We start from the raw sequence: 224,676 nt of genomic DNA on the forward strand, positions 1-224,676 counted from the left end.
GTGTTCTGTGGGTTCCACAACAAAATGTATAAGCTTCTTATAGCCACCGTTTCCGAAGACGTTTCTCATATAAGACTGAAATCAAAACTAATTATTTTCTTCTCGTCTCCGGAAGAAGTTAGAAAGCAAAAAACTTACTTCAATTAGTTTTTGTTCTTGTCTACCGTAGAATAACATCCTTATACTATGCAATCCATTGGAGACTGCTTGAAGTACCACTCCACTCTGAAGTGGGAGATGAATTTCTCGTTCGTTTGTAGAATAATCGCTTCGGAGAGGAGAAAATTTTGCGCATTTCAATAAAAAAAAGCCAATGTAGGGGAAGCGTAGTGGTAAAGATTTCAATTCGCTTGTGCGGTCGATGATCACATCCTCAAGTAGAAACAAGAAGGGAACCCTGTAAGAAGGGACTCGGATCCAGGAACGAAACATGTCAGATCCACCATATCCAGGCGGATCATTCATTAGATCCAAACCATCAAGTCCATTTCAGTCCTCGCTTTTGGTCTCCAAGCAGCGTACGTGCGATGATGACTTCCACTTTCTTCCTTTATCTCAAATGTTCCAGATCCAAGGCACGTGGAGACAATCACGTAACAGAACATCGGTACAATACTTGTACACTGTTAGTTGAACACCAAACGCCTCCACCAACCTATACCTATGCCTAGCTGTAGCAATACCTGCCGAGGACTTGAATGTAGTCCTCATCTCGATGTCTGGAGGTAACACACAAAAACATGAAGGAAGCAGATGTCCAAAAGAACGACATCACGGAACAACTGAACTACACAACATCTGGAACTAGGTCCAGTATACTATTAAGAAGACTACCAGCGCGACAGAACAGTTCTAGCCCAAGTAGTACATTAAATATACCATGCGGTCAGGCTCACTGCTAGTTCCTTTTTCCCCTTCCAAACCTCACTTCGCAAGCCTCTTCAGGTATGATTGCTAGTTACAAAGATATGTCCGCGAGTAGAAAAACACTGATGTGCTCCATCGGTTGTCAACAACTTACTTTACATTTGTAGAATGATCAACTCTAAGCAGTTCAAGCACTCCTAAAGAGTATTATATACCAGTCAACAATCTTAAGGAAAGAATGATCAACTTATACAGCATTGAAGGAGGATCCTTCTGCAATCTGTTTGCTTGATGTTAATCAAGAATTGAAGAATTCCATGCGATATCACAAACACTAGCAATACAAAATAGGATGCAATACTAGCAATACAAAATATGCGGATTTCAGGTGGGGTATCCGTATACGGGGTCGTAGATTATGAAGACGGGGGTAGTTCGCTCATCTCTCCCTGCATCAATACAAACAGCCGCCTCAAGAATGCTGTTTTGTACGACGCCATCTATTACAACGCTCCACCCCTTGCGCCGCCTCCGCCCTGTGATTCGTCGAAAATCAATTCGGAGTGTCCCGATAGGCAGTAAGGGACGCTACGCGTGCAAGGTAAGCGAGCTGCAACAGAAGGCATTGTACAAAACAACATTCAGGGGACGGCTGCTTGCAGTGATTCAGGGAGAGATGAGCGGAAAAACCCCAGTCTCCGTAACCTATGACGGCGTGTACGAATACTCCACTTGAAGTCCGTATCACCCCAGACTCGTGGTATGCTGCTTTTAAATGTGAGAAAAGACTGCTCTATCAACCATCGCTCTGGAAGCTGGCAGATACCACCAATGCTCGCCACCGTTGTGACGGGCCAACCCAACAGAATAAATCAATATAATTGAGGGTGAGCCAGCCAGTACAGTGGAGAACGACTTCGAATATATGATAATGAAAGAAATGTAGAAATGCTAAATCGTAACAGATCAGTTATATGAAAAATTATAGTCGAGAAGGTGCTAATATTTCCTTCTCGTCGCCTTTTCTTCCTGAGCCCACACATATGGTAACTGGCAACTTAGAACAAAGTAGATTAGAGCAATTCTCTCGACTTCTCAGAAATTTTTCTCAGAAACTAATACCTGCTCTCCTAGGAACATATATGCTTATAGTAACTGAACATACCTTCTCTTCCTCCCTGAAATAAACCAGATCTAAAAGGATCTCGTAATCTAAACGATCGATGAGAGCCGCAGCGAATGCATCATTGATGAGAGCAACTCTCTCCAGCTCGGAAAACTCCTAAAATGATCCAATTTTCAAACGCACATACACTTTCAACCTTTCCTAGATTTTTTCCGATGAGATCACGGTATTTTTATTCATATTTTTCAGCATGTCTGTTACTAAGCAACAGTCTTTATTTTAATAGAGGACATAGAGAATTGATTGAGATACTCTTATTGCCTTCACAAAACTGGGACGCTATAACATTATGTCAGTATTAAGTTAGAGTGACATGTTTTATCAAATCAACTCAGCAGCCAACCTTCGGATTTTCTGTGAAATGTTGCTTAATTTTCAGCCAACCATCAGTTTCGTAATTCTGTCTATAGTAGCCGTTCGCGAAAACGTTCAATACAACAGGTTTCTCCGTAGGATCCACTTTTATATAAAGCGGTTCATCTGCAAAAGTCAGGTAAGAGACGTGTTATAGGAAAGAATTAGAATGAGGTAAAGCTGCGGTGATATTACGAAGTAGTCAGCAATTTATGAGACAATGACACGAAAACGAAAGAAGCAGGGGCGTCTTATCCTTGTGGCATAGCCCGGCATCTGGGAAAAAGGAAAAGCTCAGATCGGTTCAGAACCAAGATCTGGGACTTCAAACGTTACGAGGTTCGCAGCTTCCAAGTCCGAACCAGATTAGTAACAAAATGACTTAAGTTGTTCTTGTACGATTATCGCATTGCGTTTTATAATAAAAGATAATTAAGTGAAAACGCAACGCGATACGTGCGATCACAGAAAGGGAGACGCTGCAATTAAGCCAAAGAAGTTTCTCTCGTCAAATTCGCCATAGAGTGCTCCGTAATGCTTCTTTCCTATCTTTCACCATAATGCAGCTGAAATATAACAGCGGCCCTATGCTGCAATGAGGAAATGTTCCAGCATGACAATTTCCCTCATTTGGCATAATAATAGTCATTTTTCCAGGTGGTTCTAAGTGCTATTGGTGTCCTAGATTTCGAGGTTTGTGTAGTTGAGTGTTTTCACTGACGGCTAAGATTTACTTGCGAACTATTTTCAATTCCTGCATCCTGATGAAGGAATCTGATGCACAAACAAAATAACACTGTTCATACACTGCACAAATTTTGGGTGACAAGACCAGGAAGGATAGAACGCATCAGCTGAACAAAGGCCCAAGCCTACGGCGGAATAGAGTACACCACATGCAGGTAGATGAACGTATCTGCTTTTGCGAAGATGGCTGGAGTGAAGCAGAAAATAGAAGAAACAAAACGACTTGTTACTCGGACGACAAACAGACAGCGCTACTGGATTGAGAGGGTCGACGATGGAGTGACCGAGGATCGACAAAGGGTCCTCTGTGCTTAGTACTTTCTTTACGGTAGGAATATCATCGATGCAGGTCTCGCTATGCTGGATTCATCTCTAGTGACCTTGCGCCGGCTAAGTTTTGATGATCAACTAAAATTTTGATGTGGAAAATAGTAAAAGCCAAGTTGTTTACACGTATTGCTTGTCCTCAACTTGAACAACGCCTTACTCCACTCTTCCTTTCTTCAATTCATGGATTGCTGCGCTAAGAAGCGCTGAAGGGAGCGTATTCCCAACTGATGATGATAGGTCTTTGTTAGCAAATGTAGGGCTTAGAGATCACGAATATGAGCGTAGATCTAGTAGGATTGTTTTAATGCTATCGTTTAGAAACGATTGTGGACAATGTCAAAGACGGAATATCACGGAATTGTCAGTGTTGTAGTCGTTATGGGCCAATATAAAATAGGTACATGTATGTAGATTACAAGAGTGAGCGCAGCCACCCTCAATTCTGCTTATCGTCTTGAAATCTGTTCGGGAGCGGCATTTGTTCCAAGGAGGTACGTGAAAACGCGCAGCACTTGTATCCGCGAGCAAGCGATCGAAAATCAGCGAGGTTCTCTCACCAGCTTATTTACGTAAAATTAATGAATAGACTACTGAGGAAGCTGGGACGTACATATAGATCCAGCTTGCATGGACAAACACCGCTACCACTTGTACTCCAAAACCGACAAAGACCAAGTAACGTCGGTTTCGTGACACGTTGCCTGTAATGCTTCTCAGCGCTGCTACATGAGATTTTCTTCTCTCCACATTAAAACCACGGAAAACATCAGCATAGAACAAATGGGAAAACCTCTTAGAAGAAAAAGAAGAGAGAGGAATATATTAAGGAAGTGAAATAACGAAAAAAATGAAAGGAACGAGGTAGGCAGAGAAAATGAAGAGAATGAGGAGCTAAGCAAGAATTAAGAGTGTCTTCCTTCTAAACACTTTCCTAACGACTCCCTGTCAAAATTAATTGGTGGGCACTCATTGCGTGCGAGTTGTTTTAAGAAGAAAGTTGCAGTTCTCTAACTCTCAGCGCCGTTTCTAATATCATTGACGTTACTGGGAATCACAACTTAACTGGCTAGCTATGAACAAACTAATCATGTACGTTTGTTTATATCTTGTCATTGACACCTTCGACGTAAGTAGATGTGAAATAAATGGAAAACAACTTAGAAGTACGCTCGCTCGCAATGGTAGATGTGAACTGTGAATTTTAGAGAGCTTTTGATAAACGCGAAATGTTTCAACAGATCAGGAATATCAAAAATCGAAAAAAAAATTGATTTGAGAATCTAAAAGCAGGGCATACTTCTTTTCAGCCATGCAAATTGTGGTTCTCCTTTTAATTTCCTATACCAAATTGGCACATCCCATTTGTACCTGGAGGATCGAATTTTAGATCCGTGAACGTGATCGCTACTAATAGCCATTACCCGTAGTGTGGTGAACGATATTTGGCCAATCCTAGGTTTGAAGTATTCAGCATGTACTTCTCCTGTGTTATTATCACTGCAGTGGAATTGAAAGTCCTTACGGTTACAAGAGGAAATCCCATCTAGAAGAAGACGGTAAAATAAAGAGTGTTTCAACTAGGGAAATAAAAGAAAAACACCTGCGTTGTCCATTGATTGCCAAAATCCAGCATGTCCAAACGTTTATTATTGGGGCCCGGAACCGTCTCGATAACTTCGTCGAAAGCTTGCCAAAGATCGTCTCGGCGAACATTTTTGAACGAAAACTTTTTAAGAAAATGCTGCAACAACCAGCTAATATTATATAGACACACGTTGCTCAGAAGCAAAAAATATTTATATCTCATTAAAATGATTCACTTTGCAAGTAGTGAGTAGTCATAGATCTGGAAACAAAAACTGAGGTCTCGAATTTGTCCATCCAATCACTGCGTTCATATCGGAGCAGGCCCAGAGTTACATTACAAAGAAACGGAAGTGTGGACGATTACCTATATTATCTTTGCTCACGTCGTCGATTTGTTTAAACGTGGGCGCTAGTAATATATTCATTCCGATAGCACTCAAGGATTGTCCACCGACTTTTCTTCTTGGGATGGACTCGGAAAGCATCGTATTTTTATTTAGAGAACTTTGTAAAAAGTCTGACTATCAAGACGGCGCTCCTCTTGCAGTGCTTTTCATATCGCGTGGTGACCAGCAGTTCACACATCTGGTCCAGCACTTGCCGTTGGAACCATCACGTGCCCCGCACACTTCTATTTTTCTTTCCTTTGCATCACATTCATCGTCATGGTGTCCATTGCTCCAAAAGCCGACTGAAAAGTATTTCCGAATCGATAATGGTTCTGGGACTTTGTTTGGATAACTCTGCTGCTTCCACTGCACTGTTGCTTTTTCTCAAAACTTTTTGGAAAGTAAGATACCCTCAGTAAGAGTTATCCATATCGATGTAGAAGGCTTGGACCTCGACTTTATCGTAACTTGATGTTGGAGGGTAACTGACAAATATAGTCGAAATGATTTTGATTCGCACCTTCTCATTCGTAAATACCCTATTCGTATAGTCCGTGGTCATTGCCATATTTGCGTTGGCGAGGACACCCGCTCCACTATGTCCTTTATTGTCGCATGTTCCCGTGAGTGACATCACCTCGTGTCGCTAAGTTTAACCAAGTCGTAATATGCCATCCTGACTTGCATCATCAAGCCTTCAGTGTCCAATTCTGATGCAATAGTACTTGCATTGCATACAGAGATCGACATTCTGGTCTTTTCCGTTTCGGCAGCCTGGACGTTTCCGGCAACGTCTTCCACCGTAGTAGGCTCTCAGTTCCACGGTTTTGTGTAACGACCCTGAGTTCTCCCAAGAAACCAAGAGACTAGAGTAATTTGTTAGAGGCGACTCCAACCACCTCCGACGTATATCCTTGTGACTTGGTTGCAGTAAAGCAAGCAGACCTAAGTCAGCTCCTCCTAAATATAAGAACAAGAAAAGACCCATTTCTGCGTGCAGTGAACGAAGTGCACGTCAGCAGTCCCGTAAGAGAATGATTTACTTATGTTTTTTTTATTTCTCACATACCCCGCCCCACACTTTCCAGCATAGCACCCAACAACTATTCAGGTGCTCAACATGAAAATGTACACATGCAAACAAATGCGTCTGTTGTTAGTTTTGTCTTAAGGGACGCAGAGCGTTTGTGCGTTTATAGCTCGAAAGCAACAACAGTAATTTAAAATATTCCTATTCTGTTACAAATTTTGAATGTGAGGAAGAAAGCATCAGTATCTATGAAATTTTTTCTTTTCCGGCCATATCTTATCTCTATATTAACGATTATTTCGTTGTGAACACACATGCCAATTCCAATACATCCTTCCTCATACTAAACCGCAACCTCCAAGATCATTTTTGACTACTTTGATTGCGAATGTTTCCTTATGGACCTACATTAATTGCTTTCCTGAAAATTTTCCCTCCGACGACAGATCTTATCATAGCTATGACTGCAGCTCCTTTTTTGTACGTTATTGTATCAAAACTTTCTCGAACTTCCATAGGCGTATGAATAATAGACGAGAGCGGACGGCTTGTGGCTAGAGAATCTTCTGTTAGTCCTTTGTAAAGATCCGACACAAGCTCTATAGTGCTCTAAAAACACTGTGTATATATGAGGGCACAATAAAAGAAAACGCATAAGGATACCATTCTCAGGCCTTCTTCGTGCAATTTTTCTTGATACAAGGTTTTCTCAAAAAAACTAGCAAAGCCTTCCTTAAGCCATAGATCATCCCAATATTTCATTGTAACCAAATTCCCAAACCACTGAAATATGTCCGATGTGGTCATGTAGTATGTTTGCTATAGTGCTTACTTAGTAAGTTTTTGTAAGCAATTTTTCCATTGGGATTTTTCCCTGTTTCTACGACCAGGCTATTCAATTCGAATTACGATTGTGTGCTTTCTTTTCAAAGGAAAAACAGGTTTTACAGATCAAAATAATCACTGGACACTAATGAGAACACTGCAAAACTCGCAACACACATCGCGAAAGCCAGCTACTTAGTAGTTAGAATCATGATTAATTTGGTAAGAACACTATTTCTGCGAGAAATTACTTCCTATATCTCATGAAAAACGCTACCTAATTTTGTATAGGTGTAGAGGGCAAGTTCAGGAACTAACATTATAAGGTGTGTTCCGATTAGAGCAAATTTTGACAAGTGTACTGATTAAAAGTTATTTACTCCTTGAAATGGGCCGACAAATATTCCTACTATTCCACAGACAATCTTCTCTTCTTTTGGTAACAACCAATTTTTTTCAGTAACAGATTTAGCCTTCACAGTTAGCTCAAGGATATATTGCTTCTGATGGCTGAGAAATTATGAATGTGGAAAGTCAAGTGATGACACTGGCACGTGATTTATTTTCATTGATTCTATTTCTAATTCCGCACTTTCATAAGATAAGTACCTGATGAGCTAACTCATGGGCTACGAATACCATAACTCTTTCAAGACGCCACTGCAGTAAGTGCTTATCCCTGAACAACATTTAGTTTTATACACTATTGAAAAATAAATGCGCACTTGGTGAAACAGCTATCAAAGAATCTTATTGAGTGTCACAAGAGGTGCTGCAACAACAATCAATAAGCATATGGATGAGGAATGGGAATGGAATAGGGCAGCCAATTTTCTTTTTTTTTCACGCAACAATCAGACGACCATCAAACTTCTAGGAAGTGTACCTGAATGTCATCAAACCCCAGTTTTCCATTGCTCCACCATAGAAATTTTTAACGGCAACTAGATCTGAAATTTCCTTTCAATTCAGTTCCTACAACCTTTCCTTCCTACAACCTGACTCAATGTGAATCTAGTATCAGCATCAAACTTCAGATGCTATTTTACACACTGCGACTGGAAAAAAAGTTTAATGTGAAGAGCATACTTCGCGTTTTTACTGGGAAAAAGAGAGAGGATTAGTTAGTATTTCCTTCAAATATTCACTGGCATATGTTAAGGAAGATAATATTATTAGATAAATAAATGAAGAAATTGCAAACAAATATCCAAAGTACACCATTTAGTAGTTTTCATTCGAATATATTTTGAAGTGTTCCTGAAGCTATGTAACCAACCTTGTTTCACAACAACATCATTTATACCAAAATACTCTTCAAACAAATTGTAGCAAGCTACTGCCATTTTTAGGGCGTTCCCCATCCGTTCTTTGTTAGCCAGCGGACTTGACCATACTCGGATCTTAACAGGAGGTTTTTTTTCGGTTATAACGATCTCTCATAGGAATGGACATACCCTCGTTCCCCTTTTTGTGTACGCTTCACTAAAATGGAACTCAGAAACAAATATAGCAAGGAGATATGAGGACATCATAGGTGTGGAATGAAATTTTGTCACTTTCCATCGTCCATTTGGTTCCCTGTTCGATTAAGAGTGGAGGAAATGACAACGGAGCAAACGTACATTTTTAACTGCTTGTGCAACATCTGTCAAAAACAAATATTTGAAATTTTGAAGCCTAGAATATCCTACGTTCCTCTACATAATTTCTGGATTTCTGAAAAGTCAATGCATTCATAAAGAAGATGGATTTCAAGTGAGAAAAGTTGCACAACCGTTTAACCGCCGGAGGATAGGATGATAATGATAAAAAGCAGTTGTGGAGAATAACAACAACCTGAGTTATATGACGTTGTACTCTGCTTAAACTTGATTAATCACCAAAAATACCAAAACAAAAATAAGAGCAACCCATCCTTATTTCAAAAAACGCGAATGCATCAATAAGCCCAATCCACGGGTTTCATATCTAGCACTGCTCTTTGAAATGATGCTCGTTTGTGATACACCACGAATGTATTCCAATTTGGTTGGACTTCCTTTTTGACTTTTTTTAAAGCTTTTTTGAGAAATGTTAGTAGCGCGGCGCCACATTTCGTTGCTCAAGCTCAAAAATTCAACAACATAGGTTTATCCTAACGTGAGACACTGGAAAGGGGCTGACCCCCCTGTATCTGAACTCGACTGTCAGCACAAGACACATGATTTTGTTCCTGCTTGCGAAAGGCTTTAGTAGAAGGGATGTTTTTTTTTTGGTTGGCTCTGTAGAAAGTGATCTAATTTCCCATCTGTGCAATAAAAGATGGGAAGCTTTTGGAATGGTCATCAAAAAAATGTCGGCACGTCGAGCTAGTAATAATAAACGAACATTCTATGTAGAAAATAAGATTTTTTTGAAAACTTACTTCGATACGTTGTGAAATTTCAAAATCAAGTAGTTAAAAACAAGACATCCCTCATTTCACATCTTAAATTCTTTTTTGTTCTTAAAACTTACATCGTTTCACTCATTTCGAGTCCATTTGAAATAGCTGCAGTTCCATTTGGATGGATGACCGTAACATTCCATACCGCCTTGTATTCTGGTTCATCAAAACAAGGGACCATTTTCCGAGCATGTGCCGGCTCAAATTGTGTAACAGCTGCTATCCTAAGTTATTTCGAAATGTAGTGATTGAAGAAAGAGCTGCAGAGCATTGCGGTGTGGAGAAGCCATTACAGCATTGTTAAGCGGTCAGCGCACGCTGATTATACCGACTTTGATGTGGCCTGAAGGCATCACCCCACGAATATGGGCTGTTACGGATTTCAGGTGGAGTATTTGTATACGGGATCGTAGATCATGGAGAGAAGGGTGATGCCGTCCATTTAAGTGCCGTAAAAAAACGGCCCGGAAGATACGGCTTCGCGCGTGCTATTTTCTACAACGAGTTCGATTGAAGCGTGCACACACTGCATCTTCTTGGCCGTTTTTACCTCATCCCGTATGCGAACACTCCACCTGAAATCCGTACCATATCAGATTCGTGGGGTGATGCATTTAAACTGCTCGTAGTTCGCTGGACTGCTTCGATTATGGTTACAGCTATATTACTCCGTCGGTGATTATGGGGTAACACTGGGGATGAAAATTTCATGTTTACTCTTAATGAACAAAACACACGAAAATATAGCGGTCAAATCTCATATATTTCGGAAGAGATTAGCCCAGTGTGAAGCTTCATATAACTTGACTATCAGTGCGAGTAAAAGGATTTGACGGTCCGTCTGGTTAGTGACATGGTTCAGCAAAACAAAGAGTATTCTGTGGAAGGTGACCGTTCTGTGTACGTACCTCATCAGCAGCCCTTTCAATCAAATGCATCTTACTTTATCTTAAGTTAAGGGAAGCCTAAGATGGGTGCCGTATTTTTATTTTCCAACTCTACTACTGAAAAAATAAAAAGCGGACGAAGAAAAGGTCTTGCTCTGAAAGAAGTCAGTTCTCTACCGGCAGCGCAACCCGACTAAGGCTTTGCGCTCTCACTTCTCTTCGTCCGCGCGCTAATAATTGTGCAAAGGATAGTCAGATAGACATCTGACACCTACATCAAAACGAATATAACGGCAAAGGCTCCTACTCAGTTAGGTCAGCGATTTTCTCCTGGCATACTAAGATATTATATATTCTGCAAATAGCCACGAGGAGTGCTGCGGGCGAAGCATCCATCAATATGAGTGAACTTTTGCTTTTCAAGCAAACTTTTGCTTCCCGATGCGCAGTTAACAATTGATTCTACTGCTTTGGTGTGAAAGATCCAAGTCTCGATAAGGAGCACTTCTCATGAGTTCCTGGAAGTGTTCCTTTAAACGAGATGCGCTTTTTTCTAACTGGCAGCAGAACTGTTCCACAGATCGTGTTAAAAAAAATAAAATTTGTTAAAAACTAGCGAAACTTAGCAGTCACCTATCCTACATCTGATCTCGCGCCACTTTCTATGAGAATGAGTTTATTATTCTTTCAAACATTGAGAGAATCGATGACCAAATATTCCATTAATGCTCTATCACCCAGCACACTGCAAAAGCTTCTGACCTCAAAGTACAGTTGCTCGAGGAGGACGATACAGTTGCTTGGATTCATCAGCAATAAACATCAGTCTGGTAACACTTAAGGTCGACGCCGAGTGAAATCCAACAAGCATCAGAGATACCCCATTTGTCATAATCAAAAAACCGTGCCATTTTCTGTGGCTGTGCTGATGAAAAAAAAGTGGAACGCCTAGAAGCAGCTGCGAGAAATGGCACTACTAGAAGTTGCTAGCGGTGTTTGGACCAGTGCACGATTGCGGGATTGGAGAAGATTAAAACTTTGGGTCGTAATGGGACAACCCGCTACAGAAACCGCTAAAAGCTATAACAATACGCTGTTCATAATGAACTCATTGCGTTGGTGTCCAAGAAACCAGGTGCCTTCGTCGTTTGGTAGACTTTGGTGAGCACACATGAGTCACCATTGCTTCTGCTAAGAAGACGTTCAAGAAGAATCAGCGACGTCATAACCCTGGCCTATAAACTAGAACTTGATAACATTTTGACAGGGGCATTCTCCTTTCGTTGGACATTTAAAACCAAGAGCTGTCTTGAACGTTTGATTCCAACCACCAAGCAGTTCTTTTTAGCAAACAGTCTAAGTCAAAGAGCTCCAAATCCACAGTAACTCGTCTTGGTAGACCTGAGGAACGCGAAAAGCAGAAAGAATCTGCCAACTAGCGTCGATTAGAATTAGATTAGATTGGAATGCGGACCAAAAAGAGACCTGGATAGCATTACCCTGGTTATGGATGAGCTTTGCTGCGTGGAGAGAAAGCTGCTCAAACGACTGTGAAACCACCTTGGGACAGTGGTATCCTACAACAAAGAAATTTACGCAAAAATGGATATGATGTGGCAGTAGACAATACGCAAAAAAACATCAGCATTTTGCCTTCTAGGGTAGCCACAGAAAACCATCTACGCCTCTTTCGGATAAAACGACAGCATGATCACATTGAGAATGAAACCAGAAAAAGCGATATGATCGCAAAAAAAGTCACAGACAGAGCTGGTGAAAGAAGATTTGAGAATACTTGGCATTGAAACCCTCTTCTATCAAGATGTAACGTTCCCAAGATTGAGGGACAAGTACAGATGTATAGAGCTTGTACGAGTTTGAATGAAGATCGATCAGCTTGGACGCGCTCAAGGATGACACAACGGCGAAGCTGCAAATAGCATTGGGTGGTGCACCAGGGTAAAACAGAAAAAACAATCAGGTTTCAGGCTTTTTAGAAAGGCAATCCATCCAGTTTCTCCGCCGATGTTTGAAGTACAATGTCGTTCCGAACTTCATTGCCAACAAACAACTTCACGAAACATGCGGACTGATGAAGGGAAGCCACCAAGCGAAAGGAATCGAGAAACTATTACTCCGAACAGCACTGAAGACAAAACAAGACCGATTGTATTCGATGTCGTTAAAATGTGCTTGCAAAGAGGAGTGTTGTGAACGATTCGTGCCTTTTGAACTTTGGAGGAGAATCGAGGGTGAGTCAAAAGTCATTTGTGATAATATTCGATCTAATGCCAAGTCTAGGCTACAAGGGAAGTTCAGTAGGTTACTGCATTGGGAAGTGAATCAAAAACAGCCTATAAGAGTAGTAGTAGGCCCCGGTAGTGTTAGCCGTAGTGATATTTCCGAAAATGCAAAATGACCGCCTCGTGTTTCGGTCATAGGCAGTGTATCTTTTTCTAATAATGCGCTCTCAGTTTTGGATATGGGTACAAGTTTCTCACCTGTTCAATCGATAGGGTCCAGGGTGGTACGAAAGATAGTGGGCAGCCTACAATACGTACATGACCGTCTGCAATATAGAGCAAAGATCGGAGAGGAAGAAATGGGTAGAGAAAGTAATATTAATGCGAATTTCCCTGTGGTACTGTTCCCCGCAATGATGTTCAAACCACAGGATCCCCATCCTTGAGTGGATGCCAAGTTTCGGTTCTTCACCATATCAGTGCTCTCGATTCTCAAACGTTTTTCGAGAAAACATCCTAATTCTAATCTCACGCCAATGCAACGCTCTGACCTACGTGAGATACGCAAACTCTCAACACGTGGTGAGATAAAGGTCACCGTCAGCGATAAGGGAGGAGAGTTTGTGGTCATATCACGTGAACTAGATATGACCATCTTCCGAAAACATCTGGATGACGCTACACTCTACCACTCTTCGTCACATGAAGAGTTCATAAAACAGAGTCGCCATTTCAATAGAGTTTGGGTAGAGATCGGAAAGACTGCGGGGTTACATAAAACAAGGATCACAAGGCTGAAATACGAACTTCCTACTTGCCCAGTTCTATACCTGCTAATAAAAACACACAAACTCTCTTCCTCTGCTTTCCGTTCAGAAGACCCAGAGGTATTCAAAGTACGTACTATCGTAAGCAATGTAGGTGGCCCCACGGATAGAATATCTTGGCTTTTGAGCCCTATACTTGCACCATCGCTCAAGTATATTCCCGCGCATTTATCCAACACCAACATGTTCCTTGAGAACCTTCAAAGGGGAGCTCAGGAAAAGAATGTGTCATCGAACCTTTCGATGTCACATCGCTTTATACAATTGTTTCAAACAGCGCTCCAATGCAAGCTGTGTTCGAGCTACTCGTAGAACATCGGGACACCTTAGACTTGCGCGGATTTTCTATAAGGCAAATTATGACGCTTCTGGATGAATGCCTAAAATGCTCCATTTTTCGTTGGGCCGGAAACTATTATAGACAGGTCAGGGGATTGGCCATGCGATAAAGACTAGTTCCCACACTAGCCACTGCATTCATGTCCAAAATAGAACAACCCATTCTGGAACGAAATCCTTTCCTGTATTGCCGTTACATTGGTGACTGTTGCATTATATGCTCCACTCAAGACGAGATAGGCACTTGTTTCAAGCTTCTAAACCAGCAGTCCCCTTACATACGGTCCACAAGGGAGAAACCCAAAGAAAATTGGCTGTCCTTCCTTAATGTAGAAATACAGTGGTCCAATGGTGAATGGAAGACACGATGATTCCGAAAACCTAGCAACAAAAACATTTTAGTTCATTGTCTTGATGTCCAGGAGCGGATCGATGCGATCAACCTTGCGCAATACCTCGCGAATTCTAACGGTTACACTGGTAATGTAGCACGTAGGCCAGATCTTGCTGCGCAGCAAGAATATACCACAGTGGTTGAGTCGAATAAGATCAATTTGTGCCTGTCTCCATAACCGACGACTTGAGTAAAGCCATACGGGCTAGTCTGGTGAAATGCGGTCTCGAGGACCAAGTGAGAATTGTGGAAATCCCTCAAACAAATCTCAAGAAGCAACTAGTTCGAAATAGAATGTACGATCGCTTCTGTCTTACTCCAGACTGTGTAATATGCCCATTCGAGAAGAAAGGGGACTGCATGGTCTCTGGTGTTGTCTATCTAATTTCGTGCAAAACATGTGGGGACCAATGCATTGGCGAAACAGAGCGACCCCTTTGTGTTTGCATCAAAGAACATCTAAAGGTGATGAAACAATCGAAAACAGCAACTCCCCTCGAAGCTCACTGCAAACAATGTCATGAAAACGTTCCTTTCTGTATAGCTGTAACAGTCCTATCGTACGAACCCGAAATTATAGCTCGCAGAAGTTTAGAAGCGTTCGGATAAATGCAAACAGTCCAAAAATGAATAGAAAGAAAGAGTGCTTAGCCGTGACCAACGAGCTGGCTCTGTATCAAGACCTTTGCAGGTTTCATCTACGGGATCTTATGCGGGTTGCATCCTAATTAGTATCAGCGGAACTATTGCACCACGCGGATATCCGCTAACATTGCGGCAACGCGGCTACTGAGGTAGGCACAGCGATTTGGGCTTTCTTGGTTTTTTTTTCGGATGTAATATCCTAGGGGATGATGACCTGTTCTGAATGAGGCATTTGAGAGGATATATTGCAAATAATCTTACTTTCCAGGCTCTGACGAAGGCGACAACGCTGAAACGTTAGCCGTAATAAAGTTTGTTAACAATCTTGGCTATTGCTTAAATTCACTATCAGTAAGTATTCACTGTATTCTCTATGCCAAGATTCAAGGAAAGAAAGTCGAACTCTCGCACTTCAGTAAAGGTTCCGTAACTTTACAGCATATGATCACGGTTTATAATAACGGGCTTATTCTGTCACCTATTTGTGTGTAATTAGCGAATTTCCAGAAAGCAGTAAGATGGGTTCAACGGCGTCAATAGCTCCGCCGGGCCTAGGAAGATGTGAAATGTGCTGGAACGGGTCACAGGTGTTCGGATTAGTGAATCGGTGCCAGAAATCTACAAAAAGGGAAGTATCCCACGGCGTCGGGTTTTGAAGTAAATAAGACAATGTGAATCATTTTATAGCCGTAATCTTGTGTGCACTCAAATTTACGTCTCCGTATGCCCTCTCTAATGTAGTTACCCTTACCATGTTTGGAGGAACCCTCATTCAAAGACTGGATACATGGATACAGAAAGCTACTTAAATAGCAGTTAGCTGTTTACCTGGTTTGAAGCAGCCCCCTTATCTTTACGAGAATTATGATGATGTTCATGTCAGCTCACGTTTGCACTGTATATTATTTGAACAGGGAGGAAAATTCTGTTTAATACTTTGAAATATGCTCTCAAAAACAAGGAACATAGATGTAAAATCAAGCTTGAATATCCTCTAAATCTAAATGTAGAATATGTAGGCACTTATGCTGAAATGTTGGCAAGAGAACCATCTACCAGTGTTAACGTTTCCTTGAAAAAAGAGCGAAATAAGAGTTGTTTGAAAAAGAAAAGCATTTCTAATTCTCCGACAAAAATTCCTCGTGCTTTAAGTTTATACTTATAATTGAAAGGAAGCAAAGCGAGACGAGCAGCAGGAGAAGTCTGAAGTTCGGCTTTAGTCGGTTTAGCTTTATCGGTAACATTCATAAGGCTCTATTATATACCTACTTGTAACCGCTATTGACAGCGACAGAATACATATTCTGATAGAGTCCATCCAATGTGTTGCCCACAACTCCTGTGTAAAATACCTAAATGCGTTCTGCATGGCATTCTCGATACAGAATGTTTTAACTCTGAAAATTTTAAGAAGTTAAGAAGTTAAGGTGTGAAGAAACGATGTTAAGAAGTGTATGCGTACAAATTCACGTGCATTGTGTTAAGCACTCTGCAACTGCATTTTATGTGCACCCAACTATGACATATAAAATCTGTTCCAATGTTTCGTATTAGGAACGGCATGATAATTTCTGAACGCTACCGAACATTAGAAACTGGTTATTACATATAATTTGACTGTTTTAAACTCGTGCTACTTTGCTTGTATTCCTTTTGTATCTTTGAATATGTGAATCTTCGGGGATCAAGATGAATGATGGGGAAGCATGCTATAAGAGTCGTTTGTACGAAATTAACTAACTGAGTTACTGAGCAACAACTTCCAAAGGTTTACATAGTAGATCTAGGTGAAAATGAATAAAGAATGCTCACTCCAGAAAAAGGTTGTTCGCTCAGAAGGACTTGACTGATTAGATAAACAACTACTGCTCGCATGCCAGTCTGGTTTCTTTTAAAGTTTAGCAAGATTTGAAGCAATCTCGAAATGTTCACTTTCAAAATTGGAAGGAAAACCTTCTACACTTATGAGCATGGTCGTGAGTGTGATGGGATTTTCTCATAGGAGTCTTAAGGGATGGTTGTAATGGTACAGGGGTTCTTGGGAGTGCGAGAAATGGAGAATGGAACTGTAGGCAAGTTGGGTGGGTAGAACAACAGGTGAGTTAATGGGTAGAAACAAAATGGATAAATTCCATTGGTAGTAATTACATTTCAGCTCAGATTTTGAGTATTTGCACGTGGCGCTGCTGTTTAAAGACTAAAGGTCCAATACACATAGATTAATTCAGAAGTGGAGGAAAATCAGAATGAACCTTTCTGGAGTATTAACTTCTATATTTCTGTTTCCTTCCCAAGTAGTTGAAGAAATGACGGATTGGAACATGGATGGAACATGTGAATTTATATTAATCGCATTTCTTTGAGGTAAACTCATATGTTCTTTCCATAAAACATTGTAGAGAAATTTTGTGTGGTAATAGTCGGAGACGATGAGGAAACAACGGCGACAAGATAATGCGTTAGAAACGATTTGTTGTTTCCAAAATTGGCATTTTCGTAAATAATTACTACTCTAGGCGGTGTTTGATGTGGTCCGTGTTCTGTCGATGGCTCACCCTATACATAACCATATGTTGTCCTGTGAAGGAGTCAAACAGTCCATATCGCACGGACAAAAAAACATTCTTGAAGAGGAGAGTATTTAGTCTTGAACGAAGTGCACTAGTAGCCTGACCATTCTTGTTCACCTTCATTTAACTACCCTCGATTTCTGTCAGTTCTTCAGCTTTGTCGAAAAGTTCAGATTAATCCGTGGCAGAGGGTGAGTCAATTCTTTACGTAGCTGTTCTGGTCTCACAGGCAATACGCTTTGGCTTTAGCGTTGGACACTGAAGATAGAGGTGTGGCACTAATGCCTAGCTACTTTCTTGAACTCTGATCACCTAAAATGTTTGAAATCGATCGTTTTTCTGGCCATCTTCGATTATTGAAGTGCTCAGAGGTAGAGGTAAAACCTTTTCATTTTGTCCTTCCAAAGTATCAAGTTTTAGGGAGCAATATAATCAAGTGCACACTCACTGCCATGAAGAATGTTTTAAAAATAGTTCTATTTTACAACCTATATGTACACATCATGTAAAGCTAGTGAAATAAAATGGCAAATTTCAGAGAGTTGGTATTAAACATTAGCAGACCATTTTATTCAATGTTTTCGTGAAATTTTAGAGAATTTGTTGAAATGTTGATTTTGAAATATTCCCTTCTTCCAAACAAAAATAGTAACATTTTGTTTCGACCATGTGATAATAGGATCGTGCGGGTACGGCACTCCACTGAGTCAAATTTTTGCAAAAGAGGTGGATACTTGAAAGTATGCTTGAAAGATAAAGTTTCTGATAACTATTTGTCGTCCCTGGAATAACATTCCCAGTCAGTGGGCACCACTCTCTCGCTTCCTCATTTCTCTCATATCTTCGTATTCGATCGTCCACCACTTACCGTCTACAACCACAGTTCCACAGCTGGGTGCCACGGGGTCCGAGCCGAATACCACCATCTATATTGAAGCCGAGAACCACTTGCCCCATAGCCATCTGACAGGCCTCTATCATCCATCTGTTATGTCGTGTATGTATTGTTTTTGCCGCATATTGGTGTCATAATGATAAACCGGGTTGTAATCCGCATATACCACATACATATACATGCCACCTAGTGTCACTTAATACCGCAGACCAACAGGATTGGGCCATCATGGAGGCCCGTACACTTCCTTTTTGTGGGTCCTGCCCATCGATGCCGATCCTGATACTCCTTGGTCCGTACTCGGACGCGACAATCGTTTTCATTTTTTCTATCAGTCTAAAGGTGAATTTAATGAAGTGTAATGGGCTAAGAAGCTCCGATGCTGGAAAATCACAAATAATTTCAGGAGATGGACGCCTTGAAAAGCACTTTCAGTAGCATTTCATAGGGAAAGGTTTGCTTCACGATACGGTTATGTTGCTATTTCTTGTAATCTTTTAATGTTACTGGGACTTGCACGAAAAGGAGATGTGGGATTTTTTCCATCTCCTTTAAAATGCCTTTAAAATTTGGAAAAATGGTGGATTCCCAGGAAACAACTAGATGTAGGATCTGAGAGCGAAAGTCCTAGCTACTACATACTGAAAGGAGAACCACTCAAGATCGCGCTCCTTCCGAGTTGAAAGACTTGATTCAAGACCACACACCTCTCCGCGCTTGAGCGAAAATCGGAAACTTTGAAGGCACCGCATTCTAGGAAACATGCATGACGTTTTTAAAAGTCATTTCACTACTCGGATAAAGTGTCTGACGAAAACCCATTATGAAGAATTTTTCTATTCCACTTCGGGATGTTCTTTTAAATTCTGAGTGGAAAAATCAGAAAAAGTATTATTTTCTATTTTTCTCATTCAAATTCAAAAAATAAGGATGTGACAAAAGATTCTAGCAGAATCTGAGTTTTCTTGCCACCACATTTTGTTAAATCAGCGTTCAAACCGCCGAAAATGACATAACCTCGAAATCTTCAATTCTCAAGTACAGTTTCAATTCTCCACCTCATTTCCAAAAATAAGCCTCAGTGGCGTATGAAAATTGCCTGCGCAATCCCTCTAACACATAGTCAAAGCAAAATGTCGATTTTTCTCCATTTCAACACTTCAACGATATTCTAAAGAGCGCATAAATATAAGAATGTTAATATTTTAACAAAATTCCGGCACAACTGCTTTATCTGTTACCTTGAGTTTCTTCGCTTCTGTGAGCTAACAAATTTCCCATCTCGACTTTTCGATGTTCCATTTCCAAAACAGGACAGGTTTTCAGGAAATTTGCAGTGCATTGAATTGGCAGTAAAAGAATGGTCGCAGCAAAGTTGGGAGAGAGGAAAAGGAGGTATTCAGAAGAGTCGAACCCCATCACGATGCTTGATCCTCCTTATGAGAGTAAATTGGAGTAGATCTCACATAAAGGAGTAACTCATGAAGCATGATGTCAGCACACTCGAAAATCATGACCTAACAATACTATAATTTTGCGAGGCTGAGTCTTACCTTCAACTTCACCTTTTGGTGGACTTGTAGTGGTTCTGTTAGCACGAACGTAACCTTCTCAAGATCATTGTCCACTGTCATATTCTTGATAGAAAGACGTGCATCATTCTGCAGAATTGGATAAATATAATGGACAACGATGTCACCAAACGAACTATATTTGACAAAATGTCTGTGCATCGTTTACGCGCTGTAATTCAGCGATTTTCGAGAAAAGTTAGCTTCGACGAAACTATTGTTATCGTAGAGCTCTTTTAACAAGGTTCAGGAAACGCTAATTGGTGACTCTTGACCTGACCGAATTTGCACTATGCCGGAGCACGAATGTTGGTGCCAAAAGCAAAGATAGTGCATATATATGTTTCACTGATTTCTCGGAAGGAATTCGGCAGCAAAGATGTCGAGGAAACCGTAAGCCACTACGCGTTTGAGTTGAGTAGCATCAGGCAAGTGAAAAACTAATCACTCTCAAGTAACTAGGTAGGAGCTAGACGCAGCATCAGAAAGAAACCGTTTTCAGGGTTATGATCACTATTTTGGAGCAGGATATTCGCATAAGGGTAGACCTAGTTTGTAGTATAATGGCCTCAAATGTGTGTTAAAAGCCATAAATGAACTACAAAAAGGAGTGACCTTTAATCATGCAAAACCTACTCCAAACCTGACTTTGTTGTGTAACTGCTTCGGTCGCTAGACTAAGGTTACACAGAGACCCTCTGTGATCCTCTATTACAGTTCTACCCCTTCATTTTCTACCGGCAGGCTCCTTTGTGGACTCACGAGTTTCTTTGTTAGTTTGAAACAGATACCTTAATAATATCATGAATGACCCTACTTAGAAACAATTCAAGGAGGAATTCACAGGACGACTCCAAGTAACTTGCAAGTTTACTAAATATATATCGCAACTGACAGAACGTAATTCATCGTTCGATCTAGAGAATGCTCAAGAGAATTCCGTGTTAATCTCATTAACAGAGTCATTTACACAATAGAAAGTAGATTGGTGGATAGGATCTAAACAAAGCCATCACGTATAGAATCGGTTTTCAGGAGAACTACATGATTGAACAGCATTTTCTGGAATTTTGTCTTTTCGAATCTCAGGATCAGGAAGATCTGGCTCAGACTGGTGTTGTAGAAGATGACAATTCATCACGGAGCTGTAAGGAAACATTCTCTTTTGTTGATCGTGTTGTTTGAGAAATACTCCATGCTCCACAACTTTTGCAATTCGCAAACCGGAAATCGCGAATACCTTAGCTTGGATGCGTTCAAGCCTCAAAAAAAAAGGAAAAAAACCTACCGAATGCGCCTCGCATCTATCTGGAATCAGAGCAAGACCATTCTGGTTCAGCACAATCAGATTTGTTGATTCGAGCACGTATATATCTACAGTCACCTCTCCATCTGTTGTTAGCTTCTTGTCCGGAGGATAGTCAACATAGAAGGGCAGATAGATTTTGATGATAAGGTTGTAGGACACTGCAATTTTCAAAACCGTGTTTAATTTTTTCATTCTCCCAAAATAAGACACTTGCCATGGTTTTAGTGTTTAGTATTTGGGTGTTTCAATATATTTATCAGTGGGTTCAAAAAATGTACAGTATAAACATGTACAAAAGGCACTGTGCAAAGAGGCAGTTGAGACCCTGGCCTGGAGTGCCGGCACCAAAAAGTAGGAGACAAGGGTAGCGTAGCGATTTTGATATGGTGAGTCGGCTCCAGGAAGAGTGCGCAGTGAGCGACCAAAATAAAAAGACAAAAGCACAGCACATCCAAAATATTGATAAACATTTTAAAATACATTAACATTTCACAATCGTTGTGCCATCCGCCACATGTGAACTAGTTTCTTTCGTATTTTTACACCCTCAGAACCTCTCTAGTTTGCGAAGTTGAAAACGTAGCTTGCAAAAGTGAAGGGAGACTTCAGGCAGCTTTTAACAAATCCCTTGATTCAGAAGCAGCGATGGAACCGATTCACTTGAACGTGTCGAGTATTTGCAATAACAGAATTAAGGAAAATCAATTAAGTTAGGTGGATTTCACTGCTTGTAGGGAAAGAAAAACTTGCTTCGGTCAGAAATTCTAGTATTAGTAAATTTCACCTAATCTTCGTTTCTAATAGTGTACCTGTAAGGTTTTGAGAGCCTTTGTAACTGTGACGTTTCGTCTTTTCCAACGTCTTTAGTGGCGTGAACAAAAATTGATTGGAACAATCTCGCGTTTATTTCCTCACGTTTTATGCTGCCCTGGATCACCCTTTCGATGATAGTTCAAAGAAGAAAGGAAAGAACTCACTCATAACTGACAAGCATTAATCTCAATTATTCATTAAAGTATTTCAATTAAGAATCCAGAACGCCAGTCTTCATTTGAAGTTTCTCGTGCGAGTGCGACGTTTTGCGGCTTTCCGTTGAGTATTTGGACACTCGTCCATTTAGGACAGTGTTGATGTTATGATGCAACAATCATTGATGTAGCTGCAATACATTATTGGTGTATGCGACAACACAATTTTCAATTTTCCTCGTTGAGCCGACTCCCAGTACTGGTGCCAGTCGCTGGGTCTGGTTTTCTCTGCGAGCTTTAGCTCTCGAGATTACATATGTAGATCAAATCTTATATCGTTAGCGGTGATCCTACCAGACAATATCCATCCGCTGGCACAGCACGCACGGACAAGTGGGTGCTGCCTGCGACTACAAATCCAATGGAACGCTACGATAACCGGTTTCAGTGTATTTGGCTTCCGTTTTCATCACTTTGGACAGATTTCGAAATCCCAAGGTGATATGGGACTTGACTGAACTGCAAGATTGTAATTACTCCACTCAATCTCTATTTACGCGACTGAAGATGTCTTAAAAGCCGAAACGTCCTATCTAAACAACTCGTAGGCACACATAAAGACAACAGACAGAAGTAAAGTAAAGTGCTGAGGCTCCAAGACAAAGGATTATTCGAAGTGCTTTTTTTGCTCCTTTTTTTTTGTTATCAGTACCGAAATACAGTAACTAACCGTGAGTAATGTAAATAGTGGCAAAATTGAGTGGCTTTATCTTCATCAGAGTGGTGATGATGTTGCAATCATACCAACTATTTAAAATTAAGGTACGAAACAAAAGAAAGCTTCCCAAATGATTCCCTCAGCTTCAAACGAACAATGTTTGCAAATTATTGTGGTCTGAAGGAAGTTTACATGTGATCCAGGTTCGAGAATTCTTTCCTTTTTAATTGCTTAACTTTCACTTTAGCGATAACTTTAGCGATAAAATTAGGAAGACTACAATAGATTAATTCCGGATTTTAAAGGTGAAGGCAGCGTCATAACGTTTTTAGTTGCGCATGCCGAGCAGTGCTGAATAAGGGAAGATTGAGGCACTTTCGAAAGAGTTCATTTTTCATGTTCGACCGTTTTAACACAAATGAGCTTCTCAAAGTTTCAAAGGTGCCCGCAAAAACATTCTTCGATAACATGGAAGGAAATCTATGCATTTGTGTTCTGCCTTTTTTTAGCAAGCGACTTTCCAACAACAATTATTTAACATTACTTAAGCATTGAGATAGATTCGGACGACTTACCCGGTTTCAGATTTGTAGGGAGACGGTACTTTTCCAAATAAGATACAGTCACACTTTGATGCGAAGTTACTTCTGCGGTTGACCTTTTGTTGGTTGTGCCGCTGTTTGTAACTGTTTTTGAGGAATCATCTTGCGCTCTAGAGGTAGCGCTAAAACTTTCGTGCACCATATGAAGTTCATTTTCTAACAACCATCATCATATTTAGAAAACATGCACGAAACAACTTACGTGTTCCCGCTTGTTAGTCCTCTGTGATCGTTCCGAATATCGGTGGATTTTTGTGAGAAGATATCGACATTAGTCCTTCTCATCAAATATGCAACGAAGGACAAGACCATTAGAAAGGCAACGAAAGCAGTAATAGTAAGACAAAGAGGTGAGCACGGTTTTCTTCGCTGTTCCACTTCTGCTTCTCCCTGCAATAAAACGTTCTCTCAGCAAAAAAAAAGAAGAAGAAAAAAGAAAGTGAAGCACACTTAGAAGCGCTCTAATATGCACGTCACAATCGTTGTTTGGATCGTTGTTTGGACAAAACAGGGAATGGAAAGTTTTTACAACCTAACCTGGCAATGCTGTCACCTAACAAGGAGAACTTAAATAATTTTAAAGGTACCTAGTACATCTCTTTACACAAAACGATCTTTCAGTCAAGTTTGAAGGAGGAAGATTCCCTGACTTATAGTGTGCGACTCTCAAAGAATGATGGAATGCGCACTTCGCGAAAGCCCCACAACTTCAGATAATGCTCTAACCATGGGGTGCCATGAAGGGAACGAAGTTTGCTGCATACGTGAAACGCTCATGCCTGTTTTCCAACAAGCAAGATCATGTTAGAACACGTATAGTGGGGTCAAAACGACATGAAGCACGTGCGCAGCTGCGTAGACGCGGCTTCTCTCGCGGCGCATCGGTGGAGCGTAGCGGCTGGGAGCGTGGTGAAACCTTTGCTAGCATCGCTGCCATTTGCGACGGTCCCACCTCGGTTCCAACTGCCGCCTCAACCGCAGCCGTTTCGAGCGCGTACGCAAATGCACCACAACTTCACTCTTAATTCTTGTCGTTTTGACCCGAGCAAGTCATTATCTGGGACTGCGAAACTTTTGCAATGTGTGAACACTATGTGCACACTTGTGAGACGCCTTTTGCAAATGGATCGTTGATAACTGCATTAAGATTTCGGATTTTTATTTTAAGGAGAACGTAGATTAGAGTGGAGATTCACTCGTTCGCTGAAGACGCTGCTAGTTCCCGACTGCCTAGGGGATTTGTTCTCTTTCAACACTAGGCTCGGCGGTTAAAAATGTGGTGCGATAAGGAGATTTGCTGCGTGTTTCAAATTTCTAGCGGAAATTATATCAATAAAACTGATGGGTCAGGATGTTTATTGCGCTCCCTACTCAGTTCTTACTGCTGAGATTTGTTTAGTTATTTATATTAGTTATTTATTATGCTCAATGACAGACTAAAAAAGGCTGCGGCAAGGAAAAATATAAACAAATACAATGAATTCACCTTTACAACTGCTTACCGCCTCATAGTGGGTTGGATGTAACTCTGGTCGTTGAACTGCGATGCACTGCGGAGGTTCGTCCTCCGGTAGGGTCTTCCAAACTGAGAAGGAGTTCGATACTTCGATATTCCGACTTCTCGGAATAGGAAGCCTAGTTTAGAGTACACCACTGCTAAGATTCACCACCGTCTTAGCAAAATGGCGCAAAGTGGCTCCCTGATTCATATAGGCTGTGCGACAACCTGTGGTGGAAGTTAAGCTCGCCGTGGTAGGGCTGCTTTCTTTGGAGGAAGGTCTATTCTCTACACCAGCCTGTTCACTGTTTCAGTACCCTGCCAACTAGACCCTGCCTCAGACGTCGGACGGTGTGGCGACCGGTGAAAGGCGATCAAATTTCAGGTTGCTCAGGACGTCTTTGATTCTGGACCAATGCGACACGCGCACAACTCGCCACTCAGGCTGTGTACTTACAACGCGAGAACTGTGTCCACAAACGCTGATATGCATGCCCTTCTCGGAGCTGCAGAGCGTATCAGATTTCACGTGATTGGTCTGCAGGAGACCAAGTGCAGTGCGACGTAAGGCAGATAACGATGATGAATGACGGTACACTCGTCATCCTTGAAGAGAAGGTTCCGTCACGAAATGTGGGCGGTGTTGGTTTTGTTGTGGACCTATCCGTCATCCATCTTGTCGATTCTCACGAGATACTGTCACCTTGTCTGGCCTCTTCTTCGTCTCCGCCCTCTGGGCCAAAGACCTATCAACATCATCAACTGCTACTCACCAACATCAGCAGCTGACGAATCCGAATTGGACGCATTTTACGAGGTGCTGGAGGAAGTAGTCTGCAACGAGGAGTCCTTCTACAAAGAAGACTTGAACGCAAAACTAGGAAGGGCTACAGAAGAGGAATACAAGATTAGAAGATCTGGACTAAGAGACCGGAATGAAAACGTCAATCGCCTCGCCGCGCTGTTGTCCGCCGCTCCCCTCTTTCATGGGAATTTTCTTTTCGTGAAAAAAAATCATCGTCGGTAGACATGGGAACATCCCGATGGCGCACCTTGTGCGGAGATCGATCACATACTCACCAACCGGTGGTGATGTACATGTGACGTCTCAGTAGTACCATCCTTTTGTAGTGGTTCTGATAACCGTCTCCTTCATGCGAAAATACGACTTATCCACACGATGGAAAAAAACATCTGCTGTCGGCAAAGGAGAAATGAAGTCGTCTACGACGATTGCGTACTCGATTACTCTTTGTTCTAAGGTGACTAGCACATCAGACGGGAGGCCAAAGTTGATGCCGAGAAAATACTCAGAGCGATTAAAAACTCGACACGAAACAATGCATAGCGTGCCGGCGTCACGACAAACCAATTAATGATCAGAATTTCCAAGCACCACCACAATTGATACAAAAAAGGGCTTTGAGGCTTGATCCTAATGCCCAGCACATTGAGCGGTTTTCTTAGAAAATTTTTCCTTTTTATTGTTAATCAAATCAAATTAATCATTATGAGAAGAGTCGACCATAGATGGACTAAAGAACGCTAGAGTGGGTCCAAAGAGATGCTAAACGCCCTTGAGGAAGACCGCCAACGAGATGAGGTGACGTGTTCCCTACACGAATGGACCAGCTGAGAGCTCAGCTGAATACGGCTTAAGGATGTTCTCACAGCTGGATAACGAAACTCAAATAAAAAAACTAAAATGAGATACTAAACGCCCTGAGAAACCGCCAACGAATGGGTGACGTTTCCCAACATGGATGGAGCAATGACATCATCAATGTTACTAACGAAACTTGAGAACATCTTGGATGACAATAGCGAGTGTATGAAACGAGTGAATTAGGTGCTGGGGCCCGCACGTCCAGTGAAGACGGGTCATCTGAGTATCTAAGTAAGCACAGTGAATTCATGGTGAAAGGAGATCAAAAAGAATATCACATGCAAAGGACAGATGCGTACGATTCAAGGTGATTCACTACCCAAACCCAGACATATGAAGAAAATCTTGGTATCTAAAAGCTATGAAGTCAACAAATTATGAGCATTAAATATGAAATCAAACATTAGTGACATTCATTCACATCATGAGCAGAATGACCTGATAGTAGGTGAAGCAACGTCAGTTTACCGGATTGCTGTGCTGGCTCACCCCGAGAGAGTCTGTGCAGATGAAAACACTACTATTTTGAACTTGCTAAAAGAAGAATTAGCAAGGAAATACCACTAATGTTAAAAAGCACAACTTAGAGTTCCTAGAAAACTGAACTGCACAGAAGAACAAACAGCAAACCACATTTCTTCTTATTTGTAAAGTAAAAAAATTCAGAATAGATGGGTGGTCAGTCCTACCACTTCTAAATTATCTTCTGTCTTGTCGCTTCTGCCGCTGCCTCTCTCCGACATCGTGTGTGATGAAATGAAGTTTCCGATAAGAAAATTCATTTGTTTTTCAACATCATGTTTTAGCCTTATCCAACGCGATGGCTATCAATATATGCATCACACATTCTCGTAATATCGATTTTTTTTCAGGAATAAATGAAGAGGTGTCCGGTGCAATTCAATAAGCTTATGATGCCCCAATCTTTTCACTTTCAGTCCAAAACCGTTTGAGGTTAACAAACGCGTGTCTAGTCTAAATAATGACTTGCGAGGGCTAGCCGATAAATCAAGTCAATGTTTTAATCCACCCTGAAGTCTAGTACCAATTCATCGATTACTGAGCAAACAAATGCTTGGTTGGGATTTCATTTTTTTTTCAGGGTGCGAGAACACCCTGCTGGGAAATCTGAACCAACATGAAGAATTTCGGATCATATTGATAAAGATTTCATTAAAGTCGAAATGCCGTGGTGAACTCTTCTTTTATGTAGATGAAGGAGTGTAGAGTTGAAATAGTTGCATAAAATCTATAAATCGAACTTCTATATTTTTCCTTACTACAAAAAGTTATAAAAATATGTTGCTGTAAAAAAGCAAAAAAATCTATACATAAGAAAGCTAGCTTTGTAAGCTAAATTGCATTATTTTCAAAGAGATCCGCTTCGGCTACTTCAATTTTAACCCCGTTGTAAGGATTACCACGGTAGAAAGCAGAGAAGAAATAAATGGAAAAGGATGAAAAAAGGGGTTTTTAAAGCATGAGCTGGTCTAACGTACCAGTCAACTTCGTCCGTCCACAAACAAAGGAAGTCCGTATAATTTTGCCACAATTGTTCTCAAGAGATTTTAAATGGCAGTTTTGATGAATTCTGTTCTTGTCCATGTTCAAGGCAAATACAAAACACAACCTAGCAGTGTAGTCAAATCGCCCAAATGGGTAAAAAATAGATCAACAATTTTATATGGTTGTATTCAACAATGCTCTTGATGTCCTGACAAAATTCTATAGGATGAGCACAGCACTCCTCTTCAGCTATACTTTCAATTATGTGTGTTTCCAATCATTCTTTTCAGGCGAACATTTAATCATTTTGTACCTTTCTCAACGATATCCTAGTTTTTGTATAGATTCCAAAGAGATTGATCTAATGGTGCATTTGTTGTTCTCAAATTTCCATTCTCAGTAAGAGAGAGAAAGCGATGGTGCGGTACACATAGTCGACACGAAGTCGCTCACTGTCGATTTTTCAATAGTCATTCAAAGAATATAATTTAGCTAACAATACCATTTAATTTCTTTCCTTTATAATTTGTTGTTCGTGGCAATATTTCTCCTGTATGAGTGTTTTCCCGCATTCAACATGCAGTTGTTAAAGAAGTTCATTGTTCATGGAATCTACAAATATGAAATCCAAAAATGATAAATATCGCTTGATATCACTTGGCTTTAGTGTGCCGTTGATAAGTTTGTAACGTGTTTCTGTAGATATTTTTATTATCACTTGAATGTTGTATATTGGGGACCAGGAAGCTATCAATACCATGGGGGAAAGGTTACTTCATTGTCAGAATGCCGACCAGTATGTACCACCGATTAACATTTAAATAACAAAAATTTAGATTTTGTTCCCTCCAATGTTAACTCTCAAGTCGAGAATCTGCACCGTATCCCTTAATAATTGGATGCCATTACTTCTGATTGGGGCCGCCTATACGAGTCTCCTTGCTACCTGCACGTGGTGGCCCTGCTTCAACTGAACACAATCAGGGGTTCGAGTGTACGCATTGAGAACGTACGAGCTACATAACCCGCACTTATATGGCCAAAGATTCCCATGCATTGCAAAAGATGCTGTCGTCCAGCACATCCTCAAAGCCGAACACTATCCGTTCCGCATGAACATCGCCTTTGTAGATTCAGCTGAAGACCGATACATCCACATGTTTCGTCGAATTCGGTCAGCATTCGTTCCGCTTGGCTGATGCTAGGTGTTACCAGTACGATGTCATCAGCAAAGCGCAAATGGTGTAGCTGCCGACCATCAACCTTCACTCCCATGTCGTCCCATTCCAACTTTCGCATTGGAAAAGACACTGCCGAAATACTCACCGAAGGCTTTAACTCTGTCAGAATCACGAAGAAATATGTATGTTGCCTTGAGGTTGTTGTTAACGTAGGAAAAGAAAAGTCTTGAACATGCTCTTTTGAGCAGTTGACATTCGTAGTTTGCAATGAACTTATTTGAGTGGTAATCGAGATCAGAGCAGACATTTTTGCAATAGATATTGGACAAGAGATGCCTAAATTTCATGAATAAAAATTTTCTGTTCTGGAAGGGATGGTATGTGTTTTGGATATCGAGAGTTGGACAGTTCAGGCAATCGTAGTGGGATAAATTTCGAAAATCCCTGATACATAACACGATAAAATCTGATACTCTGTTTTCAACACCAAGTTGATGTTTTGAGGGATATGACACTTTATCGGCTTCATTAATATCACTAATAATTAAAGTGTGCGTGTGAATGTCCGCCCCAGTACGTTCAGCAAACTCAATCGGTATTTTTTTTGTCAGGGATTAGAGCATAGTATCAATTACAGGATCCTGGTTAAGTTCCTCAATGAGGGCGATCAAGTGCTGCACTGAAAGTTGATTAAAGTCGTTCACAATTTGGCTTTCGACGGAATCAGAAAGCATATTGTCCACAGTCTGTGAACCAATAGAGGCAGCTTTTAGATTGTAAGAGCGAAATGTTTACGTCAATCGTCATTGCGTCAAGATATCGAAGATCACAAAGGATTGCCAACAGAGGGCAGGAGGCAATATGGCAGCGCGATTAATCGATCGAGATTTGGGAATTAAACTTGAGAAGTTGAAACAACCTGGATAGGAAGAACAAAAGAGAATTCAGACCCGAGCGAAAGAGGAGGCAGCGAACGTTAAGAAAAGTAGTCCACGAAATAGGAATAAAAACTAGAGGAAATAACTTAAGGCGAAGGCATGTGAAAAAACTAACCAGAGCAAAGGCAAAGGCAGCCGCACGGCAGCAAGACAGCGAGGAGACACCAACTATGTTATTACCGGCCTGAACTGAAGCTAAAGACGGACTTCAGGCTTTTTTGGTGTTCGCTCCGGTCACCTTCACCGATCAATAAGAAATAATAGGAGAGAACTTTTTTTTTGTAAAATTTGAGTTGTTTTCTTACTATCAACTCTTTCTCCAATTTTTTTGCCCGAAAATTTATGGTGAAAGATTTTATGGTTTTTCCTTGGACGCATCAGTTCTATGTTTGGAAAACAATCAAACTTGATTTTACATCTATTTTTTTTTCTCAAACTTACACAATTTCAAAACATTATTCGAAGTATGAGTTTGCTTTGAAGTTCTCAAATTTGTTTCCTTTTTGGACTTTTCAACTATAAGCAAAGATCGATGTGCTATTAACACACGTGCTAAAATGAAATGAAGTGAATATCACTATCGTAATGATAAAAATAACGTTCTACTTCAGATCGCGTAAGCTGTTGGCTACATTGTAGTGTATTCGCACGTGATCAGCCGTTCGCACTTTGCTTCCTCTTTTTGAATAAAGGATGTTGGCAGCGCCAGGAGAAATGCTGGGAAATAGATATGCGAAGGGGCCATAGAAACCCATTCCACCGCCTTGTGGCTCCCGCGCACCAATCCGACTCAGTGGAACCCGTCTTTCCCCACTCTATAGCTTCTGGCACAGGCGCACCATTCCGACCCTTGGGACCGGTCTCACTACATTTTACAGATATCTGGCTCTGGCGCACGATTTTGTCGCCGTAGGACCAGTCTCAGCCAATTTTACCGCGTTGAGGCTTCAGTGCACCAAACCGACGCTTTGGTATCCGTCTCCCTCTCTTTTTGGAATTTTTTGACTGAGACACACACATACACAGACGCACACACGTGAGAGAATGAGCTCGTTATTATATAGCTTGATAATTTGCAAATTTGGAAATATACATTCACATAAAAGTTTATTCACCCTCACTAACATATGAGGGGAACTAATGTTCCTTATTAAAGCCAACATACTATGATTAATAGATTTGGACAACTGTGAGAAGGTAGAGTGCTCGCCTATCAGGTGCATAGCCATGGTTCGGGATCTCACCGGTGCAGAGTTGTGCATCATTGTGGAGTATTTTCGTGACACACAGGCAAACACACACACACACGGACTAATCGCGTTATTATATAGCATGATTTACTATTTTAATGAACTTCTAGGAACATGTCATGTCTATATCCAGAAATTCAGCTACCAAAAGCAATTCCTCTCGTATGAAATCAGATATCCCACATCAACATGTATCTATCACTGCTCATCTAAAGCAGTAACCCAACGGATTATAGTTAAAAGCATCACCCAACGAATCTGGAGTGGTACGGACTTTCGGTGGAGTATTCGTATACGGGGTCGTAGATTATGGGGAGGAGGGTGATTCCGTCCATTTCTTCCTAATTGCCGTAAAAAACGGCCCGGAAGATACGGTTTCATTCGTTTTGGCGCACCATTTTGTACAAGAGGTTAGGTTGGAGCGCGCCAGTCTTGTGCGGCGCCGCATCTTCCGGGCCGTTTTTTACGGCAATTATCAAGAAATGGACGGAATCACCTACCTCTCCGTAGTCTCCCATCCCGTATACGAATACTCCACCTGAAATCTGCACCACCTCAGATTCGTGGGGTGATGCCTTTATTGCAACTTCGGAAAGTGTATGACCGATGAATAAAAGGCGTAAATGCGTATTGCTGCTCCCTTTCCTATCCCATTTCTTTTGGTTTTTTTGCAACATATACATTGAATTAGTCGCTTGCGTCATAAGCACTCTGCACTTAAAGTTGTAAGCAATATAGCAATATTCCATGGAAGCTATTTCTCTTTAATTTTCCTGCGACTTCGCAGTATTAACGCCTATTACTTCCTTTCTCTTCACTGAAACTAGCAATTTTTCTAGAGCTTGCTAGAAAACAAACAAGAAAAACACCTTCTGCAAAGTGTTGTCCCGTATTTGTCTCTTTGATACTGTCTCAATAAAATTACGAAATGCTACATTTTTCAGTAGTCTTGTGATTTGGAGAAATTAAAATTCCCTCTTCCTTTTTGTGGAAGTATTCTTCACTCGTAGTATTACATTTTTTCAGGTTTTCTGTATTTTGTTACCCTACCTCTTTTTTCTTAAATAAATGATTTCTGGCGGCTGTAGTTGTAACATTTCAATGCTTACCGAATACTGAAGTGCACTTTCAGTTTTCTTTCCGGAGGGATTATTTTTAAAGTTTTCTTTTCTGGAAAGAAATGCTAAGCAACATCCCATCGAATTGAGTCCAGCTGAATCGCCCCATTTATCGCAAAGCTATGAATTTCTAATGATTATGTAGCAAAACATTTGAAAATTTGGGCTCAAGTCGTTTTACAAGTACATTCGACTTTTACCGCAGCGAGAGGTTGGACTACTGAAGCAATGATAATTTGTATCAGATAAAACTTAAAGATTATAAATACAGTATCAGGGTTCTACCACACGTGAAAAGTTTTAAAAATCTAGGTCTACACATAGTTTTCAACTCCCAAACTAAATAAAAAAATTTCATATGGTTTAAGGGTGCACTTGTTTTCAAGAAAGGACCCAGTAGAGTTTTCTTTACTGAGCAGCTTCGTTATTCCAACGATTGCCAAAAAATGTAACTGGAATTGAGTGTGTAGGAGTGCACGCCTGCACTGGATTGCCCGAAAAATAGCAGAATACCTAGAAAAGCACTTTCTCTACAAAATCATGCAAGCCGTCCTTTTCTTTGGTGCCTTATAGGTTTGTTCCACCCGTGATTATTTTGCTCGTACTAACCGGATCAGATGTGCAGCCTTTGAGAGGATGAGTTTCCTTGCGAGACGAGCACTCTAGGAAACTGCTGTAAGCACTACTACTCAAATATTTCATAAAGCCCAATTCTATAAACTCGCATTTTCCTATTCTAACTATATTAGTGCATTTCTCAGTGAGATTTAACCCACTGAAGATGGCTTGTTTAATTTTATATTTATGCATGCAAATCCATAACAATCCACTTAGATAAGTTTTATCATGAAAGGTCTTTTTATTCGAAGCTGTTCACTTGACATGATAACGATTGATTTCGAGTAACGATTTTACATGTTATGGGAATTTTTGGATTACATATGAACAACCTTGGAATATTTAGCATTTACATATTTAGCTCCATATAACAGTTAACTTGGGGGGGGGGGGGGGGGGTTGGGTGTTACTTTTTCACTGATTATTCTTTGTGAAAATATTGCTATTCGCTTCATACCTGCATAATATCCACTTTATAATCCCACTACTACAAACTACGCCTTGTTTGTATCCAAAATACTATGTCGAAGACATGTCCACAATATTTTTTGGAGTTGCAATATTTTGAGATTATGCTGGAATCATTACTGACTTTACCTGACATTATTTTTTCCCCAAATTTCAATGATTCTCCACTGAAGGAAAAATTTGAGAAAGATTGTTTTAGATGGAGCACTGGGAGCTCCATTCCTTCCGAATCTGTTCGTTATACGTACTTGTTATGATACAAAACCGTAGCACCCGCCAAATACTTCTGCCTTTCCAAACGTGACTGGCAGATAAACCATAAAATTTGCGATTTAACAATCTCCAGTTTCCATGGAGAAGAATCCGAAAAACTCGTCTAGTGGTCTTAGTAATATGTTGATTTTGTATTTCTTGACCTGCACATTTACGAGAAAATTATCGTTCCGTTAACTATAGTATAGAAAGCGCAAATTTTTAGTATTCCGTTTTTTTCGAATCTTCGAGTAGAATTACATTACATTTTTTCATTTTACATTTCATTTTTTTCATTTTTACATAAACTTGGCTGGTTTGACTTTATTTTCAAAAAAAAAAAACTGAGAAATGGGTAGATCTTTCTTCATAGCCTTTCATTATTGATTATCAACATTACAGTTTTCGAAGGCTAGAAATATATATATATATCTAAGAATATAATTGCATTAACTATTGATTGTCTCACAGATTCTTAGGGTCATGCTTTCATTTTTCATGATAATATCCAACGTCTTTTTCTTTTTTTACTGCACTTTAAGTTCTCTAATCAAACATTCATTGAAATTTTTTGCATGAATTCCACACTTTTTCATATTAACGGAAGTAAGATGAATGAATAAGCAATCACAAGTGCGACGAAATGCAAGGAAAGTCAGTAGAGCTTTGTAACTTCTTATGACTCGTGCACTGGTGTGATCGCACTAACTGCGGCATTGTTTCCACTTCTCTACAAATCAAAACTACAACATAATAACTAATTTTTCTATGATTCAAGCTGGAATTTCTCAGTAGAACTGAGAAAAAACTGGGCAAGGCTTGAAATAGTAGTAATAGTGACTACATCTTACTTAATACATAGTTTATTGGAAAAATATGAAAACTACTCTTTCTCTTTGTTCTTCCCTTCATTCATGTCCAAACTTGACTCAAATTCTTAACTTTTCCTCATTTGTTCTTCTCAGAGTAAACAGAAAACGAACCTTTCAAAAACGTTCTGAAACTCATTTTATTATTGCTTTGCTTTTTTGCACTTTTCTCTAAATAGTTGTTCTCAGAGTTCGATGACGGAAACATATAACAAATACCAAGGCGTTGAAGGAAAGTGATACAAATTTAGCTGGAAAGGTAAAACAAGGAAATATGAAGAGAACTACGAATTTTATTTTTGTAATTGTAATTGTATTTTCATAATGTCGCATTTATCAGTGCCTAGATGGAAAGGCTGGAATGCTTCGAGCAGTTTTCTCCTTGCTCAGGTTTATAATTAAGTGAAGCAGCAAAACATTTCCCACATTTCCAGTCATACTGCATGACATTATTTGGTTTTCTGTATTATTATTACATATATATTCATTGCATTTAGTAATATTGTGCCTATTTAACTCACACTATTTATATAGTATTACTTGTTATACGTACCATTTAGCTATGTCATCTGTCACCCACTGTCTGCAACTAATGACTGCGAAATCAAAATGAACGTCCCGTTGTTTTATTGAGGATGCAAAATATTTCTTACGGCTTAGGAGTTATTTTATTACTAAAGTGTAACATCTCTTTGTTTCTTGACCTTACAAAGATATTTGCTTGTAAACTTCTGTGCTCGCTGTTTTTTAGACTTTGATTGTTTTCAGATATGAGCACAATTGGTATCGCAGTCATACTATCAATTTTGTGGAGCGGATGTAAGTGTAGTGAATGGTTCTAGCCAGCATGAAAACCATCGGAGAAATGGGCTGACATTTTGGCCCCATCATTGATTGCGTAGTTCCCAAAGGAACCGCCTTCTTTTCTGTCTTGCTGCCTTCTGACATGTGTTTGCAGGCGGCTCATCAGTTCTAAAACGAGAAGTGGATCTTTTGGATATGCTTCGCACTCCGTTAATGCTCAGTTTCAATCGAAATAACGCTTTCGTCTCAGTACGTGAACTGGATTCAATATTTTTCTTTTTTACGGTCTTTCATGAATATTCCTAATGAATGGATTCAAATTCCCATTTCAAAAAGTGTGAAACCATAACAATACGTACATAAGCAGGAATCATTTCCTTTCACGCTTCTTCACTAATTCTCCTATTTCTAAGAACTTTTCTATTTTTTTTTCTTGTATATTCTAAATTCAGAGTTCCCATAGGTGCTGAGAGTGCTCTTTTTTAAAGAAATAAGAATTCCAAAATCAGACTTATTGTCGTGTGAGGAACGGAGACCAGTTTTCATTGTCATGTTAGGCTGGCAGTACAACCACATCGCAAGGTGTTTCATTAGGAACTAATAGAACAGTTCAAATAACACAACCATATTTTCGAGTATTGCAGATAATAATTGAACAAAACCGAAACAGGAAGGAATTCACAATTAAAAGAGATTATCTGGATCTATGACATTTTTATTTTCAGCAAGAAAGAGGTAGCCGAGAACGAGAACTCATCCCTCGTTTACTAGGAATACCAAGAGCACAAAGACTGAGGGAGACGACTATGGAATAAGCATCATCATTGCATACCAGCCCTCTTAATGCTCTAGTTGATTACAAGCTATGTTCTGCTGATAAAAAAAAACAATTTTATATGAAGAGAAATTGAATTGTAATAACAAAGCTGAAGCATTCCTGTTATTGATCATGTTGCAATAAACAAGTTACCGTCAAAACTTATGTTACAACATTTACAAGAGGAAATGAATGGTAGAATAATAAGAGAAAAAAAGAAGTGCTTTCAGATTATCCCAATCACACTACAGACACACATTTAAAGGCATATGTGAAAGACAAGCAGTGCCTCTAAAATGTAGACGTGTGCACTGTTTCAAGCTAAATATCTGATGATGCGCTACTAATTCTTATAGACACAAAAAATGTTTACAAATTCCAACATAAAGGTTGACGCCGTTAGCTTAGGGTGCGAGAGGTCCCGGGATCGATCCCCGGCTCAGCCCGACGTTTTATGTGTGGGGATGGGTGGATTTTTCCAATGAAGATAAATGAACAGACGACTTCGAGAAAAATGGTGCGACTATAGGTGTCCATGGCTGAGTGGTCTAGTGGTATGATTCTCGCTTAGGGTGCGAGAGGTCCCGGGATCGATCCCCGGCTCAGCCCGACGTTTTAAATGTAAGAGTAGATGGGTGTTTTAAGATGAAAACAAATAAACAGACGACTTCGAGAAAAATGGTGCGACTATAGGTGTCCATGGCTGAGTGGTCTAGTGGTATGATTCTCGCTTAGGGTGCGAGAGGTCCCGGGATCGATCCCCGGCTCAGCCCGACGTTTTATGGGTGGGGATGGGTAGATGGGTGTTTTCCAATGAAGACAAATGAACAGACGACTTCGAGAAAAATGGTGCGACTATAGGTGTCCATGGCTGAGTGGTCTAGTGGTATGATTCTCGCTTAGGGTGCGAGAGGTCCCGGGATCGATCCCCGGCTCAGCCCGACTCTTTTAAATGTAAGAGTAGATGGGTGTTTTAAGATGAAAACAAATGAACAGACGACTTCGAGAAAAATGGTGCGACTATAGGTGTCCATGGCTGAGTGGTCTAGTGGTATGATTCTCGCTTAGGGTGCGAGAGGTCCCGGGATCGATCCCCGGCTCAGCCCGACGTTTTATGTGTAGAGGGATGGGTGGTTTTTCCAATGAAGATAAATGAACAGACGACTTCGAGAAAAATGGTGCGACTATACGTGTCCATGGCTGAGTGGTCTAGTGGTATGATTCTCGCTTAGGGTGCGAGAGGTCCCGGGATCGATCCCGCCGGCTCAGCCCGACGTTTTATGTGTGGGGATGGGTGGATTTTTCCAATTAAGATAAAAATGAACAGACGACTTCGAGAAAAATGGTGCGACTATAGGTGTCCATGGCTGAGTGGTCTAGTGGTATGATTCTCGCTTAGGGTGCGAGAGGTCCCGGGATCGATCCCCGGCTCAGCCCGACGTTTTAAATGTAAGAGTAGATGGGTGTTTTAAGATGAAGACAAACAAACAGGCGACTTCGAGAAAAATGGTGCGACTATACGTCTCCATGGCTGAGTGGTCTAGTGGTATGATTCTCGCTTAGGGTGCGAGAGGTCCCGGGATCGATCCCCGGCTCAGCCCCACGTTTTATGTGTGGGGATGGGTGGATTTTTCCAATGAAGATAAATGAACAGATGACTTCGAGAAAAACGGTGCGACTATACGTCTCCATGGCTGAGTGGTCTAGTGGTATGATTCCCGCTTAGGGTGCGAGAGGTCCCGGGATCGATCCCCGGCTCAGCCCGACGTTTTATGTGTGGGGATGGGTGGATTTTTCCAATGAAGATAAATGAACAGACGACTTCGAAAAAAATGGTGCGACTATACGTCTCCATGGCTGAGTGGTCTAGTGGTATGATTCTCGCTTAGGGTGCGAGAGGTCCCGGGATCGATCCCCGGCTCAGCCCGACGTTTTATGTGTGGGGATGGGTGGATTTTTCCAATGAAGATAAATGAACAGACGACTTCGAGAAAAATGGTGCGACTATACGTCTCCATGGCTGAGTGGTCTAGTGGTATGATTCTCGCTTAGGGTGCGAGAGGTCCCGGGATCGATCCCCGGCTCAGCCCGACGTTTTATGTGTGGGGATGGGTGGATTTTTCCAATGAAGATAAATGAACAGACGGCTTCGAGAAAAATGGTGCGACTATAGGTGTCCATGGCTGAGTGGTCTAGTGGTATGATTCTCGCTTAGGGTGCGAGAGGTCGCGGGATCAATCCCCGGCTCAGCCCCACGTTTTATGTGTGGGGATGGGTGGGTTTTTCCAATGAAGATAAATGAACAGACGACTTCGAGAAAAATGGTGCGACTATACGTCTCCATGGCTGAGTGGTCTAGTGGTATGATTCTCGCTTAGGGTGCGAGAGGTCCCGGGATCAATCCCCGGCTCAGCCCGACGTTTTATGTGTGGGGATGGGTGGATTTTTCCAATGAAGATAAATGAACAGACGACTTCGAGAAAAATGGTGCGACTATACGTCTCCACGGCTGAGTTATCCAGTGGTATGATTCTCGCTTAGGGTGAGAGAGGTCCCGGGATCAATCCCCGGCTCAGCCCGACGTTTTATGTGTGGGGATGGGTGGATTTTTCCAATGAAGATAAATGAACAGAAGTGAGGGCCGCTGAAGGTCCGTCCCGCCCACGTTGGGGTGGATTTTTCCAATGAAGATAAATGAACAGACGACTTCGAGAAAAATGGTGCGACTATACGTCTCCATGGCTGAGTGGTCTAGTGGTATGATTCTCGCTTAGGGTGCGAGAGGTCCCGGGATCGATCCCCGGCTCAGCCCGACGTTTTATGTGTGGGGATGGGTGGATTTTTCCAATGAAGATAAATGAACAGATGACTCTTTAGGTGGGTTTTAAAGACTTCGAGAAAAATGGTGCGACTATACGTCTCCATGGCTGAGTGGTCTAGTGGTATGATTCTCGCTTAGGGTGCGAGAGGTCCCGGACGATCCCCGGCTCAGCCCCACGTTTTATGTGTGGGGATGGGTGGATTTTTCCAATGAAGATAAATGAACAGACGACTTCGAGAAAAATGGTGCGACTATAGGTGTCCATGGCTGAGTGGTCTAGTGGTATGATTCTCGCTTAGGGTGCGAGAGGTCCCGGGATCAATCCCCGGCTCAGCCCGACGTTTTATGGGTGGGGATGGGTGGATTTTTCCAATGAAGATAAATGAACAGACGACTTCGAGAAAAATGGTGCGACTATACGTCTCCATGGCTGAGTGGTCTAGTGGTATGATTCTCGCTTAGGGTGCGAGAGGTCGGGTCCACCAGTTTAGTGGAGTGGATTTTTCCAATGAAGAAAATGAAAGAGACTTCGAAAAAAATGGTGCGACTATAGTGTCCATGGCTGAGTGGTCTAGTGGTATGATTCTCGCTTAGGGTGCGAAGGTCGGATCGATCCCCGGCTCAGCCCGACGTTTTATGTGTGGGGATGGGTGGATTTTTCCAATGAAGATAAATGAACAGACGACTTCGAGAAAAATGGTGCGACTATACGTCTCCACGGCTGAGTTATCCAGTGGTATGATTCTCGCTTAGGGTGAGAGAGGTCCCGGGATCAATCCCCGGCTCAGCCCGACGTTTTATGTGTGGGGATGGGTGGATTTTTCCAATGAAGATAAATGAACAGACGACTTCGAGAAAAATGGTGCGACTATAGGTGTCCATGGCTGAGTGGTCTAGTGGTATGATTCTCGCTTAGGGTGCGAGAGGTCCCGGGATCAATCCCCGGCTCAGCCCGACGTTTTATGTGTGGGGATGGGTGGGTTTTTCCAATGAAGATAAATGAACAGACGACTTCGAGAAAAATGGTGCGACTATAGGTGTCCATGGCTGAGTGGTCTAGTGGTATGATTCTCGCTTAGGGTGCGAGAGGTCCCGGGATCAATCCCCGGCTCAGCCCGACGTTTTATGGGTGGATTTTTCCAATGAAGATAAATGAACAGACGACTTCGAGAAAAATGGTGCGACTATACGTCTCCATGGCTGAGTGGTCTAGTGGTATGATTCTCGCTTAGGGTGCGAGAGGTCCCGGGATCGATCCCCGGCTCAGCCCCACGTTTTATGTGTGGGGATGGGTGGGTTTTTCCAATGAAGATAAATGAACAGACGACTTCGAGAAAAACGGTGCGACTATAGGTGTCCATGGCTGAGTGGTCTAGTGGTATGATTCTCGCTTAGGGTGCGAGAGGTCCCGGGATCAATCCCCGGCTCAGCCCGACGTTTTATGTGAGGGGATGGGTGGATTTTTCCAAAGTTTTTTGATTTTTCCAATGAAGATAAATGAACAGACGACTTCGAGAAAAAATGGTGCGACTATAGGTGTCCATGGCTGAGTGGTCTAGTGGTATGATTCTCGCTTAGGGTGCGAGAGGTCCCGGGATCGATCCCCGGCTCAGCCCGACTCTTTTATGTGTGGGGGTGGGTGGGTGTTTCAAGATGAAAACAAATAAACAGACGACTTCGAGAAAAATGGTGCGACTGTAGGCGTCCATGGCTGAGTGGTCTAGTGGTATGATTCTCGCTTAGGGTGCGAGAGGTCCCGGGATCGATCCCCGGCTCAGCCCCACGTTTTATGGGTGGGGATGGGTGGATTTTTCCAATGAAGATAAATGAACAGACGACTTCGAGAAAAACGGTGCGACTATAGGTGTCCATGGCTGAGTGGTCTAGTGGTATGATTCTCGCTTAGGGTGCGAGAGGTCCCGGGATCGATCCCCGGCTCAGCCCGACGTTTTAAATGTGAGAGGATGGGTGGATTTTTCCAATGAAGATAAATGAACAGACGACTTCGAGAAAAATGGTGCGACTATAGGTGTCCATGGCTGAGTGGTCTAGTGGTATGATTCTCGCTTAGGGTGCGAGAGGTCCCGGGATCGATCCCCGGCTCAGCCCCACGTTTTATGGGTGGGGATGGGTGGATTTTTCCAATGAAGATAAATGAACAGACGACTTCGAGAAAAATGGCGCGACTATACGTCTCCATGGCTGAGTGGTCTAGTGGTATGATTCTCGCTTAGGGTGCGAGAGGTCCCGGGATCAATCCCCGGCTCAGCCCGACGTTTTATGTGAGGGGATGGGTGGATTTTTCCAATGAAGATAAATGAACAGACGACTTCGAGAAAAATGGTGCGACTATAGGTGTCCATGGCTGAGTGGTCTAGTGGTATGATTCTCGCTTAGGGTGCGAGAGGTCCCGGGATCGATCCCCGGCTCAGCCCGACGTTTTATGTGAGGGGATGGGTGGATTTTTCCAATGAAGATAAATGAACAGACGGCTTCGAGAAAAATGGTGCGACTATTGGTGTCCATGGCTGAGTGGTCTAGTGGTATGATTCTCGCTTAGGGTGCGAGAGGTCCCGGGATCGATCCCCGGCTCAGCCCGACGTTTCATGCGTCAAAGAAATCTTTGTTGTCACCCATCGCGTCGTGTTTTTCTCTTTGTTATTTTAGTTTGTAAATATTAATATGTGAATATATTTAATATGTGAATTTGTGAATGAGATTATTTTCCTGTCAAGGATCACTGAGCTGGTTTATGATGTCTCGTACCAATTCAGTGCATCGTCCCACACCAATATACTTCTCTCTATTTATTTACTGCGGTGGCGATTCAGTTACTTTTCAGCAACGCAGTTCCCTTGTGGCAGTCTTTTTAAAGGGAAAAAAGTATCTTGCGTTATCCAGTCCGGTTGGGATCCACGTTCACTTCAATTCAGAAACGTTTGAGGTTTTCAAATGTGTCAAGTCAGTGTTTTTATCCTCTCAGACAAGTCTGGTGCCAATTTGCCCACCCCGGTGTGATGAAGAGCTTGTGAGCACCAAACTCGAACCTCCGATAGATCGTGGAAACAGCGGCACCACTTACCGACTGTGTTACACCCACTGTGCCCTCTTTTTGTGACGAACAAAATGTACTTCTAGCGATGGAATTAAACCTACGGTTGCTTTTGAATCAGCAACAACCCGCGAATGCGTACATGATTTGGATGTCACGTCGTGGCTCTGTATTTCAATTAATTCTAACTAAAGATACCTAAGTGTCCACTAATTAAACTAAGGTTTCTCAGCGTGGTTTAACAGCAATCCCTCCTTCTCACGCATCGTCTGCTTTGCATTCCACCTAAAGTTACGGTCTAGAGTTCCATAAAATATACTAACTACTGGATATTCTTCTGATACTCATACTTATGCAATCTTTACTAGAGGCTGACATGAGCCTAACTAAAGAATTGTAAGAAAAAAATGTGAAAGTGCACCATATGTACGACCGTATGGCAACAAGAGGAATTCAAAAGGATATAAAAATGGAGTATCCGAAAGTAAAGAGTCAAAGATATATGAAAATGGAGTATCGAATACGATTAAGAAAAAACATTTCAATCGATAGTGCTTAACGTGACCAAAGTAACTGTATTTTTGGGACATTCACTTGAACATAGATGACAACAATGTGTACGTATGTGCACCACAGAAGATTTCACTGATTTCACTGATTATTACACACTAAGATGTTTCAGGATCCATAAGGAAATGATATACAATGGCGCAAATGAAAATTATACGACACTTTGAGAACAAAAAATTATTTTTACGCTGTACAATGAATACTTCCGTAGAGTAGCACTATTTTCAATTGACAACCATAACGTCCAACTTTCTGATCAGTGATGAGTTGAAAATTTTTTGAGGTTCAGGCTAATTATGTCGGTGGAGACCGTTTGAATTGGCGTTGCTGCCAATTATTCGCCTCCTTGCGAAATCTCGTAACGGTCGGAATAATCCAGACGATTCCGGTTTTGATTTCACGAGAACTAAGTTATTGAGTTATTGAGGGGAAATGTAAGTTATTGAGGAGAAATGTACAAGAATTCAAACGTATTAATGAACACTCTAATACCTTTGTCTTTTCCATTTATCATCGGCAATGTCAAGGAGTGAGGTACATCTGAAAGAGGGAGAAATAACAAATAATAGTACCAGCAGAAATAGATGCTACTAAAGTTCTGTTCTACCAGAATCTGATCGATTTCTACGCAAAACTACAGAAATCTCGAAAAGAAAAAAACATTGAGGCACGATGAAAACTCACGAGACAGGCTAAAGACTACACTCAAACGCTTCGATGAGCTCTAGAATGAATAAGTCTTTTGAAACTAGGATTTTTCAGAAATACCTTTTCATGTTTACCATACTTCGTCGAATTATGCAAAAATTTCCAGTGGTTTGAAAGAAGTTGTATAAAAGTAACTCATGCTCGTATTTAAGAATACCACGAGACCAAGGAAAAAGTCAACAAAACCGGGAAAATAAAAATCCTAGTTCCAGTAATATCAAACACTGGGGAGTGTTCATCGGAAGAAGAATTGGTTGGTTTTTAGGGAAAAGCTAGTCCCACGGTTGATTGACTGACTTGAAGAAGTACCTTCAGGCATCATAGAAAAGGTTTAACAAATAGCCGTCCATCTATTTTCCTCATCAACTTGAATTCCTTCTTACTAAAACTTACTACAGAAGAAATTCACTTACTCAAATCTGCAATAGGGCTTTGACTGGATGCTGAAGTGAGTTCTTCACCATCCCTATTAGCCTGTCGATTCTTCAAATCCTTGTCCAAGCCAACCTAAAACAGAAACAATTTGATTTTCGGAGAAAGAAGGGAGGAGAAATTTACAAAAGTTTCTTCTTACTTTCATTCTTTTGATAAGTATCCGCAGTACTGTTCGCCATACAATAATCGCCCTATCCAAAGTGACTATATTATGAAAATAATTGTCCTAAAATCGGTTGTTGATCAGTATTTAAACGTAAAAATGTAAATAAATGAATGACTGAGAAATAAACTGTGGCATGAATCTGACCCCTGATAGTACTCTTCGGAAATGAAACAATGTACATTCGATGAACACTCCCCAGTGATGTGGTTTGAAACCTCTTGAGTCTGTTAGTCGTCCGTGCACCCGTCCTGAAACCGTCCAAAACTCGTTACAGCAATTGGAACACCTTAATAAATCACATTTTTCGATTAGAAGTAGTTCTACAGTCCTTAACTAATGTTTTATTTCTGTGGGTTATTTTGGGAATTTCATTGAGAATATGCAAATTTCTTTAAGTCCTGGATAAACACAAATTCGGAAAACCAACCGAGGTTATCGCAAAGTGGATCTAGCGACTGTGGATTGTCAATCGCCATCACGACAGACTCCAGCACCTGAATATAACGCTAAAGTGATGTCTAACAATAGCAAATAATAATAATAATAATAATAATAATAATAATAAGAATAATGATAATAATAATAATAATAATAATAATCTACTATTATATTTGCTATACTAATTACTATATTATTAATCAATCATTTGTTTATTATATTATATTATTATACTATTTATTAAATATTATGTTATTAAACTTGTAACTGCACTTCACAATTTTTCTAACCTAATTCAAAGTAAAATTTACACCTGCATAAATCTTAACGCATGAAATTCCATTTCACGTGAACGTTTTGTGTCGCCAGCTGCTCTGATTTTCATGAACGGGAAAAGCTGAAAATCCAAGAAAAAAAAGTAGAAATCAAGTGAATGGACTCGTATCGATCCGTGTACCTGTTTAGTATCCGGACTTTGAGAGAATATCATATCAAATATACAGTATGCAGTGTCGTTGATATTTTTTGCCAGTATGGACCAACTTCGCTTTAACAACTCTTTGTCCTCATAACTGATTTTATCCAAGAGATCCATCTGGAACAAATGAATTAAGATAATCGATAATGCGAAATGATGATCAAAGGGTCATTTAAGCCAAGACATGTGTGTGCGCTTGTTTTAGAAAATGCAGAAATCTTGTTCGTACAGTTGTTATCCAAAGAATGAGGCTTACGAAAGATGGGGAAAATGCCAACCGCATTAACAAACAATGGACATTATGACGAGGAACACAGGAGATGTTGCAGGGGAGAGTTGTTTTGCTCTCTGTTCCCACAGTTTCCCTACGCCATAAGATTCTCAAGCATACCGCATTTTTACTAATACTACATCAATCATAGTATGCGTGGATATTGGGTAAAAATGTGTTCATTTGTTTTTTTTATAACTCACGTCTTACTTCATTTGGTCTATTTGAATACAGTACAATAATACACGAAAAACTTTAAAACCCAGTCCTTCAGGCAAAATTTTCTTTTTTGTTGAAGTTCTCTAGGTGCAAAATTCGAAGGTCACCCACTGCAAATTTTCTTCAGTGTTACATTTACTTTATTCTAGGTTAAGCTAGTATACAATAATATTCGAACCAGTAGCTTCATTGGATACTAAAATTCCAGAACTCTTTTCCTAGAAATTCCCACAATTTCCCAAAATTTGCGTAGAAGAGACATGTTAGTATTACTGATATGTACATATCACTTAAAATCCTTTTAATACTAGAAGGATAAAGAGTTGACGGTTGATTCGCGTTGATGCTCGAACTCCTCGACAAAGGCGAAGGAGTGAAGACTTGAAATCACTGATGCTCACATCAAAATTATCAGAGTTCATTGACGAGAATTAAATTAAAATAAAAATGTGTGGAGCTGAAAAAAATGGGATACGATGATAAGACAAGACCTTAAAAAAAGACAGATAGGACAAAACATAAACTTTCTGGTGTGTCAGCCCAATTGGGATGCGCCACCACGTTCACTGCAATTCAGATTCGCTTGAGGGTTACAAACGTGTAACTAGCCCATACAGTGACTAGTGGAGGGTAGGGTATTAAGACAGTGTTTTTACCTTAAAGGCATCACCCCACGAATCTGAGGTGGTACGGATTTCAGGTGGAGTATTCGTATACGGGATGGAAGACTACGGAGAGGGGAGTGATTCCGTCCATTTCTTCCTAATTGCCGTAAAAAACGGCCCGGAAGATGCGGCGCCGCACATGGCTGGCGCGCTCCAGGCGAACTCCCTGTACAAAATAGTGCGCCAAAACGCCTGAAGCCGTATCTTCCGGGCCGTTTTTTACGGCAATTAGGAAGAAATGGACGGACTCACCCCCCTCTCCATAGCCTCCCATCCCGTATACGAATACTCCACCTGAAATCTGCACCACCTCAGATTCGTGGGGTGATGCCTTTAACAGAAGAGTCTGGTACCAATTCACAGACCTCGGAGGGATGAAACGTTTGATCGGCACTACGACGGCTTCGAGCCATCGATCGATCGTGCGGACACAGCGGAACCTCTTACCGACTATGTACGCTACGCCTGCCCCAAAGAAAATTGTAAAACAAAGGAAGCTAGTGACTATGGTTTTAAAAACTGGTTCTTTCCAGAAACATAGTTTAATTAGTGTCTTCTCTTTTTCTTCTTCTTATCTAAGCCCTTTTTTTCCTAGTCGCATGCAAGTCAAGGCGCTTTCATTTTATGTCCCAGTAGAGAAGATGTTGTCTGGCAATGAACAGAAAGGATTTGCAGCGAAGGAGGGCGTTAAAGAGCCATCATGTTAAGCAAATGAGAATATAGATCACCAAGAGTAGAAAAACAAAAATGCAATAACACAACAACACCACTGGTGCACTGAGGTTGTTATCTATATGAAAAAATTAATAGGTCTACTATAATTAAAATTCAAAAGAGTGATCTAGTAAATTCAGACTTAAAGACGTATCCAATCGCTTCTTTTCTTCCTCTTTGTTTTGCTTTATTTTTTCTTTTATTTCAGTGATGTATAAACGCTTCTTGGAGACTTTTCGTAGCAACAAATAGGGGCACAAAAATAGGGGTAGACAGTTATGTTAGCGTTAATTACCCAATTCTGAACGATTTGTTCTCTGGCCCCAGGTGATCCACGTACTTGAATTAATTTATGGCTACACTTTGCGCTATAATTTCGCACGCTCCAACGTGAGAATGTACTGCGACGTCAATGAACCCCAAAGCACATGGGAAAAAATCAAGAGAGCTCTGTACCACCAAAGAACAGCCATGAGAACAAGCACATCATAGACATCACATCGAGTAAAGCTATTAAGCTAGAGGCTCTTCAGCGGACAGAGAAGGGAAATGCGGATAAGCAATGACAAAGTACGTGTTCTGATGAGGTCTAACAGTTTTAGGGATTTTGTGCTGTGGGACTGAGTAAATAACTATCTGACAGCTTCAAATGTTTGCGTATAATATCACCAAACTATTAAATAACAACATAAGGAGAACCTCAGGAGAAAAACTCGCAGCAAGGAAAGTGAACGCTTTCCCTGGACTGCGGTCGCTTAGTGTATGAATTAAAGAAAAGAGCAGATCGATCTCTCGGGAATGGGAGATGAAAAAATAATCGCAGCTTTAAGGTTACACTTGTGTGGGAGTGAAATTCCTTTGGGAAAGAAAGCTATAGCTCAATTATTGTAAATAGAAAACAACAGTAAATAGAGGAATATTTCATATAATTGTTTTCATGAAATGTGATCGGTAGAGTAATAGCAAATTTTCCAAAAAGAAAATATCTGTTAAATCCTACACATATGTAGTTGTAGATTACGTAGATAATGATAAGGTTAATAGCGATATTTTTGGTACGATACGACGAACACTCCCTGCATAAGGAATAGCTTAATTATTTCATTTTATTAGTTTAAATTAGCTTAACTAACAGACATCTTCAGCTGAGACTAATCAAAATAATAATGCCGCTGATGTTTGACTTCGACGTTCGTTTGTTTCATCTGAACACCTCTTTAACTGAAAAAAGCCGCTCGAGTTTTTAAAAAGGAGTTGGTTCAAATAATAACTTGCACACGATCCAATGATTTTCCTACAAAATGAAACTGAAGAGTTTGTGATCCACTGCTATTAAAAATTCTGCAAATAAATACTCAAACTTGAACTACCTAAAATTATAAAAGTTATAACCACAAACTTATTTTATTTATTTATTATTCCTATTTCAGAACATTATTTCTCCATACAAGAGCCTTCTAGGACTTTTTTTAAAGAAAATTCTTACCATTTTAGGTGATTTCTAGAGCAGAAACTGATAGCAATCCGTTGAAGAGATTTTCAGAGCACTTCTGGTTAGCGTAGGCCGAAAGAAGGATTTAGAGAAGGGATTAGGAAAAGCGGTTGCGCTAATTGAAATGAACGGTAATTTTCTATCTAGCAACAACTACGTTAAAAGAGCCATATTTCAGCCGCTGAAATAGAATGATACAAAAGTCGCTTTCAACCAACAATAATTGCCTGAATTTTGCATGTATATGCGAAATGTATTATTTTTAGTACGACAAAAAAAAATGCTGAGAAAAAAAACTAACCAACATGCTACGGACTTCAACCTTTAGCATCCCATTTTATGCTATTGAAATGTACCCCTCGTCCAAAAATAAGAAAACAAGGAAGTATCCATCCTCGAAAAGATCTTATGATTTAATTAAGAATTCCATACTATGTACTTCCTCTTAACCTCGTCAATAAGATGGAGGAAACAGTGCATCGGAGAGGAAACACAAATAAGGCATCTTTTTCTCAGCGGATATATAATACTCTTCAAAAAATTTGGAAACTTGGTACAGGTAGCCACCAAGTTACGACTGTTTGGATATCGCGGCTAGTTCCTATGAAACTAATTCAGAATGATGGAAGTTCGACAGCAACGCATAGACGACAACGTGTATTACGCATTCTTCACGACTTCATTGTTTGAAGCTTCAAGTTGTTTTGCAGTCAAGCAGTTCAGAACGAAACATATTAAATTTTAATGCTCAAATCCGTTTTGCAATGAGTGCTAAGAAACAGAGTGAAAACAAACTTGATTTTTCTGACTTCTCTGAATTAACTGGATACGTTCATAACTAAGATATAGTTTGTACAGTACCACTTTATAAAATCGCTATGAATGGAGCAGTAAATGAGCGATATGAAAAAGAAGATGGAAAAACATACAGTATAATACATATAGACTTTCAAGTTATCCACTTGAGTGAATGGATAATTTGAAAGTCTCCATGTACGACTTTCAAAAACCTCACCATGATGACGTCTCAGTATGTTTATGTCCAACTAAGTTGAGGTTTTCATAATGCTTTATTTTTGTCTAAGTTTTCAGCGAGTTCGCCCTCCGTGGAGCTTGAAAAGGTGCAACCGAGAGTGATTCATCCGATCAAACCTTTTTACCGTCCACAAAGAAAATCCTAAGTCTACTATTTCGTCTCATAGCAACAAGTGGAAGTGAACATAGATCGTACCTCAGAATAGGAATAATTCGTAAAAATTAGAATAGAGATTGAAACAAAAAAAAACATTTCTCTAAAATTCGAATAGGAATAAGAGTAATTCTAAGGTATGTCTTGCAGTGGTTGTAGTTGTGAGATCCAAAAGTAGACTTAGGACTTTTTTTGTCAGGCGAATAGAACTTTTGGTCGGATAAATCACGTTCAATCCCACCTTTTCAGGCTCTGGAGAAGGCGAACTCGCCGACACGTTAGCCAAAAATAAAGGATTATAAAAACTTCGTATCCAACTCAAATTAAGAAGTATAATAGTGAATAGTTCAAAATTTAAGTGGCTCATAGATTGTATAAATCAAAACGGAAATACCAAACGAAAAGGTGAATTAAAGGGCAGTTGAGTAGTCGAGTGAATAGTAAATCAAATAAACCACTTACTCGTACTTATAAGATGAGATAACATGTGCATTTTCAAGGAAGGAGGAGCAAGACAAAGGTTTTTAAAAAAGAGGCAGAGATATTTCGTCAGTAAAAAAGAATAGAGCAACTAAGCGAAGACAAACAACTTCTTGAGAGAAAGTAGTGAAGAATTTTGAGGAGAAAAGATAGAGTTGTGAATAGGCGCATAATTCAAGCGTCTGTGTTCTTAACAGAACTGTATAAGGTTACCTAGCTTTATCAAAGGGTAATCTTTGATTAGCACCTGCCATCGATCCGCTTAACGAGCTTCCGTGTCAACAAATGCGGCATTATGATTATGCCGGACATCAGCAATTATTGGGCACGAACAAATTGTCGAATTGTGTACCGTGATTAGATTACACTACCGTAATCATAATGGTGAAGATGTGAGTGTGTCGTGTCCTACATCACAAACGGCACGCTTAATTGTAGTAGTGAAGATGTTCGCTGGTTCTTAGATGTTAGTGCAAAGATCAGCGTCAGCTACACCCACCAACCATGAACGAATCGGGAATGTGGCGGAGTTGTTTGGTTAGCAACAGAAGGCGATCTGAAGTTGGACTCACCTTTCGAGGGGGATTCTGGAGAATCATTGGTAACGTTGTAGGTGGAACTGGTTGTGTTTTGTGTTCTGTACGCATTGTTACGAGTGCTAATGAAATAATCAACAATCGCAGGGATCGCCACTACATTTTTCCTACGCCGTGGCGACAAACGAAGTGGGAGGGATCAAGATTCAATTGCTGCAAACTAATTTATGATTTCCGGAGCCAGGCGATAGCATTTGGATTTCATCATTAGAACAAATCGTGCAAATGGAGAACTTTACTGGCTCCCTCTATGAAAAGTAAGGAAAATGAGCATCACGGTGAAACAATATGGATGAGTTCAGAATAAAAAGAAGGTTATACCTCAATTGCGACATCCAGGAAATGCTGAGATGTGGAAACAATTTTTTTGCCGGGCTGATCACGTGGCTGTTGAATGGTCCGCATCTCCACAGCTAATCATTTAAATGCTTATCCCACCTCTTTCCCCCAAAAATTTAAGGTTTCGGATCTACTCATAAATTTATCTATTCAAGCTAATTTCCACATCTGTGGACCCTATCATTCAAATGTTCGCTGATGCGTTCGCTTAATTAGTCTACTTCTCGTCACTCGCTTAACCAAAAATTCAATTTTTTTCATTCTTACATAGATGCTGATGGATTTACAGTTTCTTCTCAGTAACTCTCCGAAAAGCTTCGATGACTCACTGGTTAATTTTTTAAAAATTTATTTTCTTTCCCATAGTCCGTCATAACCTTGTAGACCTACAAGAGGCATTCGTTTCGTTTTCGCTTCTGGAATATTCTCTCAGAAAAAGAAACTTGAGACTTAAAAAGTATTGAACAGGTTAAGCTTTTTGCTCTTAACCAAACCGGATCAAAAGTTCGACTCTAAGACACTGGATTTCAAAGTAGTTGTTACAATTAAAACAAAATTCAATACAACGGACAAGACCAGTCATGACGTATTCCCCATTTTCTTGTAATATATATTTATATGGTGGATGGGTTTCGATTAAGTTAATCATTCATGAAGTGAGCATGAAGAAGCAAGCTTTCTAAGTAGTGAGCCACGTATTTCTAGAATGCAGGGATACGTTAAGAGATTAATTCTGAAGAGGAACTACAATTTGTCTAAATCTCTCTCGAACTCTAATTATTGTAGTAACAGGGCCGAGTGTGGCGCAGTCGGCAAGAGGTTCGCGGTGGGGGCACGGTCGATGGATCGAAGCCGCCCTGATGCCTCCCAACACCTTCATCCCTCCGAAGTCGATAAATTGGTGCAAGACTTAGCGTCGGCTGACTCCCACAAGTCACTGTGTAGGGCAACATAACGAAATGCAGTAAAAAGCGTTGGCGCATCCCGAACGGATTGATAAGCCTGGAGACTTTATCATTAGCGTGTCAGTAAGTGCTAGAAATTACGTTTGATTCAGAAAGTTAATATAGAAGACAAAGGGGAGGGGTCGTGGCGAATAGCAGCACCAAGATAGAAAAATTGCTGCGTTTCAGACGGTGAAAAAGTGGCTTCCCAACTCGAAAGCAAGTGAGAGGAAAGAATGGAAGACTGGGAGAACAGAGAGAAATAGAGGAAAAGGGGAAAGAAGAGAATAATTCATTAAAATGATAACTAAAGATTATCTATATACCAACTCTAAACAACATATTTCACTATATGTACTGCTAAAACTAATTTATAATTAACACTTTGCTTACTCTAGGCAACATTTTGTAAAAAAATTTTCAGTTCGTCTCAACTGCTTTGTGGGAAGTAAGGCGGCACCAACGCCCTAATATAACTCTAATATAATCATAAAATTAATGAATAGATTAGAAATCAATTTAATAAATGAAAGTACAAATAGATAAAAACATATAAATATATGCTATAAATTGAATTAAATAATATAAATAAAAATATAATATGTGTCAGATAATATAAATTAATACACAATCTATATGTCAATTAATACATATTAAGGTGAGGAGGGGGGGGGGGTACCACCATTATTATTCACATATTTTTTGCAAAGACTAGATTTAAGTACCAACTTCAGCAACCGAATAAGAGCAATTTTTCGAACGAACCGAGTCGACTGTTGCCTAGATTAACGCATTTATTGAAACAAATATACGTGCAGCAACGACCACACAGAAATTACCGGAAGCAAGCAGATTCTAGAAATTTCCGTCCCCTCGACTATAATGATAAACTAATAATAGTAAACAAAATGTTAATTATAAGCCATGCTTTGTTTGTGCATTTTGCGGACGGAATACTGCTGTTGCGAAGAAGGGGAATATTTCAAAAAAAAAAAAAAGAAGAATCCCACTATTTCGAACATACTTTTATAGCTAGTCAAAAAACGAGGGGCTTAGGTGGATTCGCGACACTTGGAATAGTGTTAGGCGATTCGTTTGCAGCTTATACGAATATCGAGATATCCGTAACAGCACGTGGATGTGGAGTTGTGGGCGTTATTTCGGCCTTTTGGCCTAGGATTAAAAACCAAGCAGTGAATTCGCATAACATGCATGTAACCAACAACTGCATTGCAATTGCAAGAAATGCCTTAGTGTCTTCAATTGGTTCAAATTCGATTATTTGGAAGCGGGAGTGGATTCGTGGAAGGGATCGAGAGTCTAAAATGTGCCGAGTTGGTTCCGAAGTATGGGAGAAACACCACATATAGTTGTTTATTTGAGTTTTATCTTACCTTCTTCTGACTAGGCGGAATTTTATTTAAGTATATTTCAAGGACTTTGATCTCCTCTGAATTATCAGCATATGAAACTGACGTGTATTTTGTTTTGGAGAGACAGCGTACCGTAAGATTCGGAATCCGTCACAATCCTCGTCGAAATCTACCTCAACCCGATTGCATGGGGACAAGACTAGTGTTTGAAAAAAATTATCGTGAAAAAGGAGAATTCACACGAAGAAGATAGAGAATGAACACTTGGACTTGTTATCCACAGGCAAACACTTTCAAAAAAAAAGCAAAAGAAAAAATTAGAAGAATTGATATCGATGACGACAATGAGCGTTTCCACAATATAGGTTGGCCAGAAAAAAATCAAACCTACATAAAACTGAGCTTTATAGATATTTCTGAGAGAATTGCACCCAAAGAAAAAAGTACATTGTAAATCCCACCGGTTGATCAAGCATTCAGTGAAGTGTTTCGATTAATCTCTAGATATTGAAAGAATATTGAACATGTTTACATTGCAGTTTGAAGAGATGTAGCGAGACAGAAAATGTTAGGGTTTCTACGGGATAATATTGTTCGTGGTGCAGATTACGAGTATAATAGTGTCGCGCTCAATTTTCCCCAAATTTTCCCTGAAAGACGGCGTGAGCAGCTGCATTTGTGCATATCCCTCCTGGGAGATATATTAGAACTCACCACCTTTGTGCCCGCGCAGCACCCTCAAGTGTGCTGTTGGGAAACATTGGGGTCTTCTCAACAACCTAATCAAGTAGAAAAAGTCAATAGGCTGCTGAGAGCTGTACAAGAGTTTTGCGTTCTAAAGTATCTCGTAGGAAGAAACGTTTCTCACACCGTTTTTGGGACGACTGGGAGGAATTGAGCGGGGCAAAGCAAAAACCCGAGCCTTTTATAATAATTTAATTCCCAGAGAGACCTCAATATGATCAGATTCCTTTTTTTGTCATCAAGGGAAATTTATGTGAAAAGTGAGTCTATCGAAGCAAATTCATCAATGTACAACGATGTGAATGCTCCACGAAGCAACCATAGAAAAAACTAATCGTCGTTCGGCTAAATTGGAAAGTTGAGGCTGGTCCCTGAACTAGTGCAATTAAAACCTAATGAGCATGCGGAACCCTCATAATTAGGGTTGTAGGTGGTGGTCGTGAATGAATATAAATGAAATAAATGAATTTAATTAATACCAGCACATGGGTGTTTAAAAAACAATTGTTTTAGTCTTCACTTACGTTCATTTCACTAAAAATGCACAAAGATCAGCGTCCAAATAGTTATCCACTGCACATATCTGATCCGATATTCTGGATGCCGCGAAGTTTTGGGGAAATAAGCTTTACTGGGAAAAAAGAAAATCAGAAGATAGATAGTTGAGTCCTCGGCGTCGTTGCATTATGGAAACTTCATTTTCGCAAACAATCAGCGTGTAAATTTTCACTTTGAGGATATCAGATGCAAATAGAAAGAGAACAAAGAAAGAAGTTAGCGGTTTTCCTTTCGCGTTCTTTACCATGTGGCAAAAGGTCAGTTTCGATCGTATAGAGCTATTAACTCATATTTTGATCAATGTCCAAGATTGTGACTGCTACATATTTTGAAAGGAGTGTTATTATGAAATGATGAATTTGATTGATGTTTGTTCTGGCTGACGTTTCGGCATCGTCGCCTTCTTCAGATCCTGGGAAATCAAAGAAACAAGTAATCAACCCCCACAAACGCCTCGTCATCCCACAAGATATGACTTAGCAAACAGATTATTCAAAGACAACGTCAGGGAAGCAGAGCAGAATAGCAATCAACCCCTTAAGTTACCTCAGCCACAAAACCGCAATCGAAAACCAAAATCTTATGTGCCAGTTCGTTGGACACAGCGATGTAGATTCTTTACGATTCATGATCGGACTTTTGGCTGTTATTTAAAACGCTTCCAATGTCCAAGATTGTGACTGCTACATATTTTGAAAGGAGTGTTATTATGAAACTGTCTGCGATGACCATCTTAACGGGTTGATGGTTTTGATTCTACGAGCCCATTCAGGAGCTCCTTGACCCGAGTACATATGCTTTTCGTGTTTCGCCATTGTGCTCGCCCAACATAACTAGTAAATGATCAGATAGATAATTCCCGATACCACGCCATCCTCCTGCCTTCCATTCGGACAAACGACGCATTCAGACGTCTCACAACTCTCACAAAGCCCGTCATAGACGCGATTGCGGACTAGCTGTTTCTTCAGGTTCGTGGGTGGTATGTACACCACTGTACTCTGATTGAGTCTTGCAGACCGCCTGTCGTAAGCTTGCTCGCAATGCACTGCTCATATCATCCGAAAAAGAAGGCAGAAAGGGATCTTTGTCTCTCTAATATATGACGCTGGCGCTCTGTTACATGGGTCCGTTTCAAATGGGAAACCATTGCTGGGTACCCATTTGACTGAGCACTGTGGTTGTTCACGGAGGCAATGAGCCCCTGAGTATTAAATGAAACTTTTGCGGTCGTCTTAAAGGCAGCATAACACGAATCTGAGGTGGTGAGGATTTCAGGTGGAGTATCCGTACACGGGGTCGTAGATCATGGATACCAGGGTGGTTCCGCTCAACTCTCCCTGAATCACTGCAAGCAGCCGGCCCCTGAATGCTGTTTTGTACGACGTCATCTATTGCAACGCTCCACCCCTTGCGCCACCTCCGCTCTGCGATTCGTCGAAAGTCAATTCGGACTGCCCCAATAGGCAGTAAGAGACGCTACGCGTGCCAGGGTGGCGCGCTGCAACAGAAGGCATCGTAAAGACAGCATTCGGGGGCCGGCTGCTTGCAGTGATTCAGGGAGAGATGAGCGGAACCACCCCGGTCTCCATAATCTACGAACCCGTATACGGATACTCCACCTGAAATCCGTATCAACCCAAGATATCAAGATTCGTGGTATGCTGCCTTTAAACATATTTTCAGTGACTGTCTTTTTCGTTTTCCAAAGGTGCGCCGAGTGGTAATGAATTAGAATGTTTTCACAACTCAACACTTTAGTTTTCCATTAAAAACTAGTACACAACGCAACTCAACGATCCGAAGATTCAAAGATGGTCAAAGTTGGGACTTGCTATTAACTCATTTTTCGTTTCGGATTCAATTAGTTTCCTGTGAAAATATACTACGCATATTTTTGCACCCTAACAATTGCTTCTACAAAATTTCGGCTACGATGCCTTACATAACGTCTGAAATAAAAAATGAAAATGAAATCACTTTGACCTTGCAGTTGATTTCCGCTTTGCGTTTCTGTCTACTTTCGGATACTTTCATTTCGCTTCACAAAAGAGATTCAATAGATGCTTTATTGAAAAAAACGTGACAGAACAATGGAAATCACAAATTTTGATATTTTGTGCAACCTTTCTTTCCACAAACTACAGACTACCAATTTTTTTTCCAAACTGAACTACAATATTTCTTGCGAGTTGGTCACGTACAATTTTCACAGTGTAAGAGAATATCCCTCGATTCTCAATAAAGACCTCCCAATTGTTTCAACTTTTTCGATTTTTTAAGGATGAGGACTCTCAGCAATTTCCAACAAAAACATAAACGATTACTAGTAACAAATGTTGCTGTTGAACTGAGTTCAAGCGAACGTGAGACTGCAGTAGCAATCGCTCTATGAGGGAGACGAAAAAATCTCTTTTCGTTCCTATCAAAACTCATTTCTGAAGTCATACGCCAGTTCATAGTTTAAAGTATTTCTGCAAATCCAGACAACATCTTCCTTTACTTGTACACGACCGCAGTAACCACTATATTCGAAAATAAGAAATTCGTGAATCTGTGTTTTGCCCAGCATGTTTACGCTGAATGTTCGCTGAATGTTTACCAACACCCAATTATCCGCAAAAAACTCATTTAAAAAGGTCTGGATCCGAAACGAGAGCTTATTAATAGTGTGTGTTTTTGTGGATTGAAGTGTCCTGAAGAATTTAGTTCCGGAGGAGTGGAAAGAAGAGGGAGTTTCCATAGTATCTAAGGAAACTTGATGAAATAGTGAAAAAATGTTTCAATTTAGAGAAGACAAGTAGAGGAGATGATACGCGACATGAAGCTAATAGAATTACTGAATACAGAGAGAGAGAGAGAGAGAGAGAGAGAGAGAGAGAGAGAGAGAGAGAGAGAGAGAGAGAGAGAGAGAGAGAGAGAGAGAGAGAGAGAGAGAGAGAGAGAGAGAGAGAGAGAGAGCAAATACTTAAAGGCATCACCCCCCGAATCTGGGGTGGTACGGATTTCCGGTGGAGTATTCTTATGAGGGATAGTAGATTATGGAGAATAGGGTGATTCCGTCCATTTCTTCCTAATTGCCGTAGAAAACGGTCCGGAAGATGCGGCACCGCACAAGGTTGGCGCGCTTTAATCGAACTCCTAGTAGAAAAAAGTGCGCCAGAATGCCCGAGGCCGTATCTTCCGGGCCCTTTTGCCGGCAATTAGGAGGAGATGGACGGGATCACTCTTCTCCCTAAAATCTACTATCCCGTATAAGACTACTCCATATGAAATCCGTACCACCTCAGATTCGTGGGGCGATGTCTTTAAGTTTGCACGTGTCAGTGCGAAAAGGAGGAACACTCCGAAAGAAATTAATAAATCATTTGAAGAACTTTAGAGACCTCTGTTTAGTCAACGAGGCAACAAAAATACCGTCCGTTTTGCTTGTACTGCAAATTATGCTTTACAGTCGTTTCTTTTGCTAAATCTCCTCACCTCCTAACAACACACACATTTTTCCGTATAACATCAAAGAAGCCCTTCAGCTCCAAAAAGGAAATCACCAGTTTGTCAAATCACGAAGAAGCAATTCGTTAAGGATTAGGGTTCGACGAAATTACATTGCATCGTCGATAAACACCGGCATCACCGATTGCTGCTTAATTTAAATCGCTCGTCGTGGGGTTTTCATTTCTTTCTGATGGCAAAAAAAAAATTAAAGGGGTGGCTGATTTGTAAGTGAACATTTGCTCATGTATATTCTCATTATTTTCCACAAAGCACAACAAAATACATCTTTTAAATCACTGTTCTTGAAAGATATAGAGCCTACTGTTTCCGACAGACAAGATGTACGAATAATAATGATATCAAAACGAAAATTCTAGAAAAAGTAAGAATGTAACTGAAGCTTCCAGAAAATAAAATCGTGATCTTCTTTGGAAGTGAAATACAGGTATGAACTTTTGATAAGCACAAATTTCAACTTTACAATTTAATACACCCACAAAATAGCTGCTAATACAGACTAATATTATTCTGTTCAAATGCATCGAAAAAAGTGATCCTTAGATGTGAACTTCAAGTTGAATTCTTACCGATGCGGCATATTTCTCATCAGTCGAGTACTATTGTATACAATTTGACTCGAACAAGTTTGAGCAAGCAGTGAACACAATAACAGTGAGGATTTTCAAAGAAAATGTTGTTAAACCTTTTATTAAATTCGGTGCCTATTTACGATCATTGCGGAACTAAACGCTGAAGTGGGCGTGAAAACGAAGTTAGCGAAGCAGAACTGGAAGTATGCCGTCATGCGTGGTAGACATGCTTTGCTCTGGCCGATGATTACAACTATTTGATCTGCATGGAAGAAAAACTTTAAAAAGAGTAAGAGCGGAACCTTTCGAAATTTGGAGGCCTTTCTCGGAATATTTTTAGAGGAAAAAGTGGGAAGATGTGCCAGACCAACTTTATGCATTCTTTCGAATCTCTATGTTTTCAAAAGTAAAAAGAAATTCCTCGCTGCATGCTCATTCTTTTACTCCTATTGAGCAGCAGAACCGACAAGAGTGAACAACGAATCGAACACGGATATTCTCATCGATCTTCGCAGGGTTTTTTTTTTGGGAAATGGGTTCGTAGCTGGAAATTCACGAGCTCTGCCGCCGAAACAGTACTAGCGTGCTCAAAAACTCATCACGGCTTCGATCGTCACTGACGGTGCAGCTAAACAAACCATACTAGCAAACCGAAATCTACTCCTTATCCCTTCGAATGTCAACGATTTTCCCCTTCCGACTATAGAAGTTCTAGTTGATTGGCTAGAAAAGCATTTTCCAAAATTCACCATACTTAGTGGCAAAATACAGCAAGCAGACATAAATTCATTCCTAGAATAAAGGAAGAGAAACTGATTCCAGAGAGTTTTCTTTTCAAACTGCGACATATTATAGGTCCCATGAAGAAAGCTTTATATATCTATAATAACTATAATAGAGCTATATTTAGCTCTATTATAGTTCCTATGGAAGTTGCAATGTTAAACGTGCGTAAATGCATATTGCTGATTTGTAATGAGGGTATTACCCCGACATGTGTAATTCACGTTTAACTTTCATGAATGCCGCGATAACGATTATTACCTCGTTTTCAAAGCACAGCATGACCTAGAATTATAAAATCGAGAATTGTGAAGAAGGATGATGATAAAACAAATTAAGAACACTAAAATAATAAAAGCCTTGTAGTTATTTCTCTACTTGTCCCTTCAAATTTTCTTGCGCTATCTCTTATGCTCCCTCGCTTTCTTCACTGTTTCCTAATTTCCTACCCAAGGACTTTCCTTTCTTCATCTTTTTCCCCAACAAAAAATACACGTACATAGTTGTTCGAATCCCTGGTAACATGACGGTCCTAAAAAAAAGAGAAAAAGACTAGTAACATTTATGTTTTCTTGTTATGCCAACGAGGTTTAGGTGGAACTTTTTTTATTGGCCTGACGTTTCGACGAACTCGTCTTTTGTCGTCTCTCGTCCCCTAAGGCCTGAAAATGGTTCGAGGTCTTTGATACCATGCATATCCCATCAAACTCCTCCTCTCTCCTCGCCAAGCCTCGATATTGTTCCAAGTACACCACGCAAGACCTTCGAAAGGAAAACAGCTGACCAGTTCCACCGACTAGTGGGGTTGGCAAACCACCGCATTCTTTAAGATTTTCACCAAGGCGAATGAGATCTACGCACTGTGCAGTATCCTTAAGTACTGGTGTCTGGATAACGTTAAGGAACTGCATGTGGGGCAATCTTATAGCTCACAGAGTGTTACGAACGGCAAGAAGTCATTGGTAATTGATAAGCACTCATTTTTGCTATTATTCATTTGGGCTAGTAACACACATTTTGAAGGGATAATTCTTAATTTATGGGTGGTTGTGGTGCAGCGGTTAGAAGTTCGGCTTCCTGCACTATCGATCGGAGGTTCGAATCTGCCCTAGTGCTCACAAAGCCTTTCATTCTCCGGGTCGATATATGGGTAGCAGACGTGTCTGGGAGGATAAAAACACTGACTTCACCCACCGGTTAGCCCTTGTGAGTCATTGTATAGGCCAGTTACACAGTTCGTAAAACCTCTAACGATTCTGAATTGAAGTGAACGTGGGGCGCATCTCAAGCGGATTGATTAACGCCAGAAACTTTATCTTTTAATTCTTGATTTATCGGCTTAAATATAGTACTCAGGAAGGATAGCGACTCGTACAGAAATGTAAATAGCAATGGTAAGAAAACTTGTAACAAAGATTCCAACATTGCTTCTGGTCACTCTAGCGATCTTAACATCCAAATATAAGACAAGAAAGAGAATTCCAGAATCTAGTTGACAATTTCATTTCCTCTCGTTGTTGCGTATCAACTGTAGATCAGATGCAACGACATTATCGAGCTTTCCGATGCACTGGAGTGGAATTGACGATGTTTTGCCGTTGAGATTGCGCAACGGTTCCCTGGTGACTGCTATTTTGCTGATGTAGTTGGGTAAGTGTGTCAGAGAACACATTTTTGCCAATAATTTTGTAATTCGCACTTGTACCTAATGTGTGGATCAAACAAATGTACATGAAGCACAGTTTACTCACTTACAATATATGTGAGCAGCAGAGGTACGACTCCTAACAGAAATTGAGACAAAAGCGCAGCAAACTTCTATTATCCTTTCCGCTGTGCCCAATAAACTGGCGCCGGGTCAAATCTTCGTGGGTTCTGGCATGCGGGGTCTGATGAGGGGTAAGATTACCGGCGTCTTTGATTTTACAGGCCTTGAAGAATTTAACCGAAAAGTTATTCAGAATAAAGATAGATAAAAATCTTGGTTCTGCTCAGGAAAATACTACATGATTCAACTCTACAACGCCAAGATCCTAGGAAGATCGAACATGAGACTATCCTTAGTTAGTTTCCAAAAAAAACAGAAAAGCTGATCTATTGACATAAATTCAAAATTTGCACCCGCACAGCTCAGTTGGGTACTATTTTGTATTTTCTTCAACCTTCTTCAACCTTCTTATCTTTTTGTATTTCTTAATCTCTTCAACTGAACAATTACTTTAATAATCCATTCCGACGAAAAATCTCAACGCTCGCAACACTTTCGCTTACAGGGGCAGTTTATAATATTTTTAATTTCGCTGCGCTGTCCTAGTGGATTTTGAGTGTCCTAACAATTTTGGACTTCGCAACCAAAGTAGAATTGAGTGCCAGTTGCTGTTAATTTATACTGTAGAACTTAAGAGACAATGCCAGAAGTAGAAGTAGTGAGAAAGATGGGTCATTGTCTGCTCGAAAAAGTTCAACAAAATGAATAGGAGCGCCCACACATGTGCTCCTATTCAATTTGTTGGACTTTTTTTCCATTTAACTGTTATGAATCCTACACAGTTTCAAAATTTTAGTGTTGCTGATGAAATCTCGCATACATGAAGTTTTCAAATTAATGACAAGTATACAGTTACGTTGCGTAGTTGCGGTTGCGATGTAGTTGCGTTCGTTCGGATCCGCCGTAGTGTCCACCAAGCATTTCATCCCTCCGGGGTCGATTAGTTGGTACCAGACTTGTCTGGGAGGATAAAAACACTGACTTGACACATCGACTAACCCCTGCAAGTGGATTGTATAGGCCACTTACACGATCGTAAACCTCAAACGATTCTGAATTGAAGTGAAAGTGGTGATGCATCCCGAGCGGATTAATTAACACAGGACACTTTACTCTTTTTTCCTTTATAATTGCGTTAAAAAGTAAGTAGTGGTTGTTACGACCTCGGAGATAGCGTAGATCAGGTAAGCCACAGTTCCAAATGTTAATGTGTTTCAATCATCGCTCAGAACTTTATCAGCTAACCTTCCTCGCTTGCGGAAAAATCTAAATGATTGTGAAGAGATCATATGGTAAACAAAAGCAACATCCAATCTGTATATAAACTAGCCATTAGCAGTCGAACAGTTCATTTCAGTAGGTTACTGTGTGGTAGCTATGGATGAGTTCCTCCAAAGTGCTCAAGACAAGGTTCAGAACAAGGTCAGTTCCGCACATGTTTGTCACGACAACCAAGCACGCAGGCCTAGTCTGAACCTTCTGCGCGTTTCAGCTTTCAGCCTTCAGCGCTACCAGATCTTCAAAGACTAAATATCGTACTTTGGGGGGAGAACGAAAAAAAAAACCACAGCGCGAGAGTTGTTCCTGACTCCACCTTAGTATCGCTGCTCTTGAAGAATCAGTCGTGAAGCAATTCTGCGGTGTAGTACAAATTTTAGCAAAGTTAGGGGAACGGAACAAAGCTTAGGGAAGTCTGAGCTGTTCCTAACACTCGCGCAACCTTAATAAGTATTAGTTTCTACAGCTGCGACTGTAGAACTGACTAGATGTTTTTGCAATAGTGATAGAAGGGAAAATAAAATAGACTTATTTTAAAGTATAATCACGCGAATCGGTGTACGCACGTCACACTCACATCAAAACGGAACCGCCTTGTACGAGGTTTCTACAGAAAGTTCAGTTTCACTGCTACAAGCCACAGCCACATCGTTACAACCAGTACTGAGTTCTTCCGCTTCGTAAATGAATAACAACACTGAGCGGTATGTCCGTGATTAGTGACGTGATATCAGGCAAAAGTTATCTGTACACCGAAAGTATGAGTTTACGCTATCAACAATGAGTGATCATGCAATAGCCAGGATCATTCAAAGCGTCGTCGCAGTTAGAGCACGAGCTCTGAAACTTCTACTGATCTGGGGAACTGTTAAATTCATTGGACTTGCAGTTGGACTTCGAATGTTTTACCCATCAAACGCTATTTTTTACGTACTGTTTCGCGACCGCATACGAACCGCAATATGAGTGTCTGTGCTTGTTACGTTTTTTTGTGAATCACTGCTCAATGAAAACATTCCACTTTTTGATTGAAGGCAGCATATCCTGAAACTGACGAAGGGAACTTGGAGACTCCGGGATGTAGATTACGAGTGTGAGCCTGGCTCCACTCATTTTCCGCTAAACTTCCTTAAAAAAAGGTGTAGGAACCGTGTTTGTTCCTACGAAGAACATTACAGCGTGCGCATTATACACGCACCGATCCCCTCAGCTGCCTATTCAGTGGTTTCACAGGAATACGCTGACGATGAAACCTCATTGATCTTCGACCTTTCAGTCGCGGACGCGGCGCGTGTGCAGGAGTGGAGTTGCATACCTCGTAGGAACAAACGCAACTTTCCACGTCACTTTTCTGGAAGATTGGAGGGAATTGAGTGGAGCACGCTCATACTCGCAATCTTCACCCCAACTCTATAATTGCCCACGTACAACCCAACATCGTCAGCTTCGTGATAGGATGCTTTTAAAGGAAATTACGTTTGAACGCGCTTCAATAGGCTATTGTAGTCGCTAAATAAAGGACTCCATGATAGGAAAGTGACATGAATCAGCTCCGAAACCTCCTTGAAGGGCTCTGATAATGATCCGAAGCGCTGATATGAAAGAAATTTCTGAGAGTGGATGAAAAGTAGTGAAGGACGGGACCTGGAAACCGTAACCTCGACGAGTAAAACTAGGGCCCAGCTGTGAAATAGTGGAACCCAAAGGATCAATGTGAACACTAATTGCTATAGCCTCCCTGCTAGTGCCCAGAAATTCGCGGCTGCCCCAGTCTGTTCGTTTACAGATGTGAAGAAACTAAAACTCTTCACCGGAGCTACTAAGACGGAAAGCACGATCGTGGGCGATTTCCTCCAAGTCTTATGTAGATGTTTACATGTGAACAGTTTTTAATAAAAAATGTATCGCGTGTCGCACGCAAGTAGCCACGTCTGGCGCACCGCTAGAGTTTGGTCAACCATTTTTGTCTTAAAGGACCAGTTTTCAACGCTAATTTCCATCACGAGACGGGAACAGCATCAGAGTCCATTTTGAAGGAAATGGATTTCGATGGAGCTTCGAAGTAAACCTAAGCTTACACTGGTCTTTTTCCGTTCTATCCGTTTTTCGTGACATAACGTATGTCTTTCTATATGTAAGTTATGAAGAAAGACATCTGTTGTGACGCGAAGAACGGATGGAAAATGTGTTGCGGCGTGTGATAGCCCTTCTCCTACATTTTTTCTATCTCGAAAACAATTAACGGATAGAAAAGCTTACGAATCCTTCGGAAAAAAAGTACCGTGACTCGTTGAGTCCCCGTTGGAACCACTGGCATCATTACATCCGAGCTGCGTTTATGCGCCAACGCCATTATTAATAAGTGTTACTAGATGAATGACTACAGATGAGGTAATGGCACAGAGTCGTTGGAATATTCCTGAAAACAAAAACACAAAGAAATGTACAGGAATAACGCACGGCCATGACGCGATAACACTGACATGTAGGAGAAAATCCAGAGAGCTCTAGACATGGATGCATCCCCGGACCTCAATGATGACTCATATCCCGATGTGGCAATAGTTATTCATTTCCGACGCTGGAGCAATTAGTTGCATTGTATGCACATGTGTAGTATCACAAAACGTTTTCGATTGGAGATAGGTCCTGCAGTGGAAGTAGATTGCTGCCTTGTGTGGTAGCTTCTTGTTTCGAAAACAAAGGGTTGTCAGAGACCAAATGGCACAAGATCTAACATTTGAATCTTTTCTAAAGGTTATCCTCATGAAGTCTATTCCGCTTCTCCCTATAGAGAATTTATTGCGAATTACTGAAGTTCGCGGTTCCTCGCTAGGATGCTTTTTTCTTTGCTGTAGTCCGCAAAACGCTCATTTTAGTCGATTTAGAAATGGTGGACAGCTCGCTGGCTCGATGATCTGTCAAAGAAGACTGATGTTGATGTGGATACGGTAGGTGAACCTTATCACTCATAACTAGAACAATTAGTGAAGTTTTATCTTTTAAGAAACTGACTTTAAGTTTGGATTAGAGCATGATATCATATATGGAGGACATATCTGGCACTTGCTTGTGTATTTCTATTATTGGCGCTGCAATACTCCCGTAGTGGGGATTTATTGCACAACATATGAACTAAAAAGTGGAGTTTCTATATGAATGATCTCCTAGAGAAGCTGTGAATAGAAATAGTATGTCAATTATGTGATAGGATAAACAGGAACTTTGAATAGGGAAGCAACAACAAGAAAAAATGATTTATTTTGATGAATGCCAACTGGAGCACAGCACGCAGCACTCACAACAAAGGATGTGAAACTGCTTTTGTGATCCAAATATAGAGTGGTACAACGGAGGCTGCAGTACAATGATTCATGAAACAAATATTCTGAACTCACGAGAATAGTTACACATTGCCAAGATACAATTATAGTCGAATATACGCTTTACGATCGTCCATCTTCGTACACTCTCTGAGTTTTGGTAAGGAGTCAGGGAAGTCCCCGGGCCAAAAAAGAGATTTCCAGTCATTGACCCTTGCCTCGCATTAGAAACTGCACTCACCAGACAGATGCAACTACAACAAGAAGGTTTTAACATGAATGGAATTGGAGACGATCACCATTTGTGACGACGACCAGCATATTTTCGCAGCATTTTATGGAGCCGCGTTTCCATTGGGAATTAGACGAGACGTCTCTCAGATAATTGTTGTCCATCGCTTGGACTGAAATGTTTAGTACTTGACGCAGGATTTATCATAGCGATTTCTGAGTCGTTATGTCCAGCACAGACACCACAACAGAATCTCGCTGCACACCACAAAGTGTCGCAAAAAAAACCAGGAGAAACCCAATTAAACATAGAATAAGTTCAATTTCAGCTCTCAAAAGCCATAGCCGGAGCGGTGTTCGTCGCTTGTGCATGCACTAAACAAGCAAGACTTCTCTGCAACAGTATTCTCATAGCAGTTCCATTGATCTCCACATTTGGATATCCAAAAGAGGCCGCGTCAAAGGACGATATGGTGATTTACTGGTAAGTTTGAGTCACTGTTTCTTACGAGACAAAAAAAACATCCCGATCTTTAGCTCCTTAGCTATGTTCTGACTAAAACTTGCTAGCAGCCAGGGATCGAGTTTCGCTTCCTGCAGAACAAATAAGATTCGCTGGCAGAGAACTTGGGCATTGGAAGGGAAGAAATGTAGCTGAAATTGAAGGAGGAATGAATATTCTAGATTTTATGCCTCACTGAGTATAAATGGCTATGCGTGCTATCGTTTGCAGCTTAGGTTCGCTCATCTATGTATAATAAATGAGGTAATGATTACGAGTAAAACTGGTGATCTCTGACTGAAGGTGCCCTTAGCGAAAAGATGATTTCAGAAAAGGCATAAAAAACGACTTTGCTCATTCGTTAGAAACAAAGAGGAAATCTTCTTTTCCTAAGCGAAAGCTCTAATTACACGAACGATCTCTTGTGATTAGGATCGTTTCTGGGTGGACGAACGACTCAGCTAAATCCCCTCCAATGTTTGTTCTTTTATTGTAAAATAAACTCTGTTACCTGGCATCTGGCAGGAAATTTGTTATTTATGTGACAAAATAATTGCAGCAAACTGAAGTGTTTCTGCAATTTAAACTACTGGGAAGAAAAGTGAAGTTGCTTTTCCATTTTAAATCTAAAAACTTAACATTAGAATGGTCAGGCACAAATCTCCATTACGATAGTTTCTTTCCAAAAAAGAATCAAACCCCTTAATATTATGGGTACCCGTAACTAATCATTTCAGTGGAAAGAAAAAAAAAGAATTTACTTACTTTAATTCCATCTTTAGTGCAATTTCCATCCAGAACCTTTTGCCACCTCGTTCGTAAAGTTGCCATCCCCTGTTCATAAAATTTCATTCTTTTGAATAAAAATATGATTCTAGGTGAACCCGCATTTCATCGATATTTTTGAGAATTTTATTCCTGGAAAATGTTAGATTTGTCGGAAAAAATAAAAATCAGATGGTCCTATGTCTGGATAGCATGAAAAATGTGGTAAAACCTACCACTATATGTAGCTGCCTTATTCTTTTCTGAGTTAATCTTGCTGCGGGCAACCTGGCATTATCGTGCTGCAATTGATGCGGAACCCATACACCCTGTCTGTGAACCTGCAACGCAATCTTTCCAATCAATGATCGAAGCGGATGTACGAACAATGCAGGTTCGGCGAAAAAACAAACCTAAAACAATCAGAAGGAGAAGTAGAATAAGGAATAACAGTGAATGATTCCATTTCAAAGTTGCCCTTTTTGGAGAGGAGGGTAAGGCAGACAAAAATGAGTCAACAAATAAGGACACTTCTGACATCGACTACACTCTATCCTCGTTTCGACAAAGTATAAGATTCGAATAAGGAAGATATTAGTATATATATATATATATATATATATATATATATAATATACCAGTCTGAATGTCCGGCTAAAGCCGGACTTCAGACTTTCGGTGGTTTTAGCTTCGCTCCCCTTCAGTGATCAATGAAAGTTGATAGTAGTGGTGTTTTCTGTAAAACTAGATTTGTGTTTTTTTAACAGCGCTTTCCTTCTCTTCTTTATATTATAAACTAAGGCGAAAGATTACGGAGCTTCCTTCTAAACGCGTCAATTCTACATTTGGAGAGTATTCGACCATCAGCTACAAACACTCCTTCGATGTCAGATTAATGTAGATACTATTTGAAAGCATTACTCGAAGTATGGGTATTCCTCCTGATTTCCCCCAATAGTTATCATAGAATGATGTTTTAACATAAAATGACGTGAAAGACATCATCCTACTGATAAAGATAACGTTCCACGTCAGATCAAGTAAACATCTTGTTACTATTTTAAACAGCCGTTTGGATGCGTGTTTCCACTTTCTAAGAATGGCATGCTACAAACTTGAGGCGAACAAAGAAGGAAGTATGCACACGGAGGAGTCATAAAGGTCAAGAGCAAAGCGCCCAGTGGTCACGGCTATGAAACGGCTGCAACCATTTATCTTTTGCGTCATGCACCCTGAGTTATTGCGCACCAATGACTGGGTCCACCGATGCCGGTGGATCCATCGCACCTCCTTCTATAGGTATCTGTCGGCGGCGCACCAATCCGACGCCGCTGGACCCGTCGCACCCCATATTATGGCTTCCTGGCGCCGGTGGACCCGCCACACCCCCTTCTATAGGTATCTGGCGCCGGTGGACCCGTCGCACCCTATTTTATAGCTTTCTAGCGTCGAGGCATCAACTAGACGCCGGTGGACCCGTCGCACCCCCCTTTTTGAATTTCGTGACTCACACACACACTCACACACACACACACACACACACACACACACACACACACACACACACACACACACACACACACACACACACACACACACACACACACACACACACACACACACACACACACACACACACACACACACACACACGTGACAGAATAAGCTCGTTATTATATATACCAGTCTGAACGTCCGGCTAAAGCCGGACTTCAGACTTTCTGTGGAGTTTGCTTCGCTCGCCTTCACTGATTAACGAAAATTAATATTAGTGCCGTTTTCTACGAAATTGGATTTGTGTATCTCCAACATTCTTTCTTCCTTTTTTATACTATAACTAAGGGTGAAAAATTTCATAGACATCTTCCTAAACGCGTCAGTTCTACATTTCGAGAACATTCGAACTTCAGCTTCAAACACTCCTTATCAGTATATTATAGACAAAATCTAAAAGAATCACGCGAAATATGGGTTTTCCTCCTGTTTTCTATAAACAGTTATCAAAGAATGATGTTTTAACATAAAATGACGTGAAAGACATCATCCTACTGATAAAGATAACGTTCCACGTCAGATCACGTAAACATCTTGTTACTATTTTAAACAGCCGTTTGGATGCGTGTTTCCACTTTCTAAGAATGGCATGCTACAAACTTGAGGCGAACAAAGAAGGAAGTATGCACACGGAGGAGTCATAAAGGTCAAGAGCAAAGCGCCCAGTGGTCACGGCTATGAAACGGCTGCAACCATTTATCTTTTGCGTCATGCACCCTGAGTTATTGCGCACCAATGACTGGGTCCACCGATGCCGGTGGATCCATCGCACCTCCTTCTATAGGTATCTGTCGGCGGCGCACCAATCCGACGCCGCTGGACCCGTCGCACCCCATATTATGGCTTCCTGGCGCCGGTGGACCCGCCACACCCCCTTCTATAGGTATCTGGCGCCGGTGGACCCGTCGCACCCTATTTTATAGCTTTCTAGCGTCGAGGCATCAACTAGACGCCGGTGGACCCGTCGCACCCCCCTTTTTGAATTTCGTGACTCACACACACACTCACACACACACACTCACTCACTCACTCACTCACACACACACACACACACACACACACACACACACACACACACACACACACACACACACACACACACACACACACACACACACACACACATACACATACACACACACACGTGACAGAATAAGCTCGTTATTATATATACCAGTCTGAACGTCCGGCTAAAGCCGGACTTCAGACTTTCTGTGGAGTTTGCTTCGCTCGCCTTCACTGATTAACGAAAATTAATATTAGTGCCGTTTTCTACGAAATTGGATTTGTGTATCTCCAACATTCTTTCTTCCTTTTTTATACTATAACTAAGGGTGAAAAATTTCATAGACATCTTCCTAAACGCGTCAGTTCTACATTTCGAGAACATTCGAACTTCAGCTTCAAACACTCCTTATCAGTATATTATAGACAAAATCTAAAAGAATCACGCGAAATATGGGTTTTCCTCCTGTTTTCTATAAACAGTTATCAAAGAATGATGTTTTAACATAAAATGACGTGAAAGACATTATCCTACTGATAAAGATAACGTTCCACGTCAGATCACATAAACATCTTGCTACTATTTAAGCAGCCACTTGCATGCGCGTTTCCACTTTCTGAGAACGGCATGCTACAAACTTGAGGCAAAAGAAGAAGGAAATAGGCACACGGAAGCCATAAAGGTGAAGAGCAAAGCGCCAAGTGGTTACGGCTGTGAAACGGCTGCAACCATTTACCTTTTGCGTCATGTGCACTAATTTATTGCGCTCCAATGACCGGGTCCACCGACGCCGGTGGATCCATCGCACCCCCTTCTATAGGTATATGTCGGCGGCGCACCAATCCGACGCCGGTGGACCCGTCGCACCCCATATTATGGTTTCCTGGCGCCGATGGACCAGTCGCACCCGCTTCTATAGGTATTTGGCACCGGTGGATCCGTAGCACCCCCTTCTATAGGTATCTGTCGGCGGCGCACCAATCCGACGCCGGTGGGCCCGTCGAGCCCCCTTCTATAGGTATCTGGCACCGGTGGACCCGTGGCACCCCATATTATGGCTTCCTGGCACCCGTGGATCTGTCGCACCCTCTTCTATATTTATTTGGCACCGGTGGACCCGTCACACCCCCTTCTATAGGTATCTGGCGCCGGTGGGCCCGTCACCCCATATTATGGCTTCCTGGCGCCGGTGGACCCGTCGCACCCCATATTATAGCTATCTGGCGCCGGCGCAGCAATCCGACGCCGGTGGGCCCGTCGCACCCCTTCTATAGGTATCTGGCGCCGGCGCGCTAGTGCAACGCCCGTGGACCCGTCCCAGCCCTTTCTATAGGTATCTGGCGCTGGTGGACCCGTCGCACACCCTTTCATAGGTATCTGGCGCCGGCGCACCAATCCGACTTCGCGTTACCCGTCGCAACCCATTTTATAGCTATCTGACCCCAGCGCACCAATCCGACGCCGGGTGGACTCGTCGCACCCCCATTTTCGAATTTCGTGACACACAAACAAACACACACACACACGGACTAAGCTCGTTATTATATATCATGATATCATGACATTATATTATCATGCTATATAATAACGCGCTTAGTCCGTGTGTGTATGTGTGTGCGTGTGTGTATGTGTGTGTGTGCGTGTGTGTGTTTGTTTGTTTGTTTGTTTGTCTGTGTGTCACGAAAATACTCCATAATGATGCAAAACTCTGCTCCGGTGATGTGCTGAACCATCACCATGCATCTGATAGACGAGCACTCCACCTTTTCACCACTTTTCACTGTTCCAAACTTTTCACTGTGCAGGTATATATGTTGGCTTTGATAAAGCAAGTTAGTTTCTTTCATATGTTGGAGAAGGTGAATAAACATTTATGTTAATGTATACTTCCAAATTTGGCTGTTATCATGCTTTATAATAACGGGCTTATTCTGTCACGTGTGTGCACCTCTATGTGTGTGTGTGTGTCTGTCAAGCAATTACAAAAAGAGGGAGACGAATACTATGGCGTCGGACTGCGGCGCCGGTGCCAGGAAGCTATAGAGTGGGGAGGGACGGGTTCCACTGCGTCGTTTTGGTGCGCGGAAACCCCAACGCGGTAGAATGTGTTTCTATGGTCCTTTCACATATCCATTTCCCAGCATGTCTCCCTGATGCTGCTAACATCCTTTAAAAAGAGGAAACACACGTGCGAACGGCTGATCAAATGCAATACATAGCAGCCGATAGTAGCGATCTGACGTAGGACGTTATTTTTATCACTACGATAGTGATATTCACGTCATTCCATGTTAGCACATCATTCTGTGCTAACAGTGAAGAATAGAAGAAGAAGACTTCGAATGATGTCTCCAAATTGTGGAGGTTTGAGAGAAACATAGATGTAAAATTAAGCTGGATTGGTCTCCAAATACAGAACTGAGCGTTTAAGGAAAAACCATAAAATCTTTCATGTACGCCTAAATTTTCGGGTAAGAAGAATTTAAGAAAGCATTGATAGAAAAAAGCAATTATAATTTTCCAAAAAAATGTCGCTACTGTTATTTCTGTTACTTCTTATTGATCGGTGAAGGCGAGCGAAGCGAACACCAAAATGAAGAACCAAAATAAGCTCGAAGTCCGGCTTGAGCCAGTCGCAGCGGAACCCTGACCAATTACGCCGTGCCCACCTCGCGGCGGCATTAAGAATCCCGAAAAGTAGCCTGGAGTTAGCTTGAATTTCCAACTCAAGCTATGAAAGCTCCGCACAGTGGTATGTAGTAGAAGAACGAAGTGGAAACATCAGCACTTGAGAGAACAGAAGAAATGCACGATTGCGGATAGTAGCACTGGGAAGTAAGCATAACCTGCTGCTTTCACTGATGCAAAAACCTCTTCTATTTAGTAGGCCGTGCAACCGTTTTATTCTTCTCCAAATTCAGACCAGAATTCAGACAGAGAAAATACAACACTTTGCTCCTGGTCATAAAACGCTTCACTCATATAGACAAAAACAACTAAAAAAAAACTGGAAAGCTGTGTGACTTAGTGTGTTGTTCCATCTTGAAATATATGGCCACAGATGAAGTCGGCGACCAAAACTAGTTCTCTTACGTACTGCTAGCCCTAGGGTTGAAGAAGAAATAAATGGTCTAAATTTTATGATTTAGAAAAATCTTGAGGATATTTCGACTACATATTCGCTCTACTATAATTATAGATGGATGCTGTTCACAAATTCATATCTTTTTTTTCAGAAAAAAATGAAAAATTTTGCTTTTCAACCCAGACCGTGGAAGTAACATTCCGAAATTACTAGCAAATAACAAGTCTAAAAGCAAGACAATCCGACCCACAGGAATTAGTAAATAATTGGAACAATCCTTACTAGTTAAAAAGTGAGACAAATTTGTGCACTTTTGAGATGTTTCCGTAGTGGAAATTAGTGTAAGTCTGGGAGTCAAGAAATCTTGCGAGCGTTCTTAATCGTTTCCACGCTCAAACGAATAGCTGTACGCACTTGCAACAGCTTAAATAAACTCTTTTGAAACCTCTTCTCAACCTATGGCTGCGTAATCTGAACTCAAAATTGATAACGTGAACAAAAAAGTCTTACTAACAATCTTAACTTTCAGGGGTGTTTTCGGAGTACTTACCATATGCGACACTGGATTCGAAAAATTCCCTCTTTACTATGATTTGAAACTTCTACTAGCTTTGATGATGTTTTTGGACCCTCCTAGACTTGTGGATAAAATCAAAGATATATTAAATGGGAAGGTAAGCTGTAACGTCTTTTGCCTGTATATGTCATCCCAAGAAGTTCTGCTGACATGCTTCTATATTTTCAAGAACACCGATTTGGTGAAGGAGGAGAAAACAGAAAAGGATAAAGCTCCCCCTCCAAAGGTCAGTCTTAATGTCTATTGACTTTTTCAGTTAAGGAAAAAATACCAGAAACGTATAGTGGAAGCAAAAGTAACCCTAGCTACCAATGAATAATCAATGTTGGCAAAACTCGGTAGTTCTAGCCTGTCCACTCCTCCCACCCTCTTCTCTTCTAATTTTTACTTAGATATTAAGGAGAACTTCATTTGGGACGAAAGTCAACATAAAGGGAGCATTTCCCAAGTGAGGTTTTTAAATTCAAACCGGGAAAAAAATTCCCTAATGTGGGGCTCCCATTGCGCATTTTACTTCAAATCGTGGACAAACTGGTACAGTAAAAATGTCGGTTATAACCTAAAAGAAATGAAATGAATTCGTTTCTTTTTCGGTATTACGCAAATGTATCATAGATTCATCTATTACGTTTCCAGAAACGTCCTCCAGGTTTCTCTGATCCATGGTGGGCCGCATTTTCCATAGAGATGATGTTCGATTTCATATAAGTAATTGGTCATCTGACAAATCCTGAATTTTTTTATCTCCAAGTCCAATTTCGCACTCGAGATATGTACTGAAACGCGAAGATACTGCACTATCACCACCTTCCTTTCCCAAGTTATCTCACTAATTGCTAAGGATCGCTATTGATCGCCAGCTCGTTTAGATAATTAAGTAAGAACTTATAAACTTCCCAAATATTTTTTCAAAAAAGAATCTTCGCCGTATCCAAAACCTCATGAAAAGTTTTGAATTCTGCTCTTTTGAAATGATATTAGATAAAAACAGCTTTAGAAATGGCTCAAAATACACTGGTGCGCTATGTGGAGACTTTAATGCTAAGCAGGGCATCGCTAGCAAAATCTCGTATCATTGGATTGTTCACCATGAGAAGTAATTATGCACCATGATACTCACTGCGCAAGCGAGAAGAGTGGCTTTCTGTTCAGTTAACCCGAATCAGGTACATTTATTCTCATGAGGATAAATACAAAGTGACCTTACTCTCCGTACCGTATATATATATATATATATATATATATATATATATATATATATATATATATATATAGGGGCGGGTGTGGCGCAGTCGGTTAGAGGTCCGTTGTAGCCACACGGTCGAGGGTTAGAATCCGCCCTAGTGCTCACCAAGCCTTTCATCCCTCCGGGGTCGATAAATTGGTACCAGACTTGTCTGGGAGGATAAATACACTGACTTGATCATCGGCTGGCCCCCGCAAGTCATTGTATAGGCCAACACGCGTTCCAGAACCTCAACGATTACGAATTCCAGTAAAACACGTTAGCGCATCCCAAGTGGATTGATACGCCAGTGACCTTATCCTTTATATGTATACCTGCCGAAACGTCCGGCTAAAGCCGGACTTCAGGCTTTCTTGTTGTTCGCTTCGCTCCCCTTCACTGATCAACAAGAAAAAACAGTAGCGACATTTTTGTAAAATTACAATTGCCTTTTTCTAACAACGCTTTTGGTTTTTCAATGAGCGCGTCAGTTCTACATTTGGAGAACAATCAAACTTGATTTTACATCTATGTTTCTCTCAAATCTCCGCAATTTGGAAGCATTATTCAAAAAATGAATCTCCTCCGTTTCCAACTAATAGCAAAGAAAGATGTGCTAGCGTGGAATGACGTTAATATTACTATCGTAGTGATAAAAATAATGTTCTACGTCAGATCGCGTAAACTTTTAGCTACTATGTATTGTATTTAAGCAGTCGCTCGCACGTGTGTTTTCTCCTTTTGAAAAAAGGATGTTAGTAGCGTTAGGGAGACACGCTGGGAATTGGATATGTGAAGGAACCATAGAAACCCACTCTACTGCGTTGGGGCTCTCGCGCACCAATCCGACACAGTGGAAACCATCTCTCACAACTCTCTAGCTTTCTGGCACCGGCGCACCATCCCGACTCCATGGGACCCATCGCACCACATTTTACCGCGCTGGATCTGCAGCTTACCAAACCGACGCCATGACATTCGTCTCCCTCTTTTTTTGAGATTTCTTGATTGAGACACACATACACAGACGCACATACGTGACAGAATAATCCCATTATTATACAGCATGATAATTTGCAAATTTGGGAGTATACAATCACATAAAAGTTTATTTACCTTCACTAACATATGAGAGAAACTAAGTTGCCTTATCAAAGTCAACATGCGTTATAAAGCTTTGCACAATGGTTAAAAGGTAGAGTGTTTGCCCATGAGTTGCATAGCAATGGTTCGGCACCTCACCGGTGAAGAGTTCTGCATCATTATGGAGTATTTTCGTGACACCCAGACAAACACACACATACACACACGGACTAAGGGCGTTATTATATAGCATGATATATATATATATATCATTATAGCACAATATATATATATATATATATATCATGTTATCATGATATATATACAAGTCCCTTTCTTTCTCATTTTATATATCAAACAACCTCTTGATACATTTTCCATTGCAAACTCGATATCTGACAGTCAATACTTTGTAGAAAGTTTTGTCAAAATTGAGATTTCAGTACTTTTTACAAAGTTTCGTCAAAGAATATCATAGAATATCATAAGAAATCATAAGAATAAGAATACAAGATAATAATATCATGATCATGATCATGATATTACTATCTTATATATTCATATATATCATGATATCATGATATAATATAATATCATGATATCATGATATAATAACGGGCTTATTCTGTCACGTGTGCGTGCCAGTCATAAAAATCGAAAACGGGTGCGACGGGTCCACCGGTGTCGAGTTGGCGCGTCGGCGCCAGATACCTATGAAATGGGGTGCGACGGGTCCACCGGCGTCGAGTTGGCGCGTCGGCGCCAGATAGCTATGAAATGGGGTGCGACGGGTCCACCGGCGTCGAGTTGGTGCACCGGCGTCGTAGAGCGGGTAATGTTAATGTTAATTACAACTACCAATGGAGGTTAAGCCCGTGCTATATTTAAAAACTGTAATTTCAGAAACCCGAGGAAAGCACACAGAAACCTCCAGAGGAAGCGAAACCTAAGGAAGAAGTGAAACCTTCAGAGGAAGCGAAACCTAAGGAAGAAGTGAAACCTTTAGAGGAAGCGAAACCTAAGGAAGAAGTGAAGCCTCCAGAGGAAGAGAAACCTAAGGAAGAAGTTAAACCTCCAGAAGAAGCGAAACCTAAGGAAGAAGTGAAACCTCCAGAGGAGGCGAAACCTAAGGAAGAAGTAAAACCTCCAGAGGAGGCGAAACCTAAGGAAGAAGTAAAACCTCCAGAGGAGGCGAAACCTAAGGAAGAAGTAAAACCTCCAGAGGAAGAGAAACCTAAGGAAGAAGTAAAACCTCCAGAGGAGGCGAAACCTAAGGAAGAAGTAAAACCCCCAGAGGAAGAGAAACCTAAAGAAGAAGTAAAACCTCCAGAGGAAGCAAAACCTAAGGAGGATAGCACTCGTACAGCAATCCCTCCCCAACCCGGTGAAGGAGAGAAGAAGGAAGATAGCACTCGCACAGCAATCCCACCCCAACCCGGTGAAGGAGAAAAGAAGGAAGATAGCACTCGCACAGCAATCCCTCCACAACCCGGTGAAGGAGAAAAGAAGGAAGATAGCACTCGCACAGCAATCCCACCCCAACCCGGTGAAGGAGAAAAGAAGGAAGATAGCACTCGCACAGCAATCCCTCCACAACCCGGTGAAGGAGAAAAGAAGGAAGATAGCACTCGCACAGCAATCCCTCCACAACCCGGTGAAGGAGAGAAGAAGGAAGATAGCACTCGCACAGCAATCCCACCCCAACCCGGTGAAGGAGAAAAGAAGGAAGATAGCACTCGCACAGCAATCCCTCCTCAACCCGGTGAAGGAGAGAAGAAGGAAGATAGCACTCGCACAGCAATCCCTCCCCAACCCGGCGAAGGAGAGAAGAAGGAAGATAGCACTCGCACAGCTATCCCTCCCCAACCTGGCGAAGGAGAGAAGAAGGAAGATAGCACTCGCACAGCTATCCCTCCCCAACCTGGCGAAGGACAAGAAAAACCACAACATGTATGCACGTGCAAGCCTGGTGAACCTTGCCACTGCAGCCCTGAATCTGAAAAACCTAAGTGTAATTGTCAACCAGGAAAAACCTGCGACTGCAAAGAAGGGAAAGAAGGATGTAAATGTCACTTTTGCCAATGCGAGCAGGGTTTGGTATGTAAATGTAAAAACGGTAAACCTCCCTGTTCGTGTGATCCCGGGAAGATGTGCCAGTGCCAGCCTGGAAAAGAAGGGTGTAAATGTCCACTCGAAAAGACCTGTCAATGTAAACCGTTATGCCTGTGTGAGCCTGGAACAACATGCCAGTGTACTGAAGGGAAGGAAGGGTGCAAGTGTCAGATCTGTACATGTGAACCAGGCTCAGTATGCAAATGCAAAGGTGGGAAACCACCGTGCAAATGTAGCCCAGGCACAATTTGCAAATGTGAAGCCGGAAAAGAGGGATGTCAGTGCAAACTTGATCTTACTTGTCAGTGCAAACCATTGTGCGTCTGTGAACCAGGCACAGTTTGCCAGTGCAAAGCAGATAAAGGATGTCAATGCCTTGTGTGTATATGCAAACTCGATGAACCTTGCACATGCCACCCAGAAGAAATAAAAGTAGAGGAGGGTAGCACCGGCACGGCCGTTTCTCCCCAACAAGGAGAGAAGAAGGAAGAAAGCACTCGTACCGCCATTCCCCTGCAACCATGAGAAGAACAAGAACAAGCACATCATGTATGCCTATTAGTTCTTATGTTACACGTATTTTTCGACTAAATTTTTTCTCGCAACTCTTCGGTGACAATAGACAAAAAACCATTTAAAACATATTGACGTTTCAATTCAACAAACAGTTGTGACTACGTATCGTAATAGCATTGTAGCTTTCATTATGTTTACTGCCGGTTCGCATTAGAAGAAGAAACATATGTGTGAATGACTCATACTACGATAGCCGTCCGCATGTTTCCGTGTCTCTATTAGTATGCTTGTTAGGTTTTCAGATGGAACATTTATTAGCCTGACGTTTCGGCTCTTTCGCAGTTTTGAGAGGATTAGAAGGAAGTTAATTGGAATAATGTCACGACCAATTTCTGTTTCGTGAGCTAGTGTAACGCATTCGACATCATAATCCTTTCCTTGGTGTGCTTCACATCTGTTCCTTCCAAGTGTCATCAAGATTTCACCCCGTCCTCTTGCCATATGTTCAGTAATCTTACCCCAAGTCTCCTGCCGTAATTTGGACCGCTCTGTGGCTAATGATTGCCTGATATTATGTGCGCAGATCAAGTATTATTTCGTCACTGGTGATCCTACACAGAACTACCTTCCCTCGTGCACTGTGCAACGACAAATCTCTTGAAGGATTGTGGAACTGACCGAGGGAAATGTGGTGGTTGTCAATAAACGTGAGATTATTTCAGGTAATCTCTTTTTAGACCTTTAAAGGCGGAAGAAAAAAGAAGACGTCAGGATAGTAAAAGTTTTATACAAAAACCTTGTAGCACACCTATAGAAAACAGTACGATAATTGAAGTAATTGAAAGGGAAGGAGAAAGGGAATTAATTTGTGGGCTAGCTTCCGACAAGGTCCTTAACTACAAGGCATTGCGAACACATTGCGTACTTGTTGTAATAAATGTTTTATCTCTAAACTGCGGGATCACCTTACGAAACTATCCGTGAATCAACTCTCTGATTGGCAAGGGCCTGCGCTATGAGAATGACCCACAAAAAACAAAGTAGACGTTCAGTTTATGGGGACGGCTAAAGAATAAAACACAAACTGGGAAAAAAAACCACGAGTGACACTAGCTGACATGAACTAGCTGACTGGTTGACACATGAAACAAGCGCAGAGATCTATGTATGTGGATGATAAAGTGCTCAAAATGGAAGGAATCTGGGAGAAGTTGACGGACCAGACGCAGCTGAATTTCAGAAAGAGCTAGACACATAGCAGAGCTAAACCGCGGTTAATGCACCGTCTTGCACTTGCTGGGCGCCACGTCTTTGTGACCTCGTTGTAGGATCAGTTTCGGAACTAACCCAGGTAGGAGATCGAAGCAGTCGGTCACATTAATTATGAAGTTTACTAATTCATTAAAGACAGCACATCAAGAATCTCGCGTTGTGAGGGATTCGCGGGAAAAGCTATAGATAGGTTTTGTTATAGTGTGCCTGCGAGGTTTTTAGATGGAACCTTTATTTGCCTGACGTTTCGGCTTTTTCGCCGTCAGCTATAGATGGGGTTGTAGAACGCGGGATCCAGGCTAATTCCGCTCTTCTCTCTCTAATCGTCGTAAATAAACAGCATGGAAGACGCAGACGCAATTCAGCTGCAAAGCGCCACCTTTGCACATGTCCCGCATCGACGTGCGAGCAGTTGGAGATCGATTAGATCTCTTCGCCAGCGCGTTCACGTTAAGCGAATGTATAGTCCGGTGATGGCATGAAAACGTGTACCTAGAGGCGCGTTCTAACGTACCTCGCAGGAATTATAGCGGTTCCCACGTCGTTTCTCACGACGGTTAGGAAGAAATGAGAGAAACCACCCCAGATTCTGCAGTCTACAACCCATCTTCAGCTTTTCCCGTAGATTCGTTCACCACGTCCGATTCGTATGCTGCTTTTGAGAAAGGATTTTGTACGAGCTGAACATGTGTAATACTTAGTGGCTGTCCTGTTGCTGCACTGACATATTTAAAGGCATCACCCCACGAATCTGAGGTGGTGCAGATTTCAGGTGGAGTATTCGTATACGGGATGGGAGACTACGGAGAGGGAGGTGATTCCGTCCATTTCTTGCTAATTGCCGTAAAAACGGCGAAGATCGCCGAAAACGCGCTAATGACTTGAAAAATGGTCGAGATGGACCTATGGGCCGTTTTAGCATAGAAAGGCGGAATACCCGCATCTTAGAATACACAACAGATTCGGTCTAACTCGTTCCTTATTGCACCTTGGAGCTTGTTGCCATTTGTTCGAATCTAGTCATACAACCAGGTACGAATACACTGGATTTACTATTTCAATGAGTTCTGCGCCTATGCGATCAAAATCTTGGTCACGTTCGCTATTTTGCATTTGTCTAACTGCTTGCATTGTAGCGGGTTTGGCGCATGGAGGAGAAAGGAGTCAAAAAAAGAAGAAAGGTAAAAAAAGAAGAGAACCCAAGCGAACTCTCCCGGGTGCGCTACAACAACGCGATGGGTGATCACATCAGAACACAGGCAAGGCATCACCCCACAAATTTGAGGTGGTACGGATTCCAGATGGAGTATGCGCTACGGGATAGTAGATTCTGGAGAGGAGGGTGGTTCCGTCCATTTCTTCCTAATTGCCGTAAAAAAGCGGCACGAAAGATGCGGCGTGTGCACAAGGCTGGCGCGCTCGAACTTCTTGTAGAAAATAGCGCCGTAACGCCCGAAGCCGTATCTTCCGGGCCGTTTTTTTTACGGCAATTAAGAAGAAATGGACGGAATCACCCCCTCTTCATAATCTACTATCTCGTATACGAATACTCCACCTGAAATCCGTATCACCTCAGATTCGCGGAGTGATGCCTTTAAAAACAAGTATCAGTGGCCGGATGATGTAGATACCTCTGTACGCTTATCTCGCCGGGAAAAAACAAATTCGGTCTCTTGTCTGCCAAAGAAAGCAACTATTTCATACAAATGAAGATCTTTTTTGATTTCGTTATTTCATTAAACGATCCTTTATATCTCATCTGAGCCAGAGCACATTTCTCTGAGTTTAGTGAAGAACAGAAATACATCGCGCGTAGAACACTGCCAATGAATGGCTGTTTTTCAACCATAGTTGCCCTATGACGTTTATTTCATTTTTTTTCAAATGTACGTATGTTAATTCCTCTCCACTCGTTTAACCTTAGTTAAAAGGTTCCTTGTTCGATCTCGCATAAAGTATCGTTAGTGAGGGAAGCTATTAGATTCCATAACAAACATGTAATTCATCACTGGACAAACTTATGGTTCAGTGGAGATGAAAAAAAAGTAACGAACAATGAGCTCGTCATGGAGCAATTTGATTTTTTATTCTGTAGTGTTTCTGCTCTTTTTCAAATTTTCACGTATCCTTTACTGACTGATTTGTTCTGGCATGTGAATTGTTTGTTATCAAAATTTTTTTGAAAATAGCAATGAACAGAAAATATGTGGCTATTCTATCGCTTCAGAGTTAAAAACTTGAAAGCTTAAGGTAAAAACGTTATAAAAAAAAGACGCTTGAATTTCTTTTTTCCCTTAGGGTAAGGGTTGGTTAGGTTTGTGGGAAACAGCCTTATAAAAAGGTTGTCAGAAGATAAGTGATTTTATAAGACCAACAGTAAGAGTAAATTATAAAAACTTCAGTAATAAACTCAACAAGTAAGGGGGTATAGAAATAGAAACGATTTGAATTTGATTACGGCCAAAAATATATTGAAGTGATATCTAAGTGGTATGACTATACAGTACATGACAATACATGCATATATTCTACCTATTAGCTGTCGGAGAATGGAAAAGATTGAGAAAGGATTTCTTACAGATCTAATGTTTCCTTACTTATTGGTAGAAGCCATAGCTATCCTATAGCTATGAAGCAGGGGACCTAAGAGTAGAGCGTTCTCATTGCTTTGCTTGATGCACCCAGACATTTATTTGTGAAATGACAAAAGCAATACATATATATATATATATATATATATATATATATATGTATATATATATATGTGCACTTTTTCTATTTATTTATTTATTTATTTAAATAATCATTGGGGCTGTGTATGTTACCGTTCGTGGTGGCCCAGTTTTTAGTAACGCAATCAGGCATCAGACCATATACCTTGGGAATAGTTTGGAATGGAATTCCGCCAATGGGTGTCGATTAATATTGAAGTACGGACCAGGAAGAAGCTTGAGCAAGAGGACTCTTACCATTTGTAAACAGGACGCTGCAAAGTAAACGCTCCCGGTTTGATTTGTTTTGATGCCGAGGAACTAGTGTGGCCTCGGTTCTGCGAAGACTAGTTCCACTTACAATTCTGTATGTGTAGCACGCACTACTGGCGCTATGAGCCAGGAGAAGCGTCTGAGGAGAAAGTTGCATCGTCTGCTGAAGGGTGATCGCGAAAACGAATAAAAGTCGAGAGCGAGGGAGTTTGAAAGGGTGCGGAAAGACAAAAACCCGAAGAAATCCTATCCTTTAACAAGACAGTACAACGGCGAAATAAAGAGATGTTCAACTGCTCTCAGCGCTGCCAAAGCAGTTGCTCTCAGGAAAACAACCCTACTCATTTGGAGGGAACATTACAGCGTCTTGCTGGATTGACCAGCGCAATCAGTCCCTGAACTCGAGCATGTTCAATGACCAGAGCAAACCGCAGTTAGCCAGGGACCACCAACTGAGTCGGAAGCCCTGCTCTGTATACAAAATTGAAGAGTGGGAAACCTGGCGGAGACGATGTAATCAGCGCAGAAATGCTGAAATCTTTTCCTCCTGGGGCCCGTGAAATGACGGATATCATTCGCTTAATATGGATTGACGAAAGAATTCCAGATTTGTGGAGGCTCGCTGCCACAATCGAAATATATTTCCTGGGTGTAGTGTACAAATTCTTAGAGCGGATCATCCTTGATCGGCTCATCAAACATCGTGGAGAAACCAGCCTTAAAGGCAGCATACCACGAATCTGTGGTGGTACGGATTTCAGGTGGAGTATCCGTATACAGGGTCGTAGATTGTGGAGACCGGGGTGGTTCCGCTCATCTCTCCCTGAATCACTGAAAGCAGCTGGCCCCTGGATGCTGTTTTGTATGCCTTCTATTGCAGCGCGCCACCCTTGCACGCGTCGCGTCCCTTACTGCCTATCGGAGCAGTCCGAAATGATTTTCCACGAATCGCAGGGCGGAGGCGACGTAAGGGTTTGAGCGTTGCAATATATGGCGTCGTACAAAACAGCAATCTGGAGGAGGCCGTCTGATGCAGGGAGAAATGAGCGGAACTACCCCTGTTTCCATAATCTACGACCCCGTAGACGGATACTCCATCTGAAATCCGCACCACCTCAGATTCGAGGTATGCTGCCTTTAATAAACAAACCCGCTTTCTGACATTCCTGGACTACAGAGGCGCTTTTGACTTTACCGGGACCGCCTTTTCAACGCGCTTCGCGCCGATATGATATTCCAGGAAGGTTCTTCCGCCTAATTGAGGACATGAGCAAAAGAACAACTGTTTGAACACCAGCCAGATTTCATAGTCCGACATCCGACAATGTAGTAATAGTCGCTTCAAGCAGAGCGAAGTTGCAACATTTTGTCGACCTTGTCTTAAAATTAAGTGCAGACTACGGTTTACGCCTCCGCCTTAAAAAATGCAAACAAAGGTGGGCCTCCACAAGACCTTCAACAAGGTTCAGGAAGACTAACTGAACTTGTAGACGAGTTGTTATTTAGATCGCATGCTGAAAAATGGCACCTGCGAGAGAGATATTCAGCAAAGATGCGCTGAGGAGAGCTGTGCATTGAATTCTCCAACAAAATGCATGTGGTGACTCCCATCGCAGAAAAAAGCCAAGTGAGTCAAGCTGCGAGTCTACCTAGCCGCAATTCGCTCCATCATGATGTACCAGACTTGGGCAGCGCCGACAACGGTGATGGAGAAGCTCAACTGCATGGAAAGGAAACTGTTTAGATGCCTGGCCAGTTTTGACCAATGGTGTGTCATAACGGAAAGCTTTATTCAGAAGTGAATATGGCGTACCGATGAATAACGCAATGAAACATCGTCTTGCATCTTTAACTAAAGTAGCCGCAGAAAACTGTCTTTGCTTTCCTGTTCACATTATAAGGAGACAATTAGACCGCCTTGTCCAAGTTTCCTCGAGGATGATCTCAGACCCAAACCGGAGATGGCACCCCGGACGTAAAAGAAGAAAAGAACAGGATGGGCTAGGTGAGTCGTCCAGCGACTGCCGCCTTAGATCATAACATCCGCCCGCCGTTTAAGTAAAGTAGTCAACTGCTCACATATTTATTGCATTCTCTTAGCATAGGTAGAAGTTTAGCATGTACCAGTTCTGTTTTGTTGCCTCATCTGTTGAGCGCATAGATTCTTCCAAAACGATGTAGCTTCTCAAAGAGGTTCTCTTCTTCTTAGATAATTTTTCATAAGATCCTTCCCTGCGTTTACCAATAGCACTTCCTTTTTATTCAGTCCCGATTCGCATAGTGCGAATATAACGTCTTGAACATATTTTCAATGACTTTTTGGTTTTCTAGGAGTGGGCCGAATGGCAATGAATAAGAATGTTTTTTGCTTTGGTTTTCGATACCACTTTGTTCTTCGATCAAAAGGTAGTACGCAGCTTAACTCTACGATGACAAGATTCAAAGAAGATCGACAATATTTCTTGCGAATTGGTCACTTTCAATTTTTACGCTGTAGGCGGATATTCCTCAGTTCTTATTAAATACTTTCGTATTTTTTCGACGAAGGATGAGGACTCCCAACCATTTCCATCATAGACATAAACGATTACGGTTAGAACAAACGTTGCTGATCAACTGAGTTCACGTGAACGTGAGACGACGGTAGCAATCGCTCTACGAAGAAGACGAAAAAATCACTTCTGGATCCTATCAAAACTTATTTCTGAAAACGCAGACCAGTCTGTAATTTTAAAGTATTTCTGCGAACCCAGACAAGAACTTTCTTCACTTGTGTACGACCGCTACCATTATATTCGTAAATTAGAAACTTGTCAATCTCATTAAAATAAAAATCATTTAAAAGAGTACTGGTCCAGAAAGAGAACTCAATAATAGTGTGTTTCAGTAAACGAAAGTGTCCTAAAGAGTTTAGTTTCTGAGGAGACGAGAGACTGCGAGGGAATTTCCATAGTACATCCAACAAGGAAATGATAAAATAGTGAGAATACGTTTTAACAAGTAAAAAAAATCATATGCGACATGAAGCTGATAGAATTAGTAAATAAAAAAGAGCAAATCTTCAAAGCTAATTCAAATGCTGTCGTAGCCGTTTCCTTTGCTAAACCTCCCCTCCACATAACAACATGCACATTTTTTCCGGACAATAAAAAAAAACAAAAGGACTCTAAGCGCTAAAAAAAAACCCAGTTTGTCAAGTCACAAAAAAAGTAATTTATTAAGGACTAGGCTTTGACGAAATTACGTAGCATCGCCGATAAACACCAGCCTCACCAATTGCTGCGTAATTGAGATTGTTCATCGTGGTTTTTTCTTCTCTTTCTGTTACTGCATATGAACTAAAGGGGTGGCTGATTTGTGAGAGAACATTTGTCCGTATTTATTACATTATATTTATTTATTTATTCATCTATTTATTTCGGTCGGTGACATGCCAAAAGGGTGTGGCAAGCATGAATACAAATACAGAAAAAGCGGCCAAGAATATAATGAGCAGTGATCAGCCCTGTGTACGACTCCGACACGAGGATGATTTAGTGATCAAACGCATCCAAAACTCTGAAAGTTAGGAATTAAGATCTTAGGTATTCCAAAGATCTTAATTCCTAACCTTCAGAGTTTTGGAGTTAAGTTATAGGTACAAAACCGAAAGTTCGGTAAGCGGGTATGCTGGTTCACACCGCTCAACCGATTCGTAAAGATGGAAGCACTAGTACAATAGGCTTGATGAGGAAGAAGTACCAGGGATATACCAACAGTGCGAGACCAAAGATTTAAAGGGAGGCTTTGGAAAATATCTTACTTGTCTGATCCCTACTAACAGAGTAGAAAGCGATCCAAAAGTATAGGTAAGAAATAAATGCAATCAAGCTGCACAAATAGTGAAAAAGGGGATGAAACAGGGAAAATAAACGGATCAAAGACATCGAAAGGGTAACATAAAGACGAAATTGAGGGAACCTTTTATATATATATATATATATATATATATATATATATATATATAAGGCTATTTATATAATGAATATATATATATATTCATTACTTTCCGAATAGAGCAAAATACGCCTTTTAGAGCACCGAAGGACTTAGAATTAACCATCGCTAGAAATTAACCATCGGTAGAAATTAACCATCGCTGTTCAAAAAGAAACGATGGGTGGAATTTGATCTTCAGCACTCAATGCAGATGCAACTGAAGATATAGGTCAAATAGCAGCAATGTAGTCTCCAAATTCTGTTTTTTTTTTTTGTTCCTTCTAGAAAAAAGACACTGAGACGAAATCTTAATTTCACTAACTACACAATGATGAAAATACAGCCGAGAGGAAGGGGAAATAAGATCAACAATATCAAGGAGATGGAAATAAAATTAAGTAAAATTGTAATTAAATCTTTCAGGAAAGAAAACACTGAAAACGAAAGTGAAATACTGACATGAACTTTTGGCAGAACAAAGTTCAACTCCACAGTTCAAAACACCAACAAAATAGCTACCAACACTCTGCATTGAAAAAAGATGCACATCCGAGGATGCACATCTTTTTTCAATGCATTTAGACAGATTAATACTATTCTGTCTAAATGCATTGAAAAAAGATGTGCATCCTCGGATGTGCACTTCAAGTTAAATTGTTGCCTATACAGCATCTCTCTCAATCAATCGAATATTGCGAATCGAATGTACAATCTGACCCGAAGAAACAAGGAGTAGACACAATAAAAGTGAGAACTCAAAAAGAAGATTTTGTTATCAAACAAAAACTCATTCTTTGAATAAATAAAGAGAAACTGGTTCCAGAGAGTTTTCTTTTCAAACTGCGATCTATTATAGGTCCTGTGAAGTTGCATTATAGGTCCTATAAAGATAGCTAGTTCCTATGGATGTTGCAATGTTAAAGGCATCACCACATGAATGAACACATGGGGTGGTGCGGGTTTAAGGTGGGTTATGCCTATACGGGGCTGTAGATTATGGGGAGAAGGGTGATTCCGTCCATTTCTTCCTAATTGCCGTAAAAAAAGGGCCCGGAATATGCGGCTTCAAGCGTCCCGGGGTGCTATTTTCCACAACGAGTTGGACTGGAGCGCGCCAGCCTTGTGCACGCGCCACATCTTAGCCAATTAGAAAGAAATGGACGGAATCACCCCCCCTATCCCCATAATCTACGACCCCCCGTATAGGCATAACCCACTTGAAACCCGCACCACCCCGGGTGATGCCTTCAGCGTATATACATATTGCGTATCTGTAATGACCGCATTACGCCCAAATAATTCACGTATAACTTTCATAAAGGTCGCAGTATCGACTACTACCTCGTTTTCTAAATACAGCGTGACCTAAAATCATAAAAATCGAAAATTATTGAGAAGGAAATCATGACATTTAAACGGTGGCAAACTTAAGAACATTAAAGTAATCAAATAGGAACACTTCCAATTACTTTTCTGCTTGTTCCCCTCATTTGTTCTTACTGGTATCCGCACTATTTCGTCGTTTTTTCCACTATTTCCTACTAGAAACTTTTTTTCCTATTTTTTTCCTTAGCAAAAAATATCCAGAACAATACAGTTGTTTGAATCATGAGTGCAGATCGGAACTACGAGAAGGATCCTAGTAGCACAGATTTAAAAGAGATAATTATTAATTTATCTAAGAAAGTAAAATGTAATACAATGACAGCAGGTCGTACGGAAATGTAGACAGCAATGCAAAGAAAGCTGACAAATCCCAATATATTGCATGCAGCGCATCATTCTCTCAAAGCTCTCTACTATTTCTGGTGATTTTATTTATTTTATTTATTCACATGCACCAATGGTGCACCAGAAGAAGAAGTAACACACTTTGTCTGAGTCAGCACATTCTGAAAAATTGTAATCCAAATTACTGTCAGTGCAACCTAGTGCACTCCTCGTTGTGGCGGATAACATGCGAACATGTGAGTAAGTTTTAGCGGACTAAACGTCCAAGCGCAAAATAAAAAGAAAAATCGTAGAACCTGGTTGAATGACTTATTTTGACTTGTGGTTGGATATCAATTACATCAGATCCAACGATATTTTTGGGCTTTCCGATGCATTCGAGTGGAATTAAGGATGTTTTGCCGTTGAGATTGCGCAGCGATTCCCTGGTGACTGCTATTTTGATTATATGATGGGGTAAGTGTGTCAGAGAACACATTTTTGCGAATGATTTTTTTTTCTGAATCCGCATTCGTAAATGGTATTCGGATTAAATCAATGTGTACGGAGCACACCTTATTCACTTACAATCCATTTGACTAGCAAAGCTAGCATCCATGACAGAGACCGGTGCACAGAACCACAGGAAACTTCCATTATCCTTATTTCATTTTCAGGATAGCAAAAGAGCTTATCCACATGTGCACCCGAACAGCACGGTCATGAAGCATTTCACAATTTCATAATCTCTTCCACAAAACAATTAATTTATTATTCCGACTAAAAATCTGATAGGTCGCAAAACCTGCGCTTCTAAGAGGAATTTATTTTCAATAAATTGATCAAAATGATAGTATAGGTTGTTCTTTGAGTCACACAAGCGCTCCTAATAATTTTTTTTCATTTTTTTCACTTAAAGGCATCACCCACACGAATCTGCGGTGGTACGAATACCAGGTGAGCAATGCCTATATGGAGTCATAGATGATGGACAGGAAGGTGATTCCGTCCAATTCTTTCCCATCAACGTGCGAGCAGTTGAAGATCGATGAGATCTCTTCACCAGCGCGTTCACGTTAAACGAATGTATGGGCCGGTGACGAGACAAAAACGTGTACCTGGAGGCGCGTTCTAACGTACCTCGCAGGAACTATAGCGGTTCCCGCGTCATTTCTCACGACGGTTGGGGAGAAATGAGAGGAACCACCTCAGGTCCAACAGTTTACAACCCATCATTAGCTTTTCCAGTAGATTCGTTCACCAAGCAGCATTCGCGGTATGCTGCGTTTGAGAAAAGATTTTGTACGAAGCGAACATGTGTAATACTTAGTGGCTGTCCTGTTGCTGCACTAACATATTTAACTCATTCCTTATTGCACCTTGGAGCTTGTTGCCCTTTGTTTGAATCTAGTCATACAACCAGGTACGAATACACTGGATTTACTATTTCAATGGATTCTGCGCCTATGCGATCAAAATCTAGGCCAAGTTCGCTATTTTGCTGTTGCCTAACTGCTTGCATTGTAACGGGTTTGACACATGAAGAAGAAAGAAGTCAACGCAAGCGAACTCTTCCGGGTGCACTATAACAGCGCGATGGGTGATCACATCAGAACACACAGTTAAAGGCATCACCCCACGAATCTGAGGTGGTACAGATTTCAGGTGGAGTATTCGTATGCGGGAGAGTAGATTATGGAGAGGAGGGTGATTCCGTCCATTTCTTCCTAATTGCCATAAAAACGGCCCGGAAGGTGCAGCGCGTGCAGAAGGCTGGTGCACTCCAATCGAACTCGTTGTGAAGTAGCGCGCCGGAACGCTCAAAACCGCATCTTTCCGAGCCGTTTTTTTACGGCAATTAGGAAGAAATGGACGGAATCACCCTCATCATCTACGACCCCGTATAGGCATTGCCCACCTGAATTCCGTACTACCCAGATTCGTGAGGTGATGCCTTTAACTATTAAGGAAGCGACACGTTTCTAAAACTTTGTAGTTGTTTACCATGTGTTCCCATACAACCACCGTTAATGAAAAGTAGAGTTTTTTTAGAAGTGAAAAGTGTTACCTTAGCACTCCTTAGGAAGCGCAGATTAACTAAGGCACAGTTTCAAATGTTACCGAGCTCATTACCTTTAGAACCTCACCCGCTAACTTTCTTCTGTCTCCAAAACATCTGGATGATTTAGGTTTCGAAAACATCACATGGTAAACAAAAGCAATTCCAACCTGTATATAAACTAGTCATTAGCGGTCGAACAGTTCATTTCAGTAGGTTACTGTGCAGTAGCTATGGATCAGTTCCTCGAAAGTGCTCAAGACAAGGTTCAGAACAAGGTCAGTTCCGCACATGTTTGTAACGACAACTAAGCACGCAGGCCTAGTCTGAACCTTCTGCGCGTTTCAGCTTTCAGCTTTCAGCGCTACCAGTTGTTCAAAGACTAAATATCGTACTTTGAGGGCACAATGAACAAAATCACAGTGCGAAAGTTGTTCCCGACTCCATCTTAAAGGCTGCCTTTGAAGAATCAGTCGTTAAGTAATTCTGCGGTGTAGTACAACAGTTAGCAAAGTTAGGAGAACTGAACAAAGCTAGAGAAAGTATAACCTAACAAAAAACTAACACTCGCGCATCCTACTTATTAGATTTGCACAGCTGAAGCTGAAGACTAAAAGTTACTGTAATAGTGATAGAAAGGAAAATAACATGAACTTATTTCCAACAATAATCGCTATACGTATGTCACACACATTGAAACGGAACCACCCTATACGAGATTTCTACAGGAAGCTCAGTACCACTGGTGTAAGCCACATCTATTGCTACAACCAGTATGGCGTTCTTGAGCTTCGTAAATGAATAACAACACTGAGTGAGATATCCCCGATAGTGTATGAAATAAAGCAAAGATTATTTGTGCGACTCACAGAAAGTTAGAGGTTGCGCTATCAACTGTCAACTTAAACGTTCCGGCCCTTCAGCTGCCTATTCAATGGTTTTATAGGAACGACGAACTGACGATGAAACCCCACTGACCCTCGACCTTTCGGTCGCGGATGCGTGTGAGTTGCATGCATATGCATGCTCGTAGGAACAAACGCAACTTTCCATGTCATTTTTCTTGGATTGGATGGGAGGGAATTGGGTGGGGCAGGCTTATACTCGCAATCTTCACCCAACTCTATACTTGCCCACGTACAACAAAACATGGTCGGCTTCGTGATAGGATGCGTTCAAAGGCATCACCCCACGAATCTAAGGTGGCACGGATTTCAGGTGGAGTATTCGCATTCGGGGTAGCAGATTATGGAGAGGTGGGTGATTGCGTCCATTTCTTGCTAATTCGGGAAAAAACGGCCTGGAAGATGCAGCGTGTGCACACGTCTGGCGCGCTCCAATTAGACTCGTTGCAGAAAATAGCGCGTTGGAACGCTAGAAGCCGTATCTTCCGGACCGTTTTTTACGGCAATTAGAAAGAAATGGACGGAATCACCCCTCTCCTTAATCTACGATCCCGTATACGAATACTCCACCTGAAATCCGTACCACCTCAGATTTGTGGGGTGATGCCTTTAAAGGCAATTGCATTTGAACGCATCTCGAAAGACTTCAAAATCGCTAAATCAGAGACTCTTGGATAGAATAGTGACGTGAATTACCGCCGAAATAGTCCACACCTACAAAAAACGATTAGAGCTCTGATATTAAACACAAACGCTGATATGAAAGAACGTTTGGACAGTGGATCAAAAACTAGCGAAGGATGGGACCTGGAAACCACAACCAGACTAAAACAAGAGCCGAGATCTTAAATGGTTTAACAGAAAGGATCACGATGACCTCTACTTGCTGTGCTACTTGTACTCCCTACTAGTGCCCAGAAATACGCGGTTGCCCCAGACTGTTCGTTTACAATGTGAAATAAACCACGCAGAAGAAAGCAAAATTCTTGGTACCGGAGTTGCTAAGATGGATAACACGATCGTGGGGATTTCCATAGTTAGTCATTCACTTCCGAAGCTGGAGCAATTAGTTGTACTGTGCGCACATGTGTCGTATCATAAAACGTTGGAACCACTGGCATAATCACATCCGAGCCGCTTTTATGCGCCCACGCCATTATTAATAAGTGTTAATAGATGGATGACTACAGATGAGGTAATGGCACAGAGTCGTTGGAATATTCCTGAAAACAAAAACACGAAGAAATGTACAGGAATAACGCACGGCCATGACACGATAACACTGACATGTAGGAGAAAATCTAGAGGGCTCTAGACATGGATGAATACCCGGGCCTCAATGATGACGCATATCCCGGTGTGGCAATAGTTATTCATTTCCGACGCTGGAGCAATTAGTTGCATTGTATGCACACGTGTAGTATCACAAAACGTTTTCGATTGGAGATAGGTCCTGCAGTGGAAGTAGATTGCTGCCTTGTGTGGTAGCTTCTTGTTTCGAAAACAAAGGGTTGTCAGAGACTAAATGGCACAAGATCTAACATTTGAATCTTTTCTAAAGGTTATCCTCATGAAGTCTATTCCGCTTCTCCCTATAGAGAATTTATTACGAATTATTGAAGTTCGCGGTTCCTCGCTAGGATGCTTTTTTCTTTGCTGTAGTCCGCAAAACGCTCATTTTAGTCGATTTAGAAATGGTGGACAGCTCGCTGGCTTGATGATCTGTCAAAGCAGACGGATGTTGATGTGGATACGGTAGGTGAACCTTATCGCTCATAACTAGATCAATAACTGAAGTTTGAATAAGATTAGAGTTTGGATTAGAGCATGATATCATAGATGGAGGTTATATCTGGCACTTGTTCTTCTTTTCATTGTTATCATTGTAATACTCCCGTCGTGAGGATTAATCAAATACCACTATATAATAACGGGCTTAGTCACGTGTGTGTTGTGCGTGTGTCTATGTCTATGTCTATGTATGTGTATATGAATATGAATATATATATATATATATATATATGAAGTTTAAGAAAGAAGGGAGATTGGTCCAGGGTCCAGCGACAATTAGTGCACCGGCGTGGCAAAGCGGTGAGGTAGGGTGGGACGGACCTAACAGCGGCGGATTTGTGTGTCAGCGCCCGAAGGCGACAAAATGGGGTGGAACGGGTCCCTTGGCGTCAAAAACATGCGGTGAAGCAGCACCGCGCAATAATACGAAACGGAGTCAACAGAAAGTAAACGATACGCTGTAAACCATTCAGTGACAGCTGCATGTGTTGCGCTTCACCCGAGACACTTCTTCGCACATCTATTTTCCTGCACTTTTGCTTCAGGTTGATGACATGGTCTTTTCAGAAATTAGAAACACGCGTGCAAATGACAGCTTGAATACTAGCTTACGGTTTACATGATCTGGCGTTGTATCTTATCTTTATCAGTACAATGATCACGTTCACGTCATTTTATGATAGCGTTATTGTTTTGTTGTTGTCGTTTTATTTCCTCTGCTAATTGTGAGGGAAAAGAGGTGAAAAACCTAGACTTTGAAGTTCTCAAATTGCTGAGGTATCGAAGGGATATAAGCGGAAAATCAAGTTTGAATATTCTCCAAATGCAGAAGTAAAGTATTTAGAAAGAGAACTATGAAACCTTTCATCAGTGCTTAAATTTCTAATTAGAAGAACAAAGAGAACGTTGTTAGAAATCTACACATTTAATTTTGCAGCAAGTGTCACTACGTTTCATTTTTATTGATCAGTGAAGGCGAAAAAAGCGAGCACCACAAGAAGTCTGAAGTGTGGTTTTATCCGTACGTTCAGATTGATATAAACTAAAAAGTAGAACTTCAAATGACAATTCGAATAATCTCCTAGAAATGCTCTGAATAGAAGTAGTTTGTCACTTTTTTGATAACAAAAAGAGAAACTTTGAATGGGGAATCAAAAACAAGAAAAAATATTTGTTTTGATTAATTTCAACCTGACCACAGCGCGACACTCACAACAAAAGATGAAACAGCTTTGTGATGCAAACGTGAAGAGTGATGTGATAGATAACCTGAACTTACGAGAAGAATTACACATTGCCAAGATATAATTTTAGTCGAATATACGCTTTACGACCGTTCGTGTTCGTACACTTTCTGAGTTTTGGTAAGGAATCAGGAAAGTGGCCAGGCCAAAAAGTGATTTGCAGTCATGGCTCTTGGCTTACATTCATGTGCCCCCTATTCCCTGCGGCTGTCACAAAGATGTGACTCCAGTAAGAGCCTTTTTACATGAATGGAACTGAAGACTATCACTATTCATCACTAGGATATTTTCGCAGCATTTTATGAAATGGGAATTAGACGAGGCATCTCTCAGATAATTGTTGTTCACCGTTTGGACCGAAACGTTTAGTAGTTGATGCAAGGATTTTCCACAGTGATTTTTGAGATGTTATGTCCAGCACAGACCCAACAGAACCTCATTGCACCCCACAAAGTGTCGCAAAAAAAACCAGGAGAATCCCAACCAAACATAGAATACTTTCAATTTCAGCTCTCAAAAGCCATAGCCGGAGTGGTGTTCGTCATTTGTGCATGCACTAAACAAGCAAGACTTCTCTGCAACAGTATTCTCATAGCAGTTCCATTGATTTCCACATTTGGATATCCAAAAGAGGCCGCATCCAAGGACGATATGGTGATTTACTGGTAGGTTTGACTCGCCGGTTCTTACGAGAAAAAAAAACATCCCGATCTTTAGCTCCTTCGCCACTAATGTTCTGACTAAAACTTGCTAACATCCAAGGATCGCGTTTTACTTCCTGCAGAACAAACAAGATTCTCTTGTAGAGAACTTGGGCATTGGAAAGAAAGCAGTGTAGCTGAATTTGGAGGAATGAATATTATAGGTTTTATGCCTAACTGAGTATGTGGTTTTATGCCTAACTGAGAATGCCTGTGCCTATCGTTTGCAGCTTAGGCCCCTCATCTATATATAATAAATGAGGCAATGATTATGAGTAGAAGTACTGATCTCTGACTAGAGGTGCTCTTATAAGCGAACAAAGAAACAAAGACGATTTTCTGTAGCCACTTTCGATGGCGGTGCAAGATGTTGATACCTTCCACACGCCATGTCCGGTACACCACATCAAGTTTTCCTTCATAGTGGCATACCCTAGGGCAAAAGTAGCCAGTGAGCCGTCTAAGTAGCTTCCTTTCCTTGCAATCAAACCTCTCCATCACCGTGAATGATGTTTGTCTAAGTCTGCGATCATCATGACGGCACGAATTGCGGATAGGTGGACTCGCAGGCTGTCTTCGTTGGCGATGGGTATTGACCTAGACAATTAGTGAATGAGTTGAATGCCGAATTGGCTTTAGCGCATTTTTACTGAATGCCTCTTTCGTAGTAGCCCCCGTTCTTCGACATACAGTCCAGGTAACAGAACTCCCCAACGAATTCGATTGGTTGTCCGTTCATCCTGATTTCCGTTCGATGAAGGGACACGATCGGTCCCATGGTGCTATGTCGACAGGACACTGAACGACTGTTCGACATTATGTTAACGATGGCGGAGGTAAAAAGAAGGGTCCCTCGAATACTTCTTGTCTCACTCTAGTTACCGTCTCAAACGGTGTTGTATTTCCGGTTAGTGTTCGAACTGCGCCGGTTGTTCGTTCATTTCTGTAGTAGACAAACAAAGTTTCCTGGCACTACATCGGGTCAAAACGTGTTAGTGACGACTACGACGGAAACAGTCGAAAGCGGCTTGAAAGTCCAGAAAGGATAATTGCATTGTCTTTAAATAACGCTGCCAGATTTCGACCACTCTCCTGACGATGACCACCTGGTGTGCCAGGATGAAAGCCAGACTGCTGGTCGCACAATGTTTCTTCGTGACGTTCAATGAGTTAGGGATAATCCTTCCCAAAACCTTGTACGTAACACACAGCAATGAGATCCATCGATAGTTCTCTGGGTTCATTACCAATAACTTTCTGTGGAGAGGAAAATGATAATGTGTAGTACAGGGGTCAGGTACATATTCTTTCATGGATGCATATTGAACGGATGGTCGTCGTCATCTCATGGACCACAGGAGGAAGAGACTTCAGCATTTCTGCCCTAATTCCATCATCTCCACCAATGTTCCCATCTTTCTTTTTTGGATACGAGCAGAACCTCCGAGTCAGTCGGTAGTTTCTCGTTGACCGCAGTGTACGTTGGTCGTTGAAGATGCTCGAGTTCAGGACTAATAGCGCTTGTGGGTTCAATTGCAAGACATTGAAATGTTTCCCTTAGATGGCCAGGGTTGCCTGCCTGACAGTGACTCCGTTCGCAGTGTCGAAGACAGGCGAGCACTTCTTTATTTCATCACTACACTGTCTTACTAGCGCACAGGCTTTCTTTAGGTTCTTGTCCTCCCACTCCTTTTCAAACTCCTTTGCTCCCGATGTATATTCGTTTTCGCAGTCTTTTTGGTGTTTACGCCGCAATTTTCTTTCCAGATGCTCTTCCGGGTTGAAATCGCGGCACGTGCAGCGGCGGGCGCGTTATACGTGGGTTTTGTTCCAACAATTACAAAGACAAACTTTTTCCGCGGCATTAGAACCGGGGTCGCTTCCGTTGCAGCGTCTAGAATCCACGTTGTGGAGTCTGAATCGCAAGTCTTCTACTTGGTCCACACTTCAACATTAATAGATACACCTTGACAGAATTTCATTCTACGTTCTTCGTCTTTCAATGCCTCAAAACCGCTGATTTTCGGTTGGAGAGATTGTAGTCTACTCGTTGCATCGTCTAGTCGTTGTACTCTATTCGTTTCCAGAAAATTTTAAAATTTTTGTTTTTTTTTTTTAGCTTTACCCACTAATAACACTCCCATGGTCCTCGAAAACAACGAGTCCAGAGGCGACAAGCTACGTCCCATAGGAAATAAGATCTAATTTGAAAGAGACCTTACTAGTTAGTCGAAAAGTGGTGACAAATTTGTATTCTTGTGGAACGTGTTCGTAGAGCAAATTATTATGAGTGTCTAGAAATTGGGAACTGCTTGCAACAACTCTAAATCCTGCATAGGTTAGAATGAAGAGCTGTACAGATACTCTCGTTTTAAGCTTTTTGAAGTCTCATTACAGCCGATAGCTGAATAGCTTGAATCAGGCTTGTCTGGCAGGATAAACACACTGAATTGACACGTCGGCTGGCCCCTGCAAATAACTGTATAGGCTAGTTGTACGTTCGTAAACTTCAAACTATTCTGTGGACGCGGTAGCGCATCCCAAGCCCATTGATTAACGCCAGACAATTTATTCTTTACACTTTATTTATCGTTATTATCAAAGTAGAGGATAATTTTGACACTTTCAGCATTTCGCACCCTATTGTTTCGTGACCCAGGAGGAAGCGCAAGGAGGTCATCGGTGCTTAGGCTGTCATTAGTCATCACCTAAAATACTCATAAATAATATAACTACCGACGGAAAAAAATGCAGTTCTTTTGCTGGGTGGCAAACCAATATTGTGTATCCACCTTCATTAACTTCCCAAGTTATGCGCGTCTATACAAAAAGTGCACTCTGTGACGTATATATACGGCATAAGCGCTAAGGGTGTAAATAAAGTAGAGGTTAATTTTGACACTTTCATATGTCGTACCCCGTATTCGCTGATCCAAGTCCCAGTGCAAGGTTGTCGACAGTGGCTTATTCTGTCGCTACCGTTTCACAGGGCATTTCCTTCGAAAAGCTTTTATTTTGCTTCAAAAATGGTACGTTAAATGAAAGGGAACCTATGCCTTCCTCAGAAATAATTACTAATGCAGCACTATATTAGGAGATTCTGCCCCACGTGTGATCGTTTACATGGTCTTCTTGGTTTAAGCTACTTATTATGATTTTTTCACTTACAGGCATACCATGGAGCATGGAAAAATCCAAAAACTTTTGAACATTGAACTTAAACCTCTCTAGCACTTTAATTCCAAGTTTTAACTGCTGCCGAGATATAAGCCTAATAAAACATCTTTTGTGTACCGACTAAGTAAGTACTTTACTAAGTAATTGCATTATTTTATGCAACTGTTTTGAATGTTTACAATGTTAAAACAAAGTAAAGATCTTTATTTGGATCTACATCCGCTTGCATAGAAATCTCGAGTGGCATGCCTACAAATAAAGAGACCGTAAACAATTCAAAACAAGGGTCACTGTTGGAACAGATTCCCTGAGGAAGGAGCTACGTCGGTAATGATTTCTGCTGGAAATGTATAGTAAGGTCAAAGCAACATGGAGCACGGTGCAGTTACGTTAGCGGCCTTGCTCGAAGCCTCGCGATGAAGATGGCGATTGGAATCACATAGGATCAGTGCGAACTGCAGCAATGGATGGTGCTAACAAAGGTCCCCACTCGATCGAAACTGCTGTGCTCCACTGCACTGCTTCGAGCGCAACGGCTTACGCAACTGCACCGCGCTTCATGTCGTTTTGACTCTTCTTGTAACTTTTCCATAACTTTTGAAATTTAACTTTTATAATTACGAGAACTCCTATAACCAGCCCAAAAATTATCCTTGTTTTGAAATGTTTGCGCTTTTTTATTTGCGGGCATGACACTCGAGATATGTATGCAAACGAATGTGGATACAAATATAGACCTTTTACTTTGCTCAACTTTGCTAACCTTCGAAACAGCTGCATGAAATGGTGTGATTACTACGTAGCTTTGATTGATTTGTTTGAGCTGTAGCCAAGATTTGTACTGATCTTCTTTATTAACTTACATGTGATGATATGGTTACTGATCAATACACACTAACATGCAGTAATAAAGATAAACGATAAAGTTTCTGGCGTTAATCAGTCCGTTTGGGATACGCCACCACTTCAATTCAGAATCGTTTGAGGTTCACGAACGTGTAACTAGCCAGTGTTTTGATCCTCCCAGACAAGTCTGGCACCAATTTAACGACCCCGCAGAGATGAGAGGCTTGGTGACCACTAGTGCGGATTCGAACCTCGATCGTGCAGGCAGCGGAACTAAACGGAACGCCACACTACACACGCCCTCATAAGTTAGATTGTAATATTGGTCTTATATCTCGCCACCTGGGAAAAGGTGAAATCAAGGCGTTACAGAGAATTACGTCGTGGTAGGATGGAAGTTCGAAATATTGTGCACGTGTCATTTTTGAAGCAAAATGAAAGGTTATTGAAGGAAATGCTCAGTGGAACAGTAGTGGCAGCCTGAGCCAGTGCCGACAGCCTTGCACCGGGACTTGGGTCAACTAAGGGTGCCAAATACTGAAAGTGTCAAAACTGACCTCTACTTTATTAATTAGGTTAGATACACAGTATCTATTCATTGTCCAGAGGAACAACTGCATTTTCCCCATCAATAACTTTATCAATATCCTTTTTTAATCAGTATCTTCATCATCAGGAAGTTCTCGATCAGACATCTAATTTAAAGGCATCACCCCACTAATCTGAGGTGGTGCAGATTTCAGGTGGGGTATTCTTATAAGGGATAGTAGATTATGAAGAGGTCCATTTCTTCCTAATTGCCGGAAAAAACGGCCCGGAAAGTGCAGCGCGTGCAGAAGGCTGGTGCGCTCCAATCGAACTCCTTGTGGGAAATAGCGCGTCAGAACGATTGAAGCCGTATATTCTGGGCCGTTTTTAAGGCAATTAGGAAGAAATGGACGGAATCACCCTCCTCTCCACAATCTACTATCCCTTATTAGAATACTCCACCTAAAATCTGCACCACCTCAGATTCGTGGGGTGATGCCTTTAAATTCAGGCTGTTTAGATATCGGTGATGTGGTTTCAAAAATCTTACCTTAAGATGCTGTGAACGGGTGCAGCTGAATGTTTGAGTGCGGATGTTCTCGATCTTTAAATCCCGAATTCATAATAGTGTTCGGTACGATTACACTTGATAAAAATTTAAATTTGTCATCATTTTTCAACTAACTAGCGAGGTTTGTTTCAATTCAGCAGCTATACCCTCATAGTGTAGACTGTTGCGCTTTTACACTCCTTATTATTTACGAGTTATGTCGACAGATTTATACTACAATGATTTCCGAAATAAAAAATATATGATTTACTAAAGTTACTTTTATGCAAGATTAAAAGAGCGAGTGTGCAGTCAAAATATTCTCGAAATTCTTGTAAAGTTTGGAGTATTCACCTTCTATTCAATGGATGGGTCTGCATTGCGTAAGGCGACGTGAGAGAATCAACACTACATTAACTACCAAAATTTTCAGGTGTATTTTTGGAGTACTCACCATATGCGACACTGGATTCGAAAAAATGCCTCTCTATTACGATTTCAAGCTTTTACTCGCTTTGATGATGTTTTTGGACCCTCCTAGGCTTATAGATCAAATCAAAGAGATAATAAATGGGAAAGTAAGCTGGAACTTTTTTTGCCCTAGTGTGACATCTCAACACGTTCAGCTGACATGCTTCTATATTTTTAAGTACACTGAAGAAAGCCGCATATTCAACAAAAATGAATTGGATACATTAAGTAAGCAGCACTCACCGCGTCCAGAGAAGCCGTAAGTGAAACATTACTCTCGTGTGGGGAAGTACGAATCCGAAAAAAAATATGAAAAATATTTTTAAATTTGTCCATGAACAAGTCTATTGGTGGGAATAAGCAAATTCTGCCTTCTTTGCAGCTCTAATATAGATACAGGGAGTACGAACCATATAGATTGAAGTGCATAGGTTCAGAGATCAGAAAACCACTATTGCAATAATGAACATTTCACAGAACACGCAGAAGTTGTCTTTGTCTTCCTTTTTGCGCTTAGTCCATTAAGTATTTATGAAAGATCATAAGATGTTCAGTTAGTCTCAGCAAAATATTATGAAATTCGTAATTCTGTTTGTGAGAAATCAACTTCTTCTTTTCCATGTTCCCTCAAATTTTCGTTGCTTAAACATCGTTTTCTCCATCTAATCTCCACTACAAGACAGTAAAACCTCGAACGTTCGTATTCAGGACCAGTGAGCCTGATCCAGGCAGCAGTCGGGGCGATTTGTCCGAGGAGAAGAAAGGAAAAAAGGCTGAAGCTGCCCCTTCAGATGTCAGTCTTAATTTGTACTGAATTATTCAGAAAAGCAAAAGAAAACGAATAGTGGCACCACAACTAATCCCAGCCATCAATGGATAATCGATGCTGACGAGACTCGATAGCTCTAACCAAATCTACTCCACTCACCGACTTTTCTTCCAATTTCTACTTAGATATTCAAGTAGAATTTTATTTAGGACGAAATCCAACGTATACTGATTAGAAGCATTTCGGAAGTGAGGTTTTTAAACCTGAATCGGAAAAACATTCCGACGTGGGGCTGACACTGTACGCTCTACTTCAAATCCTTGACAAAATGGTAGAGTGATGTTGCCAGTAATGTACTAAAAGGAATCGCAAGAGTTTGTTGCACCTCGGTGTTGCCCAAATGTAGCGTAGATTAACAGATTATACTTCCAGAAGTGTTCCATAGACTTTTCTGTTTCTTGGTGTGCCGCACCTTCCTTATAGAATGAGTTCAAATATAAGTAATTGAGTATTTGACAAATTCTGAAGTCATGCACTGGCTAATTTCAAATGCATTCGAAAGATGTAAGGAAACGCGGTGCTACACTACTACCGTTGTGCCTTCCTGAGTTATCATATGAGCAGTGTGACTGTCCGGAACAAGGTCAAGCGTGTGATAGGACTTTCCCATTGGGGGTCTTAAAGGGAGAAGGGATCGTAAGGGGTGCGAGGTGAACAGTAGTGAATGGAGGATAGAGGATAACTTGATAACCATAACAAAATATTTCGCAGTATTAAATGATTACGTACATTACGAAATATTAGGTTATTAAGTTCCAAACGTAGGACAGAAACATGGAAGCCGCAAAAGTTTGTTGGTGGAAGTTCTAAAAATGTGTAACTTGTTGACAATGTAACAACGAGACCTCATAGGTTCGACACCCGGCTGAGTCAAATTTTTGCAAAAGAGTTGGAAACCCGAAACCACTTCTGAAAGATGAAGAATTTAGTTATACATAGTTTGCAGCTGTTCAAAAGTGGATAGAATGGAATTTATTGACCAAAAAAAGCTCAGAATCTGTGCACATTGTTAGGTTTGGGAGATCGCAAGTAACTTCGTGAGAGAAATGTTTTAGGTGGTTTATTATAGAGAAAGATTTGCACTGCGAAAAGTCACATCGCTGATTTTTTCCGCCTGCTAGCTTTTTTGGAATTTAGATGAAGCAAACTTGAAATTTTTCGATATTTTCGGATTTTTTCATCTAAATTTGGAGGAACCAGACGGACAAGAAAGAGAAATTCCCTATTATGGGGGTTTCCTTAATCCCTTTATACCATTATATGGGTAATTTCTTGAAACGCCGCTCCGCTTTTCTCAAATGGGAGCACATCACAAGATCCCGATTTTTGCTGGTGCGCCGAAAAGTGATATGATCTTGAACAAACTCTCATAACTCAGAGCAATTTAGTGCTATGCAGGTCCCTTTCAGGTATTGTGGCAGAAGATTTTCTATACGCGATGATACATCGCATGATTCTCAGGGCCTCACCGTTTTTCCAAATTTTTGATGAAAAATGGCACTTTTTCCATCTCGTCCCATCTAAATCCATTCCAGCATTTCACCAGTCCCATTGCATTCCACTAAGAATAGGAGGTTGAAAGGAACAGTGGTATGAGTTTTGTAGGGCAATCCTTTCATGAAAAACTACCTAGAATTTTTCTTTTGGTCGTCTTATTGCAGAAGTTATGCGCGATCTCCCAAACCTAACAAGCTGCACAGAATCTGAGCTTTTTTGGTCAATGAATCCTATTAAATCCACTTTTAAACTGCTGAAAACTACGTATAGTTGAATTCTTCAACTTTTAGAAGTGGTTTTAGGTTTATTACATTTTTGCAGAAATTTGACTCGTACCTTCGAACCTGAATCGTCCCATTCCACACTGAAACAAAATGTTGATTTTTTAGTCGTTTTTTTTATTAGTGCCCATGTTCGACTGGCCTTGAATTTTGGCATGATTTAATATCATGCCCATAGGTGACTTATCCTCCCAAGTCTCATCACCCTACAAAAAACATTCAAACGATCAGCAAACTCAAAGGAAAACACATCTGCTAGCGCTTACCTCATTTGCTAAAATTTGGGAACGTAACGGAGCACCACGAAACAACTATGAATCAAGGCTTTTTTTAATAGGAATCTGACGGCCCACTCCGTAGATCAAAACCCGCACACACACCTAGTTCGTTCGTGATCGTAACGCACTCATCCTTTCTGTTCTTTTTTCAATTTTGGACTTTTCACGGTTATCCAAAATGCCCCTAGTGTTCTCGGATCTACTATCTCGGACTCGAATGACAGTATCGCAACTTCCACCTCAATTTCGGATTTCATATTCTACGGTGTGCTTCAAGTGGGATAGTGAATTTAGATTTTGCGAGTCCATCTAGATGCTCCTTAATCTGAACATTGTCTATTGGTTTCTCCCATGTGAATTTAATGTACAGACATTGGTGGTTGAGAACATTGAAGCACTCATCCAATTCTGCCTGTGTTGAGCAAACAACGCAACAATAATTATGTAACGACAATACAGAAGTGGTTTGCGATCCTGTATAGAGTTTTCGACTTTTGACATGAAGACAATGATGAGAGTGGGTGCCATCGTTTCTCTCTTAGCCAGGCCTCAAGTTGTCGATAGTATTGTCCCGACTATCGTAAAACAGAATAATTTAGGCACTCGTTTATCAGCGCCATGGCCTGCCCAATGCTCATTTCGTACAGGTTTAATGGAGCCTGGTGCTGCGTGAGTAGTTTGTAAACTGCTTGCATCGCAACATCGTTGGACACGTTCGTATAGGGCGACATAACGTCAAAGGACTCTATGACACATTTGGGTTTGGACGACGACGTACTACGAATTTTTCTGAGAAAGTAGTTTTAGCTACTAAGGTAGACAGGGAAATATCTGAACACCTGACTTAGGACTATGTTAAGCAGCCAGCAAATTCTATCTGGGGACCCCCAATACCACTTGTTATAGGTTCCACTTTAAAGTCACGTGGATTATTTAAATGAAGATCGTTTTAAGAGAGCTTGTGAGTTTCTATCAAAAAGTATAGAAGGTGTACAGGTAATACAACCTTGAAACGTGTAAAAGGTTCTTTGGTAGCCGTGCTGTTCCCGCTGTTTCAACCTATACCCGGTTCAGATGGCGATATTGCTTTCTAAATTCATTTGCGGAGGATCACATAGTGTCATTCTCAAGACGTTCCCTTGTTATTGCTATGTCTAGTTCATGTGACAAGGCAACAAATTCCGCTCCCTTATCACTAACGAAGAGCTTGATCTTTCCAGCTGCACAAAGATTGCGAATCTAATGTAGACCTCGGCGTCGGACAATATAGAGATTCAAATCTACGTGGTTTTTTTTTTCAAAGAACGCTCCAATGTGGAGTATATGGATGTGGGAAACAGTCTAAACTTCCCATCTATGGTCAGGTTAGGATCTGAAGGTTTACACATGACGCGTGGAAAAGGTATGGAGGGTAAGGTTGCTTACTCGCACTCGCAGTTCTCTTTTCTCGAGTCCCCTCTTTTTCTTTTGCTCTCAGTCGCAACCTATCATGACCAAATTGGGTAATTGGAGGCTGCCTATGAACTTGCGTGATAATCCCGGACTTATTGATTGAGTAGGCGCAAAAGTAGGGCCGAAATTAAAAAGGGAAACCGCCGCAGTTGAGAGGTGTGCATCACCAATCACAAAAACACTAAATGAACCTTGTACATTGTTGTTGATAGCATTGGTGCCGTTGTGATCTGAACACATAGAGGTCGTGCTAATAGACTCGCTAGCTTTCTGGTGTAGTCGATGCTCTATCAGTCGTCTGAACGTTTCCTGTATTCTACATCTAGCACTACAGCGAATGCAATCACAAATGGACTTTGACCCACCCACTATTCTCCTCCAAATGCGCCCCGGCACAAAACGTCACAACATTCTTTTTTATAGTTACACTTTTTAAACAACGATAGCATATGGCCCCCGTCTAGTCTTCAATGTCATACATAACAGTCGCTGTTCGATTTGTTGCATCTACCGGCATCCCTTGGCAACACCGTTTATCTCGTGAATTCGCTTGTTGGCTGTGAAGTTTGGAGTGACCTGATGTTGTCGACAGCGGCGGAGAAAAAGGCGTGGTCTGTCTTTCTGAGACAATCTTCTGTCTCAACGACAGAACGTCATTGGCCAGTCGAAAGCAGTTTGCTGGTACATTTTTCAAGCCATTTCTTTGAAGTTTTTTCTTCTGCCTATGCGCTAACCTTTCGTCGTATTATTTGCTTTAATCAGTATTTAAAATTGTTTCATAGGTTTTAAAATGAAAATGAAAATATTTCTATACCAATACTCCAACAAAATTTGACCGAATTTTCTTCTTCTACTACTTGCTGTTTCTTCTCTTTTGTCAGCTACCGAATTTCACTTTTTCCATTTCTTCGGCTAATTTTCGATTTTTGGTTTCCAAAACACAATAATCCCAATATATTGAATTGGCAGCAACCTAGAACTGACACAGCACGATTGGAGAAAAAGAAAAAGAAGAAGAAGGAGTGAGGGAGGGTGTATTCAAGAGGGTCGTGTCCCATTCACAGTTGACCCTGCGCTGGACTCTCAGAGTTTTCAATGTTCTCATTTCGCTCGCACATTTGTCGTTTTTTTTAGAGTCAAAGTGATTAAGTTATCAGAAGTATTCGACTAATCAATAGGCTTCTTATTCAGCAATTAGGTGACAATTCCGGAACTGCACGTGGATCGGCACCATAGCGGAACAATAAGAGAAACAGGAAAAGTGCAATACATTGAAATATTTACTCCTGCATTTCTATCCATCCATTATTTTCATTCCACCTGAAATAAAATCCTACAATGTCAATAACTTAACAGAACGACGGAAGAAAATAAGCAGAAATGATCCTCTTTCCTGATCTCTATGTTGAGGTGTTTCTTGAGAAATCTGAGAGCACAACATAAGAACTCAATCAATGCTTTTTAATATGGGTATAACATTGTAGAGGAATTCGGATTAGGAATATACCGGTTTTCAAGAGTTTTTTGTGTATGACAGGTGTGCACGAAGAATCAATTTGCAAAAGACAATTCCAGTTTGATTTCTAGGAGCAAAGCGTAGGAAACTTCATTCTGATCGGTACAAGTCATGATCACCATGCAGCTTTATATTAACCTTGTCAAGGAATCTAAAAGTAGTAGGATATTTTCTAACGTAAAATGTTATGCAAAAGTAGAGTGGAACTAATTACAGCAGTGCAGTTAAATGATTCATGCGACTGCAGTCTTAGTAGTCATCTTTTTTTCTCTGCTAGTGTATGCTTCTCAACTTTATCTAAAAGGAGGACTTTTTGCTATGAAAACCGCAAGAAAGCAAAGTAGTTTAATCTACTTCCAAAAACAGAGGAACACACTTTTTGAAGTACATTGAGCACCGTTTACGTTGATTTTTGCCCTAATATATGTTTTCGATAATAACAATCCTGATGTTAATAATAGTAGCACAATCATTTTGTATCTTCTGGCTCGTTTCACTTCTGGCTTGTCTTTCATCTCTACAGTCACCTCATAACAGAATATCGTTGTACACAATGTTCTTCACTAAAGCGCTCAACCGAAGCCAACCTTCACTATGGCAGGCGACCTCACTCGGGAAATAGCCACGTGGAGTTGTCTGTGACTAAAAACGTCTTCCGGCAAGTGCACTCACACTTTATTAAGGCTATCCCTGATCCTTGTTCATACTCATTACAAAAGCAAGGCGTAAGGGAAATTGCCTTCTTCGCTGTCGGGATTTAAGCTGCTTTTCCCACTAGTTCTCAATTACTGATCAGCTGACTGATTTCTTCAACTTCCACAAACAAAACGATAGCCAAGCACATAGCTTCCGAGAGTCTCTGCTCTTAATCGCATCCCGTTCCAAACCGTCAAAATTGCGCAGAAGCGTGATTTGGTCGTGTTGTCCTTGCTCGACTATTTGCAACTCTTGCAGAAAATTGCCTCCAATGATGAATGGCTTTCCGCCGAATGGTCTGTCGTTCTGCATGATACCACATATCAAACCTTCAATGGCCTCTAGGGTGCACTTCGGAGCCATTGAAATTTCATCCCATGTGAAACAATATCAATGACCATGGGCTGCTGCGCTTCTTTTTGCTGGGGTTTCATTAGAGACGTGCGATTTCCATCGGCCATGGTGAGCGTGAACGCTGAGGTTACTGTTTGTCCATTTGGCAGAAGGCAGCGATTCCATTCCAGGCAACAAACAGCAATTGACACCACTGCTACACGATCAGGTTGTATATGGTACTATGGAAACACCTTCACTACTTTTCACTTTTCACTTTCATGCTGAGAAGAGTCAACTATTACATCAGAAAGTGAAGGCCGTTCATTTATAGGTGGTATAAAAATTTGGGTCAAATCTCGCCCAAACATTAACATCCTATCAACAATGTCGAAGTAAGCAGCAACAATTGCCTCTACTAGGCCTTCTCTCCTGCTAATGATATCGCTATCGATGTCATTAACAGGAGAGAAGGCCTAATAGAGGCTAAACTGGTACCAGATTTGTATGGGAAGATAAAAACACTGATTTGACACATTAACTATCTCTCACAAGTCACTGTATGGGATAGTTATTGGAGTTAATTGAAGAGGACGTGGTGGCGCATCCCAACCTGACTAATTAACGTTAGACATTATCCTTTTTTATTTCTTTAAAAACCATTCGGGTAATAGTAGTATCGAGTTTGATAAGCTGTACACGAGGTTGTTAAATAAATTTATTGGCTAACGTTTCGGCTATATCGTCTTCTTCAGAGCCTGAAAAAGAGGGATTCAATCTACAATTTAAACGACCAACCTCTTCACAACTAAACTGATAAACTCCACGCCTACTTTCAATCACCAATTTAGCGACTACACTGAGTGCTCACCTTAGATCGGAGACGCCTAGCATGGATCGCTGACTGGTCGATCACGATGGCGAATGGTTCGAATGTCACATTCGGATCAGAAGAACCATTCGAGATATGGCGCGAGTTCCCGTGTTATCGTCAGACATTCGCCCTTGCGGTTCAATTTAGGATTTTAACTTCGATCCAAAATGCCAGCAGCGACCTATAATTAGTAGTGTAGGAGGTCCTACGGATAGGATAGGGTGGTTCCTAAACACAATATTTGCGCAAGTATTGAACCATTTACTTGCCCATTTGACAAATACCCGTATGTTCCTAGACCACCTACGCGCAGCACACCTGACAAGAGACTGTGCCATGGAGTCTTTCGACGTCGAAGCACTGTATACGAATGTATCTAATGACTCTGCGATACAGGCTATGTTCGAACTGCTTAAACAAAACATAAGAACCATCAATTTACACGGATTGTCAATCTCCCAATTGATGGTTCTTCTCAAGGCGTGCCTCGACTGCAATATCTTTAGATGGTCTTGGAATTACTTTGCACAGCTTAGAGGTTAGGCTATGGGGCAGAGATTGGCTCCCACCTTAGCTATTTCATTTATGGCCAAAATTGAAGCACCTGTTCTGGAACTACGTCCACTGTTCTACTCTCGGTACATTGACGACTGTTTTGTCATTTGCGCCACCCAAGCGGAGATGGACAAATGTTTTGGCTTGTTGAACTGACAGTCCGAACACATAAAACTTGCTAGGGAGAAACCACAGGGCAACTGGCTTCCTTTTCTGAACATCCAGGTTTGCATCTCAAACGGTACGTACCAAACGAAATGGTATCGTAGGCCCAGTAACAGAAACATCTTGGTTCATTTTCTTTCTGCTCATCCATTTCATATGAAGAAAGGTATGCTTAACAACATGTTCCGCAAGGCAAGAACCGTTTGTAGTGGACCTGAGGAGAGAAAGGAATTGTTAACTTTGGCTCACGAAATTGCTGTTTCGAATGGTTATGAAATCCGAACGTCTGAAACGAGACGATACCGAAGTGAACGAGCACGGCAATTGGAAAACCCCACCACAGATAGGATACCCCTCTGCTTTCCTTACATCTCCGATGAAATGAGCGCTGCCATTAGGCGGTGTCTGAGTAGAGCAGACCTGGACAGCTCCGTTTCGGTCATTGAAGTATCACCGAACAATTTGAAACGTCAGCTAGTTTGGAATCGTTCGTACGATACCATCTGTACAACACCGAATTGTATTATTTGTCCCACAGGTAGACCAGGGGACTGCTTGGGACCTGGGGTCATCTACCTGATTTCGTGCACGAACTGTGGCGACGAGTATGCCGGTGAAACGATAACGCGGGAACTCGTGCCATATCTCGAATGGTTCTTCCGATCCGAATGTGACATTCGAACCATTCGCCATCGTGATCGACCAGTCAGCGATCCATGCTAGGCGTCTCCGATCTAAGGTGAGCACTCAGTGTAGTCGCTAAATTGGTGATTGAAAGTAGGCGTGGAGTTTATCAGTTTAGTTGTGGAGAGGTTGGTCATTTAAATTGTAGATTAAATCCCCCCTTTTCAGGCTCTGAAGAAGGCGATGTAGCCGAAACGTTAACCAATAAATTTATTTAACAACCTCGTGTACAGCTTATCAAACTCGATACTACATTCAACTATGCCGAGGTTCATTGAAAGTCGAACTTTTCAACTCATTCGGGTAATAGTTGGTCGACGTTTATCACGTAGCGCTGCTTGCTCAGCTCTTTCAACTTCACTCGTTATTTTGAACGAACGCACATAAGCATTGTTTTGTGCGAAACATTCGCTCAAGGTTTTGATGAGCTCTGTATCGCACCTCAAACTTTGCAGAATTCCACAACACTATTGAGCCCTTGGAACATCCATTAAAGCCCTCATTGAGGTCATTGAGTCGAGTTCAAGTTTGTTACATTTTACAAAACGTTTCTTTGGCGCTGTCTATGTTCTGGAGGCGCAAAACTTTCTCTTGAGGGATTTGTTTAGGAGGCTCAGAGAAATTTTCGAATAAATCGAATTAAAACCAACAAAGATTGCAGCAGTCACCAAATATACCTGGATGCTGCTGCTTGACCTCAAACGGAAAATGTCGCGCTCCACAGTTAACACAACGGGAATTCATTTCTTCTTGAGTTCTGTGCGCTAGATCATTTGTCTGTAGTTAAGCGCGGCGCTGCGGCCGCTGCCTCTCAGCATTAGTGTGCAGTCGGTGGTTTGGTGTTCGTAGTCACTGGTAAGACGTTGCCTTCGTTGACGCTCTGTGTTGAAAATCAAGCGTTTTGAGCATGCAGTGGCACCTTCGCTTTGATGCCGCCTCTGCTAATGTTGTGCCTTTAGACAGACGTTTAGCTCTCTACTCAGCACCTTTGATTGGTTTTTACCTCCCCGTGGAGCTGCGTATTTTCAAGGAATCTCTTTTAAGCGTTTTTAAATCGTCTGCGTCTTTATTGGCGCAGCGCATTTTTAAACAAGCGTTCAAAGAACACACCTCTTCCTCAACAATCAGCTTGCTGAAGCGAATTTGTCTTAAGGCTAATCAAACGCTATTCAGTCCTCCAGCTGTTAAAGGAGACGTTGCACGCTGTCTCCATTCTGTCTTCGACTTCGATGAGATTGCGCATTCGCAACGCAACCACATTTTCTTAACGCACACCACGCATTTCCGTTGTGCGGTGACTTCTTTGTCGTTCAGCATCATTGGCATATATGCGTAGACATTTACGTCCCCGAAATCTTGTTATCGGATTTACAGAGGCTTGCATTCTTCTGAGCGCAAAAAAGGTCAGTAGAAACAAAGGATTCACAGTGAGTTTTTATAGAATGTGAAAGTAGTATATTAAAACAGAACTTTTTTCAATGCGCAACCACTGAACGAATCTGAATAAACGGTTGAGACGAAGATCTAACAAACAATGCATCTGATCATTTGTGGTCAGATACATTGTTTGTGATCATTTGTGTGATCCTGAAGTCTTGACCAAGTAGATATTGACTAACTAATAGTAATAAGTACTATTTTCAGCATAAACGCATTTTAAAAATACCGAAAGACTGAAACTGCAATATGCTTGTTTATCATATAATGCTAAGTTTGAACGTGTGAGAAACACTGGCATTTGTTTCCTCTTTGTTATTCTGTTTAAAGGCAGCACGGCGCGAATCCGGCGTGGTGAAGAAATCTGAGGAAAAGCTGGGGGGGGGGGGTTGTACACTGCGAGATCCGGGCCGGTTCCGCTCACGTCTTCCTATACTTCGCAAAAAGCGACGTAGGAACCACTTTCGTTACGTACGCTAGAACGCCCCCGTATGTACGCGTTCCGCAGCCTATTCACTGGTTTTACTCGAATAGGATGGTGAGAAGACACCACTTATCTCCAACCGATCGCACAATGGTGGCGCGTTGCAACTGAAACCGTCTTAAAGAAATGTTGTCTTCCACGCCGTTTCCTATGACGATCAGGGGGAGATGAGCGGAACCACCTGTGATCCCGCAATCTCCAACCCTAACTCTAGATTTTCCTGGGGAATCCTTCACCACACCAGATTATTGGTATGCTTTCTTTAGGTAGGGTTCTCGAACATCATCATACCCTTTCTATGAAATCAAATTAATATTCGAAAAAGGTATTTAGAAAACAGAATGGTTAGAAAATAGTCAGGAATCACAATTCTTTAGCCTTTTGGGGGTCGCAAAATTGAAAATCCAACCAGGAGAAGTTTAGAAGAAAATGCTTTGGAAGGAAAAACGGATGAGGGATGCGTACACCTATAAGTTCATGTACTCTCGCGAACATTTGACAAAAATTACCTGCCTTATCATGGAGATGTTCGTACATTTGTTAATGGTGGTTCAGTTTACTTCACTTTTTAGGCGAGGATCCACCGAAATGAGAATTATTTTTGAGAAGGAATACGGTAGTTGAGTGATTTTTAGATGAGTCAAACAAAACGTACAGCTACCTCAATGATTAAAAAAAAGACATCACTTCTACTGTTTCATAAAATTAGAGGTGTACGTACTCATAAAGGTTTATATGCTCTAACTAATATATGGCTAAAACTATCCTGTCTTATCACAGCAGTGCGGGTGGCCATGGTTCGATCTCACTATTCAAAGTTCTTTATCTTTCTGCAGGCTTTCGTGACCCAAAGACAAATACGCAAAAAAAAAACTTGAAAAAAGTAATAGTTAGAAAATAATTATAAACTTCTTAGCCTGTCAGAGGCAACAAAAAATGGAAGTCCACCTTTGAAAAACCTCAGAGAAGAATGTTTTGCAGAAAAATGCGATAATTTTGTGAGTTATGAATGATCCAAACAAAAACGCAAAGTTTGAGGTTTACGTAAGCATAGGGGTTCTTATAGTTTCCCTGATATATGACGAAAACTAACCTGTATTATCACGACTTTTATAGATGTTCGCAAGTTTGTTAACAGTGGTTCTCCTGCAGAATGCTCGCCTGCCAAAAGAACCTCTCGGATTCGATTCCCGCCAATACAGCGTCCTCTTTCATTATGTAGTATTTTTGTGACACGCAAACAAACAAACTTACACATTCCTAGTCTGATATAATATGGTCTGATATAATATTTAACAGGACCGAAAAAAGGAAAAAGAAAGGAAGGAAAGGTTTGTTATACGTTCAATAATCTGAGCATGACGCTGATAAGAAAATGACTACATAGAACGAAGTAGTAGGTATAAATAATAAGAATTAGCAAAAGCTTTCTCTGTCACATGTTAAAAAAGATGAAAACATTCCAATAGAAGGACGCTGAGGATTGCCCAATACTAAGCATGCCATTGGCTTGCTCACTGATCCGATGTTGATGTTACGGATGGGAATCTTATGAATCCAGTCAGATCTATATCGCTCCAGTAAGGCTTGAACGTTTAACAGACTTTCGCTTTTGATTCTTCTTTTCTTATCATGTTAAAGCTGAGGTTTCTAACATTGTCAAATTTCTTTAGAATTTCATTTCTTTGTACATTGGATTTTTCTGGATCTAAAAGTGCATAATTAGTATTTCTAAATACGTTACATCAGTAGAAGGAAAAAAGTCGTCAGAAAAAGTAATGTCTGGAAAATATTCATAAAAACAATTCCTGAGAAGGGAATTCGCTTTTGAAATCTCCAGAAGAGAGAATTTCAAAAGGAAATAACAGTGAATAATAATGATAATAATGACAAAATAGTTAATAACCTAAAAATGTTCAGTTAATAATAATCTAGTTCTGTATTGCCCATGTAGGACTGTCTTTGAATCTCGGTATGTTGAAACGTAGTTTTAATTGATTTCATTGAGCTGTAGCCAAGATTGGTATTGATTGACTTTAATACTAATTAGCACGTCGCCCCCAGAATCGCATATCATTGAATAGTTCACTATGAGAAGTATTTTTTCACTACTATACAAGTTGTGCAAGTTCTCTCCTTTGTAACTTTTGAACATTCATATTTTTAAATGGAAGAGAAGAAGGCGGTAGGTGGAGAGCTCAACATGTCAATGTAACATTCGAATCCACATTATTACATGGTCTTTTCTATTACCATTGCACCATACCCTGACCCGCCTGCACCAAGTATATTAAAAGTATAAAAAAAGTCATCTTATTATTCCAATCCTGCATTCAAATATGATTTTTTCCTTTCTTGGCGCATATTCGGTTAAATGTTCGTCAAGTAAATACCCCGACTCCAGAACACATGAAATGCTCAAACAGATGGACAAATATGTCATCTACCGTGATATCTTCATCAAACAAATTCTCACTGGATAGAGTAGCATCCATGTCACGACCCTATGTCCATGTGTAAACCGTTTTCCCCTCTCAGATAAACGATACTCGATACGAGATCTGATCGCAGCAGTTGTAAGTACACTACAGTTTTTGCTGCTCTCTTTCGAACTCCTCAATCGTAAACATGATCATACATGGATATCACATTGAATGTGAAAGAGTAGTGTGTAGTTGGAGCTTTGCAGTTGTAGGGATGTATGTTAGAATGTAGGAGCATTGAAATTTTTATCATTCATTCAGAAAGAAGATGGACGTAAAGGAAGCAAAGTATGCTTCGGTGTGTGTGTGTGTTCTTTTCTTTCTTTGAAATGATTATAAACATATCCCCGAAATGAATAGCGCGTCTTGAGATCACATTTATTGTTGCAACTATGAATGGAGTTTAAAGCCGTGCTATATTTGAAAACTATAATTTCAGAAGGAATTGGCTGACGAAATGCGAAAGGGGAGTGAACAGAAAGAGGTTGAGAAACCGCAGGAGAATAAACCCGAGCAAACCACACAAAACCCTCAAGAGGAAGCGAAACCCAAAGAAGAAGCGAAACCTACAGAGGAAGCGAAACCTAAGGAAGAAGTGAAACCTGCGGAGGAAGCGAAACCTAAGGAAGAAGTAAAACCTGTGGAGGAAGCAAAACCTAGCGAAGAAGTGAAACCTCCAGGGGAAGCGAAACCTAAAGAAGAATCGAAACCTTCAGAGGAAGCAAAAACTCAGCAAGAAGCGAAACCTACAGAGGAAGCGAAACCTAAGGAAGAAGTGAAACCTGCGGAGGAAGCGAAACCTAAGGAAGAAGTAAAACCTGTGGAGGAAGCAAAACCTAGCGAAGAAGTGAAACCTCCAGGGGAAGCGAAACCTAAAGAAGAATCGAAACCTTCAGAGGAAGCAAAAACTCAGCAAGAAGCGAAACCTCCAGAGGAAGCGAAACCTAAAGAAGAAGCGAAACCTAAGGAGGAAGTTAAATCTTCCGACGAAGGAAAACCGAAAGAAGAAGGGAAGCCTCCAGAAGTAGAGGAACCTAGGAAGATGTGTATAGCAAGTGCTATTTCCCTGCACCCCGATGAAGGAGACAAAAAGGAAGAAAGTACCCGCACTGCCATTCTTCTCCGGTCCGGTGAAAGAGAGAAGAAGGATGAAAGCTCTCGTGCAGCAATCCCTCCCCAACCCGGTGAAGGAGGGAAGAAGGAAGAAGGCACCCGCACCTCGATTCTTCCTCAGCCCGGTGAAGAACAAGCACTTGAATCTGAGAAACCTAAGTGTCATTGTCAACCAGGAACGACCTGCGACTGCAAAGAAGGAAAAGAAGGGTGCAAATGCCAGATCTGTACATGTGAACCTGGTTCAGTATGCAAATGCAAAGGTGGGAAACCAACGTGCAAATGTAGCCCAGGCACAATTTGCAAATGTGAAGCCGGAAAGGCTGGATGTCAGTGCAAACTTGATGTTACTTGTCAGTGCAAACCTTTGTGTGTCTGTGAGCCGGGCACAGTTTGCCAGTGCAAAGCAGATAAAGAAGGATGTCAATGTCTTATTTGTTCATGCCGACCGGGAACTATTTGCGCTTGTAAAGGTGGGAAAGCTGCATGTCTTTGTGATCCTAAAGCTATTTGTCAATGTCCGGCAGGAAAGAAAGGATGTGAATGTCAAATTGATCTAATTTGCAAATGCAAAGACACAAGTGAAGACGACAAGAAGGTAGGAAGTCTTTTCAATACTAAAGTTTGACGCTTTTGTGCTATGATACTCGATGTCAAGATCTGCTCTCAAAAAGCAAGTCATAAATTAATTGTGGCAAGCAAATTAGGTGAACTGTTCTGAGGACACCAGTAATCTTGCTAATCCTGCACCCATCATGTAGCTCAGCCGAGGCAGTAGAACATTCAGCAGGATGTGATGGGAGCTGTACAACATATACTTGTACGATTAGTACGATGAGCGATTAGTACTTTATTTATAACGCGGAGCTAATACACAAGTATGTAAACCACGACGCATACCAGTTGAGCCTCATGTACTTTTAACAGTTAACAAATGTTGGATTGTTACGCACTTTCAAAAACTGCATAGAAATATGAATAGAACATATAACATGAACAGAAACTAACAATGGATTAAGTATTATTTCGTGAGTAAGCTCTTCCGCCTTTTTCAAAATGACTTAACACCAAGGTAGAAGGAAATGGATAGGAATATGGAAAGTTGTAACAAAGGTACATGTAGAATATATAAGAAAATAGTAAGGAAGTTAGGATTATGAGATCTTCGTCTCACCTCTACTCTTAAACGGAAGAAAGCGCTAGAAACGAGAAAGTCAAACGAAAAAGTGAAAAGAGATTACTACTGAGGCTGCTCTTCAAAAGTAGCGACTGTGAAGTGAGAGCCATGTAGAGGAGTTACATAGTTTTATACGGGTTCAAAAAGGTGGATGTGGGCAACCACTACCTATAAGGAACGGCAATCTAGAAGTGGAGGAGATTAAACGAACAAACTAGATACTAGCATTCTAGGAAATTTCTCAAAGATTTTGATTTTGTGCTATTCCGAGTATTTGCACAAGTTATTTTTTTTATCAATTAAACGAATGGAAACAGCAAGAATAATAATACTGTTATCGTTCCGTGAAGTAAATAGTTTAAGCATTCCATCTAGTTTGAAGGTGAAGTTAGGATAAAAATAGAACTTCTTTATGTTTTCTTGTTATGTCAACGAGGTATGGGTGGAACTTTTTTATTGGCCTGACGTTTCGACAAACTCGTCTTTTTCAAAGGCCTGAAAATGATTCAAGGTCTTTGATACCATGCATATCCCATCAAACTCCTCCTCTCTCCTCGCCAAGCCTCGATAATGTTCCAAGTACACCACACAAGACCTTCGAAAGGAAAACAGCTGACCAGTTCCACCGACCAGCGGGGTTGGTAAACCACCGACCAGCGGGGTTGGTAAACCACTGCGTTCTTTAAGATTGTCACCAAGGCGAATGAGATCTACGCACTGTGCAGTATCCTTAAGTACTGGTGTCTGGATAACGTTAAGGAACTGCATGTGGGGCAATCTTATAGCTCACAGAGATCTTCGATGGTCGCTTCCGATGCAAGCGTACGTGCGTTATAAGTACAGATCGCCATCCTAGTCCTTTTCCGTTTCGGTAGCCTACATGACTCCTGCAACGCCGTCCCACCTGGCGCTACCGTACCAGGCTTTCCTCCGGAATCAAGAGACTCTTTTCTATTACTGTGTTTTGCATAAAATTTAAAAGCCCACGGGCAGGTTGCAAGCCTCTAGTCCCATGAGTTTCTGGGAGAATTTCCGTTCTCCCGGAGTGGACATGTGGAGCTTATTTGTTGGAGGCGTTGCACGTTAGACATTTTATTTGGTAAATAACTCCGATGTCCGTGCAATCACCGGCCTTACCGAACGGACAAACCACGCAACATTCTGACACGCATTGTCTATCGTAAAATCTATTGCGAACTAACTGTCGCTTGATGCTGTCGTTCGGGATGTTCACCAACACAACATCTTGCAGCTGTGCTCGCGAAAGAGTACGGTGTATAGCAGCAGTTAAGGAGTCAGAGATGGAGGGGATGCACAAAGGAATTCTACCCTCCCGTATTCTATCCCCTGTGCACATTGCTGTTGCTGTCTTGACCATATTTCGGATAACTGCCTTTTTTATGCCATTAGGATGAGCTGACTTTGCGTTTATCAGAATGTTTTTCGAGCTTTCCTTGCGATACCATTTTACGCTTGCAATGCCATTGTTTGGTTTTATTGGAGCATTCAAATAAGGCAGCCAACCATCTTTTGGTTGTTCTCGAGTGAGTTTTATGTACTGCAATCGTTCTTTCCAAATTCTAAAACATTCGTCCATTTCGGATTGCGTTGATGTTATAATGAGAACTTCTTTATATTCAAAGTATTTTGTAAAAAGTAACCAAAGGATTAAACGAGTCTGTTGCATTCGAGTGCTTATTGCATAAGACATTACTGCAATTATAAATGTAAATCTAGGAAATAATATTTGTGATTAGAAGTATTAGTTTTCTCCAAATTTAAAGGGTTCCCATAACCATAATTTAATATACAAGTAGTAACTTCCAGTTTTGTATAGTGGATTACATATGTATAATGTACATGTTATCGTAAAGTTTGTAGTCAGCACTTTAAAATTTTATTTGTCTAAACACCGTTCGTAAATTTTGTTTAAAAACCGTAAAAATCATAAAATGGTGCTGTAAGAAAAGAACGGTTAGATTTATACAAAGATTACGGAACTACAAGGAAAAAACTGAACCCTCCGATACTTGCTTCTTTACCGCTGCAGTGCTTTTCGATGGGTTTCGATGATTTGAATGTTTAATCAACCCTTCTTCATAGATTTCGTTCGCGTAGGTCTCTTGCTGTATCGGTAGCACTAGTGCCCGCGTTATAGCGACAGAAGCACTTGTTGTTGTTTAGTTATTACGGCCTGCAGTTCCGTTATTTTTTTTTCTAAAGTCTGCCCATTTATTTCTTGATTTCCTTTATTTCCACCAAAAAGCCGAAAAACAGAAGCAATTTTAAACTGCTAAATCCAAGGCCTAGGATGACGTGTTACTTACCATATAAAGTTTGTTTTTTTCAATAGTGTCAAATCTTCTCTGAACGAAGGAGAAAGAACTTATTCACCAACCTGATAGTATGCAATCCATGTTTATGAAAAAATTGAAATTTGTGAGAGATTTTTGCTACTATTTCTGATTCTCTATAAAGAAAGTGTTTTCTAAAACGCTCGAAAAAGAAAACTATCGAAAAGGTTGTCTAACTCATAGATATTCACATCACGAGACTTGCGATCGTCTTAAAAAGCTCGCAAAACTTGGTTACTTGACGGTAATGCTTCAAGAATAAGAAGGATTGAGTAGAAAGATACAATGAGATTACCGGCACCATTATCGATCTGAAATAGGATCAAAGAATCACACGACGTAGAAGCAAGCATGTTTTATGACGGAATGACGAGCGATTTCAACTAAACGAGACACATTAAACGAAACTTGCAGGCGTACCTTTTTAAAAGGATAATGCAAAACTACTTAGTACTGCCCCTTATTTGCTGCTTCTGAACTGAAAACGACCAATACAGAGTCGTATACGAACCATCGTAACAGATCATTACTAGCAGTAGTATGTTAAACTGACATAGACATACAATCTGTCCAAATGACATTCTCAGTCTGTTCAGGTTCGATTTTCCCTCTGATCTCTCCATGCTAACATCAATATCATCTCTATCAGTAAAATGATCAGCAAAAATCTGCCGACAAATGTCCGGCTGGGCGATTGTTTGGTATTGGGTGGTATCCAATTGTTCACAGCTCTGGTCCAACTATTTCCGTAATCTATCGTAATAGCTTTTACTGTGAACTGTTCGAACCAACATCTTTAGTCATTAGTTGTGCATTCAAACAACTTTCCCTATTTGTTCAGGGAACTGACATTGGTTGAGAATTAGCATAATAGTAGATTCATTTCGTGTATGTCTATGTGTGAAAAATCAAAGGCTTGTGACATACATGGAAGTAAACACGCAAGAATATTCTACATTTGACATTGAAGCGAGCTATGTATAAATGTACAATTTTAACTTAAAGTGTCAATAAAGCCATCAACCCCCCCTCAAAGAAGAGTGGGATCACTTTTTGGGTTTGGAAACTGTGAAAAATATGGCGGGTTCGCAAGCATCAAAAATTATTGCAAGGAAGACACTGCGAATTGATTTTAACTAATTTACTGGAAATCAATTTCAAGCCCCTAAGTTTGTAATTCCAGAGCGGCTACGGGCCTTCATCAGGCGACAATGCAAATCAACAGTGTACGCCATCAACTAGCACAACCGATATCAGAGGTATGTCCTGATATAATTCGAACTAGAAAGAAGAGAAAGAAGAAGAAAGAAATAAGAAAGAAAGAATAGAAAGAAATATAAATAAAACACTCTACATTATTAGGTTACTCAAGTTCGCAAACAATTTGTTTATTATTACCAAATTTTCACTCTAGCTCCCATATAACGTAGACTTGTACACTGTTGGCTTCGCAAAAACGATCCATTCTCAACTGTTGGAAAATGCATTTGAGGATTGGCCATAAAAAGTGTGAGCAAGAAAACATTTTCCATTCATTTTTTCCATTCCCAGCTGATCGCAATAAAGGGCCGAATCCCATGGATACCGATGATTTTTTTAAACTTCGTGGAGGTCCAGGAATCGACAATGTCACACTCGATCCAGTTGTTAATATTCACGAAATGATATTCCGTCCACTCGATAGACTAGTAAGTGTAGTTTGATGTCATTTCAAAATAATAGTTGCATTTTACATTTGCATCAAATTTCATTTTCCATGTTTTCAATGCACCATTTGACTTCGATCATATTACATATCATATGACAGTTCTGAATAACACTGTTCATCCAATTGCTTTTGCTATCAAAGGTAATTTGCTTGAAATTACTAAGTGTAAATGAGTCCAGGTAACATCCTATTAAGACATCTATCACACCTTAATACAGGGAACTGCATTCCTCGTGTGATTGCGTATCCTCCATGTGGTATACTCAAGAGCAAGCAAAAGATTCCAATTGCTGTAACAATGAGGGTGAGGCTTTCTGGGTTCTTCAAAATGTCATTCGATGATCAGCAACATTGGACACCCAAACATCGGAAATTGTGAAGCACTTGAGTATAACTACCCTCGCTTTTCTCTCTCTCTCTCACTAGAAATCCTTCGCTTTTGGCGAGTTCTTACACTATAAACGCGGAGCTCTTTTAAAATGTGAAAATGGAGCACATGAGGGCAATTCTTTGCCCGAGTTTCAGCTTTTTTCTCCTTCGCATGTGTGTAATTCCTGCAAAATGATCAACAGCGAAGTAGACTCGCCTTGATAACGATATCCAACAGAGTTGTGTGGATGTTTCATGTCCTCTCACATTTATAATCCCAACTTTCAGAAGTTTGACCACCGAACGATAGGAGAAAAAGACCGCATCGTCTATGAATGGGTACTACTCAAAAAGATGGAGGAAAAATTTCGACCAGAGTTGCTCAAAGTGGGTGAACTGACTAGATATTCCATAAAAATTCGTATATAATTTATTAAATGAATAAAACAAGTCAATAAAAGCTAAAAAGAAACTTTCAGTCAAATGGAATTGTCCGTCGCAAGAACATTCTGGTCCAATACAATGGATAGCCTATTAGTTCTCATGTTACACATAATTTTCGACTAAATTTTTTTCTCGCAGCTCTTCGATGACAACACACAAAAGCCGTGATGTTTTAATTCAAGCACTTGTAACTACACATCATAATCGCACTGTAGCTTTCGTGATGATTACTGCCGGGCCGCATTAGAAGAAGAAACGCATGCGTGGATGTGCAATACGATAATCGTTAAATCGTTTTCGTGTATCTATTAGTGTGCCTGTGAGGTTTTTAGATAGAACCTTCATTAACCTAAGTTTTCCTATTTGTCCCAACAGCAAAAATCCCTTAAGTCCACACAATTAATGATAATAATAATAATAATAATAATAATAATCATGATCATCATGATATATAATAACGGGCTTATTCTGTCACTTGTGTGTGTCTGTGTGTGTGAGTGAGTGTGTGTCTGTGCATCACTCGCGAAATTCGAACGAAGCGCGACGGATCCACCGGCGTCGAGTTGGTGCGCCGTCGTCGTAGAGCGTAAAATGGGATGGGACGGGTAACACGGCGTCGGATTGGTGCACCGGCACCAGACAGCTATAAAATGGGGTGCGAGGGGTCCCACATTGTCAGATCGGCGTGCAATAACTTTGAGTGGATGTCGCGAAAGATAAAGGCAACCGTTTCATATCCATGTCCACTGCATGCTTTGCATTGCACCTCTATGGCTTCTCCTCGTATCAATTTCCTTGCACGTTTGCCTCAAGTTGGTAGCATGCCTTCTCCAGAAAGTGGAAACACCCACAGAAACGATTGCTTAATAGGTACCCAACAGTTTACATGATCTGATGTGGAACTTATCTCTATCAGTACGATGATGTTCACGTCATTTTATGTTAAGACATCATTCTGTAATAACTGTAGGGGGGAATCAGGACGAACACCCATACTTCGAGTAATGCTTTCAAATTGTACCTATATTATAGTGGTATCGAAGGAGTGTTTTAAGTTGATGGTTCCTTCTCTCTAAATGCAGAACTGACACGTTTAGAAAGAAATTAGCGTAATCTTTCGCCTTAATTTGTAATAAAAAATGAAGAAGACGTTATTAGAAAAATAGAAATCTAATTTTACAGAAAGTGCCACTATAAATTTTTGTTGATCAGTGAAGAGGAGCGAAGTGAACACTACAGAAAGTCTGAAGTCCCGGTTTGGCCGGACATTCAGACTGGTAATGGTAATAATGGCGTCCCTGCTTTTTTGCAGTTCTGAGAGGATTAGAAGGAAGCTGATTGGAATAATCTCACGACTGGCTCCCTGATATTGCGTGCGTAAATCAAGTGTTTTTTCGTCACTAGTGATCCTGCACAGAACTACCTTCGATGGTGCACTGGGCTACAAATGTCTAAAAAGGTTTTGGAATTGACCTAAGAGAATGTAGCAATTGAATAAACGCAACTGAATAACAGAATAAACGTGAGATTGGACCGTGTAGAAGTTTTCTCGAGCAGAAATCAGGACTGTTATTGATCCTTATTCGGGCTGACGTTTCATTTCGTCGTCGCCTTCTTCAGAGCCTGTAAAATCAACACACGTGCAACCCATCACTCAGTTGCTCTGTCCTCTCACAAGATCTCATTTAACAAACGGACTACTCTCTGGCAGTATCAGAGAAGCAGACCAGTATACCGATAGTATACCAGTGGTTGTTAGACTTGTTGGTGTGCCACTAATAAGTAATAACAATGTCAACTGTATCTGAAATCGTAAATTGAAACCTGCAGAGGTTTTGGAACGGTGTCATTTCGTTGGTAGTTATGATGCACTCTTCTCTTGGATTCGTGACAGGGCTCTTGGCTGCTATATGAAACGCCTCCAATGTTTTTCTCGCCAGAACGTTTGGTTCGCATGTCAAGATCGTTACCGTTACTTTGAAAGGGTAGTCATGACACTCTGCGGTGGGTGCCTGAAGGTGTTGATGGTTTTGATTTTACGAGGACATCTAAGTGCTCATTGCTTCGATTACATAGTGCTGTTCCTGTTTCGCCAATATACTCACCTCCACAAAATTGACATTTGATAATGTAAATGGCTCCTGAGACTAAGCAATCACCTTGTTTTCCATTTGGACAGATGACACAATTTGGCGTCTCAGAAAGCCTCTCATACGCACGATTGCGAATTATTTGTTTTTTCAAGTTCGCAAGTGGTATGTCCACCACTCTGACTGAGTTTTGCAGGCCAGCCTTACGTGAGCTTGCTCGCACCTCTGCTTATTTTATCTGAAATAAAAGGGAGGAAGAAGGGGATCTTTGTTGTCAGTACTTTGCTGTGGCACCGGCGCCGGCGCTCTGATATATGGTCCCGTCTAGAATGGCAAACCTTTTCTGGGTATTCATTGGAATGAACAATGAGGTTAGCCATGTTTATGAGGGCAATGCGTTCTTGAGTCTCAGATGAAACTGTAGTAGCTGCTCCAAACATATTTTTAATAATTGATTTTTTTGTTCTCTAGGGATTTTTTTCTTAAATGTTGTATATTTCGCTTAAATTGTCGCGTAAAATCAAGACCATCAACACCTTTAGGCACCCATCGCAGACAATGTTTTTGTCCATTGTCAATGACAAACTTTTTCAAAGTAACAGTGATGATCTTGACACGCGAACCAAATGTTCTGGCGAGAAAAACGTTAGAGGCGTTTTATATAGCAGCCAAGCGCCCTGTCACGAATCCAAGAGAAGAGTGCATCACAATTACCAACGAAATGACACCCTTCCAGAACCTCAGCAAGTTTCAATTTACGAGGTCAGATACAGTTGGCATTGTTATTACTTATTAGTGGCACACCAACAAGTCTATCAACACTGCTAGTGAGTAGTAAGTTTGCTAAATAGGATCTTGTGAGAGGACAGAGCAACTGAGTGATCGATTGCACGTGTCTTGATTTTTACAAGTTCTGAAGAAGGCGACAACGCCGAAACATTAGCCCGAACAAGGATCAGTAACAGTCTTGGTTTCTGGTCGAGAAAACTTCTACACGGTTCAACCATACAATGCCAAGATTCAATGAAGGTCGAACCTGGTACTTACTAAACGTGAGATTATTTCAGGCAACCTCTTTTTAGGCCTTTGAAGGCGGCAGAAAGAAAAGGAAACGTCAGGCTAGCAAAAGTTTTATCCAAAAACCTTGTAGCACACTTATGGAAAACAGTACGATAATTGAAGTACTTAAAAGGGAAGGAGAAAGGGAATTGATAGAATTGATGCTGGCTTCCGACAAGGTCCTTAACTACAAGGCACTGCGAACACATCACGTAACTGTTGTAATAAATGTTTTATCTCTCAATTGCGTGATCACCATACGAAACGATCCGTGAATCAACTCTCTGATTGCCAAGGAGCTGCGCTATGAAAATGACCCATAGAAGATGAAGTAGATGTTTAGTTTATGAGGACGGCTAAAGAATAGGAACACAAAATTTGAAAAAAAGCACGAGTGACACTAGCCAACCGGACGATGGTTGACACACGAAATAAGCGCCTAAAGGTTAGTGTATGTGGATGATAAAGTGCTCAAAATGGAAAGGATCAATAAAAAGTTGATGAACCAGACGCAGTTCGGTTTCAGAACGGACAACAACCAGACAAACAGCAATACTAGACTTCTGCAGCAAATGTGCAGTTTAGATGGAATGTCTAGATTTTCCTGATTTGTGTCACACCTTTGTGACTTCGCGCTGGCTGGAATCAGTTTCGGAATTGGCTCAGGTAGGAGATCAAGACAGTCGGGCGCATTAACTATGCAATTTAGAAATTAATTAAGGAAGGTCACTGTTCAACGTGAACAAGTGTAATACTGCATGGCGAAAACTAAAATATTTTAATCCTTTCTTGTTGCACCTTGTAGGATTTTGCCTTACAACTGTTACGAAGAATAAAAGAATATTGATGGCACATGAAAGATATTTCTAGACTGATGGTTCAAAACAATCGATTATACGACATATACTGTATGCACTTATTCTGTTGGATTCCATTTTATATTTTCTGTGTGTAGAAGAAAGAACTTATAGGTCAATAGTGTGCAGAGTGGGTTCATTGTACTATAATACATTCGTGCAACTTTTTGCAAAACAATTTCCCTAACGAGCACGTAGTTATTTTTGACTTTTATGAGGTTTCAGCGCTGAAACTCAGATATCCTCTGTTCTCAATATTTTCTGGAAAGGTACTTTTATCACCATAGAACTCTCATTAAGAGTCTATTTTCTCTCTCTCTCTTCCTCTCTCCGATGAAGCCAAACAACAAATTGGTGACCATTGCAATAGACGCTTTCGATAGAATTCCTCTCTTTTGCCCTTTGTTCCATGCATGGAAAGATGAATACACTGGAATTGTCATTTCAATGAGTTCTGCGTCTGTGCGACGAAAATCTAGGATAAGTTCACTATTTTGCTGCTGTCTAACTGGTTGCATTGTTGTTTAACGAGTTTGGCGGATGGCAAAGAAGCCAACGCAAGCGAGTACGAACTCTCCGGGGGCACTACAGCCAGCGACGGGTGATCACATCAGAATAAACACTAGTATCGGTTGCCGGATGTTGTAGATACCTCTGTACGTTCATCTCGCCAGGAAAATTAAAATTCGGTCTCATGTCTGCTAAAGAAAGCAACTATTTCATGCAAATGAAGGTCTTTTTTGATTTCGTTATTTTATTAAACGATCCTTTATATCTCATCTGAGCCAGTGCACATTTCTCTGGGTTTAGTGAACAACTGAAATACATCGCGCAGAACAATGCCAATGAATGGCTCTTTTTCTACGATTTTTGTCCCTATGACTTTTATTTCATCTCTTTTCAAACGTATGCATGTTAATTCCTCTGCACTCGTTTTACATCGGGTAATAGGTTGCTTGTTTAATCTCGGATGAAGTGAAAAAACGGTTAGATTCCATAACAAACATTTAATTCATCAGTGGAACATCTTATGCTTCAGTGAGAATGAAAAAAAAAACAACAAGCAATAAGCTCGTTATGAAGCAGTTTGATTTTTCGTTCTGTAGTGCTTCTGTTCTTTTTCAGTTCTTCAGCCTGTACTTTACCGATTTTTTTCTGGCATGTGAATTGTTTGCTATCTTAACTATTTTGAAAATAACAATGAGCAGAAAAAGAGGTGGCTGATTTATCGCTTCAGAGTTAACAAGTGTGAGAGTGCAAAACTTAAGTTAAAAACGCAGTGAAAAGTGACGCATTTGAATTTTTCGTCGCTCAGGGAAAGGGTTAGATAAGTATTTTTGTAGAAGGCAGCTTAAAAAGAAGGTCGTAAGTAGATAAGAGATTTAAAATTGGCAAAACAAGTTAAGAGCAAAATATAAAAACATCAGTAATGAAATCAACAAGCAAAGCAGTATGGAAATAGAAACGAGTAGAGCAATAAATCAGATTGGTACCGAGAAACGAAAATCATCAATTCATCTTGGAAAGGGTAAAGGACAACAGATTCTCTAAAGTATGACATATCCGTTGCAATTCTCAATTTTCTTCGGGATTCTCGAAGTACGCGGAAGGCAGTATTTGAATTTGATTAAAAATGTGTTGAAGTGGTATCTAAGTGGCTTGACTATGCAATACATGACAATACATGCATATATACTACCTAGTAGCTGTCCGAGAATGGAAAAGATTGAAAGGATTTCTTACAGATCTTGTGAATTCTTCGTTATAGGTAGAAGCTATAGCTGCCCTACAGCTATGAAGCTGGGTATCCAAAAGTAGAGCGGCCTCATTGTTTTGCTTGTACATAAAAATTTGTTGTGAAATAACAACAACAATACATTTATTTGCTAACTTCTTTAACTGCTCACATATTTATTGCATTTATCGCACTCGTGTGCTTACAACACGTTTGAGCTTTTCAAAGTTTTCTGCTTCTTAGTTTATGGTTCTTCAAATCCTTCCATGAGTTTATCAACTATTGTTCTTCTTCCTTCAATCCCCATTTAGTACATTTAGCGCCCAGAGCTCTTAGTGCTGGTGAAGAGCCTATTCCTTAATTGTTCATTGTTCCTTATTTGATCCTCTGTGAAGTATGTGTGTAGTGTGGCGTTTTTTTTTTCCTTCTGCTCAATTCACTCCCGTTTCCTCATTGAGCATTCCCGCCTTCCAGAATCTGCTCTCGCCGCTTCCTCTATACTATTTGCCTATCTTCGGATGTTTATGCTGTTGCTGTTTCTTCGGCAATGTCTCCGTGATTTCTTTAAAAGATGTTTTTGAAAGGTACTCTGAAACTTTCATCTTTTCCTAAGTTCTGAATATTAAAGTTTAACTACATGAAGGGAACAACGTTGTCCACTTTAACAGTGTTACGTTGAGAAGGAATCCTCTCAATAAGATAAGTTCTCGCCAGGTCGTGAAGTGTTTCAACGAATATCAAAATGGTTGGTGAAGCACAAAGATCACATTCACAAGTATCAGGATGATAGTCATCTGAATTTTAACGGAACTCGTGCAGCTGTACTGAATTTGTGTTTGAGATATTCAAGGGCGCAAATTCTTCTTTTTTTTCCTTTTTGGAAAAAAATTAGTCATTGGAAGTTCCAATTCACTTTACAAGCAAGCTTTAGTACTGGAATTTCCAGTTCTTCAGGATTCAAGACTTAAACCTATGCAGTCTCACTTTCTAGAGTCATATTCACTTCATTTCGACGCAGTTTAAAATTTGAGAAAAAAAAACTCCTAAGAGAAGTCATGACACCAGTAATTACTGCAAGCAATTCTCAAGTAGCGAGCGATTGGTGAAGAAAAAGGTCTCCGGTTGAGTGGAACTGGCAGCATGCATTCTACATTCAATTAGCCTGGTATAGAGGAAGGTTGAAAATAGGAATCCTATGAAAGCGTACCTTTATATTATTTAGAACGTGTGATTGCAGCCATTTAATTGTGTACCGTAATCTTTTTAAATAAAAAATAACTTTACTAACCTTGAAAGAGACCTGACTGTCATCAGTTTTCTTAAAATCCAGCGACGTATCTCATGTTATGGTTAGTTGAAGCGATTAGAATTCCAAGAGAATTCATGTAATTTTCATCAAAGGCCACTTGTCTGCGTTTTTTTCCAACTCTCCTTTCTTTAATCTTCTTCTCCGAAGAAATGAACATTCCTGAATGTCGCATACCTCTCAAAAGAGTTAATTTCTAAGCAAGCAGTTTCTCAAAACTTCTAAAAAGCTTGGATTCCTGGTTTTCTAATCTGAATTGGTTCGGAAACCACATCATCACGTCTCTATCTATGACTCTTCCGCTGTTGCTGCCGGCGGCATTTAACACATCGTTGATGAGCGGATTAGGCAGGGATTCGCTGCGCTCCGAACCACATTAGATCAAGTTTCGGAGAGTGTCGCTAATTGCGTGCATGATATTAATCCTCAAACACATAGACACACTCCTGAAGAAAGTGCAATCTAGAAATCTGGTAGAAGTAGTTTTTCTTTGCCCTTTTTCCTTCATTCTGTTTTTTTAAAGATGAAGTTGACATTTCTGTACAGAAAAACTTGGCCATCCGGAAGCATGAATAGTAAGCCATCAGCTCTTGCAGTAAGTTCACTGTCTTCTCCGTAAAACATATATTTTACTCTATTGCGTTGCCTGCTTTTAAGAGCTTAGATAGTTGTTAGAGAACTGCAGTGTACCGGGGTGGTCCCACCACGATTCTCCCCTCACAGCCAAACGTAGGTGAACTCTACTGCGTTGTTGTTTTTGCGGGTATTGTGGAGTCAGTCTAAAAGGGGTGAATGAAAACACTTTTGCTATTTGAGTCAAGAAGACTTCTTGAAGAGACGAGGTCAAGCATGAGTGAACAAATTGGGGTTGGAGAAGTTCGGACGCAACCCATGGAAAATTATATGTGGACGACTTGTTTCCTCGCGTCTAACTCTCTCGTTAGTATGCATATGGTATCGGGCAGCATCACCAGAACCCTACGTTGTTCAAATTTCCTTGATTTTTGCTCTGTTGTAAGAGATTTAAGGCTGGAAGAGTTTGTACACTGGTGGATGTTTGTAGCAGCTCGTTGCTTTCATCTGAACATCAGTGAAATTTTAACGTCTCAGAGAACTGTACACTATTAAGTGATTCTTGATACAAATGTCATCAGATTAGCTCATAAATCGAAGTTTTTTTCCTCGCTGAACTTCCAACACTTCCTTCCTCAAGTCATGGCGCTAACCGGGATGGAATTTTTGATAAATTCCTAACACATTTTAGTCACACTCGATATTTGTGTTACTTCTTTTAGATATAAAAAGCGACAATTATCTTTATCGAAACAATTTTCTGGGATGCGTTGTTCCACTTCAACTGAGCTCTAGTTGAAAAGTTTTTGAATTTGTTCTATTTTATTTTTTTATATGCGTAAGATTTTTGCCTTTGTAAACATAGAACTTCAAAAGGTTTGGCGTTAGCGAACAAACACTTGTAGTAGATCAAATTTTTGAAGACGTATCAATCAAGTTTTCACTCTAAGTGTTTTCTTGTTAGGTACTTGTCTGTTGCTTTCGTTCTTTTCTAGATGGTGGACCTTACGCTCACGTTCTATCCTCACTTCGGCATCAAATCTGCACCCTGAAATGAACTATGCACGAATCGCTGCTAAATACACAACATATTTTCTCCTTGTAAATGAATGTTTACAAATACTTGAATTTGGCTTCTTAAAGGTGTTAAATGTTCTTTATCTCAGTTAATTAAAAGTAGGTAAGCTGAGTGAAGTGTCACGTTTCATTCCGTCTTCGCAGTGTTTAGTAGTGCCTCCGGAGTTAATTAGAATAAAAAAAGGTGCTCAGGTCTTTGCTGCCAGTTCAAGGCGTATGATAGTTCCTCTGGTTGTCTTTCTTGATTCGTACGCAAAAGAAATTTTGGATGCTGAATTAAATAACAGTTTGTGCGGCTCTGGTACAGTTCTTTTTTCTTCCAATCCTTTCGGTGTTGAATAATTTTTTGTTTGGTCTTCGAATGGTTAAGGAATCGTCAGTAATTTTGATTGGAGTAGAATTGTTGGCATGGATGTTTGAATTTTTTCTTTTTCTCTTTTGAATGCGTCAAAAATTATACTTTTCACTCGCCATTTCTCGGCTATCCAACTGCTCGGCCGTTCAAAGTCAATACTAAGAAGTTTGAAGTTCTCGAAGAGCGTTGAACCGTCGGTCTTTCAGTGACAATTCTGTTAACAACTTCAGCCAGAGGTTTACACGATGTAGTGACACATCGTAGTGTCGTCGCTAGTTCTCGGACGAAATCGTGCTGCGATTAAATGCTCGATTAATGCTATTACTAAACGTTTCCCTGTTTGGTATCCAATGATTAGAATATTTCACCGTACCTTCCTTCTGTGGTCTACGGCTTGATGTTGTTCCAAGGAAGAACCCATAATCCGACTAAGATTCAAATCACAAATGAGTTTTATTAAGAAACAACGAGCATAAGCTAAATGAATAGTACAGAAGGTACTTATTGAGTGAAGGGACTCTGAACAGACTTAGTCAGCTCCAAACTTAGGCTTAGGGAAGATTAAAGCCTTTATATCCTTCCTTCAAAAAATGTCAAATTTGTGCACTACTAATGCATTGAGAACCCTTGGTAAGCTTCTCTTTCAGGACGATCTCTTCCACATTGTTTTTGATTTTGCTTTCCGATCAACAGTATTTCCAGTTGATAAGATACTTACAAAAACTGTATCTGGCCTCCTGCAAGCCTTGCAACTCTGAGTCGATAGGGCCAAATTAAGAACTTATGGAGTTACATGCAGTTACTGAGGTTGTACCCACCAGATATGGTAACTGCATAATCGTTGAATTCCTGTCCTCTCTATATTCCCTCGATTTCCACATATTTGAACATTAACCTAATCTTTTGTGCTTCCCGTAAATCAGCCCCTGGTACGATCTCGAGATCGACGAGATTAGAATGATGCTGGATTCAAAGGCTCAGACCTTCATCTTGTTGGTATTTGAAATTTTGAAATACTGCTTGACTGTGACTGATCTCTTCCTTGCCACATACTTAAAATAATACTTAGGCTTTTTTACCCCGTCGTTCCACCTTTTTCTGATCTTTCTTGATATGTAAATGTAATTCTCGTCGTGGTTGTAATTGTAATTGTGGTTGTAATTGATCCATGGCTGGTTCTTTTTCATGACCTGCGAGTGTTTTCTCGTTAAATTGTTTTGTACTGAGTGCTTCGACCATTCTTTGTTTATTTCAACACAATTTTTTAGAATTAACTAAGTACAAAACCCAGATTGTGTGCCTTTTCTTTTTTAGATAGGTACTCTTGAAATTTTATTCTTTTCCAAAGATCAAGCTATACCCCAATGATCTTGGAAAGAATACTGATTTGGCCTCTAGCCTGTAGGTAGAACATCGCCCGCTGCGATATGAATAAAACTGACCCTATTTTGATGAAATCACATCGCTGCTATTACAGGACTTCCGCTTTTTTTATATCCACTTAACTTCGCCTGCGTCTACCCGCAGTTTTCGTACTATTAGTACTCACACTCTGTACCCTGTCTACATCACAACATCTACGAGCCAGGATGCGTTTGATCAACTATAAGTAATAAATGTGCCGCATGTATATGTCTAGTTTTCTGGTTGAAATCTTTTTGCATTGATGGAATTTTGGAAATTTTCTGGACTTCCAGTCATCGAACTGTCCAGTTTTCATGCTATTGTTTCCCATGGACTATCTCAAGTATCTGTCTTTTCTACACTGTTCTTAACAGATTTTTCTATACGCCTGTTTCAGCGCCGCGTGATGTTTTCCGTAAAACATTAAAGCTAGATGTTTTGAGAAAATCGCAGCTTAAAAGCGTTTAAGCGTGTTTCACGGTCCGAATGACCTGTTGTTAACAGTATGGGCTGCATCAGAAACACCAAATAAAAATGGTGTATTTTGTTAGCGGCTCCCGATGCAAAGCTTGTAATTAGTTTTTATGGCTCTTCGACTCGACAGACGATGTTGTTGATCCGTATTTGCGGACTACGAAAAGCTATTGACAACTGTAGTTTGTGTTACTGCCAACTTCTTGAGTTCCTTTTCTTTTTCATTCTCTTTCTTTCTTGTTGAAGCCTTCAAGCCAGATATTTAATCTTTTGATTGAGCTGATATTGTATGTCAAAGTCGGGAATTTTCTTGTCTCGCCTGGAAAATCAATATAGTTTCAACAAATCTTTTGGTTTGTTGTACTATACATTTTTCCTTCTTTTCCTTGTTTTCGGGTATGCTTTACTAACAACCTTAATTTTAATGGCAAGTTCTTGTCATTTGGCAGTGTTCTTTTCTTGTTCGCGAAATAAAGCTAACTTTTTCGAGCAAAGTGAAATAACGAAGGAAGAGACAAACAGTCTTTTTCATTTAGACAAATCGTGCTTTAGTTTCCTCTTCTGCGATAAGAATTAAAACTTTCACAATTTTTTCTTAGATTTTTCTCCTCGTAAAAGTCCACGAATAAGTTGCAGAAGTTCATCAGAAAAGCTTTTTTTCTCTACAGTAGAATTTAGCTCATGGTATAATAGCTCCTTGTTCATGAGATGCGGTACTTTTTTTACTCCACTTTGAGATCCTTGGCGTGCTAATGTGCTAATGTGGTTGAAAAAATTGCTAATTTATGTAAATTTTGAATTAACTGAAAGAGACCTAATGAACCTATAATGGAAATCTCTTTTTTTAAATGAATAATTCACTTTTTTTAGTATGCACCATGATCATACTTGTAGTAAAGTATCGTATGAAGGAATATTTTTTTAAAAAAGCTACTCTAAACTGGTTTTTATCAGTGAAACAGTTTTCCTTTCCTCATCACCATGTTAACCGCCAAGATACAGTTGATTATGACAAGTCGCTTTTTTTGTCCTAGCAGGGCTTTTTATCTGGACTTCCAGTAAATACATGGTGTTTTGGTTGATGTGTATCTCATGTTGGACTTCTTATCTGTACCTCCGATAAATATGTGCTCTTTTGGTCCATTCATATCTCATCCATCACGTAATGCTATTCCAGTAATTGTATCGTCCACCCTTTCATGTTGCGCTTAGGTAGGCAGCGATGCATGACGATGCTTCTGTTTTTAGACTGAACTGGACTTTTTTTCAGAATAAGAATGCTCTTACTCGTTTTAAAGTGAGAGGGGTCAGTTTTGAACTAGTCCCGATCCGCTGAGCACTTGTTCGCATCATCACTTAAGAACTTCAGAATTCTCTTTCCTTAGATAAAGTAGGACATTTGAACGTTTTCAGCGACAAATTTAAGCTTCGAATTTCGAAGAAATGTTATATGGATTCAAATATGCATTGGGAATTAATGTGAACACATATAAGGAGAACATCAGGGTATGTTTTTAAATGATAAAATTGACGAAAACAGAAGTGCAATACTAGTTACATATTTCCTCGTTTTTTTTTTGTCGATGATGCTATCTTTAAGGTTCGTTAGATAGTTGTTCAGCAAGAGTGCGCGGGTAAATCTCCTTTGATATTTGGATTAGTATACGACGAGCATCGTCGTAAGTGAGCTATGATGTGTAGTCATCGTTCTCCTCCGGCTAGGGTCAATTTTATCCAGCCTTAACAATATAATCCTATCATTATGCCTATTTCAAAATAAACTTTTCTTTTTTCGTTTTGAAATCGATCCTTCATTTCAGCAAACTCATATAAAATGAGGAATATATTGAATTATTCTGAGCGGCCAGTTTTCCAGTTATTTCTTTGTAGTTTTTATTGAAATCTTCTACTATTTAAATCAAAGTGTTCAGTTCCATGAAGAGTAGGTTTTCGAATCGAAATTAAGATTTCGGCGCAAAACCATTGTAAATTCGCACTTATTTGGAGAATTTTTGGTCGTCTTCTGCATCCTAAATGGTTCACGGTCTTTTTTTGTCACTCACGATCCTTTTCCATAGCTTCTGAATGTGTATTTCATTTGAAAATGTGTTCTTCATCTCGCATAACTTTGCGCTAATTGCACGTGATCAAAGGGTCAATAAAAATTTCGAGGTGATCATATTTTGATCTCTTCTGGAAAAGTCTTTGAAGAAGCAGAAACTCGTTATAGGTCATTATCATTTGTCTGAGATTTCCCTCCCTGTATCCAACCTTCTATTAGATTAAATAAAATCATTTATATCTACGTACGTATGTACTCGGATTCCTTTATAAATCTACTACGAATAAGAATTCCATAATTATTCCTCAAACTGTTCAGCAAGTCTTTGCATTTGAAACCCATCATGAAACTATATACATTTTCCTTTTACTCTTTTTTTTTATCTCAAACTCCTTCATTTTTCCCCTTTTCTTCTCCTCTATTAGTGCTTTGTACAATGTATGTACCCTAGATGTCCACCACAGTAGAACTCCGGTAATATGCACTGCCTTAAATTTCAATGCACAAATCATGAAAGAATCTTGAGAAATCATTTAGAACTTTTTCCTCTGGAACCTTTTTTTTAAAATATGCATAGATTTGCATAGATATCAATTCGTAGTTTCAATTTTTATTAAATGGAATATTAAATTAAATTATTATTATCATTAATTATTATAATTAATTAAATTATCATTATTTTTTTAACGTACAGAAAATTAATAGTCCTCTCCTTCATAGCCTCGTAAGCATGCTTTTCTTACGAAAAGAAAATAATGGATGCAGCTTAACGAATGATTTTTCCGTATTTTCTTTTAGAGAAGATTTTCAAACTTGAGATTGAATTTTTCCCCAGATCTTAAAGAGAGCTGAGCTAGAGTTTAACAACTCTAGAAACGGACCAAATTAATTTGCTGTTTTGTTTGCAAGGAATCCTTCTATCAGCGTCTCGATCTCTTTGATAGATCTTTGTTTCCTTCTTTCCGTTTTGTTTTCCTAGTAGGCACACTCTTTCTGTTCATTTCTGATAGAAACTCAGAAATACTCAAAAAAGGCATCAGAAAAGTTTTTAAATCTCATAATTTCCTTTTATTGATATAATATTGGACTGTGGTTAGAGGCTCCGCAACACGTATGTAACTCTTTGGTTTACACTTCACATCCTTTCTCTTTCATTATTCCTTCTGTCTTTGCGTTTTCTTCACTTTCTTTCTACTTGCACATCCGCAAAATGTAATAAAATATAAAACATGCAGCATATAGAGTTTGATCAATTTTGCTGTACTCTACTTCCCCTCCTTGAAAAAAATCCTTAAACGTAGTCCTTCAGGTTTACCACGTTGCTCATTAGATCGGCGAGCAAGTAGGTGGCTCACAAGAATTATTTGAACGCGAAATGCCATGCACCTAACTACCATCGATGGCGATGAAGATCTACGTATTCACAATATTTCCATACTTCCATCCGATCAATGCGCGACCGATGACCAAAGGGTATCAGTTTTGGTTTCGGTTTCCTCCTGCTCTTTTGAGTTTATTTGAGAAGACGCAGCTCATTCACTTGAAAACATGAACGCTTGGCGAACTCGTCCGGGTGATATTGGAGATATTTCTGATTTTAGGCGGCAAAATGTTGTTGCGGTGATGGATTCTTCTTCGATTTCCCAAGGAAACGCTGTGAGGTCAGTTGAATTTTGTAATGAGATTCCCTCTAATATGATGTTCTATTAGTACTCTATCTAGGTAACGGAATTGTATCGTAATTAATGGTTCAGTTCCTATTACATGAGGCTCTAACTCATTTATCCGAGAATCTTTACCATCAATCGCGCTGCAACTTCTGAGAGATCGGCATTTTGTAGAGGTCTATACGCGTCCAGACATAAAAGAATTATTTAGACGGTGGTGGGAATATTGGTGTTTTCTGAATTTTTTTCTTAAATTGGTGCACTTGTAAGCAATGTATTCGTTGAGAACTCGACGGCAGATTACTTATGCAGAAATTTCCGTAGACACGTATTTATATGCATATATTAAGGAAATCTTTGCATTTGGATTTGCAATCGACAGTTAGTGATGAAAAAGAACAGTAGAAAGGAAAAGAGAAGGAACTTAAACAAGCATTCCCAATATTGCTCCCTTATAAAGCTTTTGGACTAGCCCAGTAGGATCGTTGGTTCGAAACCGCTCTACTGCGAACCAAGCCTTTCGTCTCTTCCGGGCGATGAATTCGTGCCATACTTGTCTGGGAGGATAAAAACGCTGACTTGACGCATCCGCTAGCCCGATCCCAAATCATTGTTATAGGCTAGGCACGCATTCTTAAACTTCTAATGAGTCTGAATTGAAGTGACCGCGGTGTCGCATCCCCAACGGATTGATCAACGCCAGACACTTCATCCTTTATCCATTATGAAATTCTTTTAAAAATTGATTACTCCACTTTTTAAAGGTCTCGCTCAACGTTGGATTCATGTTCGGGCGACTAAACAACGGATGGTCACACATGATCGTATACGGTTTTGCCTATCCCATGCTCTTACTAACATTAATCGCACCACTTTGTGCTGTTATGCTAGGCATGGGAAAACGTGAAAAACGTGAAGGTGACAGACGATTTGTGAGTTTTTCTATGGAAATTTCAATCTTCGCGAACTTTTTATGTGAGCTTTTTTCAGCCCAATCCCCTTTATCAGATGATATGGTTACTTTCGTTTTGTGGTTGGGTAAGTGTGCTCGCGCCATTGCCGTTTACCGTTTGGTATTATATCATTGGAGAAGGGACGAGGTATGAGATTTTTCGTTGTTTTTTTTTCAAATTTCAGAAATGAAACTATGGGTTGATTGAAGTAGTGAACGTTAGCGTATGCATTCAGTTATTTTTTTTTTGATTACGCAAGATTCACTACGAAGAAACGTAACACCTATGGAAATATAGTCCATGTAATATGACCTAAATCGTTAGGAACAAGAATATACGCCTTTAGCATTTTTTTCCATCGTCACGTGTACTGCACGCGATCGCAACGCAGCAGGAAGACGGCGCCGTATTTTAGTTTTTAGCATATTTTTATGTTTTGCGATACTGTAACTACTCAATCAGCTCAGAGCTTTTGTCTTAAGGTCGCTCAATCAGTCTGTGGTAATGTGCCATGTTTTTCGTACAACTATGGAAGCAATTCCGCACACCGTTGACACAATGATGACGTTATTCAGTGTTTTGTTAGCGGCAGCCAGGTGATAACGTTTTGTAGATGTCAACCGTTGGGAAAAGAACTCCATTCTAATAGGTTTCTGACGCAATATCATCGGAATACCCTGAAGCTACGGACGGTTGAACGATTCTCAAGAGCAATCTGGCTAATTATATTTATTTGCATTGCTATTGGATTATTAAGATTTTTCGAACATGATACAACCGTCTATCAATTTTGCATGGGTAAGGTTTGATTCCTTCTTCAGAACTATTCTTCAAAAAATACAAGTACGCCTTTGCAGTGTATGTGAAATGTGAGCTGCAAAATTACTGTAAATATGAATTACAGATACAGAACCAACGCCTCGATGGGCTAGTCGATGTATGGTTCGCGATGGTGCTTTAATGAGTGTCCTTACTAGATCGTTTTGGAAGGTAAGTGGACTTAACCATCTCCATTTCTTTTTTCTTTTTTTCTTTGATTTTCAACGTAATTGTTGATTAGTATTGGTAGTGGGTGGTAGATCAGGATATCTCATCCATGACGTCGCATTATTGCGAATCATAAAACGGAAATGACTGCTGAAACTACTACTGCCACTACTTCTGCTTAATTATTATTTTTATTGGAATTTCCAGTGATTTCGCAGAAAAACTCGGGAATCCTGACATTGTTTGGATATATAAACGTTTCGTTTCGTATTTAAGGTGTTTCTTCCGCTATCTGATTTTGTTGTACAGTTTTTGATACCTGGCTGCCTGCTTGCACTGCTTCACGTTGGATTCATTCGTGAACCAGAAATCGATATGGGATCTATGACGAGACAGTAGGCTATTCTTTAGGGGTTTCACAGGAATCTGATCGATAAAACTAATTTTACAGCAATCGATTTGGAAGAACACCACGAGATCAGACACGAATCCTCATAACAACTGTTACTATTGCATTTCTTGTTGTTCAAGTGCCGACTGCTTTTATTACTACGTTGAGCCTCACTATAAATCATTTTCAAAATAATAATGCGCGTAAGTTCTTAACCTATATGCTTTGGTACTCGTGTTGACGCAAGCGACCGCGACGCGGCGGCTCCGATTCACTCACCCTGGCACGCACCCTTGCTTTTCAAGTTCAAGAACGAGTGTCGGAACTGCACTGGTCACCTCAAATACCAAAGCTCCTACCATATGTGTACATGCATCTTTTTTTAGGGCACCAAGCCTAACAAAAAAATTGTTATTACTGTAATTTTAGTGATGATACTTGCCTTGGTGACTGGCCATCTACAACCATTTCTTTCAATTATAACTATTGCCGCTAACTCTGCTGCTTTATTGACTGCTTACTACGTTATTGTTAAGGTTAGTAGAATTGTTTAATATTTCAATCATTTTCCCAAATGACTTCTTAAAGGATGACGACGAGGATGTTGGTGATTCACATAATTCCATATCGGATACGGAAGGACCGCATGAGATGCTGTTACGTCAGCAACGAGAACGGCGTAACACAAGGCAAGTATGGAGAAGTATACGAAGGTGGGGCCGCGTGCTGCCAATGTAGAGTAGCATGCGGCAACTGATGCAGTGCAGACCCCTTAGTTCAGCTTTATTTTACACCGGGCTAGTAATTTTCAGAGAATATCGCAATTTTGAAGTGTTTTTTTTGGAAGCTTCTGCGCTTGCTTTGAAGAATGGTGTGAGAGACAGTACTGATTGCAGATTGTTCTGGTCTTTTTTTTTGTTTTTTTTAAACATTCTTCTATACGCTTATCCTATGCCGCTCCTGTAAAGAAAATTGGAAGCACTGGTCTGAAGGCTTCTACTCTCCATATAAGGAATGCTACAGATTGCATACAGTTCGCATACAGTGGCTTCTTTGCTACCGAAGACAACTGAAGCTCGTTGTCTTTCTTTAAAAAATTGATCAGATGCTCAGAATCAACAAATCTACGGCCTAAAACTTTGGCTTAAATCGTATCGTCCGTTCAATCGCAATTTTTTTATACGTCTCCTGAACTGTTTAGGAAGTCATCGAGATTATCCGGCAGACGTCTCAGCAGGTAACGTAGATCAATTGGATTACTACAACATCCTAGCTTTGCATGTCTCCGTGCATTCCTAAAGAAATATGTAATTGCATGATATCTGAGCAGTGAAGAAATGCTCAACATTTTAGGATAAGGATAGCATATGAAATACTCGTAAGAGTAGAATTTGAATAAAATTTTGCACTCGAAAAAACCTTGCGCAGCTAATGTGTTTAGACTTTCAAGGACCTATCTCAGCGTTAGCCATTCGTTCGACACTGGATCATTACGCTCGTTTTCAAGAAAAGGATCCGAAATCCCCGATGATATTTTATGATTTCTTTCCGGTCTATTTGTGTTAAGCTTATTTTTTGTATTGTTGTCAAGAATTTCAAGACGAAAAGATACGATGAAATACGTTTTTCCTGAACAAACAAAATATAGGATATCGTTACAGCGTATTCTTCCATACTCTTCCATTCTACAGTGCGTTTTCAAAAACTCATAATTAATATTCACATTCTGAGTTGCCTTATGTTTTTCTGCGCTCTCAGAGACTGATCCTTGATCTCTTTGATCGATCTCTCTTTTTAAAGCTGATCTCTGGAACTGCTTGTGGCTTGCTCATGACTTCTTGTTTCGCATTGTGCACAATTTCTACGTGTGCCTGCATGCACTCAGTTAACTACACTTTTCTCAAACTAACGTTCAAACGATAAAATGCCTATAATAAATTCACAGTTCTGTACTTTGGTGCGTACTGGTTTTGATCAGAGAGCACTTTTGTGTTTGACTAAATGAGTGAAATAAAAAGTATTATTTCCAACTGTGCATCAAGATCTTTCTTTTTTTTTCTTCCCTTACCACACTTTTCAATCTTTTCAAACTGCTTCAATTGCAAAGAGAAAACACCTTAAACGTCGTTCATTATGCATTCATTCGAAAAAAAAAGTTCATAAAAGTCGTTGTAAGATTACAATTATAAGATTACAATTATTCCCAAATCATTGCACTAAATCATTGTGCAACATTACGATGTAAACTATTGTGCGTAGTTTCCCACAAGGTTTGCAAGTGCATGAAATATTTGTCCCCATCTTCCATGTGGTTTTCCACACTAATTTTCGTCTGATTTCGACTCCACAGGAAGCAATTCAGCAGTATCGTGACGTTGATGAATAAGATGCGATAAGAATCAATCTTTAAAATCAGTCGATTATCAAATAGATTTGCACAAGCTCTGTAATGTGAAAAGTAAAACTGCACCTACCAAGTCTGGAAAGCTATTAAGAAAATCAAGATTAGCCTCAGGATTTTTAGCTTTAGCTGCTACCATCCAAGCGTATGCACCTGTTATTGCCAGGCTCGAAAGCAATTCATTAAATGAAATAAATGTATATACAGATGCCGTACGACCATTCTCTTTGTCTTGATATCTGAAAAAAGTCTAACAAGCAAAGAGATAATGCGAGGTAGAAAGTCATTACTAAACCCTCAGTTTTACCTAATAAACTGATCTTGCGACTGAATTCAGTGATGATCCTAAATTTAATGGCGGCTCCCTCTCGAGAAAAGAAGTAAAAAAGACAAAAAAAAAAAGGAAAAAGGAGGTCAAAACGGTAATTAACCATCACATTTTCAAAAAAAAACTTTATTTATAGAACTAGTGGATGTTATTACAAGATACTGAGGAAACATTGTTCCAAATCAATATTGTTCTGAAGTGGAAGAACTTCGAAAATTTCGGTAACTCTGGGAGGTTATTTCATTTCTCTGTTTTTTTTTTCATTGTAACGTCTTTCTCCTATGATTTATCCACTTTATAATTAATTTTTTGTTGCTTTCTTAGTGCTTGGAAAATGAGAGAGCTGAGCAGAGTGAGTTTCGAGACCCCTAAAAGACGTGGGCTCCTGTTTTTTTAGATCTTTTAAGTGGGTTGTCAGATGAAAAAAATGCTGCGCTTGGATACAATTTGTTTTCGAGTATAAACTATTTTGATCACATTTGCGTTATTACATCATACCTGTATTGAATTTGGTGACTGGACGTGAGGAATAGTGGGGTAGTATCAAGGCCCTCGAATAGTTGGGCGGGACAGCAGATGGGACCATGACAACGCGACGGTATGAGTCTAAAGGAGTTGAGTCGTCATTTGGTGGCTAGCCCAGCGGAAGCTCCTCCGGATCTGGGCAGCCGTGATTGGATCGCACCCGCCGATCCCTGCTGCTCTTTTTCAGAGCAGACCTCGGAGACAACAAAGCACAAAATGAACGCTTGAACGTTTAGTACATGTAGACAAAAGCTTTTCCCATTCTTATCGATTTGCTGACAGAAAACACGTGTGAAGATGTTGTTATTCTCATTAGTGAGAACGGTAGTGTTAGACATTTCTTTGTATTTCGCATAATATTAGAAAAAATTTTTACATTCTGTAACAAAAGGCAAAAAGTTTCACGTGAGTAAACTGAAACCGAAGCAAAGTAAAAGACCAGGCGAACCATGTTAAAGGCGCAATGAAGATGAAAAGTTGAGAGGAGAGGCTCTATAATAAAGGAATAGACACTGGAAAACTTCATCACCAATGTTGTGATGCGAACTCATACACTTTCTATCCGATTTGGGAGAAATTATTGCTCACTAATAATCTCAGCGATATACCTACGTGTGTTTTCCTACAGCGTAAGATCATTCATGAGATTTGTGCTTAGATTCTGCGTACGGCTTCAGTCCTCGCAACGGAGGCTTCGCCGTGCATTCTTCTTATTGCACTTTACGTTTTGTAAGCCCGACTAGTGTGTATGGAGCCCCCGAGGGTATTCTCGTTGCGTTATCACAGTTTTCGGAGTTGTTATCTTTCTTGTGACAATCGAACATCTAGGTGCTATTCTTTTTGGTCGCCCATGTTTCACTCGTAAGAGTAATAAATCACTGTAGTCATCTATTAGGAGGTGTAGTATAATGTAGGTGTGGATGTAGTATGTGTAACGTTTTCCGACATATATTCGCACAGTATGATGCCACAATAATAAGCCACCGTCTTTGTGCCAAATAAAACAAGGAGGACTCTGCAAGGGCACAGGTTGAGCTAAAAAGGTGCGGCGCCCATGCGAGTCGAGAGAGGTTAGGCAGACATCTTATTTGTTAATCCGGTGCAAGCTTCTTTAGATCCGAACTGTAGCGTGACTGAGGTCAAGCCACCGATGCTGGCGGCTTTCAGGAGTGGATCCGGGGCACACCGGAATCATATATTCGGAAGTTCATAACATTTGAAAATCGTTTCAAAGACATTATTAATGAAAAAACGCAAGAATTTCCACTGCTCACTGAAAAAGTAGCTCTTGGATTTTTTCCTCTGCTTTGTAGCAGACTCCTTTTGATGGGCTAGAATCAGGTTGTAAGATGTGCTTGCCTTATGCCTGCTAGAGTTAAAACTTCTCACATCCCTTTATCTTTGAAATAAAATGAATGATACGTTCATATTTTTATGGGAAATCATAGGATTCATTGGATCATTTAAAGTTTTGAAGTTTGCATGAGGTCCGTAACCTCTTCTTTGTGCTCCCACAGGTAACTTTGCTAGAAAAGAGACACACCTCTTTTGTAGTGTGGTCACTTGCGCAACTTTTCTAGAAGTCTTCCTGTAGATACGAACAGAAATTGCGACCTAAATAGGAATGGACCAGGTTTCGGCCATCGTTTTTGAAGCAAACATTGCCAGCTTCGAAATCGAATATCTTGGTCGGTGTTTAAAAAGTCAAAAAGTGAATAAATTGGAATTAACAAATGTAACGAAAACCATACCAAAAACGATAAAGCGGAATAGGATATTACAAATATCAGAATCGGAAATGTCGAATAATGCTCTACAAAAATGTTAAGAAATACACCTATTACGACGGAAACAAACACCTGAAAATTACTTGCAAGGTCATTAATTCTGTCCACGATCATAGAAAGATGTACGGAGCTTACCAGCTAATAATGAGTTTTTCTTTCTACTAGAATTTCTACTAGAGAAGAGACTACTTTCATTTTTGGAAGTAAGACTAAAAACTTCTTTTTGTATATATTTTAAGAATTATTTGTAATGACGTACTGCCCTTGTAATAGAGAAAACATGTGAATAGTCGTTATATTCTATTTTCTTTTATGAATGAAAATATTTGCTTTAAAAATACGTTATTTATGAATTACACAAAGTGAGCGGTATTTTGGAATTAGTGTACTCACAGTAGATAGGGTGATTAAAATTGTTATTGCTGGAGATACGCATTTTTCGTATTTTGATACCGTTAGGACGGCAATCCCACGTTCGATGCAAAGTGCAAGATTGCTCATATAAAAGAGAATCCCACAGCATCGACCAAATGATCCCACGAGCTTGACGACTACCTAAAATGGAAGTGGAACTCAAATAATGGAACGCAACATCTAAAGTCGTGTAAAATCACCAAAATGAAACAAAATTCTACAGCTATACGATGTTCCTTCTGCGATTGTCCGCACATTAAATTTCCCTTCTTGTCAAGGAACGTATCCAAAAATTTCTACGAGTCAAAGGAAATGGACAAAAACAAGCCTGTGATTTGCAATCAAATTGAATGCAAATAGCTTTCATATAGGATGATACCATAGCGAATTGAGCTCCGAAAGTTAATAGAAAAATGAGTGTTCTGAAAGAAAATGATTTGGATTGTGGTAGAAAAAAAAAGAAAGTCTTTAACAACAATTTTTTTGACGTTTAATCTTCGACTCCATAAACGTTAGAGTCGAATGTCCGAAGGAGATGACACATTCGAAATGTTTTGAAACCAATTCACCTGAAATTTGGGTGCAGAAAGTGTATGGAGATCATCATGTACCAAATTGGTATGCTGGTTGCCGTACCAATCCCAGCCAAACAAAAACTTATGACACGAAATACCACCATTTCCAGTGTAGAAGGGAAAAATCCTGTGCGCTAGGAGGAGATTAGCTCTTCTTGCCTAGAAAGACAGCTTCGGTAGTAGGGTAGAGCTTCAGTAGGTAGAGCACAGAAGAGAGAGCGCTAAATGGATGCTTCAAAGTAATCAGAAAATTCTTTTCTCTCATGAAACGATGAATAAGCATTATTGGCCTCCATCTTTTCGTACAAAGAAAGTAGTGTCGTCAGTCAGTTCTTCACATCTTAATTTTGTCGGTTTACAGCACGATGACGGAAGTTTTGTCACCGAAAGTTGTCAGTTTTTCCTTGAACAAATTGTTATAAGGCTGACGTAAGAATGCATTTTTCCATTGGTATGAGAATCTTCCACTCTATGGAATTATTTAGTCCACAAGTACTGTAAAAATAGAGAAATTATGGCTGGTAAACGTGAGATTGACTAGAAAGAAAATCCGAGAAGCGCTTTAAAACACGAATTTTGATAAAGTGCGTTTCCGCTACAAAGCCCGTCAAGAAAGCATTTCCGATAGTGAAACTTCACGAAATGAAAAGAGAGACGAAAAAAACGAAGATGTTACAATGTTGTACATTATTAGTTGGTAAAACTATCTCGAACTCTTCCAGTTACGAGTGATATAGGGAGCAGAATGATTGAAATAATTACGCATAATGATAACATTGCAATACATGACAGTCAAATATTTCTAAAATGACGTTTCGCAGGGTGCTACCTTCACACGCAGGTATACCATTTGCGTGCAAAATATATGAGTTCTTAACAAGTGGTTTTTGAGCTATAGCTACGCATTGGTTTTTTTTTCTTTGTCTGAGTATTTCTGCATAAGAATCGTTTTAGAAACAAAAGAGCAGGCTGAAAGAAAACAAGCAAGTATATGTAGCCAAAAAAAAAAACTAAACAAGCGTTGGTACTCCTAAATAAATCTCAAAAAATCGAATTGACTATCGAATGAAAAACTATTCTAAGAGAAGATTTCTTAATTTGGTTCTAGAATAAATCCACAAAATGCGTGCATTTGCTGTTGTCGCTAGGAAGTCCCCAGCAGAAGATTCGAAGAGTTCCGTAATCTTTTCTGTTGATTAGTACTCAGTGCTCGTTGTTACTTCTTTAGGATCACGGGACTGGAAATGACTTCAAGAAATGTCTGAAGATTTATAATTGCTGTTTACGCTGAGCCAACAAGCCGTTGCTTTGTTTCCAGTGCCGAAATGCAGATAACGTCAGCTAGTTTGTCGGTAGTGGTAGTAGTCTGATCGAAATTGGTTCTATTTTTCCTCAATTTCTTCGTTTGCAAAGTGTACTCGATGTATTGAATATCAAAAACGATTTTGCAAATAAAAACGTGAAGACTCTCCATCTTATCACAGAGAAAGCTTTTCTGCTCGCTCTAAGTCATGCCAAGCAGCAGCTTAACAATCAGTTTAAGTTTTTTTTTTTTTTTTTTTTGAAATGATATTGACACTTGAGTGACATTTTAACTTCGCGCTAAGCAGCCAATTCCTATCAAACTACTACCATTTCAAATAAAAAGTTCGAGAGTGAGGTGAAAGTTATGCACTCAACCAAATATCATTAAATTCATATAATGTATCACTAAGGAGCAAGAAAAACAGCTGTGAAGAAACACAAAAGCTGTGAAGCGTCTCCATCACCGAAGGAATCAAATATGTTGAAAATTCGTTAATAATGGAACGTTCTGAACCTTCTGAACAATAGAAGCATGAGAACTTTGCTCGTTTGTATAACACGTAGTGCCTGCACCTATTGTTGCCAGTATCGGAAAAAAGAGTTTCAAGAAATATGAATGATGTTGTGAAGGGTAGTTATACGCACCAGTTACCTTTCAAATGAGTTGGAATACAGCAGCGGAAAAGAGCTATACTATTTACCAAAATTAAACTGAACGTCACAGACAGAAAATGCCCTACGGAAATGAGTGCTGACTAGAAGAGGGATTACCAGAGAAGGCTTTAATGGGTTTTAGCAGAACGGAAAGATTGTTCATAGCAAATATTGCACTTGCAGGTATGCTGAAGACTTGATAAAATTTACTCTTTCAATCTAATTTAACCCAATTAATTTTCCATTTTTCGGTACAAAATAGAAAAACAAAGAAACGATCAGTGATGAAGAATACGGGTCCCATCCTGATATATCTACAAGTTTCCAACTTTTATTGTCAGAAAAGTGATCAGCCTAAATGTGGTGTCCTGGCGGATGACTCATACAAAAGATCAGAACCCTATTCGCTTTAGAGGCACTTGTCTAGTACGAGAAACCATAGCTACACCATACCAAATGGAGACCATTCCATTGCCTTGACCAGGTTGCCTCAAAGGTAACTGTAGAGGTAAGGCCCGGCTTTGACGAGGAGCGACAGGCATCGGTGTGTGGGACCCAAAGGCGAATGTGAGGATCCGGAGGGACTCACGCTGAGCTAGTTAGTTCGTGCCTGTCTAGCCCCTCTGAAACCTGGATTCGTCATATCCCTTTGCCCCTATTCCCCCTTCTAGGGCGACGCCTATCCCCTTTGTCCCAACCCAAGTGGATAAGTGGTGTAACTGTCATAATGTTCGGTGATACAAAAATATTCACAAGGGCGGTTTAGCCAATCATTGCACCAATAGAAGGTAACAATATATTATATACATGACACGAACAGATAGTATGCTATACGAAGCGGGTGAAGTCATAAGGGGAATGGTAAAGAGGGTCCCCGCGGATTCTCCGCGAATGTCTCCGAGACACAACGTGCCCAGTGGATATGCCGGGAGATTCGCGAGCATACCTCGAAGAGGTCGCGCTCCAGTCGTTCATGAAGACGCGGGCAACCGTCTTAGATGTTCTTCTAGCCACAGAGACACAGAAAACTGCGGAGTTACAAGAAAATATGCAAAGAAGAGTGGTATGAGCTGTCGAAATTACCGAATTAGTCAAAGAATAATAGTGTTAGATAGAAGTACATGGGATTTTGAATGGTGTTCTAATAAAGAAAGGGAGTTTGTCTTTATATCACCTTCAGAAAGTCTAGAAATCTTACGAAATTTGAACTCTTTTTCTTCCTGTAAGTTCCAAGAAGTCAGAGATACAGAAGGTCCCTCTGTCCAGAAATAATTTAGGCTACAAAAAAGCTTGAGAGTTACAGGATAACGATAACTCTCATTACCGTTACTTTTGAAACCTGTAATGTTCCGTTTTAACGAAAATTTTTATGCAAGTAATTTGAAGCTATTAGATACATCCTTATTTTATATTTCAAGTGAGGATTTCTCTTGCTTCTGGTACGATTACTAAATTGAGTGAATTATATCCTAGCCGGTGATGCAGCGTATGATTAGCGGTAGGTAAGCAGAGTCAGCTATTTATGTGCTAACGAAAGTGAATTCCTTTAGGACACGCACCTTCGCTAATTGCTCTGACGAGGCATGATCGGGGCATGCTCGAAATTCCGCCGGGATCCTCTTTACACGCACCCAAGTCATAACGGTTAGGCAGATAGTGATTCTTGGTTTGTAATTGGTAGATGGTTGGCGGTTTGGTCCCCATGGTGTGCAGCCAACAGTGGTGATGCGGTTGAACATAGTCAATGGTGTGCGCACGAAAACACGGTATTATAAAAATACGAGGCGGGACAACATCAAAATGGAAAGAAAAGACCTGGAACACGAGCACTGGGAACCAGCCCTTGTATACGCCGTTTTGCACGTGAGAGCTACCGTATTACTTTGCCATTGGCAACTTTTCCCGCGCGCTGGCTTTGAGAGTCGTCCCAGGCACGACAGTAATCCAAGAAGGAAAAATCAGTTTGGTAGCAATGATTTTGTAGAGCTTGTGGACCAGGATTTATGAGAAGAACATTAAAAACACCATATTGACACATTTAAGAGTGTACTTAAATCATATTACGTAATAAGATTCAGTTGGCCCTGTTCACATACTTCTCTACTGGTACTTAAAAAAATCGTATCGATTACCTCTATTTTACCTGGTTTTGAACTTTATTCTGGCACGCGCTGGGACATGGACTAAAGAACTTGTCTCAGAAGGATACTTTACTACCTGAGTGAGCAAGTTCATGTGCTAGGAGCTAAAAAAGAAGAAAATCTTTACAAGAAATGCTCCTACAAGATCAACGTCACCCAGCACATGTGCTAAACTAGTGCACTAAAAACAACTTTGAGAAGAAATTCCTTCTCATATCAAATGTGTGTTAATACGAAATAATTTTGACATATTGTTTGTGCGAAGTATGTATACTATCAATGCTTTGAAGTTTGCTGCCGAAACTACCTGTCCGTGGCGTTCCACCTCTTTTATGTAGACAGTTCTCTAGAAACTAATGCAAGAAAGAATACGTTGAAGAACAGGGAAGAATTTTGTTTTGTGGACATGTAATGAGGGATCGATGAATGCAGCGCGAACGAAATCTGTAGGCACATATTTCTATGTGAACGCACACATGTGACGATATTATCACAGAGCAAAAAAGAAAACTTCGTAATTAAACTTTTCAATGCAGATAATTCGAAAATGAGCACCACTAAAATGCCGCAAGGTAAATGCGTTGGCCTTCTCACGTTTTAATTATGTGTGAGAGTAAAAAGTGCTTTTATATACGAAGGAATCCACAGAACAGTAAAAAAAATTATTTCAACAGAGGGTGTAATGGCCAATTAACAGATGTCCCTATCGAAGTCTTTGTAATCGCGCATAAATAAGTCTGCACTACACTTACCAACTTGAGTCAGCGTACTTGCTTTTCATTGCAGCTATGCTTCTACTTTTACTTAGTGCTTTTACACTTCTGTTAGCTTCTGAAGATCTCGTTTGTCATCCGTTCCTAAGCGAATTTTCGACGCTGCGTTCCCGTACAACTGCAGATCTTCAATATATTGAATTGGCTGTGACGAAGAGTGCCAAAGCACTGTGCAAGCTATGAAGATTGCCTTTTATGGTACTCAATACGAAGTCACCTCTGGTTAGTTTCATTTCTTTCATATAAATTAGTAACAGACAATTTTGTTGTGTAGACTGTAATTTTGTAATTCTGTTTTGTAGAACTGTAATTCCGTAGTGCTTAGACTTGATGGGTTTGACAAAAAGTCGATTTTTTGAAAGAACAGAAACTTTCAGGTAGTTAATTACATTTAAAATAATGGGTTTCCTATTTTGTCACATCACAACATTATCGCTTTATTTACTATGCATCACATTTATTCAAAATTTCAATTGTTTTGGTTTGTGCCACCGAAGCGACTCCGACGTCATCAAGCATCAGTTAGAGCACCAAAAAATGCTAAGTCGTCCATTTCCAAGATTGGCTCAAAAAGCGCAGTAGTTTCATTACCAGAATTATGAAGAATAAATTCTTTAAAAATCATTTTTTGGTTTGTGTACCCTCTTTTTATCTTAACTTTTTATGCTACAATAGTCTTCCTCAACTGCAACCGTGAGTCTTCTTCAATCGTTTATTGAATATTAAAAAAATTTATTTATCCTATATCATTTATTTTTATATTAAACAGAACTCAAGTACTGAATATGCATCGTTGACGTTTTTCTTCTTTGAGACAACTCTTCCTTTTTTTAGTCGCTGATATCGGGACCTGAAAAAAAGCCTTAGAATACGTTCCAGTTGTGAATATCTTCCGATATGCGATAAAAACATGCCATTTACTGCTGATCATCCTTCAAGTTTCAGCACTACTTCTGAAAAGAAGCAGTTTTCACTCCTGTTTTTCTGCTGAATGTCGCATACCTAAATTACACTTCATTTTGTACACCTTAATATGTGTTTGTTTGAAAACGACAACCCCCTCTCCATTTTCTCTTTGCTCCTTTTATTTTTTCTGATTTTCCGACCTCTACTTGAATTTTTTCTTAATTTTCTGACCCCTCTTACGGCCCCCTGTTGAGAAATTCTCAACACACGCTTGACCCTGGTTATGGTTTCTTCAAAAATTTTGTTCTGACCGTGTTCACCTTTCTGTTTCCTAAAGAGTACAACTACGGTGGTACGCGGCGTTCGGACGGAGAGCTACGCACGCAAGACCGAGAAGGATCAAAAAGGCGATGCATGATCAATCCATTACTCTTCGAGCAGATGACAAAGATTGTTATCGATCTTTATTTCGGATAAGCAACGCTATGCGAACAAGCCTACAACAGAGACTTTATAAGACTCTTTTAGAGAAGTGGGCACAAAACCTGCGACCTGAATAAGTAACAATGAATAATAATTAGCAATCATGCCTATGACAGGCTTGTCAAAAGCATAACTGTGCCGTTTGCTCGAATGGAAGGCAAGGTGACTTGGTGATATCAGGAGACATCTATATGATCACCAAATATTTAAGTCTACAAATATCGGTGAAACAGGAAGAGGACGATGTATCTTAGTGAGAAGCACGTAAATAGTTCCCAAAGTCAAAACTATCCACCTCTTAGATATCAGTCGCAGACAATGTCATGAGAATACACTCCTGAAGGAAGTGACTGCTAGTTAATAATCTAAATTAGCATTCAACAAACTGTGAAACTATACGCCTCGACTGAACTGCCTGTTAATGTCAGGTATCCTCAGGTCTTCCTTGACCACCTCTGTCCAGAACTTTCTTTTACGACCAGAAGGCCTTTTCCAGTTTGAGTATGGGAGTACTAAGGACAATTTCAACAAGAAGGTCAGACGAGCATGCTGTATAATAAATACTAAATACTTCACAATGGTGCAAAACTCTGCACCGGTGAGGTGCTGAACCATAGCCATGCACGTGATAGGCGAGCACCCTACCTTTTATCCATTGTCCAAAGCTATGTAATGTTGGGTTTGATAAGCAAGTTAATTTCTCTTATATGTTAGTGAGAGTAAATAAATTTTCATGTGAATGTATACTCCCAAATTTGCAGACTATCAAGCTGTATAATAACGGGCTTATTCCGTCAAGTGTGTGCGTCTGTGTACGCGTGTTTCAGTCAAGAAATTCTAAGAAGAGAGGGAGACGGATACTGGCGTCGTTTTGGGACGCTAGAGTCTCAACACGGTGAAATTGGGTGAGACGGGTCCTACGACGTCGAATTCGTGCCGTGGAGTCAGATAGCTGTAAAATGAGGTGCGACAGGTCCCATGGGATCGGAATGGTGCGCCGCTGCAGAAAGTTCTAGAGTGGGGAGAGACGATTTCCACTGCGTCGGATTGGTGCGCGGGAGCCCAACGCAGTACAATGGGTTTCTGTAGTTCCTTCATATGTCTATTTCCCAGCATGTCTCCCTAACGTTGCTAACATCCTTTTTGCAAAAGGAGGAAACACACGTGCAAACGGCTGCTTAACTGCAGTACATAGTAGCCAACAGTTTACACGATCTGACGTAGAACGTTATTTTTATCACTATGATAGTGATATTCACGTCAATTCATGCTAGCACATCATTCTTTGCTAATGGTTCAAAACGGAGGAAACTTCTATTTTGAATAATGTTTCAAAATTGTGGAGATTTGAGAGCAACATAAAGTTAAAATCAAATTGATTGCTCTCCAAATGTAGAACTGACGCGCTTAGGGAAAAACCATAAAATTTACATCTATGCTTAAATCTTTGGTCAAAAAAACAACAACAAAAACAGCAGCACAATAACAAAAACAAAAAAACAAAAAAATGTTTTAAAAAAGTCAAAAAATGCTGAAGCTAGTTTCGACACAACATTCGACGATCACGCGTTGCAACTTCGTGGTTTTTGAGTCGAATATCACTACGTTGTCAGCGATTTCGAGGTCGGCCAACGTGCGGATGCTGCTAAAACCACAATCCACGAAATACTGCTCAACTGCTTCTTCGCAAGATGTAATCTTTGAACAAGTCCCGCTGCAGTCACATCGGCTTTTTTCTTTTTTCTTTTCTTCTCTTTTTTTCTATTTCTTTTTTTTTCTTCTATTTTCCTTGAAATCTCATCGGCGAGAAGCGCATTGAGAAGATGGCCTCGATGAGAAGAGTCGAAAGCGGCTTCAAAATCTAGAAGCTTACTGCAGATGGTTCGAGTACTGCTGCCACATTTCAATCTTTCTTCTCACAAGAAGCACCTAGTTATTCGTCGATCAAAAAGGCTTGTTCGTCGAGTCTGGTTTCTCCGTGATGTTTGATTGGTCGATCCAAGACTCCTCGGTAATTCCTAGGCGTTGTGGCGGATACCTTCTTGTGGAGAGGAGCCGTATGGCGTATCTTTATGAGTCAGGTATCCTTCAGTCAATCCATACTAAACGGATGATTTACGTCAGTTCACGGATCTCACAAGAAGGAAGAGATTGCAGGAATTTTCGCACTTATCCTATGACCTCCACTAGGAACAGTCGGCGCTCGCCGGTTTAGCAAGGAGTTGAAATCTTTCCTTGAGGTAGGCGGGGTTGCGTCCACGACAGCGTCTCCGTTGGCAGTGTTGTGGACAGCCGAACACCTCTTTATCTTGCCAGCATATTATCTTAGAAGAGTTTTGACTTTTCTTCGGTCCTTGTAGCTCTACGCTTTTTCAAACTCCTTCTCTCTCGACATCCATCCGTTTTCACGATAACATTTCATCCAATAATGCAACTCCTTCTCAGACACTCCTCTTGATGTAGTCACCAGTAAGGCGGGCAACACACAGAATTGCCTGTGGATCTTGTCTCCGCAAACAAAGGCGAACCTCTTCGTCGGTGTCAAGACTACGAGCATTTTCTTTGCAGCGTTTTGAATGCATTTAGTTAAAGGGTCAACGTCGTCCTCTCTATTCCTGACTTGTGATCCAATATTGATCGAGACCCTGTTGGCGGAACTTTCCTTTGCCTCCATCGTCTTTCAGACCTGGCAAGTAGAGCTTCGGTTGATGTTGAACTTCATGATTCCTTTTTCTAGAACCGTACCATCGAGCTGAGAAAAACTGGGAAGTGGTTGGAATCTACCGGATATTTAAAAAAGAGATGTTCCTTGTCAAAACAACATTTCGCTTTCGCTGCAGTGGCGTTGGGTTATCCTTGCAATGTAACCTAATGGTGTTGATGATTACTTGTAAATGTGAATGCAGTTATAGAGTTTGTCTGGTCGCAACTGTCTATCAGAGGACTTCTGCTATCCGATGTTTCCTTTGTGGGATAGAATCATTTTCCAAGCACATCGAATACTATATTTCATTTTCATTGTCGTCAATTTCGAGAACTACCGCCAGCTGGCTCGGTATCTTGGATATCAACGTATTGAGATCATAATAAAACGCGTCCCTGTTGTAGTCTTCAGCGGTTTCCGTGGGTGAATGAGCACATACGATACAGAGATTGAGTCCTCTGCGATGCATTGAAAGCGCATATTGACGTCGTTGATCCTAATTTCTCCGCCAGACTCGTCCACTCGTTCCTCACAGCTATTGAGCAGCCTCCTTCTCTCCTTTCATCAGCGTATCCACAGTTGACACTGATAATGGGACAGCACCTGGTGCATGTTTCCTGCAGTTCAGCAAACGCTAGCAGATATCGTAGAATTCTGGAATGAGCGGTTTGTTGGAGTTAACTTGACAGTGACCGGCCGTCCAACGTTACGAGACGGATGTTTGATACCAGATATTCCACTCACACATGAGACCTTTCAGGGCATAGACTCAAGAATGGTGCTGGATAACACCACATTTTTGCAATGAATCGGAAGCTTTTGTCACATAACAATACGGGTTATAAAGTCCGTACGCTACACGACCATGTAACAATTAGACTAACATAGGCGTTCCCTAGCGCGTAACGGCGGACGGATGGATTTTATGCGAGCTCTAGCTGAAGATCGAACAGAATGGGCTCGGATGTGTTTAAGAACGGCACATCCCGAAAAAGACGCGAATACGCGCGTTAGGCCGTAATATTCGCCCGCCGTATGAGTTAAATAAGTAAGTTACTATTCAGCAGACCATGATAGTTACATATGTAAACATGTAGAAAAGTTTATGACATACCCTTAGCAGACCCGTAATTTTTTCATTGTTCCAACGACTTCTTCATATAGGAGCATTTTTCAATCTCACACATAACTGAAACGTGAGAAAATGAACGTCACGTTGCAGTTCAATGACGCTCTTTTTTAAATTATGTGCTGTTGAAGATAACGACTGCAGAACTTTCTTTCCATAGTCATCACTATCTCGCCATCTTGGAAATTATTAGGTTGATAAGAAAGTCCTCCTAATGCTTTTTTTACGAAAAGTTCAGAACGTTCGATTTTTGATCGGAACTCATTATGTATCATGTTGTAGTTGTAGTGCATTCACGAATCGTCGTCCATAATGGCACCGTAGCAGTGGAGCGACGACAGCATTTCGCAAATCAACAACGCAATTTGGGAGGACACCACTACCACTGAAATACTACCACTCCCGTCAGGGCGGTCCACCGCTGGTTCAATCTCTTAACCTGAAGGACATCTTCAAAGAAAAATCCCGGTTCTCTCTCTGGGACTCGAGGAGAATCCTGCGCTCCTGCAGCTGTTCGGGAAAACCGCCGAGACGAGCCTCGGTGCATATCCTTCATGACCCGATATAATAAAGGAGACTCGTCAAAAGATCAAAGAGTTGGGCTAGTAGATAGTTTCCAATTTTATTCAATCAAAATAGCACCCTTTGTATATCAATTATTCCGAGCCTCCAAGGATTTCTTTGCTAAGAAAACTTTCATTTTTTGATTGCATTAGTCGGGCAGTGGCCGACCTCTTCGGCTCCAGCTTCTTCAGTTCTAGGAAAAGAGGATCGCTGATTTCCTGATCCTGATCGCTGATAGAGAAGAAGAAAATTACAAAAATGACATGGCGCTCATATCAATATAATATTAGGTGAAGTAAAGAGTTCTTCGCTGTATGTCTTTAGTGAGCCGTAACTATCGATGTATACATCACATCGGGTCATTTCTATACGAGAATTTCAAGGTGACATTTTGTTTCAAAAATGTTCTCTTCAGTCTTGTGTTTTGTGAGCAAGTTGTATGTTGGAGCGTTTCAAAATAAAGGTAAAAAGTGAAGATTCGATGTTTTCTTCTGTGCTACTACAAAGGTGAAAAGGCGGAGCAAACGGATAAAAACGGGTTTGCTATTAATGGACCTAATACAGTATCGAAAGCAACAGCAAAACGGTGGCTTCAACGATTCCGTTCCCGTTAACGATAAGAACGTCGAAAATGAGGGACGCTCTGAAATCGTCAAGTCGGACTGTCATGTGAGCACGTATTCCATTGCCCAGGAACTGAAGATAAGCCAGAAAACTGTTTGCAACCATTTGTATGAGGCTGGTCCCAAGAAAAAGCTCGATGTATGGGTGCCGAAGACAACGCCAGGCCGTACACATCTTTAACGACGCATCAGAGGTTCTGAAAGCTATAGTTCTATCGCACCCGCCATATAGTAGAGACCGGGCACCAAGCGTCTATCACCTTTTCAAGAATTTGAAAAATTTTCTTGATGGTAGAAAACCGGTCTGAAGAGGGGTTGTGAAATTGAGATGGTCACGTTTCTTGCCAATAAGGAGAGGACATCTTCAAATGCGAGAATTGTGAAGTTGCCATCAAAATGGACAAAAGTTATCGATCTAAACGGATCTAAATCATTTAGCACTGTCTATGTTAACTTCATCCTTGAAATAAAACGAAAAAAGTTTTTATTTCACCTATATTAGAAGATGATGTGTTCTAGTACACGCAAATGCACAAATGCAAAACAATTATGTAAAGTTCGAAATGATCGAAATGATAGTGTAGTAATATTACCCGTCATTGTTCGGAAAGGAGATTGCACTGCTTTGAGTTTCACCTATGTTGTCAAATGTAGAAGGGCACTTTAATTAGTTACTACTTGTGACGCAGTTTCAACAATCCATAGTCCGCTAAAATCATAGATTCACAGCCATCAAAGTGAGCGCTAATGTGATCTGCTTCTCTATCTTTTAGCTTTCTATATGTGAAATCATATCTTGTTGACACATACGACGTTTGAAGTAGTGGATTACGAATTTCCCTTCTTCAGGCTTTCAGGCTCCAAAATGTTAGCCAGATGGAGTACGGGATAACAACGTTGGTCGGCTCAAATATGCTACTCAACTTCACAATGCCGAAAGTAAAGGAAGATCAAACTCGGGACTTGATAAATGACCATTTCGAGAATTACATCTTTTTTAGTTGAGTGTTTGCATGTGCTGAGAAATATGACTGTAAATGAAAAGAACTTGTGTATGTGTAGATGACTTCTTACAGATATTATTCCCCTTAATAAACATTCGCTACCGATAAAGAGATGGTTGGACGAGCTTCAGGCGCTTTTTTCGAAAGTATTGTTCCTGTAAAAAGATTCGAAAAAATTTATCAATTCTACCTACAAGTCCAAGCAGGCGGAAATTTAGGAACACGCAAAGTCTGCGAGGAAGATGTTCAATCATGTATGCCATGGGTTAACAGTGACAGAGAAATTTACACGATTTGGTAGCATCATGGAAATGTTTCCCATATCCAAGCAACTCTGGATATAAAAAAATTCAAATTGCAGTTATCTATCTTGGATTACGAACGGGTGTAGCATAAAGGATAATAGCGGATAAAGTCTCTGGCTTTACCCAATCGGCTCAGGAGGCACAATGGCGAGCGAAGGCAAGTCAGTTTGACAAGTCAGCGTTTTTATCCTCCCACAAGTCTGGTACTAATTTGTCCACCCCGGAGAGATGAAAACTTTGGTCGGCATTGGGACGGTTGCGAACCATCAACCAATCACGCAGACCCAGTGGAGCCTCTCAGCGACTGCGCTACACCCGCCATGTAGCATGCCGACTGTTATCTAACCAACCTCGTTTATAATCGTCAGTCTTCGACAAATTACTACCATTGTTCTCACAAGCTAAATGTGAGCGAAGTGAAGCATTTATTTCTTTTTCATCATGGAACAATAAGTGTACTATGGATAATAATATGGACTGCAGCTTATAATATTCATCCATATTACTACGTCCAAGAACTGTGCAGTTGCTTAAAATATTGATCCCCAGTCGCGTGATCTATGAGAACTTTCTTCTGCTCTCGACTCCATAAGAAACTATTTAACAATATTGTTGTGTTGATAAATAAGTATCGATAGGAGTCAATCTAAATTTTAGAGAAGTGATCCACGAACAGTTTCATTACAAAATTACAAAAAAAAACACGAAAATTACAAAGACTACAAAAATCTCCTCACAAAAAATGCACTCACAAGATCGAGAACATCGGAGAGTATGAGGTATTTTGCCCCGTCCTCTTCACTTATTGCTGCTCCAATACAGGCGTAAACAACAACAGTGGAGATGCTTGCGATGAGTTCGGTTATGGAAATACTAGTGTAAACGGGACCCGTTCGACCGTTCTCTTTGTCTTGAAATCTGAAATCCCGCCTGTATAATGTGTAGCAGTTCAGGAAAAGTATTTGTGTGCAGTAAAAAATATATACTAGCATCGGCTTTTACCACACCCGCTCTGACCTTTCATGACAATTTACAATTATACAATAGACCCTGACAAGCAAGACATGCAGGTGAATAGGCACAATTCGAAAGAAAATTAAAAACGTCTTGCAAGATACTGATTTCGTAGAACTAAAATGTAACACCAAAATCCGAACACACCTTTGCTGCAGAGATAGGGTTCTTTTTCCACGCTGCACACATTCCCTGTAAAGCCGCGCTGACACAGCTATCTAAATAAACAACTTCAGTTCTCGCATCACTTCTTCTAAGTAACTTCTTGGAAACTTTCTGTTTGGAAGCTTTGTGTTTGGCTCTTTTCCATTAGTGTTTTAGTGAGCAATAGAAACGTTAATAAATCTATGATGTTTCAGTGCTTAACTGTGCTAAAAATCTGGCTCTGTTCGCATAATCTGACACTCATTCCATCAAGTGCCATGCGCTTCCTTGTTGGTGTTTCCGCACCAGTTATGGGTAGCGAAAACAGAGGCGCTCCGAATTTCAAGCTATGAATTCTAGCAAATTTACGGAAGATGTTAGTGCATAAATCTTACTTCTGAATGGGTATTACTGGTATCAGGACAACCAATAATATAACAGCATTAAATTTGAATTAGGGGAGGAGTACTAACTCAAGAAGTGCAATGCACGAGACTCTGCGAGGAAGCGCAACAATATTTTGGTCAAGAACGTTGATGTAATGCATAGAACACCCACACACATAGAACACAGAAATCAGTGGTGAACGCGCTGGCACAAGTTCCTCAATTCCATTCATGAAGAAGACGATGAAACAGCGCATAGGCGTATTTTTAACTGTTCGGCACGTTAAATAAGTATATAACACTAGTCGGTGTAGCGTTTAAAGGCATCACCCTACGAATCGGAGTGGTACGGATTTCAGGCAGGTAATGCCTATACGGGGTCGTAGATTGTGGAGAAGAAGGTGATTCCGTCTCTCCCTGTATCAGTGTAAACGGACGACCCCAGAACGCTGTTTCTTACGCAGGCTTCTGTTGCAATGCGCAACCCTTACGCCCGTCCTCGCACGGCTGAGACCCGTACCATCCTCAGATTCTTGGGATGTTGCCTTTAAAGAGTGAACACCAGATATCTGTAGCCTTTATTTCATGATTCTGAAAACGGCATAATCAAAATCTAACAAAGTTAACCACAGGCACCATGAGCACAAAAAAGTAATCCGTTCTCCCGCATTTTCAAAAATTGAAGAGAGAAAGCAACTATAACAGTATGTGTGTGAAACTTACGAGAAACAATGAACAGGAATAAATACTAATAAAAATTAACACTGGAGTACTTCCATAAGACTTGATGAATATATTTAGAATTGTCCCCAAAATAGCAGTAGTGAGCGCCTAAATATAATTCCGTTGAATTCCTGCTTTTTTCTGCTGCTCATTCATATCCTTTTCTATTTATTCTATTTTGGACGTCACTATTGTACAACCATTAGATCCTGCTGTGCATCCCTGGCATTTCATTATGTTTTTCATTGGTTTTTCAATTTCACTATCCTTTTTTTCTCTTTTTCCAAAATCACGCCCATGTTTTTGCAAAACACTTTTACTTAAAAGGAGAAGCTACGAGAACAGCCGGTGCTGCAATTCCATGGATATATTTGCAATAAAGAGGCAACTACAAAAGACTAAAAGACTTCTAAAGACTTCAGTTGACACGGAGACCTTAAGTGCTAAGTGATACAGTAACTTATCATCCTCTTTGCCATGCCGAGCGATGGTAAAAAGAAACAAAGTGATGCACTGTTTTGCACGACTACCAGTTGAAGAGCAATACAATTACGAGAATTGAGAAGAAAAATGTAGTTTAGGATTGATCATCATGATTGCTGACTCTTGGAAGCACGTCTTAAAGCCTTAACATTTTCTCTTAGGTCGTTTAAGTCGCTCTTTAAAATAAAACTAGGGTTTAGAATTCAACAAGATTGCCATCACTTACAAGGTTTTGTGGTCTCGCTTCCAGGACTTCCCGTATCTCCATCGAAATCACTGAGATCTTTTTTACTCTATTCATATTTTTCAATTTCTTCTTGTGTTTTCCAACCTACTCATCATCAGCCATAAAACAATAGATTTGTGTGTGTGAGCGGATATAATTAGAACTCTCAAAACCTACCACTGAAATTGTTTTTCGAAAAAACTATCTCCGGCTACACATCAGCAAGGATGAGTCGGAGGTAATTGCGCCCCAAGGATACCTGGTTTTGACGTGGATATATTTTTCGAGGAAAATGATAGTCACATTTTCGTAATCTACATACTAACGCTAACAGTTTTACATTTCTCATAGCGTTATGACTTTGAAGATGCTGAAAAATTGACTGAAGTAGGGATTTCCGCGCCCATTGTACACATGGTAGCTTCGAAACGTTTCATTGTGCACATTTTTCCACAACTTCAAGTTCAGCATCGAATGTAACTGCTCCGCTCAGAATTTGTTAATATTTTCAACAATGCGAGCAGACAGCATCACTGGTAATAACTCCATATAGATTGTTCCTTTACATTATTTGAAAAAAATTGTAGCAGAAAATTACAATACGTCCTTCACAGCGATGTACATGCGCTTTCGACGAACTGACTACTTTTAAAAGCATACTGTTTAACGATTGTCTTAGCGGTAGTTTAGTATTCTTTAAGTGAAACACCAAAACCATAGAAGATCATAAAGTTTTTCTCTTTAATATTAAAGCATGACTCAGAATCTGCACCGAATAAATATTTGTATGCGTGTATGTGAAAAAATGCCACCTACCGTGCAAATAACAATAATGGTGGTAATAAGAAATGAAACAGATTTTTCGTAACGCGATACTAGAATTACAGCAATCGAGCGTTCTATGCATAAAAAGAAGTTCCCAACGTGAAATAGCATGCCACCATATCGAATCAGTGACAAAGGAATATGAATAATGTCCTGAAAGTATTCAAAGCATATGAATCATCATGCGTTAGATGTTCTTATGTCTGAGAGTAATTTTCATCAGGTAAATGCGGCTTAGGAAATCGGCACCTTTAACAGAAATCTAAGATATTTATACTCTCTGGTTCTTTTTAATCTCATATTGAAAAGAGTCGCCACTACTACCAGGTAACTCTTAAGTGAACGTCTTGTGAAAAGAGAATCGGAATTTTAAGAGATACGCTGCTTTTACACTTGACTACAGTACACAGTTTTAGAAACAGCGAGGTTTTCGCAGCTAAATTAACGGTTTCAACTGTTATTAGTGTTCCAACTTTAAGCGCTGTTAAGTTTTAACTGTACTGCTTACTGACAAAGTAGGGTCTTTGTTAGGAATATGTTCATTCTTCATTCGGGAAATCACTATTCATTGCTTTTCACTACACGGAAACACGCAACAGAGACATTTCACGTGAACATATTGTTAACGTGAATAATCTCATACCGAACAACTTGTCCAAAACCATAAGAAATCCACATGAATGACATTATCGTGGGTGCTGCATATAAAGTCTCGTTAATGGAATACTACAGGATTTGATGGTATGGATATGCACTTTTATGAGGTGTTCACATTAATCTTAGGTTATCGCACGTGATTAAAGGAAGTGTTTGCTGATTAAAAAAGACAAAAAGGAAAAAGGATTTTTTCTAGTGATCCATTGTAGAATTACCGTGAAAAACTGCGCTAATTTCAGAAACCAATTCGCTTTTTAAGGGTCATTTTTCGGCCAATATTCCACATTTCCACCTCCGGAGAATCCCTCCTAACAATTTCAGACGAACACATGTCAAAGTTTATCTTGGGACGTTTTATTAGGAAAAACATACCTCTGAATTATAGCCGAAAATTGAACAAATAGAAACTATCTCCGCCGTAATACAAATGAATTGACCTCCTAATGTGGTTAGAAAGATAAGTGTTCTGAAAAAAAAACCAACACAGCTAACGAATACGGCGCAAATATGAAATGCTTTAAGGATCACCTGAAATTTTTGTGGAGAAACTTTCTCATAAGCATCAAGTACCAAACAGGTCCCACGGTTAGAGTTGTAAGCGTATAAAGGCAGAATGCAGCAGTCATAATAATGTGCATGGTATATAGCTTAAATAAGACATCTTCCTTGCAGAAAAGTTTCAACGTTCGATTCAACCATTAATGGCGTTAGTTTTCTTGTTTTCAGAGCACATAAGTACGAGCAATAAAAGCACAAGTTGAGGTGGTATGGATTTCAGGTGGAGTATTCGTATACGGCATAGTAGATTGTGGAGAGGGGGTGATTCCCTCCATTTCTTCCTAATTCCCGTAAAAAAACGGCCCGGAAGATGTGGCGCATGCACAAAGCTGGCGCGCTCCAGTCGAACTCTTTGTTGAAAGTATCTTCCGGGTCGTTTTTTACGGCAGTTGAGAAGAAATGGATCTCCATAATCTACGATCCCGTAAACAAATACTCCACCTCAAATCCTTACCACCTCAGATTCGTGGGGTGTTGGCATTAATTTCGTGGTACGGTACTGTCAAGGCAACGTGAAGCTTAGTGCAGTTGCAGAGCTGTGCGACGCAGTGGGATCAACGGTTGCACAGACCAGACTAGATTGACTCAAACTGCAGAAGTGAGTAGAACTAGCGAGAATCAGTCGTTGATCGCAGTCACTGGTTTCATCGCACTGCTTCTTGCGCACCCGCTCAAGTAACTGTACCGAGCTTCGTTTTAGACTGACTATAAACTAGCGCAACGTTCAAAATGTGACGGCCAGTAGAAAAAAACCATGGCAAGCCATTTGCGAGATTACAGTTGAAGAGTAATTTGAGGAAGTTTTTGTAAAGTAGCCTTGTCATTCCTTGGTTCTCACAAACTATTCCTTTGTTGTATGCGCATTCATTATGCACGTACAAGTAGAAATACGAAATGTCGGTTGGATTAATCGAAGAATGAATTGTAACAAACAATGGACTCTAGAAACGGTCTGGACTTTCAGAAGTATAAAAGAAGTTCGATTAGGAGAAAAATGCAAAAGAAATCAATGCCGCGAATCCTAACGTTTTTAAATTAAACTAGAGTCCGCTTAGAATAACATGAAACTAAGTATAGTCGGATCAAAAACGACGAGAATCACGATAGTAGTTGCGGTGCATTTGCGTACGCGCTCGAAACGGCGCTGTAGAGGCAGCAGTTGGAAGTAGGGTGGAAGGTCGAAAGCTGCAGCGATGGGTGGTGCCAGGGAGGGTTTCGTCACGCTCCTAGCCGCTACGCTCCACTAAAGCACCTCCAGAGAAGCCGTGTACGCAGATGCGTACATGCTTCATGTCGCTTTGGCCCTATTGTGCAGTTCCACAAGCGGCTGGGTCAAAATTGTTGAGTCGGCGGTTGCGATCGAGGTGGGACTTTCGTTAGCTCCAGTTGATTCGCATAGATGACGGAGACTAACGACGGGAGTCCTTCCTCGACTGTAACCGCACGCCACTCTGAGTCGTTTCGAATGCACTAAACGTCGTTCTGACTCATGTATAACTGAAATGCTCGTATTGGAGTAGATGTGCGACTTCAGATCAGTGATCTCTCCACGGTTTTCCACGAGAATTCAGGAGAAATCATCCACTAACTAGATAGGAGCATATAGAACTGAGATATAAAGAAATAGAACACTGAATAGTCCTTTAATTAAGAAGTAGAAGGATATTATTCGGAATGACCAACTTAACCGCTTGAAGTGCTTTCTACTTTTTATGTCATGTATAAGGCTGACAGCTAAATCAACCCCTTCCTGAAATACGAAGGAGCACCAGCAAAACTCTGAATTGAATGACCTTTTCCTGAAAATACTACAAGCGAAGCTAATTATTGCTACTCCTCTTCTACTGCTTTTAACACTATTCCGCTTATTTGATGCTGTAGAAAAACATCACATTAATAAGCAAATAGGAAAAAAGGAAGTCACAAAAAATTACTGGGAATTAAACAGTGTTGTTGTCAAGCAAAAACCACAACGTTCCCAGAGAACTTCATGAATACCAGATAACAAGTGCTGAGTCTTATCTTGAGAGTGACATAGATTAATAATATTACATTTCTAAGAAAGACATCGTAATAATACAAATCCTTCTGACGCCAACGATATAATTTTTTCTCGTAAACGCGACTATGTCCCGTAGAATGTAATCCGGAAAATGATTGGCTAATTAAGTAACATGTCGAAAACAATTATTTATCAGATTGTCTGTATGTCCATAGGGAAAACTTTGATCTACAAATTTACCGTCTAAATGCGGAAAACAAAACTCGAGGTAATAGAACCTGCAAGCTGAAAACAAAAGTACTGTTAACAACTCTCTATTCTCTTGTGATTAAGACATGCTGTTTTTTTTGCGTACGAAAACTATTAGTGTGTAGATGCCAGCTATATTTCTGCTTCTGAACATGATTTGCCTCTCAAACAATTCATATCGATAACTGGTCAGAATCATAACCACCTGTTCCATTAAATTCACTGCTTGAATTTATTAACTGCATGTTTTTTGAAAAGCTCATGTACAGTGCTTAATCGTAAACAATTAAGGAGAGTGAATAGATGATACATTGGAAAATTTTTCTTAAAACCTCAACAGTTAGGCGTCTTTTGACTTGTGAAAATTTTTTTCTGATGATTTTTTTCTCAATTTTTTTTGAATTTTTTTTTTGAAATTCTTTTTTTGAATTTTTTTGACGAACCTTTCCCATATAGAGAAAAATAAGCATCAAGGTAGAACGAAGATAGGATTCTGCGGCAAACACACACTGAGGGTTTGACTAAGGTTTAATTACCCGAGTTTGGGGTCTGTTTTTATTAATAAAGTGTTAGTGCACTGTCGTGTTGTGTTGTCCACAAATTTATGATCCAGAAAGAAGAAATCTCCAGTTACTCTACAACAAAATAAACGTTCTAACTCGACAGCACGTGACGATGACTCTAGATTAAACGCACTTGAAGCCATTGTCCTCAATAAACTCCCTGCCACGTAAGGAGCAAAATATACGACAAAATCAGTAACCCACAACTGTACTCCGACAGGACTTTTGCATGTTTTGACAAAAATCTTCCACAAAGAAGCGACACTCCAGGAGATAGACTTCCACTGCAAAGCGGTCACAAATCTGAAGAAGATGGTTACGTCACTCTTCAAAGATCTCGAAGGAGGAAGCCGCAAGAAGGAAATACTCCCGCAATACTTCATTGTCGGTGAACACACTATAAACGTCTGTCAGCCTAAATCCTAATCCCTAAATCTGCACCTTCTGTGAGTCAAAGAAGCATTCTACCTCCAACTGCACTAAGTCTTATTTGTCAGTACTTCGTGTGTTGATCACCAGAAATAAAAAAATGTCCTTCATTTACTTTTCAAGCAAACACCGTACGAAGGACTGCCAGTTAAAATTGTTATGCCAGAAATGCTCAAAGAGTCACCATTCGTCGCTATCTTCTCGAACAATCGGAGGCAGGAGGATCTAAAAAAAGAAGCCACACCCGTCGGCCCCAAAGGCAAAACTTCGAGGGTGAAGAACTCAACAGGTACACTTTGCAACCGACTCCATGTGTCAACGACTACCGAAAAAAACTGCAGCAACACAACCGAGAGCGATATTGTCGCCACAACACATTCTTCTATAGTTACAGTGACAACATCCTCCTCTGAACTTGCTAAACTGATGTTCACTGAACTGGACGCCTTCAATGTCCAAGACGATAGGGGCTCGAAAAAAAGCAACATTACTGCCGAACTAGTGACCATTCTTAAACTGCCCATTAAAGGAAAGGAAGAATTTTCTGTGTTCACATTCTCAGTGCAGAACCTGCTACCGTGTCCCGTCACGCACTACAACTTCCTCGGAATTCAAAAGCTTGAAGGAGTCTTCATCCTTTTCGTCAAGGCTCCTCAGTTCCTAACAAGCAATATGAAAGTTGCCAGCTTCATAAGAAAACTCTGCAATTCAAACTTCTTATCTACTGTATCCAAAAAATTTAACAATTAGATGGCTTGCTCCAACGACTCTGGAACCTCAAAACTCAAGGCATATTGGAAAATCCTGACATGTCCGACGATGAAATTTATCTGAAACACTTCAGTGAAACAATATTCTCTAACAGCACTAAGGGACAACACATTGTGCAACTCCCATTCAAAGAAGACAAAGAAAAAGTCTCATCAAATGTTTACCTTGCTTACGCCAGACTCATTCAGCACCGCAAAATGTTGCAACACAAACCGAAACTTCTCAAAGAATATCATAAACTTTGTCATGATCAAGTAGCAAGAGAGATTACAGAAGAAGTCCATGAGAAACAACTCCGCTGCTACCACTACTTAGCACACCACTCACCTCGGAGAACAGCTCAACAGCAACAATTTGTTGTGTTTATAACGAATGGATCAGCTAGAACGAAGCACAATCCAACTACGAACGACCTGCTCATCAGAGAACTTAATTAATTCTTCCGCATCTCGCTGGGTTGCTTCTTCGTACACGAATGAGTCCCACCATAATTTCAAGCGACATCGAAAAGGAAGTTTTGCTTACTGGTCTCCACGAAGAAGGAAAAGATTCGGAGGGACCCTCGATGGGTTCGCTCATCTCTGCAAATGAAGCTAGCGATAGTCTCACCTCGAACACAATCCCTGGCTCCACAGTGCCTCATCAATTGCAGCCGCTTACATAAAAGTAAAATCTTTAGGCCGTTCTTACTCGACTATGAAACCTGCGGCGCCAACGGAGTCTTTTTTTTTGAACAAGTCGTAATCAGATCACTCTTTCCTCCATTCTTCATGTCATACAGGTTTTTTTTTATTATGCAAAAAGAAAGAATAAACCAAAGACATACATTCTTAAAAAAAAACATTCTCATTCGTCGACATTCTAAAAAAAACTAAAATGAAATGGTTGTACAGACAAACTCAATCCTTTTATATTGAGAGAAATTAATTATTATTGAGTCTAGAAAGGTTTCCCATTTATGTGAATGTGCTGCACTCTGATACTTTGAATTATACGACAATTTGACGGGAGGCTTATTATTCAAAGTTATGTTACTTATATTCTAATAGGGAAAAACAAGAACGTTAAGCTGATGAGGTCCTAGACATGATTTGATTTAAACTGTTCTTGTTCCCTTGTTGGTCAAGGATTCCCCGGATTTTAGTGACTTTTTAATCGCTTCTCTGTGGTTGGGCGTATCTGAAAAAGTGTTATTTCAAGAGACCAATTCGATCTGAACAAAAATAGATAGTGCTTATTAGTTTCGCAAGCATAGGTCATTCCCTGCTTTTCAACTTTACACCAAGATGGGTAATTCTTTGAGGGAAGGCGGAGAAGACATACATTTGCTTCTTGTCCGTCTTTTTTCGTAAGTTGCTGCAGTTTGATGCTGATTATCATACTTGGGTATCAGTAGGTTTATGAACACAATTTTTATAAAATACGTTAACCTACAAGTTCTAAAACGTAGTGCTAAAACATGGTTTTAAAAAATTCAGGTGGCTTCATTTTAGCAAGGCTGAGTCACAGATTACTGTGCCCTAAGAATATATTCTCCCTGTCGTGAGTCGATTGTTTGGATTGTAAAATAAGGTTTACTTTAGTAGTAATGTACAGAACATTGCTAACACTTTCGAACTCCTCAAAGCAACATACAGCTCCACATGTTCAGGGGGAACGATAAAGAGGGTCCCGGCCGATTCTTCGCGAATGCCTCCGAGACGTGTCCAGAGGATATGCCGGGAGATACGCCAGCATGCCTCGACAAGGCCACGCCCTATGGAGACCGAGACGACCATCCTACTAGATGGTTTCTTGGCTATAGAAACACAGACAGCGACACAGTTGCAAGGAAAGAAGAAGATCTAATAAGAGACCCAGACAACTACGTACTTGCAAGGAAATAGAAGGAACAAAATTTGAAAATAAAGGTTATTGAAATTGCTGAATCGAATAGAACATGACAGGATAGTGTAGTAGAAAGTAATTATGAAAAGCAGGGTTTTAGAAAGTGTAGAATGAGAAGGAGCATGAAAAACTAGGAATTATGCACAGTGTTTGTGAGAAAAATGGGTAGTATTTGATTTAAGTATACTACATGCTTACACTACATAACTCGTTCATTATGCTCTGCTTGATTCAACGAACGAGAGTGAATACAGCGAAGTATCATCAGCAGGAATGTAGAAAACATCACACAATTTTATAATTGCGTAGTGTGCTCCATACTCAAATTGGATACATGAAGTTGGTCTGTAGAAATTGACACCCATGACAGCATTGATGACGAATGTGATAGCAATGAAGGTGTTAACAAGAAATGTGAGAAACTTTCCAATGGCAAGGGGAGTGGATTGCTAAATATCACCTCCAGGAATGTAGGAAACAGTACAAAATGTGTGCGCACGCAAGAGCTTGTAAAGTAGCACGATGTCCTACGACGAACATTTCACTTTTACAACGGTTCCGTACTGGGTAAGCTTACACCCCCAAGCATCGCGTGGTGCATCATCCTATGTTGCACCACCACAACAGCAACCCCAGAAACAACTGCAAGGATCTAGTGGACAGGTATGAAGCTATAAAAGATTCGTATGAAAAGAATTATTGTTTTAACTCCGACACTTCAGGTTCCCTATTGGGTGACTGCCTACCCTCAAGCATCACGATCCTATGCTGCGAGGAGAGAGCGAAGGTTGAACCAGTCATGTATGGAATTACCCTCACATCGCGTGGAGGTAAACGAGGAGATTTTCGGCATTTAACTCTTCCATGAAGTGTATTTTATAGGTTCCGCATGAGGAGAGAACCGAACATATACAAGCCTCCTATTCCTTCTTAGCACCACAACCGGTGCCAGCAGGGTTCGCAGGAGGAACACGCTTGGAATTCTTCAATTCCTCAAGGGGAGAGGGAAATGCGGGTGCGTTGCACGATGGTGGAGAACATTGAAGGGACTTCCCTTCCTTCCACGGGAGATGTTCCATCTCGTGAACGCACTAAGAAGACCACCCGTTCCTGCATCCCACCCTGCGTACCTGCCATGCAAGAAGTTCCTCAACTACTTGCAATCTACTTGGTTACGAGAGCCTTTCGAGAAGATGTGGTGCAACTACATGGTACACGAACAACGGACAGCAAATGTAGCTGAGAACTACCGCATGTAATTTCCTGCATTTCACTTCACGTTGTCGCGTTGTTAATGGATGTCAGATTTCAGGCGCCTAAGACAAATGATAGGGAAGTACCATCCACCGCTAACAGAACTTATTCTAGTTCTTCGAAGTGTAGTTGCGGTTGCGAAGGCAACTCTCTCGAAGATGGAAACTATAGGTTGCTTCATGATTCAGCGTCAAAGGAAAAACGAACATCGTCGCCAAAATTTCTCATTTCAGTTTCCGAACGAAATGAAAAAACTCCGAAGGAAAGACAGAGTGCGCCGAGAAAAAAATAGAAGCGGCTATGTCTACATTCGAGGCCACCATTCAAGGAGGACAAAATCCAAGCATGGCCGAAATTGGAATATATTGCCGCAAGATGTCACGTTACACACCTGACAAGGCTGTATAGATCACATATTGTAAATACAAATGCACATATGTTCAAATGTTCTACAGATAATTTTTTTTTATTTTATTCAGATTTATTTTTTTCCACCCCCCCCCCCCCCATCCTCCTCTCCCAACCCTTCCCATCCCTTACCCCCTTTGAATATTTATTCAAATCACAACTATTTCAACATCTACAAAATCTTTGTGTCCTGCTTCTTTTTGTTCTTTTTGCGCCAATCATCACCTTGAGCTATGCGTCCGACGCCTCGCACCTATAAAGGTCATGTCATCGCCTATCGATTAGAGTTTCGTTCAAGAACAATCTTCTACTGTCACTTAATAACAGAAAAAAAAACATCTCTCAAATGACAACAACTTTAAACATAAGAACATAATAACACATAATTTTTTGTAACATAAAGAAGAACGCAGTAAAGAAAGTAGACAATATTGCTCTGGATGGATACTACTAGTAGAAACTATAGGTAGAGTGCAGATTTGATTTGCTTAATCAGTCAAAGGATTCTAAATATATAGCACAACAGTTCCTAAGTACGCAATATAACTCTTACTCATACGTTGTGATGACTGGACTTGGAAAATAGGACTAACCAATCCATCGAAGTTTTGTTCAACTTTCCCTCTCTCCTTCTTCCTCTTTTCCTTGATCCATATCGAAATACGAGCCTACAAAATTGGTATAGCTATAAATTCGCGTTCTTACATTTATACATTAAGACTGAATCAACAAAGAAGCAACGAACTAAGCAAGAAGCAAAAAAAACCGAGAACGAAAGAGAAAAGAGCGAACACATCCAAACAAAAATAAAGAATAGCGCAAAGAACAATGATAATTGTTCTCAAATGCTTTGCGTTCGCGCCAGTCTCCCTGAATTTCAAATCTCCCTGTGTGTTCTCGTCCAACCGTTCTGTTTGTTCCACTATTTCGATTTCGCGGTTGTCGCGAACGTACGCGTATTCACCACGCTTGCGATGTCGCATATGACGGGGAATAAGTGGGCGGAGCGATGGGCGGAGCCACACAGTTGGGCAGCAGCGAGAGATAACTCCTTAGGGATACGATTCCTCGCTAATTGCTCTGCCGAGGCATGATCGAGGCATGCTCGAAAATCCGCAGGGACCCTCTTTACACGCACCCCATGTTCAGTATTGTCCCTGCGCACGACTTTTTCCGTCGCCTCAACAACGTAAAAATCGCCGAGGGTACCGTCCTACGGCGGAATTCGCGCGCTAGCCCGCGTATATAAGGGTCGGAACTCAGCACTGTGGTTCCGGTTAATTCTCATTGGTATCTCATTCCGCGCTTTGAATGTATTCTCGTATTCGAAGTTCGTGTACTCGCCTTTGTCACATTAGCCACACTACTCTATCCCTGATTGCCAGCAAATCACGGGATGTGATCTGCCACTTCCACAAAACAACGACAAGATCCTTTGACTCCTAACTTGTCCGCTGCATCACTTGATCCATTTCTTCGTCTTCATATATTTTGCCCTTGTCATAACACAACTTGTATTGATGTATCTAAAAAACCTTTTATGCAATCAGAATATAATTTATACCACGAAAGGAGAGGCTGGATTGTGGGGTGGGGAAACGAGGAAGAGGAAAGGAGAGAGGGGAAGCACCGAGGCCCTCAAAGAGGAAATCGAGCAGGGAAGCGAGACTCTGGGCCATGGTAAACCGTGTGATGGAATTTTCCCATCGAGAGGTCATAAAGGAGGGTAATTGTAGGGAGGGAGGAGGGAGGGGGGTTGTAACAAAGATGATCGTAAACGAGTGAGCAGTGGAGCAGTAGGTGAATACGCTACAAATTATTGCATTACAAAGTTTCAGAGATACGACAGAGACATGGAAACGGAGGTCTTGCGTACTTCTTAGCACTGGCGCTTACTGGAGAATGAATTTTAAGTTAAATTAAACGTGTTTCAGGAGGCCTTAAAAATCGGAACAAACAAAAAAACCACTGGAAAAAATGAAGGTGACAATATGTGGCGTAAGAGATAATTTATTGATCCAGCTGTTAAGATGATTACGGCAACAACGATGGATCGGTGAGCCGCCAGCTGTTACGCATTTATCCATCTTTGTTTTCTGACCAAGCAGTAGGCACTAAGTAAATGCACATCGTGAAACTGGATAAAAAAAGGATGAGATGCATAAAACGACTTGGAGATGAAAAACGAACGGTAAAAACGAAAAAAAAGGAAGCAACATTTTGTCTTGACAATGACAATTTGTTGACAATATGACAATTGACATCGCAGGTTCGATTCCCGCAAAATTTTGTAAAAGAGAACGAAAACTATGAACAACTTCTAAAGGAATGGAGAATTTAATTTTATGTAGTATACAACAGTTGAAAATTAATTTAACAAAATTTAGTGATCAAAAAAGCTCATATTTTGTGCACAAATGTTTTGTTTTGTGCTTGTGTTTCTGTGGTCTGAGAGATCGCGAATAACTTCGTCACAAGAGAACTAAAAGAAAAAGTTTATGTAGCTTTTAGGAGAAGAAAGTTTGCCTTAAGAATCATTTTCCTGCATTTTTTCATGTTTTTTTTTCATTGTCCTTTTTGGAATTTTGGTGGGACGGAGATGGGGAAAAAAGAGAATGGTTTTCTTTTCCATCTCCGTCCCATAAAAATTTGAAAACAAATTTGAATTTGATTTGGCCCTGAAAACGTTTGATGCAGCATCTAATGTAGAAAATCCTCGTCTATAACATACTAGGAGATAATTTGCTTCGCTCTAAGTTGCTTCGAGTTATTGAATTTTATTTAAAATCACTCACTTTTCGGCGCGTGATCGAAAATTGGGATTTTGGCAATTTTTTCCATCCTAAAAAAATGGAACGGCATGTTAAAAAATCACCCATATATTCGGATGGAGGATCTAAGAAAACCATTATGTGCAAAACTTCTCCTTTCGAACTGTGTGGTTGTTTCAAAATTTAGATGGGACAAACCCAAAAAGGTCCAAAAATCAAAAAAAAAAATCAAAAAAAAATCGTAACATCCAAAAATTTCAGACTTTGTCCCATCAAAATTCCAAAAAGACTAGGAGGTGAAAAAATACAGCAAAACAACCGTTTATTTTGGCAAACCTTCTTCTCTTAAAAATCACCTTAACTTTTTCTTTTGGTGCTCTTATGACGAAGTTATTCGCGATCTCCCAGATCTAACAGTGTGCATAGAATCAGCTTTTTTTTGCTCCTATTAGAGAGGCTCGTGTCTCATCACCGCGCTTGACCCTGCGCTGGGCAAGTCTCCGCATTAGTTCGGATGCGTGATGTAGTAGTATTTTAGTACAGTAGAATAATAGAATTCTAGTAAAGTAGAATAATAGAAATTAGATTACAGAATAGAATATCAGGAAAAGTAGCTTAAAATATATAGCAATTCTTCCGTTTCGCCTCTACCCTTAGACGGAAGGAGTAATTATAGATTGGGAAGCAGAGAATAATTAGGAATGACAAGTGTTATTCACTCCCGAGGCTCTTCAGTAAGGAGGAGTGGACAGAATGTGGAATTCATATAGAGCCTGTTATTTATAGCCAGCTAAGGCGCCAAAATAATCCATATGACTAACTGTTAGGTCAAGGAGATCACGAGAACAGACTAGATACAAGCGTATTGGTAAAAGCTTTAAAACTACGCATTCTATATAGTTCAGGATACTTATAAATAATATGTTTGTTCTTAATAAAACATTTAAAAATAGCCTGAATAATAATGTTCTTGTCGTATTTTAAGGCACTCAGAAGTTTAAGCATGATCTGTAGTCTGTCTGTAAAATCTGAATAAAAATTACAGCTCCTAGATATTCGTAGAGTCTCAGTATATATAATAGCGGTTTTAAGAGTATTAGAAATAAAAGAATTGCCATGGCTGAAGAGACAGTAAAGTTGAATAAGTCTGTCTTGTTTTATTGTTTAGTATATAAGTGTTCGTCAGAGCAGTAAATATGTAAGTCTAAAAAATAACATTCGTAATTTGTACTATTAGTTTTTTTCCAACGTCAAAACATTATGGTAAGTTTGGTCTATAATATTTGCAAGGATTTTTTCATCGGCATTATGTATGATTAGTAGGTCATCCATATATCTAAATGGATAGAAAACAAATTTGGGTTTATGAATAGTAGAGGCATAAATGTACTCATAATATGAGAGCGTAAGATCAGCTAGAACTGGGCTGGTATTACTACCTTGTGGAATGCCTACGATTTGTTTAAATAATCTGTTTCCTACTTTACAGAAACTATTCTCTAGAATATATTCGAGTAAAGTTATAAGGTCATAAATGCAATAATTTCTATAGTTAGGTTTATCTATAGATATGTCGGAGTAGAATATTTTGCGTTTATAAATTATAACAAACTTTTTCCGAACATTTTTAAAACATATTTTGATAATTTCTATGATGTTTCTAACAAGGACCGTATGAGGAATGTTAGTAAACATATTGGTAAAATCTGCAGAAAATAATTTAAGCCCATGTCCTCTTATGGATGTTATATCATTAGCTATGTTTATATTATCAATAGACCAATAAGTGTTTAAGCAGTTTTTGTTGTTATAGACAGCTTTAGTGTAGTTGCGAAAATGTCTTTTGAAGAAGGAGAGAATGTTCATTAACTCTAATGATAAAGGTTTAACACTGCTATTAGAGGCACCTGTGATGAATCTAAATTTAACAGGTGTTTTATGCAATTTTGGGATAGCATAAATAATTGGAAGATTAGGATCCTTAAAATTGGTGAGACCTAGACTTCTTATATATTTGGCGTGTTTATCAAGTATATCTAAAGGATTAGCATGTACTATTTTATAGTAATTGTTGGAGGAATTTTAAAGTAAGCCCATTTCTTTGAGGAGGGAAATAAGGTAATATTTTTTGCAAATAATGCCATAGTTAGAACTAGCTTTATTTAGGGGGCAAATAATAAAGTATTTTTGTATGTAATTTAGTTGTGTGTAGTATGTAGAAAATTTAATGTTACTGGTAGTACTGTAAAGGATGGAACAGTAAGTAGTGTATAGAAAGTTTTTATAAAAATTAGAAATTTTATAAGTATAGTAGTCATTTAATTTATACCTACTTTTAATTTTAGATTTTACAATTTTTATGATATTATCCCATAGTTGATATATTTGTGTAGTAGTAAAATTGGTAGGTGGTCTGAATTTTGTACCTTTGTTTAGTATGTTGTAAATTTCATAATTTATAAATATATTAATATCCCCTGTTATAACATGTTTATGGTGTGTGTCAACAAAGTTTTTTAAGTCACTACTACACTACTACAAACACAAGGAATTTTAGTTATATCTAAATCTTGAATATTTTTGAGAAACTTATTGTAATTGTATATCTTAGTAGATATAGGTTTGGGATATTCGAAGATTAATCTAATTGGGAGGACTTCTTTGTTACTATTATCCCGAATAATGTTAGTGATTAATTTATTATTAGGCATTTTGGATAAATTATGGTTATCAAGTTTAGTAGAGTAATATGGTATCTTAATTAAGATATGATTATTAAATATGTTTTTATGTCGTAAAGTATCTGTAGGGTTTTTAAATTGGTAATAACATAAAGTGGAGAGTAGAACTGTTTTATGTAAGTTGGATATTTTGAAAGAAAAGAGGTCATACATGGATAGGTGAATAAGGTTCTGGATAAAAGACTTGTTTTTGGATTTAAGAAACTTGTAGATAAAATCAAAATGAGGATTAGATGTGAATAGATCTGTTATTTCTTTCTTAACTTCTTCTAGGTTATAAACCTTGTTCTTAGACTTCTTTCTATAACTGTTACCTCTATTGTTTCTATATTTTATAATTTTAAGATTGTAGTATGGATGGTTTTTATTATAAGTTAAGGGATTGTTTATGTGAGAAGTATTTCCATATCCTTTAATGTTATTATTAAAACCGAAAGGGTATGGAGTCATAAGAAGTTTGATCCAGAATAATTCTTTATCTCTCAACGTATTAATATTAGTATTTTCGGGAAGATTATCCAGAATATGTATATTAAATTTAGCAAAATCGCAATTGTTTTTATAGTAATGGTCGTAAAATAATTTGTTCGAGTGATTTTTATTAGAAATGCCATTTTTATGTTCTCTAATTCTAATTTTGAGTTTTCTGGTTGTTATACCAACATATTGTAAATTACATGTAGAGCAAGTGAGGCAATACACCACATTATTTGACATACAATTACTGTTGTTATATTTATACGTTTTAAGTATAAACTTTGTTGTGTATGATGTTATAAAATTGCTAAAGTTAATATTGTTACAAATAGAAACAATTATTAGAACATTTTTGACCCTCATTGTTATTACCAAAATTAAGTAGGTTGTATAAACCGTTAACTTTACTTTTGTAAAAGACGTGTTCCTGAAAATAATAGTAGGGGGAATGGGTGTGCGCGATTTGTTTCAAAGCGTTTTTAGGCCTGTAGTCTAAGACTAGGACAGACCTTAACCCTAGTCAGAGGGAAGGTTACCGTAAGGTTTCGGAAGGGCTGCTTCCAGGGGTTGGCACTCCCTAAATAATAACACACCGGAGGCGTAGCTCTTTCCCTCCCATGCCAAAGACTACTGGTAATCCACATCGGTAGTGTTATTTTATGAAGTATAAAAATTATAATGAGGATATAAGTTACAAGGTAAATGTATATGAAAAATAAAAAATAAAAATAAAAATAAAAAAAATAAAAAAATAAAAAAATAAAATAAAACAAAATAAAATAAAATAAAATAGATGAATAAACAAATAAATAAATAAATTTAAAAAAATAAAAAATAAAAAAATAAAAAAATAAATTATAAAATATAAATAAACAAATAAATAAATAACTCACCTAAGTAAGGTAACTACAACCTAATTAAATTAGAATAATAGTAAAATTATGAGGGTCAAAGGATGTAAATACATATAAATATTTTATATTTTTTTATATTAAAGTGTAGTATTATTTCAGTAGATGAAATATTATAAAAAATTAATAATAATAATAGAGATGTTTCAAAGAAGGAGAAAATTCGAAATCGTATGCAATCTATCTTAGCATGTGATAAGAAACAGTATAATAGTAATAGTATACATGAACGAAATGGGCTATAATTAGAAAGAAACTACTGTAACTAAAGGACAAGGCGCCAAAATGTGTTATAAAAGGACGCAATATAGGTGCATAAAACATTTTTTTATGTTATTATCTAGTATATTGTATTTGATGTATATGTAGGTATAGGTATTGTTGTTGTTATTATATTAGGTGTACAAATAGGGCCATATAGGCACTAACCACTAATAGAGGTACTAATTTGTGATGTTTTATCTGTCTATATCTGTATTAATAATATATATATATATAAATATATGTATATATAATATATATACATATATATAAATACGTCTACATATATGTACATACATATTCATACGTATACATTTATGTATATATACATACATTTATTTATATTTATTTAATGTTTGAAGTATTGTGGTTGGAACTAACGTGTAGTGTTTCAATCCATGTATTTGATGATAATGTAGCCTGATTAGTACGAATATCCTGTAGAATGATATGTTGATAGAAGTTGTATAAATATAGAATGCTGATAGAAGTTGTTTAAATATAGGAATTGCTCGTAGATTAATACTCCGTATGTTAGCACTATATTTTAATATTCGTGAAAGTATATCAATATTATTAATATTATTTCTGATGTCGAGCGACGTTTTGGAGCGAAAAAATCGATACGAGGAGTCGTTTCAATCACGCGTGATGAACGAATGGGTACGTATTATTAACCTTCCAATTAGTATGAAAAAGGACTTTAACCATCTTTTAGGAAATATTCTAGAGATTTTAAGGTGAGTTTGTATTGGTAGAAATAGAATTAAAGAGATAGTTGAGTAAATATGATTATGTACGATAAACAGAAGGAGGGGGATCCTTATCCCCTATCATGGCCACGTCCTGCTGGGATAGGTCGAGAAAAATTTGCAATCGTAGTGAGTAGTAATGACTAAATGTATACTATAATATTTTAAAATTAACAATATCTAGGCGAAAATGTCACACCCTTTTTGGGTTTGGTTTTCCAAAAGCGGAAAGGAAATTCTTAGGAACTACAATATCAATCATGGTACAAAAATACTTTTCATTCAAGAACAAACCCATAAGGTCAACGAAGCGACTAGATTATGGTAAGATTTATTTATTTATATTTATTTTGTTTATTTTATTTTACTTTATTTATTTTTATTGATTTATTTTTACTATTATTTAAATTATTTATTTATTTATTATTTATTTATTTATTTGGTTTACAAAAGGAAAAAGTAATTGATTAACAGGAATATTTAAGTATGTATCTGAGGACGAAAATAAAGGAGTCATATGAAACGAGAGAAGCTAAGCCGATAGAAATGAAAATTCGTAAAACAAAGATTGAGTTGAAGGATTTAGGGACGGTAAGGAAAAGGTTTTGAACTAAGGATGGGAGTGAGTAAATAAATTTAGTTCGACCCGGTTATACTAGCTCAACGCCTTAGTATGGATTACGGGGATTGGAAAGGAAGACCGCTGTCCGAGCTAATATTAGAGAAGGGACTTAAGGTGAGTGTTAATGTATAAAAAATAAGAACGGTGTGTGATATATTAATGTAACTAAAGGGGGACGAATTAACAAACGAGAGGCTATTACTTCCTGGATTGTGTGAGGATATCCCAGGGAAAGAAAATGAATTGAAGAAAATACAAGAGGTAATATACATGACTATTATATAATGAAGGAATATTTTGAGATATGTTTAGATAAAAGGGACGAAAAGAGGAGCGAGTGAAGATTTAAACATGAAGAAGAGAAAAACGATTCGGCAATAAAGATGAAACAAATGTTCGACAACAAGGAAGGTGGAGTTAAACTGCATGTACAATGTGTTCAAGTTCTATGTTCAATGTTTAAATTAAGTAATACAGAACTCATACAGCAAATAAATCTATAACGGTTAAATACTGTGAGTAAATATTAATGAGACCAGTTATTACTCAGTCTTGGGCCGTTTGCCTTAAGATTTGAGCTAGTTGCCCTAGGTTTGGGCCAGTTGCCCTGCAAAACAATCAAAGAAAAGAAGATTATTTAAACACTAACTTACTGAACTAGGTAATAACTGAGTCCTGGGTTGCCCTCAGGATTCAGACATTCCTAGTCTGTTACAATAGTATTTTCGTACAGTGGAATAATAGAATTCTAGTAAAGTAGAATAATAGAAATTAGATTACAGAATAGAATATCAGGAAAAGTAGCTTAAAATATATAGCAATTCTTCCGTTTCGCCTCTACCCTTAGACGGAAGGAGTAATGGAGAAAATCCTCGTCTATAACATACTAGGAGATAATTTGCTTCGCTCTAAGTTGCTTCGAGTTATTGAATTTTATTTAAAATCACTCACTTTTCGGCGCGTGATCGAAAATTGGGATTTTGGCAATTTTTTCCATCCTAAAAAAATGGAACGGCATGTTAAAAAATCACCCATATATTCGGATGGAGGATCCAAGAAAACCATTATGTGCAAAACTTCTCCTTTCGAACTGTCTGGTTGTTTCAAAATTTAGATGGGACAAACCCAAAAAGGTCCAAAAATCAAAAAAAAAATCAAAAAAAAAAATCGTAACATCCAAAAATTTCAGACTTTGTCCCATCAAAATTCCAAAAAGACTAGGAGGTGAAAAAATACAGCAAAACAACCGTTTATTTTGGCAAACCTTCTCTTAAAAATCACCTTAACTTTTTCTTTTGGTGCTCTTATGACGAAGTTATTCGCGATCTCCCAGATCTAACAGTGTGCATAGAATCAGCTTTTTTTTGCTCCTATTAGAGAGGCTCGTGTCTCATTACCGCGCTTGACCGTGCGCTGGGCAAGTCTCCGCATTAGTTCGGATGCGTGATGTAGGCCGCCATTTGATGGCTAGCCCAGTGCAAGCCTACCCGGATCCACGATATCGTGACCGGGCCCCTCCCGCCGATGCCTACTGCTCCTGCATCCGAGGCACCACATCTAGAGATGTTGAAAATTTGACCAAAGTAAAGTGTTTCGACTCTCAAAGATCGACATTAAGAGTTGATATAGGTTCCTCTTATAAAACCTTCAAGATAGCTATTTTTGTGTAATGATGTTTTCCTCTCCTAATTCAATATTATTTTGTGTTTTTTGCATTTTAAACTCTAAAATTTCATCAGAAAATTAAAATCTTAAATAAGGGTTTAGAGTTCGGAGAGGATGTTACGAATATGAGTGTGGTCCCACTCGATTTCCCCTTAGGCCCTTGTACATTCTCCGATTCTCTGAACAGCGTACTCATTCGTTTTCCTTGCACATGCCCTTGAGCAGATCTCACTGGTCTCGCAAGTGGATCCGCGGATCGTAGTTGTGACGCGTGCACTAAAGCGGTGCGTTTTCACATACCTCGTAGGAGTCAACGCCTTTTTTTCTATTACTCTATCTTTACTCTATTTTTCAGGATCTTAAAGGAACTCGAAATGGTTATGCCCTTGTTCGTTATCTGCTCCACAAATGAGATGTTTCTAACTCTCTTTCTACACTACGTCAATTTCGTAATACGCTGCCTTTAACTGTTCCAAATATTCTTGTAACCTGTTCCAACTGCCGTCAGTTTAGAATCATGTAAAATTAAAAACCTAGTATGTGATTTCATGTACAGCTTATTCTTTTCGAGCTGCCGAATTCAATTGCATAGTCAAGAAAATATGTTCTTTTTCAGGGGAATGAGACCTACTGAATAAAACTAACTTTCAAAAATCCCGTATTATTCGAATTTTTCTCGCGAGCTTGACCAACCTCTACAGAAGCCTATTATTATCTAAGCACGGTGCGTCCAGAAACTTTAAGGCAAGGACCGAAGTAGTGCTGTGGTACCGCATTGGTTAGTGAATTTGAAAGCAATAGAATGATAGCAGAGGATAGTGACATGCTTGCAAAACGATACTTTGCAAGATAGTCAGTTTTTTTTCTTGAAATTGCTATGAGAACTCTTGCAACTGGTTATCAAGATCAGGGGGTAAAACACTACTTATCCTTGTAGCAACCACGCTTTGGCGTGATTCTGAAACCACATTGTGTGCAGTTGCATTCACAGTTTTTTATTTTTATATTTTTCGTATAGCGATGAGTGCAAGTGAAACCAAACCGATTGCAAAATCAAATATGACACAGTTAAATGTGAAAGGAACTACATACAATAAAAAAACAATAAATAGGTAAGCAGATTCGATTTAAAAATTTAATTATTTTTAAAAAAAATTTAAAAAGATCAAAGAAGACTTTTGTTGACCACCTCAGTCAGATTTACTTTCTTTTAAGTTTGTTTCTAACGGTCTTTCTTTTTTAATTGCTTTTTTGTTATTTTTTACCTTAATCTTTAGTTTATATTTATTTATTTACACTTTTTTTTTTTTATTCTTTCTTTCTTTTTTCGGTTTTTTTTTACCTTTAGTTTTGTCGGTTTTTTTTCTTCTTTTTTGGATTTTTTGTTGTACTTTTTTTTTTTTCGCTTTTTCTTGTCTTTTTTTATTTTTCACACCTATTTTTTTTCTTGTTTTCTCTTTTTTTTTCGTTTTTTAGTTTTTTTTTTCTTTTTTCTTCTACTTTTTTTGTTTCCTTATTTTCTAAATCTACTTCTTTTTCTTTTACTATAGCTTTCCTACAGGTTTTTATCATAACTTTTTTTTTATTTTAATATAATTACAAATTAAAGTTTACATTTTTTATGTTTCTTTAAAAACATACAATATATTTTTTTCAGTAAGTACTTTTACTTTTTAGTTACTTTAAAAAAGGTTTTTACTCATTTACTCCTTTTTTTCTTTTTTTCGTTTTAAATTTAGGTTAAAGTTTTATTTCTCTTTTTTAATAATTTACACTTATAAACTTTTCTAATCATAATTATTTTAGAGTTTATGTTAATTTTCTTTTTAACAATTTTTTTCAAATTAAAATTAACTTTAGTTTTTCGCTTTTTTTATTTTTTATAAAACATTTAATACTTTCTTTAACAAAGTTTTTTATTTATGAAACCTATATTAATAAAATTTCTTTTATTATTCGGAATGGAAGACTATGGAGAGGGGGGTGATTCCGTACATTTCTTCCTAATTTCCGTAAAAAACGGCTCGGAAGATACGGCTTCAGGCGTTCTGGCGCACTATTTTCCACAGGGAGTTCGACTAGAACGCGCCAGGCTTGTACGGCGCCGCATCTTCCGGGCCGTTTTTTACTGCAATTAGGAAGAAATTGACGGAATCACCCCCCTCTCCATAGTCTCCCATCCTGTATACTAATACTCCACCTGAAATCTGCAACACCTCAGATTCGTGGGGGTGATGCCTTTAACCTTCCGTTCCTCCTTTTCAAAAAACGTCACGTAAAGGACAAGCTGTCCCTTATTGGGCACTTAGCTGGGATTCAGCCCTGTTACTATTTAGCCAAACGAAAGTCTTTCGAAATATTTCTTAGCGGTAGATAGAAGTTCTACGTTATCTTATTCGATAGATCTTGTGTACACAAATCTATTAATATCCTGTTATAGTAGTAAGCTTCAGAGCGAAGCGGAGTATGAAAAAAAAAAAGACGAAAAGACGCCACTACGCATCTCTTTTTTTCCTATAGTTCTTTCGCATTCTTCATAATTTTGGTTGTCAAGTAGCCTTTACTTCTTTGTAGTTTACATGATTCCTATGATGACCCAAGTCCGTGACGATGCTATGTCTGCAGTCTCAGTCATGCTATAGTCAGTCTAGCGAATCAGGTCGGCTAGCGCAATCAGCTAATTTTTGGCAAACTACGGTGTAGACGAAGAAAAACACACATGAAGAGTAACCTAAGTTCTTCCATGGTGACTTATTTTGCTCTTCGGACAGCATACAATCTATTCTTCTCCGAAGTTGTGTGATATTGTGTGAGTGTGGATCTACACGCTCAAGTCATGATAGCAAATGAAGCCGTATAGGGACAACCTTCAGTACAACCTTCAATTGCAGGGAATCACAAAATACAATCCTCAGTTGAGTTGGATCCATGATTGCTGTGAAGTGCCTACGATTTCCCACAAACTTTTCACGGACGTGAGATTGTCCACGGCCACTTCAAATCAACCAATCTTCGTTGGTTTCAGGGCGCAAAGGAGAGTAATCTTTTGAAAGCTTTATCAAGTTTTCAACTGATTCTCTCGAGCTGCAGCCAAGATTGAAATTGATCTTCTTTATTAAACAACAGCAAACGTTTCGGCGTTATCGTAATCGTTAGAGCCTCATTAGCTAGACTAGGTAACGCAACAGAAGTACCACGTACTGCACCACGTACTACGTACCGCAACAGACCACCACGCTTTATCAAGTTATTTTTGTCCGCTATCTCGATTCTGAGGTCATTCTACAACCATTCGTTGCAATGCTATGTAGGTCATCTTCTGAATCAGAAGAGACACATTTAACGTTTGAAGTCGAAGCGTTGCAAAATAACGGTGGTTAAAAGCTTTATCAAGTTATTTCACTGAGTAAAACAAATGGATTCCTTCGATGCACGATATCAACACACAAATTGAGCTTTACTACTTGGTTACTAGCTAGACCGTTCTAACATCACATACAGCTACATAGGTAGAAAGTCGTTGAAGTTCTGCTCGAAGCACGTTCATACGTTCTAGAGTAGACTCCAACGACGCTGACGAACATATTGATTCTGAAATTGAAGAGAGCTTGTATATATTTTGTTTTTGTATGTTATCCATGTACAGTATAACAATTGTTCCGCTGAGTTTCGAATGCTTCCTCAAATTCAAACTGCATGGATGTTATGAAAATCAAAATCTCTCATACAACCTGACACCCTGACACATTTACTGTTCGCTAATTCTAAGTTTCAAGATTTTTCTTGAAGATTTATTGGGTAATCTCGATGTAATGTTACATACAGTTCCAGTCTTACCGCGGCATCGAGTTTTCAATTGGGTATCAAGTACTTTTGATTCCGTTACAAAAATGTGTACGTATCACCCCATAACTATGTACAGAATACTTTTATCTGTGTGCTCCGCCTCCAGAATTTTCCCATGTAGTGCAGGATAGTAGGGAAAATAATGGAAACAATGGCGGTGTAGCGCAGTCTGTAAGATGTTCTACCGTGGCTGCACTATGGAGTGGACGTTTCAGACCGCCCTAGCCCCGCCAAGCATTTCATCCCTCCACTGTTGATAAATTGGTTGTTGTTTGGGTGGAAAGGAACACTGACTTAAAGGCAGCATACCACGAATCTGGGGTGGTACGGAATTCAGGTGGAATATCCATAAACGGGGTCGTTGGTTATGGAGACCGGGATGGTTTCACTCATTTCTCACTGAATCACTGCAAGCAGCCGGCTCCTGAATGTTGTTTTGTACGATGCCTTCTATTGCAGCGCGCCACCCTTGCAGGCGTAACGTCCCTTACCGCCTAGCGGGGCAGTCCGAATTGATTTTCGACGAATCGCAGAGCGGAGGCGGCGCAAAGGGGGAACGTTGCGGTTGTGATGTAGGAGGTGATGAGCGGAACCACCCCGTCTCGATAATCTACGACTCCGTATACGGATGCTCCACCTGAAATCCGTACCACCTCAGATACATTGACTATCCCCGCAGGTAACTGTAAGACTGTACACGCGTTCATAAACCACAGCGATTCTGAATAGAAGTCGAACTCGTGATCGTATTCCCATAAAGATTGATGAATGCAGTACACTTTATCCACTTTATTTTTTTCAGTCCAACAAACCTGGTCGATCACCCTGAACAAGTCGATGAGTTTCGTCGGCGACGCCTCGTTTTCCAGCTGATGGTCGTGTAGATATACGACCAATGAATAGGTTACTGCTGCAGCACACCACCAATGCGCACAGTAAGATCCAATGCACCTGCATGTACATGTGTACCCTGAAATGGAAGTCAACAATTTTTTCACTGAAACCTGCACTCCAACGACACCTGAGCGGAACGTACCATGAAAACGACGACATTTTTGGCATGAATATTTGTTAAAATACGGTTATTAATTATTTCCTACGTGACACAAAAGCATGTGTCTGAAGAACTGATGGATAACAGGATTGTCGAATTAACTAATTCGGAGGGAATCAATTTCAGAATCACTCTAACAGAGAATGCAAATGTCAAGAATCTAAGAGGAACGAATTTCCAATTATTAGTATAATGATTAGGGCACCACATTATTCTTATAAAAATGGTACAAGTGTAAATTTTACGACACTGTTTACGGTTCCCCGAAAGCGAATCTATGTAGACAACAGATGATAAGTAGCATATGTATGAAGTTAGGCAGCTAAATCAGCCTTCATGCCATTTTTTTTCACTCAAAAAGACAAGAAGGTACTTCATCAACAAAGAAGCAAGGATGATTCGATAATCCCCAAGAACCTACGAGTTTAAGAGGCGGAGATTCTGATGAGAATTCCTCAAATTTGCAATTTCATGCTGATACATATAAGTATTAATAAGTGCCTATTACTATTTTTTCTATTGGATGGACTCTCATATTCTTGGTTATATTAACGTCAGGTTCCTCGCAGTACTAGAATCCGAACTGTAGCTAAAGTCAGACCATAAAGATCATCAGATTTCCATCCAATTCTTGCTGCGGCCCATTGTATTTAGGCATTGTCTTTGAGGGTCCCGAACAGCGGAGTTCATTGACAAGGGCCCGCTTCTCCAAAGCCCTGTTGTGCTCATCTCGTCTAGGAGGGAGCCTTTTTTTTATTTTTACTTGCGCATGACTCTCGGCTGAATAACTTTCAGAGTCAGATATTACAGTCTTGCGTATTTTTACTCTGCACTCTTCCGTACTGTACATCAATCTTTGCCGTCTCATTCGAATAATTCGAGCTGCAGGTGTGTAACGTTGTCCCACGAGATAAGGAGCGTACGACCCACCGGTGGGTGAAATTGTCGTAAATACATTGAATTGATTGGTCGCCTGGTAGAAATTCTTTGGAATTTTTTTGCGAGATGAGGACGGATTCAAACATGAGCGGTAACGATTAGCTACGGTCGAGAAAAATACCTCTAAGGTACAATGAGAAAGCAGAAAGAAGACAAATCATAAACGTTCGAAGTACATTTTCATTTTCTTATTTGATTTTGTAAAGCTGCTCAAAAAGTAAGAACGAGTAAATTTAAGAATAGAAATCTCATAAAAATAGCTTTTTTCATTAGGACAATATTACATTTCTTGATGATATACCGAGGATTGATTGATTCCCACTACAAATACTTCATACTGTGACAAATTTTGCAAAAATGGGTGCAGAATTGTGGGACTGCTTCTATGAAGAATATATACACGTGACCCAAGTCCCATCGATTTTTAATAGCCCTGAAATACGGCAACGATGTGCCGCTATTTACAAAAAATCTACTACTTCTTAAAAAGGCAGAGATGCTACAGCTCAACAAGAAAACTATTGAGCTGGTGATTAAAATTTTAGAACAACTTTCAATAAGAATTTTTGCCTTCTTTGGCAATGGACAGTAAACGGTTTGCCACTGGTATTGAGCCCAAACAAAACATCTGCTTTTGTATGTTGTCATTTATTTTTTGTTGTTCTCCACTTTTGTTCTCCCATTTCCGTTGACGTCAGAAGACTTCCGCGTTCCATATTTCCCACCTGATTATGTGTATAGATTGTTGAGAACGATTCATGATTTAATGACGTTTCATTTTCATTTTTTTTCTCATTGTCCAGTGTTAGAGAAATCTTAAAGCGTAAATATGAAATCAAAAAATGGGAACACACCCTACATTACTACCCTTTCAGTACTTAACTCAGATTATCATTAGTGGCCTGAAGCTTAGTGTAGAAAAAAAACAAAAATCTTGAGTGCTGCGGATGAAGCGATACTTTTTAGCATCAGGTGCGTTGATAGAAATTTATATTTGCTCATCTGTTTGGGAGAAAAATGTCAGTGCGGTCAACCGTTAATCGTTGGATACCATCATTGAAAAGAGATCTGAATGGTTATTTGTACTTACAGTGATAATTATTTTTCTTTCTTCCTCTTTTGCAAATATTGCATTAGACTACACACTAAATAACGGAAGGCAAGACTGAAATGGAGGAGGAATATCAGGAACCTGAAATATGGCAAAGAGGAGTGAAAAGAATAACCCTGCGCTGCCACTATCTCGAAGTGAATGCAAGTAGTGGCAGGGATTTCTGGAAAGAAAAATAAAGCAACAAAAATGGAGAGGATTAGGCGATCCGCTTAGAAAAAGTGAGAGGCGAGGATTCGGGGAAGCGGCCTTTGATCGAAATCGCGTCGCTGATTCGAATGCAGGCTTACACACACTGATGCCATGATTCCATGAAGGAATTTGAAGAACGCTCGGTTAAGAAGACAACGTCTCTCAGAGACTGCTGCAAGACTACCAGCAGTAGCACCTTGAAGGAGGCGGGAACACGTTCCGAAAAAACGAAGATCCTGAAGAAATGGGTGCTAATGAAGGAATTCTTCAGCTTCCTTTCCAGAATTGCATCATAATGCGATGTTTTACAAAAGCACCGGGCCTAATAACAATGTAGGACAAAGAAGACGAAAAAGTTGCCAAGAAAGGAGTCACAAAGAACGACGACGTCTGGGTAGACTAACGAAATAAAAGAGCTTATAAGAACGAACAGAACATTTCTTTTCTATTCTTTCTTATAAGCTCTTCTACTTCGTTAACTTACCCAGTTCGTTAACAAAGAAGTATGCTATTAGGTTCGAAAGGATGTTCTACAACAGTAGTGTAACTGCTTTTTTTAAAATAATTTACACATTGATAGACGAAACAACGATAGTTAGGTATCGCTGACAAGAAACATCCGTAGTAGAATTATTTTTAGAGTTCTATGGTCTGAAAGAAAGAAATTTCTGCCTTTTAAACAAAGGGTCTATAACAAGTTTATTTTTGCAAAAATTTCCACAGAAAATATTTTTTGAACGACTATTGCCGTCCGACAGTCGAAGACAAGGTCGAATGTGATCTACTTTTATCTAACTGCAACCAAATATGACTAGAGAAGCTAATCCGAGTAAAAAAAAATAATCGTTAGGGTAAAAAAAAACTTGTAACTACCGGAATTTGATGAGCAAAAATCAGACAAAAAGGATATGTATATGTCCTTATATGTAATATACTACACATGAGTCGGTGTGATGTGGAATAAAAGCGGCTTACAAATGTAAATCCGACTACTGGATCTACACACATCGTAAGTCAGGATACTCGACAATTTTAATTTCAGATAAACCTTTCTTACTTCAGCAACACATCAGTATCAGTATAAAAACTCTCGGCACAAAAGAAAAAGCTTTGGTAAGTTTTCTAGTTAGCACTTCCTTAACTCCTTCACGCACTATGTACTCCTTACAAAAGTTTTGGTAAAGCCAGTGTTTTCTGGATAACGAGTACACTTCAAATCTATTTCCACAGCTATTTTAAGAATTAAGAATTGTAGTTCTCTTTTTTTCCCCTGTTCACCTGCTCTCCTTTTAGTATAACTGATAAAAAGAGTGGTGCAATCAAATAGATTTGGAAACTTAGAATGTTCTGCGATACTTATGGATATATAGAAGCAATATTTCACAACTGAAAAAGTAGGAGATTAGAAGCACTGCTTTCTGAACCGTTGTGAATCCATTTAATCCGCCCTCACCATCCATGATTTAATTTCAGGCGCTATGGAAGCCGTTCATAAATGTTTGCTAACAAGGAATCCGTATAATTCAAGGAAGAGATGAAAATGTACAGAATTTAAAAAAGTGTGTGCAAAGCGTAGACTGGATCACTAATTATCCTGCAAAGTCCAAGGCAATTTTTTAAATACATTCAGATGCTACAGACTGCATGAATAGTGTGGAAGTGAATACGCTTAGAGAGTAACTTAAGTAAGATGTAAACATATCTCCTATGTGACGAGATTTTCGATTTTTTTTTCTTTGATAGTATCCATTTCCTTCCGCTTGTCCTTGTGAGAACTTTAGAATTTCATAATTATCAAAAAAAATCTAGGAGGAATGACCTTGTTCATGATTAAGCAGCACCACTAATTGAAGTGAACCAGCTGCAACTGACTAGTTTGAAATCTCCCTGGTGCTAACCAAAAGTTGTCTGTTCATGTGAAAGAAATTCAGGATAAAGTGTCTAAATGCTTTACCAATCCTCAACGTGTTACATGCAAATATTTATCTATTTTTTTTTCTTCTGCACTTCTTCTAAGCACAATACAAGAATTGAAATAACCCAACTTCCAAAACAAAACAAAAGATTTTTCCCGCAGTAGAAAAATTAACAGAACTCTTTTTGGAATGCGCATAGTCAGGCAGTTGCTCAGTTTGCTAAGTAACAGTGACTTAAGCAAATACGCATCGAGAATATAACGCTAGCGGAAATATGTACGAGTGACATGTGCAGAACAAAACATCTGGAAATGTTAAGAAAGACGTGCCGGATGTTTTTATGTGTAGATGATAACGTATTCGTCGTCTACTGTAAATTTTTGTGTCTACAATATGGATAATAGTATTTCTCACAACCAAGTTTAGCTAAACATATAATTGCATACACATAAGATTTTAGTAACTTATTTTTGATTTATATACTTAGAGCAATCTCCATGAATCCGACAGGTCCAAAAATGGCTCTCGAAAGTAGATCACGTCGTTAACTCAGCAGTAAATTTTTATCTATGATATACACAAAGCTCTCAGGGAGAAAGCTGGTATGCTGCCTGAAAGCCGACCTTTAAATACGTAGCGAAGTGATTCGTTGTATGGTTTCACGGAACCGATGCGGGAAACCTTGTTGTTCTTAAGGATTCACGTAGGTGGAAGGATCTGATTGAATAACATCAGACAGGGAAGGAATCACAAATTTAATTTGTCAAAAATCTATTTATAGGAGATTGGAGGAGGATAGCTGCGAGGAATATTCAAGATTAGGATGGGCAAACAGTAGAAAATAGATAGACTTTTAACTTTCAAAAAAAACGAGCGAATCTTTTGCAGATCAGAATAAGTTGAATCATCATTCTCAACATGGTTTTCATAGGTTAAGTTCGAAGTAGAAAAAGGACTGCATTAATCATTCAACCTCAGAAGAAAATTTCTCTGGAAGTAATTTCTTCTAAGTTTTTCTTAAAAGCATCACCTCACGAATCTGAGGTGTTGCAGATTTCTGGTGGAGTATTAGTATACAGGATGGGAGACTATGGAGAGGGGGGTGATTCCGTCCATTTCTTCCTAATTGCCGTAAAAAACGGCCCGGAGTACACGGCTTCAGGCGTTTTGGCGCACTATTTTCTACAAGGGGTACGATTGGAGCGCGCCAGCCTTGTGCGGCGCCGCATCTTCCGGGCCGTTTTTTACGGCAATTAGGAAGAAATGGACGGAATCACCTCCCTCTCCGTAGTCTCCCATCCCGTGTACGAATACTCCACCTGAAATCTGCACCACCTCAGATTCATGGGGTGGTGCCTCTAACGGAAAAAAATATGTGCACACCTATATGTGGTGGTAAGATGTTTGCTAGAAAATAACCATTTTCCAGAATTAAAGGATAAAGGATAATGTAGGCGGCGTTGATCAATCTCTATAGGGATGCGTCTACGCGTTCAACCTCAATTTAGAATTTCTTTGAGGTTCATGAACGCGCGTGCAGCCTTACAATGACCTATGGAAGCTAGCCGACGTATCAAGTCAATTTTTCTCCCAGAAAAATCTGACACGAATTTTTCGATCCTGAAGGGGACGAAAAGCTTGGTTGGCAGTAGGGCGGTTTCCAACCAAAGATCGATCGTGCAAACACAGCGGTATTTCTTACTGACTGAGCTACACTACCATTGATTCTATTTAATTTCCTCGTTATCTGGAACTACAGAGAAAAATTCCTAAAGGAAACCAGGTACATAAAAGTATTTTGCATTAGTATGATACGTATATATTTTTGGAACGAAATCAAAAATATTTGTATTAATTGGATGCTCTCCTTTTCCTTAAACTCTGTCCCTAGCTGAATAATCCCAGGATTGAAACAAAAATTCTACTGGAAAAAAGAATTTGCATGGTTACCTAGTGTTAAACACATACATGATTACAAGGCAGTGTTGAATAACCTTTTGAAAAACTAAGGAAAAAGACATCGAATATCAAACCAAATTTCACACAAACGAGTGAAAATCGTCGCGGTAGGAGTTCTTTATCGAGATAGTTATAGCAATAATCGCTCTTCCTTTCCGAAGTAGATCACAAGAAAAAATATCTTTTCTATGGGTCGAGCGTAGTAATAGAATTTGGTAACGTAATAGAAAATATTATCAGTCTTCATTACAAAAAACCACTGGTCTCAAGTTGTACTTGCCTCTTTTAAACTCGGTGGTAATTGTAACCGAAATTGAGTGCAATGAGGTGTGAATAGCACGACAACCACACAATTCAGTCGCTACTACGTGGAAGGACAACCGCGTAAATTGTAATTATCTAACATCGTTGCAGAATTTCTTAGCATTTCACATCGTAGATGTATGTTCATGCGGTTGCTGTTTGGTATGCACTAAGTGAAGCAGCATCCAGTTACATTTAGCAAAACGCAGCTTGCATGCTAAATTCGTATTTGTGTGTTTGTGTTTTGATAGCGTCACATTATTTACAGGACTCCATAATCTAAGAGCAAAACTATATCGTAAAAGTGAGCCGAACTTGGGCATCTCGTGCGTCATCTACTCAATCCGTGCGCAAATGCGTTTGATGCGTATTCCACTACGGTTGATTGAAAGCCAACATAGCACATCCCTAAACTGCTATGCTCGCTGGCGGATACGGATGTAGTGCCAGAAATGTGCACGAAGCTTTCAACAATAGCACAGAAGCCCTGAATACTCACTAACTGAACCCCATCTTTCTCCTGTGTATGAGCACACTATCAATTCTGAATTTCTTACTATCACAGCTAACTATAACGAAAGATGTGCACTTCTACAGTACATGTACACGGATCACGTAGTCGTCTGGTATAGTAGGATCAAAATAACCTGGAGCCCGGTGCGATTCCGTAAACGGTTGCGATCGAAGCGGGACTCCACCGGCACCACTGATTGCAGCAGTCCGAGTGGAACTGCAGATGGTCCCATCTCGATTCCAACCGCTAGCTCAACTGTTGCTTCGGGCGCAGCCTCTTACGCAAGTACACCGGGGTGTAAGCAATTTGGTCCGACTGTATATACCAACATCGAATAATCAATGATGCAGTGGAAACAAACACTAGCTGGTTTGCCTGTTTAACAAATGGTTCCTGTCACTCCTTCAACTGTATTCGCTTCTCGAATAGTCTCGGATAAGTTATTTAAGTAGTTTTTACGCCACAAGGGACTACTGGCGCCCTTTACATTCAGCATACCAATACGAATCTGATGCGGTGAGGGAATCCACGGGAAGAAAGTAGTGATGGGGCTGTAGATTGCCGGGTCCGTGGTGACTGCGCTCATCTCTTTCTAATCGTTGTAAAAAAAACGGCGTGAAAGACATTTTTTACGACGATTTCAGTTGCAACACGCCGTATCCATTTGCGAGCGGTGGAGGGTTAGTGATTTCTGTTCAAGCCTACTCAAGTAAAATCAATACTAGTCAGGGGAGCGTAAAATATGCATATAGAATGTTCTAACATACTTCGAAGGAGCTAAAGCGGTTCCCACACCATTTTTTACGACAATAAGGAAAAGATGAGCGAAACCGTCTCGGATACCGCAATCTAAAACACAATCTCTAGCTTTTCTCGCGAGTTTCCTCTCCACGTTGGATTCGTGCTGTGCTGCATTTAAACGCAGTTACAGTAGGAGTCGCACAACGTCGCAACAATGGAAGTAGGAAAAATCCGAGGATGGGTTATCCTCGGTTTTGTTTACGACTTAAAATGCGCTATGATTCGATCAAGGAGTCCCTATTTTCTGTCTAGCTTTTTCTTGTTCTAACAATAAGACCTCTTAACGACAAGTGAGGAGTAGACGGCTTTCACGACACAGCCACACTTCGAAATGGGATACGGAAGATGAAAATTCTATTTTTTCTGAAAATTCTGGCATGCAATTCTACTTTCCCATACATACTCATAGTGCTTTGTGTAGACACCGACATGAAGATTATGGAGCAAGACATGCAGTCATCTTCTTGACCCTAATAAAAAAAGTTCTCCAAGAACCAGTCGGAAAACGATAATGTATGGTGAAAGGATTTCATCCATCCTGAATAATTATCCTGATTAACTAAAATACGCTGTTTAATGGTCAGATCAACTGCATGAGAAGGAGAATAGAGGGTCGAAAGTGTTTTTTTTTTTAAAAAAGGTAGCCTGGATTTCCTTTAATCTGAAAGTTCTCAGTGCTTTTTTAAGCATATGTAGATGTCTTTTATATTCTACTATCACTCATTGAATTCTTCTCAAAAGTGGAAAAAATCATTCAAGGATATGAATCACTGTAATTCGTGTTCTGCCCTTTCCAAAGAGGCCTATGTAGGAGCACTCGAGACATTGCCATTTCAGTTTTCAAAGGGTAAGTCTACATTTAGAAATCAGATTTCTCCAGAACTCTGTAGGCATTTTTCCACATAGAACAGGAAGAACAATAGTGATTTTGAAGCAAACGTGATCAGCAGTGGCCTATAGAAATGAGACTTGAGAGAAGAACTAAGCAGTGCTCCGCGTCCACCTTCTTCATATTCACAACTCCATGACACACGAACAAGACTCGTAGATTTACGATCATGTAAGGGTTCATACATAACTCACAACACTACAATTTTGCTTTCAAGTTGCACGACGTTCTTTGTGACGTCAGGTATACGGAGAATTTCTCAGAAACGCAGAGGGCACATAGAAGATGGAAAAAATATAGCGTAGTGAACTGATATTGTACTTCTTCTCTTTCTAAATTGATTGATAGTGCCGTGAATATCGCTTGAAATAACATCATGAACTAGACAACATCAGGAGCTATTTATGTCTACAGTGACAATATAATTCTTATTCGGCTAGATCTTCATAATTTCCCATGATTCTATGGGTACCTGTACCACTTTCATCTGTTTCCTTCCCTCTCAATACAGAAAGTTCCTGAGTTTGATGAGTCCTCATCCAACTTCTTCTACTTTCAAATTTGTTCACTGTTGCTGGCGCAAGTAAATTAAAATATGTGGACATGGTAAACATGCTAACCTCTAGACATGGTACACAATGTAAAATAGTCAACATATAGCTGCAAATCAAAGCAATACCAAAGCAGGTGGCTGTGCGACGTTTGGTGGCCATAGCGAGGATTGAAATCACCGCGTATATTCAGTTGTCATGTCTTCTCTACGAAACAAAAGATGATCTTCAACAAGGTCCTACTATCCAAATAAACAGATCATGGGGTTCCCAATGAGCGTACCTAGCTTGAGGTTTTTAGACGAAAACTTTTTTAGCCTGACGTATAAGTATGTTAATTAGCTCACTAATGCCGACGAAAAAGCCAAAATGCCAGGCTAATAAAGGTTCAGACTGAAAACCTAGTAGGCGCACTAATAGAAAAAGTGGTCAGAAGTATATCGAGGTTCCAGGACACGGAAACGCTGTTTCATGGAGTGCTCTAGAACCACTTCCAACTTCTGACACAATTTTGACGAACATTTTTCCTTCCCAAACTCAGAGAGATTATTTCCTTTCTACAACACTTCTAAAACCAAATTAGTTCATAGTACTGCGGAGATATTGTGAGAAATAGGACATTGCTATTCAGATTTAGCTTTGTTTTCCATTTGTATTTGAGTTTAGAATAAGAATAAATTGAAATAGAAAAAAAAGAAAAGAAAAGGCTGACACAAAATCAACTATAGTACATAGGGGATCGGCCACTCGCATAAAACTATAGATTTAAATAGAGAAATTACGAAGTACATGAAATATTGGAAAGCTTTTGCTGGGTATTTGGCCGGTCATGTAGCTATGAGCAAACACTGATGCAAAAGAGTCTACCTGCCGTCACCAACGATGTTTACGTTAACAATACTCGGAACAAAAGCCTTTTTTTAGATGGCTGGATTAGTCAGAAATAATCACAAAAAGACAATAGTGCAATACGTCATAATGACATTTCAGTGGAAGGTCATACTTCCTTACAATTCCAAAAACATTTGCCATTATGATAACCATATTGTCAGGCTCACAGTTTTCAGGAAACTGTGAACACATTAATTTCAAAGGTACTGAACACTAAATTGCATTGGCTTCATATCCTTACCAGAAATGGGTAGGAAAACGTACAGGGATTTCTGCGAACTGAATAATAACATGTCCAAATAAATTACAATATTTGACCTATTTTGACTTAACTGGCGGGTTGACATTATTTCCTGAGGCGGGTGCCCTTTTCCGAGGGTGTCGTCCTTAAAAGCATCACCCCACGAATCTCGGGTGGTTTCAGCCGGGTGATGCTTATACGTGGTCGCAGATTGTGAGGAAGAGGGTGATTCCGTCCATCTCTCTCTGTGGTATAAACGGACGACCCCGGTACGCTGTTCCTTACGATGTCCTCTATTGCAGCGCGCTACCATTGAGCCTCGCCCCGCCTGCGATTCGTCGAAAACCCATTCGGACGACTCGCAGGCGGGCGGGCGCACGGTTACGCATTGCATCAGAAACCGTTGTAGGAAATAGCGTTCCGGGTTCTTCTGTTCACACTGATACTGAGAGAGATGAAAGGAATCACTTTCCCCACAACCTATGACCTCGTATAGGTATTACCCGACTGAAAGCCGTACCACCCCAGATTCGTGGGGTTATGCCTTTAAACACAACTCTCCCAGACCTTCTCGATCCAATGTCTCGGATCCATGTCCTGCGAAAGTTGACGTCTCGCTTCGACTGCCAATCAACACTAAGTACCTCAGATAGACAGTGTCCACAGTTCAGCGTAACGAACCGGAGTCTTGTTATCAAAGATTCCCCGCTTCCCCCAAGTATTTCACCTATTTGAGTTTGGTTTCAGCAGTGTGCTGGACAACAGCATCTTCTTGCATTATCTAAGTAACTTCGACCATACAACTGTGTAAATTACATAGCTTGTACTTGGAGCGCTTACTCAAATGCCTGGCTGGATTTAGTACAAGTAGAGCTACGTCGAGAAGGCAGCAATTAGACTCCTATACACGACTCTATGTACTATAAATATATAAATAGTATTATTATTCCACAAAATATGCTACTAATAATAAATTTAGTAATAAATACAATTTAATAATAAATTAAAAAATATAATGTCATTCTTTCTGTATACTTTCTCACCAATTTTCAAAATAAATGCAGTGGTATTAATCTAACTTCTTTTGTCTTATCGAAGGGCGTGCTTCCCTAGGGAAGCATTTGGTGACTTATGACTGTTAGTCATTGGAAACTATCATGTCTTACATTCTACGATAAAACTCTTAAAAACAACCAAATACAATAAAATATAAACGATAGAATGTCCTCTCTTTCGTGCACTTGGGATACTCGAAGAAGGAGAGCACACTTGTGGACAGGATGAACCTCTCTGCTTCCAGTTAGAGGAGGTGAATTTCACCTGCAAATCAGAAAACGAAAACTAGATCTTTGTTAAATGTAATTGGCTCGACAGTGTTCAATTTTTTAAATATTTATTTTTATTCTTATTTTTTTTTATTTTTTAAATAGAAATTCTTTCAGAAGCATGACATGTTTGCTCTATTTGTAAGGAATTGATGAATAGATCAGAGATCTCTTTCTGCAAGACTTATAATTGGTGCAGATATAATCCCATTTGCTCCCTGTCACAGGTTTACGCTTCGCTAGATGAGTATAAACTTTGGTTCTTTGAACTATGTGAAAATAAAAATCAGACATCATCCGAGTTTCGGTTGTGTGAAATTTGTGGAGGCAAAACATCAAAAGGCTCGGTTAAAATTTATTTGAAAAAATGTAATAGCTTTTTAAATCAGCCATTTCACTGGCTGTTCTTTGTTTGAACCTGAGTTTAAAAAAAAATCATAGAATCGGAGAAGATAAAAATCACAAATCTCAACTATTCCAGCTGAAGCATACTCATGGGACAATAGGGAAATGTGTTGGTTCATTTCAAAAGAATCCCCAAGCTTTCTATGGATGAAAAATGAGAGTTTTAGGTTTCACACTTTTCATCTCTAGGGATCATAACCTCGAAACGCATGAATCATTTTTTTCGTCAAAAAAAAAAACTTGGAAATTCAAAAAGGCGGCCAATTACATGAAACTTTGAATCCGAATAAATAGAAACATGAATAACTTGTTCAAAACAAATTATATGTCAATGTTGCTCTTCTATCTGGAGTTGTCGGGAATTTGCGGCCTTCTACCATTTCAAAGATGAGCTGCGCTTTTAAACTTGATCTACAGTTCAACAGTTTCATTGTCGTGTATAGTAATTCAAGCTACAAATAGATGGGAACACAACTCAAAACAATCCCCTACACCCACTTGCTTACTCGCTTCTGCTTCTGCAGCTTACCCATTTCGTTAAGATTCCATTAAGTTTGCAGTGATTGTTTGTCCTATTTCCCTCATCTAATTCTACGACCTTCTACTTCATCCAAAAAAAAACCGAGATCTGAAAAAAAAACAACTCTTTTACGTTACCGTAACCATATTACCGTGACTTTAAGTCTGTTGAAAATTTGCCTATTTTACAGTACCAAAATACTAATAACTCCCCACAGATTTATAACGTGGGGTAATAAGTGGGGTTTCATGCGGAAGTGAGTTTCGATAAACCATGGAATTATTAACAGCAAATGAAGTTACATTTTCAAGAGATTCAGCTTATATTGGGAGATTCCGAGAGTGGATATATCTGATTACTCGACATCTCACTAACTATAACTGGCAAGTCGCGGGAAATAACTGTAAATGAACGTGATGATAATGAACTATTTCAATTATATAACGTGGGGCAACTAGTGGGGTTTCATGGGTTCCGAAAATTATTTCACTTGCCAGAGAGACCCACACAGAAAGCCAAACGGTGTATGATGCGTGTATGGTGGATGCGATGAGTGTATGATGTATGTATGTAAATATATCAAATCCTGTTAAGATTTGCCTAAAAGTGTCACAGTATCTGTTAGCGTATACTTATGGTGGCGCTGTCATTCATTCCTGTGTAATGCACAATGCCTGGATGTTGCTATAAACAGCAAAACATGACTGAAAAGTAATTTTCAAGAGAAAAAACAAGAATAAGAAGCCAATGACGACTTTGAAACTGCAGCGAACGGAAAGGGGCGGGGCAAGGTTACCCCGATTGGCTAAATTCATCGCTCAACGACCACCTCCATATCATAGTCCCTGGATACTAGAAAAGAAACAGATTTCAACTAATAATAAAACATATAGTGTCACACAATATATGGCACAAGCAGCAGCATGAATCAGCATGAATCAATTATGACTAAACTTTGGGTCCCTCTTTCACCCATTACTTTCCACATTCGAGAAAAGCTTTCAAAAGACATCATTAGTACTAATATATAAAATAGTAAGATTTCATTTTCTCTACGCACCCACTAAAAGCTGTTCAGTAACGAAAGTCGGGGTGAATGTAATACAAATAAGTGTACTCACTAATTCTTACGTAATGAACTGATTGACAAATGCTTAACAATTGGGGAAGTGAAACGAAAAGCGCCCAAAGATTATGAATGCATACATAACCGATTAATGGTGTGACGCGAACTAATGAGGCGAATTGCAGAGGAACAAATTGAAGATCATCAACAAGAAAGTTCCCCAAACAAGAAAATCCTAGTCGGAAAGCGACAAAGACAAGTGAAGATAAAGTGTCTAGCGTTAATCAATCCGCTTAAGATGCGCCAATGCGTTCATCTTCAGCTGAGGTTTATGGACGAGCGGGCAGCCTGTACAAATGACTTGTCTGGGCCAGCAAACATAGCAAGTCAGTGTTTTTGTTCTCGAAGACAACACCAAGGGGAGTTGTCAAGGTGAAACGCTTTCTGGATCTATTGCAGTTTTGAACCATCGACCGTGCAGTTGCAGCGCGATATCTTAGTATCGTGCTACAACCGCTCTGATAAAGAGAAATTTATGTACTCACGTATAAGAACAAATGTAAATCGGTAATGTACACAAAATTCTTCTTTAAAGACCTCCTCTTAAGTTGTATTAGTGAGATCTTTGATCGTAGTGAGCGCAACTCATGAAATGCTGAGATGTCCGTCATGTTTACATTTTTTTTTTGAGAAATCGGTGAACCTTCAAGAGCGCAGAATACGAGAGTTAAACCGCAATACTGCAATGTATGGATCATTCCACGAAAAGTTAGGGTTGGGTATGTAGATCACGAGTACAAGTGTGGCGTGGGAAACGGCCCTGCCGGTTGAATTGTCCAACGAGGCACCTGACGACGTGTCACGTGATGTGAGTACAGATGTACGCGCCGTGTTCGAGAGCGAGCGGATAATCAGTGTGTCGCTGACGTCGTCTCTCCCACTCGCTGCCAGACGGCGCATGTATCTTTGTGCTAGATTCGGGACACGTTGTTGGGTGCTTCGTAGGAAAATTGTCTCAACAAGGTCATTTCCCACACCGTTATTCAGAACAATTACTGGGGATTGGGCATGATTGTGCTCATATTCCTCATGCACACTTATAACTCTACGGAAGGGGGCATCTGTTCCCAACCCTAACATTCTATGAGAGGTGTCATGAAGGCGAAATGAAAATGACTTAGACAACACTGAGGAGCAGTTAGTTCAGCAATAGCTCTTCGTGTGCTAACAATGACCACGCCCACCAGCGATCGAGAAACGAAACCATAGATTTCCATTACTGAGAAAGGAACAACTTTTCCCAAAACACTTGCGATTCCTCCGTGATTTGCGTAAAGTTTGCGTAATGAGGCCATTCCGTCCATTTGCTATAACTTATTTCAATTAGCACCACGTCTGCGAATAAGTAGTACGGTGATACAAATTGACACTAATCGGAATTCTGTGAAACATCTAATTTGATTTTCATTATTTGAATATGAGTCATGGTTAGTATTTAGAACTATGAACATATTTATAGAAGAAAGTGAAGATGTTACAAAAAAGAACGAATAAAAAAGAACAGTATGTATCTCTTTGAACTCTACTTCTGTCTCACAACGAATACACAACTTTGAAGAAAGGCTTCTTCCCAAAAGTCGCCAGACGGTGCTATGCTTTGCATAATATCTCTAGCATTTTTTTGTATAGTGTATTTTATGCTGTTAAAAATTCCACAAATGTAGATATTTTGTCGAAATGAGTTCCTTGATACAAACTCATTCACTTTGCGGGTCTGATGCTACAAGCAACAAATCACTGCCGGTAAATAAATGTATTGTAGGTGCAATATCCTTTCCAAGCCGCACGTATGTGTATACCACTTATATCTGCACTTTTCTTGAAGTCAGATTACTTTACTGAACGCTATCAATTAGCAGTACCAGCAGCAAAAAAGTAGTAGAGGGGGAAATATGAAATAAAGGTCAAGTTGATAGGTCATTCCACTGAGGAGCTGGACTCAGGCAGTGCAGATCGGGAAGTCACCGACTAAACCGGTAACATGTTTCAAAACGTACAGCTCAAAATTTATAGTTTCTCCGAAGAAATAAATCCTGTGCAGATGCGTGACTGGACTATGAAAGGAACAATGGCCAGTTTATTCCGTTAGGATGCGGCTGGCTTCACTAATGATACTAATAATGAACTTATCATTTACAAATACCCTAAACTACATAGAACAAGAGAGCTTTAAGAATTTTTCAAGGATGGCCGTGTCTAGTTTGTCCATAGAAGGGTCATAACGACATGAAGCGCGGTGCAGATGCGTGTGCATCTGCGAATGGAGTGGCGCGGTTTAGAAAGCGGTCGGAATCGAGAGGGTCCCACAGCGAGCTGCAACGAAAAATGATTCCTATATATAGGTACTTCTTCCCTGTTACTTTCATGCCATAGTCACTCCTCCTCACTGAAGTCCATCGATAACAAACTCTTCTTATTTCCCCTCTTGACACTGTGGCTTTTAATCTTTCTCTCGTCTGAGAGTAGAGGGAAACAGGGATCTATTTAATACTAACTTTTATACTCCTATAAATTTCTATCCGGCATTAAAGTTCCACTAAACTTTTACCACAAACTTTCTATCTATGACAGTTGTCGAGTTGTCACAATAGCGCATTAAAAACAACAACCCTTTGAAACTGCTATTGTACTTCGGATTAACTATAGATTCCATTAACTGCAATAGGCCGAAGGTTTCCTCTCTCCAAAGACTTCTCACATAGCTTATGCTATCACGGGAGCGTTACGAGGTAGAAGAAATTCTCGTGAATTAGCAATCTTGTAGATAAAATCGTTTTAATTCCATATCATTACTATCTACTATTATTTTTTGAAGATTGTCAGGGAAGTGTTGAGAGGAGTGAAAAGCAGTAATTGTTAGTTCCAAAAGTGTTCAAAACAAGATATTTCTTATGCATCAACAACCGGTAAAGGAGGTTTTCTCACTTTCTATTGTATAACTTCGCGTCACCCTCCTTTAGAATTTTGGAAATCAACTTTTGGATTTTGGAAATAGAACTCATTTACAAATATCCTAATATCGGCTTTTATGGCATATCTTCCTTATGCCTGTAACGTCAGGAGGCATTCCCATCATTTCTATGATCTCAACAAAGGCTGATCCTCCAAATTTTTTCTCCCCGAAATCCCGTATTTCGCAAAAGTTGGCTTACGAAGCATTTCCTTCAGTAGCGGTTTTCGTCTGGATAGAAGTTGTGTACATCATTAAATGTTATGTATCAGTACTGTTTATAAAATAAAGGTTATTTACACGGCTGTTCTAATAACGCACCTATCACCAAGTTGAATTGAAAGCATAATTCGCTCGAAGCTGTCACTCCATCATCATCATCATCTCACTTTTACGAAAGAAACACATAAATCGTATGTACTGAAAAGTTTCAGGATTGTAAAACGCTCTACGCAACCGAGCGCAATATCGTAACCAAAGATGAATTTGTATGCGAGAAAAATTAGCTCCTCTCAAGTGTGGAGATCGGAAATTCACATAAGGAATTTGTCGGTGTCCAGGAAGTGCATCGAGGACAACGAGATCTTAAAATATATTTACGACAAGTCACATCAAGGTTGAACTTCTTCCCGCGACAAATGAAAAACATAAGTGCTGAGATGAGATCCGAACGGTGCAGTTGTCCTCAGATAACTTCACGCTTCCCTCCTAGACATCTTAGTGTCTCCTTTAATCTAAAGGTAAACGAAATAAGGGCCGACGGTGAAAACAAAATAAGGATAAAGCCATGTTTCTCGACGAAACCAGTGTTGTGCGTTGCAAATCCCTCCGATAGCAGGTCTGGAGATCCGGCAGCAAGCTACTTCTTGGTGATCACCACCTCTAATATTCTCACTCGGAATTCGTGATTTCTTTGAGCGACTCTTGCTAACTGAACAGTTCCGTGATGCTTTTAACGTTTAAAAAACCAGAAATGCTATAAATGGACTAAATTTAGCAGTAAGTTGTTTTCAATGTGATGATAAGAGCAATCGCAGCAATCCAGCTTCCTTAGATCAACATGTGGATGATACAGTACAATTACTGTTAGTAACCTCACCGAATCATTCTCATTAAAGCGTTCACCCATATATTTTTGTTGAGACAATTTTCTTGAACACCTGCCAACACAGCACTGCCAATCGTGTCAGAATCTAATACGTCACCTCCCGCTAAATTTTTCAGTTGAGCCACATTACGTGGCTAGTTCATATCACGAAGATGTCCAGGTAATAAGATTAGTAGAGGAATAGAAAGGTAGGAATGTTCTCACTTGCAAACAAATTATACCTTCTGGGATTCTGAAAAGGAGGTTTTCGGCGCTCACCCATACTTTACAGACCAAAAAACCGTGCTCCGAAGCACATATTCCCCTTTCTTATGAAAAAAAAAACCTTCATTCGCAACCTGGAAATTATGTACTGTTATTATGTGCTGAGAGAGAATGAACTTTAACCATCGGACAGAGAATATAGTAGGGTCAAAACGACATGAAACACGTACGCAATTGCGTACGCGGCTTCTTTCGAGGCGCTTCGGTGGAGCGTAGTGGCTGGGAGCGTGGTGAAATCCTTGCTGGCACCACCCATCGCTGCAGTTTGCGACGGTCCCAACTTGGTTCCAATTGCTGCCTCAGTCGCGCCGTTTGGAGCGCGTACGCAAATGCACCGCAACTACACTCGTGTTTCACGTCGTATTGACCCCACTATAACTACGTGGTGTACGTAAGCACGGCCTCAACAACACTAGCATTTTTATGTGAGTTAGATCTCTAGACATGAGAAAAACCAGAACAAAAATACTCTTCAAACACGAAAAATGATCTGTCAATGTTGACATTTATGCATCAGAAAAACATGCTACCGTATCCAGTGTTAGATGGTATTTCCCACAGCATGAAATCACCTGCCGCGTATTGCTTGAAAGTCATTTCAACGACGCTCTCGTAACGTTTCACCTGCACCACATTATAGAAAGCAAGTTCAAGCGGTTCTGTGATGTTTCCTCTCAACTTAGGTTGCAGACATGTTATGCAGGTCCCGAATTTCATTCAGAGATCAGGATTCTTAGAATTACTGAGTCCGAGTAGGCGATCAAGGTAAAACTGATGAGAGAAGATATCGTTGCAACATATTCCTCCTTTTATCGTTCGAAGTTCGAATCTGGCAAATACTGAACAGCAGAGACGTGTATTGCTCAGAATGTGGGGATTTGATCACCGGCTATACCACTAAATCTTAGGACACTTGAAAACAATCAAATTGCTTGCGCTAGATAGTCACTTACTAATCTGACTCATTGTTTCCAGGACTCTCCCAAATTCCACTCCATTTGTACCAACAAAAGCACCAGAAGATTTGACTGGAAAAGTACGCGAATAGACGGCAAAAAAAAACATGGTAATCGACAACAAAGTGACCGAAGAAAGGTTTCAAAAAGCTTTCAAAGCTTGCCAAAAGTACAGAACAGAGATTTCATATTTGACTGATCCACAATTGATCCACGCCATTTCCTTATAAGAAGGGAAACATTCAAGGTTTGGTTATACCGAAAATTGTTGAAAAAAAGTAGTCGAACACTTTCACCGTCTCGGACAGATAAGTAAGCAACCACAAAGTCGCAAGTGCGGAAGCTTCTTCGATGCCGATTTTTACTCCATTTGATTTCATCGACTTAAATCATCTCTGTAATAAATTCTGCATGTAAGCGCCTAGCACATTCTATAAACAACAGCTGAGAAAATTCCGTGTACACTCTCTACAAAACATATCTTTATGCACAAGCAAAAATGCTGGGTCAGAGCAGATGTTTCGGAATGTTGTTGAGACTAAGTCATGTAAAGAAAATGGACACGAATAAAAACGTGCGACGTCAGGATAACAACAAGAAGGGCGGAAGAAAATCACAGTTCTAGACGAACAATAAAACAGAATGTCAAATCAAAAAGGAAAAGTGCATAGTTACACGTATTAGCTTTCATCACCGTTCCGTAGGTAAACCAATAGCGCTGTCTTCAATCTTCCGTTCAAATGGAAGATAAACGTGGAAGCCAAAGGAGCCTGTTGAGAATGGTCCGGGATTGCAAACCACGGTATCTAAATACCTCGCATGTTTAAGAAACGAAGAGTGCATTTTGAAAGTGATATTCAATGTAGAATCATGACGTTAAGGCCTAATCAAAATCCATGACCCAAATGTGTAACTCACCTGCTTCAACTTCCGCAAAAGATCGGAACTTGTCCGCAACCACCAACACATCTGGGAGAGGGTGCATACTCATAACATGATCAAACTCCCAAAGTATAGGGGCCACATGCGCTGGTAACGGCGACAGATGAGCCTGCAATAAGCATATTTACACATGACACAAAAATCAAAAAACAAAAATAAGGGACAGCTTGCGATCAAGAAACAAAATTATACCGAAAATAAATCAGGAATCATGGCGAAAAAAAAAACTAGATGAGAACAACAAATTAATTTTAAAAAAATGAGCTTGGGAACAAAAATATGAATAGATAGAAATGTCAAAATTTCGACGCCAATCCAGGAAGAACACACGAGATTGTGGTGATGAGAATGTACAAATCCTCATCACCACCATCTCGCGTGTTCTTCATACAATGGCGTGGACATTTTGTCGTTTCTATTTATTCATATTCTTGTTCATACCTGGCTCAGTATCGTCCTCGCAAAACTTCTTGGTATATTTTCAGAAGCGACAGCATTGACGGCATGCCTAAACAATAAAAAAGGAGTGAATTTACAAATTTCATTCGAACGCAATCGTAAGCACCTGCACATCTTCTCGACAAGATCGTCTCTGATCACAACTATCTCTTGGCTGGCATATTGAATCCGCACTGGATTTGTAGCAAATAAACAATTGGGAATTTGCTCAAAATATTTGAACAACACTCCAGGCAAATGGGGCCGCGGTAAAACCTAAACACAATCGTAATACTTGTACAGACTTTATAAGAAACCTGTTGTATACGGACCATATTTAAACACGGATCGTCCGGTCCAGGAACGAAAACAAAGTGGGTGGTTGTAAAAGAAGAGGCGAAGTCATTCAGCTGATTGGCAAGCCTAAATCGCAGACATCTTGCCAACAGTAGTGCCACTTTTGTTGTTCATTAAAAAAAAACTGTAAAATCGCTATGCATAGAGAAAATTTCTTAAAAAATTAAATGAAAAACAAAAACAGCTCCTTCTTAAAAATGAACGTATAAAACTGAACAAGAGAATGAAAAGAGTAATGATAATGGGTCAGAAAACGTAGTTCACCTTCTGAAACCCGTATGAAGAAGCTGCATGGTGTCTCGTTGCCTAGGCTTAGAACAAAAGTTCCCACAAAATATAAACGCCAGAGGTGGATCACCGGAAAACCCTGATAACAGATGGTACACTGCTTGCATCACCTTAAAAACCCAAATTTAATAAGCTGCACATTCTATTTGTAAGATTATGCAAATCTTACTCTTGAATTGTCTAGGTGAACATCAGAAAGAATCACAATCTGAGCATTCGGATTACTCCGTTCTGCAACACAGAGTTTGGCATTGCACCGGAAGGCAACCTGAACAATTTCTGAGTGAATACTATTGTATCATCTGTGAAGTACGATTTCTCTATTTTTGTCTCACCGGATCTTCACCACCGAACCAATTCACATTTCCAAAAGTCATACGAGTTTCTTCGGCTGACTCCAAAGGGACCGAAGCAACTTCTCGAACAGTGAGTAGAGAGGTATCATATGTTCCCTGAAGTGACTGATGTAAGTGATCAGAATTGGTGACACGTGACCATACAATACGTGATAGATCAGACCAATTATCGAAATGTAACACCTAACAGAGTAAAAATAGTGACTGCGAAAAGTTTTAGTGTTCTTATACAATTAAACGCAATGTTTAGATATTCAAAATGAAGAAATCAGCTAGACGTACCTGAAAAATGGCGACACTGCCTTCTGTGAACATGCCATGTTGAAATTTAGTCTCCTCAGTGAATTCGACTTGCAAAGAACCCGTTAAGTCTTCAATATGGTAGCAATGACTCTGAAATATTCAAAGGAAGAATGAAAATCGTGTTCAACTCTAATCATTAACAGTGCCTGGAGGCAACCTCAATCGATGAACAGCAAAAACTCACCTTTTGTTGCGTAAGCATCCCCACAACTACGACATCATTTGTTCGTCGTGAACTGCTCAAAAGTGACTCTATGGTATTAAATTTGATTGCTTGCAGTTGCCTACATCGTGATATTCGCTAAATCAATGTTTTATAGGTAGCAATATAAGCAAGCGACAAAGGACAAACCTGAGCCACTAGCTGGAACCTATGTCTTATAGCTTCTGACGCTTTATCTACAGTGGATACAACTTTGGGCATCTCTTCTACTGGCAACATCTTTCGACAGTCGGCATCAAAAACAAATCGGCGTATGGAGAATGAGTCAAACACGTTAAATAATGAGTTGCTATAAAGATTATAAATAAACAACGTACAACGTAGTGAAAGATGGAGTTCAATAACTTACTTCTGTTTCGTTGTTCGATTCGAAATCTGCGCAAACACCTCACGTATTACATCTTGGGACACAACAGATGTTGATACTGTAAACGTAGCTCTAGTCATTTCAGAAAAAGTACAGATGAATAAATATGGATTTATGTATAGATTCCTTGACATCTTTTGAACACAGCTGAAAAAACAGCAGCAAAAAAGAAGGCAAGGGAACACTAACATGACTGTTTTCTCAACGTCTCTACGATCTTATTCATCCACTTCTTCCTTTTTTCCTTGTCGAATTTGTACAACGCTTCGACACACGTATCCAGTACTTCTCTAAAAAAGCAAATATGAGAGGCGTAAGTAACTCAACACAGACTTCCATACTTTTTAGGCTCAAAAGCGTTGATTCTGAAGAAGGAAGAGACCTCTCTCCGTACCCTGGTGCGTTCGGCATCTTCCATGCTTAAAGTTACTATCCTAATGGACCTAAACGTCGTGTCTACTTCAGTACTTCGCTCGATCCAGCAAAACTTATAGTAAGGTGTTGCATACCGAATATACTTACCAAAAAAACATTTACAAGAAATAATTTATTTACTCACGAAAAATACCAACACAATACAACTCAAAATTTCAAGACTGAGGTAATCATAGAATGATGACTACCAAAGATCAATGGAATAAATCGAAGGTCAAAAATAGTCCATATGATGGAAAACAAGTAAAGACAAAAATGAATAGAGAAAAAATCTCATCTACTGAGTAGGTCCACTTCGGAATGGCGCAGGCGGTCCACGGATAGGCGGCATACCCATAGGAACTCCAAACGGTGGCATCTAAAGTAAAATAATCATTAATTGGAAAGAATTCATTGAAACAAAGGGCTTACTGCTCCAGGAAATCCGAAGGGTGGCATTGGTCCGCGCATACCAGCAACCGGAGCTCCCATCATTGGGGGCCTGCCCATCATTGCTGGCATCATCGGTGCACCCATTGCAGCCCCCATAGGTTTGCCCATTGGCTTGGCCGTATTTCCTCCCGTGAATGCTCGAGCTGTAGCATCTACTAGTTTTTGTGCTTGCTCCTCCATCCATCGCTGAAAGGATTTCGTGTTGTTTATTACTACTAAAGAAACTGTAGAAAGCGTAAGAATGGATTATCGGATGCTGACGCGTTTAATTACTCTTCTACAATATTCAGAATTCTTGCACAGTCTTGATGCTATGCTGTCCCAAAGTTTTCATTTCTGTCAAACTAGCGCACTACTAAGATGCAAAAACTGCAAACTTATTGCAGATAAGAAGATCCGGTTAGGCGGCGAGCATCAACACAAGGAACTGCTCGGTATGTAAAAAAGCTGAAAGCTCAGTATTAAATTATCTATACGAAAATCAACAGAAAGAAAGGTTGAGGCCATGCTATTGATAGAAAAAACACTAGCCTGGTAGAACATTCGCACGTTCTCTTTATGCTTACGTCCTCCATTGTGCGTCTTACGTACAGATGGGGAATCATGAGTGAGGAACGTATCGCAGTAGTCGCAGTAATATTTCGGCATTTATATCCTATAACATCAAACAAGTACACGCAAAGAAAATCTATGTTGTGAAAAAAAAACACAGGGAAAGTATATACGGCAAAATGTACCGAGATGAATCACAAATGAAAAATTTGGTTTAAAGTATTTATTCACAGCATGCACCTGAAGTGCATTCGAGCTATACAATATCACAATAAGCGTCAGCAAACCTCTACATAACAAGATCGAATATGTATCTTAACCAACAAAACCTATTTTAATGCTGATCATGGTTCCATTGTTAATTAGAAGTCTGCAAAGCTAAGCACGCGTGTTATGGGAGGCTGAGTCATTTGAGAAAGAAATGATAGTTATACGATATTTCTGTAATAAAAAGAAAAAGTAAAGTGCTTGGCTCCGAACAAATGAACTGAGTACAACGAAATTATGCATTAAGGAAACCAAGGAACGAGAAACAGAACTGAAAGGCTGTCACCTATTTGCGTCGCTGAAGTCTATAACATCACATCCTATAAGCTTACATGTTTAGATAATCCCGTAATTATTTCCGCAGTTTTGAATTAGTAACTGTTGTTTAGACTGCGAACATTTCGGCCTTGCTCATTAAGTGAGATTAAGTCTGCCGCGAATAACAACGAAATTATTAATAATTAGTTAATAATTTCGTTGTTAATATAAGCAATTAATATTAATATAAGCAAATCCATTAAATCAAGTACAAGTTAGGTTCTAATACTACGTACTCCAAATGTAATGAATGATTAGCTTCAAAGTCTGTAAAGAAAAGAAGGCAATAGTTCAAAGCTCGATAATTTTCTTTTCGCATTCCTAAACTCCTTCTGCTCAGTATGGTTATAATTAATAATAACATAAAATTTGATTATCTTGGCTATCAACCTTCTAGCAAGGAACGCAACCATCTCGGAACTGGTAGATGATTTTTTACGAGAAACTTATGCAGAGCTGTGTTATCCTGCAGAAATATGTTGTTGAGGCGTGACCAAAGCTCCGGAGGCATAGGCGGATAGATTCGTCCTTTACCGCGACCAAGACATTTAGTCTTCCCATTAATCACCTGTAAACAATCCTTGAAACTAATGACAACGGAGAAAAATAAAGATAAAACTGCTTACCTGGCAAAAAAATCGTTTCGACGAACTGTACCGAACATTATTATTGTAATCAAAATATGGAAGGCCAAGCTTCTCCGTTAGCTCCGTCAGAACCTATAAAAGCCTGATTCGTTCAACAGCAACTAAACCTCTTTAGAACTTCTTGAAAGTAGCTCCAGCTGCCTAGAAAGCGAAAATAAATGGATGTGCGATAATTATTTGTTCTTCGGTTGAGCCTTGCTAAAGAAAACTGTTGAGCATATCCAACACTTCAAAAAGGAATAGAAAGGAAAAGAACAGACTTACAGCAGCTGGTTCCTCCCTTAGCCTCTCTCCATCAATCAGGATTAAATTCGAGAGTGGATAATGCTCAAGCCATCTATCAAGGTGATGAGTGTAGCTGCAAAACGCCAAAAGTGGTAATGTACAACATAGAAGAAATTATTTTGACAGGTTTAGTCCTGATTGTTGTGCATTGCAATTTTGCACAAACTACAGAACAGCATTACAGCAAAATGTGCAAAAGAATGCAGCAAGAGCCTTCTTTTTTTCAATTTTAAACATAACTTTCATGCATGGAGGCAGTAATGAAGCAGAATTCGCTTCAGCAAATAATGACTGCCTCATAAGAAAAAGAGGTTAAAAGAGATCTCTCAGTACGTCAAAAATCGTGAGACAGAAGACTGACTAACCGCCCTCCTGAAATACAACGTTGTTTGATCTTTCTTAGCTGTGGTGTGTCTGCATTTAGAATTGCGTCCATACTTTTAGCAGCAAGCGCTACAGAATCGTTGTGAGCCAGCATGTGCTTGAAAGCAATAATGATTTAACGTGCTCGTAGAACCCAAAGAAAGTGAGAAACAACTACCTGATACCACGAATATGCTCTTCTAGCTGGATCGTACAATATAATGACAATTTTTGCTTCTGGAACAAGTGCAAACGCATCTCTAGCAGCGTTGGCATTGTCAAAATACGTTGCACTTTTATCGTAAACAACATGAGCGCGCGTAAACTGCCGCGTGTACCTGCAAATCCCAATATTCTTTCGAGACACAATTAAAAAAATCTTCAATCATCGTTTGGAATAAGCATAACGATTTCAATAAGACTAAAAAGGCTACTTATCTAACTTGTACTTATGAAAAGATTATCAGTTTCAGATAATGCAGCAGAACAAATAACTTGTTTGAATACTGAAATCTCACCACTCTACACCATTATGATAGTTAGCTCCACCGAAGAACTGCAACTCCTCGAATGAATCAGGTATCGGCGCATTTGTTGAAACATTGGGATGTAATGATAGAAAAGTTGCCAGAGCTGTTGAACCTTAAAATCATTACCTGACTGTAATGATTAAAAAATACTTCGGATTACTGAAAAACCCAAAAGAGACAAGCAAAATTCGGGCCGAGCCGGGGATCGATCCCGGGACCTCTCGCACCCTAAGCGAGAATCATACCACTAGACCACTCGGCCTTGTGAACACTGCTGTTTTCTGCTTTACACCAAGGTGTGCACCTTTTGGTACTTCTAATAAACCGATGAATGGTCTCATATCCAACTTGGCAAAGTTATATATACGAAAATAGGAATTAGAGCATAAAAAGGGCGCTCATTCGATTGACACCGTGTTTGAATCTTACTGTCACGAAATTTGGAATGGTTCTAGATGCTGCTTAACTATACACACTTGACTTGGCATTTTTTGGAATCTCAGGTGTCTTAAGTTTTTTTTAGATCATATGAAGAAGTCACCAACAAAGTTAATTTGAGCTTGAATTTATGTGCGGGACCCCGAGGGAAATCAAATGTTTATAGTCAGACCACACTGAAAACATGCGTTCCCGCCCGATCTGGACAGTTAACAAAGCTGATAATACAGTGACTTACGGCGGCCAGCAGATTTATCAAGTTACTGTTTTAATGCTCTTCCAAACAAGCCTAATAGTAATTTATCGACCACGAAGTGACGAAAGGTTTGGTTGGATCAAGGGCGGATCGGACCAACGACCATGCACTCGCGCCCATACTTCTTATCAGCTGCGCCACGGCCGCTGCGAACTTCCAACTTTGGTTCATTTCTAAGTAATATGTTGGTACAATAAATCGGTTGAGGACTGCGAAAGTAAACGAATAGAGTACCGTACCCCATTCTCATACTTGTTCACTTTTCCACAGTCTCTTATATACAGAAAAAAAGTCTACCTGTCTTTTGCGGTCCCACAATTAGAGTGTTAGGAAGCGTTAGATTCGAACAATTGAGAGAAGGTGGTAATATAGCTTTATGTCGTGGGTCTGTGCAAGGATTCTAAAAAAGGTCGTTAGTCTGAACCGATAGTTAGCAGTTGCCAAAAAAAGAACTATATGAGAATGAATTTGCATGTAATCATAGTGTCTGCCGTTCACATAATTATCACAAAAGGAGTAATCAAGAAATGCAGAACAACAAAAAAAAACCTACACTCCAGACTGGAAGTTTCTCGTGTGGCATTAGCGAGAAATACATTTCGGCTGACTCGACAGGACTCTGCCAAAGTAATCGAATATTCGTCCAACATCGAATAAACCTCACAAGATTGTCAAATGTGTACAGAGCTAATCGATCATGGGCGAAATTCTGTTGATGAGTCATGAATATAGAAATCTAAATGTATATATTAAGGTGGGAAAGGTAGGGACCACGTGTTTCTTCAATTAAACAATATGTTTCCTCTGAATATAGTCCAAAACTCACTGGATTCAGCAGTACAGTGAAAAAGAGATCGCCACCATTAATTAGACTTGTTAGTTTGGCGAATCCTCCTGGATAGTTATGGAAAAATTGAGTGTGAGTATATAGGCCACAAGTTTGCCGAGGTAGAACCTGAAAAACAGCGCTTTATCTGTCAAATCTTCTTCGATTGAAGTTAGAATGGGCGTTGCGAAGAGAAACAAAGGGTTTCTTCTGAAAACTAGCTAGGAGACCTAAAAAGGCCAAAAATGATGTGAGAAACGCAAATGTTCCCATTAAAGCTCTATACACAAATAATCTGCAGGTCTTGAAAATCATAATCATGAACTACCTGGTCCGTGATACATGCGAATTCTGAACATTTTCCACAATTGAAACAGAGTCGAAAAGCATTCACATTGTCTTTTGGTCTCGCCAAACTCATGCATATTCTCTGAGCTTACAAACTCGCCTACCGAGATATTCATGTGCACAAATCCTTTCCTATCTGACGCTGGTTTAAAGTGGGGATATTCCTCTGTGGCAGTAACTTCAACTTTCCATATCTTAAAAACACGCAAAGTAAATACAGTTATCAATTTAAAGCCATCACCCCACGAATCTGGGCTGGTACTGGCTTCAGTCGGGTAACACCTATACGGGGTCGCAGATTGTGGGGAAGAGGGTGATTCCGTCCATTTCTCCCTGTATCAATGTAAACGGACGACCCCGGAACGCTGTTTCTTACGACGGCTTCTGTTGCAATGCGCAACCTTTGCGCTGCGTGGAAAACCCATTCGGACGAACTAAAGGCGGGCGGGGCGCATACAGGGAGAGATGAACGGAATCACCCTCTTCCCCCACAATCTACGATCCCGTATAGGCATTATCCGGCTGAAACCCGTACCACCGCAGATTCGTGGGATGCCTTTAAATTTGCGGTTATAGCTACCGATAATGGAATAATAAGACCTTTTTCCAAGCAGCGTATAATTCTGAATGGACAGGATAAACACCGTCATGCTGCGGAGCAATGGCATAAGGATATTTCACTGGCAGTCGCATATTCTAAATATGAAACGAATACCATGGTAGAAAAGGTGTTGAAAAAAAGCACTCATAAAATGTGCTTTGAGCAGACGAACTGCACCTGTGCGAACAACAAGTTTTGCATCATGGTCGCCTCCATATACGTTAAATTGTGTTCATGTGCATGATTATGACGCCACATATGCGGAAACCAGAAGAAGTTGTTCGCTTTTTCTTGAAAGGGGAACCTATCATGAACTATTGGGTAAAGCTAAGATTTTCACTACTCACCAACAAGCAATTCATCTCCTTTATCCTCGTTATCGTCTCCATTACGAAAATAGCTTCCAGAAAACCCTAGCATATACGTGAAGTTAGAGATAAATTCACGCAAATTCTCCTGGCTTTCAAGAAGGGCCCTAAACATTGGTCGATGTTAAGATAACGAATGTAGGAAATGAAGAATCTCACTTGACATCACTTTCGACCACTCGTGTGCCGCGAGCACCCACAAATATGTCATCTATGTCGATTTGGACGTAGCGATCCAAAGTCCATCCTATGCGACCACCAGTAACGTACCACAACACATCAAGAAACGTCATCTGAACGCAACTAATGAACACATCCAAATAAAGGATGGTCGAATGTTATAAATAATGTGAAAGAAAAAGCAAATAGCCACGCCAGCTACGCGTCAGCGGTCTGGAGAATACTTCGAGGATAAGACTTAATTGGGGGATTATGACATGCAAGCTCGAGTTAGAGAAAAATTAAGATAGAACATCCAGAAATAAGGGCGCCACTGAGTTCCTCCCTTCCACCAACTACATTTCCCCCCACTTCGCTATGTTTTTATGATATAAGCAGACAAACGAAATAATATTGAAAATCTTGACTAATGAAGTGATAATTTGTCAAATACCACAGTTAATAGAGCATTTACACAAATTTTATAATTTCACGGAGAACGAAGGATACAGTTCCATATGTAACAAAAGAAAAAAGGAGAGAATTTCGCTGGGAAAAGTACCTTGATAGTCCAGTCAGTTACATTATGTCCAAACAGTATGCGCTTTACGTGGTCCTCCTCTCCTTTGTCGTGAACAACAGCGGCTCGTGGCCTACCAAATGCATCTCTGGCTGATAACACCTTAAACATCACTATAAACTAAAAAAAAAATCAATGAATTAAGGCTAGTGAAAAAGTTATATTTTTGAAAACGTTTTCATTTTAAGGTTTTCTGAAAAAGAAATCAAAAGGATATCAGTACACATTCTAGAACATTCTCTTCTAGATACGTCAAGTGGTGTCAGAAAGGCTGCAAAAAAAAATATTCTAAGATGGAATATCCTTTACAATTTCGGTGAAGTCTTAAAAATAGGCAAAAGTGGTTGCCATCTTTGTTAAGTATGTGGTCAAGAAAACAAAAGGGAGAACGAAAATCAACGTGGGCAAAAGAACAAAATTAATTAGATTAAACTATGTGCAGGTAGCCACCTAGCCAATACAAATAAAAACCTTGTGCTTGTGGTAGAAACCTTGGAAATGAGAAGAAAACTACGCTTCAAACCAAAACAGAGGTGTGTTCTTCAGCAGAAAGATAGCCTTAGGACAAATTTTGCAAGAAAGCACAAATTTTTTTTTTTTTTTTTTTTTTTTTTTTTTTTTTTTTTTTTTTTATTAAAAAAAAAAAAAATGGGTTTTTTTTTTTGGGGGAGGATTTTTTTTTTTTTTTTTTTTATATTTTTTTTTTTTTTTTTTTTTTTTTTTTTTTTTTTTTTTTTTTTAATTTTTATATTTTTTTTTTTTAAAAACCGCCCCCACAACACCACCCTATTTTTTTTTTTTAATTTAAAAAATTTTGCAAGAAAGCACAATCTCACACCTCCAGAGTATACACATTTCTTAGAGAGCCCATTCTCAAAAATGGGCTATGCGACAACTAGTACTGTGGGAACTTTTCCTGCCATACTCCTCGAAGTAAGTTTTTTTTAAAGACAAATACAGCTTATATTGGTAGCGAAACTTGACATATTTTGGAACTCCTATGCAAAAGCTGAAGAAAGTAATTATTTGTTGTACGGCAAAACCACTTACAGTAGAAAAAGCCGGCGATTCTTCGAAAAGAATCCATTCATGGGTATTAACGTCCGCCCTTTCGGCACCAATCCTTGATATTCTGTGGATATTCGATTCAGCCACTTTCAGAGACACAACTTCTTGATTCTGCCAAAAGTGCAGCCTCGATCCTTTGATCTTCACTTTCTGATAAGTTGTGTTTGGTCGCGTGGAAAGAAACGATATTAACGGGACATTGTAGTCGATACAGTACTTATCCAACAACTGCCGATTCCATTTGGCCATATTCAAATATTTGTAGTAGTTTTCGATGATAATAATCGCATATCGACCTCTTGTCGCGGTTGTGAGTAGGGGAAGATTCTTTGAGAACGTCTCCGCTTTGAAAGAGTATTTTGAAGCACTCAGAATTTGTTGAAGAAGGCGTCCATGACGCGAGTAAGCACTCTCCAACAGAAGAAGTGCACGATGTTCAGTTAGATTTTGATTAATATATGGAGATTCTCGAGTGACTGTTGAGGAAGTGTTACATGGGCATTCGTAGTGAGGTAGACGTTGCGGAGGATAACGCTCAGTCGCTATATCTGGACGAACGGAGACCTTGTATATGAGTGCGACGGAAATGATTAAAGTCAGCGCTAGGACGAATTTGAAGGATTTTAGTAGCCGCCGACTGCAGTACGGCAACATTGTAGTGTCGGCTTTTGCAGAAGGTGCAATCCATATTACATACCCCAGAAACACTGAAATACGAAACTTGAACAAATAAAAAAAAAACATCTTCAAGAGTTCCATCGAATTGATCACCGGAGAAAACAGGATCAATAAGGAGCAAATGAAAATAGAGTATTAGAAACAACAATGATTTGAGAACATTTTAATATCTAGCTGGATTAAATTAATGTATGGCAAGAATGTTTAAAAAGGCTAGGAACAGGAAAAAAAAAGCACTCCAAGTATGAATATTTGCGGAGTCAACTCTTCAGTCGGCGACTACACCTACACGCAGAAGTGTGTTCAACATATGTCAAGTCCATGAAATGAATCGGCATGTTCAAAAAGCCCAGTAAACGTATGGAAGCGAACATACGGAACTTTGAGGGGCAATGAGGGTGGACAGCCAAATTCTTGATTCCTCTCCTCCACAGCTTTAACTTCTGTTTACTCCCTGAATGTGGTTCATGTCACCCCACGAATCTGAGGTGGTGCAGATTTCAAGTGGAGTATTCGTATACCGGATGGGAGACTACGGAGAGGGAGGTGATTCCGTCCATTTCTTGCTAATTGCCGTAAAAAAGGCCCGGAAGATGCGGCGCGGACCAATCGAACCTCTTGTACAAAATGGTGCGCCAAAACGAATGAAGCCGTATTTTCCGGGCCGTTTTTTACGGTAATTAGGAAGAAATGGACGGAATCACCCCCCTCTCCGTAGTCTCCCATCCTGTATGCGAATACTCCACCTGAAATCTGCACCACCTCAGATTCGTGGGGTGATGCTTTAAATAAAGCTCAAAAATCCACACAAATGTCCGAACTGCCAACTTTTTCCTTCTTTCATTGGAACATTCAAAAAAATTAAAGAGGAAACTTTGCGCAGCCTTTCCTCCCATAATGAATTTTGTGGTTTTTTCTTCGTTGGAAAATCATTGTAGTGTTCTGCAATAATTTTTAGCTGCTGGTCAACACGTGAAATAAGACGCGTTCCACCTTCTGCCACTGGTCTTATTCTGGTTTAAGAAGGCCCCATAACTGATTAGGAGTTGTTTTTTTAGGATCCCCACAATATTAGTTCATCACAGTGTGCCCCTAGTTTAAAAAAATGCTAGTAAAAGAGGTGACGAAATGGCACGAAACAGAATATGACATCTCCATGACATGAGCATGGGGTAGATAAGGCCACGACAGAAATTAAACGGAAAGTACTTTAGAAACCATATCCTTCCTCAAAATCCAACATAGAAAATAGAATCCTCGCCACAGAAACGACCAGTGAACAAGAGGCAGCGGGATTTCGTGTTTATTAAAGGACGGGCATCAGCTGAGAACAATGACTGTGGAGCACGTCGGGATCACCCCAGCGACACCGCTCTCTCGACATGTTCTCCATTCCCAAGTTCTCTGTAGTATTCACTAGGTTTCGTTCCTATTTATGCCGGTGATTGGCATTCCTATTTCGATAGAGAGAACCTTCCGTTTTAGTCGATACGAATTCAGTAGCTCTGCAGTAACTGGCTTCTGTATTCGCTCGATCCACCTATACAGCGAAAAATGGTTGTTCCAGGACAGAAGTTAGGGTGAATTCGAGTGTTTATCACATTGAAGGGGAGTAGAGTCAGAAAATGGACCAAATTATTAGTTGTTATTATTAGTTGCTTTATGGGAATTCCTGACGAGTCATCGTCCATTCGCGGAAGATTAACACGACGTGAGCGATACCCAGCTTTGGATCACAATACTCACAAGGGTGATACGTTCAGTAGGAACACGATCATCTCGAAGACGACCACCTCCACCTTATTCTCTCTAATATAGTCGCTCGTGTGGCGTTTAAAAATTACACTTAATACCTAAAATTAAAGAATAAACTGAAAAATTAACAAATAAATCCAAATAAAGAGAAAATGACATAATTATGCTATATAATAACGCGCTTATAGTCGGGTCAAAACGACATGAATCACGAGTATAGTATAGTTGTGGTGCATTTGCGTACGCGCTCGAAAGGGCGCGGTTGAGGCAGCAGTTGGAACCGAGGTGGGACCGTCCCAAACTGCAGCGATGAGTAGTGCCAGCAAGGGTTTCACCATTCTCCTAGCCGCTACGCTCCACTGAAACGCCTCCAAGGAAGCTGCATCCGCAATTGCGTACGTACTTCATTTCGTTTTGACCCTAGTATGGTCCGTATATATATATATATATATATATATATATATATATATATATATATATATATATATATATATATATATATATATATATATATATATATATATATATGTATATATATATATATATATATATATATATATATATGTGGCCATGTTACAATATATGAAACGCTCGATAAGACAGGTTACTTCTAGTCGTATGTTACGGAGAGCATATAAATCTTTATGAGCATGTTCACCACCGGTTTCAAAGTTGTAGAAGTGATCTGTCATTTGCTTAAACAGGTAGGTTGAAAGTTTTCCTTAGAGCATTCTCAAATCACAAACTTGTCGCATTTCACTCTGAAATACTTCTCTGAAGTTCTGTTTTTTTAGATTTTTTGAAATTTCTTAGTTCTTTGATTTCTGCAAGAAAAAAGGTGGAGTACTTATTTCTCGCACAACTCAAAAAACCAATATGTTTTATGACGACTTTTTTCATATTTAAGAATAACAATTACGTCTGCAGTGGGCGGATGTGGCGCAGTCGGTTGTAGCCACGCGGTCGATGGTTGGGAACCGCACAGTGCAAACTAAGGTTTTCATCCCTCCGTGGTCGAAAAATTGGTACCAGACCCTGTCTGTGAGGATAAAAACACTAACTTGATTATCGGCTCAAGTCATCGTGTAGGCCAACACCTGTTCCAAACCTCAACGATTACGTGGGTTCCTAGCGGATTGATACGCCAGTGACTTTACTTTGACTTTACTTCACTTATTCTGTAAGTTCCATTGCAGAGAAAAGACGTTGTGATGTTAAAGATCTTAACTCAAACACGACCAATAAAAAAATTAAATGTGAAATTTTGTTATACGTTTAATTCTCGCACTAGATTCTTGCCTTCTTAGTGTTTCCGTTTTTTAAAGAATTTGGACAAAAACCTCGTTTCTGATATTTTGTGGATGTGGATTGTGGTTGGTATTCCGTTCCACCTGCATTTGTGTCCTTTTCCTGTTAAGAATTACAAAGTTTCCAGTAATCCAGTTTTTTTCATAATATTTACGAAAAACTAGACTAAAAGTACAACAAACTTTCACTTTTACTTTTTTTTCTGTGATGTTGAAGGTGACATCCTGAACAAAATCACGCGTTTTTGTCCCGAAATAGTGAGGTAAGGGCGGACCGGATCCCACTACGTCAGATGAGTGTATTAGGGTTAGAAGGAAGTGAAGCGAGTTTCACGATATTGAAGTGGTGCGCCAGCGCCAGAAAGCAGAAGGGTAGGGTGGGACGAGTCACAAATCGTCAGACTGTTGACCCTGTCTGGAAAGCACTAAGATGAGTTGGACGGATTCTTCGGCGTCTGACAAATGCACCGGTGTCAGAAGGCAAAAAGATGCTTTGAAGTGGGTCCCGATCCATATTTCTGCTTTCCTGGTGCTCAGACTGGTGTTGAATGTTTTTCCAAATTGTAGTGGTAAAAAAAGGAAAACAGGTGTAAAACCAAGTTTGAATTATCTCCAAGTGAAGGGATGACCCTCTTGGAAAGAAAACTATTGAGTTTTTTTCTATCAATGGTTGACTTTCTTTAAGTCGTGAAAAGAACGAAAAAAGCGTTGCTAGGAGAAGAAAGATCCTATTCTGTAGCAAAAATTTGCAGATAATGCCACTACTTCTGATTTTTATTCATCAGTGAAGATGAACGAGCGAAGCGAGAACCACAAGAAGTCTGAAGTTTGGCGTTAGCCGGACGTTCACACTGATGAATAATAAGTAGGGCAAAAGCAGATATACGGTGATAAATCTGCATATTTCATATTTCGATTAACAAAATAATGGGTAGTTGGTCGTCACATATTGTTAAATACTAAATAAAAGATGAGTGCAGATTGAACCGCTCACTATTCCTATGAGAATCAGTGCACCGGGCAGTGCCATAACGTACATGGTAGCTGATGATTACTGGCCAGCACTACGACGTGTTCATTCGATAGCATCCTTCCTTGGAAGCAGGAGCGAAACTCAATCGAAGAACATTTTGCAAGTAAGGACGCCATGTTTCTGCATCTCATCACTGCACAGAACACGACAACACGTGAGCGCGAATCTGGTAGAAAGATTTAGCTAAGTTAATAGTTAATTGCCAGTTTTATTTTGAAGCAACCGTTCCTCACTGCCTCAGGAGAACATTTTTTTTAAAATTTACATTGGTTGTCGCTTAAATGGCAGTTTGAGTTCGCGCTACGTACTCAATTTCGACCGGATTATTACCATTCCAAGCTTTTGTTGTTTGTGATTATAGTATTGGAGCTACGACGGGTAGAGTAAGAATGACGACGGACCAGCGCAAATTGCACAGTTAACAGTAATTTACTCTCTTGATTCGTCTATATTTTAAATCTTTAACCGAAGACCAGAAAGCAGGGTAAGCGAGCATCACATCTCCTGCTATCCGTGTCAATGGAGACTAGATGATGACTTTTCCCATCCTTGTCTTGTACTCACAATTTTCTGCAATATCGATCCCTTTTCAAAATCACTAGAAATATCAAACATGTGGAGTGGGATGGATCTAATTTTATTGGAATGCATCCGGAGAATCAAACGGAGTATAACATAAGATTCTGGTAACAATTTTTGCATGTCGAACTGTAAAGTGATATCGACGAAAACTCCTTCATTACACGGATAACGAATCAGGAGAATTTGGAGAGGAAAAAATTTGCTTGCTACGTGGGAGGTTGGGGAGTTACTGACACCAACATTTAGATTTCAGTAATTGAATGACTTTAGGTCGTAGTGAGGGGTAGAAGGGAGCAGGGCGGTGCCAATATATGTATAACTCTTCAATCGCTCAAATTATGAACTCGAACGATCTGCTAAGAACGACTTTGATTTGATTTTCCATTCGGCTCACTTTGATTTTATAAGAAAGTCGAGACTACATACAAGTCAGAATAACTATTTCTGTACCATTGGTTTGGAGAAAAAATTCTGTAACATTTTGAGATGAATATTCAAAATTTAACAACAATGAATGAGTTTCTTGTTATGGCATAAAATGCGAAAGAATACGTTCTGCCTAAAAACTATCTTGTTTCGCTTGAACTAACCGGTTGAAGAGTAATTACCCTTTTTGATATCATTATCTTCTCACATTCGCAACCCAACCTTCCATATGCCTTTGATAATAGAGCAAGTGCATCTTTTTCCACATAGTGATTGCGTTCAGAGTTTCATATGGAGATACTGTAGAATGTGACGTCCCCTTCAGAGATATCGTGGAAGTCCTCTTCACCCTTTCTGCTCTGCGAAATTGTTACTACTGGAAATAGCCACTGGATGTGTTTCAAGCATTGTTTGCCTTTTTCTTCATCGGCTCTTCCTTCGTCTCTTAAGTGCCGAAGAAATATTAGGTTATCCTACAAATTCTGTTCCATGCCTTGTTCCACAATTACTTTATTTTTGAAACTAAGATTAACAATTTGTCAAAAATCTAAACAGAACACACTCTCCCTTTATCTCTACGATCCTTTTTCCATCTTTGCACTTTCAAAGCCTCTTTTCCAAATTTTCCCAGACTTTGATTCGTGCAGTTGAAATAATTTCAGTATTTATGAGACGACCCATTATGTGGATGGCCCTGGAAAATTATATTTACATGCAGGGTGCGTCAAAATTACTGCAAAAATTATGCGCAGCGCAGATTCACCGAGATTGGGGACTGACGGCTTCATGCGCCATACCTCGTGTGTTTTCCTGTGATTTATAATTCATACAATCTAGTTTCACAAGTTAACCGTTAAAAAGTTCGGCTTTCAATGAATCTCGGTATAGTTGAATGTCGTATCGATTTTGATAAGTACACTAGGTTGTTAAATAAATTTATTCAACAACCTCGTGTACAACTTATCAAAATCGATACGACAGTTAACCGTTAGTTTTAGCATGATGAAGCAGTCAAGTTGTTCAGCAACAACTGAAGGTGGCAGCAGTGCTTGAACGTCGAACTTTTTCACGTTTCAAAGACTTGGGAAATGGGGACGATTGTTCTGGATGAGGTAGACATCAATCTGTGGTCACTCCAAGTGATATCAAGAAACTCATTGGGTGAAGTTGTAAAAACCTACAACTTTTTGTACACAACATCGCACGAGACGGGAGTTTTTGAGCCATCAAAGCCTCGCATTGCGAGAAAAAAACTGGCAATTAAAGTTTACAGAAGAACAAACATGAGTAAAGCAACTGAACTGAAAACTCAGCGGACCTACTCAGATTTCATCTCCTTTAAGCAGTGGCCGCCATGTTCTACTGACTAGAATCTGTTATCTGGAGTTTGTTGAAGCCAAAAGTCTATGGAAAACCCCACTACAGCGTCGACGCGCTGAAGAAATCGCTCCAGGCTGTCTGGAAGAACCTGGATGTGCCGTACTTGCGTGCCATCGTGGATGACATCACCTTTCAAGATCTGCAATATACCATCTGCAAGAATCGCTGCAATGCTACAGACTTGTGCTGAACTAACACTTTTTGGAAGCCGTGGAGCCAAACCATCAGCTCTTCTCTTCGAAGCGATTTAGAGAATCTTCGTCATATGTGTCTATAAAGGAGATTCAGAGAGTGTAACAAAGTACTAATTTTCCACTAGATTGCAAACTGAATGATTCGTAGCTTCGTAGCGGAATTTTCCATACGTAGACAGAGCATTTCCGATCCGGCTTTTATTTTTGTGCAATTCCAGCCCTCATAACGCTGCAACCGGATTGCAACAATCACGTGCTCTTCTTATGAAGAGATTGAGATTGAATTGACTTAAACTTTACTTAAACGGCGGGTAGATTTTATGACCTAAGGCAGTATCCGTATCTTCGCCGGGGTGTGTCGCGTATCTGCATCTTAAACGAATCTGAGCCCATCCTATGCGATCTTGAGCTAAAGACCGCCCAGAATCTATTCGTTGCTATTCCATAACCTGCGAAGAGTATACCTCGTTCTAACTGCATATCAACGCCAATTGTCAGCAGCTCTACTTTACTACTTCCGTCTAAAATCTCTCCTTTACGACCAGGAGGCCCCTTCCAGTTTGAGTCTGAGAGCATCCTCAAGACAACTTGATCGAAGCAATCACACGATCTTCTTATTACGTGACCGAAGAGGAGAAGATGGTTTCCTGTGGCTATCTCAAGAGATGTTGATGTTTTCCACGTGTCATCCACCGTCACACCATATCTGCTTCTGCGTTATGTTCTTCGTTATGCCAAATCGTTGGCCAAAAACAGCCTAGCAGTCGTTTGAGCAGCTTCCTCCCGATGCAGTCAAGCTTCTTCTAACCGTTGCAGGTTCAGCCCGAAACGGTGTAGCGGATAGAGGTTCCGCGTCATGCACGATCTATCGGAGGTTCGAATCCGCCCTAGTGCTCACCATGCCTTTCATCATGACAATCGGCTAGCCACTGCAAGTCATTGTATAGGCCAGTTACACGTTCGTAAACCTCAAACGATTCTGAATTGAAGTGAACGTGGGGGCGCATCCCAAGCGGATTGATTAACGCTAGGCACTTTATCCTTCACACACTTCATCATGATGAGGCCAATTGCGCAGATTAGCAGCTTGACTTCGCCGGGGATGGAGGTCGACAGGCGCTTGGTCAATGAGCAGGGCCAAGCGTGTGATGGGATTTTCCCATAAGGGGGTCGTAAAAGGAAGGGGTTGCAAGAGGAGGGAGTGTGCGGTGGCCAGTTGTGGATTGAGGATAACATGATAACCAGCACAAAATAATAAAAGTAGTAGTCATGATCATGATCATGCTATATAATAACGAGCTTAGTCCGTGTGTGTGTATGTATGTGTGTGTTTGTCTGTGTGTCACGAAAATACTTGCAAAACTCTGCACCGATGGGGTGCCGAACCACTGCCATGCACCTCATAGACGAGCGCTCTACCTTTTCATCATTGTCCAAAATTGTTTGGACATATGTGTTGGCTTTGATATGGCAAGTTAGTTTCTTTCATATGTTAGTGAGAGTAAATAAACTTTTATGTGAATGTATACTCCCAAAA

General features: G+C 39.9%; 23 protein-coding genes across 36 annotated transcripts in view; 12 read left to right on the plus strand and 11 right to left on the minus strand.

Annotated features, from left to right (window-relative positions):
- Positions 1 to 27,618, minus strand: part of RB195_002769 (uncharacterized protein) — a gene marked incomplete at both ends in the record, with an annotated part of 30,050 nt that extends 2,432 nt beyond the window's left edge. For 2 of the 3 annotated variants that reach the window (XM_064200168.1, XM_064200169.1), the window contains 20 exons: positions 1 to 75; positions 139 to 225; positions 2,033 to 2,149; positions 2,397 to 2,533; positions 4,782 to 4,852; positions 4,906 to 5,027; positions 5,085 to 5,225; positions 6,899 to 7,099; positions 7,154 to 7,273; positions 7,925 to 7,994; positions 8,202 to 8,265; positions 8,595 to 8,718; positions 8,773 to 8,896; positions 9,815 to 9,967; positions 16,348 to 16,430; positions 20,097 to 20,204; positions 21,403 to 21,581; positions 23,685 to 23,833; positions 23,914 to 24,101; positions 27,565 to 27,618. The exon at positions 1 to 75 is cut by the window's left edge and continues 92 nt beyond it. In XM_064200168.1, coding sequence (XP_064056049.1) covers positions 1 to 75; positions 139 to 225; positions 2,033 to 2,149; positions 2,397 to 2,533; positions 4,782 to 4,852; positions 4,906 to 5,027; positions 5,085 to 5,225; positions 6,899 to 7,099; positions 7,154 to 7,273; positions 7,925 to 7,994; positions 8,202 to 8,265; positions 8,595 to 8,718; positions 8,773 to 8,896; positions 9,815 to 9,967; positions 16,348 to 16,430; positions 20,097 to 20,204; positions 21,403 to 21,581; positions 23,685 to 23,833; positions 23,914 to 24,101; positions 27,565 to 27,618 — 2,367 coding nt within the window. The remainder of the gene's footprint in view (positions 76 to 138; positions 226 to 2,032; positions 2,150 to 2,396; positions 2,534 to 4,781; positions 4,853 to 4,905; positions 5,028 to 5,084; positions 5,226 to 6,898; positions 7,100 to 7,153; positions 7,274 to 7,924; positions 7,995 to 8,201; positions 8,266 to 8,594; positions 8,719 to 8,772; positions 8,897 to 9,814; positions 9,968 to 16,347; positions 16,431 to 20,096; positions 20,205 to 21,402; positions 21,582 to 23,684; positions 23,834 to 23,913; positions 24,102 to 27,564) is intronic. The other variant, XM_064200170.1, reaches the window with a different exon arrangement.
- RB195_002770 (uncharacterized protein) lies at positions 25,841 to 26,236 on the plus strand (the record flags this gene model as incomplete). The annotated part of the gene is made up of 1 exon (XM_064200171.1): positions 25,841 to 26,236. The coding sequence occupies one exon, from the start codon at positions 25,841 to 25,843 to the stop codon at positions 26,234 to 26,236; it is 396 nt and encodes a 131-aa protein (XP_064056052.1).
- Positions 27,619 to 29,467: 1,849 nt separating the features above from the next.
- RB195_002771 (uncharacterized protein) lies at positions 29,468 to 29,869 on the minus strand (the record flags this gene model as incomplete). Of its 2 annotated transcripts, none has more annotated exons than XM_064200172.1 (1): positions 29,468 to 29,869. In XM_064200172.1, one exon carries the CDS (start codon positions 29,867 to 29,869, stop codon positions 29,468 to 29,470), a length of 402 nt encoding a protein of 133 aa, XP_064056053.1. The 2 variants fall into 2 exon arrangements, with proteins under 2 accessions (XP_064056053.1, XP_064056054.1); XM_064200173.1 differs by having other exon boundaries at positions 29,468 to 29,680.
- A 5,976-nt stretch (positions 29,870 to 35,845) lies between these two features.
- Positions 35,846 to 36,694, plus strand: RB195_002772 (uncharacterized protein; the record flags this gene model as incomplete). The annotated part of the gene is made up of 3 exons (XM_013453281.2): positions 35,846 to 35,894; positions 36,034 to 36,128; positions 36,605 to 36,694. 3 exons carry the CDS (start codon positions 35,846 to 35,848, stop codon positions 36,692 to 36,694), a joined length of 234 nt encoding a protein of 77 aa, XP_013308735.1.
- Positions 36,695 to 43,429: 6,735 nt separating this feature from the next.
- Positions 43,430 to 51,041, minus strand: RB195_002773 (uncharacterized protein; the record flags this gene model as incomplete). Of its 2 annotated transcripts, XM_013453280.2 has the most annotated exons (9): positions 43,430 to 43,545; positions 43,632 to 43,679; positions 44,261 to 44,354; positions 44,422 to 44,508; positions 44,593 to 44,696; positions 44,876 to 44,942; positions 45,200 to 45,283; positions 45,344 to 45,481; positions 50,967 to 51,041. In XM_013453280.2, 9 exons carry the CDS (start codon positions 51,039 to 51,041, stop codon positions 43,430 to 43,432), a joined length of 813 nt encoding a protein of 270 aa, XP_013308734.2. The 2 variants fall into 2 exon arrangements, with proteins under 2 accessions (XP_013308734.2, XP_064056055.1); XM_064200174.1 differs by lacking the exon at positions 50,967 to 51,041 and having other exon boundaries at positions 44,422 to 44,473; positions 44,692 to 44,734.
- A 9,365-nt stretch (positions 51,042 to 60,406) lies between these two features.
- Positions 60,407 to 60,727, minus strand: RB195_002774 (uncharacterized protein; the record flags this gene model as incomplete). Its single annotated transcript, XM_064200175.1, has 1 exon — positions 60,407 to 60,727. The coding sequence occupies one exon, from the start codon at positions 60,725 to 60,727 to the stop codon at positions 60,407 to 60,409; it is 321 nt and encodes a 106-aa protein (XP_064056056.1).
- A 2,234-nt stretch (positions 60,728 to 62,961) lies between these two features.
- Positions 62,962 to 78,850, plus strand: RB195_002775 (uncharacterized protein; the record flags this gene model as incomplete). Its single annotated transcript, XM_064200176.1, has 6 exons — positions 62,962 to 63,006; positions 65,751 to 65,813; positions 66,746 to 66,900; positions 73,858 to 74,002; positions 74,075 to 74,131; positions 77,117 to 78,850. 6 exons carry the CDS (start codon positions 62,962 to 62,964, stop codon positions 78,848 to 78,850), a joined length of 2,199 nt encoding a protein of 732 aa, XP_064056057.1.
- A 12,227-nt stretch (positions 78,851 to 91,077) lies between these two features.
- On the plus strand, positions 91,078 to 121,872 carry RB195_002776 (uncharacterized protein; the record flags this gene model as incomplete). Of its 4 annotated transcripts, XM_064200179.1 has the most annotated exons (10): positions 91,078 to 91,122; positions 93,442 to 93,504; positions 95,295 to 95,449; positions 101,020 to 101,164; positions 101,237 to 101,316; positions 101,766 to 101,850; positions 115,061 to 116,207; positions 116,262 to 116,332; positions 120,449 to 120,524; positions 120,817 to 120,968. In XM_064200179.1, the coding sequence occupies 10 exons, from the start codon at positions 91,078 to 91,080 to the stop codon at positions 120,966 to 120,968; spliced, it is 2,019 nt and encodes a 672-aa protein (XP_064056058.1). The 4 variants fall into 4 exon arrangements, with proteins under 4 accessions (XP_064056058.1, XP_064056059.1, XP_064056062.1 ...); XM_064200178.1 differs by lacking the exons at positions 91,078 to 91,122; positions 93,442 to 93,504; positions 95,295 to 95,449; ... (1 more) ...; positions 101,237 to 101,316; positions 101,766 to 101,850 and adding exons at positions 114,306 to 114,323; positions 120,988 to 121,114; positions 121,192 to 121,277; positions 121,631 to 121,729; positions 121,822 to 121,872 and having other exon boundaries at positions 115,061 to 116,332; positions 120,817 to 120,911; XM_064200177.1 differs by lacking the exons at positions 115,061 to 116,207; positions 116,262 to 116,332; positions 120,449 to 120,524; positions 120,817 to 120,968 and adding an exon at positions 106,586 to 106,630.
- On the minus strand, positions 107,703 to 107,969 carry RB195_002777 (uncharacterized protein; the record flags this gene model as incomplete). The annotated part of the gene is made up of 1 exon (XM_064200181.1): positions 107,703 to 107,969. The coding sequence occupies one exon, from the start codon at positions 107,967 to 107,969 to the stop codon at positions 107,703 to 107,705; it is 267 nt and encodes an 88-aa protein (XP_064056060.1).
- On the plus strand, positions 109,690 to 110,256 carry RB195_002778 (uncharacterized protein; the record flags this gene model as incomplete). Its single annotated transcript, XM_064200182.1, has 1 exon — positions 109,690 to 110,256. One exon carries the CDS (start codon positions 109,690 to 109,692, stop codon positions 110,254 to 110,256), a length of 567 nt encoding a protein of 188 aa, XP_064056061.1.
- A 14,286-nt stretch (positions 121,873 to 136,158) lies between the features above and the next one.
- RB195_002779 (uncharacterized protein) lies at positions 136,159 to 140,317 on the plus strand (the record flags this gene model as incomplete). 2 transcript variants are annotated; one of them, XM_064200183.1, is made up of 12 exons in its annotated part: positions 136,159 to 136,251; positions 136,380 to 136,439; positions 137,210 to 137,377; positions 137,436 to 137,545; positions 137,881 to 137,994; positions 138,048 to 138,196; positions 138,303 to 138,388; positions 138,662 to 138,780; positions 138,837 to 138,979; positions 139,206 to 139,312; positions 139,365 to 139,465; positions 140,218 to 140,317. In XM_064200183.1, 12 exons carry the CDS (start codon positions 136,159 to 136,161, stop codon positions 140,315 to 140,317), a joined length of 1,350 nt encoding a protein of 449 aa, XP_064056064.1. The 2 variants fall into 2 exon arrangements, with proteins under 2 accessions (XP_064056064.1, XP_064056065.1); XM_064200184.1 differs by having other exon boundaries at positions 140,227 to 140,317.
- Positions 140,318 to 140,997: 680 nt separating this feature from the next.
- RB195_002780 (uncharacterized protein) lies at positions 140,998 to 141,316 on the minus strand (the record flags this gene model as incomplete). Its single annotated transcript, XM_064200185.1, has 2 exons — positions 140,998 to 141,180; positions 141,251 to 141,316. The coding sequence occupies 2 exons, from the start codon at positions 141,314 to 141,316 to the stop codon at positions 140,998 to 141,000; spliced, it is 249 nt and encodes an 82-aa protein (XP_064056066.1).
- Positions 141,317 to 156,014: 14,698 nt separating this feature from the next.
- On the plus strand, positions 156,015 to 156,269 carry RB195_002781 (uncharacterized protein; the record flags this gene model as incomplete). The annotated part of the gene is made up of 1 exon (XM_064200186.1): positions 156,015 to 156,269. One exon carries the CDS (start codon positions 156,015 to 156,017, stop codon positions 156,267 to 156,269), a length of 255 nt encoding a protein of 84 aa, XP_064056067.1.
- Positions 156,270 to 157,902: 1,633 nt separating this feature from the next.
- RB195_002782 (uncharacterized protein) lies at positions 157,903 to 160,415 on the minus strand (the record flags this gene model as incomplete). Its single annotated transcript, XM_064200187.1, has 4 exons — positions 157,903 to 158,043; positions 158,150 to 158,315; positions 158,559 to 158,629; positions 160,374 to 160,415. The coding sequence occupies 4 exons, from the start codon at positions 160,413 to 160,415 to the stop codon at positions 157,903 to 157,905; spliced, it is 420 nt and encodes a 139-aa protein (XP_064056068.1).
- A 5,409-nt stretch (positions 160,416 to 165,824) lies between these two features.
- Positions 165,825 to 166,406, plus strand: RB195_002783 (uncharacterized protein; the record flags this gene model as incomplete). The annotated part of the gene is made up of 1 exon (XM_064200188.1): positions 165,825 to 166,406. One exon carries the CDS (start codon positions 165,825 to 165,827, stop codon positions 166,404 to 166,406), a length of 582 nt encoding a protein of 193 aa, XP_064056069.1.
- A 59-nt stretch (positions 166,407 to 166,465) lies between these two features.
- RB195_002784 (uncharacterized protein) lies at positions 166,466 to 166,864 on the plus strand (the record flags this gene model as incomplete). The annotated part of the gene is made up of 1 exon (XM_064200189.1): positions 166,466 to 166,864. The coding sequence occupies one exon, from the start codon at positions 166,466 to 166,468 to the stop codon at positions 166,862 to 166,864; it is 399 nt and encodes a 132-aa protein (XP_064056070.1).
- Positions 166,865 to 168,070: 1,206 nt separating this feature from the next.
- On the plus strand, positions 168,071 to 168,313 carry RB195_002785 (uncharacterized protein; the record flags this gene model as incomplete). The annotated part of the gene is made up of 1 exon (XM_064200190.1): positions 168,071 to 168,313. The coding sequence occupies one exon, from the start codon at positions 168,071 to 168,073 to the stop codon at positions 168,311 to 168,313; it is 243 nt and encodes an 80-aa protein (XP_064056071.1).
- A 523-nt stretch (positions 168,314 to 168,836) lies between these two features.
- RB195_002786 (uncharacterized protein) lies at positions 168,837 to 169,358 on the plus strand (the record flags this gene model as incomplete). The annotated part of the gene is made up of 3 exons (XM_064200191.1): positions 168,837 to 168,977; positions 169,037 to 169,144; positions 169,197 to 169,358. 3 exons carry the CDS (start codon positions 168,837 to 168,839, stop codon positions 169,356 to 169,358), a joined length of 411 nt encoding a protein of 136 aa, XP_064056072.1.
- Positions 169,359 to 177,728: 8,370 nt separating this feature from the next.
- RB195_002787 (uncharacterized protein) lies at positions 177,729 to 178,892 on the plus strand (the record flags this gene model as incomplete). 3 transcript variants are annotated; one of them, XM_064200192.1, is made up of 6 exons in its annotated part: positions 177,729 to 177,800; positions 178,074 to 178,213; positions 178,375 to 178,480; positions 178,530 to 178,625; positions 178,683 to 178,772; positions 178,824 to 178,892. In XM_064200192.1, the coding sequence occupies 6 exons, from the start codon at positions 177,729 to 177,731 to the stop codon at positions 178,890 to 178,892; spliced, it is 573 nt and encodes a 190-aa protein (XP_064056073.1). The 3 variants fall into 3 exon arrangements, with proteins under 3 accessions (XP_064056073.1, XP_064056074.1, XP_064056075.1); XM_064200193.1 differs by lacking the exon at positions 178,683 to 178,772; XM_064200194.1 differs by lacking the exons at positions 178,074 to 178,213; positions 178,375 to 178,480.
- Positions 178,893 to 183,651: 4,759 nt separating this feature from the next.
- Positions 183,652 to 185,075, minus strand: RB195_002788 (uncharacterized protein; the record flags this gene model as incomplete). Of its 2 annotated transcripts, XM_064200196.1 has the most annotated exons (3): positions 183,652 to 183,767; positions 184,835 to 184,992; positions 185,059 to 185,075. In XM_064200196.1, the coding sequence occupies 3 exons, from the start codon at positions 185,073 to 185,075 to the stop codon at positions 183,652 to 183,654; spliced, it is 291 nt and encodes a 96-aa protein (XP_064056076.1). The 2 variants fall into 2 exon arrangements, with proteins under 2 accessions (XP_064056076.1, XP_064056077.1); XM_064200195.1 differs by lacking the exon at positions 185,059 to 185,075 and having other exon boundaries at positions 184,835 to 184,985.
- Positions 185,076 to 203,944: 18,869 nt separating this feature from the next.
- RB195_002789 (uncharacterized protein) lies at positions 203,945 to 207,729 on the minus strand (the record flags this gene model as incomplete). Of its 2 annotated transcripts, XM_064200197.1 has the most annotated exons (16): positions 203,945 to 203,978; positions 204,035 to 204,109; positions 204,732 to 204,843; positions 204,956 to 205,088; positions 205,421 to 205,487; positions 205,545 to 205,693; positions 205,750 to 205,840; positions 206,039 to 206,172; positions 206,232 to 206,330; positions 206,398 to 206,514; positions 206,701 to 206,811; positions 206,906 to 207,022; positions 207,074 to 207,233; positions 207,294 to 207,369; positions 207,501 to 207,601; positions 207,653 to 207,729. In XM_064200197.1, 16 exons carry the CDS (start codon positions 207,727 to 207,729, stop codon positions 203,945 to 203,947), a joined length of 1,653 nt encoding a protein of 550 aa, XP_064056078.1. The 2 variants fall into 2 exon arrangements, with proteins under 2 accessions (XP_064056078.1, XP_013307345.2); XM_013451891.2 differs by lacking the exons at positions 203,945 to 203,978; positions 204,035 to 204,109 and having other exon boundaries at positions 204,728 to 204,843.
- A 294-nt stretch (positions 207,730 to 208,023) lies between these two features.
- Positions 208,024 to 208,826, minus strand: RB195_002790 (uncharacterized protein; the record flags this gene model as incomplete). The annotated part of the gene is made up of 3 exons (XM_064200198.1): positions 208,024 to 208,104; positions 208,158 to 208,364; positions 208,710 to 208,826. 3 exons carry the CDS (start codon positions 208,824 to 208,826, stop codon positions 208,024 to 208,026), a joined length of 405 nt encoding a protein of 134 aa, XP_064056079.1.
- Positions 208,827 to 209,700: 874 nt separating this feature from the next.
- On the minus strand, positions 209,701 to 216,438 carry RB195_002791 (uncharacterized protein; the record flags this gene model as incomplete). Of its 2 annotated transcripts, XM_064200200.1 has the most annotated exons (17): positions 209,701 to 209,883; positions 209,942 to 210,034; positions 210,227 to 210,320; positions 210,613 to 210,619; positions 210,686 to 210,728; positions 210,789 to 210,948; positions 211,129 to 211,252; positions 212,132 to 212,234; positions 212,388 to 212,570; positions 212,661 to 212,789; positions 213,113 to 213,202; positions 213,609 to 213,704; positions 213,787 to 213,899; positions 213,957 to 214,084; positions 214,137 to 214,270; positions 214,699 to 214,818; positions 215,767 to 216,438. In XM_064200200.1, 17 exons carry the CDS (start codon positions 216,436 to 216,438, stop codon positions 209,701 to 209,703), a joined length of 2,472 nt encoding a protein of 823 aa, XP_064056080.1. The 2 variants fall into 2 exon arrangements, with proteins under 2 accessions (XP_064056080.1, XP_064056081.1); XM_064200199.1 differs by having other exon boundaries at positions 210,613 to 210,728.
- Positions 216,439 to 224,676: the final 8,238 nt, after the last annotated feature.

This window comes from Necator americanus, chromosome IV (assembly GCF_031761385.1).
Source record: "Necator americanus strain Aroian chromosome IV, whole genome shotgun sequence".
NCBI lineage: Eukaryota > Metazoa > Nematoda > Chromadorea > Rhabditida > Ancylostomatidae > Necator > Necator americanus.